The sequence below is a fragment of the Equus caballus genome, chromosome 1 (assembly GCF_041296265.1).
Source record: "Equus caballus isolate H_3958 breed thoroughbred chromosome 1, TB-T2T, whole genome shotgun sequence".
NCBI lineage: Eukaryota > Metazoa > Chordata > Mammalia > Perissodactyla > Equidae > Equus > Equus caballus.
The window spans coordinates 31,881,777-32,162,941 of NC_091684.1; the positions used below are offsets into that span (position 1 = coordinate 31,881,777).

Genomic DNA, 281,165 nt, shown 5'->3' on the forward strand with positions numbered 1-281,165 from the left:
CTACACTTCCAATCCCCTTAGGAAAGCACAGAGTGCTGCTACTTTAGGGACCACTTCCCAGCTCTCTAGGAGGTGCCTGGCCATCCCCATTGACCTAATTTATTCCCATGAGGTACTGGGGATTATTATGCAAAGCCCCACTCAACCCACACGTATTAATTCTCTCTTACTGTGTTACAAATTACTCCAAAACTTAGTGACTTAAAACAAGAAGCATTTATTATCTTGCCAGTTCTGTGAGTCAGGAATTCAGAAGTGGCTTAGGTGGTGGATCAGGCTCAGGATCTGTCCTGAGGCTGCAGTCCAGCTGTCCGCCAGGCTGCAGTCATCCAAAGGCTGGCCTGGGGCTGGATGCTCCGCTTCCAGGCTCGCTCACGTGGCTGCCAGCAGAAGGCTTGAGCTCCTTGCTGGCTGTTGGCTGGAGGCCTCTGTTCGTCACCATGTGGGCTTCTCCTTTTGACACGGCAGCTTGCTTCCCCCAGAGCAAGTAATCCGAGAGAGAAAGCAAGGTAAAAGCCACGTCTTTAAAAAATTTTTTCAGATTCCTCGTTGTCTTTTATTTAATATTTTCAAAAAGTCGCATGTAGTAATATTGACAAACTAGATGTTAACATTTACCATTATCTGTAGCTCAGATCAGGTGATGAGGATCTGTTGTGCACTGCAGTATCTTCTGTTTTTTAATAACCGCTTTGTTGAGATGTAATTCACATGCCATTGCCAACTGCAAACAGGCTGGCCACAACGGGCTAACAAACAAACAACTGAAAAACCTAGAAAACAACAGGTGGAAAGAAAAGTAATGGAATGATTAACATAAAGTTCAGAATTACCTTTGGGAGAAGCGAGGGGAACCCCACCGGGGAGGACACACGAGAGAATCTAGGTTCCCGGGACTATTCTATTTTTTAAGCTGGCTGGTAAGTATTTGGGTGTATGCTATGTGAATATTTTTAATATAGTCACAAGGTTGTGCAACCATCACCACAATCAATTTTTAGAACATTTTCATCACCCCAAAAAGAAACCCCATAACCGTTAGCAGTCACTCCGCATTTCTCCCTAAGCCTCTCAGCAAGAGACAACTGGTAATCTACTTTCTGTCTTTACGGATTTCCCTATTCTGGGCATTTCATATAAGTGCGATCATATGATATGTGGTCTTTTGTGACTGGCTTCTTTCACTTAGCGTAATATTTTCGAAGATCATCGTTCTGGTAGCATATATGAGTACTTCCTTTTGTTTTATTGCCGAATAATATTCCATCGTGTGGATACACCACATTTTATTTACATTCATCAATTGATAGGCATTGGGTTGTTTCTGCTTTTCAGCTTTTAGGAATAATGCTGCTATAAACATTCATGTACAAATTTTTGTGTGGACATATGTTTTTATTTCTCTGGAGTAAATACCTAGGAGTGGAATTGCTTGTTCATATGGTAACTCAATGTTTAATATTTTGAAAAACTGCCAGACTGTTTCTCGAAGTGATGGCACCATTTTACATTCCCACCAGCAGTGTATAAAGGTTCCAATTTCTCCACATCCATGCCAACACTTGTTATTCTCTCTTGTTTATTATAGCCATCCTAGTGGGTGTGATGTGATGTCTTGTTGTGGCTTGGATTTGCATTCCCCAATGGCCATGGAGGTCAAGCATCTTTTCATGCCTTTATTGGCCATGTGTATATCTTATTTGGAGAAATGTCTATTCAGTTCCTTTGTCCATTTTTTGGTTGGGTTATTTGTTTATATTATTAAGTTGTCGGAGTTCTTTATATATTCTACATACAAGACCCTTATCAGACATAATTTGCAAAAAGTTTCTTCCATTCTATGGGTTTTCTTTTCTCAAGACTTTTGTCTTAAAGCAAAAATTTTAAAATTTTGGTTATACTCACTTTGTTTTTCCCGTCTGTTCTTTGTGCTTTTGGTATCATATCTAAGAAACCATTTCCTAATCCAAGGTCATAAGCATTTTCCCTGTTTGCTTCTAAGAGTTTTGTATATAGTTTCAGATCTCACAGTCAGGTCTTCGATCCATTTTGAGTTAATTCTTGCATATGGTGTGAGATAGGGATCCAACTTCATTCTTTTGCATCTGCACACAATGTATTTTATGACCTAACCTCATGTGATTTACCGTTATTTCTGCCATATTCTGTTGGCCGCACAGGGCAATACTGTTACAGTGTGGAAAGGACTACACATCGCCTCTGGTCATGGAGACCAGGAGAATCACTGGGCATCATCATGGAACCTGGTTCCCATACCACAGTCTTTCCATATTTGTAAATCAGGGAAATTCCTTGATATTACCTTTACTGAATAACAAAACAAGATTATGAAATATTCCCTCATCAATAAGTGGCAGCTAATTTATTCCTCTACTATTGATCGACTTTCTTTTCAGTCCTGGTAATAATAAGATCTACCATTTCTTAAGCAACTACTTTGTTCCTGGCACACAGGAACTCATTAATTCTCATTACTCATTATTTCTAATCCCCACTTATTGGGGATTAGAAACAAGGGAATTTTATACCCATTTATTGATAAAGGAACCAAAGGAGAGGTTAAATGATGTGTCCAAGGTCACCCAGCCAAGAAGCCGTAGTCAAGTTCTAGAATCTTGGTTCATGGGACTGCAGAGTCCTTCCTTTCTCCTCCCCAACCCCTGTCCAAAATCTCCCGGACGTGCTCATTGGGGCTGGGCCTCGCCTGCTTCTCTGCTCTCTCTATGCCACATCAACCTGGTTATTCTTAAAATCAGCCTCCTCAAAACACTCAGAAGTGGACACCGAGGAGCCACCAGCATGAGTTTGCACACGATCAAGATGCAGGGTTTGGGAAGTGGGTGCCGGGTTGTTGGTGGGCCCCCTGGGGTCTGCTGGGTTCAGCTGCCATTCTCGTTGCTACAGCAGCTTTCTAAGGGATTGTACCAAAATTCAAAATATACCCCAAGTCCATTTTTATTTGCATTTTATAATCTATTTTGAATAGCTGAGCTCCTTAATAGTTATCCAAAGTATATTATTTTCCTTTAAAAGCACACTTTAAAATGTTCCACAGCACCCAATATGATTTTATTACATCTTGGAATCAAATTGCTTTCTAAAATTAATGTCTAATTTTATGACTCAAGACTATCAGAAAATAAGCCTAGTTACACATTCAAAAAGTACATTGCTGGATGCTTTTACATGTGCCCATTCCAAAAGGAGGGGTGACGTGCCCCTCTCTCTCTCTCCTGCATGTCAAGGAGAGTTAGAGACTAACGGATGAGCATAGAGACAACAGGAATATTTTTGGCCCCCAAAGAAATTTAAAGCCATTTTCAAACATTAAGTTCCCTGTACCTTTTAGGGAGGATGAGATATTGCAATCTGGGGCTTTTTCACTGTTTAAGACTTGCCATTAAAAAACAGCTGCTGTTTTTCTCCTTTAAACACACAGGCAGAGGTTCTCCTTGTGCTCCAGTCGTTTCCATCCCACTTCCTAACCGCTGGGGATTTCACGTTTTAGGGAGGGGCCACGCACTGGAAATCTAGTTCACTGGCAAAGCTTCCGGGGACGCAGAAAAAGCAAACCTACCCCCAAAGTGGCTCACTCACTCTGCTGTGTTTGGTTGCTTCACGGCCCTTAGGTGACTCTCAAGTTCCTCCAGGTCAAAAAGCAAGCCTACAGCTTCTGAGGGACGAGGGCCGCCTGCCGCTCCAGGGGGCCTTTTTCAGATGCAAACACAAAGGCCTCCCTTGTTCCCAAGAGTGAGCTGCGAGGCTGGACGGCAGCAGCGTGCTCTGACCCCTGAGGAGCTGCCTGACGGCCTCCTGCCTCCCCGTCTCCCACCTCTGCCCAGGCTCCACTCCGCAGAGACATTCCCGAAATGCCCAGCACTTCTCTTCCCAGCTTAAAACTGCACTGATGGCAGGAAGGGAGACGACCGGGCATGATGAACCTCCTGAAGTAGTCTTGGGGGAAAAAAAAGAATCAAATCTGAATCTGATGACATCTCTCGCTCTAACTCCCAGTTTACAGGAAACACAGATAGAGACACGTGTTAAATGACACCGTGGGCACGCAGCCCGAAAAATCCAGACTGTGGAAAACTCCCCAGAACAAATGACCAAGTTTCTTCAACAAAAAATTGCAAGGAGAAAAAAAGAGAGAGATGAAAGGGGAGCCTAGGAATTAAAACAGACCTTAAAAAGCAATTTACAACCTTTATATCCATCCTGAATCAAATAAACAAACTGTTGGAAAAAAAATTAGGGAAACGTGAACATATGACTGGATATTTGATGAGATTAAGAAATATTGTTAAACATTTTAGTTAGCTTAGGAGTACAGTGCTTATGGTTTTTTTAAAAAAGAGTCCTGGGGCCAGCCCACTGGCATAGTGGTTCAGTTTGCACACTCCGCTTTGGCGGCCCAGGGTTCATGGGTTCAGATCCCAGCACGGACCTACACACTGCTCATCAAGTCGTGCTGTGGTTGCATCTCACATACAGAATAGAGGAAGATTGGCACAGATGTTAGCACAGCAACAATGTTCCTCAAGCAAAAAGAGGGGGATTGGCAACAGATGTTAGCTCAGGGCCAGTCTTCCTCATCAAAAAAAAAAAAAAGAGTCCTTCTCTTCTAGAGACACATACTGAATATTTACAATCAAAACAACATGGTGTCTGGATTTACCATCAAATTAATCCAGGAAGGTGGAACAAAGTGGAGGTACACCTGAAACAAGACTGGCCATGAGTTGGTCATTGTCAAAGGTGGGACATTGAGTCCATTACATTGTTCCCCCTACTTTTGGTATGTTTGGAATATTTTGTAATAAATAATTTATTTTAATGAACAAAAACTGTTCTGATGGGTCCCCCATGGTCTATATCAACAGTAATGGATCTCGTTGAGACTCCGATGAAACAGACAGAGTCTCCTCTTAAAAAATGAAGTACACTCAGATATTTCCACACAATTTGGGAGATCACAGACTCCTGATGCCCCTTACACTTCTGGCCTTCAGGTTCAAGCATTAACCAAGGCCCTTGTGATGTGGCCCCAACTGCCTCTCCAGCTTCTCTCCACCACCTGCCACGGGCTCTGCTCACACCTGCTCCGCCATGCCTCTGCTCATGAGGCCTGTCCGTCTGATGACCCTTTCCTAGGAGGCCCACATCACGTCTCCACTCCTCTCTGTAGTTCTTCCTAACCAGCAGCACACCCACCGCCCCAGCCCTTGACACCGTGGAACGGATTCTCCCCCGACCCCGCCCTACCCTCCAGTGAGCCGCCCATTCACCAGGCCCGTGTCCTGCCCTGCGCCAGAAGCCTGGGCTCACAGGTCTGTTCCTGTCGCACCACGAGCTCCCCAGGGCCAATTCACCCTTTTCTTTTTCTCAGCTGAGCCCAGAGCTTTGCACACAGCTAATAAATGTTGGTTGAAATGAATTCAATGGAAAATTTAAAGCCCCAGGGTCAGGGGAGAGCTAATGGGATCTTGCAGCTCAAATACTACATGTCAGAGCAGGGGAATAAAACACCGAGCTCGCTGCTAGCAGGCCTTGGTCACATTTGTCCGGTAAGGAGTCCGCGTCCCGGGGTGGCAGGGGTGGAAGAGGGGGGCTCAGCCAGGTCCAGTGGCTGGCACCACCTCAGCCCACAGGGACTCTGCCCTTGATCTCAGCTAAAAGGTGAAGGCCGCCAAAGACTGGGGGCCCATTTGAGTCTCACGTCTGGTGCTTCCTTCTCTCCCCTGACAGCCTGGGGAGAAAGTGTCCGTGGGGTGTGGAGGGGCTCCTCCTTGGGCAAGGGGCAATCACACTGCTCCTAAAGGTGTGTGCAGGCTGCACACCTGACGACAGCACATCCGCCACTGCATCCCACCCGCGACCCTCCATCCCTCACACCTTCTGTCCTTCTGGGCTGCAAATAAATTCCTGAGTTAAGCCTCTTTCACCCCTTGGGGTAAATTAGTGCAATCTACTAGGCCAAGGTGAGGACTTTGCACATTCAGGAGACAGCCTGAGGCCCAAGGCTTCTGGGACTGCAAAAGCAGGACGCTGGAGAAGGGTTCAGACGGGGAACCCTAACCAGAAGAGATGGGCGAACACTAAGTCTAGGCCAGAGGGAGCGGCTGAAACCAGGAGAGAAGCCGCCAGGCCCCAGAGGAGCCAACGCAGGGCTCGGCCAGGAACCTACAGGGCCCACGACAAGGCCGGAAGGTGAATCCGGGGGACAAAGACCCCTACCCACTTACCATGGCATTTGCCTGGCACCTGGTATTTCTTCTAAAGAGTTTAGCCTTTCGTGTTTTTTAAAAGACACTCCTGGGCTTGAAAAGAAAGGAGAGGGACAAATGAGAATCAGGCGATTTTTCTGAGCTTGCATCGACATCTAAATGACCATGTCGGGAGCAGTCTGGGCAGCTGCGAACTAAGATTCTGTCTGCCCAGAGAGCCCTTCAGTTTCCCTTAACGCGCTGACATCAGGCGCTCCCTGAGCGCAGTAGTGGGGTGTGGCCCCCAGCGCTGCCCCCGTCATCTCAGGGGATCTCATTATGACCCTCTGAGGGAGGGAACGTCATTCCCATTTTACAGTTGAGAGAACTGAGACTCAGCAAGTAAACTGACTAGTTAAGTCTCTTTCCAAGGAGACTTGGTGGTTAGCAGGTAGTGACACCAGCGTCAGAAGGCAGGTCTGACTCGCTTAGAAGGCCAGGGCCTGTCCCAACCATCCTTTTCCACGTGTCATTTTTTCCTTTCAGGCAATGAGACTCTGCGTCAGGGAAGATGCTTGGGCCTTGAATCACTCCATCTGCGCTCACCACTAAGAGTAATGCTGCTCAATCACCAGCCGTGGTATTAAATTAAAATTCTTGCAAATAGTATGGTCCAGACAGAGAACTGGATTTCTGGGCTGTAAGGAGAGCATCCAGGGATGCTGACCTTGGAAGCAAGTGTGGGGTCACGTCTACCCCTGTAGGCTTGGCGAGTGTTTGCTCTTCCTCCAGTTCTCTTCCTCTCTAGACAATGAGGCAACGATTGCTGGGAGGAAGTTCTTTAAGAAACGTGTCTGTTCCAGAAGTGGCCCTTCCCCTCCAGGGCTTCTGCATCCCTGGGCAGGGTTTCTCCTTCTGAAATCCCCCATTTCCCCTTCTGTCAGCAGCATCTTAGAGGGGACCCCAAATCGTGTTCCAGTCTTACCCACACCCACATTCTCTGGCAGATCTGGAAATTGCTCTTCTTATCTTCTCATTATCCCATTAGCGATTTGGTTTTGACTTGCCCCGGTTTGTCCCTCAAAGTTCAAGGCCACCCTTCGCCTCCTCCCACAGCGTGATGAAGGACGCACTCACGGGCAGAGCTGGAGTTCTTGCCTCCTCCTTTGCCGTCTGCAGAACCTTAATCCTCGCTATTCATTCTTCCATCTCTTCTCTAATCGCAGATCTCCGGAGCCTGTCGTGTACACTCGTCACTTTTTCTTCCTTGCTCCTTAAAGACTTTCGTGGGCACTTCCTGAGTCTCCTGAACCCATTCTGTCCAGAGCTCATCCTGTGTGTATTTTCACAGGTTTGTCTTTTGTTGCAATTTTAACTCCTTTACAGCAGTTCCTGGCGTCTGGAGCGTAACCCACCTTCCTGGCCTCTTTACCCTTTCCTTCTCCCAGGAAAATGTACCCGACTCCAAAACCTTGGCTTTTTCACATGTTGTCAGAGCAACATTAGCTAACATTTAGAGGTGTGCTACAACTTTCAAAGGCTGTTCACTGCCCCGGGTAATCCTCTCAGCAACCCTGTGCCTGTTTCACAGCAGGGGAAACTGAAGTTCGAAGACTAGCCGAGGTTGCACTGCCAGTGAGAGGCATTGTGGGGCGTGCAATTTGGAAGTGCTTGTCCCTGTCACTTCATTAATTGTCACCAGCAAAAGACCAGGAAGTAAGACACACTCTTACAGGACCCTGAGGACCTTGTTATGGACGTGTGTGGATTCGTCAAACTGAATTCCAAAAATATTGTTCCATGCCCACCCTCCCATCATGTGCCTGTTTCTGCACATGCCCAGCACCCTTGGAAGGGTAGCATCTGGGCCGCTTGTTTGTTTCTCCTGTAAAAGCGGCGTTGTATCTGCCCTTCTTTGTCCTGCGTTCCTGGGCTCCAGGTCTTCTCTGCTTTGTGGAGACAAACAAGAGGGGAAAATGGAGGCCAGAGCCCCTTCACGTGCTTGCCCACCACCCAAGTTCCCTCTCCGGTCGGGCCTTGTCTGGCAACTCTCCACATCCCTCCAACCTCATCGAAATCCAGCGGTGTCTCCTCCACAGCCCGCGTCGGCCCCTCTGTTTTACAGGCTGCCACAGAGAACGTCTACCTATTCCTTTCTGAATATTTTAAAACATTTGTACCAGGTTCACATGGAGGTCTCATCCATGGTCTGACGTGCACATGAGCGTCCTCAATGACCTTGCCCCTGCCTGTCTGCCCCCACCCTCCTGAGCTTGTGTACTTCTCACTGTCTACGTGCTCTGGACTCTAGTCCTACTTCTTGTCACATGTCACTGAGGAACTTGTCAGCATTTTAAATTCTTCGTACTTGATGCTTTCCCTCTTGGTTGGGACAGACGTGGCACGGTCTCTCTTCTTCACTGGGACAGAATTCCATGGCGTGGCCTCCCACATCGTTCAGAGAGGGGGCTTCCGTCTGGGCTCATACTCACGAGTTTGGGCCATCCTCATAATCCACAGCCTGTGGCCACCAATGAGAGCACCTCTTAGTCTGCTTGAGCTGCTACAACAAAATAGCATGGACTGGATGGCTGAAACAACAAAGCTTTATCTTTCACAGTTCTGGAGGCTGAAGAGTCCAAGATCAAGGTGCCGGCAGATTCAGGGTCTGTTGAGAGCCCTCCTCCCGGTTCATAGATCCGTCTTCTCACTGTGTACTCACATGGCAGAAGGGGTGAGGGAGCTCTCTGGGGTTCCTCCTATAAGGGCACCAATCCCATTCATGAGGCTCTGCCCTCATGACCTAATCACCTCTCACAGGCCCCACCTTCAAATACTGTCACGATGGGGATTTGGTTTCAACATATGAATTTTGGGGGTGCACAAACATTCAGTGTATAGCAATACCTAATATCTACCCTTGCCACCCACACCACAAGCCTGTGGCACCTGGGGAGAGCCCTGCTCACTCAGTGAGATAGTCCTCCCTGGAGTGGCATTCTCCCAGAACACCCCTCCCCCTTGTCCTGGACCTTGCCTGAGAAGTCAGAACGCATGGAGTGTGTCTTGTGTGGGCAGGGCAAGGGTGGGGAGCTGCCTGGGGGAATGATGCATGGGCTAGGGGCGAGTAGCCTATGGGAGTGTTGCTCCAAGATAGTCTCCGGAAGAGCCAGGATGAAGGGAAAACTGTGTGAGAGTCAGTGAAGTCCTTAAACCAAGGGCCGCGGTGATGATGAGCAGACGAGAAAGGGCAGCAGAGTCAGCAACCAGGATTATGGAGCCATAAAGTGGGGCAGTCAAGAAAATTAAATCTCCAAACGTAATAACTCCATTCATAGCTATTCCCACCCCACCCCCTTTTTTAACCTTTCTGGTCTGATGTTTTTTATCTTCAAATAATTATAGATTCACTGGAAATTGCAACAATAGTACAAAGATGTATAAAGCTTCTTTTTATAGATCTTCATTTCAAAAGATAGTACAAAACTTCACCCAGTTTCCCCCAGTGGTTACGCAACTTTAGTGCAATATCAAAACCCAGAAATTGACCCTGGGCCAATGGGTCTGTAGGTCTATGCCATTTTCTCACATGTGTAGCCTCACGTAACCACCACCACAATCAAGATACAGAGCTCTCCCATCGCTGTGAAGAATATAGCTTCCCTTTTCACTGGGTCCTGAAGACATTCCATGTACTATGCTAAGCATGAGCTCCTCTGCTTCCTGTAACACCCCACCAGAAACGGTCTATAATTATCCCCATTTAACACGTCAGAAGACTGAGGCTCCCCATGGTCGCATTTCTTACGAAGGGTCTCACAGCTTGTAAGCAACAGAGAGAGGACTCAAGCTGAAGTCTTCACATATCCATCATATAGCTAACCAGGCTTTACTGCATCAGGGCAGGGGGCAGGGGGCCCCTTTTAGTACAAGCCTGTTGGGTGTCAAGCTGGGCTGGACGCTTTGAACACAGGGACAGAGGGGAACATCATTCTTGCATCTGCCTTGTCTGATTTCACCACCAGAACCTGGAAGTTCTTCTGGTTCACATTAACAAATCTTTAGTGTGGAAAACGGTTTGTGGCAGAAAATAGGAGAACAACATAATCTAAGGAGAAGTCTGGAATATCAATGCTAAACAAAAGAAGGAATTTGTAAGAAAACAAAATTGAGCAAGAAGAACATTTTCCCTAGAATAGCAGGGAAGGGCAAGCCTAAGTCATTAGGGTTGGAAGGGCATCGTTAAAACTATCTGGGTGAGCGATGGAAGAGCTGAAGCGCCTGGAATGTGTGCACAGGCAGGGGCCATGCATACAAATTTACAGAGTCCTGCAAATCTCGATCTCTTCCTGTCACCTCAGCAGTGACGCTGCTCAGAGCAGACTCTTGGGGTTCTTGCCTCAACACCCACCTCAAGTACTCCGTTCTGTCAACGAAGGATGTTCCATGGCATTATCATTTGCCTTGAAGATCAAAACTGGATCCTGACGGGGCCGGACCAGTGGCACAGCGTTTAAGTGTGCATGTTCCGCTTCAGTGGCCCGGGGTTCCCCAGTTTGGATCCCGGGTACAGACGTGGCACCACTCTTCAAGCCATGCTGTGGTAGGCGTCCCACATATAAAGTAGAGGAAGATGGGCACGGATGTTAGCTCAGGGCCAGGCTTCCTCAGCAAAAAGAGGAGGATTGGTAGCAGTTAGCTCAGGGCTAATCTTCCTAGGAAAAAAAAAAAAAAACTGGATGCTGAGTTTCACCCCTACTTGTTCTAACCAGGCAAAACTGATAAAGGACCATGATCTGTGGACAATCTCTTCATGCTGGGCCTAAAAGAAGACTCTTCTGAAGAGTGAAAAGTGAGACTTGTTTTAACTCATCGTGTATGGACTTAAGGAGTCATCATATATTTCATAGTGTGGACTCATGGATTCATACATGTGGACTTATGGATTCATACATATGGACTCATGGATTCATAGTATGCACTCATGGATTCATGCTATGGATATGGATTCACACATACGGACTGCAGGATTCGTTCCGCCCTACCCAGGCTGGAAGCTTCAATTCTTAATTAGCATAACCACAATGAACTCCCTTTTCTAGAACATAATATCCCCAGACTATTTGCCATCCTAGAGCCACTTTGTGAATTTCTTCGCTTGTGCGAGTTCTCCCATAAGGCAAGCAGATTCTCTCTCACTTAGTTGATCACTGTTGTGGTCTTTGTTTCTCCTTTAACAATTTCTTTCTCTCACTCAGGAAATCACTTCAAAATACAAGTGAAATGATGATGTCTATTATGGAGAAATCGAAAAAAAGTGTTGTCTTTCTTTTTCCTTCACAACATGATTTCTTTACCTTTGAAACAAGTGAGTTGTAACAGATCGCACCTGATCATGACAATGCAGCTGAAAACCAACCAAGCCCCATCACTTTTCCCGCAGTATGCATCATATTTTTTACAGTCAAAGGCAGGGCAGTGTGAGAGTCCAGCAAGCTGACTGTGGTCAGAATCTCTGTGCAGTCAGGTAGTGTGGCTGCTGGCAGAATGCCACTAATTTGGAGCTGCCTTAAAGTGGTTTCCACTTGGCAAGCAAGACGACTGCTGTCTTGTGAGATGGCGTCTTGGGAAGTGGCTCGACGGGGCCATTCACGCAGCCATTACTTACGTGTAACTTCTTTCCCTTCTTTTTTATGGCTGCAGCGTTTTATAGTTACATGTTAATCACATTTGCTACTTCCTTCTCCACTAAGCTCAGCCCAGGCAGTGACATGTTTAAGAGCCTCCTCTCAGCATGAAGCAAGGATGCCCGAATTCTTAGCTGACAGCAACTTGCAGACTTGGAAGCTTTCCCTCTGTTATCCTGGAGAATGTGGGCTTGTTGGAGGTCAGGATGCGGGAAGTGTCTGTGTTGGCCAGACCTGCTGGGTCCCTGGGGAGCCATACTTCAACAGCAAGAAAAATGGATAGTTCTTGCTCTTAGTTGCGAGTCCAGATGTGCGCACTCTGAAGAGACAGCCCGCTGAGAAGCGTTCAAGGCAAATGCTCGGGGCAGCTGCTCTTCAGAAGCGACGCCTGTAATTTGGCACCAAGTGCCCTCTCCTGCTGTTTGTCTGGAATTGACATTGCTGTTCCGGGTGTTGGGAGATAAGCTATAAATCTCTCCCGGCCTCTGATTTGGTCTAACAAGCTGCCGCCGCTCGTGGGACAAGCAGGGAGGTGGGCCGCTCTGTGGGGTACCTCCAGCCGTCCTACAGGGGGTGGCCTCAGGGTGTGAATTATGGGCCCAGGGCCATGATCGTTACTGGGAAATTTTGCACATGGAATTGCTGCCTCTGTCTGCAGGTCTCAGGAGGGCAGCGGAACTTAGAGGTTCCAGCAGACTGATTGATTCACTTAGCTGTGATCCCGAAATGCTACGGAGAAAAGCACGTGAAGGAGTTCTTGCATGTGAATGCTGGCAGCCTAGGAAAGGCTGGTGTTGGTCGATGATGAACACGCTTCTGTTGATAAACAAGTGGACACTTCATGGTCGTTGTCCAGAGGAGGCAGCCTTGATGGGGACAGGTGGTCTATGTCATGACGGTTGTTTTTCCCTTCCAAGTGATCATACCGAGAGATGTTCTTATCTCAAGATGAGGGTATCTTCCTTTACACCTAACATTGCCCAGGTTAAAGTTTTACTGTGTCCAGGATACCCCACATGAGACTTCTCGCTTAATCCTCACGACAGTCCTCTACAGTAGGTCTTGTGATCCACATTTTCCCGGTGACTACACTGAGGCTCAGAGAGGAGAGATAACATGCCCGAGGCCCCTCAGTGGTCAGTGGCCGACGGAGGTTCCAATCAGGCCACCTCCTTGCAGTTACCTTACCTTGCAGAGGGTGCGTTCATCTGCTCGGTCTGCGATAACAAAATATCGTAGACGGCGGGGACGGGGGAGTTGCTTACACAACAGAAGTTTATTTTCTCACAGTTCTGGAAGGTGGGAAGTGCAAGATCCAGGTGCAATTCGGTTTCTGGTGGGGCCCTCTTCCTGCCTTGCAGTTGACTACCTTCTTGCTGTGTCCTCACATGGTGGAGAGAGAGAGAGGACGAGCGCTGGTGAGTCTTATAAGGGCACTAATCCTATCGGAGCAGGTCCCCATCCTACAACCTGGCTTAACCTCCATCACTTCCTCAGAGGCCCCACTCCCAATACAGCCATGCTGGGGGTTAGGCCTTCAACATACGAATTGGAAGGGAACACAAACACGCAGTGCACAACAGAGGGCTGCCCATTCCCACTTGACATGAGCATGTTGAGGTTGTGCATGAAAAGCCCGTATTATCCAGTTCAGCATGAAGCGAACAGTTGTCTTGCTTATACTAAAGGAGGACAGGTGGAGAGCTGCCCCAGGAAGGTCTGACGGGAGGGGTGACTGAGGTTCAGGGTGAACTGGAGTTGAAGGCCTGACCCAGGCCCTGTGTCCCCGCGAGAGGTGTAGGTCTGGTGGGAGAAGGAGCACGTGAGCCACAGATGGTGCTGAGATGGGGGTGGGAGGTGTCTGAGGCTCCGGGAAGGATCCTCAAGGGAAGCAAAATGACAGAGGTTTCTTCCTCTTCTTTCCCCACCCCCCTCCCCTTTCTTCCCCTTTTTTCTATTATTTATTTGTTTTGAACTTTGCCTCCAGAGTCCTACAGGCAGGATTAAATGGGACCCTGGAGGCCATCTTGTATCTCTTCTAGTATCATAGTAACTCATCCCGCTTAGTGCCACAGATGCATCCAGCCTCTTCTTGAATACCTCCCCTGACAAGAAACTCACCACCTCCTGAGCCAACCCATTTTCAAATATCTTAACTGAAGCAAGCTGCATCTCTCTGCAGGTTCTGGTTCCAACTTCCAGGGCAACACGAACTGAGTCAGCCCTTTAGAAGACATCTAGAACAAATCTTCTCTCTCCACTCGAAAGTCACAGCTCCCTCACCTGTTCTTCATGCTCAGGGTTGCCGTCCATACTTCCATCTCAAAGGTGACCTGGTCACTTTCTAAAATATACTGTATTTCTACACCAGCAGCAAGTTCTAGCCAAATAAGCATGCCTTCACCAGAATGAAGCCCATTTTAACTGTTCCCCGCCTTGCTTCCTTCTGAGCCAGAAAGGTGCCATTCATTCACTCAAAATTTAACGAGCAATATCTATGCGCCAGGACCGCCCAAGGCACCAGCACTACAGCTCTGAGTTAGACGTCAGAACTCCCGGAGCCCATAGGTCACTGGGGGGACAGGTGAGAAGCAGGCGAACAAATAAGAATGTCAGGTAGGAAACACCACAAAAGGATGACTTTTTCTTTCACCATCAAACTACACTTGGAAAATCTAGTGAGAGCTTATTCTGAGCAAGGCACTTACTAATTACGGAACTAAATCGTCTTGTACACATATATATTTTTTATAGGTTTCATAGAGCTTTACCCTCTTTGATCCTCACAAGAACCTTGTGAAGTAAATAGGATGGGCATTATTTTGATTACTGAGCCCATTTTGCAAGTGAGGAAACCGAGACTTATTTTAGCTGCCACACAGCCAGGAGCATGTGAGACCTCACAGCCCTCCGAAACCGGCTCTCTCGTCACAGCGTCTGGCTGCCACAAATTAGCAGGTCTGCTGATGGCTTATTCTTGTTTCCCAAGCCAGCTCTGCTTCAGTCATTAGGAGTATTGTATGCCAGTTTTTGATAAATGTATGCCTTCACATATTTATGTGATGCCTTTGGTGGTTTGGAAAATGTATCTTGCCTCTCACTGTCAGGATCAGCCTTTGTAAGGAGGACCTTGATGTGGGCAGCCAGGAAGAGGCTTGCCAGGATCAAGAGACATCACCGCAGAGCCGGGAGGCTGGTCTCCGAGTCAGGAAGTGCAGGGTGAGCCATCTGTGGAGGTCAAGCGGCCGCTCGCTCAATAGCCAGGACTTGGGGCCAGGCGGGGAGCCTCCCTCAGGCGGGTCACGGTGCACAGCTGCAGGGGAACAACGGGGCTGAAGTCTGAGAAATGAGGCAGCAAAAACTGCTTCCGGCTCCCCCGCTGAGCACAGTGCCTTAGCTAGACTCTCAGCCCTTCCTCCCTCCTTCTGTTCTCTCGAGAAGGGACGACCTGACACAGAATACACCCATCTTTCTTGGGGTTTCTCATAATTAGTCTTTTTCTTAAAAAGCCTGCACAGACATGTTTTATTCATTCTTTTGATTGGTTCTTTAATCGTTGTGCTGTGTAAATCTCTTTGATACAGAAGCACACGGACGCCTACCAGCCCCTCGTGTTTGCAGGTACTGTTCAGTTAGCGAGACCAGGGCCCAGGAGGGGCGTCAGGTGGATTTGCCCTTGAGACAGTGCAAAGCTCTGTCAAAGACATCAGCCAAAATGGGGAGGGGGGCGAGGGGGTGCAGGCAGTCTCTACACAAGAAACCAAAGAGAATGGAAGGACATTTAACCCGGGCGAGAGAAAGCACAACGATGCTGCAGGACACGAGGGAGCAGAGGCTTCTCATGGTCCTCTCTCCTGCCTTGACCAGTCGGATCCTGACCCCACAGGTCGTCCTTCCCCAAGGAGCCTGGCCATAGCCCAGACTTTCAAGGGGTCCGAGCTGCGGTAGGGCGTGGGGGCCCCTGGGTGAGATGCTCTGCCACGCACTCAATAGTTAGGTCCCATTTTCTATAGTGAGCGGCATGAGTTGTCCTTAAAATGACATCTGGGATGAAAGTAAAATGGAAACGAGGGGCGTAAAGAACAAAGTAAAAATGTAAATTGGAAGAGTCCAATTCAGATAATCTTTGATCATTTTGATGGCATTTGATTTGTTTTTTAATTAGCCACGTGTGACTGAATCTCTGAGCCTATTTCCTAGTCTAGAATGTGACACGAATGGGTCAAATGAACTCCAAGACCCCTCCAGGCTCAGAGACATTGGGTTCCTGTGAATAAGACTGACGGAGGAATGAAAATACTTGTAAAGAATTCTTCAAAGACACTACATGTTCTCAAGTCTTGATAGTTCGCCTTCTCTTTTCATCACGCTTCACGGCTGACAGTGTTTTCACACGTATTAGCTCCCTCATTCAGTCCTCACAATGACTGGGTGCCGCCTCATTTCACCCATGGTGACCTGTGTGGCTCAGTGGGTGGAATTAAATGAGTTGTCCAAAGTGACAAGCATCACAGAACCAGGACACAAACCCAAGATGTCTGGCTTGGCCAGCCTTGTTCCTTATCTGGCCCCTGAACCCGTCACACCACCCCACTTTGTTCTCCATTTCTTCCTCTGCTCCTCGTCGCATAAGCTCTCAACTTCATACCTTGACTCCGGCCTGTGGCTCACGTTCGTCTCCCATCCCAGGGACTGGAATTATTCTCATTTTGCTAACTCTGGGATCCCTTCCCCACCACAGTCTGTACTCAGGGGTTGCATTTGTTTTTGTTGATTCAGGCAACACTCAGCTCAGACCCTAAGATGTACCCCGGGTGAGACAATGTGACCAGTACCCCAGGAATTCCACGACAGCCACACAGAAGAATTACGCGGATGGAGCAAGAGGGTCTTTCCGCCACATCTCCCAACAGGAAAATCAATTCAACAAATATTTATTGAGCACTTACTCTGTGCAAGGCATGGTCTGGATATTAAAAAGAAAAATGGTATGACCTTGGGGTGGTAGAAAAAATAAAAACATAGTTCAACCAATTTGTAGACGTCTGAGAAACTACAAGGAACAAGGTAGGCTCCGTAAAGTGCTTGTCCAATCAGAATAATATCTCTATTTATTCCAGAATAAGAATGATGACATCTTGAAGGGTATGTCTTCATTTTGGACAGCAGTAGGACTTCTGTTCCAGAAGCCAAACGACGAGCTACATCAAGAAATGGTGCTGTGCCTGAGGGAACAAGCCGGGTGATCAGAAAGCCGGTCTCTGGGGGGCAGCCCCAGGCACACCTTGGAGTGGAGTCACAGGGGAAGTGGCTTCCAGGGTTGGAGGTGAAGCTTGGCTGGGAAGGCTGCGGCTGTTTGCTTCTCCTTAGCCACCCTTCCAGGACTCCTCTTTCCCTTTCACTTTTAGTACCCAATTTGGTTCCATGTGCCTCTCATGTGTTCTTTTTTTCTCGCAGAAGGATCATCATCCACATCTTTGCACATGAAACTAAGAGATTAAGTCAAGGCTTCCAGGAATCTATTTGTCTGATTGGTAGAAACTGGAGGTAGAAATGAAGGGAAGTAGACAATGACTAGGCTCCCTAGAGAATGTCGCCTTAGTCAGGCTGAATAATGTACCTTCTGGGGCATCATTTGGAGTCACAGCATGGCAGGGACCCTGAGGACGTGTGACACTTAAGTCCCTGACACCACTTCCAGCAGAGAGCACCCAGCCTCGGCAGGAACCTCTGCACTGGCCGTCACTACCTGTGCTGGCTGCCCAGCCGAACTCCGGGCAGCTCTGCCTGCTAGCATGCTCTCTCTTATGCGCGTTTCCCAGTCACTTCCGCTCTGTGACCGTAGTGAGGCCATGACGAACAAGCATAATTCCTAGAATTTTCAGTGTCTGGGAGTCTAGTGCAAGATTAAGAGCACCTGGAGCTTAAGGACCAAATTAAACATTTGAGATCATTTTAAAATTATGAAAGAAATACAGCCCACTGTATAAAATTCAAACCACATAGTAAAAACATTCACATCTCCCTTCCCCAGGGAACCCACTAGTAACAATTAGATAGCTATGCTTCCAGACTTTTTATTATGCATTTCTATTAATCAAGGGTGTGATTCGGTCTGATTTCCACTTTTAAAAATCTTCTCTCTGGCAGGATGGAGAATGGACTCCTGGAGGAGCCAGAAGTGAAAACAGGAAGTCCACTCAGTTGAGGTGACAAATAATGGCTGCTTGGACAAATAGGGCAGCACAAGAGATGGAGCCAAGTGGGCAGGTCCAATATATTTTTGGGCGGTAGAACCAGTAAATAATTGTTGAGTGACTCACTGAACCAATGTTTGAGGTGACCTTCCTTTTGCTGTGCTCCTCTTTTGTCCACCTTCTCCCTGGCAACAGTCCGAAAACCAGAGAACTTTAAAAATAGACCCATGCCTCCCCTCACCTGTCATCTAAACATGGTCCCTGGATAGCGGAGCACAGGGGGCCACCACAGCTAGACTCAGAGGAGATTTTTCCTTTCAAATCCCTATTTTTAAACACTGAGCACTTACTAGAAAGTGACCCCCGACGTGCATGTGTATTAATGTCTTACCGGTTTCCAACCCAAGGGTGGAATTTGAAGACGCCGGATATTTGGGAAAATAACCAGCTCGCGCCACCTTTGAATTGCCCCAGATTTATCCCCGGGGTGTGAGCCTATTTGCAGATTTCTTCTCTCTTCCCACTTGTTTTTAAATTGCTGAGTCGTCCCTATACATAGCTAGGGAAGAGGCCGCATTGGCCGTGAAAATAGCTGCTTAGAGAAACAGAGCAATTTGGAAAAAGCAAAAATAGCTCTTTGCGGTAACCTGAGTGTCTCATTTCTGATATTGATTTCCGTGCTCTCTTGAGTGTGGTTTTCTGGAATCGCATATGCAGGCAGGTGAGGGCACCACCCTTGTTTATTTCCTGGTCTGCACGACACACGGTGGCTTTCAGGTCACAAGTGTTTAGAAAGCTGAAATAAACCCAGGAAGCAGACTTATTTTCATGTGTGGTCATTAAACCCATAGGTACCACATTCATAATGACTCATGGATGTCTTACAATGCATTTCAGACACCACAGAGTATCCCGTTTTCCTATGAAATATGATTCTTACCACAGGGTGCTGCCCGAAGTCCCTTCCTTTTGCTTTAGTATTCCTGGCCCGGGTGACTTTTGGAAATTAGTGACAGTGGTTTTCAACCGTGTCACACCTCAGACCTACAAATCCCTGGGGATGGGGCCTAGGCCTGCGTCATGTGAAAGGGTTGCCTAGTTTGAACACTTCAGTCCTGCAGCTTTTGAATCGTCGGTACTTGCGTGCTCCTGGGACACAGACAGTATCTGAGTGCTCAAAAGGCAAGTGTTAGAAAGCGCAGGTGGCTGTAAAGTCTGTGTCTGGAAAGCCCAGCCAAGGCCCCAAAGCAGCTCTCCACTGACCTGTGTCTCTCCCTTGGAAATACTTTTTCCCCCATGTGCAGGAGAATAAGACCAAAAACAACAAGTCAGTAATAGATAGGATGGATGAGTCTCAAAATAATTATGCTGAGTAAAAGAAGCCAGACAAAGAACAAGTGCATATGGTCAGATTCCATTTATAAAAATTCTAGAAAATACAAGCTAATCTATAGTGACAGAAAGCAGATCAGTGTTTGCTGGGGGACGAGGAGGAAGTGGGAGGGATGGATTATAAAAGGACACAAGGAAACTTTTGGGGGGCGATGGGTATGGTCATTATTTTGACTGTGGTGATGGTTTCACAGGTTTCATACGCATACGTCAAAACGCATCAAACTGTTCACTTTAAGTCTGTGCAGTTTACCGTCAGTTATACTTCAAAAAAGTTGGAGAAGAAAAATTACCTCAAAAGAATGAGCTCGGCAGTATCACTCTCGAACCATAGGAAGAGCATTAGAACTACAATAATTGTTCCTCCTCATCCTCCTCACCGCCCAGGAGGAACGGGACGGGTAGAAACACTGAGAAGTTTGCTCACATTCCCTCAGGGAGTAAAGGGCAGAGCTGGGGTGGACCCATGTCAAAATGATTCCACAGCCCAAGCTCTTAAGTCCAAAGACGTCTTTAGTCCTAGCTTTGCCCCTAAACAGCCATGTGACTGAGGAAGAAGGGTCCCCAAGAAATCACCCTTTTAGGGTCCTGAGCGACCCCCCCCCACACACAAGCAATATCTCTTTATAATAACACTCTTTTTTGGTGGGTCACCTAATTTTCCCCCAAATTAGTCAAAGGTCTTAAGTAAAAAGCTGGCCGATGCCATTTAACTGCAACATAGCGATTTGAAGGGAGGAGTCACTGCTGTGTTTGAGACGGGCGAGTGCGTTTGTTTGACTTAGCTCTGGACTTTCAAAGGCGGCTGGTGACTTGGACTCTGCAGTGAAAATCCCTGGTGGTCACACCTCTGGGGCAGCCGAGGTGACAGCTATGCCCTTGGGCAATGCGGCTGTTGCTGACCTTCTGAGCCCCACGGATGGAAGAGCTGCTTCTCTCCTCACCAGAGGAGCAAGTGCCAGAATTTCAGAGCCCTTCAGCCCTTCTGCACATCCCGCTACCCCACTCCCTCCCAGGAGGGGTGAGAAGCTTGTCTTTCTCTCTTACTGGGTCTCTGGCTTGTTGGTCCCACATCTTATGAGTCTCCAAGTCTCAGCTTTCCCCTGTTAGTGGGAAAAAAATCTGCTGCTGATTTCCCTCTGGAACTGAGTAAGCATCCTTCCACCAGACCTTGCTGTGACCTTGAGCAAGTCACTTCAATCTTCTTTGCACAGGTTTCTCGCACCAGTAAAATGACTTTGGGCAAATCATCTACCCTCTCTGTGCCTTATTTTTCCTCATCTGTAAAATGAGAACAAAAATAGTTGTTGTATATCGTATGGTTAGTCATCGGATTGTTGTAAGGATTAAACAAAATAATGTGAGTGAAGTGCTCAGAACAGAGCCTGGCACGTAATAGCAACTGCAAGCGACGGTTAAGTTATTGTTTACTTTGCCATTTACAAAGAATTTTAGGTGCTAAATTTGCACCCACGTTGCACGATATTCACGTAACCAACGTTTATGAAAGTTAAGTGAATTGCTTAGTTGGTGAGTGTTAGCTAGAACTTGAGCAAGGAATTGACTAGATGAAAAATTCCCTCCCACTCTAGCACACGGTAGTTTTTCTTCGTTTTGACATCAGGAATGTTAACTCTGCAATATCCTTCCTAAAGGTCCCCCAAATCATCTGCAGCTCTCAGATTGTCCTGGGGCCATGGAGGAAGAGGGGAGCGGGAGGGACCCTCTCTGTTACACTGCCCCCTGTTGGCAGGTGGGCTCACCCTGAGTAGCCTCCCTAATCAGCAGTTTATTTCCGATCACCTGGGGCCCACTCCCTCTTGCAAAATGGGTTAATTTCCACTTCCAAAAGTACCTTCTGCTAGTGAGTCTGCAAACTTTTTCTGATATGAACTCTGCAGTTATTAGGAACCGGATGTAGAGCATCCCCAGCAATCTCGAATCAACAGCAATCCTGAAGGACACTCGCACGCTTGATTTAGAAGGCATCTTCGCGAACCAGGCGAAAAATCTGGGATAGCAATGCCAAAACCATAACTTCTGATTCTTCTTTATTTACTGCTGCAAACTCTCAAACCTTATCTGGCAATTCAGTGGTCTAGTTAAGAGGAAGATTTTTCAGAGACAAAAATGTTGAACTGAGTTTGCCTTCACAATTGAAAGGAGAAAAAATTGCTCAGTGTCAGTGTCTGAATCGCAGAGTTCTGGCTTCTTGATCAAGAAGCAGAAAGCCACTTAGGGTAATTTAAATAAAACAGTTGTGGAAAGAGTGAGGGACATCTAAAGCCCACAGGTTTATATATTCATATATATATATATATATATATATATATATATATATATTCTTTTTCCTAAAGAATGTTTCTTAAATGATTCTCAAAGAATGTGTAGTAAGGTTGTATAAGCTTCAGGCCCCACAAAAGCTGGACCCATTCCTGTGCTCCATGCCTCAGTTCTGTCTGCAGACTGGCCTCCTGTGCTGGCCCACCCACCTGCATGCAGGGTGAAGTGGTTGCCTCAGGCCATATTCTACGTGTCACTTAGCACAAGCCCCAGGTTTGTTGCCTAGAATGTCTGCCAACTTCAGCTCAAGTCCTGGATAGAAAGGATCTCAGCATATCTTGGCCAAACAACACCTTGACTCGCCCCCATCCAATCACCTGGAAGAGTGCAGGGATGGGAAGCCTCTGTTAGAAAAATAGGTCCCTCTCTCTAGCACAGCCTGCGAGGGAGGGTGATTCCCAAAGAAGGTAGCCCCAGGTTGTGTTAACTACAGAGGGAAGCAAGACAGAAAGATCCTGAAGAAAATGATCAGGTCCTCACATTCCTCTTCCTCCTCTTCTCCCTCTTTCTCTCTCTTTTCTTCCCTTGGAGGTAGCAGTATGGCCATGGGCTGAGAGGCAGCAGGGCCAAGGAGGTGGTTACATGGCCTAGGGCCCAGGAAAATGAAAATGCCATCGTCTGAGCTGGTGGTGGCAGGACCAGAAACTCAGAGGCTGCATGTGTTGTCAGGAGAATGGGTGCCTGGGGGAATGAGCGAAGAAGTAAGTATGTTGAGGCTAATTGGAGCCAAGTTTTTACTGTTGGAGAAGGGGTTTGCAAATACGGAACAGGGAAAGAGAGAAAGAATCCTGAGGAGATAGACTGTAGCTAAAGTGTTGATGTAAGCTTGTGATTAGATAGACAGATGGATGATAGATAGACAGATAGATGGATAGATGGGTGGGTGGGTGTGTTTGTGGGCAGGTGTGTGCACATAGATACACACGTATAATTCCTAGCTGTATCTGCCAAGAGGATTTAGAAAACAATCACGCCCCACGAGGAAAGAACACCCAGTGTTCGGTTTCTAAATATCATCCTCCACTGAAAGGAACCACAGCTCTGTGAAGAAACGGCTGACCCACAGCTGGGACAGGGAAAGCACAAGACAAGGCAGGAACATCTTGCCATGCCAGAAAATTCTTTGACATTCTTTGTGTCAAAGAATGATGTAGACCTGTCAAAAGGACACAGGAGCCAGCCTGAATGGGCTCACTAGCCAAATCTGGGTTAATTGAGCACCAAAATAAATAATGATATTAATGGATCACAATCTATTGTCTATACTGATGTAACTAGATGCGTAGGTAGGTAGGTAGATACTTAGAGACATGGATAAGTAAATCAGAAGAGGTAGCTCTTCTTTACCATAAAGTAACAAACAAATGGAGAAGGAACGCTGGAAATCAATTCTCACCACTTGGCAACCACCATAGAGACTGTTGATAAAGGCATCAACAGACACTAAACCTGGGTAGAGGTTTGATGAGGAACAAAATATTGGTGTAATCTTGAAATATCTACCCACAAAATACTTGTCAGCCACAAAGGGGAAAGTGGTGAGTTTACAGCAGAGAAGCCTGGCAGACACCACCCGGACAAGCTAAATGATGGAGAACCCATCTCAGTGATGTGAAGGGTCAACCTCGTGAGGCCCCGCTGAGATGCTCTGAGAAGCGTCCAGCCTCATTTCTGTAGTTTTTCTATCCAAATGCATGGCCTGCGTCTAGGCATGAAGAAACAGCAGCCAAACACAGTGAGAGACCTGTCATAAAAGATCTGTCACTCTCTATAGACTGTCAAGGTCAGGAAACATGGGAAAAGACTGAGGAGCTGTTCTGTACTGAAAGGAAATAAAGGAACATGACAACCAAAAGCAACATGTGACTTCGGATGGGTCTTGAACAGAAAAGAAAAAGAAACGCTGTTGGGAGAGTTGGCACATTCTGAGTAAGGTCTGGGAATTGGATGGTCCTGTAGCAACACTTACATTTCCTGATTTGGAGGATCTGTGGTTGTCACGTGGGAGAGTGTCCTTGATTTGGGGAAGTTCTGAAGTATTTAGGGGTATGAGGCATCATGTCTGCAACTTGTTCTCAGATAGCTCAGAAGAAGAATGATGGTGGGTAGATACACACACAGAGAGAGAGAAGGTAATGAAGCGAATGGGGTAGTGAGCCAACAAATGGGGAGCCAGGTAGAGCGGTAATGGGGGATCTTTGTACCCTTCTTGCAACATTTCCATAATTTTGAAAGTACTTCAAAATAAGTTAGAAAAATTTGTCTATAGAACAACTAAGTCCTGAAATTGCTCTCCCTGCCCCGCCGAGCCTCGATAAAGGAAGGGAGCACTTCATCCCCGTGGTGCGCAGCCCCTTTAAAAGCTCGAGCCATTATCCACTTCAGGGAAGCAAGGCATCCCCCTCTTCTGCTGACCAGTGCAAAAAACCAAAGCAAAATAAAATAGATTTAAACATCTCTCACCAGAGTAAATGAGAAACCGGTCCTGCTTTGGTAAGACACCATGAAGTAACCCTTTGTCTACAATCTCAAAAGCAAACAACTGCTTCATGCCAGAAATGGAAATCATTTAACATTTTAACAGTAAATCCCTCTGGCAAACACTTGGAACTGATCTATGTCAAGGCAAAAGCATTGTCCTAAATATTTTCATCTACTTTTGTCGTATTATAATATTGAGACTGAAGGAGATCGCATGGTAGAGCACAAAGAGCTCATGCTTGGGAGTCAGACATGGGAGGGTTCAAATTCAGACTCCTCTGCTTTCTGGCTGTGTGTCTTCAGGCAAGTTACTCAACCCTTCTGAACCTTGTTCTCTGCACCTATAGGATGTGGATAACAACAGCTGCTTCCTGTGGTCGTGGTGAGGCTTGCTGAGATTTCACATGCCAAACATCCTGCATTTGGGAGCCCCTCAATCAATACTTGTTTCCTTGCTTTCTGTGAAACACGCGGAAGACTTTCAAGGCCCACCCACATCTGCGCGCCATCCTTTAAGAACCGTCTCGGCAGACACTGAGGCCCTCTGCCACTTCACTGGGTGTCTCTCCAAGCCCAGGAGTCCCGTACTCTGTGATTTCTTGCCTTCGCCCTAATGACATTTTTTCCGCCTGTCTTTATTTCATCCAGACGTCCCTTCATCTCACGGCACAAAGTCCAGGCGACACTTCTGACATGCCCAAATTTATTCTTCTCCCTTGAAGAAATCTCCCTTGGCTCCTCAAGGCTTATAAGCTAGGGAAACCAAGAGGAAAAATGTTCGTCTGTCTCAGCCTGTCTGCAAAGAGGAGCAACACGGTAAGAAATTGGACTAAGATGAATTTTCGAAGGACTGAACTTAATAGCAAAAAACCAAATAAATCTCCAGGAGTGTACACACAAGACACAGGGGCGCTGCTTTGGGTCCTTGTCTCTCAGAAGCTGGCTGATCCTGAGAAGAACGTGTCATCTTTTAAAAGCCAGCCTGATGTCAGGGTCAGCAATTGTTCTTGTTCTCTCTTCCCACCATTTTTTACGTACGGGAGGGCGCATCACCCATCAGGTGCTGTTTTGGGACAAGCCCCGTAATCATCTCAGAGCTAATCCTTCACCGTCGTGTCTGTTGGGATGGGAAACGGGGGAGAGAAGGTTGGACCCACTGGGGTTTCAGGCTCTCACACGAACTGCTTCAAACCCAGGGACGACAAAAAGGAAACGCCAGAGGAGACAAATGGCCTAGAGATGCTCTGATTCTGTTCAGCGCATACTTACCACCCTGAAGCCAGCAAGTCTGTTCCAAATACGCTCCTTAAAGAGCATCTCAACACTAGAGTTGTTCCTCTAGTTTTCCTCCAGAAAACAGAGCTACGAAATAGTACTGCTTTGAAAAGAATGCACTTTTTCCCCTTTGTTCTTATCACCAAAGACATACGTAGTCATAAAGAAATTTTAGGAAATATAGATAAGCCAAAAATAGGGGTAAAGGAAAGAAAGGAAAATCATCTATAATCCTGGTATGTGCCTTTTTCCTCTTTCTGAGTGTAGAATGGTCCTGAACACGATCTTTTGCAAGCTGCGTTTTTCATTTTCAGAGAACCGTAGAGCAGTGTCCCTTGCCATTAAGAATTCCTCCAAGCTATTCTTTGTGACGGTTGCATTGTGTTCCTTGGGACCACAGTTTATTTAACTAAATCTCTAATGGTGAATATTTAGGCTGTTCCTCACATTTTACTGTATAGATAATGCTTTAAGAATGTTTTTACAACTCAATCTTCATGTGTAGTCATTCATGATTATTTTGTTAGACTAAGTTCCCCCAGGTGAAATTAATGCAGGAATAGTACGCACATTTTTAAGACTTTTGCCGCATATTGCCAGTTTTCTCACCAGAGAAGTAGCATACGAAATAACACCTTCTTACTTTCAGGCGATCACGGCAGCCAAGTTCTTCCATTACCTTCTTTACACCATGGTGAAACTAACGCGTGTGATTCACTACACCATTTGGGAAGGTGGGGTCGGGTTCAGCCACTGGGAGAGAAGCAGACGCAGGAACTGGGAGCACGCTGTAGTTCTGAAAGAGCTGGTTCTCATCCGCTGGAAAAGCGTGTTCACAAAACAGAGGCTGTTGCTGGTGATTCCTCTCCACAACTCAAAGACCTCAAAAATCAGGATTTACAAAGGAAAACTTTTTCCCTCTCTCTCTCTCTTTCTTTCTGTTTATAAAAGTTAAACAAGCTCAATCTAGAAGATCTGGAAAGTGAGGAAAATTATAAAGAAAAGAATCCTCCGAATTTCCACAACCCAAAGGTCAACACTATGAACATTTTGGCAGATTTTCTCTGTCTTTTTTCTTTGCATGTATGTTTTGTTCACGTGAATGAAATAATACTGGTTCTATTTTTAGTCTGATTTGTCACGTTTTGTCCTGTTCCAAGGGCCTTCCTGATGTTCCCCCACTCAGGATGCTGCCCTGCTTCTGTCTCACACGTGGGGCTGGGGGGTAGGGGTGGGGGTGGGGGTGGCAGGTGGGGTCAGAGCCAAGGTGGTGTCGGTCGGGGGCAGGGGGGGCTTTCCCAGCCTGGTCCCCAGGAGGAAACACACACATCTCTCCCAAGCCTTTGACCTCTGGCTCCAGCACTGGCCTTCCACACACTCCTGCCTGGAGCTGCCTCTGCAACAATCTATAAGCCATTAGCTGGGGCCGTATTAAATCTAGAAGCGTTCGTCCCTAAGACCTCAGCTTTTATCCAGGGTTGCTATAATAAACGACCAGCTAAAGACTGTGTCTGCCACTTCGGCAGAAGACTTTGAAGAGACAGTCTATGATGTGCCTCGCTGTCCTTATATTGAGATTCTCATGATAAATTCGTGCTCACATTGAGTGTCAGGGAAAAGTTTGCCTTTCCTGACAAATGGCCATACTTCCTTTTATCCAATAACTCATCATATTTCCCCTTTCGCTCTAGCTCAATTTAATGCGCAATTGCGGTAACTATCTTCTGCTAGGTTTCTGGTTTAATCATTTCTTCCCTTCATCCATATGACTTTGGATATTTCATCTTTAATCTCACTGTCCTGGGGCCTTTATTTTTAATTGTCAGTCATCTCAAATTTGTTTGGAGGTTGGTAGGAGCACAAATCATAAATAAATAAACGATAATCTTGACCCCTAGGCCGTCTTTTTAAAGTCGTATCTGCCTTAGTAACTAATAATTCCCTTCATTAACTCTAAGTTCCTTCCTGGTATTTCCAGGCAACTGCACCCAGAGGGCTATTATAAGATTCAGTTGGGTACATTAGGCCTGACTGAGAAGAGTGGGACTTTTTAGGAACGAACTGTTCTATATTGGTGTCACTTGGTCATTTTCCTATATAACTTAAGTCCTGGTAAGGCTCTCTGTCAAATACGCCCTCTTTTTGAGGAAATAGCAGCTTATCTCCCCGCGAGGATGGTAGCCGGGCCACTTCCACACCAGCCCCCTTAGGGACTGAGAAAGCAAAATGGAGGGGGGCTTCTTGGCACTGCCCTGGGACCCGTGGGAGGGGACACTCTTGTTTCTGCCTGAACCAGTTCTGTCACTCACCGTTTCCTACCCCCTTAAGCCCCACCATGGACCTCCTTTGGTGTGTGTCACCTTGATGATGGCTCTCTCTCCTCAATCCACTCCCCCACCCTCTAGGTCTCGCTCTTTAAGTGGTAGATTAAATCAGAGACAGCAATTCGTCACCCCTCCTTGCAGCTACATCCTTGCCATGGCCTCAACATAGGCCGAGTGCACTTCCTCACTCTTTGACTTAGACTTGGCTCTGTGACTTGCTTTGGTCAACACAATGGGGCAGAGTGACAGTGTGCCAGTTGCAAGCCTGGGCTTTAAGAGGCCAGGCCAGCTTCCACTTGCTCCCTGTGCTTCTGCCATAGCCACGAGAACTTCTGGGTAACTGCTGCTCCTTCAGCCTGGGGCCTGTAGTAGGCAGAGTTTCCCCAGACGACTCATGGATTCATGAGCAAAATAAATGCTTATTGTTGCATGCCACTGAGATGTTGTGGCTGTTTGTTATGCAGCAAAAGCTGACTGACGCACTCTGTGATAGATCCGCCCTCGAAGATCTGGTTCTTGTTCTTGTCCTTGTCCTTTTGGCCTTGACTCCTCAGACCATTCAGTTGATTCTCAGGTTCCCTGGAAACTAGACTTCACTCTTATGTGCAGTCCTCGCCTGTCACAAGGACCCCAACTCAGGTCAGAGTCCTGGGCTTCCTGCTCGTCCCATAGGGCTAGACTCTCCAGGATGTCCTAATAGGGAGTAGGCATAGAATGCGTGTGTCTCAGCCTCTGGAATTTGGGTTCTTGACACTAAAAATAGTTAACACTTACTGAACATATGCTGACAGCCTGCCAGGCCCTGCACCAAGTGGCTACTTGTGTAATTTCAGATACTCCTCAGAATTATGGGGCAGGTATTATTATTCTCTTTGCTGTACACATGAGGAAACTGAGGAACTCAAAGGAAAGTAACTTGCCCAATTCTCACAGCCACGTGGAGGGAGAACTCAAACCCACCCATGTCTAACCCAGTGCCCACACCATGCTGCCACCCTTTTATTTACCTAAATTGTGCGAATCACTCGAGCCCCACAACTCAGTAGGCAGACAAAGCAATCTCAATCCTGCTGGGGTCTCCTCACCTCCATCTCCATGCTCAGGGCCAGAAAGCCTGGTGAGGGGCCAGATCCTGGGTTTGGGGAGCTGCCGTCCTTGCCATTGCTCCCTTCTCTCTCCAACCCCCATTGCAGGTGGCCCCCTAGACTGAAAATTGTGGCAGGAGCCTGTATAGGGCCTGCATAGGACCCCCGTGTGCTGTGTCCTGCCAAGCAGTAGTGACGCCAGTGGAGGCTGGGGACTCAGAGGCAAGGGGATGATGGGTAGTCAGGGAGGTCTTCTAGAAGCCCAGGGAGGAGCTCCATGTGGCATGTAGGAAATTTGGATCACGCTAACTCTTCCAAGGCAAGGCCTGAGCCGCCCACTACTGCCAAAAATCACTGAACCACAGCAAGGCAGAGCCAGGTATGGCCCAGAGAACTTTGGTGACAGATGGGTAAACTGAGGCCCCTTTCTCTACAATGAAGTACCTCACTTCTCACTTCCTAGTAGCATCAGCAAGAATTACACGGCCAGGGCAGCACGTTGGTCCCCTTATTAAGGCTCATCATAAGCCTTTGTCATTAACTTAACATGAGGTTATGTCCCTTAATCCTACTTCTGCATCTTATGCATTTATTACTACTAATGGTCTAACTCATTCAACCGAGACTCGAACGTGCCAGATTACCACGAACAAGACACTCTTCTGGGCCCTGCACAATTGAAGGTGTCGCATTTTCCTTTAGACACCTTGCAAGAGCTTTTGTTTAACTAGGTGAGTATGTTTATATTGTGACAACCCGCCCGCTCCCCAGGCCCCAGGGACGGCTGAATTTGCTCTTCTCAGAGGTCCCTCAGGATGGGAGTCTGTTTCTGAGCAGACACATGTCATCGTCCCAAATCCTGAAGAGAAGAGTTTCCTCCCCTTCTGCTTATTCCGAGTCTGCTTCCCACCTCGCGATGAGGTGTCTCAGCTGAGAGACGGCGTTCACTGCCCAAGAGACTTACTCCTCAGAACGGAGACAACGGTGGGCTCTGTTTCCGGCTGAGAATGCTTCATCTGTTTTTTATCAATTCCCTGGGAGCAAGGAAAAGAGAGAGTCACCCATTCATACCTTAGCCTCCCCCGCACTTGACATCTGTCCCTCCACAGTGGCCGTTAACTACCCAATCCCTCACAGAGAGGGAGGCCGAGATCCACTCAGAGATGCCCCTAGAGGCCACGGCTCAGCTGTCCCCTCACAGGGACCACGCGTCCTCACTGCCCTTCGACAGGTCTGCCGGAGTGACAGCCTCGTGGTTCCCCGGCCGTGGATTTTGAGCCCCTGGTACCTCTCTCACCCTTCTCTGACGGGTGTAAATTGGTTCACAAATCCTGAAATTCCTTTCGCTCATGCTCCGCTGAGTTTCCTCAGCGATTTTCTGGTTTATTGCCCGTTGCCTGGTTGCTAAGATTCCTTGTAAATTGCGTTGCCCTCTGCTCTGCTCTGCCATTTGTCCAGGCTCAACGTGGAAGCTGTTGTCCCTGCGTTTGCCATGTGCTGGCTGTGAATCGCTCGAAAGCAACAGCGCTGCTTCAGGCAGCCCAGCCGCCTGAATGGCAAGGAGGCAGCTCGGTGAAACAAAACCCCAAGGGCACAGAGCTAATTTATGCCACCAGGCAGAGCTCATCTTTCTCGCCTGTCGCATTTCGGAGGAGGAATCAATATACTGAGGTGGTGGGATCGCTCCGCGCTCTTGAAATGTTTCTTGACGCCACGCCATCACACCCTAGAGGCTGCAGATGACTGAAAGTCAGACGGACGGCCCCCTGCTAGCACTACAGAGACAGACAGATAAGATGTGACTGGGAAGAGGCAGACAGTGCAGGCTCTAGCCAGAAGATCCAGGTTCAGATGCATGCTCTGCCACTTCTTGGCTGTGTGACTTTGGGTAAGATACTCAATCCTTCTGTGCTTTAATTGCTCTTCTATAAAATAGAACTAACAAGAATTCCTACTACATTGGATTGTTGTGAGGCTTAAATGAGATAATATTTGTAAACTATAGACCCTGGCATATAGTAAGTGCTGAATAAAAAGTATTGTTACTATTATCATCAACAACATCATCGTCCCAAAGGAGCATGTCCGAAGCCAAGGAACGCTGCGCTCTTCACATCCCTCCACCCAGCTGATTTGTCTCCACGCTGTAGCACAGTGACTGTGCCCCCTCCTCTGGCCTGGCGTTTCCTGTCAGTGCCCTCCCTGTCTGCCTTCCTCTCCAGCTCCCTCTGGTTAGCACAGCGGCTTCACATTTCCTTACACCCTTTAACTGGGAGAGGCGAGCCACTTGTCGTAATGAAAAGGGGGGGCCTGGCTTTGCTCCCGTTTCTTCAGAACAGAATTGTAAATTACACATCACATTTCTACAGATGCCATAGAGTTGTATAAATTATAGGCAATGTTTTTATAACATATACATGTGAACCTTTATCTAGATAAAATATTTATGAAGGTCCCTACAGAAGGGCTAATGTACACTCCCCTGGCGTAGGCTGTTTCTCAAATGTTCTCTGCAGCCACCGGTGGCCAACATGCTAATGGAAGCATTGTTCCCTATTTCAACCTTCCTTTTAGCTGTCTTTACCAAAGGATGTTGCAGAACCCTGAGGGCTTAGAAGCCAGTTTTGAGGAGCCCTTCACAGGAACTCAGAGGTGGAAGGGACCTTAGAAGTCATTGAACCCGAACTCTTACTTGCCCAGGAACCCCTTTCCCAGCAACCGTCAGTCAATGGATACTGCAGACCTCCACAGAGGAGAGCGTCCTCCGTCGGTGGGTGGGTGGCCAAGATGTCAGACAGTTATTTCTTGAGTTTAACTGAAATTTGTCCCTTTACAATTCCTCACCCCGCACCCTCTTGGACAACATTGGAAAAGACCAGCCCTGTTAAACACAAGAGGCTCCTCAAACATTTGAATTGGCGCCCCCATCTTTCCTTAGCCCTCTCTTCTCCAGGCTAAATAGCCCAAATTCCCTCAGACATTCCAGGCCTGGTTCCTGACTCTGCTCCATCACACTCATTTTCCTCTGACCACAGCCTGGTCTATTCATACGCTCCCAGGAATGTAGAGCCGGCCTGGAATGCCTTCTTCTAGATGCTGTCTGACCAGCCCGGTGACACTCACGTCCCATACCGTGATACCATAATGAATTTAGATTCGGTCGCTGGTCTAAAATTTGAATTGGCTCTTCAGTTGTAGCTTTGACACCTGAAAGCTCTTCAGATCTTCTTCGCCATGGCTCCCCTAACCCGCACTTGCAAAATGGATTTCTGAACCTGAAAGTGGGACTTTACCTTTGTTCCTCATGGTTTTTGGCTCAACATCTGCATTTCCCCTACCGAGCAGGGAGGCAGGCAAAAAGGGCGGAGGGGTGGGATGGTGCGGGCGGAACTCAGCCACTCCAGCACTTAGAGAAGCTTGAGTTTTTACAGTGACCCTGAGTCTATTTCTCTTTCACCAGCATCTATCACGGTGCTGTGTACACAGTAGGCACTCAGTAATGACTGAATCTGCATCTAACCTGCTATGTCACCCCTGAATTACAAGCTCCAATATGTGGTGCATGTGAAATCTCTCTGAATATTGTCAAGTACTGTGCAGATATCAGTTATTGTTAATATTGCTATTATTCTGCCTACTAGAAGTCTGTTGAAGGCAAGAGCCATAAGTTGTTTTTCTCTATCTCCATAGTAGCTGGAATGATGGCGTTTATACAGCAGGTGCTCCATTAAACTTGTTGGTTGAATTGAACTGAAGGAGCTTGCACAGCATCTTAGACACAGACTTAGAAGAAGAAAGTCCAAACTGGGATAGAATGTTCTGGCTAGCATGTGACAGGAGATGAAGGCATAGGATAAACAGGGGAAAGAACGATGAGAAGCTGGGGCTTTGCTGAACCCAAAGGGCATCCTTTCCCAAGGTCTCTATACTGGATCAGCTGTCATTGCATAACTAACCACTCCATGGCTAAATGGTTTGGGATAACAAGCATTTATTATTGCTCATGAGACTGTGGGTCAGCTGGGCAGATCTAAACCAGGCTTGGCTGACCTCGACTGCACTGGATCTTGCATCTGAATCGCCTGGTGGGTTAGCTGGAGTCCCCTCGTGCACGTGTCTGGCGGCTGGCTGGCTGTAGGCTGAGGGGAGGGGATGACGGGGCCACGTGTCTCTCGTCATCTAGCAAGCCAGCCCATGCTTATTCACTTGGCAGCTCCACAGAGTTCCAAGAGAAAAAGCAGAAGTGCACAAAATGTCTTGAGGCCTGGGTTTGGAACCGGCACACTGTCACTTCCACTGCATTCCACTGGCCAAAGCAAGTCACAAGGCCAGCCCAGATTTAAGGGATGGGAGGGAAAATACCTCCACTTCTTCATGTGAGGAGCTGCAAAACCAGTTTGCAAAGGGTGAGGATATAGGGAAGTATGAAGAACTGGGGACATTTTGATTATCCATTTACCCATTCCTTGCTTCCTTCCGTCAATCCATTTTTCTATTTATCCACCCATCCGTTCATCTATCCATCCATCCATCCAACACCCACTGACTGGAGACATACTTTAGGACAGGACCATGCTAGGCATTGGAAGCATGGCTGGAGAATGTGTATGTTGGTGACATGAACCCTGGGCTTTGAAAGGGGGTTTCAACCCGAAGAAAACCATCACTGATGCAGATCAGGAGGGCTGCTGGTAGCCACAGAGTTGTTTCTACAGGCATGAGTAGCCTCTGTCTTGCTGGGACCACAGCAAGATGGTCCCTATACAGAAGACCTGTCCGTGCTCATTTGCTTTTGTGACCAGGCTGAACCCTGATACCCACCCAGCACTGCTGCTGCCACTGCCGGAATCCTGAACAATTTACGCATTCAGTCAGTCACCACGCACGTTGCCACACTGCATGTCAATCTAGCCTTGGCAAGGACATAAACAACCTGATGGGCCTCTTGAGGACTCGAGAAGCCTGGCAGCTTTAATCGGCTGCAGAACTCTCCCAGGGTGACTCGGGACAAGACTGAGACCGCCGGGCCGGGTGCAGTCCAGGATAGAGAGCCCGGCGCAGAGCACTTGGCAGGGCGCTGTTATAGCTCAGTTTTATGAGCTCTTAAATCTCAACATTTACCAAAATGAGGGAGCCCGGCAGTAAGATTAAGCGCTGCTGGGCCCTTTAAATCATCAGCACCAGCCATCCTGGGGGCTAGATTTGTTTTAGGCCCTGGCATGATCTCTGTGTCACAGACCAGGTAAATGAGCAGTGGGGAAGAGATCGGGTTCCTTGGCAAGTTCTGCCACCTACTAGCTGTGTGACCTTGAGCAGGTGATAGAACTGCTCTGTGCCTCAGTTTCCTCTTCTATAAATGGGGTTGTAAGCACCTGCAAGAGAATGCCTCAGGAGGTTCAAGGGCACTATTAGAAGATCCAGTCACTCTGGAGGCCCTCGGTGGCTTCCAGCTCCAGGAACAATGCCTCCGCTCCCACCTCACTGCACAATGACTTGGAGCTGCAGGAGGCCCAGCACCGGTGGTGCTGTAGGACCCTCAACTCTTCATCAGCCAGAGTCAGAAAGAGATACTCTGACCCAGCCTTAGATGTCTCAGCCCCTGGAATCCTCTGTAATCACTCAGAGTGCCCTGGGGCCCAGGGTAGAGACAAGCCACAGATGCTTCATGCTCCTACCTTGCTGAGTAATTCTGGACAAGTTACCTCATCTCTCTGAGCTTCTGAGAAGCATCACAATGCGCCCAGGGACTTTGGCGGAACAAATAGTGCAGCAGGTATGAAAATCCTTTAGAAATTGTGAGTCTCTGTATAACTCATTCCTTTATTCAACAAACATTTACTAAACCCCGTGAGCCAAGCACTCTCGCAGGCCCTGGAGACAGACAGGCGAGAGAGCCTCCATCCTCGCCAGACGCACGGCTGCGTGGGGAGGCAGGCAGTCAGCAAGCTCCCGTCACAGGGACAGGGCCCAGGGGAGCCCAGAGGACAAGAGCAGGTGTGCCGGAATATCAGGAAGGCTTCACGAAGGAGGCAAGGGCAGCGAAGGCATGAAGACCCAAAGGGGTTAGCCAAGCCAAAGAGGCCTGGAGGCGAGTGCCCTGGCTGAGAGAAGGGGAAGGACAGAGGACAAGGTCATGATGTGGCCGTGATGGGCAACTGTGACTGGCTGGGGCCTGCGGCCCGTGTCAGCAGCAGGGGTCAGGTTGGGCTGTGCTGAGGCAGCTGGAATCTTCCCTAAAGAGCCTGGTTGTCAGTCAGCAGGAGCAGCGCAGGCTCTTGCAGGAGCTGACTGTGCTCCCTGGGAGAGAGAGAACGGCCAGCACCTCCTGAGCACTTACCACGTGCAGGACACCGCATGACATGCACACCTTCTCCTGCTCCATGACCCCAGAAGGCAGGGCGGGCGGTCGTTATCTGCATTTGGCATGTTAGGTGACCTTGTAATCTTCCTGAGGCCACCCAGTGAATCCGAAGCAGAGCTGGCTCCATGCCCATGCTCCTCCCCAAGGTGCTTGATCACCTCTCTGGGAGCCTGGATGAAATGAAGCCTCCCCTACTTTCCCGGCAATCCCCAGAAGGAGCCTCTGTCTCCTGGGACCCCGCAGCACAGCCTTGTCCGCCAACACCTGCAGCACTTCCCACTCCCAGCCTCCCTCGCTGAGAGCAGGTACCATCTGACCCTAAGTCAGCCTCCTCCAACCCAGGGCCTACCATGGAACCTGCCAGTAACCCCTGTCCCTGGAGAACACACTTTGAAATCCTCTTCATTAGACTCCGAATGTGGGAAATTAAAACTGTGAGCTTGAAGCTTTCAGGGCAGCAAAGAATATTTACGGGAATGCCGTTTCAGAAGATCAAATATTTATAATACGGCAGACTCCATCATGCTGCCTGCTGTCCGAGCTTCTGGGGCTGCGGCGGCTGCATTATGAATGGGCCTAGTCATTAAAATGCTTTCAGAACGCTTTGTGCTCCAGGAGCTCCTCTCCGAGGGCAGGGTACAGGTTCCGTCTCCCCCAGAAACCACAGTGATGTCCACCTCGGCCCCTGCTCCCCAGTCCCGGGGAGATGCCCCTCCTCGGCTTAGGTGCTGGGTTTCCCGACGTGACTCTTCCCATTGTTACACCTGATGTAATCGCTAGCTTTCTTCCTGGATTCCCCACCCAAGAGTTCACTCCTTAAAGGGCAGGCAATATCTGTCTTCTACATGGCTGTTGTCCCAGGGCGGAGGGCAGGACCTGACACAGGGTAGGGGCTGAATAAATTATGACTGAGTAACAACATGCCCCCAAATCATCGTTTTCTTTAAGAGCCTATCTTGAATCCATCAAAGAGGGATTTTGCTAAATCTGTTTTCCTCCCTCTGGCCACGTTTTCTGTAGATGCTTTCTTGTAATATATTCCATTTCACAAAGGATTTTGTTTCTTTGTTTGATTTGAAGTCACCCTTCCCGGGTCTAAAGTGATTCCCTTGCTGGCTCGCTTTTTCTTAACCGCTTCCTTTCTCATCCTTGTGTTATGACATTACAGTATTATTATTAAAAGAATTTTGTTATTATTTGTACAGTCGAATTATTGCTTTTATTTCTGTCTTCTCATCCCAAATTACCACCCCGTAGGTCTTCTGGAAACTTCTCTGAACTGTCTCTGATTTGGGGGTGGGTGTCCAGGGACCACAATGCCAGCTCCTCTCCGCTGTGGCTGGTCCGCTGATGAGTTCAGAGGTGGAACAGTGTCTTCCGGCAGGAGGCCAATCCACGTCCGGGCTTCCCGGCCTTTGCAGTGTCCTCGTGTAAATAACTGTGGAGAGTTTGCAAGGCCTCTAGGTCCCTTTTCCGCGTTTTGTTTGATGCTCAATAGGATGCACTTCGGCTCAGGAAGACAGCGGCCCCGACCCCAGGACATTCCCTTCTCCAGAGAGTGCTTCCCAAGTGAACCGATTAAGAGGTGGGGCGTGTGGGCTCTGGGGCCAAGATCTGTGACGCGGCTTTTACATACGCAGTATCCATTTGCAGGACAGGCTGGGAGAGACACATCAAAGTGTGGCCAGGAGGCAACCAGCCTCTATTTGGCTCCTGAAGGGGTGAGGCTGATTTTCTGGTTTGGCTCTGGAGCCCGGAAGAGGGCTTCCAGAGTGTTTCATATCAATTCTATTAGACGTGAAGTCTAATCAAATGCTTTTTGAAAAATCTAAATCACCTACATTTATCAGTTTGTTTGTACCCATATGTAGTTTCTACCTCCCAGAACGCTGATGGATTAGTGACAAATGGTTTCTTTCAAACATCCTGCTTACTTGTGTGTTCAATGATTTTGCCCTTTATTATAGATCAGCGGTTCTCAAACTTGTCCGTGTGGCTGAGCACTTGGAAGTTATGGGGCTTTTTGCGGAACACCATGAAATACTGATATATTTAATCCCATTATATGAGCCAGCAACAATTTTACTAGCAGAAAATATGACTATATTAATGTGTGCAATATAATATCACAACCACAAACACACGTGTCCTAGACAAAAAGAAATAACCTGCCAAGCTGAGTTTGGCTGTGTGAGCAATTTCTCTTTTGTATTTGTTTGCTGCTTGTTCATTCATGCTGCCATCTCTTGAGGCTGCCCAGCAGTCAAGGAGCAGGAGGCCAATGATTTAAGAAAAAAGTCAAGCTTTGGAGGTGAAAAGACTGAGCAACTGTGAGCAGGAATCCAGTTCATGCGGGTCAGAAAGCCCCTTCCAGCTGCCCAGACATGGGGCTCTGACATCAGAAGTGCCCCAGGGACACGGGCAGCCCCAGCACTGTCCTGAAGCCCTGCAGCTGCCAAGACACCTTGCTGGAGCACTAGAGTCCCATGTGAGTTGGCTGCTGCTGAGGTGACATCCCTGCTACTTCATGTTCTCATGCATCCTTAAGTCACTTGGGAAAATCTCTTCCTTGTGACCACGACAAGCCAGGTGGACATAACTGGAAGGATAGAGAAGCAGGAATCCAAAGGAAGTCATCACCTGACCATCCATGTCCCCAAGGAGAGGCATAAGAGTTCTCTATTCCCTTCTTTCCCACAACAACTCCACCCCGGGCCTCCTGCCTCTTCAGGCCCTATCTGTTTGATTGTGGTACCCACAATCTTCATGGGTTCCAATCTTCAACCAGTGTTTTCACCACTTAGTTCTATACCTACTGTTTCAGTTTCCTAGAGCTGCCGTAACAAATTGCTGCAAACTTTGGGTCTTAAAACAACAGAAATGTATTCTCTCACAGTTCTAGAGGCCAGAAGCCCAAAATCACATGACTGGGTCAAAGTCAAGGTGTTGGCAGGGCTACACTCCCTCCAAAGGCTCTAGAATCCTCGCCTCCAGCTTCTGGTGGTCCCAAGCATCCTTGGCTGCGTGCATGACTCCAATCTCCACCTCGGTCTTCACATGCCTTCTTCTCTGCCATCTATTGTAAGGATTTAGGACCCACCCAGATAATCCAGGATGATTTCACCTCAAGATCCTTAATCTGATCACAACCACAAAGACCCTTTTTCCAAATAAGGTCACATTCACAGGTTCTGGGGATTAATACATTAAGACATGGAAATCTCCCTTGGTCGGGGAGGGCACCATTCAACCCACACCCACCAAGACCAGAGCACCCTAGTGGGAAATCTTGTCACTAGGCAGGATGCTCGTTTGCCCATATACCCTTCCTCTGTAGATTCCTTTCCCGCCCCTGCTTCTTCATCCCACTCTTGCCACAGTCTCCCCTTAACGTTATTGTAGGGTCTAGATCTCGCCTGGAGCCTGTAGTAGCCACCCCAGGGAAGGAACCGTCCTACCAGCAGGCAGACCTAAGACTTACATTCAGCGTTAGTCCCATCTCATCCTAAGACCAGCACATCTGACCTCCTGGAATTAGATTTTCCATAGAGACTGTGATTTATTCCAAAATGACAGATTATTTTAATAAAATAATTAACTCTTTTAAGGCTGGCTCCTGGAGATGATCTTTTGGGTACGAAGTTGACAATAATAAGGAAAATAATTAGAATTGTTTATTTTCTATAATTAGAATCAGAGGGTAAGATTATCATAGGTTTGATTAAAGCTGAGAATTTTGGAGGCAACTGGAAAGTCTTGTCCCCTCTGCCCCTGGAGAAATATTGTCCTTAAGATCGTGAATATAATTAAGCTGGTGATACTTGAGAACAGAGTTCCACCTCTGATGCAGCAAAAAAGAATATGCAGCCCCTGCCAAGTCTAGACACCCAACACCAGCCCCAGAGGAATCCCACCAGGCCTGTGAGTGAGGGTCCCCAACGTCACCCCACTCTCCCTTTCTGCTTTATCACTTCTGAAATGCTTATCATCTGCCAGAGGATGATCATTTCATGTGCCGCTTGTCATCAAGCTGTTAAACTTCTTGCTCTTATATATTCATTTCAGCCATTCGGATTTTCCATCTCATTGTCTCTTGTCTGCGGTGCAGAATTATAAAGGAGCCTTCGAGACTCTTGCCAATCCCAACGCAGTCTTTCTCTCCTTTCAGAAGGTGAAACTGAACAGGAACAAAGTGGCCAGGGTCCCTGTCCTGGACCGCCCTGTACCCCATAGGCTCAAGGCGAGGGGGTGCTTGCAGACAGACCCACCTCCAGAGCGAAGCACAGACGATGACCTCAGTCCAGGCCAGAGAGCAGGGAGGCAGGAACTCCTGACACCACTACTTGGTAGAACTCAGCCTCACTTCCTGGCCCAAGTCATTAGGAAATTATCTGTTTCTTTTAATGTCTGTGTCTCACCAGCCGGCGAACTCCCAAGGACAGAGATAATAATAGCACTAATAGCCACCATTTATTCAGCTCTTACTCTGCGCCAAGCACTGTTGTAAGTATTTAATATACATAACCTCATCCAATCCTCATTTCAGCTCAGTGAGCTGGGTGCCGCCAGTGTCTTCATTTTGGAGATGAGGATGCTGATGCGCAGAGGGGTAAAGGGACTGGTCCAGGGATGGAGCTGGAATTTGAACTCAGACCGATGAGCTCCAAAGCCTCTGTTCTTAACTCCAGCACCAACCACAGTGCCTGTCACGTAGTGGGTGTTTAAGAAAAGGTGGTGAAAGGACCAAGTGGATAAATGAATGCCTTCTCCCGGCTTCCCCCACTGCGCCCAGGCTCAGCCTGTGTGAACGTCCAGTGTTCCACCAGCTCTTCCCAGCAGAGCAACTCCGCCACCTTGCTCTTCCAACCAGGCCTCGGATCTGAGCCCTGATTTCTGCTGTCAGGGCCTGGGCCTGGGGCCTTCCGTGTGGCTGCGAGGTACCAGTGAGTGTGTGATTCTGGGGAAGAGCTGCTCACAGCTCCGCACAGTGAAACGTCCAGAGGACAAGAGGCGAGAGAAACCTGAATTCTCTGCTGAGACTCCGGTGGGTGCTGCCATTGCCGGCGGAAGATGGGTGATTTGATTCACCCCATCGACGCTTTTCTCCCTTTCATGGTTTCCCCTTTTTTACCACCTCCCCTCAGGTCTTGGTTTTGAAGAAAGAGGCATAAAGTAGATGTGAGCAGAGGCCTGGTCTCCTGGATGCCCCACTGAGAAGGACAGGGCGTGCCTGGCTCTCAAGGAATCAGAGCCTCAGAGACGGGAGGGCTCCAAAGGGTGACCAAGACATAGAGGGACAAGACGCGCTTTGGAGCCGGGCAGACCTGGCGCTCCTTCCTCGCCAGGCGCCCTTGGACGAGTCTCTACACTCCCTCAGCTTGTATTTCCTCGTCTGTAAAAGCAGGACAGGAAGTCCTACCTTAGTCATGAGGATGAATAAAATGTAAATATGTACAGGGCCTACCTGTTTCTCTCCGGGCCTGGCCTAGGAAGTGGCCTGTGGCTTTCCCCTCCGGCCCTTCCGGTGGGTCTGTAGCAAGCCTGCTGTAGAACAGTGGTTAAACGCACAGGCCCTCGAGCCAGGCGTCCAGGGTGGGGCTCTCAGCTCTGAAGCTTAATAGCTGCATGGTTTTGCACCATTTTTCTCTATGCCTCAGTTTCTCCAGCTATAAAATGAGGTGTTTAGCTGTGCCTCCCTCACAGTTGTTGAGAGGAGGAAAGGAGGCAGAGAGCTCAACAGGCCTTCCTGGAACGAGTACACAGCAGCAGTAGGGTGCCTCCATCCAGACGGCCGCCTCATCACCAGGAGACGGGGGGCACTGTCACCTGCTCCCTCTCCTCCTCCTTCCCCCGGCCTCGCTCCGGGGCACCTGGCATAAAAGACCCCAGGAAGGAATTGGGGCCCCTAGAACCTCATGCCCTCCCTAGAAGGACAAGATCCCCTGTCCGCCCACAGGAGAACACCTCTGCCCTAGTGGAGATTCAGGAACTGAGGTCTGGGGCTCTGCAGAGATGGGCCTGGGTGGGAATTCCCAGTGGAATTTACACTTAAATTCCAGGATTTAAGTTTACATGTAAACTTAAGCTGGTGACTTAACCTCTCTGGGTCTCAGTTTCCTCATCTGTAAAATGGGGAGAATCACAGTATCCCATCTCTTAGGGCTGCTGTGAGGCTTAAACGAGAGAACGCATGTAACTCCTTTGGAACAGACCCTGGCAGATCATGAGTACTCAGTAAAGTTTAGCTAAACCCTTTTCCATTTGTCCCGCACTTTACAGTTTATAAAGCGTTTTCACATCCGTTCTCTCCTTTTGACAATCCAATCATAAAGGCAGACCCCAGGGGACCTTCAAATTCATCGCATGCCAGGCATTCCAAAGTAGGAATTATCCCTGTTGACGGAAGAACCCAAGGATCCGGAAGATCTCATGACAGGCCCATGGCAGGGCCAAGCCTTGTGACACTGGAAAGCATCCTCTTAATCACGGTGCCAGGCTATTTCCCAACCAAGGAAAAATGTCACCACACCCATGAAGGCGTTTAATTTGGTCCCAGCCCTGGGGATCTAAGTCACTTCTCTGCGCTGGCTCTCCTGGGTAAACAGCCCTGCTACGTGTCACCTCCGAGAAGAGGCCACTGTTACAAGGCCAAGGCTTGGATGCTGACACACTGGGAACAGTTGCTCACAGCTTTCACCCTGCAAATAAATGCCTGGAGTCTGGCCAGGGGCAGGGTGACCTCAGCAGAGAAGAGATCGGAGCCCTGTTGACCAACCCCCCCAACCTGGAGGCAAACAGCCCCTCCTCTGCTGTTTCCAAGCGTGTTCTCTCAATTAAAATGCAGGCGGCGCCAATCCCCTGTTGGAAATTGTGCTGTTGCAAAGCTGGGGCTGTCCTCACGTTCCCCCAAACACTTGTTGGCTGACCCAAGGGATCTCTTTACCTAAAGGGTCAGAGGCCTGAGTAATCCCCAGTTTCGAAAGACACCCTTTTAAGAAAGGAGCCAAAGCTAAACCCAGGCGTCAACAGACACGTCTTCTATCCAAGAGCAAAGAGTGAGGAATTCCAGTAGCCCCAAATAGAGAATCTTCTAGTTTATTCTAAGAAAGTGTATTCATTAGCCTCCCAGCCGCACCATGGAGCTGCCCCAGGCCACTGTCTCCGAATGTGTTCCATGCAATATGCCAAGGACGTGAGTAAGAAGTCCACCGGGGCAAGAGGGCATGGGGAAGGGAGCTCCATTGTCAAAGAAGTTTGGGGAACTCTGGACTAAAGAAAGTTAAACCAGTGTCCTTCCTTCTCAAGCCTTTGACAATGCTTATGCGAATGAGCTACAAGAGAAGGATCCAGAACACAGTGCTTCCCAAACACGTTTGACAACCCTCACCAGGGAACTCTGTTCAACGCGGTGATGCCAGAAACGCCCCAGGGCCCACCCGGAGAGCTCCATACAGGCAGGGACCCGCCTTCACGTCTTTGCTGCCCCCATAGCACTTGGCACAACACCTGGCCTCTAGTAGGAAGTAGCAAAAGTTTGTTGAATTTAATCGCATTCTAAAGGTTCTTAATCCTAAAGCTGTTCGTCAGTAGCTTTCCGAGGCCTTTGTCCTTGGAATTCTTGAAACAGATTCTAAAGCTCTCACGTGTCCCTAATGACTTAGAACAGTAGGAACTTTTGCCTCGATTAAATGTAGCTTAAATTCCTGCCCAGGATGGTAGTGGCTTCTGAGAACTCCTCCCTGGGGCCCGGGCCCTCACCCTCAGAGGCCAGAGAGGAGCAATTGGCCACACGAGTTCAGGAGCCAGCCTCCCTCCTCCCTGTGTGGCCGTGGGCGAGGCATGGACTCCGCTTCTCACGTGAAGCAGGAAGTCGAGACTGCCAGGGTTCACCTTCAGGATTCAGTGAGGATGGAAGTGACGTAGCTGGCACATAGTAGGCCCTCCTTCAACTTTAATTCCTTTCCTTGTCACACTTCCAAAAGCCTGAGTAAGATACAGGGACAAATTCAGCCTAAAGGCTTGGGAAGGACCCTAGTGGAGAAGGAAAATGCAAACCTTTAGCTGACAATTATTACAAACGCCAAGGGAGAGTTCCCGAATGATGACTCCACAAACACAGTTATATATACCTCCGAACCCCAGGGGCACCTCCCGGCTGAGCGGGCCTGGCTTGCAGAGGCCCGCGGCTTGAGGGAAGGCATTTACACTAGGTCAAAACCACAGAGTGCCTAGTACTTAGCCTGAGGTTTTAGCAAATAATTATAACCCCTATCACCAGACTTGGCTTCCCGTTCATAACGCTTAACCTATGCTGTGCAGCCTGCAGCTTATGGCCAGCAAAGAGCGGTGCACACGCCTGGCCCGGGGTCCCCCCTCAGCCACTTAGCAGCTGTGTGATTAGAGACCAGCTAATGTCAGTGAGCCTCAGTTTCCTCACCTGTGAGAACCATAAAGCCCAACTCCTGAGAACGTCATTATAAAGATGAAATGAAGTGGAGCAAAATGAAAGGACGTTATAGACTGGATATGTTCTGCCATTGAAAGAGGAGCAGTTAGGATGCTGTGTCTAGAAGAAGGCCAGTGAGTGCCCAGGGCACCCGACGTGTCACGCGGACTGCCCAGCGCGGGACGGCTCCTCTCTCTGGATCCAGCAGCAAAGGCCACGCTGGCAGCGCGGGGAGGCAGGAGCAGGCACGGCTGTTCTTCAGCAATCGCTAACGCCGCTGCTATCCTCAGGAGCGAGCAACCCTCGGGGGGCCCGGGAGGTGAGCTTTGTGGGTCCTCGCGGCTTGACTGTCCCCCATCTCCGCGGTCTTCACCCCCAGCTTAGGACTCAGGGAACCACGTGTCCCTGCTTGCCTGGTTTGCGCCTGTTGTCCCCACGATAAAACCTTTTACTCTCAAAAGTGCCCAGTTTGGAAGATAGCTCGCATGGTCCCTGGGGGGCGCGTCACTCACGGCAGGTGTCCCTGTTCTGCAGGACATTCAGGAGCAGTGATGGGCACAGATGAGCCTCGAGTGCCCGGGAGATTCAGCTGTGGTGGGGAGACTCGGGTGGGCCTTCGCCAGGACCAGGCAGGCACTCCGGGTTCCTTGTGCGGAATAAAGGTCCTTTCTCTAGTCCCACCACGCCGTCCTGGCCACCCTTCCAGGTGACTTCCTTCCACCTGTGACCTCCTCCCTGCAGATGTTGCTGACTTCCAGCCCAGCTCCCCCCAGCCTGGGTGTGTTCCCTCCCTTCTTTGAATACAAGTGACCTCTGCTGAGCACATTCTACACACCCAATGTGGCTCCTGGTGCTACCCTCATCCTGTCCTCCTGGCCCAGTGAGTTAGGAAATAGTGTCTCCGCTTTACCGTTAGGGAGACAAAGCCTCTGAAACCACAATGGGGAGAAAGAAGGAGGCAAAGGGAGAAAAGGGTTCAGTTTTCAAGGCAGGGAATTGTCAATTACTACTTGGTCAATAAACGGAAATGAAGATGAGACAAGAAATTACCATGGAAGGCAAAGAGGAGAGAAGAGAGACAGAACCATTGAAGCTTTCAAACAGCTGAGCCTCCTGTGCTCTGATGGCGATGTCGCTGATCCTCGTGGAGTGAGTTGTGGTATCTTCATTCATTGTCGAGAAAACAGCAGGTCAGAGAAGTTAAGTGATTTGCCCAAAGTCACACAGCTCAGGAGTGGTAAAGCTGGAATTCAAACCTGAGTTTCCCGAGTGTAAGCCCAGAGCACTGCGGTCTACACCATGCTGCCTTGTTGTTGAGCGGGACCCTCAGCAGGTCTCGCCGGTAAAACTCCACCTGAAGATCTTTTTATGGGAGTTTTCTCTTACAGTGTGATCTTCCAAGATGGTGGCAGTGGGGTACAGGGCAAGTGTCAGGAGAAGGAGGACATCCACCCCACTCCACCGGGGCCTAGACGGAGGGTCAGAGCAGCCTGTTTCATCCTGGAGCTCATTACAAAACCCTTCCCAGGACACCACCCTCTGAGCACCTACTCTGTACCAGGCACCCGGCCGGGCTTTGGGATGACAGAGGCCCAGCCCCTGACTCTCAGGAGCCCCATTCTAACGGCGGGGACCAGGCAAATGCCTTCTCCAGAGGCCCGCGTTGCCAGGCAGGAGAAGAAAGATGCCAAGGACATCATTTTAAAATAAGCAAAGTCTGCATGCCCGAAATCACTCTTGGAAATGGTGCATTTGCTTATGTGTGTGTTGCTAGTCTACCTCTGTGATTTTTAAGGGTTTTAAAGCAAAACATTTTTTTCCAAATAAAATCTTTCCCAGAAACCCAATATCTTACAGTGACAAGAACGATAATAATGCTGTGAAAAAGCTAAAGGCAGGGTTCTTGTGGTTGAATGAGCACTCAGATGCCACCCCCTGGACACCCCTAAACCCAGACTGAGGACTCTCAGTCCATACGATGACAGATCACGCAGCCGCTAAATTATTATTATAAGGGTTAGGTAGCAACAGAAGAAAATGATCATGTAATGATGGAAAACCAGAAACAAAATGCCAGGTGCACCGTGGCTCCTGCTGAGAAATTACACATGCAGGTGTGAGCAGTGGGTTTGGGTAGATGTTGACATTAATTAATTGCGTCTTAGAAGGGGGAGAGAGGGGCCCGTGTCTACGGTTTGGGGATGCAGTGAAAGGAGGATTTCCCAGGAGGGATTGGAGGCGCGGGTCCAGGAAGCAGCATCTGCAGGTAAAGGGAAGAACTGAAAATGTATCTGGGGACTGTCGAGTCCAGAGGGTTAAGTGGAGCACAGAGTGTGAAGAGGGGAAGTGGAGGGAGGAGCGGGAGGGAAGCAGAGTTCAGACGTGCTCCCCCATCACTGGGCGTTTTTTCTTTGATCTCCAGGCAGCACGGGGCCATGTTTCTGAGCACAAGGGGTGACACGTGGAGCTGTCTCTGTTCCCTGGTGGAAAGAGGGTCCAAGGGTTGCCCGTGGGGTGGTCCCTTGAGGCAAGAGCGCCCCCAGCCCGCTCCCTGAGGGTGGGTTTGAGCCCTCTGTCTCCCTCCAGGAGCCAGGGCCCTGGAGACCCTTGCCAGGGTCATTGGCAAGCCCGGACTGTAAAGGCCCTGGAGGTCCCGGGAGCCTCGTGCAGAGGCTGGTTCAGGGTCCGCCATAAGAGGGCAGGAGAGGGCTGGTAATGGGCCAGCGCTGCAGCCTCTGCTTGCCTGTCGGCCTGGCCTACAGCAGGAGGCCCTAGGAGCCCGCACTGGCCTGGAGTCTGGGTGGGGAGAGGTGTGGGAAGGAGAGGGAGAAGGGAAGAGGAGCAAGGCTCACACTGTTCTTTGGGGCAAACGCCATGACGACAACTGGACTCAATCAGACAGGCTTGGATTCCCAGCTGACCCACTTCCTGGCTGTGTGAGATTGGATGAGTTAAGTGACCTCTCTGTGCCTCATTTCCTCTCTGGCAAGTTGAGAGACATTAATAGCAAAGTTATCAATGTGTTCACAGGAAAGAAAGTGAGGGACATCCTGTTTTGATCCTAATGCCCTGGGCAATGCCTGTCCCATATTTGTGTGCACAGACTGAGGTTTGAGTGGGGTCAAGGATAGGGGCTTCTCTCACTTTTACTGGAAGGAAGTCCCCTGGAGCCACTGGCCAGCACCTGCAGCCTCCGCAGGGCCTCTCCGGCTGCTGGGCCACATGCCTCCAGCCCTCTTTCTCTCACTCCACCTCCACCACTTTCCCAAGCAACACCAGGAAACAACTTGCCCACCTGACCCCCTGACTGCTAGGAACCCGGTCTCCAACCTGCTGGAATGTGCCACCAGGGGTGGGGGTCCCCTCCAGGAATTCCCTCCAGCTTCAGGGCCCCACCTTTGACCTAAGAACCCTGCATGGGACACTTCCCCAGAATGGAGTGAGTTCAGAGCCCAAGGGATGCACGTGCGCACACATGCACACGCGCGCGCGCGCGCACACACACACACACACACACACACACGCAGAGAGTCTCAGATCACAGACGCCAGAAGGTGGTTTCTCCAGGGAGCTGCCTCGGGCAACTAGGGCCCCAATCTCATTTATTGTCTGCCCCTACACTTCCCTGCTTTTGTCCCTTTAGGACTTTGTTCCCCAAACTACAGGGTTAGGGAGAGGGGGTGCTGGATCCCCCTTTACTGATTGCTCAGAGGGGTGGCACCAAGTGGCGTCAGAGAGCAGAGGCAAGGACCACACCTGTGTCACTCTCCTTTGGGGTCCCAGCCCCTTCCAGAGGGTCTCTCTCTCAGTTTACACTTAATACATATTTGTGGGCCACAGGTGATCGGATTATGTTCCTATTACCTGGTGACAACCGGGCACCACTGGCTTCCCGAGCCCCACACATGTGATCCAGCCTCTCTCTCTTCATCCCCCGCCCTCACCCCAAATCCTGCGAACAGAACCAGGCAGGCCTGGGGCGCCCCCTCAACAACCTCTAGGTCCTTACAATTGGGGAGCGGTCTGGACCCCTTTGAGCATCTGATGAAAGCAATAGACCCTTCTTCCCAGAGAAAGCCGTTCCGTGCATTCTTTTCTGCAAACATTCTGAGAGAAGGGATGGCTCTCCCCGCACACACTCTGCGGAGCCCATGCCTGGGCCCGCCTGGGCACGAGTCTCCGCATTGCTCCTGGGATGGCTCCTCCCGCCTGGGAGTCAGACCAGGTTGCTGTCTTGCTTCTGCAGGACCAGCAGGACTCTGCAGCCTTAAGCAAAACAGTTTGCCTCTGTGGGCCTCGGTTTCTTTGCCTGCAAGGTGGTGGTGATGCGAACAGCACTGCCCATCTGATGACGCTGTTTAAGGACCAGATGTGCTGGGGTACAGATGGGCAGCAGAACGGCTTACTCTTTAGGGGGCGGCCTCCCCTGGCACAGAGGGGGTGCCTAGCCCTGCCTTGCAGAGCTAATGCTAGGGGTCCTGGCAACTCAGCCAGGACATAAAAGGAAGGGCTGCCTCCTTGGCCCCAATTCCTCAAGTTCTCTGTCTCCAAGAATTTGGGGGCCACCTGGCCTAGAAGCTTGGGCTCCTGCCTCTTCCCAGCCCCTATAGCCACTCCTTCACCAAGACATGTTTGTCTCACCCCTTCACATCTCGCACTTCTGTCTTTCTCTCTCTCATTCTCTTGTCTGGACGACTCGAACAGCCCCCTGTCCACAGCTCGCCCCTCCAATCCATTTGCAAAAGAGTATCAGTATCTTCCTAAAACACCAATATGATCATGTCACTCCCGTGCTTAACCTCCTCAGTGGCTGCTCCCCATCATCCCCAGAATAAAAATCACACACCTTAACATGGCCCACAGGGTCTAGCCCATCTCTCTGGCCTCATCTTTCCGTACTTCCTAAGGACTTCAGGTTCGTGAACATGTGCTGCTCTCTCTGGCCTCTGGGCCTTTGCACATGCTGCTGCTCTTCCTGGAATGCTCATTCCCAGCCTTCCTTTCTCTTCCCCCATCTCCTCTCCATCCTTCTCTAGCCAGCTCCTACATGTCCATCACCTCTCCACTCAAACCTCACATGCTCTGGGAAGCTCTCCTGTCCCCTCTCCCCGGGGCCAGGTTAGGAGCCCCTGCCCTGTGCCCCTCTGCTCCCTCTGTCACCCTGTCAAAGCATCAACCACTCTGGGTCACCCATTGCCCCATTCAGTCACAAGCTCCACCAGGGAGGAGCCAAACCTGGATCGTGGCAGCCCCAACCCTTAGCACTACTGACCTGTGGTTGATATATGCTCCAGAAGAATGTGAATGAATGAATGAACAAATGCACACATGGAGTGAGACCAGGTCATGGACCATTTGTACAGGAGTAGAAGCCATGGCCCTTGGGGACTACAGTCCCCACTGGAATGCTCAAGGAGAGTGCGGTTCTTCTCTGCCCCCTGCTCTCCTCTCTGTGGCACGCTCCTTTTCCTGTAGAACACCCTTGTCCCAGCACTGAGCTGCCAGGAAACTCAGAACCCAATTCATCGATGTAATAAAAATAACCAGAGCTAACATTGAAATGCCCCAGGCAGTCTGCTAAACTCTTTACAGGGGACACTATGTTTAATCCTCAGCAAAAGCCATGTGAGGCTGCTGTCCCATTTCACAGATTAAGAAGCCAAGGCATGGAGGAGGGAAGGGGTTTTCCCAAGGTCACGCAGTGGATTAATGGGACCTGGGATTACGGCTCAGACCTCTGCACTCTGGGTCCAGGACTCCCGCCCTCAACAGCCTGCCTCTTCTGGGTGCCACGCTTTTCCTTCTTCCTAACACCTCCCCACCCTGCACACCCTGAGGTGCTCCCTGAAAGCTGAGCTCCTCTCCTGACACTGCAAGACCCGCAGGCACACACAGGGCCCCACGCTCCGTTGCTGGTTCCTGCCCCGAGACTGCGGCTGTCTGTGAGCTCCAGCTCTCCCCGTAAGGAGCTCCGTTCCTCCAGTGTCTCCAGTGGGACTGCTTCACAGCCGCCAGGGTCTCACCGCAAACCCCTCTCCACCCAGCAGCCCTGTGTCGAGCTGCCTCCCATCGCCCTGTCTTTTTGTGTGTCCCACTCCCCCGCTCCTGCTGGGACACTGCCACGCCCCAGCATGGGTGTCAGCTGGAGGGACTTCAGAGCACCTGGGACAGAGGTTTTCCAACCGAGCCCTGGGGGCCAGGGGAGGTGCCTGGGGGAGGCCCTTTGGGGGTGGAGGGGTGCAGAGAGGAGCCCTGGGCCCCATCCTCCGCTTCATCCAGAGAGACTCAGCTGTCCATCTGCCGTGCAACAGAATGCTTTCAACTGAACAACCATCCTTTCTGACTGTAAGGAAGCCTTCAAGCCCCATAAGGAGGATCAAACCCTCAGCAGGTTCTGCGGTCCTCCCAAGCCTCCAGTCCTAACATCAGTACGAGGGAGACGGATTCCATCCTCTCCCCTGTTGTCACCTTGCAGATATTTATAGCATTACCGTGTCCACCAGAGATCGTAATAGGCTTTTTAGGCTAAACCAATTAAACTCTCCTCCCGTAAGTCATGTCTGCTGGATCGCTCCTGCTGCCCTTCTCTGAACTGGTTCTATCTTCATTATCTCGGCTCGCGGTGGCGCGGGGAGGGCACGGCCGGGAGTTCACACAGTGGTCATCCAGAGAGAGCTGCCTGTCTCTGCAGCCCCGCCTGCGTCCTTCCGCCCCAGCCGCCACTTCTGCCGCATCTCCTTCCCTGGCTGTGCAGGTGCTCCAGACCTGGGAGGCAGAATATACTCAAGGAGGGGTCATTGGTCTTTCCCTCCTTTTTTTCTTTGCTCCCTCTAATCTGCAAATAATAAGCATCTAAGCCTACAGGAAACAGGCCGGGCTGGCAGCATGAGACTGTGACGTGCAAAGATGACTGAGTTCCAGGATGTGCCCCCAGGCCCTGCAGTCTGCTGGAAGCTGGTGCAAAGCGTTTCCTGGCGCCTGGTTCAGATCCTAAGGGCTCGAGACGGTAACGCAAGGGACCCACTCACTTAAAGGCAACAAGACTATGTTCCCATTTCTTTCCTAAATCAATAATAAAATATTTGCTTTTTAAAATGGGACTGTGTGAGTGCTCTGAAGGCATATGCCTGACGGTGCACCTGCCTGGAGTAAGTTGATATCAGACAAGTTTGCTCATGGCTCAGTCTCCAGCCCGTGGACTCATCACTCAGTCCATTGCCAAGAACCATCCTGGAGGTTTTCACCACCACGCGGCATTAAATTCCTTTTATGTTTAGTCATACTCCGTGTAATTTACCCCCAGGATGGACCGTTGGTTTAAGACAAGAAACATAAGGACCTCTGAGATGGAAATACAACATTGGATTCATGAGGAACATACAGAACAGAATAATTCTCAAAATTTTCCCAATACTCCATAAACCAATGCTAAGAAAGGAGAACACACAGTGGCAATTACAGTCAATTTCACTGTTTTGTTTATTAAGGGTAAAGATGATCCACTTCTGTAATGTGCTTTTGGAAAGTGCTTGCAAATAGCAGTTCGAACTTTCTCTTTAATCTCAATATCCAATGGAAGAAAACTCTTTACATTTAAAAAACTAGTTGAGGGGGCCAGCCCCGTGGCACACTCCACTTCAGAGGCCCAGGTTTTATTTCCTACACCACTCATCGGCAGCCATGCTGTGGCAGTGACCCACATACAAAATAGAGGAAGATTGGCACAATGTTAGCTCAGGATGAGTCTTCCTCAGCAAAAAGAGGAAGATGGGCAACAGTTGTTAGCTCAGGGCCAATCTTCCTCAGCAGAAAAAAAAAAAAACCCTAATTGATTTTTCAAAATACAAAAATTTCAATAACTCAAGAGATTCTAAAAACAGTTTTTTATGCTGCAAGTTATAATTACAACCTGGATTTTAACATATATGTGTTCCCCAAATGAAACATACATCAAATTAAAAGTTGTCGACAAATCAGCTTTTTACATAATTAATTTAAAGTAAATTAAACAGTATTTATCATTTATTCAACGGGGAAAATGCCCAAATTCATCTTTAAACATTATGGATATAACTAAAGTGTGATTAAAATAAAACTCGTAATAAAATCTTTAATGATACACTGATCTAAAATTACATTGTCACATTTAAAAATCACTCTCTTACATACCACAGAAAAATTACAAAATGGATTTTAAAAATTCATTGGTGTTGTTCCCTAAATTTTTTTGGTTTTCCTCTTCTTGGGTCCTGTGGTAGGCTTGCATTTTTCGGGCCCCTTGTGATTGGATGAGGTTGTGTGCCTAGTTCTGGCCAATGAGTTGGGAGCAGGGGCTTCTAGACCCTCTAAAGCTCCTTTTCCCTCTGACACAGTGAATGGCAACATTTGAGATAGTGGCTGTTCCATCAGCCACCAGGCTGGGCCCTGAGCCCCATGATGAGCACAGCACTCCTGTTGACCCATAATGGACATGTCAACCGAACACTGTGCAAGAAAACTGTGCTAAGCCACTGAGATTTGGGGCTGTTTGTGACTTTATCTTAACCAAGCCTGTCCTGACTGATGCAATTCCCAAGCAGGAATATGTGAGATTACCTATCACTTTATTCCTAGTAGTAAATATCTCTGTCACTAGGAATAATAGTGCAGAGGGTCAAGCTCGGGCCCTGGGGAAAAACACTTCTATGTCTGAATCCTGAACCAGCCACTTACTAGGTACGTGGCTTGGGCAAGTTACTTAACCTCTCTGAACTTAGTCTCCTCATCTTTAAAAAGAGGATGCACAATACCCACCTTGATTGCCTATTAAAAGGATTAGAAATAGCACATGGAAGAGGTCTTGCCCCAGGACTAACACTGAGACACTTTAGAAATAGAAGCCATTATAAGGCATTTTAGTAAACTTCTTTTATGCTTATCTGCCCAGCACCCCTTTGCTGCTTCCCTTTCTTTTGGCAAACTCTTCCTCCCCCTGTCAATCACAGTGGCCTATGCCCTGGCTGAAAGGATGGGCATGTAACCAAGGCCTTGTCAATCCCCCTCCTCATTCACAGTTGTTGGTCAAAGGGCTGGGCATGTGACCCAAGCAGGGCCAATCAGAAGGCTTTCATGGGATTTGCTATAAGGACAATGGGGGAGTAGTTCATCCTCCATGGATAGTGACCAGTGATGTGATAAACCTAGAGCCAACAGGGATCATATTCCCTACCATGTAGAGAAAACCATTCAGTGGAAGAGAATGAGATCCCCACATAGAGACAAGAGCCAAGAGATGGAGTGAAAACAAGGGAGGAAAAGAAAGAGGTAGGAAAGAAGAAACATGAGCTCTTATCATTGTTGCCCTGGATCCATTAAGCCTTGTCCAATGCCAGCACCACCTCTTTATTCCTAGTTATATTAGTCAAAAAGTTCCTCATGGGTTAAGCTAGTTTGCATTGAGTTTCTGTCGTTTGCAATGAAAAGCATTCTGATGAATTCAGACATTCGCACACAACACATAAGGTATGCACACACAACCATAGCACGAGCCAGGCAGAATGTGATAAGCACCGGAGAAGACAAAGCAAAAATACAGGGGCGGGAGCAGTCACGTGTGATTGGCTAAGGCAGGTGGTGATCAGGAAGGGCTTCCTGAGGGAGGTGGCATTTCAAACAAAGAGTTGAGGAAGAGTCAACGTCAGTGGGTGTTGTATTTGTTTATTCTACCTTTTTAAGCACCAGTGAGAACATACACCCTTTCCCCACCTCATCTCTTTCAGACCTGGACAATAAAACCAGAAGGTGATGTGAATTTTCCCTATATCTCCATGACTGAAGATTAAATTAGTGTTAAAACATTTCAGAAAGTTTCCAGAGAGGGTTTTTTTTTTTTTTTTTTGAGAAAGATTGGCCATGAGCCAACATACGTGCCCATCTTCCTCTATTTTATATGTGGGATGCCTGCCACAGCATGGCTTGATGAGTGGTGCACAGGTCCGTGCGTGGGATCTGACCCAGTGAACCCTGGGCTGCCGAAGCAGAGCATGCGAACTTAACCGTTACGCCACCAGGGCAGCCCCCAGAGAGATATTTCTTGAACCCTAAATTCCCCACATCCTCCACCAAATACTAATCAGGTGCAAACAAAGTGGTAGATTCTGGGGATATACAGGTAAACAAGGCAACACGTCCCCCCAACCTTATGGAGCTGATTGTCTTTGGGAGTGGGTGGCGGCGTGGTCATCACACATATTGGAGAGAGCCATGAGAGAAAGCAACAAAGAAGGAGATGAAAAATAACTGTGGGGTAGGAGTGAGGGTGTCCATCTCAGGCAGGGCATCTGAAGCCTTCCTGAGGAGGGGCCCCATGTTCAGGACTGGAGAGAAAAGGAGGAGACTGTCACAAATGAGAGTAAGCTCCTCAGGGCAGAAGGATCAGTGTGTTCAGAGGCTCAGAGGTGAGGAGGAGGGTATTCTCGAGGGGGACTGAGAGAAGAGCAAGGTGGGCAGAGTGTGAGGACAAGGAGGCCGGAGGGATGCGGCCCGAGAGCTAGCCAAGGGCTGGATCACTGGATCACACAGAGTCATGACAGCTATGGAGGGAGTTTGGGTTTATTTCACAGGTGTAGGAAGCCCCTACAAGTTTTCAAGTGAAGTAATGACAAGATCCCTCCCATACCCATCACTTCAAGGCAAATCCTAACTTTTGTCCTGTCAGCCCATGTGGAGGGATCTGAGGACCTCACTCACCAGACTAGAGGGTCCTCCTGGAGGCCAGGCGCCTCTGGCCGGGTGGCTGGCCCCCATCTCATGTCCTGGTGCTCAAGCTCCAGCCTTGACTCTTTGCCCTGCAGACACTTTTCTCTGAGATTTGGGCCTGCCCTGCTCTCCTCACTTCTCCTGGACTAGAGTTTCTCCAAGTCTCGTCCCCGGAGCATCTGAGTCAGAAACACCCAAGGAGCTTATGCAAAACCAACTCCTGAATCCCCTCCCCAGAGGGGCTGACTGGGCAGACCTGGGGTCTAAGTTTGTAGAAGCTGCTGGAGGCTTCAGAAGAACCCCTGAGAGGCTTCAGAAGAACCTCCCCAGGGCGGACGCCTGCTGGCTGGTTCACCTGCTTTGTTCTCCTGCTGGACTCCCAAACATGGACCGCCCACCCAGGCTGCCCCCAACTCCCTGGACTCTGAGTAGCAAAAACCCATCTGCCAGGCCCAGACCCCCAGTGATTTCCTGTAAGACATCCTCTCCAGTGTTGACATCTGTCTGAGCCACCAACACCTGTCTATCACTGTGTCCTCCTCCCCAGGTCACCTGGCTTGTCAGCTTTTCATCCCTGCAGCCCGGGATCCGCAAGTCTCATAGGCAGCTCTACTCCCCACCGGGCCCTGTGGCTGAGCACGTGGCTTTTTGGTGGGACAGGCCTGAGTTTGAATCCTGGCATTGCTACAGACCAGCTGCGTGGCTCCAGGCAAGTAACTCACTCTCTTTGTGCTTCAGTTTGTTTTCTGGGAAATAGAGCTAATAATAACTCTCTTATACCTTGCTATGAGAATTTAATGAAACAATAGATTTAAAAGTCCCCAGCATAAAGCCAGCACGCAGCAAACGTCAGCTACTATTGCTGTCATTACCACGATTACTATTATTATTCCTGGCCAGGTGTGATTTGCTTGAAAACCCAGCTCGCATTCCTTTAAATAATGATAGAAGCCTTTCTCCTGACATGAGCTTCTTCTCCCTGCTGTCTCTCCCTGAGTGAGGACACTGGTGCAGGTACAGTCACACAGAGGTTCAGGAGAGGGGAGATGGCAGGCAGCAATCGCCCCAGGAGCCGGTTGTCCCCTCCCCAGGGTGGAACACTTGGCCTATGCTGACTTTTCAGGAAGGAGAGCGACTGAGCCCCTCCTCCCAGTTCTGCCGCTCTGGCTAAAATCTATATTTGTCAGCTTTGTACTCCCCTGATCTGAGATGTTTGGCTGCAGGGAACAGCTTCTCCAGGGGAAAAAGCACATAACCTCCAAGGCTTTCTCTAAAATCAATCGCATGAGTGGTTCTGCTGTTCTGGCACCTTTTTGTGCTCCAGCTGGGAGACCAGCTGTCTGGGAGCTGGGGCCACCGAGCAGGGCTGAGGCATGCCCGCCTCCGGATGGGAGAGGAATGTATTTTCTTCCAACCAAACTGCCTGGGGGTGGCCTGAAAGCTCCAGGCTCCAGGGACAGGGCCAAGGTGGAGGCCAACCCACATGTGAGCCGTCCCCTTACCTGACACCAACAGGCCATGTCAGGAAGTGAGCTGCCCAGAACCACACCTGTTAGAGTTGGAAGGACCTCAGAGACCCTCTCTTCCAACCTCTCCATTCCAGCTCAGTCACTCCGAGTCCGCAGTGAGGTGAAGCCATAGCTCCTGGCCTCGCAGTGACCTCCCTGTGGGGGCTCGCTGCCTGGGCTGTTCAGCCAGTTCGTCTGTTGCCCAGAGTAACAGCTCCACACCTGGCTGGGCCAGCACCTCTCCCCAGCCCCGTGGTTGGCCCCTGGTTCCCCGCTGTTTACTGCCAGCATCATCTTCCTGTTTGCTTTCTTCCAGGAAGAGCCAGAGGGGCCAGGCAGGCCCACAGCTATTGAATGGCTCTTCTGAAGAGCAGACTGTTATTCCAGCATCTCTGGAATGTCTAGAAGAATGAAATGGAACTGCTACTTGCAGGGGTCAGGAGTGAACTGGTCCTGGCTTTGGCCCTGTGTATAATATGGGGTCAGGATTTTTAAACAACACCAGATCTCATATTTCGAAGCACGTGTGTATCATTTTCATGCCTACATCTCAATGCCCCTGGGAGGTTATGGTCCATGGGCTTCAGAGCCACCACAGTCTACAGATGATCAGCTGAGGATGGACCTTCAAGTGAGCAGCCCAGTCTACAGCTTCCCCTCTTCCTACACTGAATTGAAGGTTTGGAAATCAGGTTAGTCCCATGTTCCCAGGCCCAGGCATAACTGATAGAAGAACATTTACTATAGGTGTGGTGCAGAATGTCCCTCAAAATTTATGGGGTTTCCACATAGAAGGCCAGTCCAGCCTATACAGCATCTTTGTGCAAAGCAGAAAAGGTTCCCCTTCCACAACCCATTCTACTCCAATTGTTGCAACATACTGATTTTGTTAGTACAAGATACCTGATTTCCAGGAAACTGTCATCATCCATTTACAAACATGTAATGTCTATGGCATGGACGGGGCCTCCATGGTTGCAGGACACGTCACCCGCACAATGGCGTGTCCAGCTGGGCTGCTGGCGCTGCTCTGCCTCTTATCTCCCATCCTTCCAAGATGGTGCCCTCAAGACTTTTGATTTTCTCCTTCCATCCCCTGAACAGTTGGCTCGGCCTGAGATGGACAACCTATGGCAACCCATCAACTCAGAGAGCAGATTGATGGGGCCCTGTGCTAGGCCCTAAGTGCCTCCTCTATCCTCCCCAGCACGAGGAAATGGCCAGAGGCCCCAGGGCATAGATAGGAGCCAACATGTGCTTGGAACAGGAGTGGAGCAGGAGGCCAGGAGCTGCCCACGGGCGTGAGGGGGTGGCAGGCCACCACGGGGTCTGTAGGGAGAGCAATAAATAGGGCACAAAGCCAAATGTGATCAAAACGCATTGAGACCCTCCTTCTAGGATCTCCCTCTAAGCTGGGAAAGGAAAATCCTGGCTAACTTCTCCTCCAGAGAGAGAGATGAGAGGGCAGGGCTGGGAGAGCAGACTCCCGGGTGTCATTCTCCCCCACAGGCTGGGGACAGAACTGTCAAGCTCCTGGGTACTCCCCACCAAAATCTCTCCAAATGGGAGCAAAAGAGACAAGTCAGACCCTGGGGGCTTTAAATTTATTTTCATCTTCCTTTAGGAGCCAGAAAGACAGCTTTGCTCCCTCGACCCCTCACTTGTCCCACCCCTCCCTCCATCTGGGCCTTCACCCTGGTCGCTGCCTCTGGGCTCATTATCTGCCCACTGATATTCAAAATGATTTCATTAACGTCATTGCAAATGCAGTCATGAAGAACTTATTAAGGAAGTCTGAACCGGCCATCGCTTCCCACAAAGAGCCAACTTAAATACCAAGCAGAAGATCCATTTACGGTGTCAAAGAAAACCCCAAATGTATACGGTCAAAGAAATATTGCTACTCTTGGTCGATGCACAGGGTGCTGCCAGAGAAGCTGCAGGAAAATTATTAATATCAATTTTGGGGAAACATGGATTAAAAATAAACAGCCGTGATCGGGGGCAGACACGTGACGATGGAGCGAATGTGAAAGGCAAGCAAGCACAAGGATGTTCAGTCACAAATTTTGTGCCTGAGTGATCAAGCTTTATTTATTCCCTGTACGGCTCGTAATTTTAACCTTTTATTATGCAAAGCAGCCAGTTCGGTTTCACATTGCCAAAGGAGGCTTGGCATGATTAACAGATCACAATTGCCATCACTTCATCTATGAAAAGGTGGGCTGGCTGGAAAGAGATTGTTTAAGTTATTTTCAACTCTTTGGACACGGAGACATGGGCACCCTAAGTCAGCATTCTCTTCCAAAAGCTGATGCAGAGAAAAACTGATGGTGGGGGAGAGGAGTGCGGGGGATGACCCGGGATAAGCTCCAGGGTCTCAGGGAGTAAACCCTCCGTGTGTATGCCAGTGGACAGCCTTCAGAGTCCGGAGGTTCAGGATGGGGCTGAGCTGCTGAGCGGGAGGGTGAGGTCTTTGCGGCTCCTCGGGAGCTCTCCAGGGTCCTGGACAGCTCTTCTTGAAACTCTCTCTGACCTAGCGGGCCCTCAGGCCTTGAGCTGGTCCGCCACCTCTGCCTTCCTGGATTTTGCCCTCCAGATGCCAACTACACCTAACATGAACAGCTTGCCAGAGTCTGAATCCTCCTTGGTCTTACATCACATGAAAAAGCAGCATGGTATCGTTGAAAGAGGCTAGATTTTCAAGTCAGATAGACACGGATTTGAATCTCAGTTCTACCACTCATTATATGAGCTGGGGAAGTACTTTGCTCCTTGAGCCTCAGCTCCCTTTTCTATAAAATGAGATCATGACATTTGCTTTTTAGGGTTGTTGTAAAGATTTTTAAAGTTGGTGAATATAAAACACTTATCTTGTGTCTGGCGTATAGAAGATGCTCAGTGACAAATACCAACGTTACTATGCATGTTAGCTTCAGTGCTGCACCTCCGCTGCTCTAGTAACCTGCCGATCTCTGGACTGGTGACCCCTTTCCCAGTTAGGAATGAGTTAGGACTCAGTGGTTGCAAGTAACAGAAAATGGGTTATGTAAAAAAAATAAAAATAGGGATTGCATTACAAGGACGTGGTGGTGTCTAATGGAAGCCAAGAGCTGGAGTGCACCACTTCTCGGTAGGGTTGTAAACTGGGAGTGATGAGCTCACCAGATCCTTCACCATCCCCCGTTTCTGCTCCTCTCTGGTGTCTCTGTACTCCATCTGGAGGTCAGCTGTCTCTGTTCTTCCATCCACTCAGCAGAATATGCCTTCCATCATTCATGAGTATTCACTTTGTAAGTTTAGAATAGATACTGGACCAGACTGGTTCCATTTTCTCAATCCCAATTCCAGTTTATTGGAAGAGAAGTGTCAAGTGGGACCTACCAATGCCGTTCAATAGCTTTCACTATGTGAAGCCAGAGGGGGAAATATTGCGTACATCGTATTTGCACAGAAGCTCCCAAAGGCATGTGCAGTCCCAGAGCCATCCTGTGTCCCTTGCAGGAGAGGATGTCAGAGTGACTGGGCCTCTCAATTTCCCAGTTTGTGCATCAGAGGCAGCATGACCCCAAAGGAGCCGCTCCTGACTGAGAAGGACTGTCATGTAGAGAGAGCTGAGCCCAGACTCTGTCCCCACACAGCCTGTCCTAGGACAAATGTTCAGCCTCAAAGGGCTTCACTGCATAACCCCATTCTCCATGCTTTTTGGACCCTTCTCAGCATCCGCGTTTCCCACCAGTACGTCCTAACAGCCTTGCAGCAGCCTCTGTTGTCTGTCTGGGCAGTGCTTCTCAACTTGGCTGAACATCAGAATCATTTAGAGAGTGTTTAAAATATAAAGATCCTTAGACCACCCTCCCTTGGCTCAGTGGTGGGGGGCAGGAACTTATTTTTAAACAGCTTCCCTGGAAATTTGGATTTCCATCAGATTTGGGAGCCCTGAACTAAGGTACACAGCCTCACAGCAAGAACACGAGTAAAGGCTCTATTGTGCTGTGCCTGGAGGCAGGGGCTTTAGACATGACTTCTAAGAGCTGCCTCTGCATCATTCCTCAAAGGGAACTGGTGGCTTTCCTTTCTTCTGCTCTGACAAGCTGTCAGAAAACAGTGCCTTGGGGAGCACCCCAGGCTGTTCAACAGAAGGACTGCATCTGGACTCTTAAGGGTGTCGCCTCATCTTCCCAAGAACTCTCAGAAGAATGGTACCTGCAAGCCTGCAATTTGAGAAAAACAGTGTTTCAGCAAAGGACAGCTAAATCAGTGCCCTTGGGCAGTGGGGCAGGAACTTGCTTATGATGACAGGGTCACACTCTGCATGAGCCTCTGTTTACATCAGCCAACGCCAGGACTAATTGCTAAGGGTTCACTGGCAAAGGGAAAATGAAAGTCCCCGGCCCCGGAAGAGAGGTTTAGGGGCAGGTGGGAGAGGGTAGTTAGCACCAGGAGAGAATCAGAGGAGCTGAACCAGAAGAGAACAAGAAAGGGCTCAAGACGGAAGTTCAGAGGAAACTCAGGGCTAAATCAGGGCAAGCAGAGAACTAGATAGAAAATGCTAACTTCTCAGGAAGTCTGGGAGAGAAGGATGCTGGGCAGAAACCAGCTGGCCTCAGCTGGCCTCAGCTGGCCTGCAGAGACGGTAGGCTGAGTAATCTTAGTGTGGTTCATGGGAAGAGCTCGGAGCTTTCCAGAGACAGAATGTGGCCTTAGCCATGGATTTGCCTCTAACAAGCTGTACGATCTTGAACAAGCTGCCTAACCTCTCTGGTCTAGGTTTCGCCATCAGTTGATCTCTGAGTTCTCTTTCCACTCCAAGACTGTGGATGACGTTGCCACAGAGCTGGGGGAAAGCTGAACCCTAGCTGCTGTATGCGCCGGAATCTCCTCCTCATTCCCAGCCTGGGCCCTGTGGGGATCCTCCATACTCAGATCCACCACACTGAGGGGACCATCCCCTGATGACTCACAAGGAGGAGAGTGGGAGGCACCGAGGGAAGGTGGCATCTGGGAGGGAGTCATGGAAGGCAGGAGCCAGAAGGGGTGTCGCAGCCAGCTGAGGGGCAGAGGGCTCTACAAGCATCAGGAGATCTGAGGGCAGAGCAATGCTGCCATCATGGTCTTCCCCAGCCCCCAGCCCCGACCCCAGGGATCTAAAGGGACCCTGCAAAGAAGGCTCACTACCTCTACAGACAGAAGGAAGCCATAAGTCTGTTCGTGATCAGGTTACAACAGGCTGACCAAAGTCTCGGAGTTTTGCTTGGGGCTGGAATGACCTCAACACAGTGTGGTAACTAGGGAAGCTGACGGCCACCTATGCTTTTGATGCATGAAAACCAGATGGTGAATTACAGCTTCCTTGTGCAGTCTGCCTGGCAGCCATGGGGCCCGTATCAGCCAGTGTCTGGTCAGGAAAACAGAAAACCCAGCAGTTATTTTAACAGAGAGAATTTAATCTAGAGAATTGGTTAAACAGGTATTGGATGACTGAAAAGGCAAAAAAAAAAAAAAAAAATAGGGGGAGGAGGACACTCTGAAAACAGAGTGAATAACTACAAAAGCAGCTGTCTCACAGGGCAGGAACAAGGGAAGAGCTGGGGTGGTAGAATCCAGAAGCTTGGAGGAGGGGCTGTGGCCGGAGGAGCTGGCACTGGCCTCTGAGGGTGGGAGCCGCCTGGCCGGTGATCTGAGTGGGCACAATGAGGCTGACTCGAGAAGCGTGCCAGAAAAGCCTGAAACTGGGACCAACTTCCGCTGCCAGGATAAGCACCTTCATTAGGGTGAGGTTGACGAAACAAGAAGAAAATCAGGAAGGAGCACGTCCCAGCGCCCTCCTCCTCCTGCCTTCTGGTCTCCTTCTGGCTTCCCCACTGGCAGAACCTACCAGGGACCAGCTGCTGGCAAAGGAACGTGCAGTCTGAGGAGTCCCAGCCCAGGCACCACAAAGCCGAATGAAGAAGAATGGGGTTGGGCAGAGAGACCAGGGCTGGCAGTCTGTTTGGCAGCTGTGGGGTCCACAGCAGGTGGGGGAGAATTAAGGAGGCCCCGGGTGCAATGTGAAAACTAAGCTGAAGTTTGCTTTGATATGATGCTTTGACACCCATGGAACTGCAAGGATCCCAGTGGCTGGGTTTGGGGTGAGACTCAGGCTTGGAATGGCAGTGGGTTCCCAGCTGGCGCCCCGGTCATTCAGAGTGGGACAACCCCAGGCCGGAGACAGGGAACCAAGAAAAGTCCCTTGGCAGCCTCACACCTCAGTCTCGGCATTTCCTCCTCCTTCTTTCCTTCCTATGAGGAAAGGGGGACAAACCGTGAGGAACTAATTCCTCCATGCAATGTGGAGAGAGAAGAGCACCCCCCCTCTCCAGGAAAATCTTCTCCCCCGGAATTGCCCCCCAGGGGGCACTACTTCTGCCTCCACCAGACATTGTCCTTTCAGCATCAAACCCACTGCCCTGCCAGAAGCAGAAAGGTTAGGAGGCTCTTTTTCTTGTCACAGAGATGTCTGCAATATATCGGGGGCACATGCAAAAGTTTGCATTGGCCCATTTCACCAGCTCCATCACGGTGGGAGTACCACGTGTCAAGCCTGGGAAGCACCTGCCTGCATAGACCAGGTGTGGAAATGTAGTCCAGTGGAGCGGCCACCCTGGGTGCCAGGCCATTGTCCCTCAGTCTTGACCACTTCAGAGCTGGCGGCCCAATCTCCCACTGCCAGCACTGCAGCCTGCTCTGCCGAAGCACGCAGAATGATGGAATCCTCGCCAATGCCAGTTGGTGTGTAAGTACCCCGATTCCTTTGCGCCCGGGTGGGCTACCTCTGAGCGGCCTGTTCTATGCTATTTCCCAGCGGAATTAAACCCTGGATGCCCACAGCAGTAACTCCCTTGGTAAACCTTTTCTGTCTTCCTGTCTCTTTCCCACTTCCATGGCAGTGTTCCCCAGGATTACCTCCTGGGTCTCAGCATCCAAGGCCAGAGGAACTAAGATACCCAGGAAACAGGGAAAAGGGAGTGCGGCCTCATGTCTAGCAGGAGCTGGCCCCCTGGAGAAGACCCAGCTGGGGCCACCACAGTGGGCCCAGGCCTCACCCTCTGGAGGCAGCCCCAGCGGCCCCACAGGAAGTGCCCCCAGCCAGGCTGCCCTGTGCAGTCGGGCCTGACGCTGGGGCTTGAGGTCTTTCCGAGCGAGGCTGCAGCTGTGCGGCAGTTGGTGTGTTTTCCCCAGACTCTGCCACACCCGTGTCTCCCTGACACCCGGGCCTTTGAGCTCTGAGCATGCTTTTGAAAGGGGAAAATCTGGGTCAGGCAGTCACCATCTAAACGAGGTTTCAAAGGACTTTCCATTCCCCAAGCCCTTCCCTTTGAACTTGGCCAAGACTCTCCTCCAGAGCTGATGTTCCTTCCTCAGAATGATAGCCCAAAGGTGAAAAATGCAGGGCAGCCTCACCGCAAGTGGGTGGAGTTGTTTTTGAGTCTGATGAGTAAGCGAGGAAAAGTACAGGCAGCTGAGCCGGCAGCCCCGTCCCGCCAGGGCTCACCGGGCTCTGTGCCACGGCCTGGCCAGCTGCCACTCAGAGGACCCCTCTCTTGGACTCACAACTGGTTAAAGCCGCCACCCTGGCCTTTTCTCCTCCTGCCTCCTGATATGACCCTGTGATTCTCCGGTCATCCGCAGAGCTCCGGGCTCAGAAATGTGTTCCAGCATAGACAGGGCCGGAGGGCACTGCCAACATCGGTGTCACCACCCAGAGAGCTGGTCCTCACATCCTCGGGGCATCCGTGCCTGCATGCCCCAGGCTACTGGCTCATTTGGCCAATTCAGCCTAATTTGATTATGGAGACTTTTCCCCGTAGCAAGTGGAGTGACTGGGAGTTGGTCTCTGGGTATGTGTATGATTTGGGAGATGGGAGTGGAAGGCAGGCTTCCTTTCTCTGGGCTCCCAGGGAGTGGAGCATAGCTCAAAGGAACAACGATGTATAGGTCAGACGTCTGTCCCCCATAGCCACCAGCTGCTCCCCAGCATCCAGAAGAAAAAGGGCCTTAGAGCCTCTTGGCCAGTCCCAAAGGAGTCCAGAGAAAGCCTTGGGGCCTGCCATACCCACTGGCCCAGCTCCATGGGGGAAGAAAGGGGACTGTCAGCAGTGGGGACACTCCTCCGAGAGTTGAAGGCAGTGCCACCCAATGGGCTGATGTGCTGGGTTGGAACCCGAAGAAGGACCCTGCCCGCCGGTTTGGAGAGCAAGAAGGGAGGGTCCACGAAATGGGCCCCAGAACCACCCTCCTCCATGCTAAGTCCCTCTTCCTGGTACTGTCAGAGCTAGATGTGTTCCAGCAGAGGTCGATCCTTTGCTTTTTTATTTTTATTTTACTTTTGGTGCACAGTCCCATGAGTTTTAACACATATATAGATTCACACAACCCCTACCACAATCAGGATACAGGACAGTTCCATCGCCCCCAAAACTCTCACTGCCCCTACGTAGTCATACTCTCCCGTCGCTGTAACCACTGGACACCCCTGACCTCCCCTGCTAAGATGGAGGTCAGGAGAGGGGAACCCAGTGAACTGAAATAAAAATGAAGCCCAGGAGTGAATTACATGGTGGGCCAGAGCGAATGTGAGCCATGTGGGGCTTTCTCCAAAACACCAGGTGTGTTCAAGGCTGAGAACACCTCAAGTTGAGGCTTTAGGTGGACTCAGCAAGACATGAACATCACGGGGAGAGACTGGGCTGGACTCTGCTGTGTGCCTCTGGGCAGGCTGCTTGGGCTCTCTGAACCTCAGGTGACTAGGGCTGATTCTTGCAGGTTTGATGAAGGTGTTTTGATTGTGACATGGTCAGGCTCTGTGGTGAACATCAGAAGAAGGTCCAGATAAAGGCTTAGACCCCACGTGTCCCCTACCTCCGAGCCACGCTGGGGGAAAGAGCCCCTCCTGAAATAAAAAAAGTTCCTTTGTACTTATGCAAAATCTATGTTTCACAACCAAGAAGTTTCTGGTGGTGCAGGAACTGTTCTCAGACTTAGGGGCCAGGGAACAGAGCTGATCCAGAGGACAGAGATCCATTCTGGCAAAAGTGGCCATAAATTTGTGGTTGTGTCTGAACTTGCTCTCTGGACCCCCCCTCCCTGCCACCCCGTGCCTTCAGTCCCGCCTCCACTCCTCACTCGACCACAGTGAGCTCCCCAGGGCGGGGAGCTGAGAGCTGCTTGGGGTTTGAAGCAGGGAGACCTGGCTCAAAGCCGAGCCACTTTCTGGCTGGGTGACCATGGACAAGTCACTCAACTCACCAGCTTCACTTTCCTCATCTATAAGTAGAGATGATGATAGTGCTCCATCGTGGGGCTGTTCTGAGGGTCAACTGGCAGCACGTGTACAGCCCTTGTGTGGGCCTGGCACACACATGTCCAGGCGCGCACACACACACACATACACACAGCGTGCTTTCAGGAAAGCTCAATCTTGTTTGTTGCTTGATTGTTGTTATTGTTGTGTTTTAAACTTCAAAGAAGGATGTTGGACCTCAGCTCTCTAAAACTCTCCCTCCGCTCTTGTATGAATTAAAACAGAGTGGGGCCTACTTTATCCACTTTAGAAATTTAAAGTTATGCAAAATTGACTTACTGAAAACAAGGGCTACTCCGGAAGAAGGGCCAGTTCTGGCCCAATTTTCAGCCTGGAACCCCAACTGAACCCAGCATGGGTTTTGTTGTTTGTAGAAGACCAGAAATTCTCAAGCCCCTCCTCGCTGGTGGAAAGGGTCCCCCGACAGGGCAGAGGCCCTGGCCAGAGGAGCAAGAGGACACCTGCGTGTTCCCATCCCACCCGCATCCCTCTATCACTCACAGCCCCTCCAGTCTGCACTGAACCTCCAGACTCACGTTTTAAGCCATAGAAGTTGGCTTCTGGACCTTGCCTTGGCCACACGAGGTGAGAGGACGTTCAACCCCCACCTCGTAAAGGTACAAAAAGACTCCATTTTGCCTCAACAGGTACCTGAAAAGTGCACAATAAAATGGATTGTTGTAAAGCAGCCCACATCTTCCCAGAGGCCCAGGGTTGCAATCAGTGGTGACTTAGCAAATTTATCAGTGATACCACCACCAACATCGTAAAAGCAAATACTGTAGGTCTCCATAATCACTTACGGTACTCCAGTTAAGCTCCAAGTCCTATAAAATGGGCATAAATATACTGAACACTTTATTGCATGAAGGAAACCAATGGCCTATATGCAATATATGCGCAGCTATAAAAAATACAACTGTGTCATAAATTTGAACTAAAACCAATAGTCTAGACTTAATGGACATCAATTAAATATTTAATTAATGCCAGTTTTTCCTACTTGCTTTGAATTCCAAATGAATTTGGGAATGATGATTTGGGTGGCTCAGGTCTCTTTTAAAAGCTGCCCAGGGAAGTTGAGCGGGTACCTTGGTCCCTCGATATATGAAGGTCCCAAGAAGGCAGCTGCATCCAGCTCAGTGCACGGAGCTCCCAGTAGAGTGGTGAGCCATGGTTGTTGAGGAAGGCGTATATCCCACTGAAGAGCACGCTCAGAGGGAAGGGCTGCCCCATGCGGCACTCCCCAGCCTCCCCCACCTCTGAAGGGGAAGTCGCCCTGCCCAGTTACCCAGCAAGCCTGGTGGCCGAGCCCTGGCTGCTGAGCCAAGGTGGGGGCAGTTTTATGGAGTGGCCACAGGAGTGCTTCGAGGGACCACTGGCATCAGAATCGGGGGCAGCTGGTTAAAATGCAAATGTGAGACGGGCCTCTCCCTGACATCCTGCTTCGTTATGGCTGGGATGGGGCCTAGGAACCTGCATTTCAACCAGCTGCTTGGTAACTCTGGTGCACACTGGAGCTAGAGAATCCCTGCAACAGGGCTTATTCTCATCTCACCCTGCTCCTAGCCATGCAACACAGGCCACTGCTGTTCCCCAGCTCCACAACAAAACCGAGTGTGAGGGCCGCCTCATATCCATTCTGTAACTCTCCTCCTCCCCTGCAGGGACCCCTGTCAATCACTGGTTGTGCATCTTTTGAGACCTTTTTAAAAAGGCATTTGCATGCTCATATATAATCTGAAGTCCTTGTTGTTTATACGAATGGCATCATTCCGTGTGCGTTGGTATGCAGCTTGCTTTCTTCACTTTACAAAATGCCAGGAAACCACTCCACGTCAGTGCGCGTCGATCTGCCTCATTCTTGCTCTCTCCTGCTCTGTGCTTCATAGCAGGGCTACCCTATGGGTAGTTAATCACACCCCTGCTGACGAATGTTTAACTCCTCCTCCCCCTTTTTTTTTCTGGTTACTGACCATGTTTCTTTGCACAAGTCCTTGGCTTCATTCACAGCCTATCTATGGGCACTTCCCCAGCCTAGGCCCTGGGCTAGGGGACGGAGAAGGAAGAAAATGGCCCTGCGATTACTCCTGGTAGGGTGGGCAACACTGTGTTGACCCTCCACACTTCAATGAAAAGCCTTTAATTGCTTACCAGGCCCATAGCTGGAACACTAGCTTCTTTCCCTAACTTGTCTACACCTTAATGAGGATCCATGCCACTTTACACCTGGGACGCCCAGCTGTTCTCCCCACTCAGGAGTCTCCAGCTTGTGCCACCACATTGCTCTTCCCAAGCCACCGTTTGATTGTATCCTCCCCTCTAAACCAGGGTGCTAACTCCTGCCCTGGGCTGGGTGCTCCCTCCAATCCAGCACTCACCTCCTCCCCAGCCTTCCCTCCCCGTGGTCCCCTCCAACGATCTCGAGCTCCAGCTGGCCAGGAGTTTCAGCTCCCTAAGACCCATGTGGGAGGCTGTTGGGATGCCGTCCCCACCAGTTTGTAGCCCTGTGAATAACTGCCTGCCCTGAGAGCCCCACACGTGGCCGCCCCCCCACGAGAGCCCTCTGGGATCGCTCCCCAAGCAAGGCTTCCCTCTATCCTCCATGCTCCCCAAACACTCATAGGCCCCCTCCTCTGTTGAAGTTCTTCACTGCAAGGAGTACCAGCTCCCTGTGTGCAGCTCTCCTCTTCCCACTTGGACTGCCAGCTCCTCGCTGAGAGGGTAACTCAGGGCTGCCCCAGAGCAGACGCCCTGTGACCAGTGAGAGGATTCTGAAGGACTTGGATTCTGTACTCGGCTCCCTTCACCCCTTCACTCTTTTCCTGTGCGATTTAAACCGACTTGCTGATGAGCACATCTCCAGCCCTGCATCTTCTCCCAAAGTCAAGACCATACGTCTTAGCTGACTACTAGAACCATCGACTAGAGGTCCCTGTGTGTCTGAAACAGGGTATAAAACCTGGCCCCTCCAGAGTCTGTTTTCCAATTCAGCAAACGAACGTGGCAGTCCAGTCCTTCCTCTCACCCGCGACAGCTTCGGGAGCATCTCAGCTCTCAGCCCTTGCAGAGACTTTCTCAGCTGTGGGTACTGACGGGTTTCAACCTGCTGGATCAGCCTCACCCAGGGGCTCAGCTGACCCCGAGCACATCCTTCAGCAAATGAGGAGGCGCGCCCTCCCCCACAGCAGCAGTTCTCAACTTCAGTGTGCGCCAGAGTCAGCCCGGGGATTTGTTGCGAGGCAGTTGTTAGGCTGTGACAGAGTTCCTGATTGAGAAGGTCAGGGGTGGGGCCTGATCACTGGCATTTCTAGTAAGTTCCCAGGTGATTCTGAAGCTGCTAGTCTGGGGACCACACTTTAGAACCCCTGCCTTATTGGGTTTGGAACTGGCTTCTGCTGCCCTGATTTTGAGATGAGCCTGAGGTAAATCCCTACTTACTCCACATCCACCTCCAAACCCTGTGGTTCTCTGCTTGCAGCCAGTTTCATGCAGCTGACAGGGAGAGTACCTGGCAGGGCTGGTGGCCAGGTCGCCTGGCTGCGCAGCTGAGGGCTGGAGGGCAGCTTCGTGGGGTTGTGACAAGAGTGCTTTAAGGAACCGCTGGTGTCAGAATGACCACAGCCCGAATGCCCCTCCTCCTTCCCAGCTCCGGCCCTCTGTCCCCTGTATCTCATGCTCTGTGTTCTTTGGAGGGTCACAGGCACTTGGAGAATCTGACAAAAGCAATGGACTCCTGTCCCAAGGAAAGCATATATATAGACGATTCTCCATACAGTTTCAGAGGACATCACAGACACCCCCTCAAAGCCCACCATGGATCTCAGGCCGAGGACTCTGTTCTAATTCAGTGATTCTCAGTCTTCACTGTGCAATAAGATGTCACCTGGGAACCTAAAAAGTACAGATGCCTAGAAATCCCACCACCATCACCACTGCAGAGATTCTGATACAACAGGTCTGGGGTAGACCGAGGTATGGGTCTTTTCTTTTCTTTCTTTCTTTCTTTCTTCTTCTTCTTCTTTTTTTTTTTTTTTTTGCTGAGGAAGATTAGCCCTGAGCTAACATCTGTGCCAGTCTTCCTCTATTTTTATGCAGGATCCTGCCACAACATGGCTTTATGAGTAGTGTGTAGCTCCGTACCCAGGATCCAAACCTGTGAACCCCAGGCTGCCAAAGAGGAGCATGTGAATTCAACTACCACAACACCAGGCCAGCCCCGGCATGGGTCTTTTTTAATGTGCAGCCAGGTTGAAAACCACTGTATCTTGCCTCCTCCCCTTGACCTAGCCCCTCCTCCCTTTTCCACACTGCCTAGGCCTGATGCATCTCAAGGCCTGTCTGCTTAGCGGAGCCCCTGACCAGTCCTGAGCCCCTGTTTCCTGCCATGATGATTACGGGTGGATGGGGTGGCTTGGTGTCTGTCCAGGGCCACCTCTCCTCAATTATCATCCTCACAAGTGTTCACAGCCAATCTCTAGGCTGTGTCCCGTGTCTTCTCTGAGAGGGCATCTGGAGCAGTCAGCCCCATCCTTGCCCCCTGGGAACAGCCGGATGCCCCATTAACCGGGCCGCTCCTTCCCACTTAGATTCAGATTAGCAGTAGAAGGAGCTGCTATTCTGTCTTGTCTTCAGAAACAATTAAGATGAAAAAGTGTCTCAAGCAACCACATGGAACGGTCGGCTTCAGCCCAGGTGTTCACACGCCAACGAGGATCGCAGCATCAGGGTAGCATCCCAGGGGGGTGCTTCAAGATTTCCAGAATGCAGGACTCTAATCAATACCCAGAGCAGCATGGGCGATTGTAATTGATTAAGTGAAGCACTTAAATAGAACAATCACAGTCTAATTATTGCTCATCGCTGACTCGAGGTATCCTCTAAAATTATAAAAACCAATCTGTGGCCTCTCCCTACTCCTCCTGAGGAACTGGGCGGGAAGAAGTAGAGATTGGGGGTGGGGGTCAGGGTGAGAAGAGGAACAGTGAGCTGGCTCCTGCCTCCCGACTGGGCAGCTGGGGTTTCTGTCTGCTCAGCTCCTTTCCCCTTTTCGTGGTACCAGCATTTCACTTTCCCTTTGAGGAACTAACCCCTCCATTCCATGATGTCTTGGTAGCCCTGTGCCGCTTTCCCACCCACCCTCTTCCCCCTGAGCAAGATCTGGCATCGAACATCATCTTGCCAGTCAGACTTTCTCTGGTTGAATTTAAATTTGAATGAATTGACCAGAGGCCATTCCACTGGCAGTAAATGAATAAACTGCCCTTTAGTTCCAGCTAATCACCGGGCCCCCTGAGCTGTTAACCTGCCTTGTACCACCCCGGATTATTCAGCTTTTCCTGTATCCTTTCAATAATTCCTTTTATGTTTAAATTAGACAATGAGGGGATCTCTTCTCTAGTAAGAGCCAAGAGGATGCTCCTGCCTGCCCAGGGGGTTCAGGTGAATCTGAGGGTTTGTGTTTCTCGTGCACATTCATCTATGCGTCCCATCCTAGACCTCAAGGCCCATTCTTTCCCTATCAGGGTTCTCACTTTAGCATAAGAAACCTGTTGAAACTGTGCTTCCACATCCTTGGCAGTTTTGCACCCTTATGAGGAGATCCCGAGCCCAAGTTTCAGCAGTCTGCCACACGAATGCGGAGAAGAAGAGCCTTTTTACATGCTGCCAGGGACGCCCTCTGGCTTCCACAGCACGCTCTGAGTTGCTAGTTAACTGAACCTCTTGTTTTTTTTCTTTAAGATTTCTAGAATGATATACAAAAGTCACCCAATTCCATAATCTTTATTGTTACCATGTCCCCCACAACATTCAAGTGCTAGTGTTACTGCATGAGCCAATGCTTTCTCTCCCACTGTGTGTTGTCCCAACACACCACTGGCAAGAGTCTTAATATTTGTGAGCTACAGCATAGGAGAGGTTTTTACCATCCCACTTACCGTCATCCATGTGGTCCTTTGGGTTGGGTGAACTGATAAATGATCCAGTTCCAGAATCTCATCCTAAGAGTATGCTTTCTAGGACCACTTTTAGTACCAGTGGAATTTGCTTGGGTTCCCCTGAAAGCAGTTCCTGAGACAAGGACTAGGGTGCACATTGTTTACATGGGAGGTAATCTCAGAAGGCAGAAGTGAAGAACCAAGAAGAATCATACAGGCAAGGGAGAAAAGCCAATTGGAGATAGATTATTGAGCTGGTCACCATAGTGAGTAATTGGGGCTCTATCTACCGGGGACCCTTTTTAGAGGGATGCACCTCAGAATTCCTCCCCAGCAAAGGATAGGAAACTGGGGCATTTATTTGCCAACTATTTCTCCAATTGTGTCCTCTTTGGTGGAGATTGGCTTTGGGGCATCAATCACCCCAAGAGGATGGGGAACATGTATATGAAGCATCTGCTCCACTGCCATGCAGTGAGTATGGAATCTAGATACACTGACAGCCAGAGCCATAGTCGTTGAGTTACAGTATATTTTACCCTCAACCATTAGTCAGTGGGGGCCTAATCAACCACCTCCACCCAGCTGGAATGAGGAGCCCTCCCCTCATGTGTCAAGGGAGGCTGGATGGGGAACCTGGACTTGTATTCCCAACTAGCAGTAACATGTGGTACCCTCCCATCCTCTGATGAAACAGCACTAGAAAAAGCCGGTGAAAACAAAAAGTTTAAACAAGATCCAGAGCGTCATAACATTATACCCGTAACGTCCAGGTTTCAATCAAAAATCACTCATTAGGGGGCTGGCCTGGTGGTGCAGTAGTTAAGTTCGCATGTTCTGCTTCAGCAGCCTGGGGTTTGCCGGTTCAGATCCTGGGTGCGGACATGGCACTGCTTGTCAAGTCATGCTGTGGCAGGTGTCCCACATAAAACAGAGGAAGATAGGCACAGATGTTAGCTCAGGGCCAGTCTTCCTCAGCAAAAAAAGAGGAGGATTGGCAGTAGATGTTAGCTCAGGGCTAATCTTCCTCAAAAAAAAGAGAAAAATCACTCATTATACTGAGAACCCAGGAGCTCTCAAAGTGAATGAAAAAGGCCCTCAAGAGATACCAATGCCAGCATGACAGAGATGTTAGAGTTATCTAACAAAGATTTTAAAGCATCCATAAAATACTTCAACAAATACAAACGCAGTTGAAGCAAAAGGAAAATAAAAAGCTTCAGCAAAGAAATCGGAAGTCTCAGAAAAAAAATTGAAGATATAAAGAAGAGCCAAAAGGAAATTTTAGAACAGAAAAATACAATAACCAAAATTTAAAATCTCAGTGAATGAGCTCAAGAACAGAATGGAGAGAACAGAGGAAAGAATGAGTGGATTCAAGCAGATACAAATAGGGGGGCCAGCCAGCTGGCACAGTGGTTAAGTTCACATGCTCCACTTCAGCTGCCTGGAGTTTGTGGGTGTGGATCCTGGGTGCAGACCTACACACCACTGGTCAAGCCATGCTGTGGAGGACGTCCCACATATAAAGTAGAGGAAGATGGGCACAGATGTTAGCTCAGTGACAATCTTCCTCAAGCAAAAAGAGGAAGATAAGCAACAGATGTTAGCTCAGGGCCAATCTTCCTCACAAAAAAAAGAGAGAGAGAGACAGAGAGAAATACGAATTACCTAATCTGAACAAGGTAGAGAAAATAGACTTAAAAAAAAAAAAAAAAGACAATGAACAAAGCCTCAGGGAACTGTGGGACTATGACAAAAGATCTAATATTCATCATTCATGTAATTGGAGTCCTGGAAGCAGAGGAGAAAGAGGGCAGGACTGGAAAAAGTACTTGAAGAAATAATGGCCTGAAAATTTTCCAAATTTGGCAAAATACATAGACATAAATACAAAATACATAAATTTCAGAAGATGAACCAACTCCAAACAGGATAAACCCAAAAAAATCCATACCAAGACACATCATGGTCAAACTTCTGAAAACCAAAGAGAAAGAAAAATCTCAAAAGCAGCAAGAGAAAAATGACCTTACCTACAGGGAAAAGACTATTTGGATGACAGTGGATTTCTCATCAGAAACCAACAAGGCCAGAAATAAATGGCACAACATTTTCAAGAAAGGAAAGAAATGTCAAGCTACAATTCTAAATCTAGCAAGAACAACAACAACAAAATCCTTCAGGAAAGGAGGGGTAATCAAGGCACTCTCAGATGAAAGAAAGCTAAGAGAATTTGTTGTCAAGAGATCTATCCTAAAAGAATGGCTAGCAGAAGTTTTCTAACCAGAAGGAAAACGATAAAAAGAAGCCACTTTGGAACGCCAGGAAGAAAGAAAGAAAAATGAAAAAATGGGTAAAATACCTATTTTTCTCTGTTCATGAGTTTTCTAAATTACGTTTGACAGTTGAAGCAAAAATTATAACACTGTATGATGTGGTTATGAATTTATGTAAAAGAAATATACAAGACAACTATATTGTTAATTGGGCAGGATAAAGAGGCATAGAGGAAGATAAGGTTTTTACAGTTCACTTTAACTGAAAAAATGGTAATACCAGTAGACTGTGAAAAATTAGGTATATATAATGCAATAGTGAAAGAAACCACTAAGAAAAGCTACACAAAGAGATACACTCAAAAACACTATAGATTAGGGACCAGCCCAGTGACACAGTGGTTAAGTTCATACGTTCTGCTTCTCAGGCAGCCCAAGGTTCGCTGGTTCAGATCCCAGGTGCAGACATGGCACTGCTTGGCAAACGCCATGCTGTGGTAGGCATCCCACATATAAAAATAGAGGAAGATGAGCATGGACGTTAGCTCAGGGCCAGTCTTCCTCAGCACAAAGAGGAAGATTGGCAGTAGTTAGCTCAGGGCTGATCTTCCTCAAAAAAAAAAAAAAAACACTATAGATTAATCAAAATGGAATTCTAAAAAGTGTTCAAGTAGCCCACAAGAAGGCAGGAAAAAGAAAAGGGAGAAACAAAAAACAGAACAAACAAAAATAAAATGACAGACTTAAGCAATGATACATCAATAATTGCATTAAATGTAAATGGTCTAAATACACCAGTTAAAAAGCAGAGATTGGCAGAGTGGATTAAAAAAATGATCCAACTATGTTCTCTCTACAAGAAGCTCACTTCAAATATAATAATATAGGCAGCTTGGAAGTAAAGGATAGGAAAAGTAATTTCATTCAAAAATTAATCAAACGAAAGCAGGAGTGGCTATATTAATATCGGGTAAAGTAATATCAAGTAAACTTCAGAGAAAAGATAATGACCAGAAACAGAGAGGGGCATTACATTATAATAAAAGAGTCAGTCCAAAAAAAAGACATAGCGATCCTAAATATGCATTCACAAACAATGGAGCTGCAAATATGTGAAGTAAAACTGACAGAACTGAAAGAAAAACAGACAAATCTACAATTACAGTTGGAGACTTCAACTTTCCTCTTTCTGATAAAACAACAAGACAGAAAATCAGCAGAATGTGGAAGAATTCAAAACACCATCAGCCAACAGGATCTAATTGACATTTATAGAACACTCTACCCAATAACAGCAGAACACACATTCTTTTTCAAGTGTTTCTAGAACATATATCAAGATAGACCATATCCAGGGCCACAAAACAGACCTCAACAAATTTGAAAGAATTTAAATCATACAGAGTGTTATCTGATCAAGTAAAATCAAATAGAAATCAATAACAGAAATACAACTGGAAAATCTCGAAACACTTGGAAATTAATATACTGCTAAAAAATTCATGGGTCATAGCAAAAGTCTCAAGAGAAACAAAAAATACATTGAACTAAATGAAAATGAAAATACAACCTATCAAAACTTATGGGACAGAGATAAATTAATGCTAAGAGGAAAATATAGCATTAAATGCTTCATTAGAAAAGAGGAAAAGTCTCAAAGTGATCATCTAATTTCCCACCTCAAGAACCTAAGCAAAGAATGAAACAAACCCAAATAAGATCAAGAAAATAATAAAGACAGAAGCAGAAATTGAAAACAGAAAAAATGACAGAGAAAAGTCAATGAAACAAAAAGCTGGTTTTTGGAAAAGATCAACAAAATTGACAATCCTCCAGCAAGAAAAAGACAAAAAGGAGAAAGTAGACACAAATTACTAATATCAGGAATGAAGCAGGGAATGTAATGACAAACACTGCAGACATCAAAAGGATAAGAAGAGAATACTATGGACAACTCTACACATATAAATTTGACAACGTAGATGAAATGGTAAATGCTATGTGCCATCAGGTAAACATACAGGTAACGTCGTACTTAATGCAGGAAGACTAAATGCTTTGCCCTTGAGACTGGAAACAAGGCAAGAATGTCCCCCCTTATCCTTCCTCCTCAACTCCATACTGGAGACCCCACAAATGCAATAAGGCAAGAAAAAGAAATGGAAGGCGTACAGATTGGAAAGGTTGAAATAAAACTGTCTCTATTCATAGATGACATGCTTTTCTATGTAGAAAATTTCAAGGAATCTATAAATGACTGGAAGTGAGTTTAGTAATTTCACAGACTACAATGCCAATATGTAAAAATTGATTGGACTTTTATATACTAGTAAGGATCAATTAGAAATTTAAAAATTTTCAGTACCACTTACAATATTACCAAAATATGGAATACTTAGGCATAAATCTAACATAAGTGTGTCATGTGTCGGATCTTTATGCTGAAAACTAGAAATCACTGATTAAAGAAATCAAAGAAAAAATAAACAAGAACTATATTGTGTTTCTGGGTGGGAAGGAAGGCCCAATGTTCTTAAAATATGACTTCTCCTCAAACTCATCTATAAATCCAGTGCAATCCCAATCGAAATTCTGGTGGGCTTTTTTGTAGATATTAACAAGCTGATTCTAAAATGTATACAGAAAGGCAAAGGGACTAAAATAACCGAAACAATTTTGAAGAAGAACAAAGTTGGAGGACTCATTGTCTGATGTCAGACTAACTATAAAGCTACAATAGTCAACAGGGGGGAACTGGTGAAAAGGTGGGCCGTAGGCCAGTGACACAGGACAGAGTGCAGGTGACACAGCACAGCACCGTGGGGCACAGGCATTTTCCTCACTTCTGAGGGAAGGCAGCACCATTCTATGCCTTGAAGGGTGGCAGCTTTAGACGCATCAAGAGCTAGCCCCTCTGGCTTTGACCTCAGCATTTTTTGCAGTAGGCACTAACCACAAATACTTGAAAAGTTTTTCAGGAAACTTCTCAGGTAAAGGACATCAACAGTGGGGAAAAGGAGGGTGCCAATGTGCATGGAAGATGATGGAAGATGGTGCAATCTAACCGTTGCTTGTAGCCTGGTTTATGAGCACGTGTTGACTACCCCCTGAAAACTCCTAGATGTAAATCGAGTGAGAATTTGATTGGGGGGTGATGGTGCTGGAAGTGCGACCTACAGAAAAGAGACTAGAACCTAGAAAATAGGGCCTTTACCACGAGTGTGACCCCAGCAGTACCCTGGAGCCTGGGAAACAGGGGTTATTTTTACTTTTTTAGATTTCCCAAAATGGCTACATAAATAATAGGTGCTCAACAAACATGTGTTAAATAAATAAGAGGATGATCTCATCTATACAAACAGATTTCACTGGCTGATGTAATTCACACAATGATATAAATATAATTCATGACTTACAAGACTTACATTGAGGGCAGGAACTGGTTTTTTACATCTTTGTGTCCCCACCATGACTAGCAAAGTATTCTCTGTACAAATATGATGGATCCATGCCCGATGTTTAGTACAGGATAAGGCCCCAACCTGAATGAGACACATTCACCTGTTAGGTCTGGTCTGAAAATCCTCACCAAAGGCATAGGCATTACACCAAGTTCCTGTCACACCACCTCACCACGGTGACAGCAATTCAAAGGGTGCTGATGGGCAGAAGCTTATGCTCATTAATTGGTAATGAGGAGAGGAAATTATTTCCCCTAACAAGTTAAGTTTCTGCCGATATCTTGGTGGAATTCCTTCTCTCCTACTTTGTTTACTCACGCTCAATGCTAAAAGGAGATGTCGTTTATCTACACTTTTTTCTGGATAGTTCAGTCAACACTTTAGAGGTCAAGCCGTCCTAAGAAAAGCGGTTTTCAGTTAATGGCTAGGAAATGAAGCTTTTCTTGTCCTTTCTGGGCAGTTTCCTTTGTGAATAAATCAACAACCTTGAGGCTATTTAACTCTTCTCTGGCCACTGATATACCGAGAATGGTCCAGGACTAAGAATTATTCCTGCCACTTGGGATCTACTGGGAATTACGCAAGCCAGGACCAGCTCCCAGGGGAGGAGGCGGCCTGTGGAACAGGTTCCGGGTCCCCTCTGCCTGCCCAGAGCTGGTGGGCGTCAATGACACTGTTGGCCAACTGATCTTCCGGAAGATTTTAGACTTTAGTCTGATGTTCCCATGGCATAGATTTTTGCAGTATTGAATAGATGGTGAAATTCCTGTCATGCAGGAAGATTCTGCCAGAATCCAGATGTTGGCCTGAACTCCCATTCCTGGCCCAGCACAAGTGGCCCCCTGAAGACAGTAACAAGGAACCCCTCCACCCCACCCCAGTGATGGACTCTTTGGGGACTCTGTGAAGGACAGAATATATGGCCCTCCCACCCCAACATGAAGGGAATGAAAACCCATTTGGGAGTAACTGGGATGTAGAAGACGGCGGTCCCCAAAGACCCAGCCCATCATGAGTGGAGGAGGCTTCTCCCAACGCAAGAGGGCCCCGGAGAGGGCTGCACTCCAGGGCTCTAGACTCCGTCAGTGCAAACATTTTCCAAGGGTGTGGTCTAGAGAGGTGGTTCTTGATGTTAGCAGGCTTTAGAATTATCTGGAGGACTTGTCGAAACACAGATGCTGGGCCCCATCCCGGAGTTTCTGATGGAGCAGGTCTGGGGTGGGGCCTGATAATTGGCATTTGTAATGGCTCCCCAGGTGATGCTGATGCTGCTGGTCTGCAACCACACTCAGAGAACTGCTGAGCTACCGTGTGAGACCGCCAGGCCCGCCTCTCGCTCTGTCTGGTGTTGTCTGAACAGGCCCGTCAGATTACCCTTGCTTTCTAGTCGGGCTTCTCTCTCCCCCTGGCACCCCCACCCTCACTCCTGGTTTGGCCTTCGATGCCGATGGCTCCCCATCCCGCCTCCAGCTCTCTGGCCCTAGTCTTGACTCAGCTCCTGCTTCATCCATGGATCTCCCTTGACCTCCAACCTGGCAGGTCCCCACCCTCCCCGCTGGATGGCCTGGTCAAGGGAATTCTCCACCCAGACAGCTCCTTGCTGCCCTCTCCTGGTTGCTGGAAGCTGAACACTGGCTGGCTACATGAAAATCACCCCTTCGGAGTCTGTCAGGCTCCGCCTTGAAGGATCTTACATTCCAGCTGGGGAGATAAAACCAATTCCTCACAAAGAACCTTTAAAATGTTTGCAAAGCTCTGGATCAACCAACTCAGATGCGAAAGAATACAAAGCTGTATTTAGGGCATATGCACCTCTCTATAATCAACAGCTCTGCTCCTGAACACCTGTTTCCCTGACTGCCTCAATTTATCCCAGAGGGAATTCACAAGCGGTTGATCCGGGGCTAGGAGTGGCCCCTAACACTTCAGCCTTGAGTTTGGCTCTTCCCTCACATAGCTGACAATCTTCCTAAAGGGGCTGAGAAGAGGCAAGACTCCAGGCTAGAGGGGATGTTGTGCAGGCTGCAAGGTTCCCAGGTTAGCCCACTAAAGCCCACTGATCTCATCTGGGGAGAAGCAATGTAGTCACTATCTTAGTCGTTTTAAAAGATCCAGGAAAGCAGTGTGGAATAAGAAATGTTTTTTAATTTAACTTGTCTAGCGTTGCTTGAGGAAAAAGGGGTTCAATTACAGGCAGGTGAGAAGGTCAGTGCAGACCTGTGTCAGATTCCGAGGGGACCTTGGGGGCTTTGGGGCTGTGGCACTGCGTCTTCATTCCATCTCATTTCCCCCAGAACTTATGACTTTAATTTACCAGAATAGAAGCGTGTGCAGACACTGTGCCTGCTCAGCTGCTGAGACAGGGAAATGTGGGGTTTGCAGGCGGAATTGGGGGGAGGGAGTAGAGGAGGGGGAGACGGTCTCAAGGGAACTGGAGAAGATTGGGGAGAATTTAGACAAGGCTGTGTGGCTGGGAGGGGGAGGTAAGGACAGAAAAGGTGAAGGGAGAGCAGCGGGGGAGGGGTGGTTAGAGGGAGAGGAAGGGAATGATGATGATGGCTGAGACTGTTGACCCTGATGACCTTCCTCATGTGACGACTTACATGTGAGAAATGGGTTAATGAAGTGAGAGCCTGGATCTTGTTGGGGGGCCCTGAAAAAAGGCTGTGGGGCAGAAAGGAGCGTTAAAACATTGGTATCAAGTCAAACTGAACCCCCAAACATCTGTGGGAATTCAGGGCCTTTGTGCTAGGGATCCCAGGGCGGGGACAGAAATGGGGGTGTCTGAGTTGGGCTCTCTGCCTTGCCAGCTATAGGTTCTTAGGATCCTCCCTGTCCTCCCCCCAAAACACCCCACTTCCCAGACCCTGCTCCCCCCTCCCAAGGGTATGAATCTATGAAGAGGTAAATACGGTCTTCCCTCGGTATGGGGGGGATTGGTCCCGGGCCCACTGCAGATACCAAAATCCACGCTCAAGTCCCCTATATGCAAGGGCGTAGTATTTGCATATATCCTGCACACGTCCTCCCGTGTAGATTAATCATCTCCAGTTCCCTATAATACCTAATACAGTGTAAATGCTATGTATACAGTTGTTGTATTGTATTGCTTATGGAAAAGTGACAAGGAACAAAGTCTGTACATGTTCAGCACAGACGCAATCATCGCAGGCCTTTGAATCTGCGAATGCGGAACCGTCGGTACGGCAGGCCCACTGTACCGGCTCAAGACGGCACTAGGCAAGATTAAGGTTCCTACCGCCCAGCTCTAAGCAAACCCACCCCTCATAGAGTGGGGGCACGAAGTCCACAGGGCCAAGAGGATGTGCCCCCCGCCCCCCGAGCCCCAATCCCATTTCCAGACCCCTGCTCCAGGAATTCCTTGCCGGGGAGGCAGGAGCCTGCTTCCAGCCCTTCCTCCTGAGAGCAGGCTGTGCCTCCAGCCTGTGCACCCAGGCTCGGGAGCCAAAGGGCGGCTGTTGCGGAGATCTGCACAGAGCCCGGAGCGTGCGTGCTCCTCTCACAGCAGAAGGCACCTCGCTGTGTGGGATGTTGGGGGGGGAGGCGGGGGCACAGTGGGGCTCAGGGCCAGGGGTAGACACTCCCTGTAACATGTTCACACAGAACCCCAAGGAGTGGAAAGTTCCAGATTCAAACCTGGCCTTCCAGCTCTTTCTGAAGGTGTCTTTGTCAAGGCAGGAGGACAGACCACATGTTATCTAACAACGAGTTCGTTTGATCTTTAACTCTTAGACACTTACACGGACAGCATGAGACCCCCTCTGACTCATGCCCAGGCCCTGCGAATACTGGGGGGGACCTGTCCAACTCCAAACGTTATTGAGTAATGGAGAGTCTTCTGAAGGTTTCAGAGGAACAGGGGGAAGGTGACAGTGCACATCACAAAGCAAAACTTCCTAAAATTTCTAGTAACGGGCTCTGTTCTTCCCCCAGATTTCCTCTCCCTACTGCAGCCAGCTCATCTCTCCTCTCCCCCCAGGAACCATCTCCCGGGCTAGCCTCTCCAGCCCTGCTACATGCACTGACTCACTCCGCCACCCCCAAGACTTCTCAGAATCCCCTCAGCTCCTGTGCCCCCTCTGAACGAAAGTCCTGCGCCTGGTTAAACAGCTCTCAGCAAACGAAAAGCCTGTCCCATCCTATGTCGGAATGGTCCCTTCCTCACCACCCCCCCCCCGCCCCCCACAATTTGTCCTGCTTTCTGTTATCACAGTCTCCTCTCCATCACTGCTGTGTCTTTGAGTCATCTCTCCCACTGGGTGGTGAGCAATCAAAGGGCAGAGACTGTCCCGTTCAGCTCCGTGACTCTTTGAAAGTATTCACACCAGCTTCATGGACGCATTCGAAGAGGAGTTGGAATCTGTTAGGCCTGAAGGATAGGTAGAACATGGAAAATGAAGTCAGAAGAGGAAAAGGGTAGAGGAACAGGAAGAGCAACAGTGGATTCTCCATATTCTGTGGGTAACAGTGAGCCATTGAAGATTCTTGAGCTCGGGCATGACAACACGTCGGGAAGATCAGTCTGCACAGGATTTACTGAAGTCGGGACAGCCAAGATGCAGGGACGAGAGGAGAGCAGTTTGGCCCTTGGATGTCAGAGGGGCAGAGGTGCAAAGGCAGGACAAATGGATGCAGGATCTCGGGCTCAGCAAAATGACTTGCCCAAGGCCACATAGCTCAGAAAGCCAGAACTAGAACTCAGGTCCCCCGATTCCCAGCTGTACAATTTCCTCCATATTGAGTTTCAAAGGAGGTGGGGCGGGACTGTCTTGAAGGCCACTGAGAAGGAAGGTTTGCCCCACAGGCATGGTACTGAGTTCTCTAGCCAGGTTCTCCCCGGGTGCTGCTGGCCATGTGCTAGGTCACAGCTCTCTGCAGGAGACTCTGGCCTTCCCCCTTGGGAGGAATGCAGGCCCTGACCTTGCAGGGTTGAGAAACACCCCTTGTGGAAGAAGTTTGTGTTCGCTACTGTTCAGCTTCTCAGCTCACCCTGGGAGAGGCGGGCAGATGGTGATGCTTATACCCTGGGCCTTGAGGACTGGGTGAGGGGAGAAGGGAGATGGGATAGCTCCTGACAGCTCTACAGTGCTCCATGGCTCCAAAGCTTTAGTCAGACCAGCCCACTTTCCCACCTCTCTATATGGTGAGTCATATCCATCTTTCAAGACACTTCTTCCAGGAAGCCTTCAATCCTCAGACTTCCCTCCTCTATACCCACAGCCCTGTGCTTCCACTCCCATTTACCACTTGCCACCCTCTGCAGATTATAGCTGTGTGACTTTGGCCAAGTCACTTAATCTCTCTGTGCCCCAGTTTCATCATCTGTAAAAGGAGGGTGATGAAAGTATTGTCCATAGGAATTTTAAGAGGATTAAATGAGGTGCTAGAGAGAGCAACTGCTCCGCACCTGCATGATGATGACAATGATGCTTCATCTGTTGGTTGACTGGGGGTCTGTCTCCCCCACCACTCTTCAGATTCCTTGAGGACGGGGACCACATCTGGCTTGTTTGCGTCTCCCCGGCTCTGGCCCAAGGACCAGCTCAAAGCAGGCCCATTTATTCAGCTCTCCAGCACTTACTGAGCACTTGCCATGTGCCAAGCCCTGCGATAGAATCTGGGTTTAGAGGTAAAGAAGAAGTTCAGGGGCCCCCAGAGTCCAGGTGGACACAGACCTGTATATCAAGAGTGTAGCAGAGGGTCTGGGGGTGGCCGAGGCTGTGAGCACAGTCATGCACGAAGAAGAAAGCAGGCAGTCTCCATCAAGTCAAAGCTCACTGAGATGAGCTGAACTGTCCCATGTGAGCCCCACAGCAATAGCATTTAAGGATGAGGAGACAGCCACTCAGCTGAGAAAATCCCACTGCTAGTAAGTCATGGGGGGGTCTGGGCCTGCTAAGGAGCCTCTCACTTCTCAAGGAGGGAGCTCACAGTGACCCCGGGGGAGATCCCTCCTTCCACTGCTCCCCAGCCTCAGCCTCTGCCCGGAGTCTTACAGCTTAAAGGACTTCCGGGCAATGTCGATTCACTCTCTGGGCGCTAGCCCAGGCCAGCCCCCAGGCTCCAGGGTATTTTTAGTTCTGGGCGGCCAGGCCCCGGTGGGTGATTGGCAGCAGGTGGAGCCTACGTTTTCCGAGCCCTCCGTGTTGTTCCTGGCTCCGCATGAGAGGTGGCTGGGCATGGGGAGGGGGCCGAGGCATACCTGGCACCCCGGCCCACAGCTGCCTCATTGTCCCTGGGGGAGGAGCTGGGCTGCTGCTGCTGCCACTGACCCAAGGCTGGGAGCATTCTTTCCTGTTGATTCATCAGGGGGAATGCTTTGGGCCCAGCTGGGGCGTGGCAGGGGCACTGGGGGGACATCTGGGACATGGGAGGCCAGTGGGACAGTAGTCCTCCAGCAGCCGGGTCAGTGTGACCATCACCCAGGGGTCAGAAAGGTCCACCTTGCCATCCTAGCTCTTATCACATCCTGCCTCGTGGCAGCATCTGTTTACACGTCTGCCTCCCCCAGCAGACTGGGAAGGCCCCCCTCCCAGCCACCCCCTGCAGTGTCTAGCACTCCAGCACCCTGTCTAGCATGTAGGAGAAAATCAATAACGGTTTGTGAATGAATGAGCCTTTGGAAGACACTCGGGCAAGGTGGGAGGAAGAGGGGGAACGAGGCTGTACTGATCTGGGCCTAGGGAGGAAGCTGGCAGGCTGGAACTCTGCCCATTTTACAGACAGGAGCACTGAGGCACTGGGAGGGACCAGGACTGCGGGAAAGAATCTGGAGGAAAGGGGCTGGGATTCAGGCACCTGGGTGCCCAACTTAGCTGATGGGGTTCCAGTCTTTCAGCCTTTTCTACTTTGTTTTATTCCACAGTCTCCCCCACTCCACCCTCCACACGCCCCCTCCCCCCATGAGCCTGTGAAGGGCCAGGACTGCCTCATTCACTCCGTAAGGGGTTGCGGCAGAGGATCGAAGTTCTCCATTTACTGGTTATTACCTGGGGAGGCAAGTCGTGTCTCCTGAGTCTCAGTGTTTCCAACTGTACAATGGGCAGAACAGAGGCCTCTCACCCACATAGTACTCAGCGAACTTGGAGGGACCAGGGCAATGGAGAGGACCCCTGTTGCCCTAAAGAGAAGACACCTGCACCACACCAACCCGACCTCAATTGAACCGAGCCCCCCTCCGCCCCTTGCTCGCTCCCGGAAGGGTCTGCGCTGTGCTAGGTAACCCAGCCCGTAGGATTGGGGCCCCCGGGCAGGGAGGCACTTCCCGTGAAGGGCGCTGCGCTGTAGCACTGGCACCTTCCGCGATTCAGTAATGTAATCCCCAGGTCAACTCTCCAGGGGGCATGTCACCCGATTTTGCAGAGGAGGAAACTGCGCCTCAGACAGGGACTCACGAGGCCGCAGCGGCGCTCCAGGCAAACGTAGCCCGCTGGCGCCTGGCCGCCAGGCTCTCCGGGAACCCTGATCCTCCCACGGGCCCTCCTGCTGCAGGCGCCAGTTTCTTCCACGGAAAACAGCTGCCCCGCCTCGACCCCCCGCAACTTCGCGACCCCGAGACTTCCCGGGCCCCGGGCGGCGGACCCCGGGGTCTGCGGGGCTGCGAGGGGCGGGGGTGCGGCCGCCCTGGCACCCGTCCCACGGGGGCGCGGGGCCGAAGGGAAGGCCGGGCGGGGCGCCCGCCTCGGCCAGGTCCGCCCGGGGGCGGGGCCTGCGGGGCCTCCTCCCGGCCCGCTAGGTGGGGGGCGCCCGCTGGCCGCCGCCGGATAAAAGGGCCTCGGGCTCCCCAGGAGGCCGCTTACCGCTGCTTGGCCTCGGCAACCCGGTCCCAGCCCCCGACCGCCTGCGCTCCAGCTGGTGAGCCCCCGCCTGGCCTCAGGCCCTGGGTCTGTCTCTTGCTGTCCTGTCTGTCTGTCTGACTTCTGTCTCTCTGTGGGTCTGGAAGCCTCTGAGAGTCCTTGAAGGCTGGGGACTGGGAGGGATGGGGGTCCCACGGACAGTTAACCTAGCCCTCTAGTCGCTCACCAACCTGCTTCCAGTGGAAGGGACCAAGTTGGGGAGCTTGGCCGAAGGCCTGCCCAGGGTGGTGCGCCCTGGCCTCGGGGTGTCTGCGTGTCTTGTTTGTGAGCACTCCAAGTGTAACCATTTCTCTGCCTGCCCAGATGTCACTCCTGTGACTTGGGGGACAAAGAGGGTGCAGCCAGGCTCTCCAACTAAACAGAGCCGAGCTGATTATGCTGGGGGTATGGGAGAGGGCAGAGGATGGAGGTGGGCAGAGGGCTTCAACCTCTACATGTTCGATGGCAGGACAGGTAGAGCTCAGAGCCCGTTTGCTGCCTCTGCTTATAATCAGTGGCCCCAGGGAGGGTATTAGGGTGAGGGGAAGCCCTGACCCATCTCCAAAGAGCTAGAGAGAAGGGGCTTCAAGTGATCCTGAAGCTGGTGCCCAGCAGGACAGCACCCCGATGCCCTCTCCTGAATACCCTTGGGCATTTGCAGCCCACCCTCTCAGGGGGCCAGGTCAGGCCAGGTGCCAGAGTACCCTGGTAACACCTGGAGCAGGTGCTTCTCTGCTTCAAGTTGGCAGGTCCTGGATCTGTCACTTGGTTGCACTCAATGCTGGCACCCACCTCAGTGCCCTCACTTCATGGCTGGGTCATACATCAACCAGCAATAGGGTGGAATTTCATTCATCTCCCTGCCTCCCTTCCTTCTTCCCCCTCCTCCTCCAACTTCCATCTCTCTCATGGTTGAGAGCCTGGCTTCTGGAGCAGGCTGTCTGGGTTTGAATCCTGGGGCGGGGGGGGGGCGGGGGGGGGCAAGTTACTTAGCTTCTCTGGGCCTCATCATCTCATTTGTAAAGTGAAGATAAGAATTCAATATATATTTTTAAATATATAATAATAATAATTATTATTATTAACTGCCCTTCCCCCACTCCAACCTTCTCTCCCCTCACCCTGTCCTCTTCTCCTTCACTCGGGAAAAGGCAGTTTTCTTCTCAGCCTGGGCCTCTTCTCTGTGCTCGGCTTTGGGAGAACAGTTATGAGGAGACGCTGGAAACTGGTGTGGAGACAGGAAATGAACACACCAAGTGCTCGGAAGGTGGGGTGTGGGAGGGATTAATGGAGGGGCAGCGTTAGAGCTGGGTGTTGAAAGATGTGGAGGACTTTCACAATTGAGATAGAGGGAGAGGGTACTCTGGGTAGAAGGAACAGTGAGGGCGAAGGCTTGGAGTCTGGGAATTGAAGGATCTGTTTGAGGAATATGAGGAGAGGAGTTTGGTGTGAGCAAAAGCTCTAAAGAGAGCTGCACTGGGCGGACGGCTGGGGAGAGTGGCTCTCCCTGGACCCGACTCTCGGCTCCTCCTACCGCCCATCCAGCTCTTGGGCAGCCTTCATGGAAGGGAGCTGCCCTGCTCTGGCCCCAGGGTCCTGCAGCAGAAGCCCACCTTGGAGGGGAGGCAGTCGGTTGGCCCAGGACTGTCCACAGCATCTAATAAGACCTCCTCAGTGCTGTGGGGATGTCAGCCACAGCCCGACAGCAGACCTGCCTGGCCCACCCCATGGCCCATTGGAGCATGTCACAGATAGTGCTCATTTCAGAGGTGTTGCACCTGAGTCTCAGAGAGAGGCAGCATCTGATTCAAGTCACATAACAACTTGGTGGCAGAATGAGGAGCCTCCTGACTCCTGGGGGCAGGGGGCAGGGTTGTCTCTTAGCCAGACCCAATGTGACCACTGGGTCCCAACAGCTGGTGGGCCCTAGGCCCAATCCTTCCCATCCTCTCTAGTCATCTCGGGAAGGTCCCTAACCACAGTGACGGGTTTGGCTCAGTCCCTAGTTGTCCCTGTGGCACACGGAGGAGGGCATGGGGATATCCCAAGCAGTAGAGAGCACTCTGCTGATGGTGACAGCCAGCTGGGAGCCCCCATAGGCTCCTCAGTGGGGAGGGAGGTGAAGAAAACAGTGTTTAAGTCTGGAAAGGAAACGCAGGAGGGCTCAGGGTGGGAAGAAACTTCGGCAGGGAGAATGGGGAGGAGGCCACACCCAGTCTCCAGAAGTGGAGAGAAGAGAACCAGGGCTCAGAGAGAAAAGAGGCAAAGCTGGAGAATGTTGCAAAGAGGGGTCCCGGGGACTTGCTGTTGAACTAGGATGTGACCTCCATTCCTTCTTTATCCGAAGAGTGGCTGAAACCTAGACCAATCGTTCTATAGTAGCTGTTACAGTTACTGTTGATAGTTAACTGTCAACTGAGAGGGTTTAACATGTATTCACTCATTTAATCTTCACAAGAATCCTCTAAGGTAGGTGCTATTATTGTCCCCATTTACAGATGGGGAAACTGTGGCACTGAGAAATTAAATCACTTGCCTAAGACCACCCAGAAACTAATTAGCAGAGGGGGGATGTGAACCCAGGCGGTCTGACTCCCAGTCTGTACACTTAAGCACTGTACTATGCCACCTTCATCCATGCAACTGCGGGTATTTGCTGGGTGCCACCTACATGCCTGGCACTATTCTGGGTGCTGGGGGCACAACGTGAAGCCCTCGTGCCCATGGAGCTTCATTCCTGAGCTCATCTAGTGCACTTCTGGGAGCCCACTCCACCCAGCCCTGGGCCCGCCCAAGCAGGAGGATGGGTGGCTGAAGGGGGTGGGGCTGGGTGCAGGAGGGAATAAGGAGTGATTCTCAGCCAGACCCAGCCCTTGGGGAAGGGAGTGGCAGGAGGCCCCGTGAGACCCTCCCTGCTGACCAGCTACACAATCCCTCAAGGGCAGCAGTGGCCATGGAAGAGGGAGGTCTCCCCAGAACGAGCTCTCTTAAGACTCAAGCACTGAAGAGGGAGTCAAGGACCCAACTTTCTCCATCCACTGTTCCAGGCCGGGCTAAGCTCCCCATCGGCAGCAGATCCTGGCATGGAGGAGCTTCAGCATTGGTGGCTACAGACAGCTTTAACCAGCTATGACTCTCTCCTCCATGCTCCCAGGACCAAGGCTGCTAATGCACCAGGGAGAGAGGACCAGCCCCCAACCTCATTGCGTTTAAGGACCCAAAGAGCCCTGGAGACAGGAGCCCTCTCTCTGGTGTATGGTCACTGCTTAAACCCTCCAGTGGCCCCTCACTTCCTCCAGGATGAAGGACAAACCCCCTGCACGGTGCACAGGCCTTGGTCCTCTGCCCTCCCAGCCCCCAGTACTGCAGGAGGGGGTTGAGAGAGGGCATTTCCTGCTCTTACACAGACTCAGCTCTTTGCCTCTTTCCTCCTTTGCCCCTCTGTTCTCTACCTGGAGTGCCCTTTTCTCACTGGGGCGAATTCTTCATCTGACAAGGCCCGGGCTGAGTGTCCCTTCTCTGAGAGCCTTCCCTGATTCGTCGTCTCCGAGCTTCATGAAGGCAGGGAGTAATGCTCCATGTCTTCAGGTCTGTGTCCCAGTACCGGCCTACTAATAGCCTGAAGCAAGCATTCCAAACACGTTGGTTGAATCGGAGTACGAATCCTGCCCCCGATGGACCTAGAGCACAGCCCGAGGATATCACACACCACCCAGGCTGGAGGAGATTCAATTAGACAGTATTTGCTTCAAACTCCTCACTTTGGAAATAAGAGATCAGGACCTCGAGGTGTGAGACTTGCCCCAGCCACACGGCAAATGAGCAGCAGAGGCCTAGACTCCCAGCAAATGGCTGTTTCCGCTCCAGCATTCTGTGTGCCTTCCATGGGGAGGGAGGCCACGGTGCTGGGAACACCAGGAGGGCCATGCCCCTGGGCTAGATGTTCTGGACCTGAGGGCACCCCTGGGGGCTCTCCTATGACTCAAAGGGTAGGCCATCCCCTCTTCCTACATGTAAGACTGTCTCAGGAATAGCCATTTGTTGAGCGCTTACCACGTGGTAGACTTGTGCTAAGCACTTTACATGCAGTGTTTTAACACTCACAACGACACTGTGAGACAAGGATTTTATTTATGATTCCCACGCTACAGATGAGATCGAGACTCAGTAAGGTTAATCTTAAACTTCCTCAAGGTCTCATGGCCAATGAATGGTGGGTTGGAACCAGATCGACTAATCTCAGAGCCCAGACTCAATCAGTGCCCCCACACACACATGCACAGTCACACACACACACATGCACTTGCAAGGGCCCTGCCATCCTTTGTCTCTGCCAGCAGAAGAAGCCTGAGGTCAGGGTAGTGGTAGTGATCACTGTCACGTTCACTCATTCTCCAGGTGCCTGAGCTCCAGTTGCCCTTGAAGTCGCCATGATGTGGTCCCCACCAGCCACCCTCTTCCTGCTCCTGCTGCTGGGCCAGGCCCCTCCCAGCAGGCCACAGTCACTGGTCGCCATGAAGCTACGGCTGGTGGGCCCAGAGGGCAGGCCAGCGGAGGGCCGCCTGGAGGTGCTGCACCAGGGCCAGTGGGGCAGCGTGTGTGATGACAACTTCGCTCTCCAGGAGGCCACGGTGGCCTGCCGCCAACTGGGCTTTGAGTCTGCCTTGACCTGGGCCCACAGTGCCAAGTATGGCCCAGGGAAAGGTGAGTGCTGGGTGCTGCCCAGCAGGATGGTGAGGAGATAGCAGTGGGCTTCTCTCAGGGAGTGGGCTCACTGAGGCTCAACAGAATACATCAGACTCTTGTCCATCTTTTTTTTTTTGGTGAGGAAAATTGGCCCTGAGCTAACACCTGTTGTTAATCTCCCTCTTGTTGCTTGAGGAAGACTGTCACTGAGCTAACATCTATGCCAATCTTCCTCTATTTTGTATGTGGGATGCCATCTCAGCATGGCTTGATGAGTAGTGCGTAGGTTCACACTCAGGATCCAAACCTGCAAACCCTGGGCCACTGAAGTGGAGCATGCAAACTTAACCACTACACCACCCAGCTCACCCCTCTTGCCCATCTTTTAATACCCAGCTCAAATTATCTCTTCCATGAGGCACTTCCTGAGTGCCCCAGCTACAAATGATCCCTGCTTCAACCCTCCCATTCTTGCTTGCAATGAGGTCACCACCATCACCACCACTCAACTGTAAGTTCCTTGAACGTAGCAATTAACACACAGTAGGTGCTCACCAAGCATTGTTGAGTGAATGAATGGATGGATGAATGGGTGAACACGTAGGTCTAATTACAAGACCGATCTGGCACTTTCCAAAAACAGTTGCTACAGGACCTGATGCCAAGAGGAGGCAGCAGGCAGGGTTGTAGATGCCAAGATCCCAGGAGAACCAACTCCTCTCTCCAACCCCGACTTTCCACTCAGGGTTTGGAAGGGGAAAGTTGCTAACTGTGGGGTCCTATCCAGGAGGCGGAGCTTATGACTTGCCTCTCCAGGTCCGTCCCTGAGCATCACCCATCCCCTCCCCTACAGGACCAATCTGGCTGGACAATGTGCGCTGTGTGGGCACAGAGAGCTCCCTGGACCAGTGTGGGTCTAATGGCTGGGGCGTCAGTGACTGCAGCCACTCGGAGGACGTCGGGGTAGTGTGCCATCCCCAGCGCCAGCGAGGCTATCTTTCTGAAAAGGTCTCCAATGCCCTCGGGCCCCAGGTGAGGAGGCTGTTCAGGCCCTGGCCTGAGCTGAGAGTTGGGTCAGGGGATAGAGAGCCTCCAGGGGATGAACCTGGAGGAGGAGGGAGGGGAAAGGGAGCAGAGTGTGGGCTGAGAAGCATCCCTGGGCCCCGACTCCTGTTGGTGGCCTGGAGCAGGTGCGCGGACAGAGGGCCCAACTTGAGGCAGGGCAAACCAGGGAATCATAGGCTGGGCCTGCTGGAAATCACTGAAGCTGCTCCCAATAAAGGAGACAGCAGGGGGACAAGGGGCTGCCTCACCCACAAGGCCTAGCCACAATTGCTGCCTCTTCCCGGCACAAACAACCCCAAGCTAAAAACAGCCCAAGCCAAACAACAGGAGCAGGCAGGGCAGGTCTCTGGCTCCCACCCTCTGCTGCCAGGCAGCCCCAGCCTGAGGACAGTGGCCCTGGCCCACTAAATGCAGTGGGCCAGGATGGGCAGCTCTGCACTGGTCTAAGTCACCCCAGGGCTAGAGTAGGGGGGTCTCGTGGGCCAAAGGATCCTGAAGTACTTGGCCTGAGGTCCATCCTCAGCTCTCCCCAGGGTGGCATGAAGAAGGCCCCTCTATGCTCGAGGGAAGCCTCCCTAACTCCAAGGGCTCCCATCCTGACCCCAGGGAAGGCACAGATCTGCCTGGTTCTCTCCAGAGTTAAGGAAAGGACCCTAAACAAACTGAGCTTCTGCCTCATGCTCACACTTCGGTCTTCAGTGAATCTCTCCCCGTCTCTGGGCCTCAGTTTCCTGGCCTGTCCAATGAGGGGGCTGGGGGGGGTGGTGATCTCTAAGCGCTCTGAGCCCCAGCTTTCCCACATGAAGACCAGCAGTGGGCTCAGCAGAGGCAGGAATCCTGGGGCCCACAGTGATGGTGTACCCTGCAGGGCCAGCGGCTGGAGGAGGTGCGGCTCAAGCCCATCCTTGCCAGTGCCAAACGACGTAGCCCCATCACCGAGGGAGCCTTGGAGGTGAGGTACGAGGGCCACTGGCGGCAGGTGTGTGACCAGGGCTGGACCAGGAACAACAGCAGGGTGGTGTGCGGGATGCTGGGCTTCCCCAGTGACGCGCCTGTCGACAGCCACTACTACAGGTAGGAGGATGGCTAAGCAGGGGGACCTGGGGGAGGCAGGGCTGTGGGGCAGTGATTGTGTGTATGCACGTGCGCATGTGTGTGTGTAACATGTGTGTGTGACAGGTGGACCCTGCAGAGCTCAGTGAGATTGGCAGGGTGGGTGTGTATGGCACGACATTCAGTGTGTCTGGATTGGGAGGGAAACAGGCGCAACTGAGGAATGTGCCTGGATTCCCTGGGTTACAGGTCCCTGAGAATAATTAAGAGAGTGAGGATGAACTTCAAGATCCTGGGAAATACCTAGAAACAGTCAGAATATAAACATTGTGCTTGCCAATCATCTAAAAAGAATTGACTATAGTACAGAATGCTCCCAAAATGAAAACAATTGAATGTAAACCTGTGACCCTGATTAAAAAGCTAGACTTTACTGAAGATATTTACAGCGGTGCCCACAAGGATAGATGGCCTGAGTTCTGGTCTCAGCTCTGCCAGTAACTAGCTGTGGGGCATCCATAGGGCATCTGGGCCTCAATTTTCCAGTCCCCAGGGAATCATCTCAACTCTGCCCCAGTGAATTTCCTCAACTCTGACCCAAGCCAGGCTTTGACTGCATTGCATGTAAGCAAGGAGTGGGGTAGGGCGGCATTTGGGAAAGGCAATATAAAAATATTGTCGGAAACGTGACAGAACTGTCAGAAGATTGCATCAGCCTGTAAATGATGGCCAGTCACAGTTCTACCAGCTCTGTGTCAGTGAAAACCATGGATGTTTCTCATCAAGGGAGAAGCCTCCCAAAGGACATCTGAGTCATCTGCCCTCGCCCACCTCTAATCAGTTTTAGTTGCTCTTTCCTGTGTCCTGGACTTAGATGACCCTGGTCCCTAAGGCCAGCCACGTGGCTCTGTCCTTGGGGACAATGGGGATGGCAGGCCCCTGGTTCCCCACCGCCTGGTAATTGCACACCTGCACCTGGCTGACTTGCCCATCACCCATGAGGAGGGCAGCCCTCATTACAGCCGCCTGTCCCTATAGGTCGTGTCTCTGGGTAGGCAGCCCCCGCCAGCAAGGCTTTCAACTTCCACCTGTCCCCAGAGGACCTTCCCCCTGGGCCCCTTCCCTTGGGGTGCTCGCTAAAGGTTCCCCTTCATCTGGACTGAGAGAGGGTGAGCTTGGAGCTGCCTGCCCGGGGGCAGCCCAGTGCAGAAGAGACCGCAGTTTGGGGCTAGTCAAGGGACCTTGCTATGCCCTCCTTTCCTTCCCTATAAAATGGAGACCATTGTTATCTGTGAGGTGGCCGCCCTGTCAGGGCTGCTGTGAAGCACAGCATTGAAATAAGATTTGTGAATGAGTTTACAAACTGTGAAGTCTGGTGCAAACTCAAGGACAACTATGAAGAGCCAGGGTGGCAAAGGGCGGGACTTCTGCACCCACTCCACTCCCTACCTGCTTCCTCCCACCACAGGAAAGTCTGGAATTCGAAGATGAAGGATCCCACGTCCAGGTGAGGAGTGGCACCCCCTCCCCTCCCTTCCCTTCCCCAGTGCCTTGGTCTCCCGAGTCCTGAGTGCTTCCCTCAAACCCTCCCCCACCCTCAGTCTCCTTTGTCTTCCAGGCTGCAGAGCCTGACAAAGAAGAATTCCTTCTGGATCCACCGGGTCAACTGCCTGGGGACAGAGCCCCACATGGCCAACTGCCAGGTGCAGGTGGCACCAGCAAAGGGCAAGCTGCAGCCAGCCTGCCCAGGTGGCATGCATGCTGTGGTCAGCTGTGTAGCAGGGCCCCGCTTCCGCCCTCCGAAGGCAAAGCCCAGGCGCAAGGAGGCCCAGGCAGAGGTGGGTCTCCAGGGGCCTGCACCCCGGCCTGGAGGCACAGGCCCCCTCTCAGCGGGACCCTACCCAGTTCGGGGGGGCGCTCTTTAAGACAGGCAGGAGAGGAGGGAGGAAGCACCCCTATCCAGGAGGCATCAGTTCAGACTGGGAGGAGGACAGCGAATCACAGAATGGTAGAATCTTGGAATTTATTTGAAAGGAACCATTTATAACCCTGCCATAAATAGAAAGCTGACATCACTGGTCATGAATAGAAGGTAACTATAAAAACAGTAATTACATTGTATCTACATCCCTCTGAGGGGAGAAGGTACTGCACGTGAGCCTGGCCCTTTGTTATAAAAACGAACGAGCAGGTGCTGGTGAGGGGTTGTGGACATGGCGGCACCGCAGTGAGATGATCTCCTCCATGAAACAGGAAGGAATGGAAGAGAATGCAAATGGAAATAACTTCCCCACTGCGTGAATCAGTTTAATTAACACCACGTCCCTGCACGTCTTTAAAATCATCCCACAGATCTCTTTGGGAACAGCTGATCTAGTTCAACCCCAAAGAACAAAGAAGCCAGGGCAGGCGGAGAGGGAGTGACTGGCCTAGAGTAGGAGGGTTGTGAAGCCCAGGGACCTCAACTCCTAAGACTTTCATTAGAGCTGGAATTGGTTATTACTATTATTACTGTCGCGGTTCTTGGTCATTGAAGAAAGGGAGATTGAGGAAAATGGTTTATTCAAGGTAATAGCTATCAGCAGTCAGAGATGGGACTGGAACTCCAGTCATTGGCTCTGCCCAGCTGGATGGGGCCCTGCCTGAGCTCCCTCTGCAGTGGCTCAGCCCCTGCCCCCTCCTCAGCCCTCCCTGAAGGTGATTTTCTCCCAGCAGGAGACGAGGGTGCGCCTCCGCTCTGGGGCCCAGGTGGGCGAGGGCCGGGTGGAAGTGCTCATGAACCGCCAGTGGGGTACAGTCTGTGACCATGGGTGGAACCTCATCTCCGCCAGTGTTGTGTGCCGTGAGCTTGGCTTCGGCTCTGCTCGAGAGGTCCTCTTTGGGGCACGGCTGGGCCAAGGTGAGTGAGGAGGCCTGGGGTGGGGTGGGAGGGCTTGGATGTGCCACTGGTCCATCTTTTGGTGGCTCTGGGGTGCCAGAGCCCAGGTCAGAAGATCCCCCCTCTGGGGAGAGGAAGCCACAGGTGTGGGGCTACAGAAGTGGAGCATAACATGGCACCTCTCTCCCTCTCCCTGTAGGGCTGGGGCCCATCCACCTGAGTGAGGTGCGCTGCAGAGGATATGAACGAACCTTAAGTGACTGCCCCTCCCTGGAAGGGTCCAAGAATGGTTGCCAACATGAGAATGATGCTGCTGTCAGGTGCAACATCCCTAACATGGGCTTCCAGAATCAGGTGAGCTCAGGTCTGTGCATGGCCTCACACTGGGGGCTGGGGGAGCCCTGAGATAGCCCTAGGACACAGCCTTGAGCCAGTGGGGAGGGATTCATGAGAGGCAGCTGGCACTTCTGCTGTCCCTCGGAGCCAGCCTGGAAAGCCCTGTCCTCCCTCTGAGTCTCCCCCGGCCTGGCCCACATCCCCCAGGGCCAGGTGCTGGCCTCCAGAGATGTCAGAAGGCAAAGGGACACTTCAGGTGGATGCACTCCCCCACCACACCCTCTTGGGTCCCCTGTGAAGTTGAGAAAGAAGGTCCCTGGGGCAGGGGACCACAGGACTGTCAGTAATGGGCAGTGTGGCATTGGAGAGGCTGCATGGGATGGTCAGAGTTCAAGTGTCGTGCTACCATGGACTGTGGGCAAGTCACTCATGTTTCTGAACTTGGTTCTCTCTTTCATGAAATGGTGTTAACTGTCTCCTAAGGTCATGTAAATGGGATGACTTCAGGAGGAGGATGGCGAGTACCGGAGCAGGGGCCCCGGGTGCAGGCACATAGAGTCAGATTTCTCTAGCGGGCAGCGGCGTTAGAGACTATCTAGTAAATGCCCTCGAGTTACAGAGAAGGGGAAAAACTCAGAGAAGGGTTTGTCTCCAGGGCCACACGGTGAACTGGCCTGGGCAGGTCTCAGGGCTGGCAGTCCTGAGCTCTCCCCTCCTAAGGCCGCCCCGCTCCTCACACATCTCTGACCATTGCAGGTGCGCTTGGCTGGTGGGCGCAGCCCTGCAGAGGGTGTGGTGGAGGTGCAGGTGGAGGTGAACGGGGTCCGACGCTGGGGGTCCGTGTGCAGTGACCACTGGGGGCTCACCGAAGCCATGGTGGCCTGCCGACAGCTTGGCCTGGGTTTTGCCAACCACGCCATCAAGGTAGGTCCCTGTCTTGATCCAAAACTTCCTGTGCTAAAGCTGCTAACCCTTCATTCATTCATTCAACAATTAATTATTGAGTGAAACTATGGGCCAGTATAATGCTAGGTGCTGAGGATACTGTGGTGAACAAAAGACATAGTTCCTGTCTCACCAAGGAGTCACTCAAGTGAGGGAGGCAGTCATTAATAAAACGTTCACACGACAGGCACATAATTGTGTCTATGGGAAAGATGAATTGAAGTTAGCCAGATGAGATGGGCAGAGGAAGAAACAGCCCATGCAAAAACCCTGTGGCCAAAGGAAACTTGATTCAGTTGAGGAAATCAGGGACCAAAGGTGGAGTGTGGCTATCAAGGGCAAGTGGTGTGAAGTGTGAGGGTGAAGAAGGAGGGCAGCGGCAAGACCGTTCAAAGGCTGCAATCCAGATTTTTAAAAGATTTCTTCTTGCTGTTTGGTAGTTGGGATGGAGACTAATGTGAATACAGAGAAACACTGTTGTAGTGGCCAAGGTGAGAATGATTCTGGCTGGGGCCAGGCTAGCGGCAGTCCTGGGGAATAAGTGGATGGACTCAAAAGATATCAAGGAAACAACATCAAGAGGCCTTGGGCATGGGTGCAATGGAGAAACCTCTTCAACTGAGCTTGTACTAGCCTGCCGGGCAATGCTGGCACACCTCACCTGGAGAACTGGGCTCAACTGTGGGCGCAGCCGACCATCTGGGGCTTTATGAGGAACAGCTGGTGAAATGGGACAGGCCACCTGGGTGGACAGGAAGGGAACAGGAGCATCCTCTTCAAATTATGGGAGAGTGAGGGGGCAGGGCCAGTGGTAGAGGCCACAGGCAGCAGACTTTGGCCTCAATACATGGAAGAAATTTCTAATATCACAGGGGTCCAAATTGGCATGGACTATCCCATCACTACAGCTTTTCAGGCCTAGGCTGGGCACAGCCTGGTGGGGGTGGTCTGATGGGGTCCTAGCTTCCGCTGGGGGTCAGGGGAGATGACTCCAAAGGCTCCTCTCAGCCCTAACTGGGTGACATTGGCTGTTTCCTTAGGACACCTGGTACTGGCAGGGGACGCCAGGGGCCGGAGAAGTGGTGATGAGTGGGGTGCGCTGCTCAGGCACAGAGCTGGCCCTGCAGCAGTGTCAAAGGCATGGGCCGGTGCACTGCTCCCATGGCACAGGGCGCTTCTCAGCCGGAGTCTCCTGCACAGACAGTGAGTAACGGGAGGCCCACGGGGCCTGGGGACAGGCAAGCATGGGCTCCCCCAATTTGGCAAACCTATACCTCCTGTCCTCAGGGAGGGCCCCAAGTACTGGTCCCAGCTCCAAGGCTGATGGGGAGGAGGAGAAGGAGAGCAGGACTTGGAGGACCAGCTCTGCCCTTCCAGCTGTGTGTGTCACAGGGGGATGCAAACCCCGCCCTGCCTATCTCACAGAGTTATTGTGAGAATTAAACCAGGGAATATGTGAAAACACAAGGCTGTACAACAGTGTTTTTCAATTTTCATGTCATGACCAATAGTTAAAAAAAAAAAGAAACAGAATAGAAAACAACAGAACGTGTTACATTCAGTACGGGTAGTATTTTTTTCTTGGAATTATGAATGTATGTACAAGGTCACAACATAAAATACATTATTTTTTACTGTGGTTTTAGTAAGAAAAGAGTTTGAAGGCTGTTGTAAAGGGTTATAAGTGTGAGGACACATGGGGCATAAGGCTCTGCTGTGTGTTCTCCTGAGCTGTGGGATTTTCCCCAAAGGCTTTAGAACAAGACCACTTTGAGGCATCGGTCTGCCCCACAAACCCAGATTCTTGGGACAGCAGCATCTGTTTGACATCTGCCAACCAGGTCTGTGCCAAGATAACTATATCTCGTCCAAAGGCTGCAGGCTAGCACCAAGCCTAGTAGCCACTTGACCTTCTTCCCAGCCAAGCCTCAATGCCAAGACATCCTTAACCTTTGTCAGCAAGCTTTAGGACTTCCTCTCTGTCCAGTGCACCTTGGAAGAGCACAGGGCCCTTACAGCACACCCTCTCCTGCAGGCTAACGGGGCATCAGGTGGGCCTTCCCAGCACCAAGGCTCACAGCACACTAGGGGCCTGCTCTGCCTCCTGGGAGCCATGTATCCTTCCCTGTTCTACCGCCTGGAGTGGCAGCTCTCCTCCTAAACGAATTTGACGCTTCACAATGGCTGAGCAGAGAGCCGTCCTGCCCCCTCTCTGGCCATCCCTATTTCTCCTCTGTGGTTTTTCTCATGTCTTTCTTTCCTTCATTCTCTGTTCTTCTCATTCCCTCTGAAAGCTCTCCTTTTCCACAGGAACTCTAGGGTTTGTCGGTTGGCACACCCTGGCTCTCTCCAAAACATACCACAGGAATTTCGAGAGCATTTGGTGATAGCACAGGTATCATACAGCAAACCAGCCAAGCCCTGCTCCCACCCTCAGTGCCCATCCACTGAAGTCAACCAGGGTCCTCACCTCACTGTTGTCAGCACTCAGGCTCACTCACCCATGATGCCTCTGCCACAAGTCTGTACTGTCACCCTGTTTTTGCACCAACAAGCATTGAGAATGGGCAACTTCTCTCTCTTGATGTTACATGGCAACAGCTGCAGATCTCTACATTTCCATGCTGACACACGTGGGCTAGCAATGGTAGAGGAGGCATGTGGCTTCTGAGGACGGTAAGAGCCCGTCACAGGAAGGGAATGGGAGAGGCACTGAGCAGCCTGTTGAGACACAGGCTCCAGCATGTTGGATTTTTATGCAGAGAAGCACCAAGAGTCCATGATGCCTCAGAGAATGCACAGGATACCCTGGTATGAATGCCCATGATCACAATCAGGTTAGAACAGGAAACTTGGAGGAAGCACAGGCCTAGAAACTGCAGCAGAATGGACTAGAACGGCAGAGCTCAGGAGCAGGCTCGGAGATCAGTCTTCCAGCTCTCCCTCCCAGCTCCTCCCCTGCCTTACACTGAAGGAACTGAGGCCCAGGGAAAGAGAGTGACTGAGCTGAGGTAACCAAGTTAGACATTAGCAGAGCTTACAGAGGCAGGCTCCACAATGGCACTTAGAGGCTGAGAACCACTTTACAAAAGAAATACTAGCTTACATCAATTGCATGCTTACATCGGGCCAGATAATGATCTAAGCATGTTACAGGTATGATCACATTAATATTATCATCATCCCCATCTTAAAGATGAGGAAAATGAGAGACAAAAAGGCTAAGCAAGTCACAGAGCTAGTTGATGCAGTCAGAAATTAAGCCAAGACATGAAGCCAGGCGGCTTGGCTCCAATGCCAGCAAGCTTAACTGTGACACTTTAGCTGCCTCCCGGGTTAAGGCAACAGATCATTCCTTATGATTAGAACTCATGTCTTCTGGCTCATAAACCGCCCTCCTCTTCTGGGGTGCTCCAAAAGAGCTTGGTCTGGGGGCAAGTCTGGACTCCTGGCCAGAGAGCAAACACAGCTGTCTTCTACCTTTTGCATCCCTGCCATGCTTCCTGTGACCCAGGTGCTCCAGACCTCGTGATGAACGCCCAACTAGTGCAGGAGACAGCCTACTTGGAGGACCGCCCGCTCAGCCTACTGTACTGTGCGCACGAGGAGAACTGCCTCTCCCAGTCCGCTGACCGCATGGAGTGGCCCTACGGACACCGGCGCCTGTTGCGCTTCTCCTCACAGATCCACAACCTGGGCCGGGCTGACTTTCGTCCCAAGACAGGACGCCATGGCTGGATTTGGCACCAGTGCCACAGGTTAGTGCCTGCTCCTGCCTTGGTTCTAGAGGGACAAAAAACAGGGTCCAGGGACCAAACCAGTCTGGTCTTTCCTTGGCCCCAGGCAAAGTTTCCCAGGAGGGCTGTGTGCGCTGGGTGAGAGCCTTCCGTCCTAGCTGCCTTACTGGCCTTGCCTCCGGGAGGCAATAGAGAATCCCAGGAGATCAACCTGCCATCTCCATCACTCCCTCACCTGCCCAGGATGGACCATGTTGATGGTGCTCGTGGAGTCCATTCCTCCATTTCCCACAGTGATATCCAACAGAGCAGTCACTGCCAGCAGAGCTGGTCTCTGTTAAAATGATATTGGACAACTTTTCTATCTTGGAAAAGCCAGGTAAATGGAGGACTCCTAGAAGCCTGGAGTCCCAAAATACATCCAGGATGCTGGCTCTGCAGAAAAAGCTTGCTAGTTTCTGCAGCAGCAAAGCAAGGTCCCCAAAGAATAGCATGAACACTGGTACCAAAAGGGAACAATGAGCATTCTTTCCTGCCAGACATCTCCAGCCCAGACAGGAGAGACAATGCCTGTGACAAAGGCAGAATGGAAAAATGTGTTTTTTCTTTCAAGACACAGCTGTGGGTGGGGGAAGCTGAGAGGAATGGGCAGCGACTTTGGGACTTGGCCTTGCCTGAGATAATAAGCACCTTTCCCTGTAGCATGAACAGAGTTGTCATTACAGGATAGGAAACAACGGTAGCAATTTGGTCCCAGGCTGACAGGGAGCAGGGGAAGCGCCCTCCTCAGCAGCTCGGCTCCTAGGCTGGTCCCTAGAAGTGCCCCTTCTTTCACATCTGGTTCAGGCCTTGCAGCCAGGCACCAACCTGCGGGAGGCTACCAGGGCAGAGCATCACCTCTCCTCACCTGGGTTAAGACCCTAGGTGATGGGGGCAGCTGTGCCTTGCTGCCTGGCAGGGGTGCCAGAAGAGCAGGCCATGGGTCATACTAATGTTGGGTTTGGAAGGGAGAAGGGCACGCCCTGCTATTATGACGTTCTTCTCTGGGTAATGATGGGGCCTAGTGCCTCGGTCTTCCCTGCCAACTCCTCCAGAGAGGACCCTCTCTCATTGCTGCGAAGCTGACAGCTCTGCTCCTTCTGCAGGCACTACCACAGCATTGAGGTCTTCACCCACTATGACCTACTCACTCTTAATGGCTCCAAGGTGGCTGAAGGGCACAAGGCCAGCTTCTGTCTAGAGGACACAAACTGCCCCACAGGTACGTGGTTTCCTGTCAGCATATCCTCCTCGTGTTATATTCCTTGGCCCCTTTGGGGTCAGGTTCCCCTGTCTTGCTCAACAGTCTCAGGCACCTGGAGACTCTGGCCTGACAACAGCCAGCACTCAAGGCAATTCAAAGAGATCAATTTTTTACCTTCTGAAATCTTAGGTATAAGGTCTCTGCTTTCTCTGCATTCCCAACATACTTTGTGCCAGTTTTAAAATGCTTAACACTTTCTATTTTGGGTAACAGTTGTAGACCTGTTTTATCTCTGCCAAGTTCTTTGAGGGGATGGATTGTCTCATTCTCATCTGCATACCCACAGTTCCTAGCCCTTGGCAATGGCATGGTAAACACTGGCTCTTCAGAGGGTTGCATGGATGGACAAATGTATTAGCACAGCAGGGCTGGAATCTTCCAACCACATTTCCTAGGCAAACAGGGATTTCCATTAGAGCATCCAAAGTAACGATCTCTGTCACAGACGGGGTTTGCTACAATGCCGGATTCATCGTTAGTAGGAATTCTGGCTCTGATACTCAGGCAAGTTATTTAACTGAACCTCAGGTCCCTAATCTGATTGCATGTAACTGGTAAGGCTGGTGTGAGGATTACCTGATAAATATATGAAAGACCTAGCAGAGTGCTTGGTCCCTAGTACCTACTCGGCGCCTCAGTAATTGTCAGCACCCTTCCTTGCAGGACTGCAGCGGCGCTATGCGTGTGCCAACTTTGGGGAACAGGGAGTGACAGTTGGCTGCTGGGACACCTACCGACATGACATTGATTGCCAGTGGGTGGACATCACAGATGTGGGCCCTGGGGATTATATCTTCCAGGTAAGGGGGCTTGTGGGGATTCCTCACAGGGACTCCATTTCCTCCAGATGTTCCCAAAGCTACCAAGGTCAAACAAAGGAGGAGTTTCATCCAACAGGTCTATCACTTGAAGGAGCTATGTTTGGTAGAGGGGAAAGAACACCAAATCAGGATCCAGAGGACCTAGGTTTGAGTCGTGACAATTGTCAGTTGTGACTTCAGTCCCCACCTGCAAATAGGGACATTAATTTCTACCTTCTGGGGGTGACTGTAAGGATTAATGAAGCAAAGAATATAGACACACTGTACAAGTCTACATGAAATGTAAAGGATTATTAGCCACTATCAGCTCGCTCCAAAGCCAACTGCCTGTTTTCAGTTGTCCCCTTCTCTCACTCCAGGTAGTTGTGAACCCCAAAAACGAGGTGGCAGAGTCCGATTTCTCCAACAACATGATGCGGTGCCGCTGCAAGTATGATGGGCAACGAGTCTGGCTGCACAACTGCCACACAGGTAACTGCAAGCCACGGTGGGGCCAGCCCGCTGTGGGCTCGGGGGGGCTGGAAGACTCCAAATGTACCGCTGTGTGTGATCTGAATGTGTGTAAAAGGCTAGGAATGGAACAGAGATGAATTTCCTTTGACATCTTCACAGGCAGAGTTCTAGAACAAACTGGTCAGCCGGTCAGCCTCACCCGATACCTACTTCTACATCCCTCTTTGTCCTTAAAGCTGTTTGCATTGTAGACTCAGTCTGGCATCTGTCCTGGAAACCTTCCCCTTACTTCAAGCCATGTCAGGATTTTCCTTTTCCAGTCTGTTAATTTTCCTCTCCTTTTCATATGGTCTTTCTTAGCTGCCTCCATCCTAAGCTGACTGCCTCACAGGCACAAGTAGGAGTCCCCCAGGTCTCTGTTCCTATCTCCAGCTGTGACGACTGCTTGCAGGAAGGAGACCTTCCTGCAGGATTGGCAGTATCAAAGGAAGAAGCAACGATCCAGTGGTGGGGGGTGGGAAGGCAGGGTGATGAGGTGGTTGCTCTACTTACTTATAAAGAAAGGTCACGATTCCTCTATCTTCAAGTGTGAAAATGCTTGGATTTGCTATGGGATGTGCATGTTCACACTCACACTTACATATGTGGGGTGGGGCAGGGCAGACCCGTCCCCTCAGTCAACAAACATTTATTAAGAACTACTTCTGTGCCGAACATGGTGCCAGGCACTAGGAACATAAATGGGAGTAAGCTGGGGAGCTCAGCGTCTAGAGTAAGTAGACATGAAAATGGATAACCCCAATACTGCTGAGTACCCCAGACCGGTATGAACTAAATGCTGAGCACGCAGAGAGAAAGCAACAACCTAGAGGCTAGCACAGGTCTTCCAGAGGAAGTGATGTTTGGGCTGGGTCTCAGAGGAGGGGCAGAGTCAGAGAAGCGAGGAGTAGAAGGAGCACAGGATGTGGCTCTAGGAGGCTTCACTGGGTTCCAAATCCAAATCCACCGCTTTCTAGCTGTGAGACAGGGAGGAAATCTCAACCTCAGAAGTTTTCTCTTTCGTAAAACAGGGCTCTGTACTTCAAACCCACTCATGCTTTTTGCAGGGAGGGTTATGATGGTTCTTGCTATCCTGTGGACTTCTGGGAACCACCGACAAATTTCAGTCAAGGGGGACAAAAAGATCAGATTTATGCTTTCAAGAGATAACTCTGGCAGCAGATGGAAGACAGATGGGAAGAGGAGGAAGAAATAATCTAAGGTTTCAAGTTTGTCAGACTGAGTACATTTTGCTGCCATTCAGTGAGAGAAATGCAAGAAGAATCAGGAAATGGGATCTGGGGCTGCACACAGGGAGACAGCGGGTCCTCCATAATGCTGGCAGCAGGCTGCAAGGGATCCAGGACAGTGAGAAGCCAAAGAAAAATAATGCAGTGCTGACCCTTGGGAGGGTCCTTACAGAAAACAGACAGCACACTGGGATGAGAGTCCAAGGTTATGTAATGAAAGGACTACTTACAGAGGTGTAAGACTAAGCAAACAAGGCGTGTGAGATATCCAGGGATAAGCAAGAGTGGAAAGCTTTCCACCTTTTAGGCTTCAAGGGGCAAAAGGTGTCCTAGGAGACCATTACTGCCAGAACAGGGGAAGAAATACCCCAATCGCTCTCTCCTTCCGCCCTCTCATCTCTTGCTATTGTTTCCACTGACCTAAATCAACCAGAAACCAGAGGATGAGCGAGCCAGGGTGAGACAATCTCTAGGGGCCAGTTCTCCAGGGCACAGAGAGGACAAAGGAGGGTACAGAATAAATCTGGAGAGGGGGCAAAGGAAAGTAACCAGCACAACCCTTCCCACTCAATAGCCTATTCTTCCTGACACCCCTGAAAGTGCACACCTCTCGGGTCTATCTCTATAGAACGGACTGGGCTCTGTGCCCTTGACCGACCTGAGGTAAAAGATGAGCTGGGCAGAATGGATCTGTGTGTTTGTGAAGTTGTCTGGGAAGGGATGAGACCATGGTGGGGTTGGCTACTTACTTGTTTCCCTTTGGCCCACAGGAGATTCATACCGAGCCAATGCAGAGCTCTTCCTGGAGCAGGAGCAGCGCCTCAGGAACAACCTCATCTGAAGCCATCACTGCACACTCCCAGCTGCTGCCCACACACCAGATACCTCAGCTTATTGGAGCCATGCCCTTCACAGAGCCCTAGCTCAGAGGGAAAGGGGCCAGTGCCAAAGGGCACCAAGAACCTGCTCAGGAAGCCTTTTGATGGCAATTCACCAAACCAGGATGGTACTGCTCCCTCAGGATGGCTCTGGACCTGTCCCCTCAAGGTCTTTGGTCTATGGACTGTGGCCTCCAGGCTTTGCTCAGCTGAGCTCCTCTTCCATAAGGACACCCAGTCTTTCCTGGATCTTGCCCCAGAGTTCCTGGTTCAGGAGCAATCAGCTCCTTAGGGATGGACTGTGGCCCAGTCCCCCATTTAAATGGTGCTTTGCAAATGTCTTGGAGGAGTAGAAGACAAAAGACCAAAATACACAGGCGGTGGGGTTAGCTCCCTGCAAGGAGCTCAAAGCAATACAACTTGTGTCAAAGTCGCAACGGACAGAGAAGTTGGTGAATTCAGTACCTTGCTTGATCTGTCCTCATTTAGAACTCACCTGTCATACTCTCTAAGAGTCTGTTCTTTAATTCCCTTACCTTTATCCTACCACACATATGGGTGTTTCTAATATCCCTGGAAGCTTAGGCCTCAGGCATCCCCTTATGTCCTGATGGGCCAATACCACCAGTTACTGAGTGCTTGAGAAGGGGCAAGATTCACAGAAGTGGCCAGATGGGCCTTCCTGCAGAGCAGCAAGAGAAGGCCAAGCAGAAAGACTGCTGGGGTAATATGGACTCCAGCCCCTGCTAGGGCCTCTGCCAAGGAAAAATACATGCCATGTACCTGGCAGGCAATCCAGTCTCCCTCAAGATCACTGTGCTTCTCAGGACTGGCCTAAATTTCAGGTCTCAACCAAGTTTCTGGAGTGAACTTTGCAGTAAATAAGTTTTTGCAATGGAAAGAACATCGGTGAAACAAGCCACTCATGTCTGTAGGAATAAGACAGGTCTGGTAGAGTGGAGGACAGGAGACTAGGGATAAGTCAGAGGGGGACATTTCATTTAGTTAAGGACTAAACCTAGGAAAGGCCCCCTCCCTGCTTGATGTGGCTGTGATATGCTCTTACTCATACTAAAATCCCATGATCTTCTTGGACATGATTCTTAATTTTTATTCCACTTAGACACCTTAAAAGATGATCCTTACAGGTCTGACATCCTAATGCCAATAAAGGTTGCTCACTATGGACTGCTACAAAGATAAGACCAGCTATGATTCTTTGCAGTTCCCAGCACAGTAGCTTTACCCCTTGGCCCACCCGCTGAGCTGGTGGCTAGGATGTGTGGGGCCCACACAGTACTCACAACAGCCCCCTACATTTCTCTGATCAGATAGCAGCCTTCGGTCTGCTTCCCAATTCCTCCCCAGGCTCAATGCTAAAACATGGGCTGGACTTAACCTTTCCAATGAAAGGCAGGAGGCAAGCAGGTGAAGTCCAAGGATTGTAAATGTTTATAACTGAGGTTGCAAAGCCAAAAGGAAGGGTAGCAGATGGGGCCGATTTACAAAAGTACTCCCCTCCCACATCACAACAGCTACCCCCTCCATAGGAAGTCAGAAGCTCTGGGGTATCCTCTAAGAACACAAAGAAGTGCTTTCTTCCTTCTCCTCTACCTTCTCTCTTCTCAACTCCTTCATCTCCTTCATTAGGCAGAGGGAGCATTATATTTTGGCATGGCAGTTTAGGTAAACAAGGGAAGGACTGATTTCCTGTTGGATCTAGCAAACATCTCCCAAACAGTAACAACATTATACTCGCACATGCAGCTAATGGTCTGTGAAAGAATGTGCAGCGTGTGGTGACTGATGACTAGATTCAGGCAGGGAGGCTACCCACAGCTTCTTGCTGGATCCAGTTTCCAAGAGGGCCAGAAAAAAGCAGGCCAGGCAGCCAGCCACCAGCTCTGGTCTCAGCCTTGCTGCCCACATCACAAGTTTGATAGGTGCAGCCAGTTCTAATTCTTGGAAAAAACTACACAAGGGTAGTGCTGTTACACGTCTGAGTTGAAAGGGAAGGACATGGGAAGACTGGTGGCTGGCATGACTTGTAACTAGATGAGGAATGTTAACAGAATACCAACCACCAAATTCCAGACAGAACCAAAAATGTGAGAAGATTTTTCACCTCGGCATACTTTAGTCTCAGAGAAACTAAAGTGCTGGGAACCTCAACTTACTAGGCAGAAGCCTAAGGTATTTCTATTCCACAAAGACCTTCACTCTACAGGGAGCATATCAGAATTGAAGGGGAGTGTACCTTTCTACTATAAAGTCCAGGTGATCCTAGGATTCAGACACGTATGCACAGCAGAGTGCGTTAACTGTCTTCTCGAATACCTGAAAAGGAGTCAGCTGCAGCTACAGGGTGCTCTCCAGTTAGCTCAGCTTATGAAGGCATGGCTTAGATATGGCCAAGGATTTGACTCCCATCTGGGCAAGCTCAATGTAGTCCGTGCTGGGCCACGGCAGGCCATCTTACCTCCAGCCAGTACACATCAATTCCAATCACCAGAAAAATCTAACTCAAAAGCATATTTTCTACTAACCGTAGATGTAGCAGCACTCCACAGATTTCAGTATTGGCTAAAAGAAATCCCTTCTCTGGGTCTGGTTATAAGGATAAGACTGAAAGTTAGAGGTGGCTGACTGTTAGCTGAAAAAAAGCCTAAGCTACTAGCCACTTAGTACACAGCATTAGATTGAGAACACAAGTAACTTCCAGAAATTACGAGGACTACAAAAAAAGCTGAGTAATAAACGTGGGGCTATATGTTACCATTAACAATGCCTTTAAAAGTTAAAATGCTGTCAGAAGGGGGAAACACCCTCAAAGGCAAGTAATAGGGGCAATCATCTCTTTTTTACTGCCCAAGGTCATTCTCAGCCTTGAAGCAGCAAAACAGAGCAACGGTGTGCCTCCGAGGTCTACCACTCAGAATGAAGCCTGGCTCCGGCTCCCTGCATTTCCTTTCAAATGCAGCTGTACAGTTCAAACAGACCTGCCCATCTTAGAGAAGTCTGCTCTCTGAAGACAGACAGCACAATCCTGCAGCTAGCAGCCAAAGAGAGGGGCACTGGCCTAAGTCATCTGGGACCGAAGGTCAGGAGAAGGACGTATTTAATCCCTCAAACGTGGAATGGAGGCGCTGAACACGAACAAGGGACACTTTCAGAACCGAGCAAGAATGAGAAGACGATGCTGAGGAAGTGCTGGCGGGCTCTCAGACCAGAAGAGCAGCAGGGACAGCTGGGCCAGGACCAAGACCCAAGGCCAGTGTCATCTGAGGAACGTGTGAACAGAGGCCCACCCCACCACGGTCTAGGCGATGCTAATAATCCATCATTGTCATGGGCACTAAATTACACAAAAAAGAGGCTACTGCCCATGGTGAAAGCACAATGAGACACTGTTTCTTGCTACTTCAGCATCTAAGTTCTGGCATTACCGTTTCTTCAGTGTAGAACTACTTTCCAAAAGCACTGAGAATACACATATGAGATGGATAAAGCCCGAGCTGATGGCTCTGACTTGTCGTGTCCTTTAGGGAACCTCTCACTACTCGGAGGTGGTGTCTTATCCTGGCTGCTCTTCGCTGTAATGGATGAGCTGGAGCTTCTTGCCCAGTGCCTCTGGCACAGGCTGAGAAGATCATACCAAGAACATGCTGTGTGACAGATGCCCTCTGCAGGATGTCACATTTGACAGAAATGGGAAAAGGCAAGAGGGTGGAGTCCGGGTGCATAAAGAGGCCAAGAAGGGGAGAGGAGCTGCCACATGCCAATTCCAGGAGAGGCACTTTATAGTATATTCTAGGGCAGAGAGATGATCAGCTCTCTATTCAGTGGGGTTCAATAAAACCAACAGATCCGCTGAACTCATGCACAGAATTACAGGAATGAAGATTCAAGGAGAGCTGCTCTCCAGTTTCTTTGTAGGAATAATAAAATTGACAAATACCAGAGTGATATATGTCATAAAATGGGCTTTAATATCTCCCTCATACAACATCCAGTACTGCTTAAACTGGAACTGGCAGGCAGCTCCCAAGACTGGCTTCCTAGGAGGAATGAAGCTGCCATGCCCCTGGCTGCTGTGCAGCTGGAGCAGCCCCAGGCACTCAGCTCAGTACAAACTCTGGAGTCCAAATATCTGCTACAGTTCACCAACTGTGGAGTTCTGAAACTGGCAGTGTAGATTCTGTGAATACCAAGTACACCAGACACTGTTCTGTCTCTTTGTACTAACTGTGCCCCCTTCTCCCCCTCAATATTGCTGTTCTCAGTTTTGTGAGGTACTAAGGAACACCCTGCCCTTGCAGGGCCTGAATCTCCCATCAGCGCAGGTTTGAATCCTCTGTTGTATTTGCTTAAAACATCTTGGAAGTGGGACCCATGCTAACACGACTTGCCCTGTCCAGATGACTCTTGGAAGTCACATCTTCCATGTTTCTTCCTAGCTGATGGCTCCTTTCTATGCCCAAAACAGGAAAGTGATTCCAAAGAATTGCATTTAGGAGTGAAGACAGACAGGAGTCCATCTTCTTTCTATACCCAGTCAATCCTTGTCTTGATTGTTTTATCTCTTTCTTTCACTAACATGCACATTTGCATGTACACAGAGCTCTGGAAGCATCCTCTTATCTGAAGACTATGGAAATATTTTCTGAATTCATGGGATTATCCCCTTCATTGAGTGATGCTCAAACTGCAGATTGGTCTCTGCCTTCCCAGATGTCTTCCCGTTGCTTGGCTTCCAACCGTTTTCTCTCTATAAATAAGAGCAGTGTTAAAAGTGGTAGTCTACTTCATATAACCAGTGACTTTCCCATAATCCAAATTACAAGGCAAATTTTAATCATGAAACAGCTGGATTTCCTGGTCTTCTCTTACCTAATTCCAGAGTTAAGAACTTTAACTTTCCATGGGCTTTGTAAGTGAAAACAACGTTACTATTACTCTATAACAGAAAAAGATCTGGGCCTAGAGAATAAAAGCTATATGGAATTAGTGAGAATCTAGCAGGATACAGATTCTAGTCTTGCTGACAACGTATTTATTTTAATTCTATTTCTCAATTGTGTTACTGTTCCAATATAACTGTGCATTATTCCCAGCTTACTGATCTTTACAAGTAATTCAATAGGCATCAAAAATACGTTTCAATATCCTTCTTTTACCTTCTTGCTCAAATGAAAATGGCAGCCACAGGGGCTTTAGTCATATCTCCCTACTATAATCTCATGGAACAATATTTCTGAGGCAAACCAAATTTCACTATTTTCAGAGCACTTTCAGGAGCCAGAAATTTTCTGGAATACACCATCTCAACATGGAAAAATGACCACATATAATGGAAGCAAACTAAGGACTATTTCTAAAAACAAAAAATGCACAAATCTGGGCAATCTGTCTTCAATTTTTAACATAGATGCTTGGTTTTCATTTAAGAAATGAAATTCATTTCATTTCCTTTCACTAAGACCTGAGAAAATACAGACCATACACGGTTTGGTGGTCTGAGCACTTCACTAGGTGCCACAATACCAGTGCTCATTTCATGGCTAGTCATTGATCTTGACACCACAGAATGCAGATGATAAACCTAAGTGCTTCCTTCCAAGGGCTATTATTTCAGACAACGTCTGCAAAAGATTTTGCAAGTCATAAACCAAGGGGATTACAGAAATCAAAGTGAGTTTAGAGTTAACACTTGCTATTTTGACCTATCTTTCCAAATCAGCAGAATCCCTTACAAAATTCCTATACTATATTTGACTGTACTTTAAGGGCAAAGAACTTGGTCAGGAAGCTGACTGGCACTTGGAAACGTGAAAAAGAGAAATTCACTGCTATTTGGGCACCATCTTGTGGCATTATGTGAATATAGCAGCAAAGTTACAAGAGGCAAAAAATGGGGGTCAGCAAATTCCAAACTGAAGGCTAGCTAGTTAATTCAGTGTCCTGTGACTCTGCTTAAGGCAGGCTTGAATGGGGTCGGGATTTTCCAAGCACTAAGGATAATGACTTGTCTCAAGGACCCCAGGATTTCTTAGGAAGGCACTGTGGTTCTGATTCTTACAAACAGGGGAAAGTTAGAAGGGGATCAAAAGGTAAAAGCAAACTTAGACAAAAGCAATTGAAAACTGGTTCTGGATTACAAGAAAAAGTGAAGAAACCAGAAAAGTGAACTATTAGAACTCAAACTCTTCGATAAGCTTGGATACTTAACTCAGAAAGGCATACGGGAAGTAATAAGAAAAGAAATCAAGGAGCAATAGAAAAATATGACTGGCCCATAAGCCACAATTCCAAAATCAAAGCAGTTCTGAAAACAAAGTTTTGTTTTTTTAAAAGCTTGGGGCCAAAACTCATTTGGTGGTAAACCTAACCTGAAAAGACACAAGGCTATTTATAGTCTTTTTTCGTATGGCTACTTATAATGCCATATTTTCTGCTGCAGAACTATTAATGTTAACAAGTTTGATTTTGATATTATGAAGCATATTAACCATATTACCTTTCTAAAATTGGAAAAGTTCTGAATTCTGAAATATTTCCTAATCTAATGCTTTCTAATAAAAGACGGTAGATCTTTATTACCAAATACATGTAAATACGATGAAATTCTGGTGGTAAACCACATGAGAAAACCAGTAAGAGTAGGGAGACAAATTAAAAAGCACAAAGAAATAGTGAAAATGTGAGGCATAAATTTAGAAATACAGACCATGAATAAAATAGAGAAACATAAGTTAGTATGACACTTAAAAATACTTTCTTCATTTTAAAGAGGAAATGGAAGCTTGGAGGGGTTAAGTGACTTGCTGAAGCTTACATAATCAGTGAAAAACTGAAGCTGGAACCCAGTCCTTAAGTCTTAAGCCATCATACTTTCCACTATCCTGACATCTGAAAATATCTACAAAGAAAGGGAAAAAATATGAAAAAAAATGTAGTGACAGAAAGATAAAGAAACATGTTGAAAGGAAAGCAGATAATAGCTGATAGACTGCATGAAAAAGCTCCTATTAACTTTATCTCCAACAATTATAAAAGTAAACTAAGTAAAGAGAAAGCCCAACAGCAGCCATAAGGGCATGAAACTAAGGAAGAAGAGAAGAATGAGTATGAGATGATGAACCTAAAGCACTCATATAAGCCGGCCCTGAAGACTTTCATTTCCCCGTATGATAAACAAACTGGCAGAAATGATTATGTTAAATGAGTTGAGTGAAATCATCACTTCTCGCTGAGGGAGTGGAAAGTGTTGAAGGGGCCAGTTTGGTGTCACGTTTAAAAAAATTAAAGAAAAGAGATGTAAATTAAAACTTTCAAAATTTACTTCTACATCTAGAAAATAATGAGAAAAATCATCACAAAATCCACTGGCAGCCACCTGCAGAGTAATAAGCAACATGAAGACTTAAAGTACAAGTCTGGTCAAACTAATCTAACTGCCTTCTTTTATGGGTTGACACATCTGGTAGATCAAAGAGAATTAATATAAGTAACCTCTTAATTTTAGAAAAGTTTTAGAATTTAGGCTTATCGAGTATTTATGTCATCATTAATATACTGGAAAAATATAATCTGGATCACAGAAGTGTTAAGGAGGCATATAACTGAGGGTGGAATGATTCTCAAGGTATTCGTGTCAACACAAAGAACTACGTGCTATTTATTTAGCAATAGTTGGCGAACTGGTCAGTTAGCCCTAGGGCCAACATTTTCATCTCTGATCCAGGCCAAGGACATAAGTTTATTAAACAGCAGGTGACACCAAAAATATGGGTAAATACTGCATGTGAGAGAAAAATATCACATTAATCTGAAAGGAAACATGCTTAGATATGAAGGGAACTTCACATCGGGGGAAAAAAGACACCAAGAAAATACCACACGACCTAGATTATGAGTCAGCAATGCAGCACTGTCCTTGAAGGCAGAATAATGGAATGCCTCAAAAGAATTTCAGAAGGTAGCAATTGTGATTAAATTTTTATTATAGTTAACTAAGTATCCTATAGAGATGATTTTACTTTCAAGTTCTTAGTGATTTAATTAATCAAAGTAGGAGATCAAATTATTGTTTACTCACTCTGCCTTTCAGGCCTGTGACCCAAAAGATGACCTTTTAGAACTAGCCAATTAATCACCTACCCCAAGAATAAAATCGAAATAAGTTATGAAATAAAATTATAGCAGGCTTTGAAAATGAGAGACTAGCTTCTTCTGAGAAGTCCTGACATTTATCTCCAATATCAGGTGGGAACCAACTGTTTCGATAAGTGGAACAAGAGGGAAATTTTACACGTATTCTCAAGTTAGGTCTTTAAAGTGTGGTTTTGTCATTTAGTATGAATCACTAGGTTAAAACATGTGATTAAGTCAAATAGAAAGCACTCAAGGATAATCTCTGCTTTAATTTCCCACTCTTAGCTACCTCTGAGATGTTATGCACTCTGCTGCACTAAAAGATACTTTCTCCATCTTCAAAGACTTATGAACTAAAGCTGTTATCCCCCAGATAAATACAACATGATTTGCTTAAAATGATTTGGGTACTTCCTTTTTCAATTCTTCCCAGAGTAGCTTTACTTTCTGAATCTTCTTTTTAAGGACTACGACACCGACTTCTCACTAAAAGGGTAAGAAAGACCAAAGTAGGGTGGAAGAACTTAGCAGGAAAGTGTTTAAATCCCAAATTCATTAATTAGAAGGGTTACATATGCAGTGGTCACCTCCGGGTTTTATAAAGAAAAACAGGGAGGATCAGAAAGGGTTCAAAGTAGAATCATGAAGGAAATAAGATTTATGAAGAAAAATTAAAGTAACCAATGTCATTCATATATTCAGTCAATGAACATGAATACTGAGTACCTTTTTATGAACCAGTCACTGTGCCAGACAGCAGAGCTCTTACAGTCGGAAAAAGAAAGATAGATTATTCTATAGTATTATTAATAAAACTACCTATATCAGGATGGCACATAGATTTCAATTCCCATGCTAATTTTGATCAATTGGCAACAGTCAAGTCAAAACTCACCAAGGAAGGTAGGTCATGACTGATTAGCACTGTCTGTCATGGATAATGGACAGGGAGCAGCAAGTACATAGTACATATTTGTCATTAGTGGCTCATATTATTATAATAAATCCTAATTTCCCAAGAGTCACATAAATAATAGCATTCTGATTTTGTAAAGCACCTTTCTAAACAATTTTACACATGTTAACTTATGTTGTGCTCAAAAAGTGCTCAATGATTAGGTAAGTCAAGCATTATTTTTCCTTTGTTGGCAACTGGGGCACAGAGAGGTTTCAGAGACTTGCCCACGGCCACAGAGCCAGTTAATAGCAAAAACTCTATTATAGCCCAGATCCCCTCATTCCTGAATGATCTACCCTTGATCTTTACAGTTACAGGCTCTTAGAACAGAATGGTATCCAGATGTTCCCTCCTTCTACTAAGGAAAAAAGAAGAGGAAACTGGTTTAAACTATTACACAAATTTAAGTTAGACCTAAAGAAGAATGTTCTGACAGTGAATGCTGCTGACCATGGGAACAGATAACTAAAAAGAAGCCTGTCATATTTCATTTTCTGAAGACCTTAAAAAAATTTTTATCTTTTTTTCCCTGGGAAAAAAGTCCTTCAAGAGAGATTGGAGTATTGTAGAAGGAGCATGGGTTCTAATTAGAGAGGCCTACGTTCAAATGCCTCCTCTCAATTTACCAGCTGGGTGACCGTAGGCCAGTTACTTAACTTCTCTGGGCCAACTAGAAACTGGAGATAATAACCATGCATCAGAGTTATAACATGCTGCATTGCCTGGAGTTTCCTTCCAATCTTCTTAATCACAAAAAGCTTTTCATGGCTTTTAATATTAAAATCTTCAGAACTAAAGTGAGAGAAGAAAAAATTGCTTAAAATACCAGGTTCATATTTTCTGCCTTACTCAAAGCAGAAAACCCCACCAGATTGTTAAGTCTTAAGGAGAGGAACAACATCTTGCCATCTCTCTAATTCTCCTAAATAGAGAGCACAATGCATCGCACAGGGCAGGTGCTCAGTGAATGCCAAAGGTAGTTGACAGAGTATTACAGAAAATTTACAATAAAGAGTAATGACAAAAAATATGCATTGGAATCTGAGTTGGACTCACCATATAGTGATAATGTTCTACTACTAATAAAAACAGCAGCAGCTAACATTTATCACATAATTATTATAGGTCTATAGAAACAAGAGACAGAGCGTTCATATGGTTTTTGAAGATGACCAAGTATCTTTCGTGGATTATGTCACTTGATTTCCATTTTATGGATGAGGAAACAGAGGCCTCCAGACAGTAAGTAATTTATCCAAGGTCACAGAGCCACAAAATGGCAGAGCTTAGATGTCGAACCAGGCAGTTTGAGTCCAGAGTCCACAATACTATGTACTATGCTGTCCTGACCCCTCCCCGTCCAGTGAAAGAAGATCTGCAACAAAAATATCTGTTCTGTTTAATACCTAAACAGTAATTTCCACAGAAAAAAATCTTTAAGTGAAAAGTCTTGGGCTCCATGCAGACAGATGTAACAGTATTTGCTCAACACATGAAGAAGCCAGAAAGAGATATATCAGGAATGTTCCATATGCATTTTCTCAGATATTAAGAATGGGAGAGTCCTGAAATATAATAAGGGAACAGTCCTCTATAATCCACACCGCCGCAGCACCAATGGACAGGAGGAACTTATCACAGTGGGTCTCGATCCACTTAAACAAAAGCCCTTCCTTAAAAAGGCAGCAGCAGGGTACCCACTTAGCCAACAGTCTCATTTGTAATTGCATCACTGAAAGTCCTCTGTGTAGCTGGGCATTTAAAACAAATACTGCAAGTGGAGATCATGCTGATGTGCCTAGAGAGAAACGGAGGGGAATCCTCAGGTGCTACCCACACAAAAGCACTGCTGCAGCACCTGTACAGACAGGTGATATCACGCTCCCAGGCAAGCTTGATGCACTGCAAAGAGTCATATCTCCTTTCATAGATACTGCTGTTATTACCTCTACTGATCTTCTGAGATAACTGTGCTTATCACAGAGAAATCATTTTCCACAGAGATAACCAATTAATAAAGAGTTAAGGACACTGCACATTCTCCTTTAATCTAGTTCTGTTATTGCCATCTATAAAAACCAGAGGAGTCTTCCCGTTTCTATAGTCTGCAGGAGGCCTTTAAGTGAACAACACACTGGAAAAATCAAAACTGCCTCATTATAATCATTAAGGTTTCAAAAATTAGTTGGGTTCAACCCTGAAACTCTAGCACCTGCCATGACACACTCTGTCACTGGTTATCTGGCCAGTGCAGCTGAGAGCCTGCAAGCTGCCTGCTATCACCAAAGCAGAGTGGACAGGAAGTATTAATGGCCTTGTTAGACCGGCAATAAACAAGGAGTTTGAAACTTCAATTCGTTTAATGGAAAAATGAAGTTCCTTTTCGGTAAGTGGAATTTTCAGAATAAATTGCCTTCACAGATTCCACAGATCGTGGGCTAAGGCAATGAGACTGTCTAAAGCCTGCAGGTTGATAAAAAGTACTTAAGTGCAAAGCCAGAGTCCCAAGCCTTTACATACAAGTCAACAGCCTATAAAAGAGGAGAGAGATTTTAACCTCAACTCCAAACGAGAGGGAAAGAAATCTCTGCTTGTGGATCATTTGAAATCCTTTCCGAGAACTCTTAGGTACTGGAAAATAATCAGAAGTTAGGTTAATCTAGATGTGCTCTAATGAAGCCACTCAGGACTGTCTTTGAAGAAAAAAAACACCCCCTACAGTTATCATTATCAAATGTCAATTGCTGGCTTTTCCTTAATTTGTCTTCTACCCAAGATCTAAACCATTTTATAGTATCATGGCAATCATGGCCCAGTAAAACCACAGCAAATAATGGTTTCTGCCTGGAAAACTATTACTTCTTCACAGCAAAATTTTTCTCAGAGTTTGGAGCAAGAATTATAGAAAAACCCATGGGTGAGGTAAGAACCGGAAACTATTTCTTGGAAAACAATAGTAGGAGCATGGATCAGGGTGCCTCGGCATGTGGAACATGCAGACAAATCCTGAAGTGTCTTCTTCCTAAATATAAGGCTTAAAAACAATGTCAATGTACTTGGGAAGCTTCTAGGAAACGGAAATGACAAAACGGAATGGGCTTTAGTCATTTTTCTTTTTTTATACATGCCTTATAAAGTGAGCTCTAAAGGGACTAAAGAAGAAAGCCATCACTTCAACTCACCTCGGGCTTCTTGCAATTTCTTGAGCTCTGCTTCCCGTTCAGTTTTGCTCTGCTTACTTCGAACCCCAAGGGCACTGATAACTAACCTTCTGGCTAAGGCTGCTGAAGTCTCAGGACGCTCCTTTGCTGGCTGGAGGAACTCTGAAAGGGAGAAAGGGAGGGAGGAGGAGGGAGGGAGGAGGAGGGAGTAAGGAAGAGAAAGCACTCTAGCTCCAAGTGATTTAACTCAGTAATTAACATACAAAATAGACTAACAAGGGCTGCATCAGCAGTAATTAATATAAGCCTGATAGATGACGATCAGAGGAAATTAACATGGCAAAGCACAAACAGAGCTGGCTTCATTATCTGTATTAACACAATTTCTTACTGTGACTCTATCAAACAGCTAAACAGAGGTAAACTAGATAAGGATATCATCAGGCAAAGTTCCTGCATTGCTTGCCTAGTATCTCCCACTCTCTCCAAGTGGCTGCTCAGATGCCATTATTTCCAACATAGCCTTTTCTTTTTTCCTGTAAGAATATACTTACTTTAATACTAAAAATAAAAGTGATATGTTTTTAGAACTCTGGATGCTGCACAAGTGCTGGAAAAAACAATAACACCACTATCAACATGATAAAGCCCCGAGATGACAGGCTTACCGGCATAAGCTCTAGCTTTGGCCTTGGCTGCTCTCGTGGCCTGTGACAAGGGTCGGGTCTTCACCATGGCATGTTTACTTCCGAGAGCATCACGAGCTGCAAAGAGGAACAAATGTAAGGAAGGAAGAGACACGAAGAAGACTGACGCAAAGGAAAATTTAAGGCTAGTTCTTAGAAAGTTTTTCCTAGATGTTATGCTTTTTTTTTCATGGCAAGCAAAAGAAATTGGTAAACTCTAGAAAATCCAAAAGGAACAACTTGGCAGCGATTATTTTAGATCAGAGATCAGCAAACTATGGCTCTGTGACCATATCCAGCTAACTATCTGTTTCTGTAAAGTTTTACTGAAATAGAGCCATGTCCATTCCTTTGCATATTGTCTACGGATGTTTTCTTGTTACAGCAGCAGAGTTAAGTAGTGACAGAGATCTTATGCCCTAAAATATTTACTGTCTAGACCTGTACAGAATAAGTCTGCAGACCCGAATTTTAGGTTGTTCAAACAGAAACCAAGATCTCTGATTTCTTTGAATGCCTCTGCATCAGATGTATCATGAGGCCAAGGATACATCTGAAAAGGCCGTTATCATACATTCTGAAAGTAGGTATTACTACCTCTCACCAGAAAGGTTAAAGGGCTACTTAAAATTCATTTGTCTGAGGGGAAAAAAATCACAAATATTGTAAGATTTAGCCACGTTGGCTTCTTCAATCTCTACCTACAATCTGTTTATGCTCTATTATAACTGACAGTTATGCAGCAAACAGCCTTGGAAGGAGCTGACTCTCCCTCCAGATACCAGTGCATGAAGGTGAAAAGGGAGAAGGCGAGCACCTGGGTACCAAAGTACTAGGCCTCAAAAACCTGTATCTGTCAATTACCGATACTGGCTGAATAAAATGCCAGCCAACGTTGGAATAGAAGGGAAATAAGAACAAGTAGCAGCAGAAAATGCACAATATTAAAAAGAACACAGAAATCCACTGGGTGAATACCTGTAATCGGACTGGAGAATACTCCTAGGGCATGTGTATCATCCACCCATTTAATATCAAATCCTTTCTTTCTGCAACAAAAGAACAAATTGTATTTCTTAAAATAAAATTTACTTTTATGAAACATCTTTCAAATAGAGTCTCACAAAACATTTCATGAGGAGATAAAGAGAAACACTCAATTAGCACACAGGTGGAATGGGGATAATGACACAAAAAACAGCTTGGAGGACAGAAGAAGCCATTGAATTTTAAAAGCAAATAATACCATCATAAAGAACTACTTGGGAGTATTTTACATTCCAGTCATTTATAGACATCAACTAATTAATCCTCACAAGCCCCTTGGGGAGGTAAACTATTTAATGCACTATTTACAAGAGATGTTCTTACGGAGGGGAACAGAAGAGGTGGAAAGAGGAAGCAGAGGAGGAGCAGAGGAGGAGCAGAAGAGTATTAGAGGAGGAGGTGGGCAGGGAAGGTCACCTGGATTTAATGCAAATGCAGGCACAGGGACAGAGAGGGAGAAGGACATAGGTCATTCAAAGCAAAAAAATCAGGTAATGGAGAAAAAGGACAGGTATAATCAAAGAGGCTGACCTATTCTTTCTTTCTCGTTTCAGAGAAAGGGAAAATAAGAAAGAATTGTGGCAAAGTCAGAAAAATTCAGGATAAAAGAAATCAAGATAAGAGAAATATCAGACCAGATTAGAAAGAATGACCATTAAGTACTAAAAAAAAACACCTTTATTTTGGAACAGAGCTATACAGTGAGCACAAGGACTATCAGGATGATGCCATGACAGGTGTCATTTTTTCAGCTAGGAGCTTAAAACTGCTCACAGACTCAATACAGTTCTGTGGAAAGAGCAGAGGTTTGAGGATCAGACATAAATGGACTCAGGTTCTGCCACCCTGAGATCCTGGGCAGGTTTAACCTCTCTTTAAGCTAAGTCTGCTCATCTGTAGAAATGGGCACAGTACCTTCCTAACAGAGTTGTGAAAAACGGAAATGAGATCATCCATGACAAAGAACATGGTGTTAAGCAGTTAGTGGGCATTTACTAAATGAATGGTGCTCATTATTTATTAATAGCAATATTCATCAGGAAAATTATTAACTCTGATGAAGATAGTGATTAGCACATAAAGCTGACACTGGTATTTAACTCACAGGTGTTATTATAAGCTTCTGCACCCTGACTTTTTCTTTATTTTTATTAAAGCACTATGAAGAAGAAAAAAGACAACTGCTAAAATATCTTCACTCTTTAACAACCAGTGAAGAAAAAAAATTGCTTTGAGGGAAAAGGAATAAAGGAGGCTTTGAACGTTAGTTAGAGAATTTCCTGAATGTAAGGGTAAGTTTGACCGTGACATGAAATGACCACAGGGGTTGGAGACCGCGGACAAGTTCAATAGGAGAAGTCTATATTATAAGATAGTTTGCAAAAATGATAGAAAAAGGCCTAGATAGGTTATGGAGGGCCTTTTAGACTTTGGAACTTCATAATCCTTTAAAATGCTCTTTTGGGAATATTAGGGGGTTTTTATAGAAAAATGGTCTTACAGGTAAGAATAGGAAGAAACAAAGCAAAGGGAAGTTAACAATTCATAAGAATTAACTAATCTTCAGGAAACTCTAGACATCAACAAAACTGATCCTTGGTTTTAATCATTATTAACAACAATCTAAGGTAGTTCTACTTTGGGATTTAATCTCATTGGCTGCTTTTTAAAATCTATTATGCATTTCACATAGAACAGGCCCTGATATTGGGTCTTAACGTAACTGCAATGATTTAGACTAACTGACCTATACTATCTACACAGAGTAAGGTCTATGGCAGAGAAGTGTCCTTCAGGATCCAGTCACCCCTTCCTTCTTTTAGTTATAGAACTGATACTCCCCACCAACCAAATTTAAGTGAGGTATATGGCTGCTAGCTAGTATTGCCTGTTCTAAAACTTCATAAAATAACAGCATGCTTGTTTTTGTACATAAAGTTTCATTGAATACAGCCGTGTTCCTTTGTTTACATCTTGTCTATGGCTGCTTTTGTGCAATGATGGCAGAGTTGCCTAAAACATTTACTATCTGGCCCTTTAAAAAACAGTTGGGGGCTATACCCTAACTGATACAAAATCAAGATGTACATGAATTGATTTTTAAATTTAAATCTATAATATCAAACAATGGACCTGGATCATTTTTAATATCAGGATTGGAGCATTAAAGTATAATCCTTTTTGGTATTGACTAATTCTTTCAGATCTTGAAATCCTTTTTCTCAGTAACTTTTTTTCTAGATTGTTTCTTTATTGCTGAAGCTTATTTTTTCTTACAAGTTAAGGATACAGAAGTATACTTCTGACTCTTTTACCTTTTACATATATGTATAAACTATATACATAACAAGGGTTAGTGCAATTGTTCTCAAACCCACTTACATTAGTTTTAACTTATATTTTCACTACATGATTTAATTAAATAAAATTTAAAGGATGAAATATGAGGCTGAAAAAGATGAGTTGCTGTGTCTATAAAAACTTAATTGAATGCTTTGGAAGACCAGAGAAAGGTGAGGTCACTAAAAAAACCCCAAAAACTTTAATCAATTTACATTTAGGAAAAATAGCTATAAAAGAGAAAACACTTTAACCTATGAGGAATATGTACTCAGATGACTCTGAAGGTACATTAAAGTTCTTGCTGCACTTTAAAGAAATTAAATTGAAAGTCACAGGTGATATATTATGAGGGTGAAGTACAAGAACTCTTCCATCAATAGAGCAATAACTTTAAAAAAAAGGTGGCTTTCGTACCACATCAAAGACTGGCAAGTGAATGAATATTTATATGTGTTGTTAAAATGAACCAGTTGAGACATATAACAATCATTTTTTATCATTCTCCACTGGACTATTTCTACCTCAGTGGTCAGAATAACTTCAAATCAATTTAAGGTGCTCCTGGACTGTTGGGGCTTTTGGGGGCTTGGCAGAAGAAAACACACATCCTCTCAGGAGAAATCCTCTTCTTCTATTGTAGGCCTCAATTCCCATAAAGAAAACTACAAGGAAAATGGTTGGCTCATAGTAAAAAGATAACTAAATCTCCAAAAAAGCAAGTCACTATAAGAGAGAAATTGCAGAAATAGAACTAAAAGGACTTCAGAGAAGACTACAGAAGGTCTATGTTTAATATACTTAAAGAAATTTTTAAAATCGTGAAAATATCTGGAGAAAATAAGAAGCTAAAAAAAATGACCATTCAGACTTGAAAAAAAAATAGAGAACTTTGCAAAATGAAAAAACAAAATGAAATTTAAAAATTCAATGGACAAATTTAACAGCAAATTTAACACAGCTGAAGAAAAACATCGGTGCACTGGGAACTAGAGCTAAAGAATTTACTCAGACTCTAACAGAGACAAAGAGATGGAAAACATGAAAGACAGGTAACATGAGGGTTAAGTGAGAAGGTCTATTATACATTTAATTGGCATCTCAGAGAAGGTAAAAGAGAGAGAAAGACGGGCACAGAGGCAATATTTGAAGAGATAACGTCTGAGTGTTCTCCAAAACCAACAAAAAACACTAATTCACTGATTTAAGAAGCCCAAATAATCTCAAGAAGAATAAATAAAAAGAAATACAAAACCACATCATACTGAAAATACACAATACTAAAGACAAAGAGAAAACCTTAAGAGCATCCAAAGAGCAAAGACATTACATTCAGAAGTGACAACTGTTAGACTTTCAGCTGGCTTCTCATCCTCCACAGAGAAAGCCAGGAGACAGGAGACTAGTATCTTCAAGTTCCTGAAAGAAAAGTAACTGCCAGCCTAGAATTCTATACCCAGCAAAAATGTCTTTCAAGAATGAAGTTGAAATAAAGCCATTAAAAAACAACAAAAACACCCCAACTGAGTTTGTTACCAGCAGACTGTTACTAAATTAATGCTAATAAATATATTTCATGCAGGAGATTTCAGATGGAAGGTATGAGATCCAAGAAGATATAAATCAAGTACACAGAAAGTGGATAAATCTGAATGCTGAATATATAAAACAATAACAACATCAAACAGAGTTTAAAAAGGAAAAAGAAAAAATTAAAAAGAATCAAAATAATCACAACAGCATACTAGTTGCGGGGGGCTAAGAGGTGGGGAATGGAATTGGGGAATGGAGTTAAAAGTCCTTATAATGTTTAGAAAGAGTGTAAAAAATATTAACTTTAGCCATTGATAAGTTAAGCATGCACTTTGTAATAGAACACAGAGTTTCATTTCCCCAAAAAATGGAATGAGAAAAAAATACCTCATCAATCCAAAAGAAGGCAAGAAGAAGAGAAAAAGATGGGACAAGTAAACACACACAAAAAAGATGGCAGGCACACATCTAAATATATCAATAATTACAATAAATATAAATAGACTAAATGTACCATGAAGACAGATTCGGAAGTCATCATTGATGACATTCTTCTTAAATGCTAAAATGGGGCCTAAAAAGACTATTTGGCATTTTTAAGGAACTTAGAAGAAGAGTCGTTTGATATAGAAGATTTCTAATGCACTTGGAAAAGGCAATAAACAAACTTGATGCTAAAGCAAACCAGTGGGGAATATGAAAATACAAGATGAGTTTTCAGAAGACATTTTAGGAAACTTCATCCCACCCTCCCTAACACACCCAACCATTTGCAAATACTTACTGATAACTGCAGAAAACCCGTAGGAGGTCTTCAGTACGAAATTCTTGGGGGAAGTCATAAATTTCAATGACATGTGGGAATTCACAATCACTGAGGTCAATATCAGGAACTTCATAGTTGTAATAATCAAATCTAGATTCCTGGATGCTTTCTCTATTCTTCATATTCCCTGATAACTAGGGAGAGGAGGTATATAAGCAACTGTTACATCAAGCCAGGGCATTATAAAATATTCTACCATATATAATCAATCCTCCTCCTTGTCTCCATGTTCCTATTCCTTAACCTTTAGCATTGTCTCTGTATTAATGCTGTTCATGAATATAATAATGACCAGAGTTCTCTTTCTCAGTTTATATTATACACGTGGAATACTCGAAAAGATGTTGAAATTCCAGCAAAGATAGGCAATGCATGAAAGTTAACTTGCATTTATCAACCAGTGTGTGAGAAAACGTAGAATGATTAATGTAGTGAGTTACAAATGGTACATCTTAGAAAATGAATTTCGGAAAATAGCTGAAGAGATGAATTAATAACATTTGCTTTATTTGATTTTATTGATCAGGCTCATCTCATAGTTTCTTTTCTGAAAGTGAACAAAAACAAAGCAAAATTTTTAGAAATGAAAACACTTTGTGAGTTCACCTTTTGTTGAATGTAGCTTATAAAGGAATTTGTTAAGACAAATGTAAGTGGTACAAGTAATTATATTTAAGGTCCCTAGCATGAGAACTACCTAAAGGAATTCCCACATAGCAGGTTAGTAAGGAATTAATAGTAATGAAAAATACTTAAAATTTGGCTACCCTGTGAAAAAACTGAAGGCTATTAACTATTTCACATCAGAAGCAAGAGAAGGGAAAGGGAAGAATGGAAAGTGGCAGCAAGGCTATCACAGTCATTTTGTTTTTCACCTGTTATAAAACCTAGATGCTAGCACTGACCACCCAAAGCCCTCAGACCCAAAAGTGTCTTCTCTCTGTTAATCAAAAGTCCACCTTGAAGTCCCTTCAAGCTTTCTCTCTTTTATTCTGAGCCTCTTTTCCCATCATGTGAGGAAATGAGAACTTGCAATGCCAAGGATATATCTCCTTTCCTTGGAGAAGTGAAAAATGGATTCAAGAATTTTATTCGGGAAGGAGGGTTGGGGGAAGGTGACATAGGTAAAATCAACAAAAATGTTCATTTATTGCTATGCCTCTAGTTCCTTTTCTCCACTAAATTTCAGTTTTACATCTAAAAAAGTGGGCATAATAATATTACCTACACCTCATAGACAGGGGTGGATTACATGAGATGAGGTAGTAAGTGCTTAGCTTACTGCCAGACACCTAAGTATTCAATGAATTCAACCCACTTTAAACAAATCTTAACTGAGTGCCCAATCTATCACAGGCCAAGCATCACATTATTCCCACTCTGCTTAGGATGTAGAAAGCAGGAAGAGAATATTCCTCCCACAGTAACAATGAAAAAAACCAGCTGATCCACAAAATCAAAACTTTTCTTGAGTTCACCAGACAGCTGAGAATACAAGACAACCAAGGAGACTGAAATCCACAGAATGACAAGTCCTTCCAAAAAGAAACAGAACACAAACTGTTTTGCCTTTAGCAGATGATGGAAAGACGTGGCCACCACACAAGTGGACAAAAGCCTGGAGTAGGCTGGAGTATCAGTTTAGAACAACTCAGAGCCCCAGAAACAAGGCGGGTCTGCAATGATTTGAAGTCCATCCTTATGCCAGTACCACACTGTCTTGATTACTGTAGTTTTATAACAGGTTTTGAAATCAGGAAGTTTAAGTCTTCCTATGTTCTTTTTCAAAACCATTTTGGCTATTCTGGATCCCTTACATTTCCATATGAATATTGTCAATTTCTGCAAAAAATAAAAAAGGGGCAGCTGGAATTGCATTGAATATATGAATCAATTTGGCAAGTTTCCTAACAATATTAAAAAGAGATGAACATGGGATGTCTTTCCATTTATTTAGGTCTTCTTTAATTTCTTCCAGCAATGTTTTGTAGTTTTTCAGAGTACAAGTTTTATAGTTCTTTTAAGTTTATTCCTAAATATTTTTTTACACTATTGTAAATGGAACTGTTTTCTTCATTTCAGTTTTGGATTTCTGGCATTGACTTTTTTTTAGTAAAGATTTTATTTTTTCCTTTTTCTCCCCAAAGTCCCCCAGTACACAGTTGTATATTCTTTGTTGTGGGTCCTTCTAGTTGTGGCATGTGGGACGCTGCCTCAGCGTGGTTTGATGAGCAGTGCCATGTCCACGCCCAGGATTCGAACCAACAAAACACTGGGCCGCCTTGCAGCGGAGCGTGAGAACTTAACCACTCGGCCACGGGGCCAGCCCCCTGGCATTGACTTTTTGAGTTACTTTGCAAAAACCAAAACACATCACTGCATGTCCATGCATTTACAAATTGGGGCTAAAATATGCATTGTGAGAGGTAAACAACACATGACTACAAAACACCTTGGAAATATAAATTCTAAGAGCCGATTACAAAGAGGCAGGAAAAGACAGGCAGGATGATCTGGCAAGAAAATATGATTATGGTCCTTTGTTCTAACCTAGTCAGCCAAATTGAACTTGTATACTTATATTCCATTTGTGGGGTAACTATGAAGCATTTTGGCTTTTGAGACTGATTAAATGCAAAGTGTTAATAATAGCAAAACATACAATTCTTATGCTACATTTCATGGAACAATAGATACAAAGCCTACAAGTTACACACTCCTGACTAGATTTTCCTGTAACACTCAGATTCTACTATTATCAGGGATTCTGACATTTTCCTAAGAGGAGGAAGAACTTCATTTCATTTCCCCAGGGTATCGATATTGTTGGGATAAGCTTACATTTCTAATTTCCACTGTAACACTTTAATGGAAGTATAGTGGTAGGTAGGAAACTGTTAAAGGTGCTTTTTCTCCTGCAAATCTCAAAAAACATGCACGGGGGCCTTGACAGAGTAAAGGAGACAGGAATATGTGGCACAGAAGGGAGAAATGTCTAAGAGAGGACAATACAGTATGAAGTGAGGACCAGAGCAAGATGGTAAAGCAGAGTGGGGGGTTGGGACCACTGTCATAGAGAGATTAGACACGGCAGTGCAGACTGCTTTAAGGAAAGACGAAAAGATCTGATGCAATGATTACGTAGATACCTTTGTAGCAGACGTGCACCGCCCAACACAGTAGCTATCGCCCACAAGTGGCTACTGAGTACTTGAAATGTGGCTACTCTAAATTGAGATGTGTTTTATCTATAAAATACACATCAGATTTCAAAGACTTAATACAAAAAAATCTAAAATATCTCATTAATAATTTCTTATATTGATTACATGTTGAAATATTTTGAATATATTAGATTGAAAATATATTGTTAATTTCACCCGTTTCTTTTTACGTTTTTTAATGTGGCTACAAGAAAATTTTATACACAAGGCTCACATCTGAAGCTTGCATCGTATTTCTATTGTAGACAATTGAAATGTTTACTCGAAGAATCACACGTAGTGAGGCAATACTTGCTATATTGTCAATGTGAAACCTTCATATAGTAAGACTCACATACATATTTTTCTTTTTTACGGGCAAGAAATGTTTAATAAAGCAATAATAGAAGGGGAGAGGTTTATAAAATATTACCTGATTTGCCGTGACATAACTGCCCTGATTGCTACTTGTAGAGGGAAAAGAGAGTAGCAAGTCAACTAGGCATGCATCACTGAGCTTTTTATTTTTTGTTGGTTTTTGCTCGATTCTTGGTTCTTTGAGATAAAAAAGGAAAAGCAAAAAGTTCTGAAGTTACAAGTCAGTTACTTTCTAACAAGCCAGTTACTCTCTACAGACGAAAAATAAAAATAAGCTACATTATTTTGGAATAAGGTTATCTTTATATCTTTGACAGATGCACAGTTTTTATCATCCCAATTACAAAGACGGAGAATTGCATCATAGAGAGACTAAAGGATATCCTTAAGGTTACAAAGCAAATTACTGACAAAGTTTGAAACATATCTCAGGTCTCCTGACTGCTAGTCTAGTATCCCTTTCATAACATGATGAAATAGCCTTACAGTGAACAGAATCAGAATCAGTGGCTGTAGCAGTGTTCAGGACAACTAATTCTCTCTGACTAAGGATTTATGGATATAAGCTGTTCTAGGAGGAAGGGGAGAGGGAAGGGAAGGGAAAGGAAGAAGAGAAAGAAGGACTAAGGGACGGAGGATCAACAGTAAAGCTGAAAAGACAACTCAGGGTTGTTGATTTCTTTCCAGTCCTATATTCTAGATAGCATACAGACTATAGATTAAACCTCCCAAAACACGGCTTTGATCATATTATTCCTTTGATGGAAAATATTCAATGGCTATATTTAAAGCTCCTATAACCTGGCCCCAACCTACCGGTGGTAGACAGAATAATGGCCTCTCAAAGATGCCCAAAATATATAAAGAACTCATCCATCTCAACAACAAAAAAACTAACAACCCAACTGAAAAATGGGCAAAAGATCTGAATAAAGATTCTCCAAGATGGCCAACAGGCACATGAAAGGATGTTCAGTATCATTAACTATCAGGGAAATGCAAATCAAAACTACAATGAGATATCATCTCACTCCCTCAGAATGGCTACAATCAACAAGACAGGAAACAAGTGTTGGAAAGGATGTGGAGAGAAGGGAACCCTCGTACACTGCTGGTGGGAGTGCAAACTGGTGCAGCCACTATGGGAAACAGTATGGAGACTCCTCAGAAAATTAAGAACAGAACTACCATAGGATCCAGCTATTCCACTGCTGGGTATTTACCCAAAGAACACGAAAACACGAATGCATAAAGATACATGCACCCCTATGTTCTTCGCAGTATTATTCACAATAGTCAAGACTTGGAAGCAACCTAGGTGCCCATCAAGGGATGAATGGATAAAGATGAGGTACATACACACAATGGAATGCTACTCAGCCATAAGAAACAATGAAATCTTGGCCATTTGTGACAACATGGACGGACCTTGAGGGTATTATGCTAAGTAAAATAAGTCAGAGGGAGAAGTCAAATACTGTATGATCTCACTCATAAGTAGAAGATAAAAACAACAACAAACAATCACAAAGAGACAGAGATTGGATTGGTGGTTACCACAGGGAAATGGAGGAGGGTGAAATGGGTGATTAGTTCATGTGTGTGGTGATGGACTGTAATTAGTTTTTGGGTAGTGAACATGATGTAATCTACAGAGGAATCAAAACATAATGATGTACACCTGAAATTTACATAATTTTATAAACCAATGTTACTGCAATAAAGGAAAAAATTTTTTAAAAAAAGATGCTTATGTCCTAATTCCCTTTACCTGTGAATATGTTACATGGAAAGGAGAATTAAGGTAGCAAATGGAATTAACATTGCTAATCAGCTGACTTTAAAATAGGGAGATTATCCTGGATTATCTGGGTGGCCAGTATAATCACAAAGGTTCTTAAAAGCAGAGGAGCTCAGAGGCATTAGAGTCAGTGTGTTAGAGTGATATGATATTAAAAAAACTTGACTGGCCATTGCTAGTTTTGAAGATCGAAGGGAGCCATGAACCAAGGAATGTGGGCAGCCTCCAGGAGCCGAAAAAGACAGGAAACGGCTCCTCCCTTAGAGCCTCTAGAAAAGAACACAGCCCTGCCAACACCTTAATTTTAGTCCAGTGAGACCCATTTTGGACTTCTGACCCCTAGAACTGTAAGATAAAAAATCTGCGTTGTTTTAAGACACCAGTCTGGGGTAACTTATTACAGCGGCAATAGCAAATTAATATACTTTCCTTTCTAGCTTTATCTCATGTCACCCCTTCAAATATGCTATATTCCAACCAAAGAGTAATACTCACTATGCCTCAACAAATCTTGCTTCTTCCTGCCTACCGCTTTGGTCACATTATTTTGCAAGAGCTGCTACCTGTCAGTTTCTCAAATCCCAAAATATCACACCATTCTCCAAGGACATACTCAAATATCAGCTCTTGTATGATTCCTTCCCTAAATACCCCAAAGCATGTATAATCTGACTCTTCCTCTATACTTTCACAGCATCTACCTCATCTGTGCTACTTTTGTAGTACACACCTTATATTACAGCTAGACCCACCTCTTGCTCCAACCTTATCCTGACCACCTAACTGCCCATCCAACATTTAACATACGTCTAACAATCATGAGAAAAAGAACTTGAAGAAAGAATTTTAATACGTAATAAAGTTATAAGAATGAAGAAAGTGCTACCAGTGGGTAGAGGAGAATGAACTTTTCTTACTCTTCCTCACTGCCCAAGTAAAGAAATAATACAGAGAAAAGGCAGAGAAAGGTACCATAGGTAGAAGTGTGCAAAGGCACACAAGGAGTGTGGTATTCATCGAACAGTTCAGGGTGGTTACACTGATTAATGTGAGGACTTGGGGGAGTCTTACGGCTTTAATTGTGCCCCCCTCAAATTCGTATGTTAAAATCCTAACCCCCAGGGACCTTATAACATAATATGACTGTATTTACAGGTCTTCACAGAGGTAACTAAGTTAAAATAAGGTCCTTAGGGTGGACCCTAATTTACTATCAGTGGTGTCTTTCTAAGAAGAGGAAATTTGGACACAGACACAGAGGGAACACCATGTGAAGACACAGAGAGAAGATGGCCATCTACAAGCCAAGGGGAGAGGACTCAGAAGAAATCAACCCTGCTGACACCTTGATCTTGGACTTCCAGCCTCCAGAGTTATGAGAAAACAAATGTCTGTGGTACTCTGCCACAGCCAGTCTAGAGTACTATGTTCTGGCAGCCTAAGCAAACTAATACAGGGAGTGAGCCTGCAGTTTCAGTTTCCTCATGAATATTCTGCTTCTATAATTCAACCATAAGGGACATGTCATATTTATCCCTATATTCCTCCACTGCACAGATTATTTTGCACAAACTAGGCATTCAATAAACATTTGTGAAATGAATAAAATGCACATGCCTCAAGTTAATTACTTTGTCCAAATGCATGCTTAACAAGACTGATTCTACATAGAGCCCTCATCAATAAGGATTTGATTTATGCAACATACAGTTTTTAAATGATTCTGTATGGCAATCTGATATTTGAAAAAAAACCTGACACTTTTTTTCCTTTCCCTTTACCAATAAACTTGAATTGCTATGGTTATATAAATCATGCAGAAAATCCAAAATTAATAAATTATAAAAGGAAAACAACAATAAAATTTCAAAACAGATCATCTAAACTTCTGAGAGTGACAAATTTAGGACCTAAATCTGGGAACATTTTGTATTTTTTACAAGCTGTTCTCATAGCCTGGAACGCTTTGTCTGCTCCTGATCCTTCCTACCCTTTAAGATCCAGCTTCAATCTTTATCTCCTCTTGAAGCTTTCCTTATTGACTCCAATTTGGTGGTCTCTCCTTGCCCTATACTACAATATTGTAACACTTAGCAATTGGATATATACGCTATTTCATCAGTTCTAAGATGCGTATTTTTTCACATTTTGACATCTCTGATATCAAGATGCATCTTACAATCATGCATATTGTCACTACTTTCCTGCAACATGCATGAGCATCAAAAGTACCAGTACCAAAACGTACAGAAAGGGTGGTCAGCAGCATGGAAGAAAATCCAGATATAAGAATAGCTCTATATAAGTGCAAAGGTGACTTAAGAATTCAGCAACAGTTGTTTTTGCTCCTTGTATGTATTCTTTTAAAAAATGTTGCATCACCAAAGTTCTTGATGGCACAGAAGATGAATCAAGATAAAAAGGCATCAATATCAATGACTGAGACAAGAAATTATTAGAAAGAGTTGGACTGTAAATATTAAGTTTTAGGAAAACCTTAACCAATTTACTTCACCTACATTGTCTTTATGTAAGAAATGATAAATGACAAAATTTTATATCTAATTAAGTCTAAAAGAGTTCTTTCAATATGTATAAAATAAAAATTCTAAAGGGTAAGCATTGTATGAAAGTTTATTTTTTTCTTTTCTTAGTGATACATAAAGTAATGATGTATTTCACAATCAATGGTATTTTCAATTCAATGAAACAGAATACTCCTGTATTTTTTTCTAGTCATTTCTCAGAATAAGTCTCATCAGCTCCACAAGACTATAAATTCCTTAAACATTGTTATCCTTCTCTTTTATCCCTCACATTACCAATGTTAGAGCTGAGCACAGAATAGCTCTACGATGTCTGCTGACTGGCTGAGACCTGTCAGGTAGAGGCAAAGGCTTACTATCACGGAAAGAGCCCAGGGCTAGAAACCAGGAGACTTGCATTCTAGTGCCAACTCTGGCACTAACTTAGCTAGGTAAGTAACAACCTTTCCGGGCCTTAGTTACCTTACCTATAAAACAAGAGGGCTAGACTGCACTATGATTCAGGTTCCTTTCAATGTTAACATACCACTTTTTTAAAAAGACTTGTACAGTTCTATCTCTTAGGTTAAATTTCTAGTTCCTAGTGCTTATTGTTCCAGGGCTATGATATCACCCTGGTTCAAATCTTGGAAGGTAGAAATAAGAACACTTTTGTGGGTACTTTTAATTAAAAACAACATAATAAACCACTTTAGTTATGGCTATAACAAATTTAAATATGGGGGGCATCAGGGACAAGGATAACGGAGACTTGAACACAAGTTGTTGGTATAACATTACTGTGGTGACTTCAAACGTCACTGTCTATTTACATATTTACTTACAGAATTAACCCATATAGTCAATTCTCTATTATGTAGGTTTAGGTTATTCAAGTCCTTTATTTTGTTTCTATTTTTCTCTTCCACTGTTATCTTGTGGCTACTTAACTGATAATTAACTCACTTTCTATTGAAGAAAATCAACTTAAAATTTTATTACTTATCACAAACTTTGATAAATTAAAATATTTGGTTGGAGAACAGGCTTAAACTATAAACAAAAAAAATAAGGTTTTTGGATTATCTGGATTTGATTCTATCTAAGGTATTTCAATATCACAGAAAATTGAGAATAACAGCCAAGAATTGTTCATGTTGGTCTATGGTAACATAGATAAATCAAAAGCTAGAATTAAAATGTGTTACCCATTTAACTTCCTATCTTTGGTAGTTAGGGAAATAACACTGTTCATTTAAAAAACTAAAAAGTATTTCAAGTCCTTTTGAATTTCTCATGATCTAAGTTCAAAAATATCCAAAAAGAGTTCCCTAAAAAGACACTACTACTACGATGTGTAATAAACATATAAGTTTCCAGCCTTCTTCTATACTGTTTAGGGTATAAGTCCTTTTCAAAAGCAGAAAAATAAATCTAGATCCTAAACTCTAATACTTTATACATTAAGTAAAAGAGTAGATAATGTCTCCAATAGTATTCCCTCTCTGCAAATAAAATTATGTAATATATCTAGGCTATGCCTCCACTGATCTTCTCAAGAAACCAAGGCCAGAAATGCAAACTTTGGCTTCATAAATTTATAACACAGCATAGGTGGAATGCCATGCAAGGTGCCATCTGAAGATTTCTCTAGAATAAGTAACAGCAATATCTCAATACCTCTGATTATCATCAGTGGGAGAATGCGATTGCCATAGCTTTGGATTAAGCCATAGTAAAAGAGAAGAAAGGGAGGAAGTAGACAAGGAAGCAGAAAAGGAGAAGGGCAGAAGGAAATAAGAAAAAAGAAAGCTACAATGATGAGACGTGTATAGTGCCCCAACAGTTGGCTGGATGATCATTTACTGTCCCCAGTGCCAGAGGATAATTTTGAGAGCTCTAATTCTCTCCCATGTATGGCACACAAATATATGGGCAGGGACCAAGTAAATATCACGAACCAACATGGATCTGGCTCCTATTCAGACAGTACAGAAAGGTTAACACAGCAGACTGCTGTTGGCATTCTTGGGAAGATGCTATACAGATCCAGTGAACAGTGAAAACACTCTAGCAGATTAAATTTATAGTCAAGAGGAAGACCGAGAAGGCAGGAAGACATATCTGTATTTTCTTTCCTTCTCAAAACGACTGGAAAGACTACATGAAGAGAGCCCACTGATGAAGTAGAAGGTAAGACTAGACTAGCCTGGAACAGTAAAACTAAGTCAAACAGGGATGCTAGAGGTTTGAATCTTCCCAAGCTAGTCCTGATAGCTTGACTCAGGTATGCTATGATAGTCAGTGAGAATGGCTGTCCATGAGACCTAAGAAAAACTGCAAAGCAGACACACTTAGCATTTTTTGCCATTCTACTCCTTGTTTGATTTCTCTAGTCCCTGATCCACTTTTTCCTTCTACCTCCTTTAGCTACTTAAAATCCTGCATTACACCCAGGCCTGTCCTCCCACATCAAAACTTTTCCTTGTTTATTACTTTATAAAGCATTAGTCTTTGCCTATCTGTCCCTCTCAGAAACAGGCAATAGATATGTTCTTCTGACCTTCAAACTGCAGACTCAGACCTACTGGTTTAAGACATGAGTCAGTTTTGTTCCTGGTAGGCAATATAATAGTATGACCCATCATCTGAGGGATCAAAACTACAGTCTTAGTGCTTTAAGCCTAGTATCCAGTATGCCTGGGCATCCTCTTGGCTCTTCCTTAACAATTTCAGCCTTTGGTCAATCCACACAAAAGATTTTCTGTATAAGGTTACTGATCCGTGCTTAAATTCCCTCTGCCCGAAATCTAGGGCTTATTGCAAACTTACACCTCCCTGCACTCCAACCTCAAATTCATCACAACAAAAAAGTCTGAATTTAAATATGTTTAGACTGTCACCTACCCGCTTCAGGAGTCAGGTCTATAGCTGGATCACTCTTTTCCTTCCTAGGACTCCTTCCCAATGCCTAGCAACAGAGTATCCAATATGCCTATAAGTAATTTCTGATAGAAATGATTGAATTAATTCAAATCAAAGTGTGGGCGACATTTAATTCTCCCAAAGGTCTGTTTCTATCTTTAACCAAGCTTTTTAACACAAATGAATTTCTAATTTTTGGATACAGCTGTTGCTGTCTATTTTTTTCCTGACTAGCACAGAGTATACGCTCTGGTTCTCTTTGCCAAACCTACCATTTCCCTTCCCTGCTATTGTCACTAAACAGAGAATCAATCAAATGGAATGAAACGTAAGTACCCCTACCCCATGTGCCCCAACCACATCCCACATCGCACATCTCATGGAGCTCAGTGAAGCAAAAGTCCTGCCAGGGACCGAGGAAGGCACACCAGGAATCTGAAGTTTCGGACAAGAATCCCTCCTTGTACTGACGATATAGGCCCAGAGCTGTTTACCTTTCTTTAGTTTTGAAAAAAGATCAGAAATTAAAATGCTCTTGGTTTGAATGCAGATTCAGAGGGAAAAAACATTATGCAATAAATCTACAGAGCTCAGAAGGGAGGTTTTTAATTTTAGGAGTTAGCTGGTTTTAAAAAAAACAAACCATGAGCAATAGAATCCACTTAATGTTCCCTCTTTTAGAGTGAACTGGAGATCTAGTCATCATCCACTAATGAGCTGAACAATAAACAGTATATAACTCAATCAGATTCTTCATTGGATGTCCTAGGGACTGCATTCGAATATACAGCATCTGGAAGGTGAGTCTCTAAGCCCCTACTTAGGCAGTCAATAACATGTTAATTCAGACATTTTAATAAAAATATTAAATATAAACCTGTTAAAATGAGTTGGAACTATTAATTAAGATACTGTGAAAAGAGAAATTAAAATAGTAATAGAAGAGTGAGGGAGTATATGGGAACTGTCTGTACTTTGCATTCAATTTTTCTGTAAACCTAAAACTGCTCAAAAAATAGAAATGGAATAGAAATTAGGAACAGAGAATAATCTATAGAAGTAGGGATTATAATCTCTTGTTTAATTCTATGGCCTGATCAACATGAAAGAGTATCAACCAGTTTAGTCCTTGGGGATCTAATCCTCTACTGAAGCCATTGTCTGGATGACTCATCAGACAATCAAATCCAGTATTAGGACATCTCTTACACGGTTGTTCTACATTAATTATCCTTCAGAATGTTATGTGACTATCTAATCACATGGTTACATCCTGCCTCTCCAAATAAAGTACAAGTAACTTTAAAGCAGAGAAAAAAGCTGGCATGTAGCACAGTGCCTTTAACATAGTACAGATGATAACAATATATATCTGACTATTTGCAATGTATAGTTGATCAAACTCTAGGTGCTCAATATTTGCTATTTAACTGCAAAGTGATGGGGTACTAAGTATCAATGAGATCCCTAGGGGGTGGGATATAAAGGACTTTCCTCACTTTGTACTTCATATAATTAGCTTTTAGTGGTTGGATTATTCATTTTTCAAGTTTCGATTTTCTACTTAAAAACAGGGAGTATTTTTGCAAAAGACTATAGGGAGCCAGAGCAAATGTACGAACATGAGTGAGCACACACAAAGGGAAGATGGTTTGGGAACGAGTGGTGTTCCTTTACTCTTCTCTTTTCCATGGTTATACATTGTTACTGGCCTTCTGCAACAAAGGGAGACTCCTACCTAAATATTTACCCCTATTTAAAAACTCAAATCAAGGCCAGAAATGGCCAGTGAAGGGACCAGATGCCAGTGTCTACCAACATCAATGTTATGTTGCTGGTATCCTACGAACCCTCCTACCAATAGGTTTGCTGATCCATATACAGGAGGCAGCAGGGGCTACAGGAGTTCTATCTAGACAACAATAATTTTTGTGTTCTTGTACCAAGATCTCATGGAAGAAGTTAAAAGAAGTCATGCAAACATCCTTTTCTTTATCAAGTACCAACTTAGGTGTTTGGGCATCCCATACCATGGCTTAAAGAGATTAAGTATGATCTTTTGGAGACTGATCAAGAGTTACAGTTCCTGGAGCTCAATAATGGACCCACCTGTGCTCTCTACGCTCCTCAGGCAGTTTTCGAGTTTCAAATGTCACAAGAAACTGCTTCGCATGCCAATGGCTGCCACACCCTCCTCTACAGCATACCTCCCTGCCTACCAGAAGTATGAGACATACCTCCATGTCTAGCCATTGTCAACAAAGAAACAGGCCAGCTGGGAAAAGAGCCAAAAATCTTTTGGTTGGAAAGTTTTCAAGGTAGACAGACACTCTACTTTAGCCTTCAATAAAGTATGTTTGGAGCAATATAAATAATAAATTAAGAACAGTCACCAAAGGGCTATTAATTTTATTTGGTTTGTGACATCTTTTAATAACATTATTATTACATCTTCTAAAATTCAAAGCACAGGAGATTGTAGTTTGGAATTGGATCTGCTACCTGCATTCTCAATACATCTCCTTCTTTCTTGCTCTCTTCCACCCTCATCCCTCAACACAGAACCCATTCCCTACCAAGCATCTCCAAAGATAACCAAACATAACATCCAGGCACTGGATGTCTTCAGCTTGTAAAACTACATACTCTTTTTTCCTGCCATTCCCAAGTTTAGGTCATGTTAGTATCCTCTTTGGCTACATTACTATGCTCTTCAAAATACTGAGTAGTTGCCTAAATTCTTTCATACCTATTCTAAACAGTGTTAAGACCCGAACAACAAGGTTGCACAGCTGAACCCTGCTCCCCAAATACAGAAGCCATATCCCTAAGCTATCACACAGAAACCAAGTTCCAGCAGCAATGATGTTTTGAAAGGCCCTGAAGTCCACTCTAAAAAGGCGGAGAGCTCTAACTCTGCCCTTGCCTACATCCATTCAATAAATATTTATTGAGTCCTACCATGTGTAAAAGGCTCTGTGCGCCAGGTCCTTCTTTTTACGAAGCTTTTCTTTCTCTCCTATGCGTACCTGTGCCCTCTACCCACTCAGGTAGTCACTTTACCAACTCCTATGAACACTGCTTCCTTTCTCATACTAAGGCCTTCTTTCAATGCTTAGATTCTTAATAACTTCTCTATATTCACCTAACTTCCTGCATTATTAGTAATTCTTAATCTGATTTGGGTCTAAAACCTCTGCTGAACAGTGTTTTTCTTTCTAATTATGGGCTGACAGCCATCTCTAGTTACCACACTCACATTCTGATACACATTTAAGTTTGTGTATTACCTTTGAGCAGTGGTTCTCACTTTATGTGCATCAGAATCACCTGAAAAACTTGTAAATACACAGACTGCTAGGCTAAAGAGACTGCATTTCTAACAAGTTCCCAGGGACCATGCTTTGGGAACCATCACTTTTGAGACTCTGATGAAAACTATGAAAAAGTGTATATATATATAAAATTTTGCACGCAATTTCAAGGGGTTTATGGATGACCATTTGTAGACACCTTCTGCTCTAGATTTCTTTCTAAGGAATGTTTAGGACGTAGTGTTTCCTGACTTGACCATAAGTATTAATTGCAGTACAGGTGTGCATGCAAACATCTCCTAAGAATGATGAAGAAATACCTGGTACTGGAAAATCAGTTCTGTCCAATGTGCTGCCTTCTTCAGCCTCACATGTCTCTTTCACATGCATGTAATCATTTTTCTGCACTTCTGGTTTAATTCTCAGAAACAAAAGACTCACTGTTGAGTATTTAAAGGGCTTTTTGGAATCACTCAAACAAAACTATTTTATAGGTGAGAAAGTGGTCTGGTAAGAAAGAATATAAACATTGGATTAAGACAGAACTAGACTGAAATTCTGATTCCGCTTTTCCTAAAGGTATGAACACTAAGCTTCAATTTCCTCATTTATAAAATTTCGGATTTCATAGGGAAATAATTTTTTTCCCTTCCAGGGAAAGGTTTTCATAGGGAAATAATTTTTTTCCCTTCCAAGGAAAGGTTACATGAAAGGAATGAAACAGGGAGTGGTTCTACTATTTCTTATTTATGGTAAGGAATTTTTTTTTTTTTTAAGACTGACCCTGAGCTAACATCTGTTGCCCATCTTTTTTATTTTTTGCTTCTTTTCCCCAAAGCCTCCCAGTACACGGCTGTATATTCTAGTTGTAGGTCTCTCTAGTTGTGCCATGTGGGATGCTACCCAGCACAGCTTGATGAGTGGTGCTAGGTCCACACCCAGGATCCGAACTGGCGAAACCCTGGGCTGTTGAAACCTTGGGCTGCCGAAGCAGAGCATGCGAACTTAACCGCCTGGCCACAGGGCTGGCCCCTATGCTAAGGAGTTTAAACGGTAGTGAGAGAACGAATGTCTAAATTAAGAAAATGAGAAGACTGAACTAAATAATTTCTAAGATGCCTTCAAATCCAACATTTTGTATGTAGGAACTTTAACTAGCTGGCATGTCATTATTCACTTATATTTTCTATAGGTACTCAACAATCATTTATTCTTTAACTCATCATAAACTCCTTAAAAAGAAAATCATACCTTTATTTTTCTATTCCTTTCTCTACTTTCTTCCCTCTACAGTGTCTAACAACATTCCAAGATCTACTGGAAACATAAAATTAATATGAATAATAATAAATTATTCTCCTTCCCTCAAACAGGCCTGGGAAAATACATCTTTCCAACACAGAAAAGCCCTTCTGAATAAGTTTCCCTCTGTATTTCCTCAACAGCCGGAATCTATTAAATTATCTTTAATCCATTCAACAAGATCTCTCAGGACTTGGCTATTACAGATATAGCTCAATTCTGTATGTTTTACATTTTAAAGATCTATCAGACATTCTTTTCTCAATTTACAATCTTATTAGTTTATTGCAGAAACTCTTACATTGGATGTAATATGAGTGAATGTGCACAAATGTCTACCAAAATTATACCCCCAAATCCCAGGTTCTAAGAATCTAGAAATCACCTTAGCATCCAGCCATTTCCACTAAACATACCTCTTGTAGAAGACGTGGATCCAGGCAGTCACCATCATCATTAAACATAGACTCCCAGCTCTCCTCAGTAGCAGCACTTCCTTCAACATGAGAAGCTTCAGTTGCTTTCAGTTCCATGGATGTTTCCACAGACACTGATTCTGTATCAGGAAAGGATACACCAAATTCTGTATTCTCCGAGTCATCTTCCTCTTTTGTTTCGAACTCTTCAGCAGTTTTTAGTTCAAGTAATGTCTTTGTTATATCACCAGTACAATCTAGATCATTGCCCAAGGCACTGTCTGAAAGTACTTTTGTCCCATTTAACATACTGAGTTCAGAGTCCAAAAAAGTGTTACAATTACTACCAGCAATCTTCTTTATAGGTAAGGAGGAAGCACAATCTGACAAGCTGTCTATCAATTTTCCTGTTGACTCAGTGAAACCAGATGAAATACTCTCAGCATAAATATCTGAGCAAGCAGTCAGGTTGCTGAAATGTTCAGTGTCATTTCCACTTCTAGCTACATGAAGAGGAGCTGTAGCTGCACTCATTTCTAGATATTTTGAGAAACTACTTGTGTTGCTACAGGCCTCGTCAGCTATTCTAACTGCAACTACACAAGGGCTGCCTACAGTTACTTGATCAGATGTGACATCTGTAATGTCCATCACACATGCCTTATTGGTAATGTCACCTACACTCTTAGACCCATTATCTGTACCTGATTCATGAGCAAGGACGGCTGTATCAGAAGGTTCATACTTTACAAATAATTCATCAGTAGTGCTGTCATTCTCCTCACACTCTCTAATCATTGTTGGCTCAAAAATGCCATTTGTGCTCTCTAATTTGCTGACGATAGTCATTTTATGAGAGATGTGACCCATAGTCTCAGGAATGGAATCTATACCTTTCTGACCCAAGATGAAATCTGTACTGTTGGCTACATCACCAACATTCTCAGCTTCAAAGTCTACAAAAGTTTGCTCAGTGACACCATCTTTTGGACTTCCAGGAACGGAGACAGTGGTGATGCCTCCATTGCTGAGCTTCAACATTCCACCTGCTGTTTGCATATCTTGTTGTACAATTCCAGAATCAGAGCTTAGTTTTATCGGTGCAAGCATACTCTCAGCTTTCAACACAGAATTAAAAACTCCAGGAAACTGGGATAGTATCTCCACAACTGTAGTATCAGTTTCCATTCTGCTTTCCAAATCTCTGTCTTCAAATGTCTCCCCACTTAGCTCGTGCCCACTGAAATCACAGAATTCCACATTTTGGAATGGTTTGTTTAGAACCTGAGATTCACTGATTTCTGAACAAGACTGAGATACAAACAACCTCTCCTGTCCTGTCACATCTGTGGTTCCAATCTCAAAACACTGCACCTTCTTTGGTTTAAAATGTCTTTGTAAAAATACACTAGGTACAATCCCAGGATTTGGGCCTCTTTGCTGATGTGCTTGGGATAATACTTCTTTGGATTCTGTGGTTCCCTTCTTAGTACAAATCCTATCTTTCTTTCTTTCTTGAAGGCACGCATCTTTTCTTAACTTTGTTGAAGATTTCTGTCCTTTCCTGTGATTGTGCTCCTTTTTATCAGGATTAATACTCAGTCTTTGAGCTGCAGGTTTGTCTCTAAAGATCTCCTTTTGGGAAAGACAATCTTCTTTTTGTTCCTCTTTCACCATGGAGTTAGATGGACCAGAGTTTTTTTCCTTACCACCTGACTCAAGGAGGACTACACCCCTTCGAGCTTTAGGTACATAAAGTGCCATGTCAGGCCTTCTGGCTCGAACTCTGCATCTCTCTGCCTCTTGCTGCATGGCACCACTTCAATCTGCAAGAAAAAGAGAGAATGATTTAATTACCAGAAACTAATTACAATGTATTGAACCAAGAGATTTTTAAAGACTAGGTAGAGGGCCTAGTAATCCATCCTATAGAAACCCTCAAGTTAAAAGTAAAACTTGCCATAAAATAATTAATGTAATCAGGTAAACAACTAAGAAAAATAAATTCCAAAATAACTCACGAGCCCATGAATTTTATCCATATATCTTCTTTCTTCATTTTCCCAAAACCCTTTATCTCTACCTCCCAAGTCCTCTCTACTTTTTAACAAGTAGCCTTGTCTAAAGATGAATTAAAACAGATTACAACAACGACTGCCAGCTATCAAGTACTCATAAAACACAATGATCTTCATAGTCTAGGAGCTCAGAATTTACATGGAAGAGTATATTCAAGAAGGACCCCTAAAAACACATTAGTTGAACATAAATATTTATACATAAATATGATTTTTAAGAGTAACTTGAATGTAGCCTAGAAAATGAGATGAAATCAGGAACTGCTTTCTAGAAGATCTGCTTTTGAACATAATTTTTAAGGGAAGATATGGGTAGTGCAAAAGAGAGAGCCATTATTCTATTAATACTATTTAATCAAGTGACCTACTGTAAGTTTTTCTTCCTTCCAGCAGCAATAAAACAGGTCTGGGTAGGATGAAGAAGGGTGGAGGTCATGGAATGTGACGAGACAACTCACACTAGTAACTTCCTGACAACCTCCACCGTGGTTGGTCAATGGAATTTAACAAGAGGAAATAATTTAACAAAGGTTACATAAACCTTTATCTACTATCTATAAAATACAAGGAAATGTGCTAGACAATTTCACACTGAAATAATCTTTGAATCTTCAAAATAACACTGTGAAGTAGGTATTATTTGTCCAGAGCAGAGAGAATAGGAGGTGCTACACATTGCAAAGAAATACCTATATATACTCAGAAGCACCCATTGTTAATATTTCACCACACACATTTCAAAGAAAGAGATAATAAGAAAGAATGAACGACTAACAAATCCTGTCCCCTCTATTCCTGATCCCTCATTTCACCTGATACAGAATACTTCCTCAGTGAAAAGGCTCTGCTCTCCTGGCCCAGGCTATTTTCTTTTCAGCCCAAGTATATACTATGGCCCTGATAATCAAGTGTCTCCAGTGATCCTCTTGTCCCTTTTCTCTTTTGATGTCTTAATTATTGTCTAGCCCACCATTCTTCATGGATTTTCTATCTTTCCATTTGTGGAAGAATATGCCTTTACCATTTAGTCATGCCAAGATCTTTCAAAAATGCCTACTTTTCAAAGATCGAAGTACCAAAGGGTATTTCATCGGAGAGAATGCCATAGACATAGTATATCTTGATCTCAGTTAGCAAACCATCTGACCAAATACCTCATGATAAACTTCTGTATTTAAATTGCTAAAATGTGGGTTACTTAATGGAACTGGGAGGTGGACTCACAACTGATTAAACAACAAAAGTAACGATAATAAGTAGAAGTAAATCTAGAGAGCGTTAAAGTAGAACTGTGTCCCCACAGCCCTTTGAAATTGAACATTTTACAAATGAACAAATTGCAATTGCAACTGCAATTGAACAATTGCAATAAACATTGCAATTAACACAAATCCATAGGATTAATATAGACCAAAAATGATAAAATTACAAATTAATATCATTTCTACAATCTGGAATGCTGTGCTGAAAGCAATATGAAGACATAAGAATAAATAAACAAAATCTGCTTTGGGTAAAAAAAAAGAATCGAATAACACAGACGACTTGACTTGTGTACAATTTGCATAAAAAAAAGACCTAAAGGCTTTTACTTCATCTACAAAGTCAATAAAAGCCAAAAAGTAGTGATGTGGATGTTTAGAAAGGCAACACAGTCTTCAGAGTCTAGAAAATATACCATACAATGTATGGTTAAAGGAACTAAAGGTATACTTCTTGCCCAAAGAGGTCTAAATGGAAACAGCCCAGCTACGTTTATACACAAATGGTTGGTTGCTCTACAGAAGAGACAAATTTTCTCTTCTATGTTTGTGTATTTCTCCAGAAGTCAGTACCAGAACCAACTGGCAGAAATTAAAGGAAAACAAAGTTTGGCTCAATATAAAAAAGAACTCTACTTCTAGAGTTCTCCAACACTATTATCAGGTAATAAGCTGTCTCTAGAATAATTTAAATACAGTCTGGATAACTGATAGACTAGAGAAAGAAGTTCTATCTCTAAGGCAGATTGGTCTGGATTAATTATAAGCATTCTTCAAACTCTAAATTCTATGATTCTGTTTCTCATCTACATACATCAAAGGCTTCATATCAAGGACATATATCAAAGGCTTCAAATTGAAAATTATCATTATGTGCTACAGCTAATGCCTTTTAGAACTCACCCTTTCTTTTTTCTTAGTTAATGCCCACATGTTGTCATGGTACAATATCCTAAAGCTGAATAACAGTATAACAAATTTATATTATTGTCTATTTCCTACCAAAACACTGAATTCAATTATGCCATGACCAGCAGTGTGCTGCTAAATGATTAGCAACTGGCTTTCCTAGTGTAGTTTGGAGTACTGGTTGATGTTTTCGTTTATGTGAATGATGTCAACAACGTTTCTCTGCTGAAGTGGATAATCATTTTTGAACAAAAGAATATATCCTCAATTTTTTGAGCTATGCACAATTTAATAGCTAAAGACACGACACTTTTAAGTTTGCATTACTAGCATTTTCTCCAACACTTTTAAGTCTAGACAATCAATAAACAATAAATCAAGCCTTGATTTATGGCATTTGCCGATCTCTGGGGTGTAATATTCCCACCATGGCTAATTTCAAGCCTCCAGTGTGACATTACTGAACATGGAGTTGGAAAAAGACACAAAGTAGCACACCATGACATATTTCAGCCATAAACGTACAATATACATAAATAACTTCAAGAGCATAGATCATAGTAAAAGGTAGTAAAATAATTAGGAAGTGATGAATTTTAAGTATTTATTATCTTCTTATAAATGTAATTTACTTAATAATAAGTTATATAAATTTAATTTTTAATAATGGCTGTGTTTAACAATTTCTTTGCAAAATTCCTAAAATTTTAACAATCAGCTCTCAGGCCAGTAAGAGATGCTCCAATATACCACTGGCTGTGACAATTCTTTAGTAATAACTCACAGACACACAAAAATGAGAAGCATCCTCATCTTGTGGACTTTCAAGATAATGCTAATTTATTGTGAAACCTTGTTGTATTTTTTCAATTTTTTTTGCAACTGTAGGCATGAAAAGCCTTTAACATTGGGAGAAGGTGTGCCCACCATATGCAATTTTTAAAAATCTAAATTGGATTAAAATTTGCCTACCCAGGTATTTACTACAGCACTTGATATTTTCCTTTTCTCATTTAACACAGGTTTGACTTTTTCACAGTGTTCTAAGTGCTTTTATCAGTCCAATTTGCTTCTTAACTGAAGGGGAGAACCAGTTACTTGGAGTCTATTTTGCAGTTAATTTATCCTGGAATTTATCATGGCCATTAGCATGCAATTCTTTTCAAAATTACATTTTCTCCTTTTTTTTTTTTTGAGGAAGATTAGCACTGAGCTGACATCTGCTGCCAATCCTCCTCTTTTTTGCTGAGGAAGACTGGCCATGAGCTAACATCCATGCCCATCTTCCTGTACTTTATATGTGGGACGCCTGCCACAGCATGGCTTGCCAAGTGGCGCCATGTCCGCACCGGGGATCTGAACTGGCAAACGCGGGGCCACTGAAGCAGAACATGCGAACTTAACCACTGCACCACCAAGCTGGCCCCTCAAAATTACATTTTCTAAAGGGATAAAAATTCAGCTTCCTCCACGATGGTGGGCAATTAATTGCTAACATAGGGCTTTAAAATATTTTACTCCAAATCATTTTTTCTATACTATACTTTTGAACAGTGGGATCATAACGTGAGTACCTGTCCAATTGCTTCTACAGTTTCAAATTAACCTTGAGAGAAAATATCAGTAACCTCCTTTACGTACCTTTCTGACTCATCTTCCTGAGTAAGTGAACTAGCACAAAACAAATCAGGCTTTTACATTTTCCTAACAGAATGTCAACGCTGTTTGTCCACATTTGGTATCTAAAACATATGGTTCCCTCTTCAATCAACAGTACAGAATATTAGCACTTAAGGCACTCAGTGGATAATTCAACCATGGATTTGATCCAGTACTTACCGAAGGCTCACTTGAGACATCTGATATTTGAGAGAAAATGCCTAACAAGCATGTTAACTATTCTATTTTCCAGAACAAATTCTCTATGCTCTCTCACTTTGTTAGCTCATTAGAATGCATCATAACTAAACCATATATTTTGTCTTCAACTTTTTACTTGCAAATAATTTCAAATTTATACATAAGTTACAAAAGCAAAAATACTACAAAGAGCACCTGTACACCCTTTACCCACATTTATTTACTGTTAACATGTTATCCCATTTGCTCTATCATTTGCAAGTATGCATGTTCCCTCTCTCCTCTTTCTCTACACACACACACACACAATTTTTTTTTCTGAACCTTTTGAGGGCAAATTACAGGCATCATGGCCCTTTATCCCTAAATACTTCAGAGTATTATTTCCTATAAATACTCATATTCTCTTACCAAATCAGAATACAGTTATCAACATCAGCAAATTTAACACTGATACTTTTATCAAATCTAACATGAGTATTCCAATTTTGTCAGGTGACCCAGTAATGTCTTCTATAGCATATTTCCCTAATAGCGGATCCAATTTAGAATCAGGTAATGCATTTAATTAGCACATCTCTTCATCTTTCACATTCTAGAATGTTGCCACAGCCTTTCATTATCTTTTATGACATCAACATTTTGGAAGACTAGCTCCTCGTCCCACCCTCTTTTTAAGAGAACATCCCTCATTTAAGGTTTGTCTGATGTTTCCTCATGACTAGACTAAGGCTATACATTCTCAGCCAGAATAGTACATAGGTGGTCATGTGTCCTTCTCAAGCCATCACATCTGGAGGCATATGACTTCCACCTGTCCTTCAGTGGTGCTCTTAACTTTATTACCTGGTCAAGGCATTGTCCAGTTTCTCTGCTGTATAATTACTGTGTATTTTGTCCCTTGCAGCTAAGCAGTCTATGTAGCAACATTTAAGAGCATGCAAATATCCTGCTCCTCATCAAAATTTCCCCCTAGATTTAACATCCACTAATGATTCTAATCTGATCCAATCTTTACTATGACGGTTGCAAAATGATGATTCTTCAACTCTACAAGTCCCTTCACATTTACCAGTCAATCCCTGGCATTTTTCTGAAAGCAAAAGTAAACCATATATATTAGCTCACCAAAGAAACTAAAATTCTATGACGCAATGCTAAAATTTCAGCTTTCATAGTTGGTTGATACAGTAAATGTCCATGTGAAAAACATTTTCTAACTTTTGCAAATCAAAGTCGAAAGTAACTATCATCTTATCCGATGTCCCATTTACAAAAAAAAAAAAAAAAAAGGAGGAAAAAGCACGTCTCTCAGACAAAGTTACATGGTCCCTTTAAAAGGCACAGCACAATGTGTCCCTTTCTGCTCTTTTCCAGAAAACACAGAATTTAAGTTTGGTGTTCAAACTCAATGATTAATCCATCCTAGATGTCTGGTAATATTTATTTCTCTGTCCCTTTTTAAACCCATCTCAAATTCCTTTGGGAAGGAGACAAGGCACAATCAATTCATACATGTTATTAAACAGAAACGTGAGAGCATGGGAGGAAAACATTTTTTTGTGGAACAATATATTTATTTTATATCTATTTTCAACCTAGATTTGTTTGAACTATGAAATATTCTTTAGAATAATGAAATGTCTCAAATGAGGTATATATTGAGTTCTGACCCTGACATCTCCTTCAAATGATTTGCAAAAACTATGCAATACAAAGAAATTTACCCACGCACATATTAAAATTCCAATGTAAATATCCTGAATGCAAGATTCAACAGTTTGATTTTCAATTCAAGATGACAGACAAAGCACACAAGTATACCCTCCCCCTAAAATGGACACACATCTATATGGGAATTCATTTTATAATAAATGTGGCACTTCACATCAATGGAAAGATATGGAACATACAATGTCAGGACAAGTGCCTGGCTTGTCAATACCTTATTGAGGATTTTGTGTATATATTCAAGCGAGATCAATCTATGATTTTTCCTTCCTAGTATTGGGAATTATATGATTGGATTATCAAAGTTACCATAAGATACATTATGTAAGTTAAAGATTTGTTACAAGGCTGGGCTTACTGTTTCTTAAATGTTTGGTAGAACTCATCTGTAGCATTGTCTGGGAATGGTAATTTGTGGTGAAGATGTTTAAAAACTATTTTCTTTAATGTTAAAGGTCTACTGAAGTTTCTCTTCATGAGTCAGTTTGGCAAATATATTTCTCTAGAAAACTTGCCTTTTGACCTAAGTTTTCAAACTTATTGATATAAAAGTTGTTCATGGTAACTTTCTTGTTAGTAAGCATCTCTCCTATAATTACCATTATGTGTCTTCTTTTTTGGTTCTTAATGTTGTTTGTTTGTACTTTCTTCCTTTTGTAATTTATCAGTCCTGCTAGAAATCTACTTTATAAGTCTTTCAAAGGACCTGATTTTGGTTTTATAAATCTTCTCTACTTTTTTTTCTATTTCATTAATTTCTGCTCTCACCTTTATTATTTTCTTCCTTCAATTTTCTTTAAATTATTCTATTTTTCCTGGGTTAATTTCTTGAGTTGGTGACTTAATTAGAGATATTTCAAAGTTTTCTGTTGTTGCTGTTTTTAACTTTTGTATTACAAAATTTTTAAAACATATATAAAGAGAAATTATTATAATGAACTCCCAAACACCGATCACTCAGCTTCAAATCATGGCCAGTTGCTTCCTCACTTTATCTGTGCATACACTCCCATCACCATCGAATTATTTTAAACCAAGTCCCAAGTATCATTCCGTTTCATCCTTCAATACCACAGTATAAAGCTTTAAAAGGTTGACTTTTTTTTTTTTACAAAACCATAATACCAATACACACCTAATATATTTCCTTATATCATCACATATCCAGTGCTCAAACCTTGCCAGCTCTTTTTTTTTGAACACTTGGTTTGTTAAAATCAGGATCCAAAAAGATCAATAGGTTCCATTGGTCTTTTCGTTTATAGGGACCTGTCACACTGTTTTTGTTTTTGTCCTCCTATCTTGCCATTCATTTGTTAAAGAAACTGGGTTATTTGTCATATAGAATTTCCTACATTCTAGACTTTGGTGATTGCATTCTTGCAGTATTGTTTAATAAGTTCTTATACATAGTCTTTGTACTTCCTAAAAAGTGGTGGTGATCTAGTGGCTTGATAGGATTTGGGTTTAATTTTTTTTATAGCAAGAATATGTCATAAATCATGCTATAAATTTCCTATTGCATCACATCAGAAAGCAATAATGTCTGATTGCCTCCTTGTGGTAATGTTAACACTGATCACTGGGTGCAGGTGCTGTCAGCCCGGCCATCTACTATGAAGTCATCCCTCATCAGTCTTTCACCCAGTGATTTTCAGCAGCCTTTGATGAATGTTGCCAAGATACACTATTTGCAAAATGATGACATTCTAATTCTGTCATTCTTTTTGCATTTATTAGCTGGAATTCTCTTATAATGAACTTTCCCTCAACAACCATTACGTGACGCTGAGATACAGTTTATATGGGTAAGACAGAATACTCGATTATTTATTTACCAGTTTCTGAACAAACTGGTTCCATGGCATCCTCCAAAAGGTAACCAACATTTTTTTAATTGATTTTAACAAAACAAAAAAAACCACAGATTTTAATTTTTTCGTGTTTCAATTCATTGCAATAATTATTCTTCTTGAAGCTCAAACTATCTTTGGCCAATGGCAGCCCCTTCAAGGTCCGTTTTACACAAATCCAAGTTGTCTTTGATAGCTCCTTGCTTTCTTGTATGAGATCTTGTCATACCAGAGCTTACCCAGAGAGCTGGAATCAGCCACTTTTTTCAAGAAGCCCTCGTTCATTTGGTGAGAAATAATATCTTAAAACCACAATCTGAGTTTACTGCTACTGAGTTGGTCATTGTGGGTAATCACTTTCAGATCTCACAAATTTTTATTTTTGGAATGAAATAACAATGAAAACACATATTTCCATGCTTTTTTCATCTCATAAGTTATTTAGAAGTGTCTTTCAAGTGTGTGTGTGTGTGTGTGTGTGTATATATATTTTACATATATTTTTTAATTGATTTCTAACTTAATTACACTGAAGGTCTGAATGACATCAATTCTTCAAAATTTTTTGATTTTGCTTTATGGTCTAGTAAATGATCAATTTTGATAAATGTCTCATCTGTACCTAAAAATAATGTATACTAGCTAAATGTTTGGGTGTTGTGTGTATTCATTAAATCAAGTGTATTAAAGTATTGTTCAAATCATATCCTTACTTACTCTCTGTATTAATTATTGAGAAGAATGTGTAAAATACCCACCATGTTTGTGGACTTACTACTTTCTCTAGTTTTGTACATTAGTTTTTATATAACTTTTTGAAGTAACATTACCAGATACTTATATTTAGAATTGTTCTATCTTCCTGGTAAATTTATTTTACTTATTTTTTTGATTTTTTTTTTGGCTGAGGAAGATTCACCCTGAGCTAACATCTGTGCCAATTTTCCTCTGTTTTGTATGTGGGTCACCGCCACAGCATAAGTGTGTAGGTCTGCCCCCAGGAACCAAACCCGGGAATTTAACCACTAGGCCATGGGGCCAGCCCCTGGTAAATTTTTACTTTTACCATTATGTAGTGATCTCTTCGACTGTTGAATTTTTAGGGGGGAGCCCTAAAATTTATTTTGCCTAAAAGTAATATACCTATGGCACTTTTCATTTAGTTAGTATCCTTTCTTATCCTTTTACTTTCAACCTGTGTCACCACGTTGTAGGTGTGTCTCTGGCAAATATTATACAGTTGAACTGTGTATTCTTTACCCATTCTGTCACTGTCAGTCTTTTAGTTGTCAAATTTAGTCCATTTACATTTATTGTGATTATGGGCACATCTGGAGTTGTTGTGCTTCCTTTCTGTTTATCCTACTTTTAGTAGTTTTTTCTTTTCCTGCTTTTTTGCGGTTGATAAAGTTTTTATTCTTCTTCTACTGCTCAGAAAGCTCTATACCCTACTTCTAGTCTCTTCTTAGCATTTTAACATGAGTGCTTGTCTAAATGTCTAAAGCTAATCCTTATTTGTATCTGTCCCCAGACAATCGTATGATGTTTTTATTTCACAATCCCTTCCATATGTACTCTTAGTTTTTGTCTGAAAATATCTTTACATTGCTCTCATCCTTTAATGAATTTTGACTTCTACTGTTACTATTAAGAAATCTGGAGCCAGCCCTGATGGTCTAGTGGTTAAAGGTCAGCGCACTGTGCTTTGGTGGCCCAGGTTTGGTTCCCAGCCAAAGAACCACACCACTCGTCGGTCGGTAGCCATGTTGTGGTAGCAGCTCACATAGAAGAACTAGAAGGACCTACAACTAGAATATACAACTATGTACTAGGGCTCTGGGGAGGAAAAAGAAGAGGAAGACTCACAACAGATGTTAGATCAGAGCCCAGCTTTAAGGGAAAAAACAAAATCTGTTGTCAGTTTGTCATTGCTTTATAATCCCTCTTTCCCTTATGATGATTCTCAAGATAGTCTCTTGTGTAGTTGGGGCTCTCAAGTTTCTACAATGTGTTTAAGTGTACGTGTAGTGTTATTTTACTACTAAGAAAATACTATGCTTCTTGAATTTGACTATTTTAGCTACGTGTCTTTTACCAATTCTATTCATTCAGGACAATATCTTCAGATCCATCTTCCACATCACTAGTTTTCTCTTCAAATTTGCCTATTTTACATTTTATCCTATTCAATCAGTTTTTAAATTTTAATGACTAAGGTTTTATTATAGAAGTCCTATTTATCCCCCACTCTGCCCGTGATCTCCCTGGTCTTATGTTGTTTAACAGTTTTATTGCTATTCTTATATTTATGTCTTCTTCTTTTATCTTTCATCATTTTTAACATTCCTATTTATTGCTTAATGTTTATTATTATAATTGTGGAATTTACTTTTAAACTAGTCTTATAATTAGATTTAACTTTTATAATTAATATTAAATATTTATTATTTAACAGTTCTACTTTCTAAAGTTCCTCACAATTTAATTCTGCTGTCTCTTGTATCTCTGACTTTTGCCTAAGGCATTGTCCATTTTTTTTTTCTGTAATTTTGGGTAGTGAGCTCAACATCAGTGGGGCTTCATCTGTGGAAATTTCATACAGCCAGACTACAAGTGTTCCTCTATGAAGCAGTTCTGCATTAATGTTAATTTTGAAGTTTGAGGTTTTCTAGACCACGCAGTAAGTATAAATATGAAACACAAACCCACATGAGGGTAAAACAGTAGCTACAAAATCTCAGGAAACTTTTCCCCTTCACTCAGAACCCAAGTAAAAACAGACAAGCTTCCTTGTTTTCTTTCTGTAACTCTGAGCAATTTTTTTTCTACTCTACCCTTTGAGTGAGGTACAGCTCTTGAGATTTAAGGCTTCATGAAGTGAACTCAGTTTCCAACTCATCTCTCCCAGGCCCAATGCCTCCACTCCTATTTCTCACACACCTATTTCTCACACACCTATCAATATCTAAGCCTCTTAGTTACCAAGAACAGCAACATTAGTAAAATAAAAAGTAAACAGAGAGATCTCGCCAAGATGGTGGCATAGGCAGACTCTGAACTCACCTCTTCCCATGAACACAATCAGGTTACAACCATTCTTGGAAAAATTATCACAGAGAAAGGGGGTTTGGTGGGTGGGCACAAAGGGTGAATATGACTGACAAATAATAATGTACAACTGAAATTTCACAAGGTTGTAAACTATCATAATCACAATAAAAAGTAGAAAAAAAAATTACCCCAGAAAGAGAACTGAAAACTGGATAAAAAGAACCCTCACAACAAGGGACAGCCCTGACTAAGGCCAAAGAGGCAGAAATTCCTCTTGAGAGAAAAAAGCCACCCAATTAACAAACAGCCAACTGGGGGCAGGGGGAGCCTAGACTCCCTGGGTACCTGCAGGAAGAGCAACCCTGCAGCAGCAGCAGGACACATGTAGCCCACAGGGGTCACTCCTGGAACATCTGGACTGGAGAAGAGAGGGAAGCACACTGCTGGGGTTCAAAAGGCATCTTTTACACAAGGCTACTTTTCCAAGATTAGGAGACACAGATGACTCACCTGATACAGAGATATGAGCACAGAGAAAGGGGCAAAACGAGGAGGCAAAGGAAAATGTTCCAAGAAAGGGAACATAAAACTCCGGAAAAAGAACTAAATGAAACAGAAATAATCAATCTACCTGACAAAGAGTTCAAACGAAAAGTCATAAGGATGCTCACTGATCTTGGGAGAAGACTGGATGAACTCAGTGAGAATGTCAACCAAGAACTGGAAAATATTAAAAAGAACTAATCAGAAATGAAGAACACAATACTGGAAATGAAAAATTCACTAGAGGGACTCAATAGCAGAGTGGATGATACAGAAGAATGGATCAGCAAGCTGGATGCAAGACTAGAGGAAATCACCCAAGCTGAACAGATAAGAGAAAAAAGAATTAAAAAGAACAAGAACACTCTAAGGGAACTCTGGGACAATATCAAGCACACTAACATTTGTATTATAGCTGTCCAAGAAGGAGAAGAGAGAGCCAAAGGGGCAGAAAATCTATTTGAAGAAATAATAGCTGAAAACTTTCCTAACCTAAGGAAAGAAACAGACATCCAAGTGCAGGAAGCACAGAGAACACCAAATAAGATAAACCCAAAGAGGCCCACACCAAGACATTTTATAATTAAAATGTCCAAAATTAAAGATAAAGAGAGAATCCTAAAAGCTGCAAGAGAGGGGCAATAAGTGACATACAAAGGAAATGCCATAAGACTATCAGCTGACTTCTCAGCTGAAACCCTACAGGCTAGCAGAGAGTGGCACAATATATTTAAAGTTCTGAAAGGAAAAAACCTACCGCCAAAAACACTCTACCCGGCAAGGTTATCATTCAGAATGGAAGGAGAGAGAAAGAGTTTACCAGACAAGGAAAAATTAAAGGAGTTTATCACCAAGAAACCATTTCTACAAGAAATGCGAAACAGACTTAAGTGGGAAAAAGAAGACCACAAATAGGAACAAGAAAATTATCAAAAAAAAAAAAAAAACAGACAATAAAATCACTGTAAAGGCAAAAATACAGTAAAGGTAGCAGATCAACTACCTATGAAGATAATACGAAAGTTAAAAGAAAAGTACTAAAATTACCTATTTCAATGATAAGAGAATAATGGATACACACACACAAAATAAGACATTGGAGGGGCTGGCCCCGTGGTCGAGTGGTTGGGTTCGCGCGCTCTGCTGCAGGCGACCCAGTGTTTCGTTGGTTCGGGTCCTGGGTGCGGGCATGGCGCTGCTCATCGGACCACGCTGAGGCGGCGTCCCACATGCCACAACTGGAAGGACCCACAGCGAAGAATGTACAACTATGTACCGGAGGGGCTTTGGGGAGAAAAAGGAAAAAATAAAATCTTTAAAAAAAAAAAAAAATAAGACATTGGATATGATTTTAAACACATAAAATGTGGGAGGAGAGGAGTAAAAGAGTAGAGGTTTCAGAAAGACGTCAAACTAAAGAGAATGTCAACTCACTATAGATTGCTCTAATCAAAAGGCACAGGGTAGCTGACTGGATAAAAAAACAAGATCCATATATATGCTGCATACAAGATACACACTTCAGACCTACAGACACTCACAAACTGAAAGTGAAGGGTTGGAAAAGGATACAACAGGCAAATGGCAATCAAAAGAAAGCTGGGGTAGCAATATTTATATGAGACAAAATAGACTTCAAAACAAAAACTGCAACAAGACACAAAGAAGGGCACTACATAATGATGAAGAGAACAATCCAACAAGAGGATCTAACACTTGTAAACATCTATGCACCCAGCATAGGAGCACCTAAATATATAAAGCAATTATTGACAGACATAAAAGGAGAAATAAATAGCAACACAGTGATTGTAGGAGACTTTAACACTCCATTTACACCAATGGATAGATCACCCAAACAGAAGACCAATAAGGAAACATTGGCCTTAAACAACACATTAGACCAGATGGACTTAGTAGATATATACAGAACATTCCATCCAAAAACTGCAGAATACACATTCTTTTCAAATGCACATGGAACATTCTCCAGGACTCGTCACATGTTAGGCCACAAAACAAGTCTCAATAAGTTTAAGAAGACTGAAATAATACTAAACATCTTTTCTGATCACAAAGGTATGAAACTAGAAATCAACTACAGGAAGAAAATCAGAAAAGCCACAAATAAGTGGAGATTAAACAAAATGCTACTGGACAACGATTGGGTCAATGAAGAAATCAAAGGAGAAATCAAAAAATACAAGGAGACAAATGAAAATGAAAATACAACATGCCAAACTCTATGGGATACAGCAAAAGCGGTTCTAAAAGGGAAGTTTATAGCAATTCAGGCCTACCTCAACAAACAAGAAAAATCCCAAATAAACAATCTGATAGTGCATCTAAAAGAATTGGAAAAAGAAGAACAAACAAAACCCCAAATCAGCAGAAGGAAGAAGAAAATAAAAATCAGAGCAGAAATAAATGAAATGGAGGCTAAAAAAACAATAGAAAAAATCAAAGAAACCAAGAGCTGGTTCTTTGAAAACACAAAGAAAATTGACAAACCTTTAGCTAGATTCACCAAGAAAAATAGAGAGAAGGCTCAAATAAATAAAATCAGAAATGAAGGCAGAGAAATTACAACAGAAACTTCAGAAATACAAAAGATTACAAGAGAATACTATGAAAAGCTATACGCCAACAAATTGGATAATCTAGAAAAAGTGGATAAATTCTTAGAATCATACAACCTTCCAAAACTGAATCAATTAGAAATAGAGAATTTGAACAGACCAATCACCAGTAAGGAGATCGAAACAGTAATCAAAAACCTCCCAAAAAATAAAAGTCCAGGACCAGACGGCTTCCCTGGTGAGTTCTACCAAACATTCAAAGGAGACTTAATACCTATACTTCTCAAACTCTTCCAAAAAATTGAAGAGGAGGGGAAGCTTCCTAACTCATTCTACAAAGCCAAGATTATCCTGATACCAAATCCAGACAAGGACATCACAGAAAAAGAAAATTATAGGCCAATATCATTCATGAACATTGATGCAAAAGTCCTCAAGAAAATACTAGCAAATCAAATACAACAATACAGTAAAAAGATCATACACCATGGTCAAGTGGGATTTATTCCAGGGATGCAGGGATAGTTCAACATCTGCAAATCAATCAATGTGATACATCACATTAACAAAATGAAGAATAAAAATCACATGATCATCTCAACAGAGGCAGAGAAAACATCTGACAAGATACAGCATCCATTTATGATAAAAATTCTAGATAAAATGGGTCTAGAAGGAAAATACCTCAACATAATAAAGGCCATATATGACAAATCCACAGCTAGTATCATTCTCAATGGAGAAAAACTGAAAACTATCCCTCTAAGAACAGGAACCAAACAAGGATAAGGATGCTCACTTTCACCACTCTTATTTAACATAGTATTGGAAGTCCTAGCTAGAGCAATCAGGCAAGAAAAAGAAATAAAAGGGATCCAAATTGGAAAGGAAGAAGTGAAACTGTCACTACTTGCAGATGACATGATTTTATATATAGAAAACCCTAAAGAATCCACTAAAACCTTTTAGAAATAATGAATGCACTCAAGTTGCAGGATACAAAATCAACATACAAAAATGAGTTGTGTTTCTATACACTAACAGTGAAGTAGCAGAAAGAGAAATTAAGGATACAATCCCATTTACAACTGCAACAAAAAGAATAAAATAACTAGGAGTAAACTTAACCAAAGAGGTGAAAGATCTGTACACTGAAAAGTACATAACATTGCTGAAAGAAACTGAAGAAGACACAAAGAAGTAGAAAGATATTCCGTGCTCTTGGATTGGAAGAATTAATATAGGCAAAATACCCATACTTCCTAAAGCAATCCACAGATTCAATGCAATCCCTATCAAAGTTCCAACAACAGTTTTCACAGAAATAGGGCAAAGATCCTAAAATTTATATGGAACAAGAAAAGATCCCAAAAAGTCAAAGGAATCTTGAGAAAAAAGAACAAAGCTGGAGGTATCATACTTCCTGATTTCAAAATATACTACAAATGTATAGTAACCAAAACAGCATGGTACTGGCACAAAAACAGACACACAGATCAATGGAACAGAATTGAGAGCCCAGAAATAAACCCACACATATATGGACAGCGAATTTTTGACAAGGGAGCCAAGAAGATACAATGGAGAAAGGAGAGTCTCTTCAATAAATGGTGCTGGGAAAACTGGACAACCACATGCAAAAGAATGAAAGTAGACCATTATTTTACCATCACCATGCACAAAAATCAACTCAAAATGGATTAAAGACTTGACTGTAAGATCTGAAACCATGAAACTTCTAGAAGAAAACATAGGCAGTACGCTCTTCGACATTGGTCTTGGCAGCATTGTTTCAAATATCATGTCTGACAGGGCAAGAGAAACAACAGAAAAAATAAACAAATAGGACTACATCAAACTAAAAAACTCATGCACAGCAAAGGAAACCATCAACAAAGTGAAAAGACAATCTAACAATTGGGAGAAGATATCTGCAAACCATAAATCAGATAAGGGGGTTAATAGCCAAAATATACAAAGAACTCATACAGCTCAACAACAAAAAAACTAACAACCCAATTAAAAAATGGGCAAAAGATCTTAACAAAGATTTCTTCAAAGAAGATATACAGATGACCAACAGACATATAAAAAGATGTTCAACATCACTAACTATCAGGGAAATGCAATCAAAACTATAATGAAGTATCACCTCACTCCCATCAGAACAGCTATAACTAACAAGACAGGAAACAATAAGTGTTGGAGAGGATGTGCAAAGCAGGGAACCCTCACACACTACTGGTGGGACTGCAAACTGGTGCAGCCACTGTGGAAAACAGTACGGAATTTCCTCAAAAAATTAAGACTGTATCTACCATATGATCCAGCTATTCCACTGTTGGGTATTTATCCAAAGAACTTGAAAATACAAATGCATAAAGATATATGCACCCCTATGTTCTTCGCAGCATTATTCACAATAGCCAAGACTTGGAAACAACCTAGGTGTCCATCAAGGGACGAATGGATAAAAATGTGGTATACATACACAATGGAATACTACTCAGTCACAAAAAAATGATGAAATCCTGCCATTTGTGACAACATGGATGGACCTTGAGGGTATTATGCTAAGTGAAATAAGTCAGAGAGAGAAAGTCAAGTACTGTATGATCTCACTCATAATAGAAGACAAAAACAACAACAAACAAACAAACACATAGCAAAAGAGACTGGATTAGTGATTACCAGAAGGGAAGGGGCGAGGGAGGAGGGCAAAAGGGGCCGATTAGGCACATGTGTGTGGTGATGGATTGTAATTAGTCTTTGGGTGGTGAATGTGATGTAATCTACACAGAATTCAAAATACATTACAATGTATACCCGAAATTTATATAATGTTGTAAACCAATATTACTGCAATAAAAAGAAATAAAATTATAAACAATCTAAATAAGAGTAACTTCTGAAAACTATGGCCCATCCACACAATGGATCAATATTCAAAACATAATGCTAAATGAAAAAATAAAATTACAATCCAAAACATTTTTTTTGCACAAAAGTGTGTGTGCGTACATGAGTGTGCAGTCAAATACAGGGCTGTGATTCCTGGGTTAGAATCCTAGCCCCATACTTGACTAGCCCTTATCTCAGACAAACTATTTAATTTTATTGTGGCAAAAGTTACCACTCTAAGCCTTAGTTTACTGAAAGCATAAAATGAGGATAATAAGAGACTTATTTCATAGGCATATTAAACAGATTAAATAAAATGATGCGTGTCCAGAAACTTGCCAGTCACGGTAAAAGTCTCAATAAAATTTACCTATTAATAATAGGCAGTTGAGTTACTTAAGTTACAAGTTTGCATAGGGAATCAAAAGTCCTTATAATACAATAATATTCAAAATGTGTCTTGATCATCTATAAAATCCGTTTCTACTTGACACTAACATCTACTGCAACTATGTATCCCGGCTTTGCCCATCAATCTCTCACTAATAGTCTAATGTTATAAATATCCAATAACACAAAATAAACACAATATAACTCAATGTAAAGTGAAAATACAAATCTCGAAAAGAAAGCAGGATTTCACGAAGTCTGTGAAAATAATATTGAAGGAAGTGGTTATCTCACAGCAAAACCCTTGGAGAATGAAGATTTGGCAGAATCAAACCAGTGAACAACTGAAGAAGGGAAAATCCAACAAAGAGGATGACAGAATAGAAATTGAGAAAGAAAACGTCAAGAGATTAAGAGAAATCTCTCGAGAAACTCCTAAACTGTCAATAGTTTTGGTAATACTAATGTACTAGTCTAGTCTATATGATAAATACTAAGAAAATCAAAGTGAAGGATGTTATCAGACTATCACACAATTTTAGAGGAAAAATTATACCAAGAAAGTATATCGTCCTTTGTTAATTCTAAGAATTAGCACAACTGAATTACAACCTAAATCCTATTAATATGTGGTAAAATAAACATTTTTATTGCAGAAAATTGTCCCTAACAAATCATTTTTTCATTAATAACTATGAAACTTTAGTCTCCATTTTAAATAAGTCCACTTTAAGAGGTATTCAAAGTACCAATTTTCTCACTTAACAAGAATTTCTCATAAATGTATATTCCCAAGGGCAGAAAGGCTATTATCTAAACTGTTAACAGTGGTTACATCTGGGAGAGCAGAAACCAAGAGGGAAAAGAATTAAGGATTACTATCTTTATACATATATCTCAGTATTATCTGAACTTGTTACAATAAAGGTAGTATTTTTGTAATTAAAAACAAAATCACTAAAATTTATAGACATGCTATTGGTTTTTTTTACTGCAGTAACATTGGATTATAACATTATATAGCTTTCAGATGTACATCGTAATATATTTCGAATTTTGTGTAGATTACATCATGTTCACTACCCAAAAACTAATTATAGTCCATCACCACATATGTGAGCCTAATCACCCCGTTTGCCCTCCCCGCTTACCCCTTTCCCTGAGATAACCACCAGTCCAATCTCTGTTGCTATGTTCTTGTTTGTCGTTGTTTTTATCTTCTACTTATGAGTGAGATCATACAGTATTTGACTTTCTCCCTCTGACTTATTTCACTTAGCATAATACCCTCAAGGTCCATCCATGTTGTCCCAAATGGCCAGGTTCATCATTTCTTATGGCTGACTAGTATTCCATTATGTATATATACCACATCTTCTTTATCCATTCATCCCTTTGATGGGCACCTAGATTGCTTCCAAGTAAAGACACGCTATTGTTTTAGTGTAAAAGGCCATTACTATAAGTTGGTGTAGGAGAAAGTAAAGGCAATGAAAATTGATAAACAGACCTTTATTCGACAAAGTTATATAGGTAGGAAAATGATGAATAGAGAAAAGAACAACTGCTTTAATATACTTGACAGGATAATAAAACAAGCATGTTGGAAAGATACCATCAAATGTTGCAGAGTGCTGAGCAACCTCTACTTTCTGGTCTAAGAATGATCTAGAACTACACTGTCCAACACAGTAGCCACTAGCCATACACAGCTAGTGAGCACTTGAAAAGTGGCTAGACTAAACTGAGATGTGCTATGCATGTGAAATACTCCTGGATTTCAAAGACTTGCCATATAAAAAAAAAGTAAAATATCTCAATATTTTTATATTGATTATATGTTGAAATGATACTATTTTGGATATAATGGATTAAATAAAACATTAAAATTAATTTCAGTTATGAAAACTGTTATAAAGTACAGTTATAAAAGATATAAAGTACAGTTATGAGTCATATAATGACATTCCTGTCAACAACAGACCACATATATGACAGTGGTCCCATAAGATTAGAACCATGTAGCCTAGGTAGGCTATACCACCCACATTTGCGTAAGTACACTTATGATGGCTGCAAAACAAAATCACCTAACAACACATTTCTCCGAATGTAACCCTGTCCTTAAGCGACGCATGACTGTAAGTTTAAATGTGGCTACAGAGAATTTAAAATTACATATGTGGCTCAAATTTGTGGTCCATGTTATATTTCTAATGGTATAGCACTGGCCTAAGATCTTGTTATATTCTTAATGCCACAAGAACAAACACAGTCTGCTTTTCATGTCTTGCTTATTTCAGATTTTTCCACTTTCAGCAACACGGGACTATACGAAACCAAGAAATCAACTAAAGCTTGAATGCATAGATAAGCTGATCTCTGCACAAACATTTTAATGTTCCATTAGCTCGTAATGATCAAAAAAAGTATCAAAAGAAGTCTAGTTATGTTTCATAAATCAGAAAATAAGATGATTAGACAACATTATGTGGTAAAAGTTATCCTCAACAAATTTAGGAGCATTCCCCTGAAAATGAAGACTTTTTATATATATTTAAAATTGTGGAGGGCCCTAGATTTAGAGTCATTTCTTTGTATCTTAATAAAACAACTTCCTTTGTTTTACTATACGATCAAGAGCATTCTTATTCTCATTGGTCTACTTACAAACTGGCAAAACCAAGAGATGCGAACATCCTTTGGTTCAGCAGTATATTTGTTCATTTGTAATGGAATAAAAATATCTTAAAAGTAAATTTAGTAGGTTTATAAGTAAACGTAATATGTAAAATATATTAACTGACACAAGTAAACCAATAGATTTCTGAGCAACAAAAAGTAATTGTATACTTCTAAATTCTAGCCATCCCCACAAAAAGATAAAGGCTCTTCCTGCCCCAATTTCATAGTTTGGTGAATGGTATCACTGTCAACCCAGTTGTTCAAGCCAGAAACCTGGAAGTCATTATCCCTGACATTTCAATCAATTACCAAGCCCTGTTCATTCTACTTCTACACTGTGTCCAGTGATTTTCTAAAATACAAATCAGATTTGGCCATTTCCCTGTTCAAAATTCTTCGGTGGCTCGTTGTCACATACAAACTTCAAAGTATCTTTCATAGCACATTTGGCCCTACATGATCTAGCTCCACTGCCACCCCTAAAACTGCCTATCTGCCTCATCTCCAGCCACTCCTAATTTCAGACTTTATATTCCATCAATTCCAACTCCTGGTAGCAGCACAAACACACCTAGCTGCCTTCTCACATCTCTGTGGTTTAAGACATACTATTTTCCCAGTTAGACGCCTGTCTTAGAGTCTCCTACCTGTTGTCCTTCAATTCTCACCTTAAAGGTTACCTCCTCTAACTTCGTCATTGACTCTCTGATATACTGTGGTCCTACCCATAAGTTCCCCTGTATAACTCTACATATACCTTCACTAAAGCAATTACCATACTGCTTTATAGTTATGTGTCTGTATGTCTAGTTCTCTTCTAAACAGTAAGTTCTTTCAGTGCAGGATTAATGTCTTTTTGCCTTTGTATCTACAATGCCATAGCACTGCATTTGTCACTGAATAATATCTGTCAAATTACGGCAGATGAGACTTCTCCATAGGTGATGCTCCCCCAACCTCCAGTTGAGATTTGGAGCCCCATTCACTCATTTATTCATTCCACAAACATTTACTGAATACCTATTATGTGCCAAGTCCCATCTTAGGCACTGGAAACACAGCAATGAACAAAACACATTCTCTGGTTTCATAGAGCTTACATTGTAATGGTGGAGACAATAAATAAACACACACTTAAGCATATACTATAATGTCTGACAGTCATAAATGCAATGGAGTAAAATGAAGTAGGGAAAGAGATATGGAGTGATAGGGTGTGTGTGGCTATTTTAGAAGGAAAGTAATATGGTAAGGCAGGGAAGACCACTCTGGGGAGTTAATATCTGGGCTAATACTTGAATTGGGTCAGCGACTCACACAAATTATCCGGGGAAAGAAAATTCCAGGGAAAAAAAAGAAGAGCAAGTGCAAAGGCTCTGAGGCAGGACAAGCTTGAAATGTTCAAGGAAGAAAACGAAAACAAGTAAGTGTGGTAACAGCAGAGTTAAGAAGAGGCACAGGGGGCGGCCCCGTGGGCGAGTGGTTAAGTTCACGTGCTCCTCTGCGGCAGCCCAGGGTTCGGATCCTGGGCGGGGACATGGCACTGCTCGTCACTGCACATTGAGGTGGCGTCCCACATGCCACAACTAGAAGGACCCACAACTAAGATATACAACTATGTATGGGGGGTTTGGGGAGATAAAGCAGAAAAAAAGAAAAGAAAGATTGGCAATGGTTGGTAGCTCAGGTGCCAATCTTTAAAAAAAAAAAAAAGAAGAAGAGGCACAGAAGTTAGTGAGATAGCTAAGGGCCAAAACAAGTAAGGGCCTGCAGGTCAAGACAAGAGTTTTGGATTTTATTTTGAATGTGTTGGAAAATCACTAGAAGTTTTCAACAAGAGAATGACATGATCTGACTTACCTTTGCTAAAGCTTTTTCTAGCAAAACCGTAAGGAGTTGACTGTAAGAGATAAGAGTAGAAAGAGGAAAATCTGTAAGGAAGTCTAAAAACTAATTGACGTGCAGTATGTCTAGGGTAGTTACAGAGGAGGTCGCCAGAAGTGGTGGGACTGATATATATTCCGAAGAGAAAGCTAACAGAACTTGGTGGACTGATTATATGCGATGTGATGAGAAGAGAGGTGTAACTTTGAAAGTTTTGGTCTGATGAACCTGGGTGATGACAGTTACATTTACTAAGATAAGGAAGACTGGAGAAGGAAATAAGAAAAGAAGAATCAAAAGTTACGATTTGACATTTTAAATTTGAACGCTAGTTGGACATCCTGTACAGTTATTAATGCAGCAATTGGCTATATAAATCTGAAGCCCAGGGGAGGTGCAAGAATTGGAGATAAAAATTTAGGAGTCACCACCATAAAGCTTCAAGTCAAGGAACAGGATAAGACCAGCTAAGGAGTGACAGAGATAAAGCGCCAGGAGAACTGAGCCATGGGGACCCTTTAGAGGTCAGGAAGAGGAGATGCAGCAAGCAAAGGAGACGGAGGAGGAATATTGGAACAAACAGAAGCACGCAGTATCCTAGAAGCCAAGTGAAGAAAATATTTTTAAAAGGCAAGAGTATTTGCATTAAATGTTGAAAGGTCAAGTAGGAAAAACTGAGAATTTTCTACTGGATTTGGCAGGATAAAGGTTGTGGGTGACAATGGAATGGTTTCAGCGGAGTTAGAGAGATTAATACCTGACTGGAACGGGTTAGAGAACAAGTATGGGGTAAAGAAGAATGATCCAATAGGAAGGGAGAAACAGACGATACAAATAGAGAATGAAGAGGTTAACATAATAAAGGCATATTTACAATAGTTTTTAAATTCTGGAACAAAAAGTTAGCAACTATAAGATCAGAAATTCTATCAATACCTGCTTTGTCATATCTTTATTAGAAACGCAAGGGGAGTATTAAGTAGAATATGATATTCTGAATTGCTCAATTATTCACCTCAGGACAGTTAAGGCACCTTGAGCCTCAGTATTTATATATAAATCAAACTCACATATTCAACATCTTTCTTAAAATTATTTTTGCCTTAGCAACATTCAGGATTCATTAAAGCCTGTACAAGGCAGTTCTTCAGTCATTTGAATTCAGTCTAAGGAACACAGACAAATTAATTCTGCTTCCTTAGCAATGGTCAGTATGGATCTTTGCAGTACCAGGTGATCTTGTGAATGTAGCAGCTAATATTCACTTACAAGCTTTTATAGAATGCTTCAGTGTTCTGATGACAAAACTAGGTCAAAAGTTCTTTTTCTTGGTCACTATGAGCCTACTTCCTGACAAATGAAGCTCCAAGTAGAAAAAACGGAATTTCTTTAAGCTAGTTACCTTTTTTAAAGATAACAGATGGCTCAAAGCTCTATATTAGAGGGGAAATCTAGTTTTAAGAAAAATTTAATAAAGTATAAGGCTAACCAAAAAAAGTACTCTTTTTACATTTTCCATAATACAAAAGCATTATACAATAAACCTAAAAATAAAAAATCTGTATCCTCACCTTACAGAGACAACAACTGTTAACATTTTGCTGTATATGGTTCCAGATCTTTTTAAAAGCTTTGTGAAGGAGACATATGCTATGAACACAGATTTCTGTAGAGAAAAACTTCTAAGCCAGTTTTTTTCAAATCTTTTTCTGCACTCCAGTTAAAAACATTTCACATGATGACAGTATATACAGGACTCACACACATATATGTGACTGAAAAAAGTTCCATAAAATACCTACCCTTACTATTTTCATTGCTAACTTTTTAATCTATTCTATTTCACTTTTTTAATTTAAAAAATTTTAGATTCTTACCATAATTTAAAATCAATTTATTAAGTTGTTTCACTTGATTGACTGAAAAACACTATCCTAAACAGCATATTTAACGTCAGAAATTTTTACAACAGGGATAGAAAACATTCTCTATTTCAAATATCTGAAATTTTGGTTGTAAAGCAAGATAAAAGGGAAAGTAAAACACAAGTTAAAAATCAGAATATTATACCACCTGACCAGGAATCTTTAGCAAAATAATAAAATTAGGAATATACTCAATCTTTCCACACTTTCAAGGGCTTCCACTCCCAAAGACGAGCACACTTCTGTCAACAGGAAACCAAGGAATGTCCTTCCTTTGCAAGAGCTTCACTTTAAAATATACTTGATCCAAACACAACATAGAGGCACTTGTGTGTGATATTAACAACATGAAAAATTATACTTGGACAGCAGAGAAATGGCTTCATATTTTAAAAACTATAAAATCTGCTAATGAACCACAACTGATTCTGTTTTCTTAATGCATCCTTCCGTAAATACACTTGCACTAGCTAATGCAATCATATATTGCACACGTGAAAACACAAAATAATTCCTACATCGACTTGCAGTTTTATTCTTACTTCTATTCAAACCAGGTTTACAAAATATACGTTATAATTTAACAGAATAAAGACAATAATTTGTGAAATCAAAGAGATTACTCTAGGCCTTCTCTTTAACATACCCGGACTGAAGAGAAACAAGTTTTAAACCAGGTAGACACTCATTGAGAGGACCTTACACAGACCTTACTCAAAGGGATGCAAGAAAGATTCATTAATAAGAAGCAGAATGAGGAATCAAATAGTTCTACTGAAACTAAACTGCCATGTATACAATGAGACCTTACTCACTGTGAAAGGCTGATCTCACCCCACACATAAAACAACTATATTATGACCTCCAGAATACTACTTTTGAGCAGAGTACCTTATTTTTATTGTTTCTGTCTCTTCACCACCTGTCACTTCTTGCCACTCTAAGCATTTTTATTTCTCTGAATCTAATGGGTGCCGTAAATTTCAGTGTGTTCAAACTATATACAAAATAAGAATAAAAGGCTTCTAAGTAAGGATCTGAGATGCTTCATATTTGAGCAAAGTGTATGACCTTTATGACACTTATTTTGGCCACTTAGCAGATTTGCTTACTTGACGACATTCAAAATAGTAACATCCTCATTTAAGCCTCTCAATAACCCTACAAAGTGGTATTATTACCAGTCCAATTCTACACATGAGAAAATGAGGCATACGGTGTTAAATAATACGTCAAAGGCCAAGACCTAGAATGTAGCTGATTCTAACCTAGATAACCTGATCCCAGTGTTTGTGCTCATAACTGCCTTACGGCAATATGAACACACCAGTGTTTAGCACCCTCTGCTTTAATATCTTCTTTTCCCCTAAAAGATTGGCACCTGAGCTAACATCTGTTGCCAATCTTTTTTTTTTTCCTTCTTCTTCTCCCCAAAGTGCCCCCGCCTCCCCGCAGTACATAGTTGTATATTCTAGCTGTAAGTCCTTCTGGTCGTGCTATGTGGGACGCCGCCTCAAGTATGGCTTGATAAGCAGTGCCATGTCCATGCCCAAGATGGAAACCGGGAAAACCCTGGGCCACTGAAGCGGAGTGCACAAACTCAACCACTTGGCCATGGGGCTGGTCCCTGCTTTACTATCTTTGACAATGCCCTGGGAAAGAAAAATAGTTAGGAATAACTGCATCATTTGACGTCTAGGAGATCGGAAGTCCTAACTACCTCCTTTCTTCAAAAGCTGCTCCAAAAGACATTAACTGAGCCATGGAAGTAAAAAGCCAGAGAAACACTGGTGGGTCAACAAAGCTGATCAGGAAGTTTTTAGGGGTCTAGGCTTGTCTAGGATTACACTGTGTTTGTCCTGTAATGAATCCAAACCCAAGACTCTCCACTGCCATTTGAAGACCTACTTGTCAAGAATTGTTTAAGACTGTTCCTTTTGAAATGCAGTCGTAAATGATCTCTGAATGCCTGTCACATGCTGTAGATTTCAATAAATATTCCTGAGTAAACGTGGGTTAGGCATTTTCTGCTCCTTGCTGCCATTCTAAACTGTTAGCTTTTCTGACTCTCAATTATACCTTCAGCTCCTTGAAAGCAAGAAATGCCTTATCATTGTTATATCCTCAATGCGCAGCACCATTCCTGGCACATGGATGGCTTTCATAAACGTTTGGTAAATAAACAAGTATAAAAACAAATGTCCCTAACACAAAGCAATATTAGTGCAGATGTTTCTCCTTAACTTGAGACTGTAAACAGGCGAAAGGCATGTGTATTCTTGATCAAAGTTAAAAATTCTTTATCATTGTGTTATTTTTTTTATTCTATTCATTAGCTATTTTCCTACTAATGTAGATCCTTCTTAACTTGCATATGTGACACATGATACATATCTATTTACAGAAAGAGGCCTTATATGCAAACTGCTAGTGAGAGCAAAATTAAACCTGAGCCAGGTTAAAGGCCTGTCCTCTGGTTCATTCTTGAAAACCACAATGTCCTGCCACCATCAAAGTAATGATGCTCTGTATTTTTAAAGTATTTCCCATTTTTACAGATAGTTGAAACATAGACATGTTCCAATTATTAGAAATGCTGCAAAGCACTAAGACCATGAATGTTTCTGAGATTATAAAAACTGTGATATTGTGGATTTAAAAAACTGTACATAGCAATATAATTGAAATTTGTACTGCACTAAATCATTGAATTCAAGCACTGTTCTGTGTTCATATATATTAACTCATTTAACCATCATAACAACTCCTTGAGGTATGCATAATTATTATTGCCATTTTACAGATAAGGTAAATACGACTCAAAGTCACATATCTAGTTAGTAAGTGTAGGAGCCAGAACTGAAACTCAACTTTGACTGATTGCTCACAACTCTGCATCCCATTGTATATCCTCAACAAAACAACTCTGAATTTTCTGAATCACAAGTGCCTAACTTTATTGTGATAACATATCATGTTATTTCTAACTCCATCATTTTGAGAAATAAAGGAAAACTGTTTCCCTTCATGAGCTCCACACATATGTTCCCATCTTAACCACTAAAATCTTGAATCATATAGGGATTGTTTATCACTAACTTTCCCTTTTCTGAAAATTAGACTTTGCCCCTCCGATACTATGAAAACACTACTGACACCCACCACTGTGTTCTGTATAAAATTTGCCACAGCTATTAGTGGCGGTGGTCACTACCTTAGACGACTCTGGAGTCTTAGAAGACTTGACCTCTAATGCAAGTTCTAAACATTTATGTAATATCCATCCACCACACTAAATGCTGAGTAAAAACACCTGGAAAAAACAAGAAAATTACAAGATTAAATACAGTAAGTTTCTCTCTGCATGGAACAGCTCTTTGAGAAGATCCATTGTAGGCTATTTGTGTTCCAAAAGAGCAAAGAAGCCAGTTTGCAGATTTTGTTTATATGCCGACAGGCTAAACATCAAAACTGAAGGTATCAAGCTGCCTTCTGTTTTTCTCAACACGCAAAAATGACCAGGAAAGAGAATTTTATTCGCCATGACTTACATATTATTTATTTACATATTATTTAGATATTATCTCCTTTTCACCTTTTCTGACTTACTTCCACCCAAAACCTCAAGGAATTTTGAATCATGGGCCATGAATGGTGGTTATTTGTTAAAGTAAACCAAGGATCTTTTCTTCTACTCTCCCTCTCAAGGAAGGAAGGAAATTTGGAGGTTCTGCAGAAACATACCAAGACTTTCACTGGATACACACTTCAAGTTTTCCCTCTCCCTCACTCTCCACATTCAATCAATTGACAAGTTCCCCTGATATTCATACCTGAATATCTCTTTAATCTGTCTAGTTTTTTGTATCCTAATACTACTCCAGGTTAAACCAACAAACACAAATATGCCTAGAATACTCTAAAAACTCATCTGACTGGTATCCCTGATTTGCTTCCTTTCCATTCATTCTTCACCTTGCATCTAGAATGACACTTTTAAAACAATTAGCTGCTCAGATATTCCTCTCCCTAAAATCTTTCAATGACTTCACATCATTCCTATGATAAAATCAATTCTTTTAACATGGCTTACAAGACTCTTTCTAACCTGGCTCCAATCAATTTCTCTTACCTTTTGCAACTTCTGTCCTTATATGCTATACAGCCACATCAAACTTCTTTCATATTCTTGAACTCTTCATGTTGTTTGTTTCGTGGATTTTTTTCATCTTAGCCTCTATACTGTCTCTTCCCTCTACCTAGTCTACTCCCCTACAGCCCCTTAACCATCTTCACCTAACTAATGTCTACATAACCTTTAGGTCTCCAACATAGCTCTTTCGCTGAGAGCCTAATCATTCTAAATTACACTAGGTGTCTCTGCCATATACTTCTCCTATTACAGCTCTTATGTTTTATTATAATTACTTCTTCAATTATTCAGTCTTTCCCACTAAACTATATGCTCGCGAGAAAAAAGATTATGTCTTCTTACTCATCACTGTATCCCTAACACTTAGTATAGTGTCTGGGCACACAGCATAGACTTGATGTTGTTTTGTTTTGCTTCTTGGTAGAATGAACGAATGAAAGAATAAATTAACAAAAATAACAACTTGGGGGTAGAAATTGAAAGGGAAAGATTTAAATAGTACTCTGATCAACAAAAATCCCATATGGAAATCACACCCTCAAGGGGCTGGCCGGGTGGCAGAGTGGTTAAGTTTGTGTGTTCTGCTTTGGTGGCCTGGGGTTCACTGGTTCAGATACTGGGCGCAGACCTATGCACCCCTCATCAAGCCATGCTGTGACAGGTGTCCTACATATAAAGTAGAGGAAGATGGGCAAGGATGTTAGCTCAGGACCAATCTTCCTCAGCAAAATAAGAGGACTGGCAGCAGATGTTAGCTCAGGGTTAACCTTCCTCAAAAAAAAAAAAATCACATCCTCAAATAAATAAGTGACACTTTTGGATTCTGCTTAGGATGTAGAAAGCTGCAGATGTCATTCCCACCCTTAAAATAAACAAAATAAAAGGTGGATAATGTGCAAAAACACAATTTTCTTGAACTCATCAGAGAAGTATGGTCACAGGACAAGCAACTAACCCAAAATCTAAGGAAAGAAGACAGGCTCCTCAAAGGAAAGATAGAAAATGAACACTTCCTTACCTATCTAAACACTGGACACCACACAAGCCAGTAAGAAGAACTCGGTTAAAATGTTTTAAAAATTGCTAAAGGCCAAACGTGGGCTACCATGAGAATGTAGAACCCTTGGCAACCACAGAAACAAGTAGAATTCTCATCCACTCACAGAATCTTCTCCATGGACCTCATTAGAGGCTCAAAAAAAAAGACTAAGGGCAAGGCGAGAAAGAAGTCTCCCTTGTGGTGCAGACTTGGGAGAAGGGAACAGCAGCCCCTGTGGGAAAAGTACCAAGCCCCACCTGGATCCTTCTTGCCTACCTCCCCTATGGAAACAAAAGCCTTTTGTGGGTGGTGAAAAGGTGGCAAATCCTGTTGCCCTCAGGCAGTAAGTGAAGGCCCACTGCAGCTAGGGGCAGTAAACAAAACAAAAACACTTCTAGGGGCCAGCCCTGTGGCCAAGTGGTTAGGTTCGCAGGCTCCACTTTGGTGGCCTGGGGTTTCGCGGGTTCAGATCCCAGGCGCAGACACGGCACCACTCACCAGGTCATGCTGAAGTTGCGTCCCACATAGCACAACCAGAGGCACTCACAAGTAGAATATACAGCTATGTGCTGGGGGACTTTGGGGAGAAGAAAAACAAAAACAGAAGAAGATTGGCAACAGTTGTTAGCTCAGGCGCCAATCTTGAAACAAAAAAAAACACTTCTACTCCTAAGGAAGGAGTAAGTTCACTGAAAAAGCCCCACCTCAAGAGTCAAGGGAAAAGCATCTACCTAAAACTGAGACTGAACCAAACCAAGAGAATGCCCTCCTCGTCTTCCCCCTACATTAGGCTAGCAGGCCTCAAGTAACAGTAACAGCAATCTACTATTCTGGGAGGAGTGAAAGCATGGAGAGAGATCTCTCTGAGACGCAAGCTAAAAGCAAAGAACACCAAGGGGATGCACTATAATTAGTGTTCAGGTGGTGAACATGATGTAATGTATCCAGAATTTGAAATATGATGTACATCCGAAAAAAAACAAAAATTAAAAAAAAACAAAGCAAACATATTAAGTATGAATAAAATTAAAAGTGTATGCATTTTATTACCAAAAAAAAAAAAAGCAAAGAAGACCTAAAGCTGAGCATAGAGCAAACATTAAGAGAAACCTTTTGGCAAACCAAACCCCACCCAAACACAAGCTAATTCTAGAGAAACTTGAAGCCTATAGTAAAACTGAGGGTAACCGAGCAACAATAAAACCAAAACTCAGCTCAAAATCCCAACCAGACTGGCCTGGCTCAAATCCCTTCTCCCCTCAACACACACACAAAAGTCTTAGCAAAAGATAAAGCATGCTTGTTTCTGGGCATACTTTTACCTGACTCTCTACACAAAATGTCCAGATTTCAACCAAAAGACATAAAAAGGAGTAAAGAAAAAACAAAACAAACGAGAAAACACCTGCATTGTCAAGAGACAAAGCAATCAACAGAACCAGACTCAGAAATTACCCCAATGCTGGAACTATCATACTGGAATTTAAAATAATTACAACTAATACATCAAAAGTGCTAAGGGAAAATGTGGACAACATGCATAAGCAGATGGGTAATTTAAGCAGAGAGGTGGAAACTACAAAAAAGAATCAAATGAAAATGCTAGAACTAAAAACAGGGTAACTAAAGATAGAAAGCCTTCAATGACCTTATCAGTGAACTCAATACACCCATGGAAAGAATCAGTAAAGACACATCAATAGAAATCACTCAAACTGAAACATAAAAACAAAAGAGAATGAAAAAGACAGAAGAGAGCATCCAAGTGCTATGGGACAAAATCAAATAGTCCAACATAAATGTACTTGGAACCTCAAAAAAAGAGATCAGAGAAAATGAAACAAAAGCAATATTTGAAGAGATAATGGTCAAGAATTTTCCAAAATTAATCAAGTACATCAAACCACAGATCCAAAAAGCTAAGAACACCAAGCAGTATCAAAACAACAAAAACTCACACCTAGACACATCATATTCGACCTGAAACAAAAAAAGAATTAAAGATAAAGAGAAAATCTTAAAGCCAACCTCGTAAAAAAGATATATACAGCCAGATATCACTGAAGTGCTGAAAGAAAAAACTGTCAACCCAGAATTCTATACCCAGCAAGAATATCTTTCAAAACTGAAGGAGAAATACAAACTTTTTTAGACAAACAAAACATAATTCACCAAGGCAAAAGACTAGAGAAGACAGAATACACGATTATCTCAATAGATGCACAAAAAGTATTAGACAAAATTCAACACCCATCCATAATAAAAACTCTCAGCAAGCTGAGAATAAAAGGGAACTTCCTCATCTATATAAAAAGTATTTGCAAAAAAAACCCTGGAAAAAACAAAATGAAGCAAAGTAATAATAACCTACATCACACTTGATGGTGAAAAACAAATGCTTTTCCCCCTAAGAGCAAAAACAAGGCAAGGATGATTGCTCTCACTACTTCTAGGCTCTAGCCAATGCAATAAGGCAAAATATATATGTATATTGTAAATATATGTATATGTATACATAAAAGACATCCAGATTAGAAAGAAAGAAATAACAACTGTCTTTATTTGTAGACAATATAACCTTCTACATAGAAAATCCCACAGAATTTACAACAAAGTCACTAGAACTAATAAGTGAATTTAGCAAGGCAATAGGATACAAGTACTTCTATATGATATCAATAAACAAATAAAAATTGAAAATTGAAAGAGTATCATTTACAACAGCACTCAAAAACATGAAATACTTCAGTATAAATCTAACAAAATATGTGTAGAATCTATGCTGAAAACTACACAACACTGATAAAAGAAATCAAACATTTAAATAAAGATTATTAAGACAAGATTAAGATGTCAATTTTCCCCAAAATTATCTCCAGATTTCAATCAGAATCCCAGAAGGAATTTTATAGAAATTAACAAGCTGATTCTAAAATGGATACGGAGAAGCAAAGGAACTAGAATAGACAAAACAATTTTGAAAAAGAAGAACAAAGTTGGAGAACTCACACTACCTGGTTTCAAACTTACTGTAAAATAATCAAATCAGTCTGGTATTGGAAAAAGGAAAGATATACAGATCAATGGAATGGAAAAAGAGTGCAGAAACAGACCCACACATATATGATCAATTGATTTTCAACAAAAGTACAAAGGAAATTCGATGGAAAAAGGATATTCCTTCCAATAAATGGTACTGAAACAACTACAAATTCACACGTGACAACAAAGAAAAGATAAAACTTCTATCTATACCTCACAACATATACAAAAACTAACTCAAAATGAATGACAGACCTAAATATAAAACCTAAAACTATAACACCATTAGAAGAAAATATAGGAGAAAATCTTTGTGACTTTGGCTTAGCCAAAGATTTCTTTTTTTTTTAAAGATTTTATTTTTTTCCTTTTTCTCCCCAAAGCCCCCTGGTACATAGCTGCATATTCTTAGTTGTGGGTCCTTCTAGTTGTGGCAAAGATTTCTTAAATACAATACCAAATGAATGATCCATAAAACTGAAAAAAAAAATTTAAATCAATAAAATGGACTTCAGCAAAACAAAAACCTTCTGCTCTTCGAAGACACTGTTAAGAGAATGAAAAGACAAACCACAGAATGGGAGAAAATACTTTCAAATCACATATCTGATAAAGAACTTTTATCCAGAATACAAAATGAACTCTCAAAATACGATATCCAAAAACAAAAACAATTTGAACAATACTTCACCAAAAAAGATATAAAGACAAAACATGCTCAACATCACTTATCACTAGGGAAATACAATTCCATTTATACGACATTCTGGAAAAGGCAAAACTGTAGAAACAGAAAATATATCAGTAGTTGCCAGAAACTCAGGCTCAGGAAAGGGGCACAGGGGAATTTTTCAGATTGATGGAACGGTTCTATATCTTAATTGTGTAGGAGTTACGTGACTGTATGCTTTTGTCAAAATTTGCAGAATGTACTCTAAGAAAGGTGAATTTTACTTTATGTAAATTAGATCTTAATTTTTTTAATAAAAAAAGAAAATCTCATCCCGTAGAAATTCCTACCAAACTATAGCTGACAGTACTGACTCTTTAATTTCTGATTCTTGGTTTTAAAATATACCTATCTGGAAGCCAGTGAGTAATTAGTGTGGTCTTAATGAAGTTATATAAGCAAGACTAAAGATCAATTTCTCTCTTAAAACTTGAGGCTATAGTCTTTCCTAATTTAATTCTGCAGTTATTACTTAAAACTTTCACTGAGTTACTCAACTTTCCATGAGCAAAGACTGTAAAACTCAGTCTCCTTTGACTGTCAGCTCTATTATCTACTCCATATATAACCAAACCACACAATTCTTTGCATTGTACTCAGGGAGATATATAAAACTATTTTTAATCTGGATAGTTTTATTCTGAACAACTTTAGAAAAGACAGCACTGAGAGTATTCTAAGATACTCTGGCAATTCCAAATGACATTAGGCATATCAATATATAATAATTTTTTCTAAAACATACCTTTTTTCATAATTCCTTGCTCAAAAACCTCAGTGATTCACCAGAGCCTACAAGATATAAACTAAACTTACCTGGCATTCAAGCTTCTTCACAATTTGGTGTCAATCTACTGTTCCAGTCATGTTCCTACCACTCTCAGACACAAATTCTCCATTCTGCACCAGATGGCCTCATGGTCTGTTCCTTCCAAATTCCGAAATGCCCTCCTTGAATTATCTCAGTTTAAACACTCCTAGTCACTATTCATTCAAAAGACTTATTTCAAATCTTTAACTATTTGAAAACACATTGATTTCTCCTTTCCGTGCATTCATACGCGTTCATTATCTATGGTAATCATTTGTCATTATATACTACCTTATATGCTTGTTTAAGTGTTTCACCATGAATGTCATCTCACACTCTATAATAGTTTCTTGAGGGCAGACACTGTTTTTCACATGCTTCTTGTATACCCAGGAATACAACAGGTACTCAATAAATATTCAGAGAAAAAAATTAATGTGCAAGTTAACTTACAAATTAATTTCAAATCACTTTAAGTTTTAAATTAATTTAAAATACTTAACTTCCTGGAAAAGCTTATTTTATAACTAGAGAAACTGAAGCCGGGGAGGAGACTTTGCTCCCTGAGATCTGCTACTGTATCACTATCACATTCATTTTCGTATTTCCAGAGTTGAATACAGTGCCTGACACACGGAAAGCACTCAAATATTTAACTAAATTTCATCTTCTAAGGCCACAAAGTAGGAAATGGAACCCTGGAGTTCTATCCCAATCCTCCCAAGACGATGTTAGTGTCTTGAAATGTTCTCTAATTTCTCGTATTTCTTCACAGATTGTCCCTGAATAGATTAAAAATATTACAAAGACAAAAACTGTGCTTTCTCCTCTCTTTAAAGCTCGCAGAGCAACTATTACAGTGCTGAGTACATGCATAGTAGGTAGGCAATATTTCTATCAGATTTCTTAAAAGTAACATAAAGGCAGCTCATATATACTTCTCTGCCCCATATAAAAACATACTAGTTACTCTCCCTACTGGGAAGATTTATTTTTTATCATCTTTGGCACAAATTCTAGAATGCTATCTTCCAGGTCACATGCTCCGATAAATATGCATCCACAAGCAATTATGGAGATAGATAGCTTATGGGGGAGGGGGCACTCTTTGGTCAGGTCCCAGTGCTGGCCTGTGGTTAGGGGGAAGGGAAAGTGGGGGGAGGGTTGTGGCCCTGCAATTAATCACTGCCCACTCTGCTTAGGGGTATTTATCACAGCCCGCTGTCAGGTAAATCACTGGAAAAACACCTCTTCAGTAATTAATGTGAAGTGACGGATGGACAGCCCCTGGGCCCATTAATCAGGAACATCAGCAGCCTACTGAGATTATGAATGTCAGGATGCATAAACTGCCGGTGGATCAATAGGCCCAGGAATTCATCCAAGGCTCTCATTTCCGAGGCATCTCCGGTACATTAGGCTCCCTCAATCCCTCCCCCAATCTGAAATGAAAAGCAAGGTTTCAGAACAAAGAGCAAGAGCTGAGGTCTGAAGTGACCACTGTAAGAAAATAGTCAAGGAAGCTGCCCATGGCAGGCAAGGTACCAGGACAGGCAACAGGAGCACAGAGCTTTACTGGCAAGAAGCTCTCAGAAGGCTCAGTGCCCTGAAAAGCAGGGTAACAAGGAAAGTAACAGCTAACATTCAATTACTGAGAACCTTATTATCCATTTTAGGGTAATCCAGCTTCTTGCTTCTAATCTTTTATCCATTTTCCTATCCACATTTTCTTTCCTTCATACTGGCACCAATAATATGGAGTAGAGAGAAATAAGAGAAAGAAAATCCAATTTCTGCTACCTAACAACCTAGGTAAAAGTTACAATTTAAGAGGAAAAAGAAGCATTTGCTTAAAACAAAATCGCTGAATTATCCTTGAATTTAATTTAGCCTCATCCCTCATTACCATGATGAACTGGGAATTGCCAGAAGTACTTTCAATTTAGAAAAAGGTGGTCTTTCTGATTCATTAGCATTTACAAAGCAGTTTGCCAATATAAGATATGGGATAAAGGCTAAAACTGTGTGGTGGGATTCCAGCAAAATGAAATCAGCTCTTAATTCTATTTCTTCTCCAAGTCAAACAAAAAATTCTCCATCAAAAGGGTCTGTTCAACTTGTGGAACAGTATGGAGCTGAAAGAGAATTACTGTTCGCTCATCATCCAAGTTAAGCCAAATGTTGTGTGAGAAGTATGGCTGTGCTGTGGCCTCATATACTGAACACACTCTAGGCTGCAGTGACGGGAACGAGAGTGCACTTGCCACTACATCCCGCCAAACCCCAGTGCTGTGCTTTGTGGTCAGACTCAGGCCAGGGCTGCAATAGTTGGTTAGAAAGTGTCTCAGAGTTACGGCTGCCTGTTCCGCTAAATCTCATTTCATCCTACTGATGGATGGATAGACAGATGGTGGCTTGGTGAAAGTAGCATTATCAGGCAGCTTCTATGGAGCCTCTGAATGATGGATAGCCCTCTTTCTACTTTCTCCAAACCACCATCGATCCAAGCCATATTTCAGTGGTCAGAAGCCCAGTAATATTAAGACACACAATCAGGTTAAGTTACTTGCAGTGTAAACCTCTAGAACAGAAATTCTAACACCTCTGCTTTGCTGTCATGAACTGGGCTGAAAATGCTACAGTTTTATTCTTTCTAGCTGCTAACCCAATGAATTCCAACAGCTCAAAGCCCAAAGGGAACAGCTGGGCTCCATTCCTAGGAACACTTGAAAAGCTAGTTTCCCTGCCAAATTTTTACTAGCCAGTTCTGTGAAATGAATTCTGCAGTAGTAGTGAGCAGATCTGTGAATATGTGTATCCAGTGGAGTGTGAAGCCATTAGAACCACACAAACCACCAAGTTTGTCGGTGATATAATCACTAGCCTCAAACGTGTGGAGCCTTGGATCTACCAAGTAGACCCTGCCTACTAACATCAAAGAGGGTGATTAAAACCAGGACAGATTAAGTCTTCGTCTTTTGCACATAATCCTAAAAGGCTATTTCTATCTAGTCTGCCTGGCTGGCTTCTACTCTCTTGTGTACACATCAAATCATAAGCACTAATCCTCGCTTGTTTTCACAAGCACACGTCTGCATCCATTTGCTCTGTCACCTTCTACACACTCATCTCGGCTTGTCTATTTGGACTCCATGCCTTCTTTGTTCTTTCCGCATTATCCTGTGCTCTCAGACAGCTACTCAAACTCGTATAACTGGACTCTGTATCAAAGTTATTTCCACTCAATGGCCTTTGACTCCAGCTTTGTGATATAGATTCCCAGAACTCACATTCCCTTTTCTAAGTTCACGTATCCCCAAATGACTTCTCTAAATGCTTCACTATCAACTATACCCCAAATCAGCTTGGCTTGGCTCCTAGTCCTGCTCCTCTTGACTAATTTGCTGCCACCCTGACCCTATGCTCACAGGGAATTTGTTTGTATTTGTTTGTGGGGTTAGAAAAATGTCTTGGTGGAGTGGCAATTATTGTTCTTCTTGCTGTCATGGTAGTTTACTTGAATACTTTAATATTTATGTCTTAAGAACACACACAGCTCTGTTCCTAGCAAAAAAAGCTATCATGTACTATTTTTACAAGATACTACTTAATTATAATGTCATTTTAAGCATAGCACTGCCCTTCACATAAACATTAAAAAATTTTTTACAAAATCTCAGAACCACATTACTGAAAGAGATCATATAGATCAGAATTCAACGTCCTAATTTTTAAACTGAGGATCTGAGGTTGCAATGTCCATGATTAGATATACACTAAGTAGCAAAGCAAGACTGGAACCTACATTTCAATTGCAAGTGCTGTGTTCACTTTACTATATTTCTCAGACATTCTGTTTTCATCCTTGGGATTTCAGTGGGCATGGGGGTAATGAGGATTGAGTGCCATTCGTGTGTATGCACCTGTGTGTTTTGGGGGAGAAAGGTGTCCACAAATTAAATTTGATCACCTATACTATTGCGCTTCCCATCCAAGTTTCCCATGAGTCATCTAGGACCCACTCACTATCTTAGAGAACAAAATCAGATGAATCCCTGACAACTAGAAACCTCTACTCTTCTTTTCTCCCTTCTTAATGTAATTGACCCAGTCCTACCTACAAGGTTGAAAAGAAAAATGCAGAAATATATTTAATGCAAGTAGAATCAGAAAAGCAAGAGGCTCCATAACTTAAACTAAATGAAGAGAGTAGTAATGTGCCCTCTTCGTTTCCAAGGACACATTCTGGTCAAATACAGAGCACAATTTGACTGATTGGACTTCACCCTCTGGTGGCCAAGATGTGTCACTGCTGCATTTCCTAATGGCCAAGATACCTCCAAATAGATCTTTATAACCTTATAGTTGAATATCATGTCATATAACCTCCTCATTTTAAAGATGAGGAAATTGGTTATGGAATTTATCTAAGACTTACAGCTATCTAAGTGGGAACTGAGACCAGAACTCAGATCTCCTATCAACTAAAGTAGTGGTTTTATCACCATCACGGCTGCCTTAAGCAGTTTTCCACCGATATACAGTACTCCCCCCTTATCCATGGTTTTGCTTTCTGCAGTTTCAGTTACCCATGGCCAACAGAGCATTCCTAAAGTATTAGATGGGAAAAAAAAAAGTATTAGATGGAAAACTCTAGAAATAAACAATTCCTAAGTTTTAAACTGCAGCCATTCTAAGTCGCATAATGAAATCTCATGCAGTCCCACTCTCTCCCACCCAGGATGTGAATCATCCCTTTGTCCAGCATATTCATGCTGTTTACGCTATCTGCCCATTAGTCACTTAGTAGCCCACTTGGTTATCAGATTGACTGTCTCAGTATTGCAGTGCTATGTCCAAGTAAACCTTTATTTTTATTTAATAACAGTTCCAAAGTGTCATTAATTTCTTATTGTGCCTAATTTAGAAATTAAGTTTTATCATAGGTATGTAGGTATAGGAAAAAACATAGTACATATAAAGTTTGGTACTATCCGTGGTTTTAGGCATCCACTGGGGGCCCTGGAACATACGCCACACAGATAAAAGACAACTATTGTATACTCAGGATATACTAGCTAAGCAAAGTTTAATCAGGAAGTTAATTGTGCTACAGAAATAATCACATAATGCACATCAAAGCCAAACATATTATCCACACCAATGTTCATCTCCATTAGTATAAATGATCAGGATGACTTTTCCATCCCATTCCCATAAAAATGTGCCTCATACACTGAACAAGAACTCTACTACAACTATTCGTAGCACCAAACAAAACACTTCTCCTAAGAATTCCAAAAAAGGCACTTCCTCAGAAAAAATAGCCTGTGTTACATAAATAATAAGGAACGACAATTATGCGAACTCTTATTTTATTCCTATATACTCCCTAAGTTCATAGAAAGGCTGTTTTACTTGCATTAACCAAATATGTTATAATCAATTTTTTTTTTTTTTTAAAGATTGGCACCTGAGCTAACATCTGATGCCAACCTTTTTTTCTTCTACTTTTCCCCAAGGCCCCCCAGTAAGTAGTTGTGTATTCTAGTTGTAGGTCCTTCTGGTTGTGCTATGTGGGATGCCCCCTCAGCATGGCTTGATGAGCAGTGCCATGTCCCCCAGGATCCGAATTGGGAAAACCCTGGACCATCAAAGCGGAGTGCGTGAACTTAACCACTTGGCCACGAGGCTGGTCTCTAAAATAATAATAATAATAATAACCAATTTTTTTACTCATTTGCAAGGCTATCTTAAGCCAACACAAAGATCCCTTCCTTTCACTAAAAAAAAGTCTTTTTATAGTGTTTCTCTTTGGTTAAGAAAGATGCATTAAGCAATGCCTAAGAGAACAATGACCTTTTTCAAAATCTGCTGCTGTGAACCACGTCTAATTATGTTTTCCGTTTCATTAAGGTTTAGGCCCTACAAGCAAAACTGAAGTAGTGGTAGAGTAGTACCAACAGTAGTAGCAGAGGAAGAGAAAAAGGAAAAAATAAGCAGCTGCCATTTAATGAGTGCCTATGATGTGGCAGGAACTGTGCTAAATGTTGTATGTATATTATCTCATTTGATTCCAACTATACTAGGAAGTAGCCATTATTATCCCAAGTTTACAGATGAGAAATCAGAGGCTTAAATAACTGAAGATCATACAGCTTCTAGGCGTTAGTTAAGATTTCAAAGTCCCTGCATGTAACTACTACACCTGACTGCCTGATAGTCAGCAGGATGGTCTCTCACAATAATGTATTAATTTAATAAATATTCACAATTTGCTTAGAATCTGTATAAATGCAAGGCAACAAAAGAGAGCTCAAAAATGACTATAGTAAAATAAAATCAACTAGGATAAGAATGAAAGAACTTTAATGATTTCATGGCATGTCTATTCCCAATAACCTTCCAGACTTGAAAGTGCTGACAATAATAATTCACTATCGTCTCTGAAACTTCCTCATTCACCTTGCCTCACCCTCAAAGCCATATGGTGAAGAACCTCACCAGGTGTCAGGAGAGGAACTCCCTCTCTTCTATTCCCCATAAAAATAATCTCTATACTTCTTCCCATCTACTCCCCCAACCATTTGAAAACATTATCCTTCTCCACATACTTCCTTTTCTCCAGAGGCACATGTGAACATGGGAACAACGACCAGTGAACTAAGTAACACAATTCTTAGACTGGAGGAAGCTCCAAAGCAGAATGTAGAGTGCACTTTCAAATCTGAGTCTAAAAACAAAAGAAACTCGGCACATCAAATACCTACTGCAGATGGTATTTTCAGATTTAATGTTAAACAGAATTTAATAGTTACAGTATTTCAATATTAGTCTGCCTTGGACATTTACAGCCTTTGCCTCTCTGCATGCAGTTAGACAAAGAATACAGACTGCAGAACAGTTCAAGAAACAGTTCATGAAAAATCTGAGTATCAAGACTATGAAAGATACAAAATACATGATTCCGGTAGGATCATGGGAGCCCCAAAATACATAAATTATGGCTTGAAAATGTCTTTCTTGCAACATGACACAATTCCTGCCCCCAACTTATTTTACACTCCACTGGCTGTAGTCGCCATGCATCGGCACCAACTGATTTCACGCTTTCTAAGATCAGGAAACAGTCCGCAGCTTAGTCTCTCTCACACTCCACTGATATGGTAACGCCATGGTTCACCAACTTAACTCTTCCAAGTTTAATGTTAACACCTATTATTGACCACCTCAAAAGGGAGTCAGACCAAAGCTTTAATATAACTGAACAATAGCAATATAATATGTAAGAAGAGAGAAAAAAGTCTGCTTCCTACTCTGCATATGTGCCTGGCAGGCAGTAAGGGGGAAAGCAAGAAGGGAAAAACTCCCTCCTAAAACTTATTTCCCTCACTACATATCTGGAGGTTGTTTGTGCTTCTAGACTTATTTGAAATTAGTTCCTCTCCTGGATCTATCCTGGGTTACAGTGATATCCTATAGTTGACAACAGAAGAGCTGGAATGCATTAGGCTTTGGGGCTAAGCCTCAAACTAGACATCCACTAAACTTCATCTTTTTTACCATTTAGGATTCACAGACTAAGGCTAATAAACCATTGAATAAATTTTGAAAATAGAGGCCACTAGGCGTAATCTGTGCCAAGTGTCTTACATATATTACCTCATTTGATCCCAACTACATATTAAGAGGTAGCTATTAGCTCAATTTTACAGATGAGAAATCTGAAACTTAAGTTACTTAAGATCTCACAGATTGCAACTGTTGGTTAGGATTTCAAAGTTCCTGCACTTAACTACTACAGTAGACTAGAATACATGCCTTCTAAAAAATGGGGTAAAATAAAACATAGCAGAGAATAGTTTAAAAACAAAAAACACCAAAGTGCAATAGCAACAAAAGAGAACAGCTGTAAAGGAGGTGGAGTCCCTATGTTAGAGAGAGAGTTACAACCCTGTATGTACCTCATCTTCCGCATTGTAGCTACATTAGCTAGTGTGAAGGCCAATGTGGCTCGTAAGAAACACTTTAAAGCAAGCAAAGAAAGTATTAGATAATTAATAAATAAGAGCTTCTTACATATGCAGATTGAAAGTTTACCTAATTAAAGTTTCAAGAATAACAAATGCTTACCTTAGAATATAATAATATCTTTAGCACAATGCTCCTTTAAGGATCAAGAAGCCTATACCGAGTGCTACAGAAGCCTTTCAAAGAAGAATAATCTACTTAACAAACATGCTCAGGTACCTAAACTGCATTCTAATCTATTATTCTTATGATACAAAAAGAAAGATAAATGTTGAAGACTGGTAAAAGCTAACAGTAGGTAATGGCATTTTCTCACAGTCAAACAAATATTTACTAAGTGCACATATTGTACTGAGATCTATGCTAGAGGCAGTGGAGAATGTAAACTAAGCCTACAAGTAATAAAATGGTTTGAACCACATGAATAACGTAGCCTCCCCTTTAAGTTGTCTCTATTTGGGAAAATAAGAAGATTTTCTTTAAGTTGTTTTAAAGTAGTATATAAATGATAAATAAAGAGAAAAGCAGTAAATGATAAAAACACAGAGAAGAGACATATCACCAAGGGCCTGGAACGGTTGAAGAAGACGTCATAAAGTAGGTGGAATTAGAACTCGGCCTTTGGAAGCTGGCATTGAGAGAGAGAACTCAAGGAAGACACTCCAAGCAGAAAGCACGGCTTGAACATATGAAGAGGTAGTATGTCAAAAAGTGTTATTTTCGAGATAGTTGTAAAAACTAGTCTAGCTAGAGGCAAGGGTTCAATGTAGGGAAATAGTGGAATATTCGGTCAGAAGGACTGTTTTCAGCCTGGAGGACCTTCAGCACTAGGTTTAGGCATGTGATATCCTAAGCAATGAAAAGTTGAATCTAGACCTTACAGACAACTCCTGAAAAGTGATACTATTACAGTGTCTTCCCTTACCCCATTTGCCCTTTCATTTACCCCTGGCATCTTTTTTAATATGCATCATCAGTGTAGAGGCACTGAGATAGCACACAATCTTAAGACTGACATCTCTCTTATGCTTACTTAATCCAGTGGTATCAATGACCAAGCTGTAACATATTAACCAAAAACAAGGAATAGGACCAACAAGAGAGAGAGGCTCTAAAACAATGTACCCCAAATCTAATCTCATATTCAGAATTAGACATTACGCCTAGGGGAGTAATCAAATACATTTACTAGGTATAATCATAATCAGAGAAAGAATAGAACCAAAGTTTGCCCCACATTAAATTCTACTCCACAATCCAAATAATATCCAGAAACTCATGCCTTGAGGTCCGATGAAGATGGCTATAGTTGGCCAATTGTTTCTGAAATAATACCATCTGGTGGTATGTGTATATGTGTGTACAAAATCTAATAAATAAATAAACAACAGGATAAAGGCTTTGTCTGAGATAAAGGCCTAGTCATTCTGGATCCAGATATGGTAAATGGCCTTATACCAGTGCAATAATTCCTGGAAAAGATAAGCCCAATCCCCATTACTCTGACTTTTATAGTCTCATTTCCTGGCATGAAATGATATTGCTACTCTCTTCAAAACTTTTAAATCTATCCAATCCATACTCTCATCAATATAACATTTAACCTTACAGTTTTGACGAGAGAATAAAATACTAACACCTTGAAAAGAAAAGTGAAACACACTATTTCTACCCTACCAAAACCCACACACACACTCTACCTGTTTATTTCATATTTAGCAGAGCTAACGAGAATAGCTTCCATCTGAATTGCCCACAGAACTGAGTTGCTCTGCTCCTCTCTCATCTCTTCCCCTCCCCATCCCCTCTAAAACTTACACACAACCACCTCATTCTGCTGTCCACCTTCCCAAAATGCTGCCCAACACTCAACAGGCTGTCACAGATTGTTAGCACTGCGTTTGGGGACTTGAGAAGCACTCTTGTGGGACAGCACAGAGTATTAGTACAGCATTTTCCCGGACACAATGTCACTCTTTATAGCCAGTTGCAAATTACTTTCTTCTTAAAAAATAATACTTCTAATAAGACAGGCACAAGGAGATTTTAAATAACCAAGATTAAAATTCACTTTGGTTTGCTCTGAGAGCTGGGTCATTTCAGAGCTATGTACGATGAAACCCCATGCCTCCACTTAAACGAGCCACACATCCCATCTAGCAAACATCTGAAGTCAGCTTCTGATGCTAACAAAAGCAAAGAGACTATCAAAAAGAATCTTTCTCCTTTTTTCCGTGCCTATAGCTCCTCATCCTTAGATTCTATCTGAGACAACATTGTTTAAGCTCAGCTCTCCACATCAACATTTATGTCTCACCATGCCTTGCTGTGCAAAACCATTTAAAAGACAATTCTGCAAATCATCAGTATCATTTTATTAAGTTTTCACCCAACTTTTGCCATGTGTTTCAGCAGCACACAAGTACAATTATCTTCTGACAGTTGCTGTTACTGATTCTCTCGTTACCAGTAAAGCCTTCACCCTACACATCAGCCTCCCAGTTGCCACTGGTTACACATGAGAGCCAGAAGCTGGAATAAACTGAAAATATCATCAGAGGATGCAGGTAAGAAAAATCTCTCACAAAATAGCAGGTCCTATCAACTTACTACGTCTTCTTGGAAAAAAATTTTAATTGAAAATAAACACCTATAGAGTAGTATTAAAAAATCAGGGGCTGGCCCCATGGCCAAGTGGTTTAGTTCACGGACTCCGCTGCAGGCGGCCCAGTGTTTCATTGGTTTGAATCCTGGACGTGGACATGGCACTACTCATCAAACCACGCTGAGGCAGCGTCCCACATGCTACAACTAGAAGGACCCACAACGAAGAATATACAACTATATACTGGGGGGCTTTGGGGAGAAAAAGGAAAAAAAATAAAATCTTAAAAAAAAAAAATTTTAAATCACGGGGCCAGCCCCATAGCCGAGTGGTTAAGTTTGCATGCTCCGCTTCGGCAGCCCAGGGTTTCACCAGTTCTCATCCTGGGTGCAGACGTGGCACCACTCATCAGGCCATGTTGAGGCGGCGTCCCACATGCCACAACTAGAAGGACCCACAACTAAAATATACAACTATATCCTGGAGGGATTTGGGGAGAAAAAGCAAAAAGAAAAAAGAAGATTAGCAACAGTTATTAGATCAGGTGCCAATCTTTAAGGAAAAAAAATTAAAATCAGTTTTACTAGATAGCTAATTATCTTTCATTTCCAAGTTCTTCGATGGCATTATTCATTCATCTTTGTTATGCTTTACTGAGGATTCAGTGACCATCTATTCTTCCTAAACCAGTTCATCAAACCCCTACAATAACCATGCATCTTTGCTGCTCCCTATGTGAACAACAGGGAAGCTAGAGCTTGACAGGAAGAATGTTAATTCTCCGTTTTTACAGAGGCAAGAGACTGAACAGAGCAAAGCTAGTAATCCAAGTTTGAGAATTAATTCCAATATTTAATCAGCTCCTGTTCTCTCTATAACAAACACCAAAATTAAGACAGTCAGTGACTAGAAGCAAGAAAACCTTTAAAAGACCCTAAGTCTTTCAGGAAATTGCCACTTTCAAACTTGTTTTACATACGAGTTACAAAATAAAATGACACTGAAGGAACAAAATATAAGCAAACATTTAGAATACATAAACAATATTTCTAAAAAATATGCATAAGTATAGTTAACTGACTTACCAAATAAGCGACATTTATTTTTTGAATAATAAAACTCTAGAACATGCAGATAGACTGTCTGAAGGCAAATGGTACAAAAGCTCCCTTCTGATGGACAGCAGCCTCACCTGGAAAATAATAATAATAAAAGTTATTTTTATAAAAATATGTAGTTATCACTTCTTTGACACCTGTCTGTGCATTCAACTTTCATTATCTCACTTCATGATACTAAGAGTTTAACACAGTGATTTACCATAGAATGTGCAATGAAAATAAAGACACACAAAAATACTTTTTAGAGGCTAATCAACAAAAAAGAATATGGAAATGTCATCTTCTCTCATTCTCAGTCCTCTGAGAACTAGTCTGAGGGGAATGAAATGCCTATTGACTGTCACTAAAAATGAGATAAGAAACAAAATAATACAGATGATCAAAAACAGAAAAAGATGTTCAACTTCCAGTCATTACTGTAGTTCTAACTTATAGGATGGCACATGGTGGATGCTCAATAAGAATATGCTGAACAGATGGTTGAACACACAGATAAAAAATAAACCTTATCTTGGGGCTGGCCTGGTAGCGTAGTGGTTAAGTTTGCGTGCTCTGCTTCAGGGGCCAGGGTTCACAGGCTCGGATCCCGGGCGTAGACCTACGCACCGCTAATCAGCCATGCTGTGGCAGTGCCCCGAATACAAATAATAGAGGAAGACTGGCACAGATGTTAGCTCAGGGCTAATCTTCCTCAAGCAAATAAAAGAGAAAAATTGGCAATATAAGTTAGCTCAGGGCTAATCTTCTTCAGCAAAAAAATAAATAAATAAATAAATCTCATCAGTTAACAAAGAAAAAATAAATCACATCAGTCAGCAAAGAACTGCAAAGTAAATACACTCTTTTTTTGCCCATCAAACTGGCAAAGATTAAAAAAAGAGCAACTCTTTCGGTGAATGTAGACTGAATAGGGCTCACACATTGTTAGCGGAGGTATACATTTTATTAATATAGAAAGCATTTTAACAATATTTCAAAATCTTTTATAGATCAAAGGGCCTTTGGACCAGGTAATTCTCCTTCAAAGAATTTATCATAAGGAAATAACTGAATTCTACAAGGATACTTATTCCATAACCATTTATAATAGTGAAAACTTATAAACAACTTTAATGTCCATCTATATGGGCCAGATTAAATAAATTATGGTATATTATACTATGGAGAACAATAAAGATATTTTAAAAAATAATGTAGCTCTAAATATTGATATAAAGATCTAAAAAAGTATAACTTTTTCAAAAATGGAGAATTTAACAAGAAGCGTACAAAATCAATATAAAGAAAACTTTAAAACATTCCTGAAAGACACAAAAGTAGATCTGAACAAATGGAAAGATGTTCCTTGTTCTTGGATAGAAAACTCAACACAAATCAACATGATACAGATGTTAGTTCTCCCTAACTTATAAAGTTAATGTGATCTCAACAAAAATCTCAATATGAGTAAGTTTTTTTAATGGAAACAGAGAGCTGATAGTAAAGTTCAACAGAAAAATAAACAAGTATAAGAATAGCCAACAAAACATTAAAAATGTGAAAAGCTAGCCCCTCAAACAGTATCAAGCATCTCTAACTACGACAGTGTGATAAACAGTGCAGGATCAGACAGACCAGGGCAAAAGAAAACAAAGTCCAGAAACAAAGTCAATGGAAACTTACTATATGACAAAGGTGGCATTGCAAAACACTCAGGCAAAACTGTACTTTTTAAAGAAAATATGCTGGAACAACTAATTAGCATTTGGAAAAAGATTAACTCACAATATTCATTAAAAAAAATCCAAATGTTATCAGGGATCCAAATCTAACAACTAAAATCATACAAGTACTAGAAGAAAGCTTATGTAAATTCTTCTTTAACCTGAGTAAAGGGAAGGGTTTTCTAAATATAAACCAAAATTCAGATGCAACAAAGGACTGAAAAACTGGACTACATAAAATAAAAGCCTGGGGATGGCCCAGTGGCATAGTGGTTAAGTTCACGGACTCTGTTTTGAGAGCCTGGGGTTCATGGCTTTGGATCACAGACCTACACATTGCTCATCAAGCCATGCTGTGGCAGCATCCCACATACAAAAAATAGAGGGAGGGTGGCACAGATGTTAGTTCAGTGACAATCTTCCTCAAGCAAAAAGAGGAAGACTGGCAACAGGTGTTAGCTCAGGGTCAATCTTCTTCACCAAAAAATAAATAAATAAATAAATAAATAAAAGCCTAAACACACACACTCCAAAGTCAAAAGACAACTGACAAACTGGGAGAAAATATTTGTAACATATATAACTTATAAAGAGCTAATATTCCTAATATAGTTTTTAAAACTCTTAAAAGTTGAGGGAGGAAAAAAATCCAAAAACCTGACAGAAAAATTTTTTAAAAGATACAATTCACACAAAAAAAAGATATTAAAATGACCTTTATACATTTGGAAAGATGTTCAACTTCACTACTAATATGAGAAATGAATATTAAAACTATATTGAGGTGCCATTTCTTACCTATAAGGTTAGCAAAAATTAAAAAGTATAACAACACAATCTGATGGTGACACTGTGGAGAAACTAACACTTTCCTACATTGCCGGTGGGAATTCAAATTTGTACAACCCCAAAGAAAGGCATTTAGCAATTTTTAAGAAAACTATATAGATGCCTTTAGAGTTCTGACTCAATCGTTCCATTTTAAGAATTTACCCAAACAAACAAAAATATATATGGACAAGATTAGTCATTGCAGCACTGTTTGTAAATGCAAAATACTGAAAACAGCGTAAGAGAATGGTTAACACCCTCACAACAGAGTACTGTGCAACCATAGGAGGAAAAGACAGAGGGAGAGGGCTAGCTTTATAAACTGATGTGGAATGGATTCCAAAATATATGGGGCTAAGTGAAAAAAGCAAAGTACAAAAGAGTATCTATAGTATGCTACCTTTCATCTAAGAAAGAAGAGCAAATCAGAAAATATACATGTATCTCCTCATTCCTGGGAGGAAAAACACACAGGAAGGATAATTCAAAGAATGATAAGATAGGTTACCTACAGAGGGTGGGTGGAAACAGGGTGGAAAGGACAGAAGAAATGGGTGACACTGCTCTGAGTATGTATTTTTTACACATTTCTGACTTTTGGAACCATGTTAATGTTTCACATATTCAAAAATAAATAAGATTGAATAGGATGAGGAGAAAAAGTTAGAATACAAAAAGAACTGACCTGTATTTCAAATGACTAAATAACCACATGAGGGAGGGAAGAATGCTGAGGAGAGAAAACTAACGCTAGTAACTCTGAACATGGCTTTTAGATCAGCACTGTCCAAAAGAAACAGAATGGGAGGCACATATGTAATTAATATTTTCTAGAGGCCACACTGAAATAAAAGTAGGTGAAATTAATTTTATTAATATATTTTATTCTATCTTATGTATCTAAAATATTTCAATACAAAATCAACATAAAATTATTGAGATACTTAAGATTCCTGATTTCATACAAAGTTTTCAAAATCTAGTGTATATTTTACACTTACAACAAATCTCAATTCACGTAGTTAGTGGCTACCCTATTGGACAGTGAAGACAAACCATATGCCCTTAGGCTAAAGGAAAAAGCTATCGACAAATATTGAACTCTATGTACTAGGTATCTTTTAAACAGTGGTACGAGTTAGCAATTCTATTTTCCGATATTTAGGATTGAGCCAATAAGTAAAAACACGAATAATGGGGCTAGGGTTCTCACTGTTGGAAGGAGCTGTGAATACAGAAGGAACGAAGGACAGAATAAACCCCGTAGTGTTAGACTGTAATCACAGGTATCTCTATCAACGCACCGCTTTCAGTAGACAAAGATGTACATGTGTGCTCACACACACACGTCACATCAACTTCCTAGACACCTGCTGAGAGGGCCTAGAAGCAATGACACCCAGCTGCAATGAGGACATCTAGAGTCTGGATCCTGGCTTACAAGGCCATTCTCTGCTAAAAGGACAAGAGCTCCTTGAAGAAATAACTCATTCTAGGGATCAAGCTTGGAAAATGCAAGATGAGCCCAGAACATCTTGTTGTGGTAAAAAGTTAGGAAGTACTCAAACAATAACAATTGCAGGCCAAAAGAAGACAATCAGCTTGAAGGGGCTCCCGTTGGCCAAATCCGGGACAGTGTCAAAACAAACAATGAAATAAAGTATCATTATAAATAAGTGCAGAAGCAATGAGGAGAATTAGAAAATCACCATTTAGGAATCATGAAAATGATTCAGGCAGAAATCACCAACGGATACTAACATTACTGAGTAAAAGTTCAAGGAGTAATAGGCTATTATTTATAAAGTCTCAAAGCATCTTTTCAAAAATACCTCAAAATTACAAACAAAATGTGAATGTACTTAATCCCACCGAACTGTACACTTAAAAATGGTTAAAATGGTAAATTTTTTTAAGTATATTTTACCACCAAAAAATTACAAAAGGAAAAATAACTTTACACTGGAAAACCTGGCAGACACTTCCTTAATGAAGTGATCCAAGATCACATTACGAGTATTTCAGCATCCTGTGCCTCCTGACATGATGCCCTGAGAAGCGTAACATTACTTCTGTGGTACTCTTGCCGGAAATAGATAACCTGAATCCTATCACGAGGAAACATCAGATAACCCCAGATCATAGGCATTATACAAAATAATTGGCCTGCACTCTTCAAAAATGTCAATGTCTTGAAAAAACAAAGATAGACTGAGGAAATACTCCAGATTAAAGGAAACTAAACAGATATGACAACTGAATGCACTCTAGGATGTGAAATTTTCTCTTGTACAATAGTACATTATTGGGACAATGGGTGAAATTTGACAAAGTCTGTAGATTCGATAATAATATTAAATCAATGTTAATTTCCTGATTTTGACAACTGTACTGAGGTTACCTAAAAGCATGTCCTTATTTTTAGAAAATGCACTCTGAAGTATTTAGGTATACAGGAAATTCAGGTATACGTATACAAGTTTTTAGGTATAAGTCTGCACCTTACTCAAACGATTCAAGAAATAAACATTGAGAGATAAAGAGAGAGAGAGAGAGAGAAAGGAAATGTAGTAAAGTGTTAACATTTGGAGTATCTGGGTGAACTTTCTGTACATTCTTCTAACTTTTCTGTAGTGTGAAATAATGTCAACGTAAACAGAAAAAAGATGTTAGCACAGTACCTGGCACATAATCTGCAATCAAATAAATAGTAGCTTTAGATGTTAAGGAGAACATTATCTCTATATTCTGTGCAAAAAAATCATCCTGACTCAAGAGATTTATACTTTCATGATGGAAAAAAATGGGGAGGAGCAAAATAATACATATAGTATATTCCACTTAAACATATTTGCACAAATACACAGATAAATGAAGAGAAAAGACTAGGAAATATACACTCAACAGTTAATAGCAGCTAGCTCTGAGTAATGGAGTTTGCTAGCTTCCTTATAATGAAGATGAATCGTTTTTATGTTTTTTTCTGAAAATTACTTTTAGAAATTAAAGGGCTAGCCCACAATCAAGGAAGCCATGACATCCTTCCTTTTCTATCACAGTACCCCCCTCTCTGGAGACCTACATTTAGTCACTGTATTTGAGCACCATATTCTGTTACTTTGCCTTTCATATATTACAATTAAAATGATCATGTGGTATCATTTCACATAAAAATATTCCAGTTAGTTTGTCAAATCATTTCAGTCTTGCGGGTTAAGAGAGTGGAATGGACATACACAAAGAACTGTGCTTCTTTCCAAAATCCTACTAAAATAACAGTACAGTCTTTTTTTATTTTCCAAGACATAAATCAACAAGGATGGAGAGAGCAGAAGAGGAGGAAAAAGTAACAAAACTTCGGAAGTTGGAACATACACAGATGAATGCTAACTGTATAGCAGATCCTGGAGAGCCAAATACAAATCCAGCAGTAGAGAAAGCTGAGACCCAAACCAATTTATAACCAGAAACCCGCACAAGGGTCAGGAACTGCCAGCACCATCTCTGGAACTGGAAGTGAAGTGGGGAAGGGGCAACAGGTGAAAGCTGTTTGAGGAGTAGTTAGATCCTTAGATCCCCTCCCCCTCCCTGAAAGAAGACTTGAGGTTATCTCTGCAGAATGTAAAACAGATGATCTCTAGTTTGGGGGCTGAATAGAAGTGCAAAGGTCTTTAAAACTGAGTGATTAAGTGAGCATACTGAACACTAAGCTCTACTGCTCCCACCCCCATCCCCACACACCAAGCTCCCTGCAAAACTCAATATAAGGGCCCTCCAGGTACCTACAAATACCCAGCACAGCATAAAACAGACACAGACATGCACCAAGGCACATCACTGTGAAATTTCAGAATACTGGGGACAAAGCAGAGATCCAAGAAGTTTCCAAGAAGAAGGTCCAAACAAAAGAAGATTCATGTTGGCTTACTACTTCCGAACAGCAACAGAAGACAACGAGAAAAAAACTATGCCTTCAAAATTCTAAAGAAAAGTATTTCTAATCTAGAATTTTACACTCACCCAAACTATATTAATCAAATGTGAGAACAAAAACAGAGACATTCTGACATGGAAAGACTCAAAAAATTACCTCCCATGTACTTTCTTAGAAAATTACTAGAAGATTGAGCAAACTCAGGAAAAGACTGATTGTTCGTAGCCATGGTAAAAAGCTGCCCGGAGAACCAGTTTTAAGTCCACTCAATTGATAACGACAACTTACCTCAGCAGCTACTCTTTCACAAGCCAACCAATCAGGGACAGATTCACTCCAATAAACACACCCCTGAGCAGTAACCAATCAACAACGTCATCCAAATAAAATGCTTCTGTACATGATGTTAACCCACTTCCACCTCTTAAAATCTTCCAATCCCTGAACTCCATACTCCCCAAAAACACTATGTAATATTAACAATCCAGTGTGTTTAGGGAAATTATACCTGATGAGATATTCTGGACAGAGAGTGATGGTCTCATCATCCTTTGGCGCCAAACAGGGAAATAAAACAAAGACAGACATGGGATATGGAAAACAGGATATCCAACACAAGAGAGAAGTGAAGGAGTATTGGTGAATGGGGATTCCAGGACAACTGTGCACTAAAAGTAGAAGGCAACCAATCCAAATTGACACACGAATGTTGAAGGCTATCATCCCCATGCTCTCTGCCACACTGACATCTTTTTAATCTGACACAACTACTAGAAGATGTGCTCCACCTGAGCAAAAGGGTTAATGAAGAATGAGGAAGATAAAGAATTCCAACAACACTGGGAATCAAAACCACAAGGAGAGAAAAGTCTAAGGATGACAACAAGGGAAATCATTCCAGAACTGTGCAGAAGGCCCAGGTAGCAGGCCCAGAAAGGAGGACAATGAAGGTCTCCAGAAGAGAAGTTTCCAAGAATCTCTTTTTTCAATTGAGGTCACATTGGTTTATAACATTATGTAAATTTCAGGTGTACAGCATTATATTTCAGCTTTTGTATAGACTGCACCGTGTTCATCACAAAAAGTCTAGTTTCCATCCATCTCTATACATATGTGCGTGCTCCTTTATCCCTTTTGCCCTTCCCCCTCCCCTTCCCCTAACCACCAATCTGTTCTCCATATCTATATGTTTGTTTTTTTATCTTCCACATACAAGTAAAATCATACAGTATTTGTCTTTCTCTGTCTGACTTAATTTCACTTAGCATAATACCCTCAAGGTCCATCTGTGTTGTCACAAATGGCACGATTTTGTCTTTTTTTAATGGCTGAGTAGTATTCCATTGTATATAATATACCACATCATCTTTATCCATTCATCCATTGATGGGCACTTAGACTGCTTCCAAATCCTACCTATTGTGAATAACCCTGCAGTGAGCATAGGGGTGCATATATCTTTTCAAATTAGTGTTTTCATGTTCTTTGGATAAATACCTAGAAGTGGAATAGCTGGATCATATGGTATTCCTATTTTTAATTTTTCAAGAAATCGCCATACTGTTTTCCATAATGACTGCACCAATTTGCATTCCCACCAGCAATGTAGAGGGTTCCCTTTTCTCCACATCTTCTCCAACACTTGACTTTTTAATAATAGCCATTCTGACAGGTGCGAGGTGATATCTCACTGTAGTTCTAATTTGCATTTCCTTAGTAATTAGTGATGGTGAACATCTTTTCATGTGCCTGTTGGCCATGTGAACATCTTCTTTGGAAAAATGTCTGTTCATATCCTCTGACCATTTTTTTTTCCCCTGAGGAAGATTCACCCTGAGCTAATATCTGTTGCCAATCTTCCTTTTGTTGTATGTGAGCTGCTGCCACAGTATGGCCAGTGACAGAGGTGTAAGTCCACACCCAGGAACTAAACCTGGAACAGCAAAGCGGAGCATGCCGAATTTAACCACTAGGCCACCAGGGCTGGCCCTCCTCTGCCCATTTTTTTTATCAGGTTGTTCACATTTTTGTTGTTCAGTTGTGTGAGTTCTTCATATATTTTGCAAACTAACTCTTTATTGGATATATGATTTGCAAATATTTTCTCCCAGTTGGTGAGTTGTCTTTTTGTTTTGTTGATGGCTTCTTTTGTGCAAGAATTTCTTTAAAAACAAAGAAAATTGGAACTGATAGACTACTGTGACTGATCTTGTGGAAAAGTACACTGAGAGGCTACTATTTAAGACATTATCAGCAAATAAAATTTGCACAGGCTTAATAATGTAAACACAGCAGTAACTATTTTATTTAACCAAATATTGTCATATAAGTAAATTGGGAGGCTAGGGGAGGAGTAGCAGTGGTCATAATGGTTTAAAAACAGTAAAATTTTCTCTTTCGTAATAGAAACTCAATATATAATGAACAAATTGGTAAATCAAAAGACAGCATTACACATATATTATTTAAAAATATGGAGAGGCCAGCCTCATGGTCTAATGATTAAGTTTGGCGCACTCCATTTCAGTGGCCCGGGTCCAAGGGTTTGATCCCAGGAACAGACCTACACCACTCTTCAGCCATGCTGTGGCGGCAACCCACATACAAAATAGAGGAAGACTGGCACAGATGTTAGCTCAGAGCTAATCTTCCTCAGAAAAAAAAAATACGGAGATATGTAAATGCCAGGAGAAACAGCTTAAGGAGTTGAAAGTGGTTACCTTTAGGGAAAGGACTAGAGAGAATGGGAGAGGGTGGGACAAAAACTACTCACTATATTTTTGTTATAAACCACTTTTTTACTATTTGACTGTTTAAACTGTCTATTTTAAACTATAGATCTGCTGATAAAATATGAAAAACAGCAACATATGAACATCTTATCTTAAATATACTCTTCATCATTCAAGAATATATAAATAAAACATTTTCAACTGAAAGGGACAAAAAATCCTAGGGAAAAAGTTCTCCCCTTTTTGTTGGAAGACCCTCATATTTCCAATACTGAAAGAGCATAAACATACAACATACAGAAGAGCTTTAAAAATAAAAAATGTTAAAGCAAATTAACAATTGAGTGGAGAGATTTAAGTAATTGTAATACTAGGAAGACTGTAGGTCTGACCTTACAAATTCATTAATGATCAAGAAAGTGCAAATAACACATTTAATTAAATTTGCTCATTTATCTATTTTTGGAAGTACAATTAACAGCAGTGAGAGAGAGCAGTAATATAAAAGGACAGAGATGGATTAAAAACATTGGCCAAAACAACCAAATTGGAGAGTGGATGGAAGGCTAGGTAAAATTATAGGCTTAAAACAACAAAAAAAGATACCAGAAACTTATTTACCATCAATTTTACTGCACACTGTTGCCATGCGAAGTAATTTTGGCCAACACTAATATTAAATGAGGATATATGTATACACACACATACACATACATATATACACATAATATTTTTCTTTATGAGACTGATAATTCTAATTAAGCAAGGATTCATGAAGGTATTAGACTCTAAAAACAAAGTACTATTGACACAATTTGACAAAAGTAGTTTTACACTCATAGTTTCCTAAGTATAGAAACTCTATCAGGGATTACCAATAATTAATTAAACTGTCCTAAAGACAATTAACTCTGTTATCTACCCTTTATTCTTCATCTAGCTACATTTGGATCATCCTCACTATTTCTGTTCTTTATACCCAGGCACTGACCATTCAAAACAGTCTATATTCCCCAAGTTCTCTAGCAGGAGTATGGTTCTGTGACTAAGTTTTATCAATGGAATATGAACATAAGTGGTATATATAACTTTCAGGAAGTATCCTTAAAGGGAGGGAGATGTGTTCTTACTCTCTTCCTCCTTTCTGCTGGTTGGAATGTGGATGTAATGGCTGGAGCTCCAGTAGCTATCTTAGACCCTAAAGTAACTTTGGAAAAGAATAGAATCCATGCACAATGGAGAGACATAACACCATGACAAACAATACCAGTCCCAGACTACTTCTGGAATTCCTGACATTGAGAAAAATACACTTCTATCATGTTTAAGTCTCTCTTACTTGGTTGCAACGAAATCTAACCCTAATGAATATAACCTCTATACTAAAATACACTCCTTGTTTTCTTTCTTTCTCTAAACAATCTCCCTCTGCTCCTTTGCTGACTCTTTTTCTGCCTCCCACTTTCTTCCTACGAGTATTCCCCAATATTCCATCCTTGGTCTTTTCTGCTCTAGGCCAAACATTCTACAAAATCACATCTCTATAGGTCTGACTGAGCTCTAATTTCATCTCCAGCTGTCTATCATTCCACTTGTACAAGACATAATTATACAGGAACGTAAGTGATTTTTAAAACAAACAAAAGAGATAAACAAAGTGGTGGTAATAGCAATAGCAGTAGTTTGTTGTGATGGTAATAAATAGCTAATATTTACTGAGCTCTTACTATTTGCCAGCTATTGGTCTAAGAGCTAACCCTCACAACAATCCTATGAAATAGGCAGTATTATCACCATCCCCATTTACAAACAAGGAAACTGAGACCCAGACAAGCTACATAACTTGCTCCAGACACATAACAAATGTACTAAAGAAATCATTCAAACCCAGGCTCTCAAGAACCCACCCTCTTAACCAGTACCCACTAGCACCTTATTCTAAAGATGCTATCACAGCTTAAAACTTTTCAAAGCTGTCCTCAGCAACCACAATAGTCATTTAAATATCCTCTATGGTGATAAATTTCATGCCTCTGAAGACTAATTTTTAGAAACTGCCAAGTATCACTTAGAAACAAGTATGGTAAATAAGATGAGTGATCAAGCAAGATAACACTGTTCTGGGGACAAAGGATATGACCACCAAGTAATGAGATTAGTTTTCTTGTACGGCTCTACTGGTTCTGAAAGCAGTTCCAAAAGACAATTCCAAAGAATATCAATTTGCTAGAATAAATGCATTGCCTCAAAAATGGATTACTTTAAAAGGAACAGCATTCATTTACTAAGTTCTTTATTTTTAAAGCATGAGATTTTTAAACTACCATTTAAATTATCTAATACCTAAAACTCATATTAGCAATTGAACTCATTATCGTTCTCCCTAGATCCATCTGAGATCCTTTCCCAACGTAACTATCAATGGTACCACAATACACTTGACATGCCAGGCTCAAAACTTTGAGGTATTCTGATTCTTCCAGCTCTTCTAACCCCACCCTAATTGTTCTTCCTCCACAAGAGCTATCACGTTTTCTATTTCCACATTATTCTATGACTGTACTATTGAAATACTCTCCAGCCACTCCCTACTTGAGGTTATCACACAAAATTGCCAGTACAACCTTTCAAACTCTCCTTTCATCATATGACTTTCAACAGAAGTACTGTTACCTATAGGATCAAATCTAAGTTCTTCAGGCTAGCTTTCAAAGCCTTCCATTAATTCTTCTTCATTATCCCTACACACATATAAACCCAACAAATCACATCTCTTTCCTACTCATCATCAGTAAAAATCATACCATTTGTGCAATACTGTTAACGTTTCCTTTTTGTCTTGTTCAGTTCACATGTTGTACTCTCTTTTGCTTCTAACTACTCTCTGTGTAGAATTTTTTTCTGTTCTTTCTACTCAATTTATTATTCTCACTTCCTTCATGATCGTCCTCTTCCATGAAACCTAAATAACCTCACATAGATACTCTGCATTTTGCATTCCTCTACAGAGAGATCATCCAGGAGTAGAACTGGAAGAACCTCAAAAACTGACCAGACTGGGACTTCTTTTGTGTATGAGTGATTTTCTAAGGAGAGGGTTAACTTTCATCAGATTATTCTGTCAAATACCTTGGAAGGTTCATTTGACAGCGGACAAAATGGAAGCCCAGAGATATCCTCTAACTTACCCTAGTTTTCAGTCTGGCAATGGCAAAACCAGAATTTGAACCCTAGTCCCCTAGGTTCCCAACCAAAGTAAATATAAATTTAAAGATCACTGCCCAGTAATATAATTCATGCTATGTTCCTGAAAGAGTGATAGACACTATTAATAAACATGTTATTTTTTTTTAAGAAAGCAAGATACAAAATGTACATACAATAGTAAGAGATTCCAATTTAAGAGAGAGAGAGTGTGTGTGTGTGTGTGTATATATTACATTAATACCCCACACAGGGAAAACAGTCACTTCCAAGTGGTGAAAATATAGCTATATTTTCAAATCCTACATAACGAACATGTCTTGAATTTATAATATTAAGAAATACTTAAATTAAAATTATATGACATCATGAAGTCAAAGATAAATTCCTCAACCTTGAACTCAACTGTCAGAGGCAAAGAAAAGTTTCAGGCTGCCCAAGGAAACAAACAAGCAGCACAATACAAAAACGAAACATCACGGCAAAAAGGGAAAGAATAGCAATGTCATATTGACAATATTGGTGGCAAAAACCAAGCGCTACATGGCTCCTGGGGCTTGTTCACTTTAGTACTTAATAAATCATTGGTTCTCACACTAGAAGAGTCAAGAGGCCTAAACTGTCACCGGGAATTGAATGTATAGAAAGATGAGCATGCTGACTTTGAGACAATTATTTGGGATGGTTGCAGAGAATTACCAATCATATAAACAAATCAAGACTATTTCTTTTCTTTCTGGGTCTTCTCCTAAAATGAAAATATGAAATGAAGGCGCAGAAGTTCTGGGAAGATTCTTGTGAAGAAAAAGTCTAGAACCACCAAAATAGGCTAATAAATTCATCTTTTCCTAAGTTTTTAATTCCACTCCAAAATCCCTTTATCAAAAACTCTTGGGGCCAGACAGGTTTCAGAATTCTGAATTTTTTCTCAGATTTTAGAAAAGTTAATATGGTAGATATTCTATATGTTACAAAATATTCCAACCAGGGTCTGGGTCAACACTCTGTAATTAAACACACTAATATGTCTGTGGAAAAAAGTATGACTAGTTATACTAGGTATGATAAAGACTACAAACCACCTTACATCAGTGCAGACTGGATTGTGCCGCCAAGTGAGTCTGCCACAAACTTCCTACAAACTTTCCACTTTCACAACAGTTGGAATTTCGGAACCATGGATAAGAAATTATGGACCTTAAACTAGCTTCATCGGAGAGGTGAGATTATCAGTGGATTTTATTTGTTTTACAAATGCTGAGAAAATGAACTCAGAATGATTATACAAACCAAAGTGACAAAACCAGTAAGTAGCAGAGCCTGGATTCAAACCTTGACTCCAAAGGTTAGGTTATCTCCACAATACAATACAGTCTCTCCAGAGCGTGTCTTAGGGGCATAGGACAATCAACAAAATATTCCTCTTCAGAACTATTCAGCACAGTCATTACTAACTGAGTATCCACTAGGCACACTTAGATGCTACTGCTGGGAATGAGCGTACCTTCCAAAAACTTCTTTTAAGTAAAAAATGGTCAAGGAACAAAAGTGTTTAAAACACAAAGGAAAAAATAACACATTATAGCATACAAAGTAGATTGTAATGCAAGTGACTCTCTGTTGTCATAGTTTTGTATACAAGTTTGTAGTAAAAACAGTTACCTCACTGATTCATAACTAAAGGTAAGCATTAAAACAGTAAAGCAAAGCCAAGGGATTCCACGTCAAAAAAGAGAAGTAAACGACAGCCATAAAAAAAGACAAAATCATCCCATTTGCAACAACATGGATGGAACTTGAGGGTATTATGCTAAGCAAAATAAGCCAGAGAAAAACAAACACTGTATGATTTCACACATATGTGGAAGACAAACAAACACATGCACAAAGAGAAAAGATTAGTGGTTACCAGAGGGGAAGGGGGTTGGGGGTGGGCATAAGGGGCAAAGAGGCATATATAAATAGTGACGGACAGGGGCCAGTCCGGGGGCACAGCGGTTAAGTGCACTCATTCCACTTTGGTGGCCTGGGCTTCACAGGTTCGGATCCCAGGTGCGGACATGGCACCACTTGGCAAGCCATGCTGTGGTAGGCATCCCACATATAAAGTAGAGGAAGATGGTCACAGATGTCAGCTCAGGGCCAGTCTTCCTCAGCAAAAAGAGGAGGATTGGCAGCAGATGTTAGCTCAGGGCTAATCTTCCTCAAAAAAAATGAATTAAATAAATAAATAAATGGTGACTGACAAATAATAATGTACATCCAAAATTTCACAGTTATAAACTAGTATGACTTCAATAAAATAAAATTTAAAAAAGAGAGTAAAGGAAACATTTCCTAAACATCTGAATCTGCAGACATCTTGTAGTCAATACAGCATTTGAAGGAATGAAAAATAGTATATTTTAATTCTTAACCCTAAGACTTTGCTTTGATCAACAAAGCAGTGTTCTCTATTAGGTTTTCCTCTTTGCTTTCTCTAAACTCTCAGTCCTTGCCGATACACATACACCAACGCCACTATCAGCACCAATCACTAGGTTTCCATCTTCAAAAAATGAAGGTCATGGGGCCAACATAGTGGTTACGTCCACATGCTCCACTTCGGAGGCCCAGGGTTCACAGATTCACATCCTGGGCACGGACCTATGCACCGCTCATCAAGCCATGTTGTGGCAGCGTCCTACATACAAAATTGAGGAAGATGGGCACAGATGTTAGCTCAGGGCCAATCTTCCTGAGCAAAAAGAGGAAGACTGGCAACAGTTATCTCCGGGCTAATCTTCATCGCAAAAAAAAAAGAAAAATATGAGGGTCACCAAGTCTTCTATAAGGACCCTACCCACTAGGCTAAACTTTTAGAGTCAAATAGTCTGGCTTAAAAAAACAATGCAGGGGAGGACAAAAAAACGCTCCATAAAACTATGTCCTAGTCAATACTTAAGTCATAAACATAGATAATTGTTCTGCTACAAGCCATAAAGTGCAGATGGAAAACAGCAGTCTCACTACAGGTTACAAATGAAGTACTAGTCCAACAGCACATCTCAACAACGATCTTTTCACAACAGCATTTCTGAAACCTCCAAAAGTGAAAAACAGCATAATATAATCTTTATATAAAATGCAATTGCTAAAAAAAGCACAAAACTCTACAATGTGAGAACCTCTACAGTATCTTTTTTAAGTTTATGGGTTAAAGATAACTATCCTCATTTTACAAACAAAAAAAATGGAATCTCAAGAAAATACTTTATCTAAAATTATCATCATCATTTTTTACCATCATCCTAGTCATCAATTACAACAGCAACAAAATAATGAGCACTTACTCACTTTAGGCACTACAAGACTCCTTATATTCACATCTGACTTAATCCTTATAGACACCTTGTGAGGTAAATTATCCCCATTTTAAAGATTAGTAAACAGGTTGAAAGAGGTCAACTAATTTGCTAAAAGTCACAGCACCAGAATTTGAACTCAAATTTGTTCAACTTGGTACATTACACTAATTCACTTATTGCCATTCTCTTTTGTCTTTTGAAACATGTTCAAGGATTTGTCAACCAATGATTTCAGAATAAATACAAGATTACCTAATTACTACACCTTCAAACCCATAAAGAATTGATTGTAAAATCCCCATTCTCTACAAGGGGGAAAAAAGACAAAAAGCCACCTGCTTAGAGTCTCAGAGCTTAACTGCCAGAAAAGAAAACAAAATGGAATATTGGCTACTTATATTCTGAATTCTAACTATAAGGAAACCCAGATTCCTAGCACATTTACCTAGAATAGGTGACAATAACCCCAATATTTCAGCTAGTTTGCACACACACAGAAAGTTAGCAGGATTATGTCAGAATCACAGGGAGGTTTAGCACGAGCTGTATCTGAAAAGGTGAAAAAGACGTACGACCTGCTGGAGACAGGCATGAGTTTATCTGAGAAACATTAAGTGCTTTCTGAGATCATGAGTTTATCTGAGAAACATTAAGTGCTTTCTGAGATCCTCGTATCTGTGGTGCTGAAGGTTCTAACAGAGCAGGGGGTAGACAGGTGTGTGTGTGTTGAAGAGATGGAAGTGTCCAAATTCTGGTGGATCTTAAAATCCAGATAAAGTTTAAAACTGACTCTACAGGTGATGAGGTCTTATGTCACCTCTTCACCAGGAACACGGCATAAGAATATGTGTACGACTCACATTCGTTTCCAAAGACACTTTCTCCCTACTTATTAACTCATCTGACCTTCATAACGACCATGATCATGTTTATGACAAGTTCATAAAGACACGAATGTGGTTTTAAAAGTCAACTGACCCGGAATGGAGACCGGAGAATAGTGAGGTTATATTTGAAACATGCTTTCTCGCATTATTACTTCTCCTGAACCCTACAACAAAACTGGAAGGCAGGCCGACCGGCCGGCCAAAGGCTACCGTCCCCATTTTTCAGATGGGAAACCGAGGCTGCGATAAACGGGCTGCAAAAGATCACAGGTCCAGCAAGTGGCAGACCCGAGACTCCTCCCAGGACATCAGACTCTAACTCCTGTACTCCTTCAACTCTGGGAGGTGACTTTACTGATAAACAAAACTTTAACCATCGGACTTAGGGTTTTCCGAGGGCGGCCCAAGAAAACCAGGAAGTACAGCCCCCTGCACAGACGGCTCACTCCCAGCCCATAGCCCGGGGCTCCGGGCAGCGGAGTGGACTCACTCGAGAGGCTCGCGGCCGGGAATCAGGCAGCAGCCCCGGGGTCGTCTCGGGGCGGCCTCAGCGGCCCACAGCCCCGTACCCCCGGGGGGTCGCCACGGACCCGCTAAGTACCTGTTGAAACCCGGGAAAGGAACGTCCCCTCCGCAGGGAGTATCTGGGGCTAGGGCCCAAAGCCGGCACGCAGCCGCTGGGAGAGCAAAGGGCCTCGGGAAGGTACCCCGCAACCCAGGACCCGCAGGGGTCGAAGGGCGGAAGCTTCCCAGTAACCCCCGCCCCAGGCGGGGGCCCGCCCCGCACGTCACGTGAGGAAAAAATACCGGTAACAAAGGGGGAAAGGAACTCTAGTCCGAGGGGTAAGGGGAGACGTGGAGGCGAGGAGCCCAGCTTGGGGCACGAAGGAAGGGAAGGACAGGGACGCGGGGCTGCTCGTTACCAGGGGCGCCGTCGCTCTCGGCTTCCGCCGCCGCCTCCAAGGTCTTGCTCTTCCGCTCGCGCCGCTGGAGCGCGCGTCAGGCCTCGGCTCCGCCCCCGTCGCCGCGGGGCCTTCTGGGGGCTGTAGTTTGCGCCAGGCCTAGGCCCCGCGAGCTGCCTCTCGGTCACGTTGCTGGGCGGGGGGCGGGGAAGGGAGGGTTCCTGGCGAAGTGGCGAGGGTGGGAAGATGTTTACGCTCTCTTGCTCAACCCGCCCCACTTCCCCTCAGCTAGAAACGTGCTCAGATGTCCTTATATGTCACGCAGTCAGACCATCCCCCTTCTCTTCACAGCCAAGTTTCTTGAATAAGGTAGTCTAAACTCACTGTCCCCGCTTCCTCCTTTGTCCTCTGTATTGCAGCTTCTGCCCCTGCAGAAAATGCCGTTTTTGCCATCAGTGTCCTTGTTGCCAAATTCTTTGGAGGTATTTTCCAGTCCTCTAACTTAAGGTTTAGGCACTATTTGACGCTGTAGGACATTATTTTCTAACACTATGCAGGTTTCCCTTCCTCCTTTCAGGTCATTCTTCTCAGTCTCCTTCAAGAATTCTTTTCCTAACTCCCGTCTTAAATATTGGTGTTCTCCAGAGTTCCAGGTAGTGGAGTGGGGGAGGGGACACTCCTGACCCTTCTCTCCTGTTCTCATAGTTCGTATTCCCAACTTCCTAGACATCTCTCTTCATTCACATACCACAGGCATCTCAAATACAGCAACTTCAAAAGTGAACTATCCCGTCCTCCCTAATCATTAATATTCACTCCAACCTTCAACCTAGATTCCTCCTTCTCTCTCACTTCCTCTTCCACCCATGTCCATATGGTCACCAAATCTCGTAGAGTCCATGTCCCGAGTAACTCTTCAATCTGTTCTCTCTTCATTCCCACTGCTAGTGATTTGACCCAGGCTCGCATCATTTCTTATCTGATTACTGCATCAGCTTCCTTACTGGTCTCTGGACCTCAGTACCTCTATCCAGTCTTCTCTACTGCCATCAGGCCCATTTATGCAAACAGCAAATTTAATCATGTCACACTGCTGGTAAAATGCTTTAAAGGATCCACTTGATTGAGTTTGGGAAGAAGAATGGAGGTGAATCCTTTGGGTGGCTTTTACAACATATGGATGCCAGCCCCACTACTCCCCTCACCCCCACCCCATCCCATATTGTGGCTGGGAGATTCAGAGAAGGGAGATTTATAGCAAATCATATTTTAGGATAGGTGGGCCTTTTTTAAAGTTCCGCAGGTGATTCAATCCTTCAATAGGATGAATTTTGGTTCATAATATGTACCAGGCATTGTGCTGGGTACTGAGAAAATAATGGCGAGCAAGACAGACCTTGTGGAGTTTTCATTCTCTTGGAAGAGGCAGATATTAATCAAATGATTCCATGCCAAAAAACAAAACCAAGAACAACAATAAAACACAATTACCAGCTGTGATAAGAATTATGCAGGAAAAGTAATCAGTCCCTTTCCCTCTGCCAAGTGCCCCAGCCCAGCTTGGGAATAAGTTTATGCTCCTCAGCCTGTCAGAGTCTCCCAGGAGCTAATCTGATCCCACTCCCTCCCACATACTCCTGGATCTATGAAACTACTGTACTGCACTTGCTCTCGCCTTTGCATAAGCTGTCCCTCTGTTTGGAAAACACTTCCCGTTCTCCCTTGATTAACTTCTACCCTAATTCTCCTCTATTGGACTCAGAGCAAATCCAGTAGAACACCAGCCACATGGAGGGATTTTCTGAGGGTTGGACTGAGTCAAGTGATAGGTCCCAGGCAAGCAGAACTCAGCTGAGAAGGGGAGCCAGAAACAGTTGAATGTAGGCTACTGGGAGCAGGTCTACATTAGCCATTTTTGAGCTATAGGGCCTGAGCCAACATACTCATCCTTCAAAACACGCATCAAATATCACCTCCTCCAGGAAGTGTTTGCTGAGCTTCCCCAGGATGAACTACTATTCCCCCAGTCTCTTTCCTGGGTACTCATTGCACCCATGCTGACCTCCCTCCCAGTGATATGCTACAGCCAGCTCATACCAGCTTCAAAAAGCCAACTGTTAAATTCTCAGGAATTTTGCAAGTCAGTTTTTAAATCATTGGTAGCTTGAAATCAGCTGTGATGGGAGTATTTCCACCATCATGGAAATCAGCAAAGGACAAAGCAGGGCCTTTTTTTTTCTTGAGGGTCAGTTGACCAGCATACCACAACCTGGGTCATACCACACATCTCTACATTGTATTGTGGTGATTACCCCCCTATTAGATGAATTTCTTGTAACTTCATTTAGCAAATATTTATTGTTGTTAATTACTATGCACCAGAGACTAGCAAGATACTGAAGGGATATACAGTAGAGAACAAAAGAACATGGTCCCTACTGTTATGAGCTTACAATCTAGCAGAAAGAAAATAAACAAAGAACACCATACTTACAAATTGAGCTGGGCCACTTTGTGGTACAACATTCCGACAATGAGCGGTGGTGGACATAGAATACTACATTACTGTGCTTTAACAAGGCAGTCCAGGAAGGCCTCTCTGAGGAGGTGACCTTTCCACTTGAGCACGAAAGGGTGAGAAAGAGATGGTCAAGGGGAGAACCAGAGAAAAAGTGTTCCAGCCAAAGGGATGAAACTATAAAAAGGAAGAGCTAAGCTGTTTGAAGGACAGAATGAACGGTCGGTTTTGCTGGAATGGTGTGATGATTAATTTTATGTGTCAAGTTGACTGGGCCACAGGGTGCCTAAATTAAATATTATTTCAGGGTATGTCTTCCAGGATGTTTCTGGATGACGTTAACATTTGAATCCGTGGACTCAGTAAAGTAGACTGCTCCACTCTCCATTGCTTCTCAGCCTAATTGTATGAGCCAATTCCTTGCAATAAATCTCTTTTAAACATATACATATACATATATATATATACGTATATAGGAGATATACAGAGATAGAGATATAATATATGATAGATAGATAGAGAGAGAGAGAGATAGATATCCTATTGGTTCCTATTTCTCTGGAGAACCCTGACTAATACAGATGGAGAGAGTGTGGGCTGAGTGATCCAGATGACATGATGAGGTAAGTAGGACCAGGTGAGAAACCTGGATTAAATTATAGCCACCAAAGTGTTCAAACAAGGGAGTGATGTTATCTGATTCACATCTCAAGTACAATCACTTCTGCTTTTGTTTGGAGGACCAGAGTAGAAGTTTGAACCCATTTGGTGCAGTAGTCTAGGTAAGAAATAATGAAACGAAGATCTGGCAGTGAAACAAAGTGGGTGGATTTGACATGTATTTTGCAGATTGAGTCAATAGGACTTGATGATAGATTGAATGTAGGGGAGGTGGGGCCAGAGGCTGGGTAACAGATGGGCTGGGGAAGGAGAGAGAGGACCCAAGGGCAGAAATTATTTATATTCATCTTCATATCCTCAGCCCCTAGAATAGGGTGTGGCATGTAGCAGGTGTTCAATAACTGTGTGTTGAATGAATTTATCCATTCTGGGTGCTAAGCTCTGCGCCCTATCACTGTCACGTTACTTCATACAGGGCCTCTACTAGTCCATATAGTACCTTTGTGCAAATTAGGAAAAAGCGCCCCTTCCTCCAGGGTGCACAGATTGATGAGTGGAGCGTCGGCTACATTTCAGGCCCCACTTACCCCCTCAGCTGGCATCATTGTGCAGTGCACAGTCTACACAACCACAAACATCAGCCTTGCTTAACATCCCTGGGAGATGATTTAGTGGCATTAAGCCCGGGGTTCACAGGGAGAATTTGAGTTCCAGGGGAAGGAAGCTGCCTGCCTGGGCTCACCGGAGCTGCTGCTGTGACTGAGATTCAAACCTTTGCCCACTGACTCCCTGAGGGCTCTTTAGCCTTGGAGCCACGTTGTCTCTCCCAAATCACTCAGCCCATCAATAAAAAGCTAAATTCAAAATGGTGAGTTTGCTTCCTTGAGTTTCTCATCTGTCTCAGTTACTATTGTTAGAGTATTTCACATTTACATAGTATCCAATAAGTGCTCAGCGCCTTACAAAATACAATAAAGGAACTCGAAACCAAAGGACCTTGATTTTTTTTTTTTAACAGAATAAATAAGGAATGACTGGTTAAAAGGGACCTTAGCTCTTGGATAAAAATGAACTGTGGCATGTTGGTTTAAGGCGTTGCTGCAAGCAATAGGAAAAAAAATATGCTCCTGAGCAAGCTGTTTTTCCTTTGCATCCCAGACCAGAAGAGGAGGGGATATTGGAGCAGCTGGCTTCAGAAATGTAAACAAGGGAGGGGGTCTAGGTTGGGGGTCAAGGGCAAAAGGAAGAGAAAGAAACACCTAAAGGAGGAACAGGATTCTCCCCTTTAATAAATAATAGCATTTAACATTTAGCAAGGGCTTAATATGTGCCAGGAACTGTGCTAAGCGCTCTACGTGCCCTATCTGACTCAATCGTCACACAACCCTACAAGATACGATCTATTATTACCACCATTTTCCTTTGGAGGAAGCTGAGGCTCAAGGCTACGCCCCTAATAAGTGACAAACCTCAGATTTGAAGCAAGACAGTCTGGCTCTAGAGTCTGCCCTCTCAGCCACAAATTAAACCACCTCCTACAGATGTTCCTGATGCCAGGTGCCCGGTTTTAGTAGTGTGACCCTTTGGAGTCCTAGGATAACTAATAGAGGATGTCTGGTTCTCAGACTCTTAGGCATTCCGTGTTGCCTGTCTGTTCAATGATTGGGCCATGATCATCTCCAGCCCAGCTTCAAAGTGGACAATTTGAACAAGGCATGTATAAGAGAAAAACTGCTGGGAGACATTTCACAATCTCCTCAGAGTTTTAATATCCTCCCAATATAATATCATAATTACCCAGATGGTATGGAAGATGGAGGAGAAATGTTATCAGGAGCGAGGGACTAAAGGAGCCTGCCCTTTGGAAATGTGGGCCCTGATTGGTCTCTCCAAACTTGAGCATTCTTTCCTTTTGTGATTTCCAGCCAATAAGCACAAAAAGATCCAAACTTTATTGGATTTTGGGTGGTTGGATCCCTTTCTCATGAAGTGCTACTATCTAGAATTGTATAGGTCTTAGGCATCAACTGGAGGAAAGATAAGACTTTTTAGGACACTGGGAGGGCAGAGTATCAACAGGTACTCTCATTTAATTCATAAAAAAAGCAGGATAGAGAACTCTGACGAGCAGCAATGACTCCAGACCCCCAAGCCTAAGTTAGGAGCCCAGAAAACTCTCCCACCTCTAATTGAAGCTACCTCAGAAAGGGCATGGCAGCAGCTATTGTTTTGGTTGGCTCTCTGGGTTGTGAGCTCACAGTATCTGATGCTCTTACCCAACTGTGAGCTGTGCCAGCACCCCCATCGCACACACACATACTCCCCTCACAATTAGCTTTTCTGCACCAAGCCTGTTCCGTCTGCCCCTTGACCTCAAGACTTGTATGGCTAAGTTCTCCAATGCCACAATGCCCGCTTGGAGGGGAGGGCTTAGCGATATTATGCCCATATTCATCCATATACATTACACAAAGTTTTGCTCATAAGGAACAGAGATGAATAGGGAACAAACAGATTTTTTAAATTACAATGTTAATTCGTTTTTGCCTCAGGAGAGTCATAGAGGCAGAGTGACCCTTCTTCAAAGTTTCCTTCCCAGCGCACAATCCCTCAGTCCCAGACTCTTCCCCATGGCCCCAGAGCACTCAGTACACCCTGTCCCTTGTCAACAGCACCTAGCACAGTGCCTTAAATGTAGTAGAAACTTGATAAGTATTTGTTAAACAATCATCTTATCTATTCAACAACAGAACATCAAGAATTTGGCAAGACACATCACAAAGAGTTACATTCTCAGGAATATCCTAGAATTTGTAATCCAGTCCCTCATCTAGGGCAGCGGGGCCCCAAATCAGCCCACTTAACTCAAGAAAGCAAGAAGCCCAGCTCCAGGCAGACAGAACTTCTTGTTACTCTCCAAACCGCCATATTATTTCACACCTCCCTTCCTGTGTATGTGCTATTCCTCCAGCCCGGAATGCCCTGTCTCTCCATCCTCCACCTCCATCAGCATCCAACTCATGTCACCGCCACGAAACTTCCCTGGACTAGCAAGTCACTTCTGCCTCCTCCTCCCAATGAGCTCTCAGAATCCTTAGTTATAGCGCTCCCCACCAAATCCTAATTATTGATGTGTGTCTCTACCCCACCACAGTGAGTGTAACTAAGCACCATGTATGGCACATGGGCCCCACATTATTTTTTGGACAAACTAGTCCTCTCCCTGTCATTTTAGAGGGGGCTGGGAATGTGGAGCCAAGCATAAAATCAGAGGAAATCAAGGAACCAATGACTTTAGTTTACACTCTCATTCCTCAAGAACGCTTTTGCACACAATCCCACCTAATTCCTTTGCCTCCAGAAATAATGTTGCAAAGCATAGGATGCTTTGCCTGGGAGTAGGCAGAACTTCACAAATTTCTTGACCTGGTCCCTCTACCCATCCTTAGTCTGATCCATAATAAAGATCTCTGGAGCTGAATAGCTTGGGTTTAAATCTTAGCTCTACTAATTACTAGGTGTGCAACTTTAAGTAAGTTACTTAATCTTTCTGTGTTTCAGTTTTCTGATGCATAAAATAATAATAATAGTGACAACACAGAAGGTGGGGAAGGGTTGTGAGAACTAAATGATACATTTTATGTAAAGTCCCCAGCTCTTGGCATATAATAAGGGCTCTATAAATAGTAGCTGGTTCGTAAGCAATCCAAACTTAAAGATGACGAAACCATTCTATTTAAACCTTCAGAAGGCTGGGTTTGTTCCAAGACATCCTGGGCAGGGAGGGGCTGTTGGGACCACTTTGGAGTTACATCTGGAGGCTCAGACAACTGGTATCACTGACCTTTGGTTCTAATCTAGATCCATCACTCACCAGCCATAGACTTCACCGAAGTAGCTCATTTCCCCAAAGCCTGATGTCCCCACTTGGGCTAGCAGTACTGAACTGTCTCACAAGGGGGTGACGAAAGGATCAATTCGTGTTAGCAAAGTGCTTTGCAAATGTAGCATGCTAAATATTAATGGGTCTCTCTGAGTGTCGGGAAATGTGCAATCTGAACTCTGCTCAGGGCGAGCTGAAGGTGGGGAGAGCAATTCTGGGCAGTCCAATTGCCACATCCTTGGTCTAATTGGGAGGTGGTGGTGATGGAGGAGGAGTGAGCACAGCGAGCATCTGGGGGCTGGGCAGGGCTGCAGGATGGCAGCTCTGGAAGGCAGGATGTTCTGAGGAAGCACCTAATCCACAAATAGACAGAAACCTAGGGCAGGTTTTGGGTGAACCCAGAAAAGTCCTCAGGCTTTCTTTACAAGGAGCAAAGCTCACTGCTTGCTGTTCTCTTACTCCTCAGTTCTGGAGAGAACAGCACTGTAAGGATGTCAGACATCTGAGTTTTTGTCCTGCTCTCAACCTCCCAAACCACATGGATAGGGTGATAAGTAGACATTTTTTTTAACCTTAGCCAGAACTCTCAGTGCAGAATCTTTAGTGTGGTCAGATAACAGGGACTCTCTGCCCGTGTAGCTGCTGAACAGCTGTGGAGTAAGGCATCCTTAGGACTTTGCTCAATTGCCATGTCTTCCAGGAAGACTTCTTGGATCCAACAATGTTGATCTGGGAGTTCCTCTTTGGGGCTTCCATCATGCTCTGTGCTTGTTCCTATAAGTGTATGTAACAGACACTGTCAGTGCCCTGCCCACATCCTCTTGGCACCATCGTTTCCTATACACCCATGGCTTTCCTACACAGCCTATGGCCATGCATGTGCTCAGCCAGAGAACAGGACAAGCCAGAAGGTGGGAGTTAATGGGAGTAAATACCCCAGATTCTCACCCTCAGAGGGGGGACGACACTGAGATAGCTTCTGCGGTAGCTCTGAAAAATCCCCAGTGGGATTGAACTCCCATTGCCCACAACTGTAACCTGCTCATGAGTGCACCCTGTATTGGTTCCCTTTCCTTCCCTGTCTCAGCTTCTCATTCCTCCACTAGTACTTCCTGGGATCACTGCCTGGGGCTGCTTCTGGGCACCCAACCTAAGACACTGCACTTACCCTGCTGTATGAGCATTGTTTGTGCCTCTCTTTCTCCCTAGACGTAAGTGACTTAAGGACAGAGACTGTGTCTCCTTCATCTTTTTATTCTCAATGTTTTGCATCATGCCTGGAACATAAGGGCTCAGTATATATTTCTTAAATGAATGAATGAGTTGAGTACTGGGCCAAAGGATGATATTAACAATAATATCTGGCACTTACTGAGCTCTTGTATAATATTTCCCTCACTATTCTCAATATCAGCCAAGAACCTGGGAATTCTGTCCAAGGGCTTAGAAGGAAAACAAATACCAGTAATAATTGAACTTTCCAGATGTGGTCAAAACTTGCCTGCACACCCTGGCAGTCAGCTTGCATCCTGGCGGGCTACTCCCAGAGAGCCCTGCACGTATGTCTCCTGAAGCTCCGGCCTTGGGGAATTCATCACTTCGGGTAGGACAGTGGCTTCTGCCGTATATAACAGCAAATGCTCCTTTCTCCTCATGCCAGTTCCTCAGGCCTCCTCTCTCATTTTTGTTCTCCACATTAAAAAAAAAAAAAAAAAAAAAAACTGGCTGGCTATTTTTCATGAATTTTCTGCAGTATTGCCTTTCTTCCTGACTTTTTTTCTTTCTCAGTGCTGAAAGAAAGGAAAGAACATGAATCTGTAAGAATAGTGTCCAAAAAGCTGAAGCTAGAGAAGGAGCGAGTGCTCCAGGAAAAGCTAAAAGCAACCAAAAGGACTCAGTAACCACATCTGGAGAAGAACATCAAGAAAAGGCTAGGGGCTGGCCCCCCATGGCCAAGTGGTTAAGTTCGCACGCTCTGCTTCGGCAGCCCAGGGTTTCACAGGTTTGGATCCTGGGTGTGGACCTAGCACTGCTCCTCAAGCCGTGCTGAGAGGGTGTCCCACACAGCAGAATTAGAAGGACCTACAACTAGAATATACAACTTGTACTGGGGGACCTTGAGGAGAAGAAGAAAAAAAGAAGAAGATTGGCAGCAGATGTTAGCTCAGAGCCAATCTTTAAAAAAAAAAAAAGAAAAGTCTAAACCCGCCATTTGTGGAAAGTGTGGGAATGTGCATGTGACAGAGACGAGGAGTTAAACTATCCCACCTTTGTTTTTTTCCCCACCTTCTCCAGTCTCTACAAAGGTGTTCAAACTAGAAATTATATGGTAATCAGTATGAGAATGTATAGAAATCCAGCAGAAGGAAAGCACCTAAGCAATTTACAGTGAGGTCACATCATAGAAATTCAAATATTGGCATTTGGGGAAAGAAAAACAGAGACAAAGAAAGCTAGAGAGGACGAGCAAGCAAGTGCAATTTAAATCGTCTAGCACATTCTGCCTGCCTTTCCAACCAGTGAGCAGATGCCCCAGTATGAACATGAGATGGGAGAAAATAAAATAATTGCTAATATTAATTGAAATACTTACTATGTGCCAGGTGCTAGTCCAAGGACCTCACATTCATTAGTGAATTTGATCCTCAATGTAACCCCATGAGGCAGGAACTATGTTATCCCATTTTACAGATGAAGAGACTGATCCATAGAGAGGTTGAGTAACTTGCTGGTAGTCAGACAGCAAGTAAGTGGTGGAGGCAGAACTCAAAATTAGACAGTTTGGCTCCAGCACTCACTAGACTCAGTTCCCAAACGCCACCAGTAGGAAAAGCATCTAATGGACTAAGAGTGATTCGAGGGTTCAGAGATCCATATCTTTCATACTGCAGGGCTCCTAATGCAAACAAACCAATTCCTTGTGTGCACAACTCAAGAATCAGTCATCTGGTGTGATGCTAAGAATATTCAAGGAAAATTCCGAGGATATGTCAAGTTTAGCTCTCTATGCTCACTTCGAACGTAACTCTTGTGCTAGATGCCAATCTTCTGTGCATGCAATTTGTCTAGGTCTCCAGGCCCAGGTGGGAAAGTCTCCCGAACAGCTGAAAGAATTTACAGATCTCAGAGGCAGGGAAGGGGAGCACTTGCATGGTGACAGACAAGAAGTATGTATAACTGAAATTTCACAATGACGTAAACTATTATGAACTCCATGAAAAAGAAAAGTCAAAAGAAATCTTTGAGAAATCACGAAAAGTAGAAAATATCACGGGATTTCAAATGAGAAACTATTTGGGCTCATTTTCAAAGAGATTGGACTTGTTTCTAGAAACTATAGTCATGTACACTGGATGTTAATATCAACTGCTGCTAGTTTTTTAGAAGAAGTCATTAAAAAGATTAACTCCTTCGTTCGCTCCACAAATCTTTATTCGGTACCTGTTACATGCCAGGCTCTATTCTTGGCACTGGGGATACAGCAGGAACAAAACAGATAAAATCCATGCTTTCATAGAGTTTTCATTCTATTGGGGGACTGTCAATTAATAAATAAATATAAGGATAATTTCAGGTAGCAATAAATCTTACTAAGTAGATAAGGCAGACCAAGAGGATGGCAAGTGATGAGTCAAGTAGGGGGAGTTGGGGGTCTCTCTGCACAATTGACAAATGAGCAGAGACTGAAAGAAGTGAGGGAGCAAACCATGGGAAGGTCTGAGGGAGGAGAGTTCCTGAGAGGGAACACCCAGTGTGAAAGCCCTAAGATGGGAACCTGACGGGTTCAAGGGACAGCAAGGAGGTCTGTGTGACCAGAGTGGAAAAGCTCAAGAGTTCATGTGGGCCATGAGAGGTGGCCAGGTGGCCACGCAGGACACTACCATCCACTGTAAGGATCATTGGGTTCTTTTCTGAGTGTTATGGGAAACCTTGGAGGGTTTTGAGCAGGAGAGTCATGTTATCTGATTTGGTTTTTAAAGAGATAACTCTGGCTGCTGTGAAGACAGGAGAACAAGCCATCTCTGTTCTCTACATTGGAAGTAACTACCTTTTCCTCTGTACTTCCACAATATTTAGCCCATGTCTTAATTATAGCATTTGTTTAACTCTTTTTTGTGTCCCCCCCACACTAGAGTGCAGTTTCCTTGGAGACAAAAATATGAGTTTATTTGTCCTTGTCCCTCCACCTTGCTTGCCCCTATGGAGCCCTCATGTCCACTGGCACACACAATGTCTGGAATAATGCTGAGCAAATGAAATGCTGAATAACTCTGAAAAACGACTAATATTACAATGAGGGAGGTTTCAACTGAAAAGGAGGAACTTTCGAACAGAGTCAAAAAATTGAATGGTCGTCAAAAAAACAAAGTTCCGGGTTAGAGAAGATGCTCAAGACTTCCAATCTTTTGCAAAGAATGTGGTAGCCTGGCGATTTAATCATCAGATGGGTGATTGTGCCTTTTAAGGGTCTTTGGAACTCTGAGCTTTTGTCATTCTAAGAATAATTGTTAAGTCATGAAAAATAGGAGGTGGTCCATTCAGGAGTTGGCATGATCCACCTCAAACAAGTCGTGGTCACACTTCCACAGACATTCTGCCTGCCCAGAGGTGCCTCGATGCACCTTGTAACTTGGTGAACTTCTTTTTACCTATCAAGACTCACCTCAGTGTCCCTTTGTATTGGCTTGTACTCTTAATTAGTAAGATCACAAATGGAGCACTGTGCGCATAATGGCACCACAATTTAAGAGGAATGTAGACAAACTGGGGCATGACCACAGGAGGCTGACAGACAGTGAGGGGCCTGCAAACCAGCTACTGTAAGAAACAGCTGGAGGGCCAGCCTGGTGGCGCAGCGGTTAAGTTTGCATGTTCTGCTTCTCGGTGGCCTGGGGTTCGCAGGTTTGGATCCCGGGTGTGGACATGGCACCGCTTGGCAAAAGCCATGCTGTGGTAGGCAGCCCACGTATAAAGTAGAGGAAGATGGGCATGGATGTTAGCTCAGGGCCAGTCTTCCTCAGCAAAAAGAGGAGGATTGGAGGTAGTTAGCTCAGGGCTAATCTTCCTCAAAAAAAAAATAAAAACAAGAAACAGCTGGAAGCATTTAGAAGATTTCCTCTAGAGAAAAGAAAGACTAAGGTGCGAGGGTCAGGGTATGGAAGAAACAACAGCCACCTTCAGGTAGTGAAAGGGCTGTCAGAGGACACAGGGAGAACCTGACTACGTGCTGTCCAGAAGGCAGAGGTAGAACCAGTGGGAAGAAATTACAAGGGGGCAGACTTCTGTCCTGCTTAAAGAAGCATCCTTTCAATGCCTAGCCGCCATCCTTTCCTGCAATAGGAACACAATGTGTTTTAATTGAACTGGAGGTTTAACAATTCAAGCTATTCGAGAACTGAAACAGGCTCACAAAGCCTCTAGAGCAGTGCTGCAGAAAGCCACGGAAGGGAGTCCTACAGGACTGATGTTAGATTGGAGTAGATCAGGAAAGGCAAAAGCTTTCCCATTAAGTCCCAGCCATGCAGGTTGGCGGGGGCCACCTGAAACACTGGTGAGAACATTTTGAGGCTACATCTCTGCTCGGCAAGCAAGTACGTGGATGTCAAAGGGCAACATCTGCTGGGGGTAGAGGAGTAGGGAATGGCAGTAAGAACGCCAGCCCCAATACCTGAGGACTCTTCCAACCCTTCAATTGTATGCTCCTCTGTTGTTACTTGCTTGTATATTGGGCCTCAGTGGCTCAGGTGCAACTGCAGGTGTGAAATTCAATAAAGTGTCTTCCAGTCTCCCAAACGGGCACACATTGGTTGTATTCTGCAAAATCAGCATGGAACCTCCATCCATGGGCCCCGTGGCTTTCAGATCTGCTCAGAGACCTGGGGCAGCTGGCATTGATTCTGTTTGTTTCCTTAGAAGGAACAGTATTGATCTACTGCACTGTGAAACCTGCTCCTGGGTCACCTAGTTCCAACAAGCAATTCCCTTGTCTTCGGCAGCCATTTCAGAGTCCCCTAGACACTCTACTTCTATTTGGCTCAGCCTCCAGCTATGAGTCTACTGATGCTGGGCACCACTGAGCAGCCGCCTTTAATCAGTGTACTCTCCTTTCCCACCTTCAAACAAAGCCACATTGAACATTTACCTCTTCAGTGCCAGAAACAGCGCTGGGCATATGGCTGGCTCCAAACCTCAGTCTGTTGTAGACAACAGACAAACAGAGAAGGTACCAAGTCTGGTATAGGCAATCTGGCAAAGAAAAGTGAAATTGGGGCTGGGTGACAGGAGAGGAGGGGCCCAAGCTCTGCTGGGGAGTGGGCTGGGCTTGCCAGCAGCTGCTGGGAGTGCTTCAACAGAGGGCTCAGCAGAGGAGGGAGGGGGTCTTGAAGAATGAGTAAAGATCTCTCCTAAAGTAATTAGTACAATGTTATAGTTTGGAAGTCACCTCTAATGACCTGACAAGAGTTCCGAAGATTGGTCAACAAAGTGTGAAATCAGGGCTAGAGCTGGACAAATTGTGAGGAAGATAAAGTTTGGCATTTCCCTTCCTCCTGGATCCTCTCCCTCAAACATGGACATGCTTCCTCGGGACCAGGATACCGCCCCTTCCTTTAACCCCAGAAGAGGGCGCCCTGAGCTCTCACGCTGCCCCTTCAAACACAGGGCTTGTCCACTCAGGGTTCTATGTGGGCTCTACTCGTGTAAATTCTGCCAAGCTGCAGAACACTCAGGCTCCTGCCACCAAAACTGATGTTCCCCACCAAGTTCATAGCAGCCGTGGTCACAATAACCAAAAGGTGGACAAAACCCAAGTGTCCGTCAATGGATAAATAAACAAAATGTGGTGTATATATACAACAAAATATTGTAAGCCTTAAAAAGGAGGGAAATTCTGACACATGCTACAACACGGGTAAACCTTGAGGACGTTATGCTGAGCGAAATAAGCCAGTCACCAAAGCACAAATACCGTATGATTCCGCTTATATGAGGTGCCTAGACGTGTCAAATCTGTAGAGGCAGAAAGTAGAATGGTAGCTGCCAGGGGCTGGGGGAGGGGAGAATGGAGAGTTGCTGTTTGATGGGTACAGTTTCAGTTTTGCAAGATGAAAATATTCTGGAGATTGGTTACACAATGTGACTGTACTTAACCTACTGAACTAGATACTTAAAAATAGCTAAAACGGTAAATTTTATGCTTCGTGTAGTTTACCAAAATTTTTTTTAATTGCAAAAACAAAAAACAAAGAAATCCTCCCTAACCTTCCCCTTGCGCCATCCTCCAGAACCAAGCACAAGCTTCTGAAGGGAGCTGACCTTACATGTCCTTTCATCTCACAGTCTCTGATGCTATGATTTCTGCCAGGAGAGGTCAGTTCAGCCAATAACATGATTGTGCTAAATGGGTGATAACAGATAAAGTGGTACTCTTCCCAGATAATACACTGTAACCAGAATCTTCGAGAAATCATTCCTGGAAGCCAAGGGTCATATTTAGCAGAGAGCTTTGAGGAACGGAGACAGCCCTTGCAGAGAGAGATTTCTGAGCTCTCTTTGGCCTGGAAGCTCCGTGACAGGAAGCTGGGGTTCACCTTCATCACTGCTTCACCCCAACACATGGCCCTGGACCGGGGGCTAAGAGACACTCAAAATGCGTTCATGTCCCCCCACAACAGTGAATAAATTAATTAATGAGTAAATGAAGCTAGGCCCTTTAAATAACGCAAAGCAGGCAGTTTTAAGCGTAAAGCATCTTATGGGAAAGGTGTATTTTCTACTTGTGCATTGAACAAGTTAGTTATGTCTGCTGGCACTCCTTCTTTTGGGGGAACTACTTCTTCCTCATTCTTGTGGTCTTTGGGGCTGTCAACCACTGCATCCTTCCCCACAGGCCACAGGGGTGGGCATGTGACCCAGACTGGGCCAACCGTAGTACTACATCCTTTAGACCCACTGACTGGTCCAGTTATGGGCACAGGACCCAAACAGGGTCAGTGAGAATCCTTCTGTGAGATTTGCATGCAGACATGAACATCAGTTGTGAGCTGTTTTGGATCACAAGCCAGTAGCCATCCTTCCCACCAACTAGAGAGATCCTGCCTGAGAACGAAGCCATAGAAGAGGAACCCAGAGCTGGAGAAAAGGAGACTGCATCCCGACTTCAGTATATTAACGCCTGGATGCAGCTGTGCGTAAAGCCAGACCAACTCTAGAACTTCCCAATTATAGGAGTCAATAAATTCTCTTTTTTTCCTTGAGCTTGTTTGAATTGGGTTGACGGACCTTAAACAAAGAATCCTGACAAATACAGTCCATTCATTTCAGTTTGAGTGTTTTCCACATGTGTTTCACCTTACAACATTGACTATTTTTAAGAGTCCACAAAATGTATTCTGCACCTCTTTGTATGCAGTGCACCAAGACACAGCATACAAATCTGGAGAGAAAGAATTAGAAAAGCCCGTTCGTCCTCAGGGACATTCTGCTGGAGGTGAAGGTTGGGGGAAGGGAAGAATTTCATTTAACTAGTATTTTAAAATTATCTGCTGTGTGCCAGATGTTTTCACAAGTAACTGCAGTTCAGCATCACTAGCACTGAAAATAAGGTATTAGTATGTGTACTTTACAGATAAAATCATGGTTCAGAGAGGTTAAACAACTTCCCCAAGACTACTCAGCTATTAAGAGGGAGAACCAGGTTTCAAACTCAAGCCTCTGACGCCAAGGTCAGTGGGCTTGCCACTGCACAATCCTGCCTCTCAGACAGGAGATAAGACAAGCTCAAGGATAGGATGAGGAAAATAGAGGAATTCGTTCCTTGACCCATTCAGCACATACTTATTCTGTGTCTCCTGTTCACTAATTCTGTGAAAACGCTTATTAAACTAATATACACTACATAAGTGTAAAATATTATCAACATGTGCAAGGCACCATGCTAGGCCCTGGAGAAGGGGGGAAATAAAAAAGAATAAAATACCCTCTTTCCTTAGGGGCATACCATAGAGTAGACTAGAAATATTACACAGCGAAGTATGATTAATGGCACAAGAGAGGTTCAAAGTGCTCTGAGAGCTCTGAGCAGGAACATCTGATTGAAGGAGCCGGAAAGACTTCATTGAAAAAAGTATATTAGGTAAGTGCAAATGAAGGTACTGCTGCTGATGTCTTCACTCAGGTGCCGATGGGATTTTGGAAGGAATGGGAAAGAAAAATGAAACAGTAAAAGGAGGGAGGAAGGAAGGAAAGAAAAAGAGAGAGAAAGAAAGGAGGGAAGAGGAAGGGGAGGGAAGTAGGGGAGGGGAAAGAGAGGAGGGAGAGGAAGGGAAGAGAAGAGAAGAAAGAAAAGACAGACAAAAGAAGAAAAGAAAGGGAAAGAGGGAGGGAGGAGGGATGAGAAAGGAGACAATGCAGCTACCCCAGGGCCTGGGGCTGTGGCCTAGACAGCAGGCCATGGAACAGGGCCTCCCTAACCTTTCTCTCTACAGACTCTTTGTCAAGGCAGGACACCCTCTGGATTCCTCTCTAATCCATTCTGCTGATCCCTGAAAAGTAACTCACATGGTTACTTAATCCAGTAACCCCCACAACCCAGAACAGAAGGAACCTTGTAATTCCAAAATTCTAGAGGTTTTTGAGTGGAAATAAGAATCACCTGGGGAGCTTGCTTAAATGCAGACCCCAGGCCCTAACCCCAAAGATTTGTTTCCAATAGCACTAGTTTGAGTCCAGGGAATTTGCATTTATTAAAGTCATTGGGGTGAATCTGATGCAAGTGGTCTGAGGACCACACTTTGAGAAACATTGCAGCTTAACTGTATTGATTCACGGGTAAAGAAGCAATAGACTACCAGAGAGGTTAAAAGACTTCTTCAAGTCACACAGCCAGTTAGTGAAAGATCCAGGTTAGTGAAAGAACTCAGGTCTATAGACTCTTACACCATTGGTTTTTTTCCACTAGCCTCAACAGCTACACAGCTCAGAGTTTGCCCTAAATACCGATATTGTTGGAGGATAGATCAGCCCTCAGCTTCCAGGAACATCCATATGGACCATGCTCTGAGAACCACAGCTCTGAGTCATCAGTGTACAAGATTTCGGAGCAAGCTTCTCCCAGATTCCAGTGTTAACTTGGACGTAGCTAGCACTAAATAAATACTTGCTGACTTGATAAATCCCTAGGCTGGATACAAAAAAAGAAAAAGAAAAAAGAGGTTCTAGTGAATCGGGGGCAAAAGAATAAGACTCCTTCTCAGGCACCTTCTTGTGGCGTCTCATCTCCATAAGGTTGCCCTTGCTTCAGGCTAGTATAACGAGTATTTATTGAGCACCTACTATTTTCAAGGCCCTGTGCTCTGTGCTTAGGGGATACACAAATAAAAGACAGCTTTTCTATTCTGATGAGTGACGCAGGATGACACGTTGGAGGAGTTCAAAAGAGAAAACACTCATCTATTCGGGGAAATCAGAGCATACTTTACTGAGATGTCTTTTGAGATGCATCTTAAAGGATGAACAGGATTTCAATAGATGAAATAAGAAGGGAAGGTGGTCCGGGTGGGATTCATCTCATTGGCAGCAAGGTGTGGAAGAAACAGTAAATAGACCCGTCTGGCTGTAGTTTAGGCATCAATGAGAGGTAACGAGATTATAAAACTGGAAAAATAGTGGAAAGACCCTGTAATGGAAGACATATTTAGAATGGCAAGTTTGTACCAAATCTGAAACATTTTGAGAAATCACTGAAAATGTTTGATTGCTTTGATGTTTTAGGAAGATGTTTCTGATAAATTTGTTGTGTAGGGTGGTCAGAAATTGGGATAGCCAGGAGGCAGGACACCAACTGGGAAGAGAGTCAATTTGAGAGAGAGGTAATGAAGGTCAGGATGCAGCCAAAGGCAAAAGTGTGAGGTCATGGCAGCTGATCCGCTGTGGGTTGTAAAGGAGAGAAGTATATGGATGACTCCAAAGTTTCAAACTTCGACAACTGAATACTCAGATATGGGGAAGTAAGTTTGATTTGGCTTGGGTGGTGTGGTGAAAATTTTGGTCTGAAATGCTAAGATTAAAGCTTCATAGACCACATATAGATGCTCAGAAAAAAACCTATCAGTGCTAGAGTTGGAGGTGAGGAAACAGGGGTTAGCTAGGGGTGTAGAGGAATCATCCACATGGATGTGATCACGGAAGCTACTGGAATGGGTGAGAGCAATGAGATATAAAGGGAGAATAGAGAAAAAGGCTATAATGGTTATATGTTTCAGTTGCAAATTGAAGCCCTACATGTTATGTTCTGAATAATACAAGGAATTTATTGACTCATGTAACTGAAAAATCCAGTGGAGTGGGCTTCAGGTATGGTTCAATCAGAGACCTGGATCCATTATGATTCAGTTCTCTAAACTCTACTCTATTCTGTGTTTTGGTTTCATCTTCATATGAGATTCACTCAAGGTTGTAAAAGAGGCCAACAACAATTAGGTTTATATGCTTTATCATTTATACTCAAGAGGAGGGAAAGAACTGGCTTCCCTCAATCATCAAACAAAAGTCTTGAGCTTTGCTCTCTTTGAATCACCACAGGTCACATGTAAATGTCACATGTTGATTGCTTTTCCATGAACTATCACTGTGATAGGAGGAATGGTGTATGTTAATGGGCTTAGATCTGTCATAGCTTACCTCTAGAGCTGGGAGTGGGATCAATTCCACTCAGTTCTCCTGTTTGCTATACAATAGGAGGTAGAGATAATTTAAAGTTCACTAAAAGGTCCAAGAACAGATTCTTCTAGAGGTACAACATTGGTAGGATCAAGGAACTCTGAGGAAATTGCGTTGCCATGGAACCCCAGCTAGGAGCAGGTTTCAGTGAGGACACAATAACCAACAAGGTGGTGGGAATGATAACTGATAAAAGGTCATTTGTTTGGATAATTATTGGTGGCCTTGAGAGGGCTGCTTTAGTTGAGTGTTGGTCATCAATAAAAGAGAGTAAAAGACTGAGAAGGGACTGGAAGATTGGAAGGTGAGGTGTAGACTATTCTTTCAGAAAGACGGATGGTGATGGAAGAAGAGAGTAGCTCAGAGGGGGAAGGGAAAATGGCTTATTACTTTTAGCAAAAGGGAGACTTGAGGATATTTTGCAGGCTGTGGGGAAAGAGCAGGAGAAGAGGGAGAGATGGATGATGTAAAAAGAGTGGAGTAATGAATGCAGCATGGTTTTGAAGAGACAGGAGAGAATGAGGTCAAATATGTAGGCAGGGAGGTTTGTTTGGAGAGGAAATTGGACACCGCCTCCTGAGAGATGAACCTAGGAGGGGAGCCAGGGTGAAAATAGAAATGTTGATGCGGAAGGAAGTTGAGGAAACTGAGGGAGTCGTGCTATCACTTTTTCAGTAAAGTCACTTCTGGAGGGTGAGGTGGCTAGATGCCCCAGGCAGGCCCGGAAGATTTGGAACAACCCCTGGAGGAATTCACTATGAGGCTACAAAACAGAAGTAAAAAGACTGGAGAAATGCAAATTCGCACATCTTTCTGGGGAGCAGTCTGGCACCTTGCATCAAAAGCCGTAAAAGTGTTTCTAGCCTTTGACCCAATGATCCCTCTTCTGGGAATATATACCATTAAAATAACTGAAAAAGAAATATAAGATATTTGCAAAAAAGATGTTTATTGCTGCCCTGTTTATAATAAGAAAATCTTGGAAACCACCCAAATGCTGCACAATTGGGGAATGGTTAAGCAAACTACGGAACATTAATATGATGGAATATTATATAACCATTTCAAATGATAAATATGAGTTCTCTGTCAATACCTGAGAAAGTATATACAGAAAAATGTTAGGTAAACAAGGTAGAGTATGAAATAAGATGGATAAGTTGATTTCTACCCTGGAGAATGATGCTTATACAATGATATGGTTCATAAGAGGTCACTGAATTAGGTAAACAGCTGGTGGGGAAGCAAAGAGATTTTTTCCCCTTTAGAAAATTGTTTAAATACACACTTTTTAAAGAGTTGCCAAGCAGCTGAAGGCAGTCAGCATGCAGTTGTACTGATGCTAATCCGCAGGGCTCTTGGGCAATCTCCCTTTGCGGAGAAAAAAAAATAAGAGTGGAGGACATTCAGAGCCAAAGACTGGGAAGATGGTGGGTCAGCAACGCAGGAGGTAGCAAGAGACGACCAAGGTCTTTGCTGAAATGGCTCGTCATGGCTCAGGCTTTGTAGGGAGGTGAGCAAAGACAGGACAAATAAGGGGACTCAGGACATTGGGAGGAGGGGAGAGACTGAAGACCCCAGGGGAGTAGAGAGTTGTGCTAATGGAAGTGAATGAGTGAGAGCTTTGGGGTCCCCAGAGGAGTGTTACAGAACTGGGGGTCATGGGATGACGAGAAGATGAGAACTAACTGAGTGGTGGTTGAGGGGGAGGGTGGAGAGAGGTCCCAGGAGTAACAGAGGCTGAAGGATAGTGATATTAGATAAACATTCTGGAATGAACAGAAAGTACAGTAAGCACAATGGCCGTGCATTCCTTTGTTCACCCAACAAATACTTGTTGAGCTCCTACTGTGCACCAGGCACTGTTCTAGGCACTAGGGAACCAGCAGTGAACAAAACAATGTGATTTGCGCCCCCTCCCCCCACCAGGGACTGCACCCCACAGGGTGGCCCTGAACCACATTTCCTCTCTACTAGCATATGGCTGATGTTCGGTTACCTTCTGTTAAATGAATACAGAAATGAGATGACTTCTGTTGGTCTTTTAGAGCAGGGTCCACTCAGTGTGCTAGAGCCCAGATGCACATGGAGGGGAGGTCTTCAGGGCTGCTGGCCTGCCCTCAGGCAGCTGGATAGTTGCTGCCTGAGGAGGTGAGCACAATAGAGATGGAGGAGTCAGGTTCCGAGAGAAGAGACATCATCCTTTCTAGAACCAGAGGGAATGACAAGAGCACTGAGGCAGGGACAGTATATATGAAAACGGAGAGTGGTGTGTTTGAGAACGTGCTCATGGAATGTTCTTGGTGTTTTCCATGAAGTCCTCCATTCACCATTTACTGGGCATCACCTAGGTGCACAGCTCTGGGCTAGGGACCGCGGGGCCTGTAGAGATGAAGAAAATTCAGCTGATGTTCTCAGAAAGCTTACAAAGTTATAAAATAAGGGTTGATCTTAAAACTGGGGCTGAGGAAGAGAGGAGCTACCCCTGAATCTCCCAGTGAAGGAAGAGGCTGTGACAACTGCCCACAGCTCTGTGCCCCTCCGGAGTTATCTGAAACCTAAGCGTGGAAGCAAGAGTACTGTCCTGTGCAGGTTTTCCAGGGCTCAGCCAGAGGCCGGAAGTGCACTGTGGACTGGGAAGGTGGAGAGACAGAGGCTGAAATGCTGACTGCACAGCCAGGGCTGGGGAGGGGTTTGGGGAGGGGACGGCCAGAAGGGGCTGCTGGACTGGGAAGAGTGACAGTGACCGAGTGATGGGGGCTAGTTCTAGGAAGGTGACAGAGACCTTTCTCTAGGGTCTTATCTTGTCCAGGAGAAAATGGACGACTTCAGAGAAGTGGTGTGATGCCCTGGAGGCAGAGAAGCCTGAGCTCACAGAGATGGGGGAGGGGACGGTTGGATGGGATCTTGCTCAGGAGCTGGACACCACCACAGGTCCCTCCACCAGTCTGCCTAAGGGCTGCAGGCTCCAGAGGTGGGGTGGGGCAGGGTGGGGGGTTCGTTCAGTCAGTCAACAAACTTTTATTGAGCTCAGACAGTCCTGGTTTCTAATGCCTGCTCTGCCATATACTAGCCATGTGTTCTTGGACAGGTCACTTCTCTTCTCCACCCCGCAGTTTCCTCACCTGTGAAACCAGGCTTAATTACATAAAATAGTGTGTATGAAGGACAAACAGAGTGCTGAATAAGCCATCAGCACACGCTAGCTAGCATTTTCATTAAGAACTGTGCCTAGTTCTGCAGGGGATACAAAGAGGAGCAAGGTACAGCTCCCCTCCCCTTCCTGCTAGAACTCCCTGTAATGAGGAGAGACAGATACAAACGAGGGATTACAACAACTAGAATACAGTGTGGTAATTGTTAAAACAGTAGCATGCCTGCTATGGGAGTCTGGAGGAGGAAATAATTAGTTCTGCCTGGAGAGGTCAGGGAGGGCTTCCCAGAGGAGGGGACATTTGAGCTGGGCCATTAAGCAGATCACCTGGCAGAGAAGAAGCAGAAAGGCATTACAGCAGAGCAACTGCCTTGAACAAAAGCAGGAAGGCATGCAAGGGCAGCGTGGGTTGGGGAATCGTGACTAGTGCTGCTATCCTGCAGCTTGATGGGGGGAAGAGGGGAGAAGACTGGAGGGTCATTTGGGGCCAGTCTGGGAAGGGCGTTGAGCTAAGGACCTGGGCTGAGGTTTGGGGACAGATTCCTACTGCAGGGTGCCATTTCCAAGCATTTATCAGCAAGGGAGTGACATGCTCAGGAGGGACGCCTCTGGGTAAATGGAGGACTGAGGGAAGGTGGTAAGAGCAGGTGCAGGGACTCTAGTGAGGAGGCTGCGTGCAGAGCAGGCCTTGCCCCCTGCAGCCATGCAGCAGAGCGCCTCCCAAATGATTTCTTGTTTAGGGATCCAGGGCCCCTCCGCAGCAGTGAGTCATCACTGGTACCCACAGCATCCAGGTGCTGCCACCCACACGTTCCCTTGCGGCAGGGCAGCCGTCCCCCCTCGTGAACACAGTGCCAAGACGCTGAGGGTCCAAAGTCCCTCTCCTGCCATGCTGGGGGTGCTCTGTGAGCCCCACACAAGTTTGGGGACTGTCAGGAGGCAGCCTTGGACTCTCACAGGAGGAGTGAAAGGACAGTCCCCACCTGTTAAGTTGATTCTCCTTTTCAAAAAGAGAGAGCTTTGCTGATGAAGAGCGATAAGTGTCTTTCACTGGTGAGGAAAGGATTTTAATAACGTCTGCTGATGACTCTTGCCCTGCTCCACTGAGATACAGAGGCTCATTCTTCTTCTCTTTAATAACCTGGCTCGACTGCACCATGGAGGGAGCCAGCTCTGGCGGCTCCCTTCTCCTCGCCCCACTGGCGCGCCCTACAACCCCCGGCTCGGGTCCTTTGTCGTTTCCTCAGTCTCCTTCTCTTCCCTGCTGTCGGATCCCACTTCCCTTTCTTCTCTCACTTGCCTCTCATTTCTCTGAGAGGGTCAAGAGGCTGGGAGGAAACTTATTAACAGGAAACTCGCTCCAAAGAGATGGATGGGCTGGCCAGTGGGAGAGTGAGCTCCCCGTCACCTTGGCAGTGATCACATAGACTGGAGATCTTGCCAAGGAGATTCGTGTGAGCAGATAAAATGTGGCGCTCAGACTTCAGTTTGCTTTAGAACCACCTGTGGAGCTTATTCAAAACATAGTTGCAAACCCCACTGCTGAGCTTCGGCTCTCTATCCGCAAACAGCCAGGGAATTACAGGAGGCCCAGGCAGGAAGCTGTTGGCCATTCTTTGAGAAACTCAGCGATGAGCTTGGATGAATAGCTGCCTCCAACTCTCCTGCTAGCCCCATCTGATAGCCTTTCCTCCAACTCCACCTTTTTTCAGTAATCCATGTAAGTCCTGAGCCATGATGGTGGTTTGGTAACTTGAACTGTACAGTATGTCAAGGCTGGTTTTGTCATCACAGTAGCTAATGTTTACTGAGCGTATGTGTACAAGGAATCTGGGTGAGCACTTGGCACACTTCTCATGTAATCACCAGCCGTGAGGTAGGTCTTATTATCCCCTCTATTGCCCTGGTGTGACTCGCCCCGGGCTCCAGGCCAGTAAAGGCTGAGCAGGGCCCCAGGCCTGAGCTGTCAGTCTGCCAAGCCCACGACCCTAATTCTGCTCCATGGGGCTCACAAAACAAGCAGATTGGGGTCCAGCCCCGTGGCCGAGTGGTTAAGTTCATGTGCTCTGCTTCGGTGGCCCAGGGTTTCACCAGTTCAGATCCTAGGTGTAGACATGGCACCGCTCATCAGGCCATGCTGAGGCGGCGTCCCACATGCCACAACCAGAGGCACTCACAACTAGAATCTACAACTACGTACCGGGGGGCTTCGGGGAGAAGAATTGAAAAAAAAAGAAGATTGGCAACAGTTGTTAGCTCAGGTGCCAATCTTCAAAAAGAAAAGTCAACGACAACAAAAAAAAACGGGCAGGTTGGAGATAGGTCAAAGGGGAGGAACCATTTGAGGAAAACTGTTATGGAAACTTCTTTCCTCAGGAGACAAAGACTGTTTCCCCAATTGTTCTCCTTCCCCTGGGCCTTCTTGTGTACGGCCTGATACCCCTCCTCCCAAATAACTCTCTCCCCTCTCCATCCCACACTCTGAACTCAATTCCCAAACTACCCAGTTTGCCACCATTCTCCTGGGCTCTCGGGCCTATAACGTGTAAATTTCACCTGACGCCCTCTGTCCTTCAGCCCCTACACCAAAGGCTGGGACCCCTTCACTGCAGCCTCTTGGGGCTTCACCCTTGATTATTCTCTGGCCTCCCTGCCAGGCCCCTACTCCCACCGCCACCTCATGCCTGGAAGACTTCCTTCATTACCTTCCTAGCCAGAATTCAGTTCTCCAACCTTCCAATATTCTAGGATGGCTAGCGTCAGTTACATCTTCCTAAACCTCTGCTGTCATCTTGCATTACCTTGCTTAACCATCTCCATTGGCTTGGCATCGCCTTCCACACGGAGTCTAGACTCCCCTGCCAACCCAACCCTTGGCTCCCTCCTCCGGCTGCAGGAACTCTCTTTCCTGCAGGTCCAACATATTATACTACGCTCTTTCCAGCCGCCAAGCCTTTGCTCACAAGATTTTGCCATCAGACAAGCCCCCCCCCCCTCATTTTCTCTAATCTCTCCTTCCTTTAACAGCCCAGTTCCAAACTCTTCGCCTCCACAAAGCCTTCTCCGGCTGAGCCTACCTTCCTTTACTTTTCATTCCCTGAGGCTCAGGGTGCACGGTTGGCATCACACACTCTCACACTTATTTAGTTGTTGTCTTAGAATTATTCCAAGGTTGTTTCAGGTCTGCGTGTTTTTCTCTGCCCAGGGTGTTTAAGAACAATAGCCAGACCTTCTTGCTCTTCAGCAGCCCCTCCCTCAGAACATACTGAGTGGCTTTAGTAACTTTGCATTGAATTGAAACCATTCCTAAATGACCATCCCTTTAATTACAATGAATGACTCCGAAGTCCAAAGCCAGTGGAGTGTGTGCTTTGTGGATAGAAATGATCAGATGATATAATGGGGACAAAGAACACAGGACTGAAACGTAGGACACCTGCTTTATAATCGCCCACGTTCTACTGAGCAGCTGCGTGATCCAGGGCAGGTCACTCCACTTCTCCGTCCTGAGGGGTCAGGCCAGACATTCTGTGAGATCCTTTCCAGCTCTGACATCCTATGATCTGCGCTAATCCATCCACTCTCTCTCCTAGCTGATGATCGAGGACACATGTGTTTCTGTGGACCTTGCTTTACTTAACATGTGAAATGGAAACTACGGTGACAGTAGTTAATTTATAGAGTTGTTGTAAGGATTAAATGCAACTATTCAGAAAGCTCTTAGCCTGGAGCCTGGCCCATAGAAAGTGATCAATAATTGGTAGCTATTATTAAGTCACTTGGCCAGGGTGAGGAGAGTGGGTGTTCCCAAGGGAGAAAAGAAGGCTGTCCCCTGGTGTTCTGATCCAAGTAGGAAGTCCAGGAGTCCATGACGCCACGTGAGCTCTGAAGAGGTGGGGCTGGGGCCCTGCCCAGGGGCCTTGCAGTGGCTGGAGCACCAACTGTCCTGTTAATGACAGCACTGCTGGCAGTTGGGGTGACCCTGTTGTATAGTCCCATCGATTTTCCCATTACCCTTTAATGCTGTGTATTAAAGGCTTTGCAGATCCACTCTGTTACCTTCTTTCTTTATTATCTCCAGGGCCTGCCCAGCTGCTTGGGAGGATTAAATTGCTTGGATGCTGTAAATGTCTCCACGGGGTGAGACACCTCTTCTTGGGCAGAGCTTGGAAGCCAGGACTTGGAGTCCTTCTTGGCTCTCTCCTCAGGTCATGCACACACTGACGAGGACCCTACAGTGAGCACAAATTGTGCACCTGGGACCAACGCATAACCCACTGCCAGCTGGAGGAGGAGACACCAGCAGAGCCAGGTCCTCACTCTCCTGCAGGCCATCTCCTCTGGTCTTACCTGGTCTCAGCCTGCTCTTGGTGAGTGACTGTCTGCGCTTGATCTCCCCTCTCCACTTGCTCATCTTGCTTCCTGTGGGCCCCATCTGGCCCTGCCCAGATCCCAAGATTCATCCTCCGGCCCCGCCTCCTGGTGACCTCTTCATTTGGAGATTCCATTTAGTATTCTGGATCCTGATACACACAAGCCTTCACAAAAAAGCCTTGAGTTCGCTTTGATTTTCTTATTTGTGAAATGGGACTAGGAGTCCTCTCGTCAGGACCAGAGGGAGATGGAGTCCATATGGTTCTCTGAGCAATGGAGGCCGGGGGAACAAGCACAATTATTTTGAGGTATGACCAAAGATAATGAGGTTGATATTTCATACTACAATTCATCTATGCAAATTAATTTTCTCCCATTCACCTTGAAAAGCAAAACACCAATTCAGAGATGTGCGTAGAAGCCATCCTCAGTTGGCATCCTAGTCAGCGAGTCTCCATCCTCTGAGGGTAGATGTGAGTTTTGGAGATGGTCAATCAGAATTAAGTCTGGTGAACAAACTAAGTGATCGAACAGCATACTCTCCTCCTCCCTCACAATGATATAAAGTAAAGAGATGAGGGGGCTGGCCCTGTGGCACAGCACTTAAGTTCACACCTTCTTCTTCGGTAGCCAGGGGTTCGCTGGTTTGGATCCTGAGTGTGGATCTACACACTTGTCAAGCCACGCTGTGGCAGGCATCCCACATATAAAGTTAGAGGAAGATGGGCACGGAAGTTAGTTCAGGGCCAATCTTCCTCAGCAAAAAAATGAGGAGGATTGGCAGCAAATGTTAGGTCAGGGCTAATCTTCCTCAAAAAAAATTAAAAATTAAAAAAAATAAACCAAAGAGATGACCGTATTGTTAAATTGGTACTAAGACTTATCTCAATGAGGAGTTCTAAAAAATACTTTGGAATAAGTGTTGCTTCCCAAGGTGACAGCTTTGAAGGGAAATGCACTTACATGATTAAGCTTTGATCTACTTGTATATGAAGCAGGACTTTTTGGTGGCAGGTGAAAGAAATCCAAATCAAACTGGCTTAATGGGGAAAAAATAACTGATTGATTAGGTTGTGTTTCAGGCATGGCTGGATCCAGGGACTGAAATAATATATTTAGGACCTGGCCTTTCTTGATCTCTCTAAACTCTTCTTGTGCTTTTTTTTCATTTTCAAGCAGGCCTTCTGAACATAGTGGCCCCCAGTTGCTCAATCTTCGAATCTAACAGAAAAGAGAACTTTACTTTCCCACCAGTTTCAACAAAAGCCCTAGGATGGAATCTCATTGGCTTGGCTTGTGTGATACCCTTCCCCAAAGAATCACCATGGCCAAGGGGATGGAATTCCCTGCGTGATCAGGCCTGGGTCATATGTGCATTCTTGAAACCACATTTACCCCACACGGACCAAGAGTGGGAAAGGGGGCACTCCACAGAGGAAAAATGAGGTACTGGTCCCCGATGAGAGGCAAATGCTTACTTGGCAGACGAAAACAACAGATACCTCCTGCAGCTTATTTCTTTTAATGGGTTTCCTAGTTGCCATATTAAAGTGATAGAATCATGAAAGCTTTTCTTTTAACATTTAACTTGATTCTTATATTACAGTTCATAAAATAAATAGAAATGTAAATGTCCCTCAAAAGCAATTTATACTTCAGCAAAATTAAAAAGCAACTGGTCCATTCATTTCTGGTGGCATCTCATGGTGTCCTTGGGACGAGATGTAGGGCATTTGTCTGCAGAGGTTTTCAGGAAGGTCTAATCAATTAGCACAGACATGTTCTCATTTGTTCTCCCCTTTATACAACATCTGGCTGGCACGTTGGGCAACACTGCGTGGTTATAGACTAGAACAGTGGTTTTCAAACCATTTTTAGAAGCAGAACCCTTTTTGTGATTGTAATCCCCCCAACATATCACACAGACCACTGGTTGACCTGCTCTAGTTGACCTGGGATAGGACACCCGATTCCCATCCGCTAAGCTTCCTCCTGCCCCTGTTCTTCCCGCCTTTCCCTCAGCCTCTGATGCATGACTGCAGAATCCCAAGGCTCCGGGAAAGGCCATTTGAAGACCACTGGAAAATAGCAAAGTAACTGGCTGCCTAGAGCAAAGGGTAGGGCTTTGGCTTGAGCATCGTAGTTGAGAGAATCACAGAACAGACATAAATGGAGCACTTACTGCTCCAGCCTTATTCCTTCTTTATCTCATTTAATGCCTATGGCAAGCCCATGAGGTAGCAATTATGATCCCCTTTTACAGATGGGAAGATTGAGGCTCAGAATGTCACAAAGCTGGCAAGGTCTGGAGCAGGTTTCGAAGCCAGGTCTTTGTGATTCAAACCGTCCCTGCCTCCCTGGATATTCATGGAGTGCTACTGTGGGCCAGGCGCCGTACCAGGCGCTTAGTACAGGCTATTTCATTTGATCCTACAGAACTCTTTCCCTGAGGGAAAGAATCCAGACACCAAAGAGCACATACTGTATGACTTGATATAAATTTCAAAAATGCCTCTACCTAATCTATAATGGTAGAAATCAGAAATAGTGGTTACCCTCAGTGGGGGGAGTGGGTGGTGCTGACGGGAAGGAGCCCTGTGGAGCGCTGGCAATGTTCCGGATCTTGAGCTGGGTGATGGTTACACGGGTGTACACATATGTAAAAATTCATCAACTGTACCCTTGAGAGGCATGTGCTTTATTGTTAGACCTCGGGGTTTTTTAAGTAAAACCCTACTACTTTAAAAAATTATCACTGTAAATAGGAGGAAACTATGGCTCAGGAGGGTGAGTTGTCTAGAAACACATGTCAGAACTGAAGCCTTCCAAGGACTTTGTGAGACAGTCCTCCTGGCCCGTGGGCTCATCTGGGGCATTTTCAGGGACCTCTGGGGGGAGCAGTAACGTCTACAGATTGTCATCCAGAAAGAGCTGCAGTGGTCAAGGTGGTGGTTGGTCACTTCAGACACCCAGGGCCATGTCTTTGTCCCTGCCTCCCCCGCACCCACCACACCATCTTCTTCTCCACTGCTTGGCTCGGGTTTGATGGCTCCTTGGCTCTCTCTAATGTTTCTGTGTTGGTTTGATGGCTGCGCAAGCCCTCCCTGGGGACGAGGACAGAGCACTGGGCAAGGCCTGGGCTCAGAGCTAGGACAGGTGGAGGGAGAGAGGTTGTGAACGGGTGAGGGAAGGGAAGCCTGGCCTTCTCAGATGCCACCAGGGACTCTGTCTCCTACCAGAAGTCCTGCCCTCTGCTCCCTCTGGTGCTCAGAGCCTCCTGGGCCAGTCCCCACGCTCCCCTCCGAGTGTCACTTCTGTCTATTCAAACCCTGCCTAGGTCCTTTGCCTCTTCCCTTACACTATAAAAGCAGCTTCTAATTTTAGTTTCCATTGTAAGGGAGACCCTGGGATTCAGGCCAGGGATCCAGGGAGCTGGGAAACCACAGTCCCAGGGGCCGGATCAGCAGCATAACTGAGTGGATAAATCGCAGCAGCCTTGGCATTGACTGGGTGTAAATCTAAGTCTGATGATGAATCACTGTGGGGCCCTGAGCAAGCCCCTGGTTCCGTGGATCTGAGGTGCAGGGCTGGGTCATGTTCAGGGTGAAAGGTTGCCTCCCTCCAGTCCCCTTGGCCTCGGATCCATCCCCCATGAAGCTGTAGGAACGATCAACCCTAAACCCAAATCTGGCCACATCATTCTTCCACTTTAAACTCTTTGATGCCTCCCCTTCCATCCAGTAGCAAAGGGGAACCATTGAAGGGTTTTAAGCAAGGAAATAAGTGCTATAATAGAGTTGACATACGAGCCAAGTCTTGAAGGATGAGTAGGATTCCAGTAAGTGAGCAGAGAGCCCACTGAGAGGACTCGTGAGATATGAAGTTGGAATGACCGAGTAGGACAGGTTCCCGCTGTCAGGGCCAGGCTAAGACATTTGGACTTCACGCACAGGCACTGGCAACTAATGATGATTTTTGAACAGAAGAATAATCTGGCTATGATGTTTCCAAAAAAAGAAAAATTCTATGTAGGATGATCCAGAGAGGAAATAGGCTAGAGGCAGGAAGATCATTTATTCATGCAACAAGCATTTATGGAGTAACTACTGTGTGCCAGGCACTGTGCTGGGTCCTGAGGGATCAGTGGCAAACAAAGAAGATATGGATCTTGGCCTTCTGAACTTCATCCCTGACAAAAAGGAAAACTATTGAACAGGAAATTACCAAGGTGATGCGTGATGGGAAGGAGAAGTGCCGGGTGCGGCAGGAATGTTTATCAGGGACTCTTATCACCGAGTCTGGGGTGGTAGTGATGGTCCAGCTGAGACCTAAAGGATGGGCACAGGAGGTGCAGGGGTGGGGAGGAAGCATTCCAGGCACAGAGAACACATGCAAAAGGTCTCTGAGGCTGGAAAGAGGGACAGGACACTTGGAAATTTTTTAAAAGTTGAATACGGCAGAGCTCAGAGTGGAGAGGAATCCTGGTAGATGAGGCTGGAGGGGTGAGCGGTAGGGGTAGTGGGGGAGGTTTGAATGGAGGGCCTGTGGGAAGGTCCATTTATCATTTTAAAGATAAAATCTGGCTACCGGAGAATGGATGGGGAGGGCAAGAGGGATGCAGGGCAGCCATTTAGGAGGTCATTGTGATCCCAGGAGAAGGATGACGGAGGCCTGACCAAAGCTGTGGTGAACGAGTGGAGAGGAGTGGATGGTTTCTGGGGCCTGTGGAGAGGGAATCTGCAGGACCCAGTGGGAAGGCAGAGGGAAAGGCAGGAGTCAGCGAGGACTCCAGGGTTCCTGGCTTGGAGATGACCTTGAAAGCCTCTTCCCCTTCCATCCTTCCTGAACACCAAGTCGCACGTGCCATGCTTTGCCCTTTCACTGGATCACAGGCTCCTTGAAGCCAAATACCAAGTCTTGCCTTGCCCTGGACAACACCTGTCCCAGGACCTTCCAGGTAAGAGAAGTTCAGTAAAGAGCTGCTGAATGAAGGAACGATAACCACTGAGGAAACATTTCAATCCCGTCTGTGGCCAGTCATGGCCAGACGCAGCTTCCCCTCCCCTCTCGGCCCTCTCCCCTTTCTCCTTCACGCCCCACTAGTGACAGGCAGAGCCCAGGGGCAAGGGGCAGAAGTGGGTTGTGGGCACAACGCCACCTGGAATACTTAAAACATGAATTGCGAGTCAAGTGGCCCCCTCACCGTTAATCGATGGCAGCATATCCTGATCGCTTTCATTATTATTATTTTCTTATGCATGTGTGATCGGGAGATTTATTGTTGAGGCTACAGAGGCAAAATCAATTATTCATGTTATAAATTAGAAAATGATTTATGTCTACAGGAGACGAGGCCTCAGCCAGCCGAGCCCATTACGGATAAGCTTTGCTGAAAGGACCAAGATTTATCTGTAAACTTCACAAATTGCAGCTCGCCAATCCAGTCCTGTTCCCAACCCTCCCCCAGGGCACCCATCCCTCTTCCTGAGTCCTCCGGTCTTTCTCTGTTGTCCACCATCCCCTTGACTCCTGTTTCCTCTCCCTGCTTCCCACTGATTTCCCTTTGTTCTTTCCTGTTTTTTCTTTTGACAAATGGCCCATCTCTTACTGATATCTCTTTTGGGGGAAGACACTCTTGAAGCTTCTAACTAAACTTTCTGGTCACTGGGTCCAGGCTGCCCTGTGTGAGGAGGAATGAGGCAACAGACTTGGGAAGAATCGTCTTTTCAGTTCATCTGCAAACCTGTCAAGAGATTGAAGGACCGAATCCTGTCTCAGAGCAGCTGACTCCTGCTTCTTTGGGTAAAAGACAATCATTACCCAGCATCTGCAGTCCATCCTTCTCTTGGGTTCTTCCCAGAGAACCTGGTAATGAGGAGCAATGTGAGGATGTAGAAAGTCCATGGGCTTTGGAGTCAAATGGACAGGGGGTGCATCCTAGGGATGCTGCCAACAATGTGACTTTAGGCAAGTCACTTACACTCTCGGGGCCTCAGTTTCCTCATCTGCAAGATGGGTTTCCAGCATCAGCCCTACCTCATGGGATTGATGAAGGAGTAACAAAGATGGCAGGCACGAAGAAGAAGCAAGGATAGCAGACCCAGCACTGTGCCTGGCACACAAACAGTGGCCCTAAGGGACCCCAAGATGTTGGTTCCATTTGTGTGGACCAAAGATTGCAGAAGAAATATCTCTCTCCCTGTTTCTCATTCTTCTGTCAAACAACAACGGCTGCCCTGGACTCAAGGAGGAACTGAGCTGGGATCCTGAGGATAAGGGAGAAGTCTGTCTCGACGACGACCACTTCCGGTGAAGGCATCGCAGACGTAGGCAAAAGGGCTCCGCTCCAGGAATCAGAAAACCAGGGCTACAGACTCGCTGTCTCTTATGCTCTGTGACCAGGGCAATCCACAGTCCTCTCTCAGTCTCATTCCCCCTCCTCTCAGATGGGGAGGATAATCCTGGCACGGGCTACGTCAAAGGTTTTTGTATCAAATGAAAGGAAGACGCTAAGCTTGCTGGGAAAACTCTGCGTCTCTCCACAATCTTGATAATAACCACAACACAACCTTACAGCATTCTTACTGGGTGATTTCATGGGAGAAAATTGGCAAAAAGAGATTTGGGTCAGTTGGAGGGTGACCATGGCAGAAGAGCGCTTAAGAAGAAGCAGTCTTTCTTTTTTGAGGAAGATTAGCCCTGAGCTAACATCTGCTGCCAATCCTCCTCTTTTTGCTGAGGAAGACTGGCCCTGAGCTAACATCCGTGCCCATCTTCCTCTACTTTGTATGTGGGATGCCCACCACAGCATGGCTTGCCAAGCAGTGCCATGTCCACACCCGGGATCGGAACCAGCGAACCCCAGGTCGCCAAAGTGGAACGTGCGAACTTAACCACTTTGCCACCGGGCCGGCCCCCAGTCTCTTAATTTATTCAGTAATTGCACCTAGAATGCCCTGAAATAGCCCCAAAGCCCCCTAAGGGATTTTTACACTTCGCCAGGGGCTGTGGGAGCCTTGCCAGCCTACTGATTCCTGAGCTCCTGTTCCTGCCAGACTTCCAGATCCAAGGCTAACATAACGGTACAGGGTGATCTCATATCCGATTGGGGCAGTGGCAGGAAGCGCTGACCCCAGAGAGCTTCACCCTTCTGAGTGCCCACAGTGTGCCAGGCCCAGGGGATACTGGTGAACATAGCAGGCACAGCAGCTGCCCTCGGGGAGCCTACTGTCTAGCCGAGGAGACAGACGTGAAACAAACCACACACACACACACACACACGTAACCCTATAAATTGGAAACTGTGAGAAGAGTCTATGATAGAGATGTACAGAGAGCTATGAGATCCAGGCACAGAGAGCTATGAGATCCAGGCACGGGGACTAGCTGCAGGCTGAGGAGTCAGGCAAGTCCCCCATGATGAAGCGAGTCTAAGCCAAGACCCAAAAGACGGAAGGACAAGGAAAGGGTAGCGAGAGGAAAGCATCAGGTGGGGGAGACTGCTGAATCCCCTGCAGGGAGGGGCGCGGGGAGCTAAGGGAAGGAAAGCAGGCCAGTGTGGAGGAGTACCTGGAGCCAGGAGCCAGTGATTGGAGGTGGGGTGGCAGGCAGGCATGGGTCAGCTTGTGGGGAGAATCCCAAACTGCCTCCGGCTCCCCAGCTGAGAACCTGCCTGCCTTTGAGTGATTGTCTAACTGAAGCGCAGGAGCCCGATCCCAGGGGCATAGCCCTGGCCTGGCGGATTCAGCTGCATCCTCTTCTGAGGGGCTGGAACCTTGGGATCTGCTGAATCTTCCCCTTCAAGGCATCTCATGTTGAAAGACAGCGCCCCCTCCCCCTGCTCCCTAGAAGATCATGGGAGACCAGGCCGCAGGCTCCCTGCGGAGGTGCCATAACGTCCACTCAGCACTGCCCCCAGAGCCCTGGACCCTTTCCCCAAATCCATGGGCACCTGCCCAGTGGGTCCTGAGGCCTGAATGTAATATTTCTCACCTGTCATGGCTCTCTCTTGAGTCCTGACACTTGGTTTTTCAGCTGATGGGAACCCCGTGAACCCCTCCTCTCCCTGTGTCCCGTGAGACAGTTCCCAAGACCCCTGCTCCAGCCCAGGGAAGAACCACAGACCCCAGAGCCAGCCTCGAGTGCCACCTGGGATGCACCGATCTTCTGACGCCTCTCCTATTGTTGACCACGAAACCTCAGTCTCACCCCAACTCCAGCGATATTCTCACTGGACAAAACCACCAGATTCAACTTTAATTCTTTCATCCGATTCTCCAAGGACTGGTGTCAGCTGTTTCCTTGGAGTGTCAGACAGTTCTCTCAGAATTTCCACCTACCTTAAAGCCCAGGGTAGATGATCTCACTCCCTGCTCCAAATGCCAGTGCCTCCCCAGGGGCCGTGTCTGTAATGAGGTTCAAAGTCATTAACATGGCAGAGAAGGCCCTCGAAGTGGGGCCCCAGGTGCCCATCATGTCCCCAGCCCTGTCTGTCCTCCAGCTGTACAGGACGGCTTGCTGTGTACTGTCCCACCTTTGTGCCTTTCACTCACCCTCTCTCATGATCAAAATCTTGCTTGTGCGCCATGGCCCAGTTCCAACATTGCCCCCGCAGGGGTGGAGGAAGTACAGTGTAGTAGAGAAAGCCCAGGGCTTGAATCTTGGCTTCTCTGTTCAACAGCTGTGCACCCTCCCTCAAGGCGTAACCTCTTCAGGCCTCAATCCCTCCACATCTTAAATAGAGGTGGCTCTTTCCCTCCAGGGCAACTGTAGAGTCTGCATATTTGGTTCAAACCTGGCTAAGGAGACAGGGGAAGACTCAAATCCAGGCAAAGGGATGGGGAGCAGCATTTTGGGATGTGATCTAGACTTTTTAGGGGCCACAAAGCAGGCTTGGGATCGGGCCTCATTACTACTGTGGAGATGAGATGACGCCTGTGAAAATGCATCATAATGTCAGATATATTGCTGTGCATCTCATAGTTATCATCATATCTGGATTATCAAGGAAGGAAATCGGGGGCTTTGGAGGGAGAGGTGGTGGCAGACTTGGACTCGTGACAGGAGCCAGCAGCTGCCCCTGGGACACCCACCAGCTTGGAACAGGATGGGAGCATCAGCTCCCACTGGAGAGGAAAACGCAGGAGGTTGACGAACTAGCTTTGGCAACGCTTGGTTACCTTGTCCTGCCAATAAAGTCACCAGGATTGAAAAATGGAAACGACTCCCTCCCTTGCCCTTGTCCTCGGGTGTTCTATGTGTCTGAGCTTTATCCTTTTTGCTGCCAAATTACCTTTGCTCCCCTCGCTCTGAAAAGCTGGGGGCAAAATGACCCCCCTATGTAGGTAATACAGGTACGCAGGACGCATTAAAGGGATGGACGGTGCTGGAACTGAAGGTGGCTGCACTCACGGGGGGGAGGGGTCTGAAGAGAAGGGGCCTTCTGGTCTCTCATCCCAGGTGAGAGACAACCCATGAGGCTTTGTTTAAAGACTAAAGGGAGTCAGTCTAGAGCAGTGTCTGGTGCACAGGTTCAGAATCAGACAGGCGTGGAATGGAACGAGTTCTGCCACTTAATAGCTGTGTGACCTTGGGCAAGTTGCTTACCTCTCATCAGTGTGCTCATCTGAAAAACGGGGGGAATAATATCTACCTCACCAAGTTGTTGTAAGGATTAAGTAAAGTTACTCATTTAACTAACGCCTAACTAATGCCCAACCTTATAACTGTTCAATAATAAGTGGCAGCCATCATTATTAATAACCCTCCCAGCTGAACCCTCCAGCCTTCTCTCAGAACTGTGTGAAAAGGTCGGGAGTTAAAGTGAAGCAGACTGGGAGGAAGAAGGTAAGACTGACGTTGGGAAGATAATTATGGCTGAGAAGAAAATAGACTTATGTAGGGAGTAGACTTTGCCCAAGAGCTTGAGAGCCCTGCCTCAAAGCCCCCTTGGCATGTCATCAATTGGGGTAGTGGGCGTAAGAATAGAGCAGCCAACAAGATTTATCCTGCCCAGCCCATGCAGGGTGCAGGTAGGGGCTTGCAGAGACTCTGGGCTGGGAGCCAGGCTGGTGGGACTGTAACTGGGCCTGAGCTTTTCCTCTTTAAAGGATCTCTAAGTCTCTAGGCAGAAAAAAGCCTAGTACAAATGTAGTAAATGCTTAATAAATTTTTGTTGAAAGGAACGGAAGTGTTAGGGAGAGTGAGAGGGCAGAAGGGAGGAGAAGAGGAGAAGGACGGCAGACTCAGACTCCAGGCTCGCACCTGTTCCATCTGCCATACCTGCCAGGTAAGCAGCCCGCATCTGGTCAGCCGCGCTGCCTCAAAAGCTCGGCTGTGTGTGTGTTAGAGTCTCACCATTCCCCATGCTGCTCAGAGGCCTACAGCTGCTCCATGACCCCGCCCCGCAGGGTAGACCCTGGCAAGCCTGTGGCCCCTGCACCTCCAGCCACCCGCCCCCCCGCCCCCTGCACAGGCAGGACAGCATAGGTAGGAGCTAGAAACTCCCAGGCAACTTACTGCCTCTGTCCTCCTCTGACCCCGCGCATCTTTTCAGCTGCCATCCCAGCTCCTTTCCCTGCTTCACTGACCAAGCAGCTCATCAGCGCGCTGTCCCTCAGGCTCCAGAGCCTTCCGCCGCCTTTGTGGTGTTGGCCTGTTTCACCCTTCCGAAAGAACAGCATTGTCTGAAACCTCCCCCACCCTCCTGCAGGCTTGTAACTGCCTCTTGCCTCACCTCCCCCTCCAGCCGACTCTCCCCCTACTTCCCAAAGAAGCTTCTCCTGTCTTCTAGATGGTGGCCCCATTTAGTTTTGAATTAAATCAGTGCATCTGGTTCTGTCCTGTGTGGGTGTTTAGACATCCAGGGTCATCTTATGAGACCCTCCTCCCTCCCCCAGCCACCTTCAAATTTACTCACATCTTTGGTCTAGAACATTCTCCACTCCCATGCCACCCTCCCCACTTCTCCTCCTATCCGTCTACAGCGGATGGTTCTGTGAATCCCTACATTGAGCTTACCTCTTCCAATACGGAGTACATATAAGGCCCCGTTCAAATGCCACCTCCTCCATGAAGCCTTCCCAGAGCTCAATCATCAGAATTAATCACCAGCACTTTGCTTACAACACTGTTTTAAGCAGGATTCACAGGCTGCCTGCATTAGTCTCAGCATGTGTCAGCCTCCGCACCCCACCCCGCTCTAATTTTATAAACAGAAGCCCTCTCTTATTCATCTCTGCATCCTTGGCACCTAGCTTGTTTCCTGGAAGGTGGAGGGTATGACAATAGTGTTTACTGAATTGACAGAATGGAAGGCACTCGTGGTTTGGCTGGGTTACCAGGTACTCAGCTCCCTCAGAAGATGAAAAATTATGTCGTTAAGAAGAACCTTGCTGCAGGTTCACAATCCCTCAGGGAAGGAGCAACGACCTGGCAATTTTCCTCTCCAGCACTGTGGCCTCCTGCGCACATAGAGAATGACCCCCACACGTGCCTTTCCCATCTGTCCTCACGCCGCCATATTGCAATCGTTTTCTGCAGCAGTACTGATTTCCGGTTTGGAGTCACCTTGTTTCCTACTAGGGCCTCTAGGTCTTTTCATCCACACGCAGATGTAGCCGCTGAGTCCTTCCTTCACCTCCACACGCAGCTTTTCAATCAGGGAGTTTGTTTTTCCCTCTTTAGAGGAAAACAGTTTTCATCCATTTGTCTATATATTTACCAGGAAATAATCCAGTTGGGGCTCACATTCTTCTTTGTCTTCGTCCCAACTTCTATTTCCCTTGTCGATGACACTTTCAGGTTAAAAACCTCAAGCAATTGTGTGTCTTCAGATTCACTCCTCTCCCAAAGCCAAGGAGTCAATTCATTTTTGGGAATGTTTCTGGATTCACATCTCCCTTCCCGTTTTTAGAGTTGCCACTGTCATAATCTAGTCCTCAACACCTCATACCAGAGGGATGGCCATCATGGAATGCCAGAGCAGGAGAGGACACTAGAAATCGTGGCCCAGACTTCTCGTTTTAGAGATGGGGAGACTGAGGCTCAGAGGTGAATGGACTGCCCTGTGTCACACTGAGAGAGGGAACACCCGTGAGGGCAGGTCCATGTCTACCACATTCCACTCTGTATGCCCAGCGCCTGGCAAAGTGGCGCACAGCTTCGTGCTCAAAAAGCACAAGGCTTGTCTGACAGACCAGGTTCAGGCTGGTCTTCTGACTCCCAGCCCAGGGCTCTGTCCACCCTGCCAGGACAGCGGCCGCCTGGCTCATCTCCCAGCCACCCACCCATCCTTTGCAGTCTCAACTGAGCTTCAACATCCAAGAAACGCTTCCTGTGACAGGCTTTCTCCTGCCTCAGAACTTAACACGGGTCCTTGATCATTGCCTTGTAATGAAACATATTTTCCCTCCTTTCTCTAATTATAGGAGCATTGACAATATATATTGTTGAAAGTGATAGAAAGAAGATAATGGGCTTTGATATTCTAAATTTATGAAAATCCAGACCTCATCTCCTGGCAATAGGATCCAAGGCTAGGAAATGAGGAACTGTTTGAACTGGCCTGATGGGGATGCGGAGGGGAGGGACAGAAGGGGGTGCAGGGCCAGGCAGGAGAAGGTAGACGAGCCAGAACCCAGGAACCCTTGGCTGAGGGCCTTGTCTGGGGGAGGCAAAGGTCAACTGTCCCGCAGTGGGCAAGCTCTGACCGGGACCCAAGTAGGGAGGTCAGGACGTGCTCGGTCTTCAGCATGGAAACCAGGAGATGGGTTCACCCAGAATGGTGTCTCCACTGAGTGCGTCCCTGTCTTGGTGTCTGGAGCTTTGGTGCTGAAGGGAGGACTACCTCCAAGCATCCTGATGTCTTTAGTCAAACATCCAAGACTGGGTTCCTCCCTCTGTATTAGTTTTCTCGGGCTGCCATAACAATGTGACCCAGACCGGGTACACAGGTGGCTTAAATAACAGAAATGTTATTTTCTCACAGTCCTGGAGCCAGAAGTCTGAGATCAAGGTGTTGGCAGGGTTGGTGTCTTCTGAGGCCTCTCTCCCTAGTTTGTAGATGGCCACATTCTCCCTATGTCTTCACTTGGTCTTTTCTCTGTGCTGGCACATGTCTGTGTCCTAATCTCTTCTTATAAGGAAACAAGTCATAATGGATTAAAGTCCACTCTAATGACCTCAGTTTAACTTAGTTACCTCTTTAAGGGCCCCATCTCCAAATACAGTCACATTACAAGGTATTGGGGGTGAAGTCTTCAACATATGAATTTGGAGGGGGACGAGAATTCAGCCCATAACGTCTTCTCAGAGGACAGAGTCCAGGGTAGTATAGACACAGGATAAGGCTTCAGAGGACATACCTGGCTTCTCCTTGACATGTGTCCGTGGGCAGAAAAGACTTGGAAGTGAATAGCAGCTGATGAATGCCCATGGGTTTAGGGGCTTCCAGTTAAAGAGCTTTTAGAGGGGACTGCTTCTGGGACTGTGGCAGCAGCAGCCAGGATCTGAGCATGCAGTATCTTCATCACTATCCTAGGAAAGGCAAACTCAGCCTGGACGGGGATATGCAAAAGTCTGCCTGGGCAGAACCAAAGTGTGAGACTCAGCTTGTTGTCCCACTGGCAAATGGACTGTGGGGACCCCAGGCAGCAGAGAACTCTCAGAAATAAGAGTTGGGAGCCAGCGAAGCAGCTCACTTAGCAGGACCAAAGTGGTGAGAAGTAGAGTAAGGCAGCAGAGTCAAGGACCCTGAGAACAGAGGCCTGGTGGTAGATTGATTGTGCTCACAGCTCCAGTTAATGACCTTGCTGAATTATACCCTCTACCCTGTAATTTTGTAGTCCTGCCCATTCTGACTCTGGTCTCCGCCATGTAATTTGCTTTGGCCAACAAAATGCTAGCAAACATATTTGCAAGTAGAAACTTGAAAAGTGCCTGTGTGTTTCCATCCCTTGTGCAATTGGGCTTGTTGGCCATACTCTTCAGCCTTGCCATGAGAACACGTCTGGGCTAGCCTGTTGGACATTTGACAGAGAGCTGAGTCATCTCATTCACCCCAGTCATCCAAGCCATCCAGTCACAGCCATCCTAGATCAGCCAACAGCAAGCCAACCACCCCACAAATGTGGAAGAATTCAGCCATCACAGGAAAGCCTCCCAGCTGAGCCTAGTCTCCATCATTGACCCACAGCAAGCTAAATAAACGCTTATTGTTTGAAGCCTCTGAACGTTGGGATGGTTCATCAGAGAGCATTATTGTGGCAACAGAAAACTGATTCAAGAAACAAAGCAAGACAGGCAGGAGCCAAGCACCAGACAGCAGTCAGTGACCCAGAGGCCCTGGGATCTGAGAGAGCCTATGATCTCGAGATCCTGAGAAACCAGACTGGCTGAAGACTAGAGGCCAGAGCAACAGTAAGACTTGACCCCTGATGTCAAGGCAGCACCCTCCTTACCTTGTATTCCTGATGCTCCCCATGTCTTGCCCTTCACTCTGCCTTTAGTCAATGTTATTTGTGCATTTGCCTAATTCCCACACTAGATTTTATATGTCTTGGTTTATCTATCACTGTCTCTCTGCATCTCCCCACTTCTAAGGGTGCAAGAAAAATGCATTGAAGCAAGATCCAGGAGCCTGGCTCTTCTAATACTAACAGAGTGACCTTGGGCAGCTCACTCTCCATCGCTGATACTCGGTTTCATTGTCTGTAAAATGAGGGGTGGGGCCAGATGACATCTCGAGTCCCTCTAACTTTGTTATTCCAGGGTTCCCTGTCACTGGTGATCCCAGATCTGTAGTTCCCTTTTCCTTTCCTCCCTCCAGTTGTTTTCCTTGCCTTCTTGGCTGTATGCACTTTGTTCCGGCTACCGGAGGAATAAAACATTAAAAACCTATGCATTTCTGGTGTCATCTATTATCAGCTTTCCCTCATCATCTATTAGGAAGAAACATTCCTCCTTATCTTCCTCTTGTTCCTACTGTATTTTAAAGAATGTTTTTCTATTTCCTTTTATGTGTTTTGCAGGTTGCATCTCATTTCTTTCTTTGATTTTTCTTTTCTCACACCTATAAATTCTGGCTATTTCTTTGTTCTCTTCTTGGGCAATCCAGCCAAGCTTCCTGTTTTTGCCTTTCCAACTGGCAGATCTGTTCCCTCTGCAGCTTTTTGTCTGGCCAATGAGATTTCTCCTCATCACTTACCAGACTTGTTCATGGTGGAGTTTTTTTTTCATAGGCCTTTAATTAATTCTATGCTGGAGAGCTGGTTGATAGTCACAGCTCTGCAACTTAACTAACTGAGTGACCTTGGGAAGGTCGCTTGGCATCACAGAGCCTCAGTTTCCTCACCTGCAAAACTAGGAAGTACCACCTGCTCTTACTATCTCCACAGTTGTTATGAGGCTCTGAGGAGAAGATGATACAGCCTTTGGTAAACTGCAGAGAATTGAATAAAGAGAGGGTCATTGTTTTTATGGATCTTCTGCCTTATAAAGGTGAGCTCTGCAGGTAAAACCAGGAACCAGAACTGCTTTTTGTCCCAAAGAGCCCACTAAGCGGGGCTGTTCACCTTTCCTGGGCTCTGTTTCTGGCGGCCTCTCCACTTTCTTCTCAGAAGATAAGACCATCTAGGGAACCCCTGGTCTAACTGCCTGGTCTGTGTTTCTACTATAGGACTCTAGAGGACTCAACATTTTTATTTGTCCATTCTGATTCCCCTTCATCTTTCTTCTGGTTCTTTAGGAAGGTCCTCCCTCACTTCAGGTGATGTCATTTGAGCCCTCATTCTCATCCCCATGTACCCTTTTCCCCCTGATCAATCAGAGTATGTGCACATGACCTAAGCAGGGCCACTCAAGATCTTATCTGTGATTGATGCACGGAAATTGGAAGAGAGAAGGTTCTTTTCTGCTGGTGTTGCAAATCAGAGAGGGTGTGATTCTGGGACTGCTGGCAGCCATCTTGTCATCATGTGGTGAGAGCCCATCTCCAGAATAAAGCAAAAGAGAGAATGAGGGCTGGAGGAAGGGGCAGAGTCATGATGACATCATAGTATAAACATCCCTCCATCTCTCCTCCCCACCAAGATTCAGCATATCTAAAGACAGGTCTATTCCTAGACTTCCTAGTCTTGTGAGCTAATTACCTACCTTTTTGATCAGGCTTATTTGAGTTGAAGAAACTATTATTCCACTGAGAGATCTCTGACTAACATACCTCACACATCTTAAATAGTTCTGGAGACTCTCTGCTCCCTCTCATCACCAGTTGGTGCTGTCCCAGGGCAAGGTGGCAAGAAGACACTTAGAGAAGGAAGGGGAAAGAAGAGCTGGTCTTTCCCCCTGTAAGCTCATGCAAGCTGTGTGCAGACCAAAATATTCCTTCCTCCCATGGTAGCCTTATGGGAGGAACCATGAGGATTTAGAAAGACCTCAGACTTTGGAGAGAAACAGACGTTGGCCTTAATCTTGCTCCTACTTATAAGCTATGTGATTTGGAACCCATACCCTCTCTGAGTTCCTGTCTCCCAGAACTATTTAGAAAGAATGAATGTACAGAACCTGACTTGTAGTAAACACTCAATAAATGATGCATATTATGAAAAGTTTCCTAATCTTTCTGAATTCAACTTTCTAAACTGAAATTGTCTTTCTTTTGCGTTTCCTTTCCTGTTTTACTTGGAAACCTGTGTTGCAATAGTTTTTGGTTATTTCTTCTGAGGTTATCTTCGACTTTAAAATACTCAAAGAATTATTCTTCCATACTGTACCTGGATGCTGCCTGTATATAATAGGCTCTCAGTGAATGTTTGCTGGATGAACGAGTCGGTGAACCCTGAATTGGAAAGTGCATTCACCTCACTATAGCTCTACCTTCAGCACCATGGAGCTGTCCACAGTGCTCTCTAGGCAGTCAAGTCAGAATTTAGAACCTAAATGTGGATCGTTTAGCAGACTTATTTAACTCTTTCAAGTGTACTGTCTGATCTCTCCAAACCAGAAGTAGGCTCCTAGGTAAGAGAGAACTTTTCATATGTTTTAGTTTTTTCTTCATTCATTTATTCATTCATCAACTTTATGCAAGTTCATGTGCTAAGGAGCTATCTATTCCCTTCAAACAGCCTACAGATTCCCAAAAGTAAACTTATAAAAACAAAAACTTTCCTCTGCACATTTCTAGACACATAGTCTCTGCTCCATGGGGATGAAAACAGGTTCACTTGATATTAAAGGTGGAAAAAACCTTAGAAATCATTAAATACCACTCTAATTATCCCATTCCACCTTCCCAAGCACAATTTATCTATTTAGAAATGCAGAAACTGATGCCCCATGACTTTTCCAAGGCCATATTTCTGGTTTGTTATTTATTTTTCAACAAATTCCATAAGCTATATGCAAATAGTGAAAGGTTTCCATCTTTGGAGTTCTGGAGAGCAATCCAAAGTTCTCCATAATTTACCCACAAACCCCACCCCGGTCAAGAGCCCTCTGGCACTCCTTGTCAAGCGTCTGCATGGCTCCTTTCCCCTCATCTTCTCCATGAGTTTGCCTGAGATTTGTGTTCAAGGCCACACAACTGTTCTTTCTTTTTTTCATGTATTCCTTGCTCTCAGATTAGCCTGGCTGCAGAGCTGGCCCAGAATTTCAATCACATGCATCACACCATGGTCACCAGCACCAGGAACCCCTCTTGGGGAGCATGTTTTGCAGATTGCTTCTGAGAAGTCAGGATTCCCCTGTCAGATTATTCTGTCCTCCTTCCCATCACTTTCAAATACAGAATTATTCACTATCCTCCTCTCCCTTGCACAGAACAGAAAAGCTTCTCCATCCCCCTACACTGAATTCATGTCATTCAGTGGGGGTATTATTCAGACTTGGGACGTTTATCTCAAAAATGGAGGTAGGAATCACCTGGTAGGGTCATAAAAATGGTAACCTAGGTAAGATTTTCAAGACCCTTTCAGACTGACCCTTACACGTAGAAATCACCATTATTCTCCCACTCTACCATCCCTAGGCTGGTATGCCTAGAGCCCTCTTATATGGATATATCACCCAGGCCTCACCTCTACGCATCTCTGGCAGAGGCTTCCTGAGGGAGAACTGTGCTTGGAGGAGAGGAGGGCAGGGGAGAAAAGAAGTATATATATATATATATATATATATATATATATATATATATATATATATATTTGTTAGCTTATTGCTGGCTGTCTCCCCCACCAGACTGTAAGCTCTGTGAGGACAGAAACCAAGTCTATTTTGTTTACATTGTTCACCCAACAACTGGGACATAACAAGTATTCAATAAATACTTTTTGAATGAAGAAATAAGTTAAAACCAAAGAAGAGAAACTGGAGAGGCAAGCAGAGAAGAGGCCCTTCCCTGCACACACATCTCTGTCTTGTAGTTAATGGAATGGGATGGATGAGAGGGCAGCCTGTCCTCAGAGGCTTGTCCAAAGGGCCTTCATGATCCCTCCCCTCACCCAAGGGCCAGGGTTGCTTCCCGTGATTTCTGATCCAGGGCTGACATTAGTCCTCAGGGGAAGACAAAACAGGCGGCTGACTCTTTCTTCTTATCCTTGTCCAATCATCTGTAACTGTGACAGATGGCAGCCAGGGAGGGTTGCATGTGAAAAGGGGCAGAGACAGTGAAAAGACCAAGGCAGAGAGGAAGAAGCTGCCTCAGGGTTTCAAATTCAGGTCACTTCTGAGTTCTACATAGACGAGATGGACAAGTCTTTCTTTGGTCTCCAACACAGGCTGAGCTCTCTCTTCAGCCCACCATGCAGGGCTCTGGAGACATGGGTGTTCTGGCCAAACATGTAGACGTCTTCCTTTCAAGGCATTGCAGACAAGATTCTTAAGGGAGGGGCCAGGATGCCAGAAGCCATCTCAACTTCTTTAGAAATGCCCAGAAGTGCTCTGGGCTCTGCATGTCTTGGTTTGACAATCTAAGCCTCCATTATTTGATCTTCAAACTCCTTTACCAGCCTCACGGCCCATTACACTCACTCTATGTCTCATACTCCCTTTATGCCCCCTCTGATTTTTCAGGGAATTAGGAACTTCCAGAATTCATATAGAAGAGTCAATGTGCAAGAATACCCATAACTATTTTGAAAAAGGACAAAAAAGAGGGGCTTGTCCTACCAGATGTCCACACATATTACAAAGCTACCTGAATTTAAATAATGTGGTACAGGCTCAGGTATAAACAAAGAGGACAATGAAACAGAACAGAATCCAGAAACAGACCCAAGTATTTAAGGGAATTTGGTATAAGAAGAGGATGTTATTTTTAATTAGTTGGGAAAGGATTGATGATTCATTAAATGGTGTTTGAGAAATTAACCATGATATGGAGAAAAATAAAGTCAGATCCCTACCTCATACCACATAAGATAGGTTACAACTTTTAAACAACTTCCATTCTACTTCTAACATTTCTTTAAACTTGGATTTCTTTAAACCTGCACTTCCGCACCTCTCTGTTTTTGATTATATTCTCACCTCTATCTAGAATATTATAAGTCCTAACTCTGCTCCTCCTCTCCTCCAAGTAACTCTCCCCTAAAAGCCCAGGATAAATTCACCTCCATACTGAAGCTCTCCCAGGTTTCTCCATTGGATTGGAAGCTCCTCAAGAACAGGCCCTATATCATACCTCTATATATCTATTGTCAGAACCTAGAAAATTTCCTTGTAGGAATAAGGAGCTCTGTAAATATATAGTAATGATTATTATGGTGATGATGATGGTGGTGGTGATGAGGATAAAGAAACTTAGCTGAATGTCCTGGGAAATAGGATGGATGGCTCATGGTTTACAAACAAAATGATCTCCATCAAGCTGCCTAATTAGATCAAGAGTCAGAACTTCAAGTTCAGTTCCTTCTCTGACATCTATCTATTAATTCCTGATTTGAGATTCAAAACTTAAAAGAATGCTTGTTAACCAAGGCCATCCAAGATCTTACAATGGCCTATACTCAAGAAGGTTAAAATGCCACTGTTTGGAAATAAGTAGCAAAATCATAGGAATTAAATTTTTAAAAAACTCTCACCACTAATCCATTAATTAAATAGCATTTGTGGAGCTTTTTCTATGTGCCAGGATCTGCAGAAGATACAAAGAGCTAAATTCAAAGGAGCCAATTAAAAAGGATGTACACAGGATATGCCAAATTCTGATTCTGTGATTAAGAACACGGGTTTGAAATCAGAAATATGTGGGTCTAAATCCTGATTCTGCCACTTACTATCTGTGCAGCCTTGAGTGAATTATTTTACCTCTCTAAGCCTATGTTTCCTCATTTATAAAATGGAGACACTATAAGTATCTAGTTTATAAGGTTGCCATGAGAATCAAATAGAAGGTATGTAAAACACTTAGCAGAGTGACAGACATGTAGGAAACACTCAATACATGCTATCAATACTTTTTTTTGTTTTAGAACAGCATTTCCAATCTGCAGACAGTAGACCCTAGTGAAGCCCCAGAATTATTATAGGGGAACCTCAAGTCTGCACGACCACTACGAAAAACCTATAGAATGAATAAATTATATACCTCTCATGCATTTGCCTTACTATTTTTCAAATGGATATAAATGCTGCTATAATGAAAAAAAAAACTAATCTAAGAAAAGAATATCATCGTTCACTTTATCACTTGATATTTTCCCAACTTCTAAGCTACAAAAAAAAAAAAATAATAATAATAATCCAAAGACAGTGAGAAGGTTTTGCTTCCTTTTCCTTGGGAAACTCAGAAACACACATATGAGCGGGAGGTGAAGGATTCTAAAAGACCATCCTTCACATAAGAGTTTTGAGAGAAAATCCCAAATTTAGAGATTTGAGCTGAGGCTAGGCATTCCTCTCATTCCCTTTCCTTCTGTCTGTGACTGCTCACAGATGGGAACCGAATGACCAGGGTCCTTCCTCACATCACCGCTCAGCACAGGGTGGCTGTACCATGTCTAATCCTCCAGTTTCCCCATAACTGTCATTACAGAAAAAATAAGAAAAGCCCCAGGCAGAGGCGGGTCCTCCTGGGGAGGGTGCCGGTGAATGGAGACCAAGGAGAAGTTAAAGGGACACTTCTTAATAGAGCGGGAGGGGTTTGGAATTGTGAAAGGCAACATTAAGATCGATTTCCCTCAAAGTGCCTTTTTCGTAAATGCTATCTTTGGGTGTTTAAGTGGATAATCTTTATTTTCAGGAACTTTTCTGAGGGAATTGGACTTGAATCTTTGAAATGCTGACGTTCCATTTATTGAAGACCCTGTTGGTCTCTGGTGGCCCAATATTTCAGTCTCCTCTAAGGTTATTGCCAACTTTAGATTTCTCAACTGCAAAAATCCAGGCATGTACTGGAAGGTGTGGCTGAGAGGGACTGTACAAAGAGCAGGGGTCAGCCCAAAGAGGCTACCAGCATCTCACACGGCGAGACCCCGACACGGACGTCAAGTGCTCAGCCTTCTCAGCCAAGAGACACAGACAGAGACAGATAGGCAGAAAGAGACAGAGAAGGGTTTCACTTTGTCAGTTTCCAGAATTACACAATCAACAAGCCACTGAAGCTCAGAAAGGGAAGAATCTTTCCCAAGTCCAAGGAATGCGGGTCTAGAAGAGCTGGAATTAGAATCAAGTCTCCCAGCTCACCAGTGACACCCTCTGAATCTGCCACGTAGCCTTTTCCCACAGTGGCACCATGGAGAGGGGGACCAAGGAGCCAGGAACTCCAAGAACTGAAGGTAGGAAAAGAAGACTATGCTGACTTGCTTTCTGCCATGCAGCCTCTGAGTGGTGCCAGAGTGAGGATTGGGGGGGTGCAGGGGGCGGGTCATAGGATGGAGAAGGAAGGAGACTGAACAAAATTTCCTGTGGAATGTGGTTAGGAATTCTAAACGGGACAACTTTTGGCCTCTGGTCCCTGCCCCATCACCCCCAGCAACGCCGCAGCCTCAGGTTCATTGAGTGTTCACCTCACCTCAGCCATGGAGACACCTTCCCCTGCCTCGGTTCAGGAGCATCGCATCCAGAGATAGAGACTTGAGAACAGATTCGAGCAGTCTGATGATGGAAGAGTAAGTGGCTCCTGGCTCAGCAGTATTTGGATACCAGGTGTCCTAAGCTCATTTGAAATGTAACGTGGTCTCCTCTGGTCAGTGGATGAGAATGACTCAATTGGTTGGATTTACTTTGGAAGAGGGGCACCTGGGAAGGGGCTGCTCTCTTGGACCTTGTATAATTATGAGATAATCCAAGATATGCTGAAATGCTTCTAAAGCCCATAACTTGCCTCTCCCACTCAAATTAATTCACCTCTGTAAAAGGCAGAATTGGAAGAGGGACACCAATAACTTCTGTCACGAAATTTAAAGATTTTATTTTTTTTCCCCTTTTTTCTCCCCAAAGCCACCGGTACATAGTTGTAATTTCTTCGTTGTGGTTCCTTCTAGTTGTGGCATGTGGGATGATGCCTCAGCGTGGTTTGATGAGCAGTGCCATGTCCGCGCCGAGGATTCGAACCAACGAAACACTGGGCTGCCTGCAGCAGAGCGCGCGAACTTAACCACTCGGCCACGGGGCCAGCCCCCTGTTGCCAAATTTAAAAGTTCAAGAAGAATGGTAGAAAATGGGGAATGTTGCCTTGGTTTCCCCTTCTGGGTCCAGCCTCCCAGGAAGGCACCCGATATTCTCATCTCTACCCTCCCCATCTTGCCCCCTTTGAATGGAGCTATCAAATGCCAAACCGTAGGTATTGACTCTTGTCTCCAAATCCATCCAGTCACCTCCCATTTGCCAGTTTTGACCTCTGGGTGTGCATTCTTGCGTTTCCTGGCTTTCCAACTCCCATTTGGTTCCGCATCTCATCTCTGGATGGTAATATCAGCACCCACCTACTTCTTGCTGATGATCATTGGGGATCTTTCCCCAGTCAACCTCCACTCTCTTCCTCATACTCCAGTCTTCTGTTTTCCCCCAAGCCCCTTACACAATGACCCAGAAAAGAGGCACATTTCTTCAGCCTGCCTCTATAGGATAGACCATCTTCCTGCTTAGCACCATCTTGCTTAAAGTGCATCCTCTTGGCTGTTCAGTTCAGTACTGAAATCTTACTGTGCTAGACGCTGAGCGTACAAAAATTAGTAAGACAAAAATCTCTGTTTTTGGGAAACTTACAGTCTGGTGGGAGGGAAAGAGCAGTAAACTAGCAAAACATATCAGTCAAGATTCATCTTTGGGTGACAAGCTTAGGCAAAAAAAGCAAGGGGACTGGGGCAAGATGAATTTACTAGTTCATTGTATCATATAGCTTAAAAATTGAGGGATAGCTAGCTTCAGGCACACTGTGATCCTCCAGTGATGCCCTGAGGAACGTGTCCCTCTCCCCTCTCCACTCTGCTTTCCTCTGCCTTTATTCTCAGACAGGCTTTCTCTACGTTATGTCCTCCATCCCCACCCAGATGCTCCAGCCTGACACTCTACTAGCTTAGTAACTTCCAAGAATATAACTCTGTCCCAATAGCTTCAGGACAAGTCTAGAGTAGGTCTCCTATTGACTTGACTCAAATCACATGCTTATTCTTGAACTAATTATAGTGGCCAAAAAAATGCAATGCTCTGATTGGCTAAGCCTAAGTCACATGCCCACTGGAAATCCATGGACAAAGATTAGAGAAGGGATGGTGCCCCAAGGAAAATCAGAAAGCCATGTCTAGAAAAAAGATGTTGGACAGGCAAAAATAACAAGTATGCATTCCACAACCAAAACATACCTTCTCACCTGTAATCTCCTAGCTTTTCCAGGCCATCAGCTGGCTAGCTTGACATCTAAATAATCAAAGTATTATTATGCACCAGTGTGTTAATATGTCACCACTTTCTTGTCATCTATTTAAACTCTTGCTCTTTAATGAAAGGCCCAATGCTATACCCTCTACCAATGACCGATGGTGAAAAATAGAATCCCCAAAGCAGAACAGGGGTGGGAGACTTCAAAAGAGAGCAGCCTTTGAGGTGCCCCTCAAACACGACATCCCTCAGCAGCTCTTCCTCTGATGCTCAAAGAACTGACCCTAGACTATGCCACTCTACTTACATGTAACACTGTTTTAGTTGCATCACTTAAAGGCAAACACCGCTGTTTGTACAATAAAGACTCAGTTTTTCATCACAGGGTGTTTGTGTATTTGTGTGCATGTCTGAGTCTTATTTCAAGCACAAACAGCCCAGCTTGAATCGTTAAAAGACTTCATCATTTGCAAATACACAAATACACCCCCTCCGTCTTCCAACTACCTCCACCCGCCCCTGAGACTTTGAAAGCATTCTGCGAGGATTAAAGGGCTGCCACCACTCTTTCTAGGCTGCCTAGAATAGGATTAAACTCTGTGCCATGTTGAAAGAAAACCTATAGGTTAGTTAACTAAGCCGTTTGGCCTACATCCGTTGTCTCAACTGCCACAACTTTGGCAATGTGCTGCCAAGGAATGACTCTACATTGTCAAGAATTCAGGAGCAGCTAAAAAAAATTAAAAGAGGTCTACCTGCCAGCCAAGGATGATTCACTCAACCTGGAAAATAATGTTCTGGCAGTAAAAGTCAATGGGCTAAAGGCACGCCGTTTGTGAGGCTGTGCCGTCCCCTCACAGCGAACTGGGGTGCCCTGATACTTTCTGTAACTAGGGGGCTGGGTGAGTCCCAAGACCATCAGAAGTCCACGCCTGTAACCTGGGCTTTTCCTCTGGGGATTATGTAAGAGAACTACCTTCCTCAGGTGGCAGCACAGAATGGAAAATTCTCAGGTTTGGAGATCAGGCGGATGTGGGTTTCAGTCTTGGTGCTACCATTTATTTGCTCTGTGATTGTGAGCAAGCCTCAGTCTCCAGATTTGTAAAACAGAGATGATAATACCAACCTCCCAGTTGGCTGAGATGATTTAACAAATATTTACTGAATATTTACACAGCGCCAGACCCTGGGGACATAGCAGGGAACCAGATATGCGGTCCCTGTCATCACAGAGCTCTAATTATTTAAGTCATGTAATAGTGTATGCAAAGTAACCGTCCCATAGGAAATGGAGGTTATTAGTTGTGACGGAGACCTAGGAATGCCAAAATCTTACCTCTTGGGGGGATTGGGAGGAAGGAGGGAGGGAGCACCCCCAAGTGCTGTGAGGAGACACCCCCAAAGGACCTGGGGAAGTGGGTTGAGCTGAAGTTCTCCGTCAACAGAAGAAAGAGGTTGGTGATAAATCATTAGTGAGTGTTCACTTAAGTAGGAAAAGTCTTTTTCAAGCCTTGGTTGGGGTAATCAGAACCCTCTCAACCTTAAAACCATCCTGACAGCAGTAGGTTTTGTCCTCATTTCACCCATGAGGGAGCTACAGCTCAGAGAGGTTAAGTGCTTTGCTCAAAGTCACACAGCTGGTAAGTGATGGAGCTGGGACCAGCACCTGAGTCTGTCCAGGGCTAAACCCCATGCTACTAACTCCTGCACCATAGCCCTTGCCTTTCCAGCTCCTTGAAAGGGGTACAAAGCCCCCAGGCTCTAAAGAAGACAGCCCTTTTCCTGAGGTCCACACAGCTGCTGAAGCTACTGAGTCTGAAGGTTACTCTGAACAATCGTCATTCTTGTATTCATTCACGAAATATTTATTAAGTGTCAGACACTGTTTTAGCTTTGGGGATGCAACACTGAACAAGATGGACAGAAGTCCCTACCCACATGAAACCTATATCCTAGTAGGGTGAGAGACAACAAAGACAATAAATGATAAAATATATGGTAGGTTAGACAATGATAAGAACTAGGGAGAAACACGAGGCAGGGAGGCAAGGCGGCGTTGGACAGAAAGTTGCAGTTGCAGATGGGGTGGGCAGGGAAGGCCTTGTAGAGAGGCTGTAGTGGAAGTAGCCCACATGGCTATCTGGAGGAAGACTAGGGAAAGAGTAAGAGTCCAATGAAGGGCAGAATCAGTCTGGGAACTGGCTTCGGCCATGCCAAACCAGACAGGGTCATGGCGGCCAAGAGAATGTGCCCCACAGACCCCCAACTGCAGGGACAAGATTGACCAAGCCTCCCAGTGTCCAGTTCTGAAGCCCGTCGCCCAGTTCACACCAAGGTCCTGCTGCCCACGGGCTGCACCCAGCCAATGACTGAGAACAGTAGGAATGCTGCACCAGGCCTGTGCCTGGGAGACATCAGACTGCTTGGATGGCAAGCTTGTGCCCAAGAACACCCTGAGGGCCCTGCTGAACCTTCCTTAGACTGCGGGGTAGTTAAGCATGCTGTTACCCAGCTTCCCTCCTGCACTCAGGGTCAGGCTTGCATTGCTTCTTTCAGCCTTTTTAGCTCCCTCCCCATTTTCTCTCACAGGGTGTTTCCTCCAATAGAATTGATGCTCCTTTAATCCTGTCTTGGCATCTGCTTCTTGAAAGACCCAGACTAACATAGGGTGGATGCAAAAAATGGAGAGAGACGGAAAGAAAGAGAAAGAAGAGAAGAGGAAGGAATGGGAGGGAAGGAGAGAAGACAAGAGGGGAGGGGAAGAAGGGGGACCAGGGTTTCCAACAGGCTGTGCTCACTGAGCTAAACTTGAGTTATCTGGGATTGAAGCGTCCCCGCTCTGCAAACTCATCCATTTCTAGGCTTTTGTACTCTCTTCTCTTGATTTGTTTTGGTAATTTACTAGTGGAGTTCCTTTTCAGTAAATGACAGCAACAACAAAAGCTCCAGTGTTGTCTCTGCTAACCTGAGGAGGGAAGGTACTCATCCATGTCCCAACACATGGAGCGGAAGCCTTGATGACAGCAGCAAGGGGGATCAGAGGCCAGATGTGGTGGTGGCAGCAGCCAGCCCCGTGGGAGGCTGAGGAAGACATTAATGATGGAGGCCACCCAAGGATAAGAGTAGGGAGGAAAGAGCAGGGGCAGCTGGGGGTATCCCTCCCCCAGGCCCAGGTTTTGGCGATGTTGTGGTAGGTGTGTTGATGTGCGGGGGTTTCTGAGGCCGGGGATGCAAATGCCCTTTCAGCAAGGTCTGTCTTAGGCTCACTGACTTCAGTTTCCCTTTTGGTTTTGAAGGCAAGTCAGTCATTCCAGGCTGTTCTGCAAACATCAGCTCCAATCAATAGCATTGGAATCGTTTCTTTGCCCCATTTGTTTTCAACAGCCCGCCACCGGCGGTCCCCTGCGCTGACTTTCTCCAGTGGCAGCTGTGCTCTCTGCGCTCTCGGGGCTCCCTGTCGGTGCAGGCAGAGGTCCCCAGCCGAGCAGCAATCACAAGTTCAGGCCTTTAATCTCCTGCTCGGAGGGATAAGGCCCCAGTTCACCTCCCTGTGCAGATTATAGGCACTTACTGTGTAAGCAACAGCCAGCCTCCTTTTCCCTCGTTCTGCGTTTGCTCTTGGGAACAGCATTTCCAGGGTAGGAGGACCTTTCCTCACTCATGAGACACCCAAGGACTTGTAAACCTCAGCAGCTGCAGGGAAGGCCAACAGCTAGGTTTCCAGGAGGCAGAGACTCAGCAAGGAGAAAAGGGCTCATGCTCCATCCCCACTCTGTGCTCTAGCACAAAGCCCTGCCATGGCCAGACATGGGGCATCAAAGCAGGTCACTGGAGAACCTGGTCCCGCCCTCACCCAGATGGTTCCAAGAAGCTCCAATTATCCATTTTCCCAGCTACTCACATTTCTTCAGCAAATTGGAAATTCTGAGCCCCTACTCAACACCCAGCACTGTGTTACCGCCGGAGCACACAAAGCTGCTCCCAATGACCCTGCGGAACACCAGAAGAGAGGGCCATGTGGACTGCCAATGGCCACCGCTCATTCAGCCAAACTAAAATGGTCTTCAAATCCTGGAAAACAGCATGGTGGGCGTGTCGCCTTTGGGGGAGGTGGGTTATTTGCTTTGCCATTTATTCTGTTTTCCTTTACATGTTGGTTTATAACTAAGTCTGACTATGCCAGGCAATGGATTTCAGCCGTGGTGGGAACTGTTCTATACGGAAGACCACTGACTCACAAAAAAAATCTATCAAAGAAGAAAAGTGATAAAAATAGAAACTAAAGCAGTGTGGGTGGAGGTGGGTAATCACCTCACTAGAATATAAGCTCCACATGGTCAGGGAATTTAAACTGCTTTGTTCACTACTGTGTCTCCAACTCCTGGCACGATGACTGGCACAGAGTACATGCTCAATAAATACTTACTGAATGAGTATTGAATAAACGGACAGAGAGAGATAGGATTTTAAAATTAAAATCAGGGGCTATAGTGTATTACTCATTAAAAACAGAAAATAATGATGAATGTACTTCTTTCTATGGCTAAGAAAGAGTGGTCATAGGAGAAGGTGCAGGAAAGAAAGTCAAGATGGTAGCCAGACGGAGACACTGAAAGGGCAGGAGCAAAGTGTAGGCGGCAACTGGGGAAGGTCCACGTTCCCCTCTTGCTTCTCTGACCCATCTGTTCCTCGTTCTCTGCATCTGCTCTGCCCTCCAAGCACTTGCCAAAATCTGCCCTCCAAACGACACGGATTATTAACACTTCAAGTCTCTGGGTCTCTCAAATGCCAAGGCTGCCCAGCCTGGAAGATCAGCGTGTACGTGGAAAGGCAAGGATGGAGCACGATCTGGATTATCTCATTTAGGCCTCAAAACAGCCCAGCGAGGTCAACATTATCAGCCCCACTTTACTGACGGGGAACATTGAGGCTCACAGGGTTAAGCAAAGTGTCCAAGGTCACACAGTTGATAAGCATCAGAATTGGGAGTTATTCCCAGGTCTGACTTGAAACCCGGTTCTAGTTTGTTTGTTTGTCCAGTTTTATTGAGAAATAATTGACCTGTATCACTGTCTAAGTTTAAGGCACACAGCATGATGGTTTGATTTACATATATTATGAAATGATTATCACAATAGGTTCAGCTAACCTCCATCATCTCATATAGGTGGTCAAAAGATACAGTTCCAGTTAGAAGATAAATAAGTACTAGGGATGTGACATACAACAGGATGGCTATGGCTAACACCGTTGTTAGAGTAAATCTTAAAAGTTCTCATCACAAGCAGAAAATTTTTTCTTTTCTTCTTTCTTTTCTTTATACTGTATCTACATGAGATGACAGGTGTTAGCTGAACCCAGTTCTAGTTTTAGCTCTGCCACTACCCACGTGACCCTGGCCAAGCCATTTCATCTATTTGGGCCTCAGTTTCCCCATCTATAAAATGAGGAGCTCATGGGACAGCCACCCAGTACAGCCCCACTTCCAGATGCGTCTTTCCATCAAGGCAGACCCCCACCAGTCTTCCTCTGCGCTGCCTGGAGAGCCCACGTCTCTCTGCAGCTGGACCCCATGCAGCAGATGCTGAGCCGGGCCATCCCACTGTTCACCGTCTCCAGTTCCAGCCAGGCTGACTCCTACAGCCACTGCCTCGTCGTCAGCTTCCTCTCCTCCACACCCCTTCCTTTGCTAACACTACTTTCTCTCTCCATCTTTTAAACCTCACCCAACCAGAAACCTCTTCTCTCTCCAGAAACATACCAACTCTGAGTGAGAGAAACGCCTGGGGATAGGGTGGGCCCTCCTCAAAAGCCAGAGCCTTTCTTCATGTTGCAATTAGAGCTGTTGGCCCGCACGGGCAGATGCTCCGTTGACTCTGTTGCTGCAAATAGCGGAAGGTGGGCAGGAAGGGACAATCTTAGAAACATGACATAGGCCACCCATTCTTCTTTCTCCTTCACTCCTCTTTCCCGTACCCCATGTCCTGGGACCAGGAGTTTGCTCTTCTTGGAAGTGCAATGCAGCATCTGGGCAGGATGGGGTAGAGGACAAATGAGAGCAGAGACGGTAAAACTGCAGCAAGGGGCTGGTAGAGGCTGGCAATGATTGACTGCCAGTGTTGGGAGCTGGCCAGGGCACCTGGGCGAATGCATTGGCAAAACAGGTCAGTGTCTTGGCACATCTTCTCCTCCTGGGATTTGGGTTGAGTTCTGGGCTGGAGGACACAATGCCTCCTCTGAACTCCTCTGAGGGAAAACTGGGGAAAGGGGGTTGGGCAGAGGCTGGGCCTTAGAGAAGCGGGTGGAGAGGGCTCTAGTCACTGGCTCCAGCATAATCATAGGCTGCACGCCACCCCAGGCATCTGGGACACTTAGAGCTGCTCAACCAATAATGATACTGGCAATGCCTCTTACTGAGCAGGGCTCAGTGTTCACAAAGCCTTTGCACTGGGCCTTATTTGATCCACACAATAATTCTGTAAGAAAGTAGGGCATGAGCTGTCATCACTTTACAAACAAGGAAACCGAGGCTGGATACACTGTTTGAACGAAGAGCTTATAAATTCTGCCTTGGCCAAGGCACTCCTCTTCCCAGTAGAGACCCAGATTAGATACAGGCTCAAATGAGGCAGGGCCAGAAAAGGCACCTTCCTCTTAGAGAGGCAATACGGCACAGTGGGTAAGCATATGGATTGTGGAGCCAGACTTACTGGATTTGAATCCTGTCACCACCACTTACTAGCTGTGTGACCCTTGGCAGCTCATTTGCTTCCCCTCCTCGTGCCTCAAATTCTTTCCTAGAAAGGGATTATAATAGGATTTATTTGTTAGCTTGTTGAGAGAACTAGATACATTTAATACTTGGCACCACACCACGCATGCGTTAGCTGTTATTGCCATGATTAGGTGGGGCTGTGAACTCATGTCCCAGTGAGCTAGACTGTGCAGTGACACTCTTTCCTTATGCCAGAGGACACCATTTGTTTTGTTCAACTTCCTAACTCAAGTCTGAGAACATGATGCTCCTATGGGATACAAGGTCGCACCAAGCCAAAGGAAGGGGGAGAGAGCAAAACAGGGGCTTGCCCCAATGCCTAGAGTTAGGCTGGTCTAAGCCTCCTCCCCAAGGCTCCTGGGGTCTGCGGAGTAACCCCGAGTGTGGCTGCCTCAGGGAGAGATGAAACGGGGCAGAGGTAATGGCGTCTTCTCACAGGGTTGCTGGTTTTGGACCATAACCCAACTTCACCATCCTCAGGGGTGGGTGAGAAAGTGAGGTGGCCAAGAGTAGACACATCATCTGACAAGGGGCTCACGCCCAGCTGCTGCCGGCTTCTTCACCAAGCCTCTGTCAGGGCCAAACATCAGCCATGTGGAGGCCGAGCCTGGGTTACCACTCAGATCCTCTAACTCTCGTCCTGACTGCCCACAGTACTAACTCTGCTCTGCTCATCAATTCTGTTGGCCACCATCCCGAGCACCTCTGAGCCCTCTTCACCATTGATGAGACGGGGGTCATAATTCCAAATGAGCTTGTAGGCTTGTTTGGAATTACTCTGCGAATGGCATGAAAGGCCTTTGCAAATGGGCAGGGCTATTTAGATTGACTGAATAGCTAGCCCAGGTCCACGTGCAGTGCTTCTAGAAACAAGTAGGGTCTGGCAGGGTAAGACCTTGGATTTCTGGGTGCTGGAGAAACATCCAAGGGAAATGGATGGAATTGCCCAGATGTCCACAGTATTGACTCTTTTCTCTCCACACTCTAGGGATCTCTACACACCCAGATTTAACAGCAATAATGGAAACTACAGGTTTCCTATAATTTCATGACCCCAGGGCAGTATTTCTTGAACTTTTGGGGACTATGGACCCCTCTGAAAATATAATTAAAGCTATGGGCTCTTTCCCCAGGGCCATATGTTGCATGTGGATGCTCGGAACATTTTGCAAACAGTTTTGAAGGTACCACAGGCCCCTTTGAAGACTATTCCTGGATCCCTGACTCAGGGCACATCATTGGGTTTGGTGGTTCTATAGAAGAGTGAGGCTTTCCTAGGCTACCTAAGCAACCTGTAATAATAAGAGTTTTTACATTTATTGAGTAACTCACACTTCCATTCCATATCCTCACAGTTCTTACAGCCATTATGTTTATGATGAAAATGAAGCTTGGAGGAGTTAAGTGACTTGCCCAACGTCACATAGCTAATACTGAGAGCTACAGATTACTACAGCTACCTACCAGGCATTTCAGGTATGTTAAATCTAATTTCCCAGCAGTACCATAAGGTAGACTTTATTATTCCCAGTTTGCAGATGTGGAAACTGAGGCTTGGCAAAGCTAAGTAACTTACCCAAGATCACACAGCTACAAGTGGCAGAGCTGGGATCTGAACCCAAGATTGGCTGAGAACAAAGCCCATCCTGGCCATGTTGGGGATCCTTGGAACATGAAGCAAGCATTTTTATGGTAACAAGGCCATTCGTTAACAAAGGAAAGGATTTTATTTAAAGGGAGCATTTGGATCGTGTAGATATATTGGCGTTTCTCCAATATGGAGCAGGAAAAATATGTGTATTTAGATGCATAACCATCATAACAGCCTGCCCAGATCTGGGTCTTTCAGCCAGGCCAAACCACCCCGGGCCCCATGCAGCTGGCCCCAGTAACAGCAAGCTCTGGACACACCAGGCACATTGCTATGAAAGCCCTAGACTCACTCACAGCATGCCCACTTTTGCGCCTTGATTTTTCTAGCAGTTACTTGGCATCTGCTCTCTTGGCTTTTCTCCCACCCTGAGCCCTGTGCCAGCAGACCTGATGACCAACTGAACTTTACCTCTCTCGGAGTCCTGGCCTCTCTCTCAGGTGCTGTTTGAGCTCATCCTCTGTTCTTGCTCTTGCTTCCTCTGGGGTCCCCTGTCGTGCCCTCTACACCAAATCAAGCCTATTTGATCAACATTCTCCAGCCAGGTGTGTGCCTCTCCTCTCCGGGTGGGGTCAGACAGTAGTTCTCAGAGTAAATTAATATGCTGCCTTCTAGCTTAACAATCAGCCTCTTGTAAATTTGGTTGGTTGACATGAATCAGACATGCACTGATTTGACTCAGCTCAGCTGTAAACCTGAGTACAGGTCTCCTGGTGTCGTTACTCCCATGTCTTCAAGGTCAGTCTGAACGCCGGGGAGGTACAAGGCTGCCACTCAAGCACGGGTGCATCCATTCACACATTTACTCAGCACCCATGAGTGTGAGGCCCTGAGTGTATGCTGTGGCCACACAAAGGGAACTAATATTTTTTGAGCTCCCACATGGGCCAAGCTCTGGGCTGGGTGCTTTTCATGGTTTCTTATTCAAAGCTCAAGACACAGTCTCTGACTTAAGGGTTATATTTTTGAAAATATTTGGTAACAAGAAGCACAAAACTGGCTTAAGTAAAAGAAAAAAAATCAGAGATTCCTGGGAGAGATAAAAATGCACACAATAATTAGCATACATGGTAGACTGTTATAAGAAAACCATATGAACATTTGAGGGAGCAATATGACACTTGCTAGTAGGAGAGGTTTGTGTACTAACACCTCAACTTTAAATGTGCTTCCCTGTGTTTTCCACAGTGAATCCCCATCTTCTCAGTCATTTACACACTTGTTTTTCTTTTCCACCTCCAGACAGGTCAATACCATGCCCATCACATGTCAGTAACAATTCCACTTGTTCAAGCAGCAGATCAAGGCAATGATATGGACCCAATGCATCTTGATTTCAGCGTGGCGTTTGACAAATGCTTTGCCTAGTGCCCTTGAGGATATGATGGGGAAATGAGAATTGGGTCAGAGGACAGGAAGTGGAGTCATAGTTGGATGAGCAATAACAGTCAAAGAATGTTGATTAGTTTTTCTGTGTCAACCCAAAGGAAGTCTCTAGTGACATGCCATAGAGCTCTGTCCTTGGCGCCGACCTCATTGGCATTGTTACCTGTGACACAGAAGACGATGTACAGATGTACAAAGTGTTCTAATCAAGTTTGCAGCAGACACAAAGTTGGGAAACACACTTACCACTAGAGATGACAGAATGGAAATAAGAAATGACCTCAACAGGAAGGAACACAGGGCTGAAACCAACATGATGGAATGAGAAGAGAGAAATGCAAAGTCCTGCATTTAGGTTAACAATTAATTGCACGAGTACCGGATGGGGTAGACCTGGTTTGGCAGCAGTCCATGAGAAAATGACCCATTTGTTTGTTATTCTGTAAGTTGGCCACTAGCTCAGGCTGGTCCAACTGTGTTATGCGGTTGATACATGATACATAAAGTGAACACAATCTTGGCCGCATTAAAGGAGGCGGAGGGCCTCTTGTCTAGATCATAACACTGCCTCCATGCACTCAGAATTGGTCAACCCTGTCAGGAGCACAATGCTCAGCCCTGGGCACTCCAGGGTACGAAGGACGTTGAGAAATGAGAGCACGTCCTGAGAACGGCAGCCAGGTGGTGCAGGAGCTGAAAGTCAGGTCCATACAGAAGGCTTACGGGGGCAGGGAAAGTCTGTTCCAGGAGAAGGGACAAATCAAGGGACTGCCTCAAGCAGGTGACGGTTGTCATGTGGAAGCTGGTGTTGACCTCCTCAGTGGGCACCTCCAGACCAGCCACTCCCAACTACGTTGATCTGCTGGGACCCATGAGACAGATAATGTCGACATGCCCAACACATTCCCATGGCAGACCTGCATTTTTAGACATCCCCATACTCACAGGAAACTAAAGACCTTGCAATAACTTGTCTTTGTCACAACAATCAAAGTCATGTTAGTTGCAGTGACGGCCTCCAGCAGGAGTCTGGTGGTTGAGGAAATGTCACAGTTTCTCTTCCTGCTTTCCCATCCCCGAGAGGGAGAGCATTCTCCCCACCATCAGGTCTCAGGGTGTCAATCTGGGCCTCCTGGTAGGGGTGGAGCCCGAGGGGGCTGAGGGTAAATAAACCCACAGTTGCAAAGATGCTCTTGGTCTCCTGCACTTTCATCTACTTCTTCCTGGCAAGGATGGCCTTTCCTTGAGTTGAAATATTAAAAGCCAAGAATTGGGTAGACTTTTTGGCAGGGAAGTCAGAGGAATGGGCCTTTCGGCTGGCTTGGGTTCTAGGCTGTCCTCAGTGAGGTAAAGAGTGCTCCGAAGGGTCCAGCGTGGCTCCCTGGCACCCTGCAGTGGGGACTGGGGCCAGAGTCCCATGAATAATGACCTGTCCTTTGCTTTGCTCTCTGTTTTTCACAACTCTGGGGGCTTCTCACGGAGACATGGCCAGATTGCCTTAATTGGGTCCCTAGACAAGGATTATCTGAGTCTGCCAGCCATCTCCAATAGTCATGGGACAATCACAGTCTACCAGGGTAGACAGACCTACCCACCCATTCAAGACCTTGTTCTGGTTTGTTTGTTTGCCAGCTGGGTGACCTTGAGCAAGTTACCTAACCTCTCTTCTCAGTTTCCTCATTTGTAAAATGACACTAATAATGGTTCCTACCTCCCAGGATTAGAAGGAGGGTCAGATAAGATAAGATGCATAAAGTTCTTAGCACATTGCTAGTCCCAGAGCGTGCGCTCAATGTTAGCACAATAGTTGACCCATCCTTCCCTCTCACCGGTACTGACATCCCTGGGCAGAGATATGATGGGTGCGTATGTGAGTAATGCCCGACACGTGGCAGCAACACCACACTCTTCTCTTCTAACCAAGAAAGTGTCCAGAATGCAAGTGAGGAAAAGCAACATTATTACAGGAGTAATCTTGAATCTGCACAATGTAATTTAAGAAGTAAATAATTTGCAAATTAGGCCACTTTATTTTTAGGAAAAATTACTGGCATCATATGTTGCAACTGATCACAATCTTGAGCACTGTGATGCCAAGCCGAGAGACTGTGTCTGTGTGTGTGTGTGTGTGTGTGTGTGTGAGAGAGAGAGAGAGAGAGAGAGAGAGAGAGTGTGAGTGTGTGAGTGTGTGGGGGTGGATGAGGGGAGAGAAAATGTGAGGGGAGAGGAAGAGAGAGACAGAGAGAGATGCAAATTCCTGGGCCCTACCCCCTGAGATTTTGATTCAGCAGGTCTTGGGGAAGGGGGCACTGAGCTCTGTGCCACATTTTCTGGAACTTTGAGAAGCACAGTCCCAGAAAATAGAACCAGCAGTTATTTATGGAATTGAAGCACTCTGTAAAGCGAGGTTCCGTAAAAAGAAGAGTTCTCTAAAAAGCAGAGGGATCCACAGTGGGGCGGACAGGGGCACTGAGCTCCCGACCACTGGAGGGACTCATACAAGGACCTGCCGGAGAACCCACAGGCAGAGCAGGTCAGCGGTCACCTGAGGAGGGCGGGCACCGGCCGAGCCTGCCTCCCCCTCCCACCGCTGGGGTCTCCAGGCAGCCGGCCGGGATGTCTGTTGACATAGACGTGAGCCCCCACCTCACCCTGGGGTGGAACAGAGAAGCAAAAATACGTCTTGGACAAGCTCTCTTTCTTTTCGTCGCTCTCTCCAGTTTGAGTGGCAGGGACGTGGGTAAAGACTCAAGGTCAAAGACTCCGTCTCTGCTGGGCTGCTCCTTGGCTGCCCAGCAGAAGGCTCGGGGCATCCTTTCTCTAGAGGTGGCTGTGCCTGGGTAAGGAGACTCCGATAGTGACAAAACCCTACAAGCTGTACTTAGGAGCTGGTGGTGGGTTTCCTGTCACGTCCCCACCCAGCACTTGAGTGTTTACAGACCCTCACTGCTGGAGACAATGTAGCAGGTGGTGATGAGCAGGGGTTCAAGGCTATACAGTCCAGTAGAAATATAATGCAAGCTACATATGTCATTTAAAATTTTCGGGGCCGGCCCCAGGGAAGCGGCGGTTAAGTTCACAGGTTCCGCTTGGGCGGCCCAGGGTTTGCCAGTTCAGATCCTGGGTGTGGACAAGGCACCACTTGGCACACCATGCTGTGGTGGGCATCCCACATGTAGAGTGGAGGAAGATGGCCTTGGATGTTAGCTCAGGGCCAGTCTTCCTCAGCAAAAAGAAGAGGATTGGCAGCAGTTAGCTCAGGGCTAATCTTCCTCAAAAAAAAAAAAATTTTCTAGTAGCCACACTAAAAATAGGAAAAAGAAACAGGTAAAGTAAATTTGAATAGCATATTTTATTTAACTTAATATATATCCAGAATACTACCATTTTAACATCTAATCGACATTAAAAATTATCAATAAACTATTTCACATTCTCTGTCTCTTTTTGTACTATCTTTGAAATTGGGGTTATAATGTACAATTAAAGTACATCTCCGTCTAGACTAGCCACTCATCAAGAGCTCAATAATCACATCTGGAAAGTGGCTACGTTATTGGACAACACAGTTGTACTCCCTAAACTATCCTAAAGGCCACCCAGCTTTTCGTCTTACCAGCACACGACCTTAGGCGGGTTATTTAACTTTTTTATCTGATTGTCTCTTTCATAACTAGTGATGATAATAATAGTGTCTCCATCACAGAGCTGTGATGAGGAGTCAATGAGTTAACATGTATAAAGCATATAGAATAGTGGCCGGCACATAGCAAGTGCCCAGAAATTCAACCCTCCCAGGCCCGTCACATAGGATGGGCAGGAGTCTTCATCTCTTTTTTATTGATAAGACATGGACATTTATTAAGCCCTCAAGATGTCAGGGGCTAGAGATCATGATCTCATTTAACTCCCCAAAAACCTAGAGAAGGAAAGATTATTGCCATGTTTTAATGATCAGGCTCAGAGAGGTCATCTAACTTGACCAAGGCCACACAGCAAGTACCTGGCACAGCAGGGATTCAAACCCAAGTCTCCGAACTCCAAAACCCTATTCTTTTCATTGAACAATGTGGCCTGAGATGAAAAGAGGAGACCCGAGCAGTCAGAGCAGGTAGTGAGAACTCCGGGCTCGGGCCGCAGCCTGATTCCTCCAGCGCTCTCCCCCTCATCCAATCTGCTTCCCGAAGGGTGGGAGTTTGGCACCATAATAGGGTGAAGGAGACATTTTTGGTGGAGAGATCCCTCCAGGGACTCCTGCAAATGACATCTCTTTAGGGGGCTCCCCAAGTTTGCCAACAAAACTGGGCCTTAGCACCTGAGCTGAAGGCACAGAGAGGATGGAAGAAATGGAAGATTCTTAGGTTCACCAAAAGTATTTCGCAGCATCAGAACCCAATTCTTGCCCAGATTCCACCTGGTTTCTATGTCTTTGAGTCCTCAGTGCTTTGAAAGAAGGAAGCAGGTGCTCTGGCCAGAATGACACAGCACAAGGATGCGTCCAGGTGCCTCTCCCTGGCTGTCCCTTACCCCAGGACACCCCAACTCCCTAGCCTGCAGGTAAGAGGGAACAGGAGGAAAAGGACTATAAGAAAAACAGGAGACCCCAGAACAGGGATCCAGTTACAGAGAGAAATGAGGGAAAAGAGAGAGAGCGAGGGCGATTGAGAACAGCAATGCAGCAAAAAGAGCTTTTAGTGATAATTAATAATTAACATTTCTAATGATGTCCCGGCGACAGGAAGAGGCCAGCACAGGGCTCTGGGGCACAACTGGGGGTGACAGTGACCTCCAGGAGGTCTGGCAGCCTGAGCCTCATTAACCTTCATGAGCCCCCCATGCAGCCCTTCATGCAGCCAGTGGGCTGCCCAGGCTGCAATGGCCATTGTCATGACAATCTCAGAGAAGGAGGCAGCTGAGGGAGTGACTTAGGGGGACAGGCTGCGCATAGGAGAGGGTTCTAGGGAATTCCTTTTCTGGGCTCACAGATCCAGCTTCTATGAAAGCCAGGTTTCCCTTGGCCGAGGCAAGCAGCCAGAGAAGGCATGTTCAAAGACATTCACAGAACATTCCTATGGAGCAGCAATGCGCTAAGAGCCAAAGGAAGGGGGGAAGGCAGCGGAAGGGAGTGAAGGCAGGGGAATGCCTGGGTGAGGGGAGCTGTCCCAAGATGGGGCAAGGATGGCCAAAGCCAAGAGCGGGAGGGACTGGTTACATGGATATGGATGTGAGGATGATGGTTGGACTGGATGGTGGGTGGTCCCCCCTACATGCATCTGTTGAAGCCCTAAGCCCCAGTGTGACTGTATTTGGAGAGAGGGCCTTTACAGAAGTAATTAAGGTTAAATGAAGTCATGAGAGCGGAACTCTGGTCTAACAGGTTCAGTGTCCTTATAAGAGGAGGAGACCCCAGAGAGCCCCCTCCATCCTGTGCACACAGGAGAAAGGCCATGTGAGTACGGAGGAAGAAGCTGGCCATCTACAAGCCACGAAGAGAGCTCCCCCCAGAAACCAAGTCAGCCAGAACCTTGATCTCAGACTTCCAGCCTCCAGAACCGGGAGAAAATAAAGTGTTGTTTAAGCCCCCTAGTCTATGGCATTTTCTTAGGGCAGCCTGAGCAGACTGATACAGCTACGGCTGAAGCGATCATTGTAGTCGAAAGACCAGCAATGGGCTCTCAGGTGACCACCTGTCCCAGTTGTCCCAGAACCGAGGGGTTCCCTGGGACGCAGGGCTTTCAGTGCTAATGTTGGGGCAGTCCCAGGCCATCCAGGATAGCTGGTCATCCCAGTGAGTGGCAGAGGGAGCAGTAACAAGTAGCAGCAGATGTGGTCTGATAATTAGCTGATGCTTTATATTATATTTGTATCATATTTATGTGTTTATTCACTTTTAAGCTGCCTCATCCCTAAAGGATGTGGATGCTTTAAGCCCTCATACACATACGGCGCTTTATGGATACAAAGCGTTTTCACAAACACCTCTGCCCTGCCAGCTTGAGCCAGCTCTTTGCCCGCCAAGCTCAAGCATGGCCCATTTTACCCCAAAGGCCAGTGGGGGCTCAGCCAGCTGGAAGGACCCTCTCTTGCAAAAGGCCCGTGGCCCCAAGGAGCTCTGGTCCTCTCACTGGGTGCCAAGCAGCCTTGGAGCTCAGATTCTTTCCAGCCGGGTGGGGCCCGGACTTTGGCAGGCTTACTCAACTCTCCCGGGATTCTGAGGAAAAATCTGGTCCAAGTGCTCATTAGTGGGTCTATCTAGTGCGACTCAAGTTTATTCTGTTTGTTGCTGTAACTCTCTATTTTGACATAATGTCAAATTTACAGAAAGGTTTCAAGAACTTCATGAAAAAAGGGCTCTCATATCCCCTTTACCCAGATTCACCAATTGTTCACATTTTGTCCATTTGCTCAATAATTTCTCTCATTTTTTTTTAATCTAAAGGATAAAATAGGAAGTAAGCTTTCCTAGTGGGTATGACACAGAATGACAGCAGGACATATGTAATACGGTAAGTAAATGTGTCCGTATATTGGGAAGACATATATGTATTTTGGCAACTCAACACCTGCTTACTGATAGAGATGTGTCATCATAATCTTTGGTGGCAACGATCATCATTATCTGGGGCTGGGGGTGAAGGGGGTTGACTAGGATGAGAGGCAAGGAAACTTTGGGGGGTGATGGAAGCCTTCTATATGCTAAGTGTGGCGGTGGTTACAAAAGTGTATAAACTTATCAAAACTCCTCCATCTAAATGTACGCTTACAATAGGTGCATGTTGTTGCAGACAACTGATACTGCAATAAAGTATAAATTGATTTTTTAGATGTAACTTTTTTTTCAAGTTTAGTGGCCTCGGTTCTGAAGGACGCAGGAGAGAAAAACTGATGCCTGAAGAAGTATGGATTTTATGCCCCTAATTGTCATACATTTACGTGGCACTTCTTGTATGTCAGGTTCTGTTCTAAGCACTTTACAAAAACTAACTCATTCGATCCTCATAAGAAGCCTGTGGTGTAAGGGCTGTCATGGTCCCCATTTTACAGACCAGGGAGAGAGGTTAGCTAGAGGCCTAGGGTGGCACAGCTAAAAAGTAGCAAAACATGACACTGCACCCAGGGAGGCTAGCACCAGAGCCCTGCTCTTCAACATGATGTTGAGCTGCTTCTGTACATGATAGTGAGAAACCAGGTCCTGTCTAAATGCAGACTGTCCACTCCACGGCAGAGGCAGCCCCTGAGCACCTGGGAGAAGCCAGCGGGCAGAATGAAGCTGCCCATCGCTGGGGCTTTACTGCTGAGCGACCACACACCAGGCTCTCCTCCATGTTCTGCCATCCTCGACACTCCCTGGGTCTGCCAGTCCCGTCTCTAGTGCTTTCCAATTGCCCGATTTTGGAAGCATCCAGCAATGCCTTTCAGTCTAGTGCTGGAGACAGGGTTGGTCATTTAAGCCACTCTGTCTGTCCTCAAGAGAAATTAACAGAAAACAAATATGTGTGTGTGATTTCCTAAAGTTCCATGTTTCAGGAGCCAGAGCTTGTTTCCTTATGACCTGTGTGCTTCGTGTAAGTTGGGGCTCTGTGGGCAGAGAGCGCTGGCCCAGATTTCAGGAGACCTGGTTCAAGCACAGACTTTGCTGTGTGATGTGGGGCAAGTTACTTCCTTTCTCTGAGTCTCAGTCTTCTCACTTAAAATAATAGACGGTTAGACCAGATCAGGGGTTCATGGCCTATGGATCCCTAGGAAGTCCATGGAGGGCTTCAAATGTTCTAGGAATCCCCCAAAATTTATATGCAGAGTATTTTTGCATGTGGTTAAAGGGGCCCATAGATTCATCTGATTTTCAAGGGAAGAGGAAATGGGAAAGGAGAGCATCGCTCGCCTGCCAAGATCCTTTCTGGTTCTAAAAGTCTGAGATTCTATGTCTTAATCTAAGTCTTTGTATTGTACACCAGCCTGGAACCTGCATTCACAGAGAATGACAAAGGAGACGTAGGACATTCGTGGGAAAGCGAGGACTAGCACGTGGGTCTCCTGATTGTAATCCAGTCTTTTTCATTCATTCATTCATTCACTCATTCCTTCATGTATTCAACAGATATCCATTATAATAATGATGTGTTATTCAAATAAATTTTGACCAGTATTTCCCCATATGCCCAGAGCCTCTACAATGCCCTAGGGCCTGATACAGTACCTAGCACATAGTAGGCATTCTCTATGTATTTGATGAATGAAACAGTGAACAAGGACACTGAGTAGGTGCTGGAAATGGGAATATGGGGAGAAAGGCTGAAGCCCAAATCAGGAGCCCCAAGTTTTAGCCTCAGCATGGCTCCACGCAAAGCCTCTTCCCCTCTCTCCTCTCCTTTCCCATCTGTAAAGTGAGGGAACTAGACTAGCTAAGATCCAAGTCCCTTCTGGATTTAAGGTTCCAGGATGTCCAGACTATCCACTCAGCTTGGGTTCTGAGGAAGAGCAGAGCCTAAGAGCCCAGGAGGTCTCTAGCTTAGTGTATTAGTTCTCTATTGCTGTGTAACAAATTAGCCTAAATCTTAGCAACTTAAAACAACAAATATGTATTATGTCACACTGAGGGTCTGAGGGTCGAGAATCTGGATAGCTCTGGCTCAGGGTCTCTCATGAGGTTCCAGGCAAGATGTAGGTCAGAGTGGCAGTCATCTGAAGCCTTGACCGGGGCTGGAGGTTCTGCTTCCAGGCTCACTCATATGGCTGGTGGCTGGAGGCTTCAGTTCCTTGCCATGTGGGCCTCTCCATAGTGACGTTCATGCCATAGCAGCTGGCTTTTCCTGGAGCAAGTGATCTGAGAGAGAAAAAGAGTCATCAAGATGGAAGCTGCAACATCTTTTTTATAACCCAACCTAGGAGGTGCATCCTATCACTCATGTTGTATTTTATTGGTTGTACAGATCAATCCTGGTGTAACATAGGAGAGAATTCCACATGGTATGAATATCGGAAGGTGGGGATCACGAGGGCCATCCAGGAGAGCCAAATTCCATAAGGCCCCCGTTTAGACAAGGCCACTGCTCATAGCTTTTCTGGGGGGTCCCAGAGGGGAGAGTTTGGGTGTAGCCAGCCAGCATCATCAGTGGAATATCCTACTCACTCCTTTCCAAAGCAAGCCCAGGAACTCTGCAGGGCTCCTTGCTGACCCCCCCACTGCCCACTGCAGCCCTGCAAGGCTGAGGGCAGAGCTGTGTGGGCGGCTCAGCAGGGACCATCCTAAAAAACCAACAAAGCATCTATTAACCAGAACAAAGTGAGCCAGGACCCTCACTTCATCGGATTTTTTCCATATTTCCCCACTCTAATAAATAAATCTAAATACTTATAGTTGATGATGAAGAGACAAGTGGCAAGCAAGTGTATTGCTATTAAAGATTTTTTAAAAATCCTCCAAGGGTCTGTATCTATCTGCTTGTATGCTCTCTACAATGAAAATATTGTTAGATACTGCCCGATCCAGAATTCTCCATGAAGGATCTGTTACCTTTGCTTTGCTTGCTAAGGCAGAAAAGTGGGATAAAACATTTTAGAAAGTTTTTAAAAATCAACATTTCTAAGAATGCAGCCTTTCTGCTGAACTTCCATCTAATTAGGAAATTAAATTAACCAGACCATTTCACTTCCTCAGTAAGTGGGGTTGAACTTCTTGTGGCTGCGACTCAGACTCCTTTCTCCTTTTCCCCGGCACAGCCAGCCCTTCCCCACCCCGCCCCCCCCTCCCCCCCATTTCCTCCCTCAGCCTGGAATTCTTGGTGAGCCTGGAGCTGGAGTGAGAAGACGTGGGTTCCAGGCTCTGTTCTGTCTCTTACACCTAGGGCATTTGGCCTTTCTGAGCTCCTTTTTCCTCACTTATAAAAGGAGGAGATTAACAGACATGATTTTTCACCCCAAACATTCTAGGACTTCTTACACTGACCATTCTCTCCTTCACTTTCTAAAATCTGACTGCCTTTTCAGGATGCAAGTAAAATGCTGTCATCACCTTGAAGCCTCCTTTATCTCTGCGGGCAGAAGTAATTCCTCCCTTCTATATGATCCTGCAATGAATACATGTTAACACATTGTAACACATGTAACGTAACACATCATGTGTTACGTATTATGTATAATATATATGCACATTTTGTCTTTCCAACCAGACTCTAAGCTCTTTGAGGACAGGGACCTGGTCCTCCTCATCTTTATATCCCTCAGCACTGCACCTAGCACATAGTAGGTGTGCGCATTCTGTGGTTTCAAGGGCAACCAAAGACAATGCTGTGATTTTGCAGCACACTGGTGTATTGGCTGCCCTCAGCCAGCAGGGGGAGCACGTTTGCTCCTTAAAATAAGCTGATTCCCAGCCTTTACTCTCTCCTTGGTGAGCTGCCGTGGGATTTATCTCTGAGGATGAGAGAGGCCCATGTGACTGGGATGAAGGCGGGGATGAAAGAGAACTTGTTATTTCTGACTAAGAAGCCACCATTTATTTTGCAACTTGGTAAACAGAATAACATCTCAAGAGCAGAGAGCAACCTTCATGATACATTCAGAACAACTTCCTGGCTGGAAGGCCTGCATGCGGTTACAATAGGGATACATTCTTGATTAAACACTGAGGAACTCGGGGTATTAAGTCTATGATAAATTGGGAGATAGGGACCTGCAACCTCATTTCTTTTGAGGATATTTAATTACAACATTCCGCTATGAAATTACAGCCTCATTAAAATGGTTTCTCATGGAAGAGAGGGTCTTGAAAGGTGAGACGATGCTCATAGGATAGGTGCTGTGCCTTTTGGGTTTTCCAAGAGCTCTGCTTGTGTCACTGCACTCTGATCAGAGATCAGAAAGAGGAGTTAAAGCATCTCTCTTCTGAAAACAGCCCTTGGGGAGAGTGGTCTCTCTCTTTCCACTTACCCCCATGAGCCTGCCTCACAGAACCTGGAGTGCCAGGCAGCTGGGATCTTATTAGGGGAGATGTCTGGTGGATAAACAAGCTTCCCTTTAAAAGCAGATGCCTGCCAGTAATGGGCAGCTTGCTAGTCACTCACATCTTAGTATGAATTATACCAATCATCTTAATTCAGTTCTTACACACACACACAAATGGAGGGAGGCATTGTTTAGCCTGAGAATGGTTAGTTTTGTCATATATTAGAAGAAGTCATACTTTTGGAATACAGAATACTCTGGGGGGAGGGAAGCCAGACTGATAAGTCTTTGTGGGAGGGCTTTAAGCAGCCAGAGAGTGGTGTGAGGAACATGGAACAGAGAGGGTACCCAGAGGGAGGTGACCATGCTGAGAACCACACTGATAGCAACTTCCCCTGGAGTTTTCGAAGAGCCTGCTCAATCCCCAGTCAATGCATCAGACCGTGGCCTGATTTTTCGTTCAGAAAATACAGCTCCTTGGCTTTCTTAGTGAGTTAACCCCTTCTCCACCACCTAGAAGCAGAAACATGGCAATTCTGGTGGTTTTGACCTTGTGGTACTTGTTTCGTCTCTCAGAGATGGAGACTTGATCTCCTCAATCATCAAACATAGGAAGACTGTCTTACTCCCCTCACAGGAAATAAGCACATTCCTCTACCCAGCACAGAGCAAGCCCTCAGCTGTTGTTGTTGTTGTCAGTACCCAGCACATCGGAGGCTCTCGATAAACACTGGCTGGCGTAATTACAGAATCATTCTGTGTCCTGTATCCAGGGTCGGTCTGTGAAACAAAGTCTGCTGCTCATTACTTACGTCACGTTAGCTTTTCACCCCTGAGCTGCCTAATTAGGAGCCAGAGAATGGTGTTGAAATAAACCAAGAAATCTGACAACCCCGCTCTGCTCTCCCGTTCCTCCGTCACTGCGCGGACCAGAGCCGTGTTCCTTAGGAGGTGAGCGCTACTTCTAGGAACGAGATTCTGGAGCACCTGGTGGAGATGGTCTGTAAATGCCAGACGCCTTATGGCAAAGTCCCATCACGTCTCAGTTCTGTGACTTTAAGCATGTCACTTAACCTCCTTTTATTTTTCTTCTCGTCTGCAAAATAGAGACCATGTTAGTGGGGCTGCTGTGAGCACCTGACGCCACCACGGCCACTCAGTGCCCGATGTAGAGGAGGAGTTCAGTCCAATTAGCTTCCTTTCCTCCAGCCCTTTCTCCTGGCTGCTCTGTAGAGGCCTAGAACATCAGAGCTGCAGGGAATCTGGAAGACCAGCCAGCTCTGTCTTATTCGTTCAGATTCAGGAAGGACACACAGTGAGAGAGGGGCAGGCCCAGGTGAGAGGTTGGCTGTCCTCTCGTGGTCCATGCTCACCTGCAGTGTTGTTCACGATATCACCATAGTGGGGCTGTTGGCTCAGACCTCAGTTCTCCTGGTTTCATCTAACTGGGCTTGTGGCTCTCCACATTCTCTGAAATTACATCAAGGAAGCTCTAATGACCATTAGCCGCCGTGGCTTTTCCTTTCTGAGATCGCTTCTGTCTTTGGCTATAAACTCATCTGTGTAAGCATTTGTACTCTGCTTGTATTTCCAGCAGCCGTTAGGAATCGTGCCCGGGTCTGGGCTTCTCCTTCCAAGTGCAGGAGTCTCGATTCAAATTCACAAGCCAGAGTCTGTTTGCTGGAGCACATCCAAATGTGGGTGAGTGAGAACAGGCAGTTTATAATCCCGAGATGCTAATCTACCTTGCCAGGTTCTGAACGTGGTGGAAGAAGTAATAAAGTTGGAGAACAGAATGGGTTCCAGGCCTGAATGACCAATTAAGCCGCTTTTGAAATGACCAAGAGCAGTATCTCTAAGATACAAGCTAATTACAAGAATTAACAACAACCACTACCAACAAAACCCAGACACTTCAACTATGTCAAGTACTGAGGACCAGAAATGTAAGCCATCTTATTCTTATTTTTACTGCATCTAATATTTTACTGCCTGTCTGTCAAATTAAGCCAAGTCCTAGCTCTGGCCTCAGTTCACCTCTGGGCCTGGGTGTTCAGGGAGGGGTCTGAAGAGGAAGGGGGCAAGGATGACAGGAAAGCACAGGAGGGATAAGAAGGTCTCTGAGCTAAATGCATAACATACTGGTCAAAGGGCCTCTTCTCCCCTGCCACTTCCAACCACTCATCCAGCAAATATTCACAGAGCAAGCACTTGGCAAGCACTGCCCTAGGCACTGGGGTTGCCAAGGCGCCTGCCGCACGGATCCGAAATTCCTGCTGGGGAATATAGACAACGAACAAGCATACAAATAGAGAACGCAGATAATCTCAGAGAGTGCAAAGCACTAAGAAGGCAACGCGACAAGTGAATGGGACAGTTAGGAGCTGGGCTTGACTAGGGGCACCCTGCATGGATGGTTGCAATAGCATCTTTGAGGAGGTGACCTCTATGAGCTGAGACCTGTGTGATGAGTATCCAGCAATCGGTAAACCTGAGAGAACATTCCAGGCAGCAGGCATAGTAAGTGCAAAGGCCCTGCATGAGAATGCGCTTGAAGACCGGAGAGAAGTTCAGAGTGGCTGCAGCCCAGGGAGCCGGGGCTGTGGGATGAGATAGGAGAGGTAAGCAGCGGCCGGATGTGTCAAGGCGTGGGGAAGTGTGATAAGGAATGGTTAAATAAAATGGCCCCTGGGGTCAGACCAACCTGGATTTGAATCCCAGGCTTTAAGATTTACCAGCAGCATTACCTTGAGCAGGTTACTTAACCTCTGAGCCTCAGCCTCCTCAACTTTGAAATGGGGATGATGATATCAGACCAGCCTCACATGGTTAATGTGAGGAATAAATGACAGGAGCCACTGAAAGTGTTTAGAAGAGCACCTGGCATACAGTCAGTGGTCAATAAGTTCCAACTTCTATTATGGACTGCTTACCACGGACTCCCAGGGCCACGGCTCCATGGCAGGCTTTGGACCCAATTTCAGCCGCCACCACTGAGGAAGCCACCAGGTGGCGATCTTTCAAGCTTTTCTAGTTTCACCCTTGCTGGTCATGCCTGTCCTTGTGTTCACCTAACAGGAAAGTGCAAAGACCCAGTCCTCCAAACGCTGGCTGGGTACTGGGTTACTGGAAATATCCAAGGAGTATTCTCTGATTTCACAACAAAATATACTGGGAAGAACCCCAGGCTAAGAGTCAGACCTGAATTCTAGTCTCCACGTTACCTGCAGACCCATCGAGCTGGGCAATGCATGTGATCCTTCTGGGCCCCCATTTCCCCAACTACCTTTACCATGGTATCACTGTGAGGCCCAAACGAGGTGCTGTGTGTGGAACAGCTAAAGGCTGCCAAGTGAGATTGAATGACAGCCTCAGCTTTGCCACTTACTTGCTGTTACTTAACCTCAGCTCATTCATTTATAAAATGGGCATAATAATAGAATCATAGGCTTTCTGGGATGATGAAAGCAGTCAAGGCACGTGAACAGTGTCCACATGTAAGCACAGCCTTGGTGTGCACTGTTATCGTTTGTAAAGCACCATTTAGGCAGACCAGCTTGTGAACACAGGCCGTGTAGCTTGGGTTGTGGCGACTGCTGGGAACTGTAGAAAAAGAAGAACATGTGACAAAGGAGGAGCTCCCAGGGCACCATGGATAAGCAGAGAGGGGGGAGAGAGCCACATGGAGATGGGGAGGGAAGGTGTACAGTAACCATGTCAGGGAGTCATCTCCGGCCCCAGTCCCCAGGCAGAGGTTGCAGGATTCAGGACGAGGGGCGTCGCTGGCTGGCCACACTCCCCAGCCTGTTCCTACTTTCTTTCTCTTTCTGCACGAGTTGGGCATCAATTCCCTGCTGTATTGTAAGCTCCTTGAAGGCAGAGAATGTCTTATTCATCTTTGTTCCCCCACTGGCCTAACATGGAGCCCATACCTAACAAGCCCTGGATAAATGCTTGCCAGTGACCCATCCATCCTGGGCTGTGCAGGGAATTGATCACATCCCAGACTCCCCTGGGCTGTGCACTGAGCCGGAACTCCGCCAGCCCAGCCTGTGACCTGGGGATGCTGGTGATTCTGTGCTAATGTCCTTATCTCTAAGTGTGTGTGGAGCATGCGATGACCCCAGGCAGAGGGAGAAAAGGCACTGGCACCAGCTGGATTTCCTGGGCTTCTCATTTGCCCTGGACCTGTCCCTCCTGCCTGGAAGGCTCTCGGAGGGGGCACATGGCAGTGAGCGCTGTGTAATTGCTTAATGGCAGGGAACCGATGTGGGGCGGAATCGCTGGGTCACGGGGAAGGACTCAGGGGGCTGCATGAAACAGGCCCAGTGTGCCGAGAAAGAGCACTCACATCCCTAACCCTGCTTTGCCACATGAGAACTTTGTTGGGGCGAAAGGATCATGCCATCTTTCTGGGCCTGCTTCCCCAATTCCACTGCAGGGAAAATGTAAATACCCACTTCTCTGTCTTAAAGGGCCTGGCCTGACCCACAGAAAGTGCCTAATGCTTGTTGAACATCCCGATGAGACAGTGCACTAGATGATGCCCCGTAAATATTAAAGCAGACCTGGGAAGACTTTTCCATCGAAGGACTCTAAAAGCAGAAGAAAGGGTTATCACACCCCACTCCAGGGCTCTGGGGGTCTCACCCAAAGGGAAGACTGAAAAGTCTTTCCAAGGCTTACACTGTGTCTAAAACACACGTGCATGACTTTGCATTCGACTCCGTGATATGTCCAGATTGATCGAAATGAAAAGTACGTTTTCAATTTCTTAAATTACCTACCGCTCTTCCTCTTGCCCTTGCCCTTAGCGCATCTTCTAGTAAAAACAGATACTCCAGGAAGATGTGGCACCTTTATCTGGGTAATCTGTGGTCCTAGAATATTCCTCAAACATCCTGTTTAAGGAGCACCATGGAAGAGCACTCCTCAGGCCTAGTTATTTGTGTTAGATATTTTGGTGGGCCAGCCTCTGCACCCTGCTTTACTTCAATAGAATACTTGGCTTTATCTGTTTTGGTCCAGTTGACCCCTGAGGATCCAGAATGAGCCTCCCTTTGCTGTCCTGCTCGCAGGCTCCAGCCGACAGGCCATAATTGGACAGATCAGACAGCAAACAGCCTGCGGGGCTCTCTACTCAGAACTCTACCGCCTGTTCCGGCTGTTCTCGCTGCCTGACCCTCTGACCCCCTGCCTCCCTGGGGCCCACTGTCCCCTCCCTCCCCTCCCTGCCACAGCCCCCAGCCCTGCCTTGAGCTCCTGTCTGCCTCCTGAGACACCCTGAAGCCCTCTCCCCACGCCTGTGCCTCAGCCTTGCACTCAGCCTCATATCCACCTTTCTCTGGAAAGCCAATTGTGCTCCGGCTCTTAAAGACCTCCAGGGGAGCAGTTTCTACAACCTCTGCAGGAATCTTGTTGGAACATCTCGCAACTCTCACGGAGAAGAAAGCCTTCTGTTCATGAAATCTCAATTCCTTTCTGTTGCAATGAGCACGGAGTTGCTTTCATTCTCTGCTAGTTTGAGCTACACTTAAACAGCCGTCATGCCTCGTGCTTCTCTCCTTGCTCGCCGGAATGTGGAGTGCTGGCTCTGCTTCCGGTCAGCCCTCATCTGCTGTGTGCACTGCCCTGGCTCGGGGCTGGGCTCCTTGCTCTGAGGCATGAGCAGAGCAACCCTGAAGCAGAGTAGACAGCCTTCCACCAATGGAGGTGGGGCTGAGCCAGGGGGTACCCTGCGCTTCTCTGGGTGCCCAGAAGTAAATCAAGGACACTGATTGAGGGCCTCTTGTGGCCAGACTCTAAAGATGTTTATGGGAAATATAAAACCAGGTCTCTGTCCTCAAAAATAGCACTATGAAAGAAGCAATTACTTACTGGACTCTCTGGACAAGGGTCGTTGCACTGATTTTGGTCCCAGAGACTTAAATTGGCATCCCAGATCTGCCTTTCATGAGCAGTACCACGCTGGGCATGCCATCTCACCTCTCTGAGCCTTCATTTGTGTGTCTACCTCACAGGTAAGTGTTACTGAGGATTTTTTAATTTTTTAAAGCACTACACAAATGAAAGGATTACTCTAGATTGGGGTGTAGAGAATAGGAAGGCAGGGAGACCTACGGATTTGCCATGTAGGAATACCAAGGTGAGGTGCTAAAGGTCTGGGAGTGAGGAGAAAGGGATGAAATGAGCAGCATTTCAAAGAAAGGACAGGCAGGTGGAGGTGACAGGCTGGGCACAGAGATTGGTGGAAAGAGAGAACCACAATAGTTATCATTTATGGAACGCTCACTATGTGCCGGGCGCACTGCTAAGTGCCTTGCATACATTATCTCTCGTGTTCCTTATAAAGCCCCGTAATGGGTTTTATTATCGCCATTTTACCCTTGCCTCGGGCAGGTCATAGCAATCCTTCCGGACCCTGAAGCTGAACCTGTGAGAAATGCATTCTGTCTTTAATGGAATTTGGTGTCAAGATGAGGCTGGATTTTTAGGACAAATCAGAGAAGAACCAAGAGGTGCAGAGATAGGTGGTGGTGAGGGGAGGGAGAGTGCTCCACAAACCCAGAAATAAGGATCATAAATCATCTCCCTTGCAAATTTTAATCATGGATTCCTTTTCCCGGATGCTGTCAATTCTTGTCCAC

General features: G+C 44.8%; 2 protein-coding genes and 1 long non-coding RNA gene across 9 annotated transcripts; 2 read left to right on the plus strand and 1 right to left on the minus strand.

Moving 5' to 3' along the window:
• Positions 1–201: 201 nt before the first annotated feature.
• On the minus strand, positions 202–204,328 carry R3HCC1L (R3H domain and coiled-coil containing 1 like). 7 transcript variants are annotated; one of them, XR_011436696.1, is made up of 10 exons: positions 203,699–203,805; positions 186,102–186,208; positions 138,955–140,780; positions 123,049–123,224; positions 118,323–118,393; positions 117,327–117,422; positions 116,680–116,820; positions 29,976–30,045; positions 20,551–20,784; positions 202–773 (listed from the first exon to the last, which is right to left on the minus strand). XR_011436696.1 is itself a non-coding variant. In XM_070261425.1 (9 exons), exons 5-9 carry the CDS (start codon positions 123,210–123,212, stop codon positions 109,086–109,088), a joined length of 540 nt encoding a protein of 179 aa, XP_070117526.1. In that variant the 5' UTR covers positions 123,213–123,224; positions 126,727–126,848; positions 138,955–140,780; positions 186,102–186,208; positions 203,699–204,276; the 3' UTR covers positions 108,352–109,085. The 7 variants fall into 7 exon arrangements, 5 of the variants coding, with proteins under 5 accessions (XP_070117526.1, XP_001501280.3, XP_023497051.2 ...); XR_011436702.1 differs by having other exon boundaries at positions 203,377–203,724; XM_070261425.1 differs by lacking the exons at positions 202–773; positions 20,551–20,784; positions 29,976–30,045 and adding exons at positions 108,352–109,153; positions 126,727–126,848 and having other exon boundaries at positions 203,699–204,276.
• On the plus strand, positions 84,819–105,583 carry LOXL4 (lysyl oxidase like 4). The gene is made up of 15 exons (XM_001500309.5): positions 84,819–84,960; positions 89,340–89,645; positions 90,481–90,659; positions 91,561–91,766; positions 93,214–93,252; positions 93,364–93,583; positions 94,461–94,644; positions 94,823–94,977; positions 95,716–95,883; positions 96,945–97,107; positions 99,419–99,662; positions 100,787–100,902; positions 101,608–101,744; positions 102,125–102,236; positions 104,278–105,583. The coding sequence occupies exons 2-15, from the start codon at positions 89,372–89,374 to the stop codon at positions 104,346–104,348; spliced, it is 2,268 nt and encodes a 755-aa protein (XP_001500359.1). The 5' UTR covers positions 84,819–84,960; positions 89,340–89,371; the 3' UTR covers positions 104,349–105,583.
• LOC138923285 (uncharacterized) lies at positions 183,035–199,401 on the plus strand. Its single transcript, XR_011436707.1, has 3 exons — positions 183,035–183,107; positions 184,882–184,978; positions 199,314–199,401. It is a non-coding gene; the product is annotated as an uncharacterized lncRNA (long non-coding RNA).
• Positions 204,329–281,165: the final 76,837 nt, after the last annotated feature.

Excerpts from the sequence above, each read along its gene's own strand:
- LOXL4 (XM_001500309.5), top strand. The coding sequence starts at position 89,372 with ATGATGTGGTCCCCACCAGCCACCCTCTTCCTGCTCCTGCTGCTGGGC. Across the intron at positions 93,584-94,460 it reads GCAAGGAGGCCCAGGCAGAG|GAGACGAGGGTGCGCCTCCG; the intron begins GTGGGTCTCCAG and ends TTCTCCCAGCAG. Across the intron at positions 99,663-100,786 it reads ATTTGGCACCAGTGCCACAG|GCACTACCACAGCATTGAGG; the intron begins GTTAGTGCCTGC and ends CTCCTTCTGCAG.
- R3HCC1L (XM_001501230.6), bottom strand. The coding sequence starts at position 140,766 with ATGCAGCAAGAGGCAGAGAGATGCAGAGTTCGAGCCAGAAGGCCTGAC. Across the intron at positions 118,394-123,048 it reads CGGGTTTTCTGCAGTTATCA|AAAGAAAGGATTTGATATTA; the intron begins GTAAGTATTTGC and ends CTTTTGTTGCAG. Across the intron at positions 117,423-118,322 it reads ATTCTCCAGTCCGATTACAG|CTCGTGATGCTCTCGGAAGT; the intron begins GTATTCACCCAG and ends TCCTCTTTGCAG.